At 33.3% G+C, this 288,358-nt stretch overlaps 2 protein-coding genes across 2 annotated transcripts in view; one reads left to right on the plus strand and one right to left on the minus strand.

The window, feature by feature from the left end:
* Positions 1–32,368: 32,368 nt before the first annotated feature.
* On the minus strand, positions 32,369–200,205 carry Argfx (arginine-fifty homeobox). The gene is given in 7 exon segments (XM_076862577.1): positions 32,369–32,533; positions 53,517–53,635; positions 54,064–54,194; positions 197,070–197,111; positions 197,113–197,262; positions 197,264–197,587; positions 200,198–200,205. Coding segments are annotated over 7 exon segments (939 nt in total).
* A 43,626-nt stretch (positions 200,206–243,831) lies between these two features.
* Positions 243,832–288,358, plus strand: part of Negr1 (neuronal growth regulator 1) — a 786,904-nt gene continuing 742,377 nt past the window's right edge. Inside the window, exon 1 of the mRNA XM_076862295.1 lies at positions 243,832–244,007. Within this exon, the coding sequence (XP_076718410.1) occupies positions 243,832–244,007 (176 nt within the window). The remainder of the gene's footprint in view (positions 244,008–288,358) is intronic.

Here is a 288,358-nt window from a genome sequence, read left to right on the forward strand (position 1 = left end):
TTGCCACTGCAATGGGACACTGGGCAAATTACTAACCTCATTTTGTGAAATAATCCAATAACACCAACCACACATAGTAGTAATGGGAACTTCAGTTGATCAAAAAGTATTTATTACACATCTTTGTTAGCTCCTGTAACTCGGTGCAAGGGGAAAACAGCTCTTGGAGAGAAAAAGAGGCGAACAAAGAAGCAGATGCAGTGCCTAGTCACAGGTTATTGTGTATTATGGAGGACAAAATATTAACCATTGATAACATTAAATATAATAATGTGAAAATCCTTATATTAGACAATGTCCCAACATTTCCAAAAGCATTATTTAGAGAATAATCTTAGATTTTCTTCCCTGTTTATAGTTTATATGGGACATGATCCTAGGAGGTCTATATGAAGCAGTAGGAAAGTGAGACAAGCCAAAAATTAAAAGAAAGGTGTTTATTAACAAAGGAAATACTACTACGGGTGACTGCAGCTTAATGTCACTGAGGAAACTCAGAGAAAACATGTGGATCCTGAATTAAAATCATTGTACCTGACAGCTGGACAGACAGGAAGCCAAAGAATTTACCTGCTGACTACTTCCTCACTGGGTAAGAGTTGTCCCTGAGGATATGAAAAACCCTCTACCTTCAGGTTAGATCTGCTTTGTGGCTGAGCAACTTCCTTGATATTTTCTGGCAGAACAGAGGAAAAGGTGCCTGAGATGAAAATTTTTCAGAATGCAGCAAGGCTGTCTTTTACAGCCTTGGGGAATTCGGGTGGGCAAAAGGATACAGAGAGCGAATTCAACATCACCTACTTCAAGGCACTGTTGAGGTATTTTATCCATCAGAATTGAGTGTTTCATACTTTTTCTCTGACAGCTGTAGTCATCAAACATACATTGATTTCTTTCTTTCTTTTTTTTATAGTTCGCTTTGATTGTACACCCAACTACAGAAAATTTCTAAGGGGTACCTTAGTTGCCACATTCAGTTCAGTGGAACACATATTAATATCTAGGGACAACAAGAGTCAAATTTCTCATTCAGGTAGCTTGTGTCCAGCCCTAACTATCTCTATGGAAGGCAATATTCACCCAGCTTTATTTACTTCTAGTTGCCATTGTCTTTTGACTCCCAGGAGTTCTGCTGTTACCTGCCCCCACTAGCAAATCATTACATAGAGGGACAGATTGACAATCTTCCCTTATTGTCTCCAATGCAGGAAAGGAGGTCTTTTGTGGTTTTAAGATATTATTAATCATTTGATACAACAGGAAAGGGAATAGCAAAAATACCCACCTAATAAGCAATGTTTATAGGACCCTTCAACTTGACAACTTGAAGAGAGTGGAAGAGTTCAAAACACATATACCAGATTTTAAATTTTTGCTTCATTTCTAGAAGTAATTGATTTTAGGGTATTGAGTGACCCTTTGAATGCTGGTAAAATTGTGACATTGTTTCTTATCTCTTAGTAATATAATGAGAAATAGTGAAATAACTTGTGTAAAATGCCTACTACAATGACAAATACATAGGATATATTCAATACAGAAGGCTATTATTAGTGTTAATAGCAACAATTTTTTAGTGAGTAATTATGCTTATATGTCACCACTAATAAAAATTATATTGATGAATATTATTGAAAAATATATATAAGGGAGATGATAAAAGTATTATAATGCCCATAAAAGAAAATTATAATCACTTTCAAATTTCTTTGCTGCTGCACACTACATTTCTTGGGTGTGTTAACTTCATAGGGTTTGGGGAAATAATTCAATGCACTACCTCATATGAGAGTTAAATAACAGCTGGATGTGGCCATGCATGCCTGTAATCTCAGTGTCTCAGGAGTTTGAGGCAGGAAGATGGTGGGTTCATAGCCAGCCTCAGCAATTTTGTGAAGCCCTTCCAATTTAGGGAGACTCTGCCTCAAAATAAAACTATATATATATATATATATATATATATATATATATATATATATATATATATATATATATATATAACTGGTAATGTGGTTCAGTGGTTGAGTGCCCTGGGTTTAATCCCCAGTAACAAAATAAATAAATAAATTACAATCATGGTGATTATGCTAAAGGGTATATCAGCAAATGTAAATCCTTAATCTATCCACAAAAATACAGTTTATCATACAAATACTACTATTAATTATTAAGGCTTTATATTAATATACTACTACCTATATTTTACATAATTACCTTGAGTTTTTGAATATATATTTTATATTACCACTTTGCACTTTGATTCTTTAAAGAATATATCTGAAAGTGTTCATGAGTCCAGAAAAGAAAAGAAAAAATTAATATCTATTTTTATTCTTTTTCAAATGTATATACATTCCTCCCTTTGAAATAAAGCAGCAGTTTTTTGTTTTCTTTTTGTTATCTATCATAAATCATAGTGATGCTGGTCATTAATGTTTCCTACTTAGGTAAAGAGTAGTTCAAAAAATACTAGATCAAATCTAATTGAGAAACATTGAAAATGGCACATTGTTTCATAAAAATCAATTCTGTTTCTTTATATTGACTCATGGACAAAAAAGTATTGGAAACCATAGCCTTCTTATTTATTTTTCAAGATGCTCAGTTGACTCATAACAACTTGGTTGGGATGTTTTTGGGGTTTTCTAATCGTCCACCATTTTATAAAGGTCACCATTCACCTGCTCAATAGTTAGAGAAAATTGTTTCTTTACTTATGATGGGCAGTTTCCTTGTACAGAATCTGCCAGCTTACAGTCCGGAACTGTATAACCAGAAAGAAAGAAAATGATTGATGATTAATGAAAACATTACCAACAGAACAACACCACCAGAAAGTAAGGTGTTGTTACTCTAAATTGCAGTGAAAAATGCCTTACCACCAAGAAAGGATAGCAAGTAGCTGACCTCAAGTAGCAAAAAGAAAAAGAGCTCTAAGTTATGTGGAAATGAAAGTGTATATGCCTGATATTTTTATTTATATATAAGCAATTTTTACCTAAAAGATATTCTATTATATGTTGTGGGGAATATAATGATGAATAAGAAAAGAACCAAGCTTCAATGAATTTGTTTTATATAAGAATATCCAAATATATACATATTGTACCATAGGTATTTTCTGTGAAAAGCAGAAAGTTCCCCATCATTTTTTAATCATATATCAACCAGAGCTGTTGTTCATTCATTCATGGAATCTGAAAATATTGTGAACATTGATAATTCCTCATAAAATTGTATTATTCCTTACCAGATAATCAGCGAATACACACACACACACACACACACACACACACACAGACAAATAAAATCTCTTTTGCCATGTTATTTGGTTCATTCAAAGTCTCATAGTTCCAATAGTCAAAGATTTCTACATAATTTATTATATGTTCACCTTCCATATATTTTATGATACCTACTAGAACAAGAAATATGTCAAGATGAAGGAGATTTGAGTAACTGAATGGAGACTGTGGTATTTTTTATATGGAGTTAATAGTCAGGGAGGCATTTCTAATGAGACAACATTTGAATAGAAAACAGAATGAAATAAAATAATGGGTCATAGAGATCTTCAGGGAGAAAATGTTTCAAGCCAAATATCTAACTGGTTCAGAGGACGTGAGTTAAACCTAAACTTATCTTGCTGAAGGAACAGTCAGGAGAGAGTTAAAGCAATGTATACCAGAAAGTTCACAGGGAATCAGGTAATATGGAGCCTTCTATTGTATGGAAAATATTTAGAATTTTTTTCACAAAAGTAATGGGAAGCTTTTAGAGATCTGGGGGCAGAATAATGATCTGATCCCTTTTATGATTGAAAAGTTCATTGTCCACGTTAGCAGGGGAGACAGTGAATATAGGGAAACAGCTAAGGAGGCTAATTATAATACTACACCCAAGGTGATGGTAGCTTAGCCCTTGATGGGTTTTATTTTATTTCTAAAGGAAGTTCTCAGAGTACAAGACTGAGGATATTTATTTATGTTTCAAGTGTTTAGATGAGGACCTGTCATACAGTAAACACTAAAAAATGCTTCATTAATGAATAAATTTGTGATGACTTGGCTAGAATTTTATTTTTAAAAAAATTATAATTTTCATGAAATATATTTTATTATAACTTTCACAGCCTTTTAATATCTCAGTACAATAAGTAAACTCTAATGTAGTATGAATATGAGGTTACTTTTCTTAATAAATTCACAGCATACAGATCTTGAAATTTTAACTAGAGATGTTCCCTCTGATATCACTTAGTAAAAAAAGTAAAAGTCAAAGTTGAAAATATCATTCATTGTTCAGAATAGTAAAAATCTGTTACATTGTAAATCACTTCCCTTTCATTAGGACCTTATACCAAGATATGTTATAAGGAGACTTAGAGACAGAAGATGAGTCTAAGGCCATCTCATTCTGGGTGACTTTTTACAAAAATCTTAGATATTTTTAGCTATAGATTGGGAGCAGTGTTTTGTTTCTGCTATTTCAGGGACTTACTGTGAGAAACCAATATACAGATATATCTGAAAGTGATTTGATAACTTCGCTAGACAAAAGATTTATAAACTATTATTAAGTCAATAGATAAAATTTGTCTGCATGGCATATATGATGGTAACTTTATTTGCTTGATTCATCTTGTTGTTGCTTTATTTCTTTACATATTGAACCATAGATTTTGTTTTTATTTTATTTACTAGTATAGATATGGACTCCCAAACTTGATCACACATCATTTGAAGAGCTCATTAAAACTAATTTCTGGATTCCACTTCCACAGATTCTAAATCAGTAATTTGGGCAAAGATAGGATAATTTTCATTTCTAAGAAATTATTGGATAATGCTAGTGCTACTATTTGGAGGTCACAACTTTTATAACCACTGCTCATAGGATAACAAATATCAAATAGGGCTAAGAAAAAAATGTTTAAATTTGGAGTTGAGATAAATTTTCTCAATCATTCTACCAGAATCTCTTTGGAAAACTATATGACAACTTATCACTTACCAAGAAAATAAACATTCCAAATAAAAAAAAGCAAAGTAATCACATACAAGTTTGAACATTTTGATAACTGGCACACTGCTTTATTGGAAGTCCCTCATAAGAGCTAATAGACATGAAGCTAAATTCTAAGTGGCAGAGACAAACCTATCTCTTACTAGAGTTGAAAGTTGAAATTACATATCTATTATTCATTATATTAAAATCACTGGAGTGTAAAATTATAGGTGCAATGTCAAGCACTATATATTATTTCTTTATTCTGAAAAGTCAAAATCTTTTGAGTATAACTGCATTTTTGATAATAACTTTCTTTCCTGTGTTAGTTATGACCAAAGGAAAAAAATCAATCAATGTTTTTTTAAGGCTGCTGAAGTATCTGTCGCTAATATAGGAAATATTCTACTACGATGTTCTTAGGGAAGGTTTGCAGATACTGTAAAGGCAAAAGAATCTAGGTTCAAACATGTGAATCATGAGTATGGACCATCCTCTCTTCTTTAGAAAAATCAAAGTAGAATACAAATTAAAGTTCAAGAACCATGTCTTTTTTAAAAAAGTTAAAATAAATTGTTTATGCCTCTGTCTCTCTTTCATGATATAGTAAATTGCTATAAATTAGTTATTGATGGTTTCCTTCTCCCTAATATAGAAACATGTTATGATCATTCCCTTGCTTCCAGTGGATTTTGACATAATTTACATATAGAGGAAACAAAACTATCCCCACACTTCTCCCTGAGTCAGACACATCTTTGAAGGAAAATGAAAGCTACATATCCAAGAGTGACAGAAAGAAAGACTGAGGAAGGGAAAAATTACATTTTATTTGGCACACAGATGTGTGCATAGCTATTGTCTCTACGAAATATGAGTTTGGCAAAGAAACCTTGAATCTTCTTCATTCCAAAAATATACATTAGTCTCTCCATTTTTTATTTAATTTTCAATCATACTACAATTGATTGGACAATCTACTATATCCAGGGCTTTAACAAATAAACTGGGAAAATACAAAGGAGGAGGGCAAGACACAATAAACCCCATTTTATTCCTAGAAAATTGTAATTTCCAAGAGAAGAATTTAGCTAAGTACTGGTGGTGATTATGTGGGTTTGGAAATTTACCTTGAATCTTTGTCAAAAGACACTAATAAATCTGAAAATTTTAGATGGATTAGTGTCACAGATTTTTAATAAATGCAAATATTTCTCTTTTGTGTGCATTAACATACCTGGATGCTAGTGTTTCACAGAGCACATAAAATCATGGAATTTTAGAATTCTCAAGAATAGTCTTGAGCTAAGTTGTTAGAAGGAATTCTGATAAAAAATATCAGGTTATGAAGAAACTCTAAATGCTGTTCTCTTATTCTAGACATTCTGCATAATAATAAAAAACAGCTTGCATATGTTAGAGCTTCTGTTTCAGTGGTGATCCGCTTCGGTGGAGTTGTCATATTAACTCGGTCCTCCTCAGGGAGTCCTGCCCCTCAACTGCCAGCATGAGTGTTTCCAATCCGGGTATGTCAATCCTGTTGGTTCAGATTCAGTCTGTGGCCACAGGTGAGATGTTCAATACTCAGGTGCCAAAAGATGGGGAAGGTTCCAGTGAGGCTTGAACATCCGCAATTCAAAGGGGGCCAGAATAACTAATCTCAGTGCTACTTAATCAGAATTATTTTTCACAGGTGACAAACTAAGTCCCAGTAGACTTTGGAGTATTGGGCGGGTGCTTCCAAATGCTTTACAGAATTTTCCTTTTTAATTCATCTATAAAGATGTGCTTACCTGGATAAAAGCAAAAACGAGTTTTACCATCTAAAACTAAAATATAATTCCCTTAATAAATCTCTGATCTTTTACCCCCTATTGTTTTAAGAACAACCATTCAAGTACAGAACATTGATTAAAGCAAACTCTTTCTAAAGTACTTTGAAAATGTGTATGAAAAGAAAGGCTTAAGAATATGCCATAAGAAAGGCTTCTTCTACAGGATAAATAGATCCAATTGCTAATTACTATAGAAAATATCAATAGGAGGTATAATTCTAAATGTTTGTTCCTGCAGCCAAAAATCTATACATATTTCCATTAGAAAATAGAGAATTTAATTGAGCTAGATCCCTTGCTAAATTCTTAGCTTGTGGATTAAGACTCTTGGCCAATAGATATGGGTCTGTCCTTCTTTCATTAGAGAAAGATCAGGCTTATAATTTGTCAGAGTATACTTCCTTCACTGTAATCACAAGATATTGACTGTATTATTACAGATAGCTTTCGCATGATAGGAAACTGTAGAATGTGAAATAACACTGTATGGGGAAACTCTCCCATTTCTCTCTGTCCTGAACTCTGCACTGTCTAGTTTATAATGATTTGATTAGAGACTAAATATGAGTTTCTCAGAACCAAAAAGAGCCAAAACTGTCATGATTTAATGCCATTTCTGACTCAATCGTCTTGATTTTAAGCAAAGATAAAATACCTAATCTTTATAAAGAATTTACCAGGCTCTGCCCATGGATCTTAATAATAGAAACTTTTTCTTTATTTTCTTCACAACAAGCAGAAGTAGGGTGGTGTGTGTGTGTGTGTCTGTGTGTGTGTCTGTGTGTGTGTGTGTTTTGGGTGATAGCGGTTCCCTCTTCTGAACTAAACAAAAAAAAAAAAAATCTGAGTGTAGCAGAGAAAACAGAGAGTGATGCTTAATTATTGCTTGACAGAATTTTAAGATATTTTATAAAGTCTTGTAAATTTTGAAAACTAGAAAATTTTTTGATAAATGTCTCTTTGAGCTTTCATTCTTGCACTCATTACTTTACATAAAATTAATTAATTAATGTAGAATCTAGAAAGGGACAGATATCCATTGCCACTGTCTCATGCTGTATTAACAAACCATTGCAAGAGCAGCTTAAATATGAATACTCATTTATCTTGTTCAAGGCTGGGGATGACTGACTCAACAGTTTTAATCAGGTTCTCTCATGGGGTCATGTTAAAGCTTCTTAACTTGCATGACTGCCAAATGGCCCACTGAGATTCCAAAAACAAAGCACTGGAAAAACTGGATCCCTTTTATCATCTTTCTGTGTGCTCTTTACACCAGTGGACTCGTGGAAACTGAACTTCTTTCACAGAGACTGAAGGCTCCCAGAGACAGTGTTTTAGACAGCTATTTTGCTGCTATGACCAAAAGGTTCAACATGAACAATTTTAAAGAAGAAAAAATTTATTTGAGGCTCATGGTTTTAGAGGTTGAAATCCATAGATGGCTGACTCCATTGCTCTTTGCCCAAGTGTGGCAGAACACAATGACAGAAAAGTGTGGTTCAGGAAAGCAGCTCAAGACATGGCCAACAGAAAGCAGAGAGAGAGAGACACTGCAGACCAGCAACAAAATATAAACCCCAAAGGCATGCCTTCAACCACGAACCTCTTCCACCCAGAACCTACTGGCTTATAATTACCACCCAGTTGATCCCCTGTCAGGGATTTAATGGACTGAATAGGTTAAGACTCTCATAATTCACTCATTTTACCTCTAAACTTTCTTGTATTATGTCATGCATGAGCTTTTGGGGAACATCTCCAAACCATAACAAATAATGTTCAAACAACTCTCAGGAAGCCTGAAGTGTCCTTTCTGAATACTGTAGCATATCACTTCTAGCACACTAGCTCAGCAGTCTAAAAGCCTGGACCATTTTCAAGTAGAGGGGACATTGACTTCCACTTTTGATGGAGGAAGTTTGTAAGAATTTACAGATATGTTTTAAAATCACCACATAGTTCTAATTAATGCCTAGAATTACCTAAAACATTTATCTAAATATATTTGTAACTTGATAACCTAAATATTCTGATAAAAACATGCATGTTCCTTAGCTTATAATCTTTTTTTTTACTTATAATACTAAAAGTAAGGAAACAATTCACGTGTTTACGTGTTTACATTTTAATTGCTAGTAGTTATATCATGCCATACATTAATTTTCAGTAGAGTGTTATCTATATAAACCATATGGAATAATTAGTCAATATGTTTTAAAAACCTAAAAGTGCTTAATGTACAGAACTGGTGATTCCATCTTTTTTATTATTATGGTTATAGCTAATACTTAAATTTGCTAGACTCTTTTCCAAGCACTTTAAAATAAGTCATTTTATTTTTTTTCCAAACCCTGTGGCATAGTTATTTCTATTATGCTCATGTTACAAATCAGAAACTCAAGGCTCAGGAAGGGTAAATGTTGACCCAAGGTTAGACATTCAGTAAGGGAGGAGCTAAGGTTCAAATGCAAGTGGCTGATTCTTACAGTCCACACTTGTTGTCTCATAGTATGGTTAGTCCTTTATAGACTGAATGAAAATTAACCATCTTCCATAGAACAACATGAGAAGATTAAATACAGTCTTATGAGAAGGAGTAAGGGGTTTCAGGTGAACTCTAAGGATCATAGAGATTTGTTCACTTTGCTCAGTATTATTTATTTACTCGTAAGCCTATCTGCTGATCACTGTACATTTGTATCTATGTATTAGCTATCCACCTATCTTTCTATCTACCTATGTAAAGGTCAGACTCATTGAGAAGCAGACTCTGACATTAAGAAGAGTGTACAAGAAGTTCATTAGGAAGTGATATCAAGATTTATCTTTACATTATAAGCGAAAAAATAGAATTGAGGAGCAGAAGAAAGTAGACTAAGCCACAATCCTACCAAAAGTGCCAACTAACTCCAAGGCAATCTGTGTCATGGCTTGGATACGAGGTGTCCCCCAAAAGCTCACATTAGGCAATGCTATAATTTTCAGAGGCTGTAACCTCCTTAGTTGATTAATGCATATGATAGTTTATTAATTTGAATGGATCACCTGGGTGAGACTAGCAGGGAATGACTGGAAGAAGTGGGTCACTGGGGCATGTCCTTGGCGATTACATCTTGTCCCTGGCTTCAAGCTTGCACTTTCTATGCTTCCTGCTGGCCAGGGCCTGAGCAACTTTCCCCTACCACACCCTTCTGCCATGATGTTCTGCCTCACTTCGGGTGCAGAACAATTGATTCAACACACCATGGACCTAACCTCTAAAACCCACCAGCTGAAATATGTATTTCCTATCTAAGTTGTTCTTGTCATGTATTTTGGTCATAGTGACAAAAAACTGACAAATGCAAGATCTGAAGCTGGGATGGCACATCAGAGATGATGTGAAGTGAAGCAATGGAGATGGACCCTTATAAACTCTGTGTCCATGTGCTTTCAGAAGCAAGCTACCCTAAAAAATGAGGCATGGTCTTGGGCAATGAAACTTTCTTCAGCTACATGCCACATCAGGAGAAATTTCAAAGCCTTCAGCTGTCTGTTGGTCACACTCTAAGAAGCTGGTAAAATATGTCCTTCATTGCTTAAGGAGACACTCATACACATGCATATACACAAATTATGTGTACATTGATTTTACAATAGCATACATTCTTCTTTGATTTGTATAATAAATATTTCGAAAGTTAATTTTTGCTTACTTTTAAAATAAGAAATAAAGATATTGAAAGATATGCTTTTTGTGTTTTAAATTATTTTCTTGTGCACTCCCCACTGGAATTTGTTGTCCAGATAATGATAATTATTTTCACACAATTTATTTTCTGCTTGCTTGTGCTTCTTTTTGTTATAAAGAGGTTTGAGGTTTTTTACAGAGGAGCTTCAAGAGCATCAGAATTTACTAAAATATAAATGAAGGAAATCAAAACAAAAGGAGAATTAAAATTAAAAGGGAAAATGAACACAGTAGTAAAGATAATAGATTCCTATGAAAAGAAGGTATAAAATGCCTTCAAGATACTATGATCTTCTGAGCAACAGTAATATCAGAAAATAGAATCTATTGTAAGGACCAAAGTTTATAAAATTAAAAAGATACTTGTTATTCATGTAAATTCTCCTAGTATTGATAACTCAGAAATATTTCATGTTTGTCTCTTTATATAGTTTATTTGTAACAACAATTAATAATAATATGGAAAGCCCTAAGTTAGAGAAACTTGAATACTTCCAATTTGCTTAATTCAACTGAAAAGACTACCTACTCTAATGAGGAGAGTAGCAATCAGAGCTATCTGAAATAAAAGAGAGAGAGGAAAAAAATAATTCATATAAGAAATTGTGTTTCAACTAAGCTCTGAAATAGGATTAACAGAGGTGACAGGCTGTTATACTTCAGAAAATAGTCCAACCAGAGAAGCTGACATGTATAAATGTATGGAAATGGAAAAGAAAAGGCAAAGCATATTTGTAAAATTAATCAGATGAGCTTTGTTGTAATCTCAGACATAGCTACTTAAGGTTAGCAAGAACTTAAAATAGGTGTCAAAATATTGACAAAAAGGATAAGCTGAAAGTATCTTTTAGGCATCCTGGACTTGGTATGACTAAAAAATATTAAATTTATTTCCAAGCTAAAATGGAATTTTTTTATTTGTTCTAATCAGTTATACATGACAGCAGAATGCTCTTCAATTAGTTTTACACAAATGGAGCAGAAGCTTTTACTTCTCTTATTGTACCCAAAGTAGGGTCACACCATTTGTGCAGTCATACATGTACCTAGGGTAATGATGACCATCACATTCTACCATCTTACCTACCCGCATGATCCCTCCTTTGTTCTCTTTGCCCCAGCCAAATTTCTTCCACTCATCCCATGCCCCAACAATTATGGATTAGCATCCACTTCTCAGAGAAAACATTTGGTTAAAGTGAAAATTTTTTTAATGTAGCTTTAGAAAAACATTTATTTTCAGTATTACGAGGAGTGTTCTATGTTAAAATACTTACCACAATTTGAGTGGAAGATTAACAGTTACATAGTCACATCATCCTGGCCATTTGTTTCTACAGTTACAGAAGAATGAACCCCGCTTCTCTGAAATTAAGAAATTTTGATGTGTAAAACTGATCTTTGTAATTATGATTTAGATTAAAAAAATTATTTTGTAGATCCTTTGTTAATTTTCAGTATAGTTTGTCTTAATTTTCTACCATAACCTCCTATTGATTATTTCAATTTTATTTAAATTCATTTTTAAATCTACCAAAAATAGGTATGCTTATTTAAAATATATTTACTATATAACCAAAATACGTGTTAGGATTGAAATGAAACTACTAGTATTTAAGTTCAAGCTTTTAATCGTAATGCAAAGTAATTTTACAGAAATATTTCTAACTATATGAAACACAAAAGCACCTACAGAAAGTTATAAAAATCTTCAAAACTTGAGTTACTGACACTTTACTAGACAACTAGATAATTTTAAAAAATCATAGAATATATTTTTTAAAATGTATTTTTAATCAATAAATTAAAATAATAATTTAAGTTTATTGATTTAATTTATTAATTTATTGATTTAGTTAAAATCAATAAATTTGAAATGAGATATAATGAATCAAAATTAGTATATATAAGGATTAAATGTAGAATCCAATATTTGATGTCCTTGAGTACAATGTACAGTTAATGGAACTACTTTTGACAGTGTTGTCTATAGAAAAGATCTATATTTTAATATGATTATATACTATATTATAAAATATACAGGTATTTTTCTCATTGATCTTCATAATGATGTGGGTCACTTTGAGGTCAACATGAACTCTGCTGATTTGAAAACAAATAACCATTTTCCTTAAGTCTAAATGGAAAACCCTTCAGAACTAAAGTACATCTTTAAAGTAAATATTCTGCAGATATGATGGGTATTTCTCTCTGCAAGTATCCAGTAAACTTTCCTAAAAATTCTCTTCAGACATCACTCAGTAAAAGAGAAGCTGCTAAAAATCTTCATTTTCCTTTTTCTGTGCAGTCTCCCATTATACTTTTCTCTCTTTTGTTCACTGTGCCTCTCAGCATTGCTTGTTCAAGCACCTTTTTCCTGGGCACTTATACGAAAACCCAGGTTCAGAACAAGGACCCTCTGTGCTAACACAACCCATTGAAATCACACTGCTTGTCTCCTGTCATGCTCCTCTGACAGGAGAGGCACACACCTGGAATTCTGCAAAGTACAATTCCTCTTGTTACAATTTAAGGTAACTCTGGATCAATGTTCTGATTTCTAATTCTAGAGAATAGTGAAGTGTTAATTATATTGGATGAATGAAATAATGTGTTCAATGAATTATCATCAAGTGAATTTCCAGCATTCACGTATCTGTGAAGTTAAATAGTTCCCTATAGGAAACATTTCATTTGTACACAATGTACTTTAATTTACCCATATTAACTAACTGAATGAATTCTACTCTATAAATGTATACTCTTCAAAATATTAGAATATAGCAATATATACTAGATCCATGATGCTCATATTGTAAAAATATATACCCTCTTTGAAAACACAAATTCCACATTGTAGGCTACTTTTGTTATAACATAAATTATATTGTATCATTTGCATACACTTCCTAAGGTTTCTCTTGTAGTCTAAGGAATCTCTCCAGACAAGCATTAACTCCAAAAGGGAATCTAAATTGTGTGCATCTTTCTCCTGTATTCCTTCTTATTATATTCGAACATATTTTACATACATCATTTTATTTGTTCTCAAACAATAAACCATGATAATAAAGAATAAAGTGCATTTACCTAAGGTGAAAAAAATAAATTGTGGAGTCAAAATTTCAATTCCTAAAACTATGCATTTTCCATCATAACTTTTTTTTAATATTTGAAAAAATATTCTGACTCTTTCAGTGCATTAATGAACCATGAGTTGTAGGTAGTAAAGAGATAACTCTGGTTGGTTGTATTTTTTTAGTTTAATTTTGAACAATGCAGTATTTTTAATAAATTTAAGGAACATTGTCTACATTCATGCATCATTCTGGTACTTTGTTAATATATAAAGAATATAACAGACACTAGTATGGCAGTATGTATAAACGTGATGGTATAACCAATGTGATCCTGCAATCTGTACACATGGGAAAAATAAAAATTCATATCCCTTTTGAATCAAATGTAGGATATATGATATGTCAAGATCATTGTAATGTTTTGAGCAACTAATAATAATAATAATAAATGAATAACAGAGTTGACTTTTTTAGGCTTTCTCATCTAGTAAAATAACATAATTTAAATGGGTAAAAATGGGAGTTCATAACCCACTTGAATCAAATGTATGAAATATGATATGTCAAAAAAAGTAAAATAAAATAAAATGTAATTTCAGCAAAAAAAGAATAACATAATTTATAGACCACTTTCTGTTTCTATTGTTAATATTTTTAAATCATCATATTCTCAAATTTATATCATGCATCTTATTAGCAACTGTCATTTAATTTAATATAAACATTTACCTTTTCAAATATTAAACTATACACAATTGCATCAACATCCAATTTGAATATCACCTCTGTTTGCCTTTAAAACATGACATCATTTAACTCATATGCCACTGAAAAGTTCATAGAATCCAATCACCAGGTAGCTTTCCTTTTGACAACTGCTCTTTCTTTACTATTCTACTTTGCTATTGGACATTTAATCCAGGTACCTACCCAGATTATGTCAACAATTAAAATATTCTAAAATAGATACTTTCAATGTAATATAATGGAGAGACAAGCTGAAATATTACTGCAAATATAATCTTCAATATGTATGGCTACAGATGTTTCTATTGACATTATTTCTCTTTGTACTTTTCTCCAGCAGAAAATAAGTATATAGAAAGAAACGACTTTTGAGAACAATACTTCATTTTCACAACCCTCATAACATTAACAGGTAAGGTATTGATACTTGCTGCAGGCTATTTTCACTATTGTCAAATTCTGCCATTAATGTATCTTTTTTTATGCTATTTGGTATACAAGAAAAATGGCTTCAAATGAACTTCTTTTTTCTTAGTGAAGACATACACAATTCTCTTCTATTAAAAAAACAGTAGAAATAATATTAATTCATTTCTACCAGTATACCTATTTCACTGAATTTTTTTATAACTCACTACTTTCATATCCTCATCTAATTTCTTACAGGAAATAATTTTGTAGTTATCCAATTAGCAACATGCTTTAATATGTATTAGGTTTAAAAAGTAAGAGCAAGGTCACTTGAGCTTCTGATATGTAATTCTCATAAACAAAATTATGCATTGGTTAAAGATACTAAGAAATACAACATTTAATAGATTTTCTACCCTTGAATGACTTGTAAACTAAGGAGTATATTTGGAAAAGTAGGTTGCTCAAATGTGTGCTGATAAAACCCACAGAGAAGTTTGTATTTCTAGAGCTTATACATGCATGGTCTCTACTTGCCCTGGTGGTCTACACCAGTAAATTTGCCATGCTCTTATTTCCAGGCTTCCCACCAATCCCCACTCCTCAGTAAAGGAAGAAATAACACAAGTTGAATTTTCCCCAGAGACACACAGAAGCCAATAATCCTGCTAACATTTGTTCCTGTATAAAAGGCCAAGCCTGGTCTCAGGTTGGGTGGTTCCCCACCTCTCCAATGTTGCTTTTTCACAATGAGGAGAAAGGATGCTGCTACCACTCAGAGGTTTCCAGGCAGCTCTTGTGAGAAATGTGATATCCAAATGGAGAACAGACCATGAATGCTTCAACATGATGAAGTATTCCAGGAAAATAAAATTACTCTCTACAAAACTGCAAGAAAAATGTTATTACTAACAGGTGGGATGAAAGTTTTCCTTTTACTCAAGTAACATAAATTGAGTTCAAAGAGATGTAAGTTCCCAGTCTCTAAAAAAAAAGCTTCAAACTTTGTGTGGCAGGGGAATATAACCCTTTTAAGGTTTATCAAGATGGGGCAGAACCAGCCATATCATCACTAGACTGAATGTTTGTTCCCCCACAAAAAATTCTAGCTCCAATGTGCCTCTATTATTAAGGTAATTAAAATATTATTAACAAACTAAAGGTTAAAAGGGGACTATTCAGGAGATAGTGACCAAAGAAACCAGGCATCACCAATAGGGCCATAGGAACAAAAGAAGAGACTAAGTTTACTAAAACTTAGAAACTTAGAAAGGGACCTCAAGAGTAAAAAGTTAGACTACTGACAAGGAGTCATATTGCTATCACTGAGTTTGGAGGAGCAGTCCTAGGTCTGGGACCCAGACATCTGGAGAGGTGCACTGGCAGACAGTGATATTTCTGAGAGATGGCTTATGAGTCTGGGATTGCAAATAGTGGGAAAATTTCCAACTGAACTTGGTTGCTGATATGGGAAAGGTCTGCTACTGCTGGGAAGTGCTGTTGTGGTGATGCTCACAGAAAAAGAGCAGTCTAGAAGCTCACAGGGAACCAACAGATCAAGCAAGTCTTCCTCTTCCTCTCTCCAGCTCTGCTGTCTCCCTCTAGTGTCCCCATAGGCAGAGCTGAACAGGAAGCCCACTGACAAAACAAAATTGCAGTAATTCAATCCCAGAATCTCAGAGCAGAGTAGGATGGGAATTGAAGGATAGAGTGTGAAATTGCCAAAAGACATATATATATATATATATATATATATATATATATATATATATATATATATATATATATATACACATGCTAGTTATATATATATAACTAGCATGGAGCTGTGGCTCTTCCTTTTGCATTGTAAGGCAAGGTGAATCTGAAGATGTCAAGAAGCACCTGTCTCAGCAAGTCTCCATTAGCCATCTCAGGAAAGAAGGAGAGAGGTAGGCTGTTTCCGTCACTCAGATCCAAAGGCTCCTCTTGACCTGGAAGGTCCCATTTACAATAAACTTAACCAGATTTTTCCTGATCTCTTTTTTTATAAATAATTATTAGAAAGTTGTATCTTCCTTGCTGGAGTTTACCTTATTTAGAACAGTACATTTCTTTGTGGGATAATGAGAGCTCAGTGTATTGTGTATTTTCCATTTATATATTTTTCCAATAAACCGTATTTTTTAATTGATACCATAAGACATTAACAAAGTGTACATCAGTGTCACCTCTCTAAGGTAGTTAAAAGTTATAAGGGCATCGTGGCTCGAGACATTGGCAGTCATTCTGTGTCATAGTAAAGAAGCTTACCCACAGTAGGATTTTCAGAGAAGAGGGCGAGGGGAGACATTATGAACTGAATGTCTTGTCCCTCCACAGCCACACAACAAATTTATATGCTGAAACTGTATTTCCCAATGTAATTACATGGAGGTGGGGCCTTTAGGAAGTAATTAGGTTTAGCTAGGGCCATGAGGGTAGAGGCCCATGATAGGACTAGTGTTTTTAGAAGAGGAATGGATGCCATATAAGGATACAGCCAGAAAGTAGCCATTTGCAAACTAGGGAGACGGCCCAACCAGACATGAAACATGTCAGCACCCTAACCTTGGACTTCTTAGCATCCTGAACCATGAGAAATAAATATCTGTGGTTTAAGCAACCCAGTCTGTGATATGTTGTTATAACAGCCCAAATCACGCCCAAATTGACTAAGAGACAAGTATAAGGAAGAAATAAGGTGGAGAATACCCCAAAACATCACTTTGACCATGTCTTAGCCATGAATAAAACCCAATTTGTTACTGAACTGTCCAGATGATATTAGTCTACATAGAAATACTTTTCTTAGGTAAATTAGTTAGAATGAATTTGTGCAAATAGTCTTTACTAATACATAGGCTATAAAGCTGAGTTGATTTAATTTTTGTTTTAGGAAGAGGTAGTTCCAAATAAAATAATGATGTCATTTGTGAAATGATTCCCTGAACAAACTATTTTGAACCACAAATACTTTTTCTCCTAACCATATGGCTTTTGGGGCAATAAATGAAGATTAAGGACACCACAAATCTGTATTTTAAATAACTGTGTTCCATGTTACTAAAAGAGTCCTAAGTGTCAGTAAACTTAATTATTGAATTGGAAGACAGACCATGAGTGACAAACTGCTTCAACTACTTTCAACACTGTGAACAGCCATCTTCTTAGATATATTGACATAGAATTGGATAAGTTTTAACTTAATGAACCAAAGTTTATGTTCAATGTTCAAACAGTCAAAATATAAAGTCCATCTAATTCCTGAATTTCCTATGTCAATCCTATTTAGGGAATTGGAACATGATTTTTTTTTTTTTAAAGAGCCCCAAATTTTGTTTAAACAGAGCCAGGTAGCAAGCTTCAGAACTCTACATTTGCTTTCCAGGTTTTCAGGAAACAGCCTAGCAGGCAATGTCATACCTAGTTGAAAGTGAAAACTCCTCTTGAAGAAATAAAAGTCCTGCAATGTTTTTAATAGCATACAGTTCATACAAGTGAGCTGGGAGGCTCATACTATTCCTCAACTGTAAATGGAGTTCTAAAGGACTAAGATATGAACTAGGGCTCCTCTTTTCTCTCAGAAAACAGTCACTTTGAGTTTAGTGACATTTACATAAAAATAAACCAACCTAATAATCCACTTTGTAATGAAGATTTGCTTTAATCTTTAAGTATCTAAGATTTACTGCAGAAACATCATTACAGTTTAAGTTGTTTATGTTGTTAACCAATATCCTCAACCTCAAATAAACTCTAAAAACTACATAGAAATTTAGAAAGCATGCAAACACATATTGGGGGGCCAAAACAATGTCTCTTATATTGGAAACTAGTTTGTTGGACCATTCTTTTTAGAGAACATAATCAGTTAAAGACTACTTGAATGGAATTAGAAGGATACAAATCAATGAATCAAAAACCTTAGTCCATGTGCCATTTTTTTTCTTCCCATGCAGTGGTTTGACAAAACCTAAAAGTTACTTTGAAAAACTAGGGGCTGGGGTTGTAGCTCAGTGGTAGAGTGCTTACCTACATGTGCAGGGCCCTGGGTTCGATCCTCAGCACCATATAAAAATAAATAAAATAAAGGTATTATGTCCAGCTGCAACTGAAAAATAAATATATAAAAAAAGAAAAACTAGGTTAAATTAAAGCTTCAGTTTATTAAAAGGTACTTTTTAAGAGATTCAAAAGGCAAGGCTCCACAAATGAGGTATTTGCCTCATATACATCCATAATAGCACTCCTATTCATAACATCCTACAAATTATTAAGTAAGCAACAAGCTTCCTTACATGAACATGTGAAAAACTTGAGAAGGCTTTTCACAAATGAAGAAAGTCAAATACCCAATAAGAACATGAAACAGTACTCAATGTAATAAAACATCAGAAAAAAATGTGAATTACAAATATAAGGAACTACTGCTTCATAGCCACCAGAATATAAGCAACATTAACAATTGTGGAGATTAAAGGATCAATAACATTCCCATAAACTTTTATTGGTCATTTAAACTGAGCCATCTAAACAGTTGCCAGTACTTTTCACAATTAAACATAAACCTAAATTCCTATGAACAAGCAATTTGATATTTACTGCATTCCTAACAGAAATTAATAAATGAGTACAGCACAGACATGTACAAGGAAGTTCATTAAGTTCAGTTCAAAATGTCAAAAGAAAAACTGCAAATAATCCCCCAATAAATAGAATAGGGAATAAATGTATCACATAATATTTACATAATGAACAGGTAAGGAAACAGAAAACCCTACTTTTTTCAGCATTAATACAAATCAGTGTTGTAGACTTAAGTTGAGCAAACGAATCATAAACACAAAATACAGCATACTTCATGGTTTCAGGGTAAAAATCAGAATCAATTGAGATCAACCTAAGTGATACAACAAGAATAGTCATCATATTTAGGATTGTAAAATGCCCTTGAAGCAGACAGGTGAGAGATATCTGGGGTATCGTTTATTGCTACATTATCATCTGGGTGCTTGTTACCTGGTATAATCATTCACAACAAAAGTTACAAAATCATTCACTATAAGATTTATAGTAGCATTACGTATATTTCATAACTCAATTACCAAAAAGTAAATAAAATAATACAAAAATATCTTGCGCAAGTATCTCTAGTAACTTCTCTAAAACAAATAAAACCATTTAATAAATGGTTTCTGCATATTTAACTTACCAACTAGTGTGTAAATATCTAATAGTAACTAAAATTGTTATGATGTTTATAATTCATATATCAGCTATTAGTAAAATTTTACCATCATAAGTTAGACTTTTTGTCTACAATATTTCAAAAAATATACTGCAACTTAGTCAATTCCCTTTCAATTTTTCACAAAGAAAGCAGATTTTTAATGGAAGTTAAACGAGTATAATTTTGGCTCATTTATTTTATGAGTTGATTTGGATTTTTAATAGAGAGTAAAATTCTATTAACTACTAATTCATTCATTTTCACTTACTTATATGAGTATATATTTTAAATTGGCATGCCTCTCTCTACCTAGTAATAATAATAATAATGAATGTAATGAAAGTACTTTTTTAACAGTCATTTTTACTATACGTTGTGCACCATGGGGTAAAAATTTTATTTGATTAGCTCATTTGAAAATCACAACATTCTATGAGGCAATGTTATTAATCTTGCATGGTTTATTAAAAGGAAACTGAGTCATAAATAAGTTAGGATTCTTGCCTAAGATAAAATGTCTGCCAGATGCTAGCAAGCCAAGCTGTTCCTGTAGATACTCACATGCCTTACCATTTAGCTCTATACCCAGGAACTAGTCCTTAGAGGTGTCAGTCCTGCTTAATTCCAGAGATGGTAGCAGTTAAAGATCAATTGTAGCATCTTGATGCTGTCTTTACATAGCTTTCTCCTTATTTACTTAAGTGGTCTCAATTTGTTTCTCATGCATTTAAGTGTTCAATTATGTTAATGGTGTTTCTCAGGGATTTGATCTTCTCTTTCTCTCTGTTTCTCTTTCTCTCTCTCTCTCTCTCTCTCTCTCTCTCTCTCTCCTTATCTGTTTTTTGTTTGTTTGTTTGTTTTTTGCTTGTGAGTCTGGAGTCTTTCCTTATTGTAGGTTAGGATAAACATTTTATTCCTGATCCATTTATCACAGAGAATTTCTTTGGGCTATATTCTCTGATATTGTTTTCCTTGTAGTAGTGTAAAGGAATACCTGTGCCGGAAGACTTGTAGAAGAAGCATACAAAGGACAGACACAAACACACAGAGAAGGTGCAGACAGACAGAAGGATGGGAGACAAAAGGGGTGCTTACCCCTCTCTGCTGTCATCTTTAATAACCCAAAAAGCTACATATTATCCACCACCAAATGAGTATACTTTAGCCAATATTCCTTTTAATCCTGAGTGCTAGCTAACTGAGATAAGGTCCAGTTAATGCAAACACAGAGCCTCTCTCCTTCAAAGGATATTACTATGTAAACCGGGTAGTGCATCCACATAGTTATCTTCATAGCCTCAGCGGGGAATTGCTAGGCATTCCAACCGTGGGAATCAGGGTGCCAGTTACCCCTGGGAGTTTGCTCACTGTGGAAACGCTTCCCTGTCTATTTCCATAGTCAGAATACCTATATAGGAGAGACTCAGATATGAGCTGTTTTCTACAGAATGCTTATTCATTGATGCACCTTTCTGTACAGAGGTATTCCCAGTGTTGTTGACACATACTGATAGTTTCACTGTACTTCCGCAGGCTTAACCCAGTTATAATTTTAACCAACATATATTATCAGTATTTAGGAAAATGCATTACCATTCCAGAAGAATTTACCTCCTAAAATCTCAGAATGGAAGAGTCATTCTTTGTTTCCTGTAGTTTAGGCTGATAATGTCTGACTGGTTTGCAAAACAGATTTCAAACACTGAAGGTATTACACATGGAAACACAGTGTTAGCCTGGGGTGTTTTAACTGATTGCCACATACTCAGGAATGGTACCATTCTCCCTTTATTTTTCATGAGTGTCATGCTGAGACTGACAATAGAGTGCCCAAACAAAATAAAGAAGCATCTTTCTCTTCCTTCTGCAACTAAAGCAGTGGATGTGAAATACCATCAGTAACAAAAAGTAACTTGATTATATTGCAAACTTTTTATCCCACCACTACTGCCATCCTACTTCAATTACCAAATATGTTGTCTTTGTTAAAGTGGAGGCAATTAGATTCTTACTGTTAAAACTATTCTTTAAGCCTTCTTTAAAACGAAAATTCCTTCTTGCCACTATACCTATCATATAACATCTTCAAATATTGGAACAATGTAGCTTTGTATCCCAACATAATTTCTGATTTAGTCTAACTTCAAATTCAATCATACAATGGATAACATTATTAATACTATTCCTTAATAAGCATAGCAGGTGCATAATACTGAATAAGAATAGTCAATGGTCAGGCAGTCAGGGTAATGGACCCCATTTAAGGTCTTCTTCCTATATAAAGACTACACCAGAAGAATAACCAGTAGAAATATTAATTGGCCCCTTCCATGCCTTTTTTATGCGTGAAGACCATTCCTGAAGCTAACCTGTGGAAGGCATTCTGGGCAACTCCTTTGTCCCAGAGCAGTGGGAAAAGGGAAGGTGGGGGTGAACCCAGATGGGAGTTACAGGAAGGATTAAAACGCAAAGGCTAGGGCTGGGGTTGTGACTAGAGGTAGAGCACTTGCCTACTGTGTGTGAGGCCCTGGGTTCAATCCTCAGCACTATATAAAGATAAAGATATTGTGTTAAAAAATAATAATAAAAAAAACAACCTCAAAGGCTAAAGAACACAGCCAAGAGACTTGATATTTTTTCAACACCTTTTAACTTAGATTCTGACCAAAACCATATAGGCCCCTGCACTAGCACACCAAAAGAGTCCCTTCCCACTTTGTGAGACTTCTATCTTTTCTCACCTACATAAAATCCTATTCTGTTCCTTCTTTCCTTCTGTTATTGTCTGTGTATCTTATTCTCAAAATTTGTAAGACCAGAAACCAGAAAGAAACTGGTAAAGCAGAAAATCTAGTTTCTTCTCAATATAGCCTTGAATGTTGCCTCCTATAATGAACACAGGAAGAGCTTTATGTATGTGTAAGCACTTGGATTTCTCATTTGCCTGATTATCCGTGAATATAACAAACTTTAAGAATTGACCTATCAGAGAACTCTAGTCTGCAGTGAGAGGGTCCCAACAGCTAAATGAATCACAATTATGGAGACTGTAATTAAATTCACAATAGATGACAGGGCAGTAAAGCAAGTAGTTTGCACTATAGTTTTATCTTGACAGGTAAATGGATCTTAGCCTTTGGCTAAAGTTAAGAATAGGAAAGGTGGGTGAGAGTTGGGGAAAAAGCAAGTAAGAAGAGCAAAACAGTATTATTTCAATCATTAAAAAGCAACCACAACACCACCAAAAACTGTGAAAGCAGATAGATCACACAATGCATAAGCAAAGGATTCCAGGCTACAACAGGGTAGACCTAAAAGGCAGAGAATTTGGAGGCTGGGGAAACATCAGTGCTCCAGTTATCAGAATGAGGTACAAATTGAGACTCAAACCACAATGAAGCTAACCTGATACTTTCTCCTCAATATTAGTTATATCTCCTTAAACATCTCCCAAATAGAAGCAAGACTGATGGCAAAATGATGCAGGGCTGAGCCTAAATAGTAAGGCCAGGTGATTTCAGCCTTGGAGAAATCAAATGAGAACCTGGAAATAATGGACAGTACTGAATAATGGAGGAAAAAAATCTTTAATTTAATTTGTAGAAGAAAATTTGTAGGTTTAGAGGGAAAAAGACATCTTTAATTTTAAGATTAGAGTGAATACATTTATGACCCATATGAAAAAAAAATCTAATTTTTTCCCAATGGCATTTTATTTTCCAAAATTTTATAAATTCCAGGAAAAAAAAATTGTAGGCTTAGAGGAAAATAAAATTTAGAAAATGTCCATGGATTTATTTTCTCTTTTGATAACAACCTCAATGCAGGCTGGGGAAACTGGGGAAAATTATTTCTATTTATTTATTTATTATTTCTATTTATTTTCACTTTATTGTTTCTTGCCTACTACAGTTTGATTTTTACATGTTACCCAGAGGCTTTAAGTCTTGGTTCACAGACTGTGGAGCAATTGGGATACCATAGACTCTGTAACAGATGGAGTCAGATGGGAGCAGTTAGTGGTCAGGGGTGTGCCATTAAAGGGGACTTCGGAACCACATGTGCTCTTTCCTTTTTGTTTACTGTCCATGAGGTGAACTGGCTTGCTCCAGCATATGTTCCTGCCATGATGTCCTGTCTAGACACAGTCCCAAAAGTAAAGAGGCCCATTGAGCATGGATTGAAACCTCTAAATTGTGAGTCACACAAAACCTTTTCTCTTTTAAAGAATATTGTCTCATCTCAGAAATTTTATTACAGGAACAGAAATTTGATAAATTTGTTGTCCATTGACTTTTATCTGGGACTGATTTTAAGATTAGAATGAATTCATTTGTGACCCATATCTTTAATATCTGCTCATTATTTTTACCTTTCATCCTGAAGTCCTAGTGGTGCATCTTATTCATGCATTTATCATCACACAGTAATTTAATTAAAGAGCAATAACAATCCCAAAGTTAAAAAATATATATATATGGCATTTGAATTTTGTCATTTTGGCCCCTGGAATCTAAGGATTTTTCATGAAGCTATATTATGGAATAGTCCCTGTGATTTGACTTTTTCTACTTTCAGTTTTTAACAAAAATCTAAGCATACTTACTTAATCTAACACTAGGATATTTGAGATGTTAATTTCATAAAATTTTTCAAAGTTCCTATGTGGAAGACTAGTGCCATTGATTAATTACTTTGATTAATTTATAGCATTTAATTATATCAATACATATAACCTCATTCTCACTTTTTATTATTTCTATTCCTTATGTAATGGCTGACAATAATTTAATAGGTATAATGTTTCTTATTTATGTTACAAGTTTAATTAAGTGACAGATCTGTACCTCCCAACTTGACTAAATTAAGCAAACAAGAATGTAGCCTTCTGCAAGAGTGTTAAAATTGTAGGTGTTGAAGAGCAACATTATTAAGCTAATTGCCACATTCAATTAATTTCTCAATTACATTAAATTGTTTGAAAAATAATAGAAATTTAATCATGATTATCCTTATTTACTAAAATATATTCTCAAGTATACTTAGTGCATACTTATTCTTTTGTGATGGTCTACGTCGGCAATTTATATTTGAGTTCATCAGCAGCCATAAATAAGAATCTTACAAAAATTGTGAATATTAAACAATATTTAAAATAAATTTTGTAGTTCTAAATCAGGATATGCATGAAACTTAAATAATTCTGCGATTTAGATCAAATATTAAATGTGTAGCCAACAAAAAGAGCACCATTTACTAAAGGGCTTCAAGTACTTGGAACTTCTCCAGGAGTGCTTTAATAACCTCTAGTATCTAGTATTGCCAAGTTGAAACCATGTATTTGAAGTAAGCAGGAATAAACTTTAAATATCCATGGTCTTGTTGCCCAGAACTGTGTAGTCAAATAAGTGTAAACAAAATGTGCATATCTTCCTGCAATAAAACTTCTTTAAATATTTTTCTCATATAAGAGGCTTTAACAAGAATACTTAAGAAGAGGTGAGTTGCATTTCTTATGCAACTTATTTTTGCCTTTTTTATACCTTATTCAAATGATCTCGTCTTATAGACATGAACAAAGATATTTTGGCCATTGGTACATTCTTACTGCATTCTATTGATCAAATGAACAATTCACTTTTGCAATTGATTTGAGTTGTTGATTAAGAGCCGTGTTGACTGCTAACCCCAGTTTTCTAAGCTACTTTCCATTGGTATTTACAGATAAACTACTCCATCTCTTGACCATAGATAATTAAGACATTGAAAAAGTCTGATTAATTGAATTCACTTATTTGATTGGTCTGAATGTGATGCAGGGTTGTACATAATTCCCATAAAGCAATGGCACAATGGGTTGATATTTTATGTAGACCAAACAGGTAATTTTTGAGTTGCTACTTGATAACAAATTATGCATATAAAATGCCATTAGAACATATAGTTCTATTTTTAAAAAGCTACCAATTTTCATAGTATAATTTGGTTTCCACAAGCCACATTTTTGAGCATGAAGTGAAACAAGAAAGTTATTCAGGATTGTTAGAAGCTGCATTGAATGAATTACGTCATAATCATAAATAGGATGCCTTAGGCAGTCATCCTGGCTCACTGTAATCCTAAGAGTCACTTCAACCTCTAGGGAACCATCAAGATAGAAGTTTCCAGAAGCATTCTGAAAGAAAATCTTAAAAATGGAAGCAATCATTGCTTGATCCTGTGATTCTCAGACTTCAGTGAGCAAGAGAATCAGGTGGTAGGTTTTAAATAGACATTTTTTGATCCTATTCCCAAGAGTTTCTTTTTCAGTAGGTCCGAAATGGAATCCAAAAATTTGTATTTCTAACAAATTTCAAGGCATTTCTAATAAGTTATTTCACTATGTGGGAACCACTCTTTGAGAATCACTGGCTAAAGAAATAAAGCTTTTTTGTATTTATAAAGGGGGAATAAAATCAGTGATGTATAATCTCTTAACAAATAAAAGATATATGAGCTGACTTTGGGACTGGACATACCTAGAAAAATATGATAATGGACTTATTAATTTTCATTAATATCAACTACTTTACTGGGTTGACTTACTTATTTTCAAATGGTAATGAACAGTAATGTACATCACTGCAAATTGAGTAGGAATTGTCCTTATACAATTTACTCCCTATGTTGAAATGATGTTTTAAAAGGCAAATTTCAATCACATTGCTTATATAGATTTAATTTTTTAAAAAAAGATCAATTTTGACTTTCTTAAGTGAGATAATTTTAAGCCAAAAAAGTTAAAATATTTGAAACACGACCATATGCGCCTGATCTTTCTCAAAATACCTATTTAGAATCAGCAGGTTTTTAACCTGACTTTAATTATTTCATTGATTTGACAGAGTTTCCTACAGCTACACTCCCTGGTTCCCGTGCTGACTTCTCAACAATCACAGTGAGCTACTCAACACCTGTCAAGGAATAAAAAGTGTAACAAATTGTTGGAAATAAAATGAATTTGTTGGAAATGAAAATGCCTTACGATCTAAAACCCATTGTTAAATTCCATTTGAACATTTCTTCTCTTTCATGTTTCTCCCTCTCTGTTCATGTCTCTCTTAATATACTAACACTTCATTCCCCGAAATCGGAACAATTATCAGATGCCACAATCCCAAAATTCCATGAGATAGTTGCATTAGGTATTTCCTCAGTTCCCTGCCTTTCCCATCTCCCTGATTTGTATCCTGTTCTCATCTTTTCCTTTCCTGGTGATCATCAGCTGGCATTGGTAGGTATAGTGGTTTGTGATACTTTCATGATTAAGGGAATAAATCAACACAAACAATTAGTGCCGCCCCGACCAGCTCTGGCAGCTAAACTAAAGGTCGCTTGAATGAATTTCCTAAGGTATCAAATAAAACACAGACACACAATTTACCTTTGATTTAAGCCCCTGGACAGCTCCTCTGCCCTTGGCCTCAAGCTCCCCAAATGGGAGAGCGAGGAATGTCACAGAGGCTGGGCAGAGAAAGCCCGAGAGTGAGAGAGTCAGGAGTGATCTTTTAACCAACCGGGGAGACTCTACTTTAGAAATTTCCATCCAATAAAGATCAAGAGGGGCAGGGTTGCAAGGACAGGTAAGGTAACTCAACCCCTGGGGCTGTAGGAAGGCACGCCCATGCCTGAAGACACATTTGGTGACATGTTTAGGACTTTCAAGATCAGGGCCACCATCTATGGCCACTTTGATGTGGCCAGATCTCAGGAAGTGACCCACAGAGCCTCACTAATGAGGAAAGGAAAATGCTGGTCACATGATGTGGGGGCCTCCCACAATTTAGAATTCTACTTTGAAATGGATGTACATAAGCCTAACATTAATGTATTTCCCAAGGGACAATGCAATCACAAGGTGATTGGAGGGGCTGAAAAAATATATATGTATACATATCATTTGGGGACATATGTGTATGAGTATGTATATGTCAGTGTGTGCATTCAGTTAACATCTTCGTTTGTGCATTGTCAGTTATCCCTAATTTTATGCTGTTCTTCCAAAGAATTAAGATATTTTAATTAAAATGTATTATAGATAAGTGAATGATTTATCAATTATTTACATTTATTCTTTATACTAGAAGAATGATTCTTGGATTTGAAAAACAATAATACATTCTTTTTCCCCAGATCTTTCTAATCCTTTCAACCCTTCCAATATTCCCTTTTACTACACTGGTTATTATTTTTATTTTATCTTTATTTATTCTTTCTTTTCTTCCTTTCTTTTTATATTTTTCATTACTAATGTGTTTTTTAATTGGATTTTGCATTTCATTTTGTTTTTTATTTGTTCTAATTAGTTATACATGACAGTTGAATGCACTTTGATACATCATATATAGATAAAATATAATTTCTCATTTTTCTGGTTGTACATGATGTAGAATCCCACTATATCATATAGTAGTATATATACATAGGGTAATAATGTCTGATTCATTCTACTCTCCTTCCCACCCCTATAACAACTCCCCTCCCTTTGCTCCCCTCTTCCTAAAGTAACTATTTTTCTCTAGCTATTCTCTATTGTGAATTATCAGAGGAAACTTTTGGTCTTTGTTTTTTCGGTATTGGTTTATTTCACATAGCATGATATTCTCCACCTCCATCCATTTACCTGCAAATACCATAATTTTTTGTTTTGTTTTGCATCGTTTTTTAAATTTAATTGATTTTATTTTTTTAAATACATGACAGCAGAATGCATTACAATTTTTATTACACATATAGAGCATAATTTTTCATATCTTTGTATATAAAGTATGTTCATGCCAATTCATGTCTTTATACATGTATTTTGTTGTTTTTTGCATTACAATTCTTATTACACATATATACCACAATTTTTCATATCTCTATTTGTATATAAAGTAGTTGACACCCAATTCGTATCTTCATACATGTACTTTGAATAATGATGTCCATCACATTCCACCATCCTTTCTAATCCCCTGCCTCATCCCTTTCCCTCCCACCCCTCTTCCCTATCTAGAATTCATCTATTCCTCCCATGCTCACCCTCCCTGCCCCACTATGAGTCAGCCTCTTATAGCAGAGAAAACATTTGGCATTTGTTTTTTTGGGGGATTGGCTAACTTCATTATGTTCTCCAACACCATCCATTTACCTGTAAATGCCATGATTTTATTCTCTTTTATTGCTGAGTAATATTCCATTGTGTATATATACCACATTTTTTTTATCCATTCATCTATTGAAGGGCATCTAGGTTGGTTCTACAGTTTAACTATTGTGAACTGTGCTGCTATAAACATTGATGTGGCTGTGTCCCTATAGTATGCTATTTTTAAGTCCTTTGGGTATAGACTGAAGAGAGGGATTGCTGGGTCAAATGGTGGTTCCATTCCCAATTTTCCAAGAAACCTCCATACTGCTTTCCATATTGGCTGCATCAATTTGCAATCCCACCAGCATTTTTTTCTGATATAAGGAGGCTGATTCATAGTACAATAGGGAGAGGGAGCATGGGAGGAATAGACAAACTCTAGATAATGCAGAGGAGTTGGAGGAAAAAGAAGGAGGCATGGGGTTATAAATGATGGTAGAATGTGATGATCATTATTATCCAAAGTACAGGTATTAAGACATGAATTGGTGTGAATATACTTTGTATACAACCAGAGATAATCAATAATTGTGCTCTATATGTGTAATAAGAATTGTAATGCATTCCACTGTCATATATAAATTTTTTTAAAAAGTTTCTTCTTGGCATAAGATATATTCTATTTTAGAGAAGGATCCACATGCTGCTGAGAAGAAATTGTATTTGCTCATTGATGAAATAGTCTATATATGTCTGTTAAGTCTAAATTTTTCATGGTATTATTTAGTTCTATATTTTCTTTATTTAGTTTTTGTTTGGAAGATCTGTCCAGTAGTGAGAGAGGTGTGTTAAAATCACTCCTTATTATTATGTTGTGGTTTATTTGATTCTTGAAATTGAGAAGGGTTTTTTGTTGTTGTTGTTGTTGTTGTTGTTGTACATAAATGTTCCATTGTTTGGGGCATAAATATTTACAATTCTTGTGTCTTGCTGATGTATAATTCCCAAGCAGTAGGCCATTAACACTCAAGGTTATTGTTGAGATATGATTTGTGTTCCTGGTCATTTGTTGTTGTTGTTGTTTTATTTTTATGTGGTGCTGAGGATCGAACCCAGGGCCTCGTACATGCTAGGTGAGCACTCTACCATTGAGCCACAACCCTAGCCCTGTTTTTGGGTTTTTATTTGACTTACTTTCTCCATTCATTGACTATTCCTTTTGTGTCATTATTCCCTTTTGGGGTTTTCACTTTTTCTTTCCTCTTCGTCCTCATAAAATATTTTGTTGAGAGTGTTCTTTAGTACAGGCTTTCTAGGTGTCACTTCTTTTAAACTCTTTTGATAATGGAAGGTTTTTACTTCATCTTCAAATCTGAAACTTAATTTTGTTTGTGTAAAATTCTTGGTTGGCATTCATTTTCTTTCAGAATTTGAAATATATTATTCCAAGACCATCTACCTTTGAGGGTCTGGGTTGAGAAATCAGTGAGAGCAGAATGGTTTTCCCCTATATGTAATTTGATATTTTTTTTTCTCATAGCTTTTACGATTCTATACTTATTCTATATGTTAAGCATTTTCATTATAAAGTGTCTTGGTGCTTGTCTGTTTTAATTTTGTGTATTTGGGTCCTGCAAGTCTCTTGTATTTAATTTTCCATTTTGTTCTTTAGGTTCAGGAAATTATGCAATTGAAAAGATTGTGCATTCCTATGGTTTGTAGTCTCTACTCCTTCATCTATCCTGATAATTCATAAATTTGATCTTTTCATGTTATCCCATAATTCTTGGAATTTCTGTTCATGCTTTCTTACCATTGTCTCTGCATGGTCAACTGTATTTGCAAGATTATATTTTATCTTTATTGCCAGAGGTTCTTTCTTCCAAGTGGTCTAGTCTGTTGGTGATGCTTTACATTGAATTTATAATTTGGTTTATTGATTCCTTCATTTCAAAGATTTCTGTTTGTTTGTTTTCTCAGAATCTCTCTTTATGGACATGATCTTTCACTTCCTGTATTTTCTCTTTGATTTCACCCTTTATAATATCCTTTACTTCATAGATCAGTTTAAATATGTACATTCTAAACTCCTTCTATGATGTTTCTTCTACTGTATTGTCAGTGGATTCTGTTATTAGAGCATCTTGGTTTGTTTGGGACACTTTGTTCCCTCATTTTTTCTTGTTGTTTGTGTGTTTTCCCAAATAGCAATATGGGTCTGAGGCAGCACAGATTCTACCCTGCAGACTTATAGGGTCCCTGAAGGTTGCCAGTACCTCACCTTTAAGGGGAGACCAATATCAACAGCACCCAATGTAAACAATATACAGCCCCAAGCCTAGGAGCTCTTATTAAGATGTTCACAGTTTTCTCACAATAAAGAGAAATGATGAGTTCAATTATTGTCTACAATATATAAAGTAAATTTGCTAAAAGTTTTATAATTTCAATGGGTGGATAAAGAGAGAATAGAAATTGTGTATGACATGATGTCCAAGAGGAAGGAAGACAGAAGTCAGAAGTAAAAATCTGTAGAAAGAGTGAAAAAGGAATTGAAATAGATTGATTTTTCAGCAGGAGAAAAGATAGAGAATCCAGGAAAACAGAGGAAATATATATACAAAGAAAAAAATTAAATATAAGAATATACAACAACACTACAGAATACCATTCATATATCACAGTCTTCAATAAACTGATGCATGAAAAATACCTGGTTTCAAATATGGTAGAAATGCTAGAGAAGAAAAAAAGAAAGAGAAAGAAAGAAAAATCTTGAGGGAAAATTGAACAACTGTCTCCATCGATGTTTAAAAATTTATCATTCCTATCTCTGATTTTTCACAAGATTTCCAGGTCCAGACAGGCCCATGCAGACCCAATGACTATCCTTTGGATCTGGGTTTCAGATACCCCAGGCTCAGCCATGTTGCAATCCCAAGATTTCAATGCAGTTCCAATTTGCAGAGAGACCACCACGGATACACTCACACAGAGGAGCAGCCCTGAAAAGAACATCAAGAAGGCAGTCACCAGCCCTCTCAACAGGAAGGCAGTAGGTGCAGCCAAACCCTCAGGCATCCTAACATGGACCTCCAGGTCCTGGCCAGTGACCCCAGACAGAAGCTTGGGCTGCACCACCAGATGGTGGTGGTGGCAAACCTGCATGTACCCTGCTCCCCTATCCCCTGACTAGCCTCCCAAGATGGAGCAGCCGCAGCCATGAGTAATCAAACCTTCAGGCACCCTGGCAGCAGACCTCTGGGTCCTGGTGGCAGCAGTAGCAGTAGTGGGTAAACAGCAGTGGCAGTGGTTACAGTTTGGCGTCAGCAGCAGCAGCAGCACCCGGAGAAACGGCTGGTGTAAAGTTAAAATTTAACAAAAGAAATTAACTGCATACTGTTTAAGTCCAATATTTTCTGGACTTTTCCACCTCACTCCAGAAACAGTGATTTACAGAACAGCAATGTCAGTTCATGTATGGAATGTAGGTCCGAGGAGCTGTCTTTCCAAAAGTCATAATGCCTGTCTACAGTTTTCCTGTGCATGGGTCAGGACTTCAGCCACCCCTGTAGTATTTTTGAGTGTGAGTATATAACACATGTGTGAGACTCAAAGTTTGTCTGATGTGCTTCAACTTTAACCTATGTGAAACTCCTAGAAAGCTTATCCCTGCAATGTGGTCAGTGGGAAAATAATAACCTAACTCTGTATCTTAATTTTAGGAAGTGTATATATGTGTATACATAATCATGGATTCTGATTGGGTGACTGAATGTGTCTAATTCAGCTAACGAGGAAAGTTTATTCTTATATCCCTTGGTAACCTTTATTTTATTATGGGGATTTTACCAAGTAAAACACACCTTTGCATGTAAAAGTATTCTCAAACTACAAAAGAGGATTCTAGTTTATTATAAACATTCAAACAGTTTGTCTTTAGGCGCTGCAGTTATATAGGATAATTCAGCATTATCTCTGGACTGGCTTGAATTTACTCTCATTATTTTAATCGATGGGTTTCTTGAAAGCTTTCAGTTCTGAATACGTTATTTAAATTTTTCTTCATTTTTTTCTTAATTGCAAAATCTGTATACTTTTTCTTATTTCTTTATTTTAACAATAATGGGTATACATTGAGGCAATTTACTTTAATATGCATTTTATATTGTGAGGCTCAAAAAGCCCTTAATTGTAAAAAGGTATTATAAGTCCAACTTCACAACTGAGTAAACAAACAGTAAGTGAATTTTCCTGGGACTCAAACTCTATCTATTTATTACTATAACCCCACACCATGATATGTTGTCTTACTAATAACTGTTCAATGAACAGGTGCTAATTGAATAAATACTACAGCAGTTTCTTAAACTAATGATTTGCTAATTCCAAGGGGTGCACCTTATCCTATTCATTCATTAGTTTTATTTTATATTTATTAATTAGGTCTCTGAAGAGGAGTCAAGACATAAGTCATGTCTGTCAATCCCAGAATCAACTGCACAGGGGTGGCAGTTAAATCCACATAATCATTTAAGATGGTTCTGTTAAAAAAGAAGGTAGATAAAGTTAGGTCACTAAAGATAAATAAGTAGAGAAAATAGAGAAAAACAACAGTGAGTCATAAAAATGGAGACAATTATGGAAAAAAGAGCAATAAAATAGTCTTGCATAGCAGAATGCTTGAGTAGGATGCAAATGGATAAAAGATCCATGATTATTTTACCTACTTGATGGCAGGTGGTCAGTCACAGGAACAGGTACTGGACTGAAGGAAGTGGAGACTGAATTTCAGATAAGTTTGAGAATTAATAGATTAATAAAGAAATCAACAATCTAATGGATAGAATTCAGCAGAATGTATTGTTATTTTTTGAGAGAACATATTTGTAAGTCAAGAAATTATGGAGGGATGGGGTTGTGACTCAGTGGTGGAGTGTTTGCCTAGCAAGGTGCTGGGTTCCATGCTCAGCACCACATAAAAATAAATAAATAAAGGTAGTGTGTCCAACTACAACTAATTAAATATTAAAAAAAGAAAATGTGGATTACTTATAGTACACATTTTAAAAGAATATTATTTCTTCACGAAAATTGGCAGCGTGTGAGGACACTTGAAATCTTCAGTAGTTTGTTAGGACTTATTCATGGTAAATATGTAAAACAAACCTTAATATATGATCACAGAAGAGGTAGATGTATTATGAAATCACTGGAGATATATCTATTACAGATACAGAATGATGATTTAACATTAAAGTCACAGTTGAGTAGGAAAAAAGTAAAAGAAATTAGGACAAAATGTCTTCAATATAAATATTATCAATATAAAGAGCAATAAATATGAAAAGGCATTTTAAATATAAGTAAGAAACAAAAAAAATTTTTAAATGACATTGTTCAAAATATAAAGCTATTTAACCTCACAACCAAACATATATAAAACAGAATAATAAATTAAGTCAAAATATTAATAATGATTTTGAAGTAATAATTAGTTGCAGTTACTTTGTAGAAACTATTTAGTTGCCCTTTCTTTTCGTATGATACAAAATTAGGAATATTTTCAGCATAATCAAACTTATATGATTCATAATCACCATTAATAGTGGGAATAAAAATTCACTCAGTTTTTGTAGAAAAATATAGTGATAATGATCCAGAAATACAAAATATCTTTTTCTTTTCTTGAAATAATTTCCCCCATCCACCCTCTTCCAAGAAAAGCATACAAATTACTGTACAAAGATGTTTACCACAATATTATTACTAATAAAAATTTTAAAGAATATAGCATGTTCACATTTTAGTATACGTCCATAATATTTGACATTTATTTCCATTTTTGGAATGTCTAATACAGGAAAAGTCATTAGTATTGAAAGTACATTTATGTACATGTTTATGGATATAAAAATGTGGCTATGCTATATTTGATTGTGAAAAGTAATTAAAGCAATATATACATTATTATTTCATTTCACCAAAAAGCTATATTTGTTAGAAAAGACATTTGGAAAAACCCAGAATTATCAACAATGATTTTTTAAATTGTGATATTATTCTATGCTACGTTTATATTTATATTCATCTAATTAGTGTGAATCTTGACTAACAAGAAGCTTTTTTAAAAATTTTTCTTTGTTTCAAATAGCTAGAAATAAGGAACCCATTGCGGGAAGAGTAGGGAGGAATTAACTTTTCCAGTCATTTCTGTAATATAGTCACTGGCTTTTTATTTTTATTTTTTTCCTATAATTAAAACAAAGAACTCATGATCATACATTCAATTCACCCCAATCAACATTGATTTAAAAGAGTTGGTTGGGAGTTTGAGTTTAGAACAGTGGTCATGTTGCAATGTCCTCCATCATCTTTATTAAGAGCCATGTCTATCTACTGGTTGAGATCTCTTATTGTCTGGCAGATGGAAATTACTACTATTGTAATTAATCACTTTCAATAGAGATTTTAAAATAGATAAGAAGAAAATGACCAACCACTTAGTTCCTTATTGCATATGATCTTTACATCTGCCTCAGATTATTTTCATCAAGTTTATAGAACAGTGAATTTTAAAATAATTCTTAATATGGTTACAATAACCTATCATTTTGTTCCAAATTATATAAAATATTATTTTATCTTAACATTTCACAATCAATGACCTCTCAACCATGTTATAAACTACTTTGAAGGAAAGCTGTCATGATAAAGTATTATTGGCAGATTATCTAAAAATAGCAATATTTAGAAGATTTATTCTAAGCATTTCCTATACATTATATGACTTTCAAAGTGATGAGCTGCATTGTTACCAGCTAATAATAAGTGTTAGGAAATACTTATTAGAAGCACTTTCATTGAGGAGATTTCCACACACCTCTCTCCAAAAGGGCCTGAAGTATATGTATATAATTGCTCCATCTGATTCCCCTTGACTCCTTCTCAATAAAGGAGAAGTTGCCAACCTGAATTTGCTATCCACTGCGTCACAGATCTAATGGGTTAAATCAGGGTCTATCTTGCTTTCCTGATGTTGTTACATCCTATACCAATATATTCCCATGAGTCATTAAGATTAAACCAAATACCTGGCTTCTAAACCTTATTATTCAGTTGCTTAGTTCTAGTTGCTTAGACTCCAATCTCCAGTTGCAGAGCTGGAGATTTAGAATTAAGAGGAGCAAAGAGAAGGAAACCTGAAGCTTTTGCCTAAAAATTCTGTTTTAGGGTATTAATAAGGGGTCCCTCATCTGTTTTTTCTGATGCTATTATCTATGTGTCTCCCCATCTCTCTCCTTCCTTGCTGTGCTATGAATATGCTAAAACTATTTTTCCTCTATCTGGAAAGTCATTACAAAGGCATTCATATTCTTACATTCTCAGTTCAAAAGACAACAAAGAGGCCTTTATGGACCACGGTATAGAAAAGTCATTTCCTTGATTCCACATGCTCTATTCTCCTTAAACTGATTTATTAATTTTTTATACAGTTTACCGCAATCCAACTCTAAAAAAATGTTTTACTAATCATACCTAAATTATTTGCTAAATTAATGTGAGTTGATGACTACTTTTGCTAAGCTTTAGTTTGGGTCCATATTTGTTCTCTGCTTATTTATATGCCCTCTATTCGAAGGCTCCTGGAACCTCAAGCCATAATCCACTAGTACTAGATGATTTCAAATTGTTTCTACTTTCAGAAAAACAGAAGTCTTTATGATGTTTGTGGGTTTCAGGTACCATAATTATGAGGGAGTTTTAGAGTTTTGAATAGGTAGAAATAAAAGTCTTTAAAGGGATAGATCATCTTTTGCAATTATGTAGAAAGAAACTTGATAGAATTTTTCCAAAAACGAATGCAAAAGTAAGACCTTAAAATGCATAATCCACAGATTATTGTGTCTAAAAATAGATTTTGTTCAAAACTCAGTGAGGAGAGAACAAGTTCAAATAATAAATTTTTTTAGAAAACGAAATGAAATGAGATTTGTTTTTTGAACTAGGATAAGGGAAGATCATACTTTAAAAAAGTTTTAATAAGTGAAAGAAAAATTAATTATATCTATACATAAAGGAAAAATAGTTACATCTATGCATAATTTATTTTAATGGTTGAGCTAGGAAAAAAATGGGTTGACTCTCTCACCAAAAAGATCCGAAAAAGATAATGTGAGGCACAATCTCAAGATTCATCCTGAATCAATCTTCCAAAGGGATCCAGTTATAGGAAAATAGTGAGAGGTGCCTCTTAATAATGGCATACAGCCACTATCAATCATCATTTTCACGACTGGAATGAGTATTCCTAGGAACCACAGAAAATTTGTTTGAATTTGAGAATGCACATCATACAATCTTGCAATTATTTCTAGGTGAGTTCCAAGGCTGGAGAGGTGTTATTTATATAAAACATACATTTTAAATGCTCTGAGTGGGAATGGCAAAAGGTAAAGGAACACAAGAGGCCCATCTCTGTATGTCTAAGGAGTCAGGAGTATGTCAAATGTCACATACTGGACAGGAAAACATATGCATTGGAATGTGATTCTTAGAAATTGGGTGGGAAACATTATAAAAATGAAAATTCTGATTGTGTACTTTCCCCAAGTGCACATTTCAAAGAAATGCTTCAGAAACCTTATAGAAGCTGAGGAGTATCTGGTGAAGCTAAAATTTTTCATTCCTATATTCTTTATTTCTTCTTCATATAACTCTACCTACCTTTTTCTGAAATACAAAAGCAATATTGGTCTACCTTGAAAATTTAACTTGCATGAGGATATAATTGGGTTTGGGTTAATAGATACTGAGGTTGAAAAAATTTTGTGTCTTATCCATGTTATGTAGATGAATAATTTGCTGTAACATTCTTAGTTGTACGTGAGCCTTTTCTAAAACTTAGAAAAAACAGAGAAATTTAAGCCAAAGTAATTCAAGTAATGTAATCACCATCTCTAGCAGAGAAATGCAAATCAAAACCACTCTAAGATACCATCTCACTCCAGTAAGATTGGCAGCCATTCTGAAGTCAAACAACAACAAGCGCTGGCGAGGATGTGGGGAAAAGGGTACTCTTGTACATTGCTGGTGGGACTGCAAACTGGTGCGGCCAATTTGGAAAGCAGTATGGAGATTCCTGGGAAAGCTGGGAATGGAACCACCATTTGACCCAGCTATTGCCCTTCTTGGACTATTCCCTGAAGACCTTAAAAGAGCATACTATAGGGATACTGCCACATCGATGTTCATAGCTGCACAATTCACAATTGCTAGATTGTGGAACCAACCCAGATGCCCTTCAATAGATGAATGGATAAAAAAAAAATGTGGCATTTATACACCATGGAGTATTACGCAGCACTAAAAAATGACAAAATCATGGAATTTGCAGGGAAATGGATGGCACTAGAGCAGATTATGCTTAGTGAAGCTAGCCAATCCCTAAAAAATAAATACCAAATGTCTTCTTTGATATAATGAGAGCAACTAAGAACTGAGCAGGGAGGAAGAGCAGGAAGAAAAGATTAACATTAAACAGAGACATGAGTTGGGAGGGAAAGGGAGAGAAAAGGGAAATTGCATGGAAATGGAGGGAGACCCTCAATGTTATACAAAGTTACATATAAGAGGTTGTGAGGGGAAGGGGAAAATAAACAAGGAGGGAAATGAATTACAGTAGATGGGGTAGAGAGAGAAGATGGGAGGGGAGGGGAGGGGAGAAAGGATAGTAGAGGATAGGAAAGGTAGCAGAATACAACAGTTACTAATAGGGCATTATGTAAAAATGTGGATGGGTAACTGATGTGATTCTGCAATCTGTATTTGGGGTAAAAATGGGAGTTCATAATCCACTTGAATCTAATGTATGAAATATGATATGTCAAGAGCTTTGTAATGTTTTGAACAACCAATAAAAAAATAAAATAAAATAAAATAAAATAAATGGGCGACCCGTTATCTACCTCAGCCCTGCTACCTCTCCTTAGATCTATATAAACACACAGCCTTTTGTAATAAAGCGGAACCTCTCCGGTGGGGAAAAAAATAATAATAATGTAATTCCCAAGAAAACTCCATTCATTCCATTGGGAGAAGAATAACACTTGTCTTACGGGAAGAAAAACTGATACTGTATTATTGGAAGGATAAACATGGGGCTACAATATTCAAACATTCAAACAAGAATATGTTCAAGGCTAATTAGGAAGAATAAGTTTGCAAAGCACACAATTAAGATTTATATCTATGCTCTGTAGTTCTCAGACAAAGCTAGATCTTCATTGTGAGAAAATATCCCTTTACTAGTCCGCCAAAGAAGTAATGATAAATCGATGAGAATACCACAAAAACATAATAAAGGAAATGCAAATTTGACACATCAATACGCAATGATATCTATAAAAAAATTCTTACAGGTCTAGATGATGCATCAGCTAAGAGAGAGGTATTATTTTTCAATGGCTGCTTAAACAAATTAACACAAATTTAGTAGATTATAACAACACAAATTTATTACCTGGCAGATTGGTTGTTCAGAAATCTAAAATGAATTTCACTGGGATTAAAACAAAGTTTTCAAAGAACTGCTTTATTTTCTGGATGTTCTAGAGGAGAATTCATTCTCTTCCCTTTACAACTCTAGAGGCTGCCCACTTCCTTTGCCTCATGTTCCCTTTCACCAACTTTAGAACTGAAAATGGTCTGTCCAGTCTTGCTCACGTCTCTCTAACACTTCATGGTCATATTTTTCTCTCACTCTCTTCTACCCTTGTGATTAAATTGGACCTATCTGGATAATATAGGATTTTCTCTCTATAGGCATCTGACCAACCACCTTAATTCCATCCACAGCCTTAATTCTGCTTTGTCATGCCAGGGCAACGTGGGATAATCACAAGTTCTGGGGATAAAGAAGCACACAAAGTGCACATCATTCTTTGGGATGAGGGGAATTACTTGGTTATTTTGCCTTCCACAAAGGGAATTTGGATGCCTGAAGGCAAGGTTGAGTTGGAGTGTTTACATCCTGCTCAGAGAGATCCATGTTATATTATTAAAATGTACATAATATGGGCCAGATTGGAGAAAAAATAGGCCTTTAAGATTTATATAATCAGCATTGAGTTTTGCTGTTATAAACTTTTAATATGGCAAGTTGGATGGGCATCAAGACTTACACTGGTCTCTACATTTTTGGCTTATACTTTATGTCAGTATTCCACGTTATAATTTAGTAAAATAGTCCAGACTGGTAAAAAGATAATACTGTAAAGTAAACCATGTCTAAAAAAGGCAAAGATGATAAAAAGTCCTGGAGCATTTAGATGGGCAGATTGTATTTGATTGGTGGAATCAGTATTGCTAAAAAGAGTTTTAAAGGGGTGCTTCTAATTAATTTGTGTTTAAGTATCATTTCTGATTAGTTCAATCAATTAAGAATTAAGAATCAGTCAATTTTTAGTGGAAAAAGCAAAGACTTTAGAGTTTTGAGGAAACTTAATTGAAAATTCAGCTGCTTTAGTTTTCTCTGATTTCTAGCAAGGCTTAAACTCTTCTGCCTAAATTTACCCTACATAAAATGGAAATAATATATCTAAATTCCAGAAGTGGTTGTGAGATTAGATTAGGTATAGAGCATTTCAAGCATCTAATAAACTTCTTGATAACAAAATGAATCTTGCTGAGCAGTAACTATTATTTTAAGCTACAATTTGAACCCCATTGTATAAGTTTTCATTTATTAATCACATACTTTGAAAATACTTATATCTTCCAAAGACACTATTATTTTCTCCTTTAATTTTCTTTTCTTTTTTTATGACCTATACCTGCCATTTTTATTGAAAATAAATTTTCAATCAGAGTAAGGTTATTGGCATAGAATCTCACAAATACCTAATTCATTTTAGGACAATATTAAATAAAGTTTATGGTGCATTTATAAGCAAAATATATAAATATTTATAGTAAAAGTAGAACTACTATAGCATATCTGACTTTCATGTATTTAATCAGCATAATATTTTAAAGGTATTAGGTAATTTTATGTTTAAGAAATTATTTTAGAGGATAAGCATACAGCAGGTATGGTGGTACATGCCTGTAATTCCAACTACTAAAGAAGCTAAGGAGGATCAAAAATTTGAGGCTAGTCTCGGCAATTTAGCAAGACCATGTCTTAAGACGAAAAATAAAAAAGGACTGGGGACATAGCTTAGAGATACAGGATAAAACTCACAGTGAAACACACACAGACACACACATTATTTAACATAGAAGACAGTGGAAATGAATTGTAACATGTTGGGAATGGCAACTGAATTTTGGGTTTTGAAACTGCCCTGTGAGAGGTGATAGCCCCCTGGGAAGCTCTTGGTACAAAGATGCCAATTGAGATAGCCCAGTTGCTATGATGACACCCTAATTGACAGGAGTTCTGTGCTAGCCATAGAGCCATTCAGTTCTTAATCTTGAGTCCAGACACCAGTTCTCAGGGACAGAGGATTCTAAACATAGTGAGATAACTACAATGTTTCACCAGTGCTATAATCTTTAAGTTCTCCTGCTTAATAGAAACTTTGTCCAGTGGGCTTCCTGAGTGCCACAGGAAACTCCTAACACTGAAACAATGAAATAGCTATAAGAATTTTTCTATCCCTGTAACTTTCTAGTGCACAAAGAAAAATGCCTCCATTGTCTTTAACTTGCTAATTATAAGACTGAATATCATAAACTTGCTGGGCCAGCTCTGTATCACTACTTCTCCACCCAAGATGAGTGTCCCACCTGATCCCGCTTTTCCCTCTAGATGTTTGTGTGTCATTCTTAATCCCCGATAGTCTCTTCCAGTTTTCTGAAATAATGCCCATCCAGGTCCCAGTAATGACATAGAACTAGAATTGACCTGGTAGGGTTATGCCAATTTTATAGTAGAGTAGTTTCCCTTGAATTGTCACTTCTTTTAAAGCCTAGAACATTCTAATGTCTAAAACTAAGTTTGTGCAATTGAAATCTGTTTTTCCATCATGTTAAGTATCTCCTCTTATTTTGTAATTGACATTGATTGCTGATGTATAAATGTATGTTAGAATTGTGACTAACCTGAGTCAAATTTGAGGCTTATCTTTAACTTCTAATAGTCTGTATGTTTTTACTCTTGTTAACAGATTACCCAATTCTGTTTCATTATTAGTATTTGATCACTGGTTTTAGTATATGCTTTTTATTTTTATACCTAAAATCCCATGTTCAATGAGACTAATCACACACACACACACAAAAAAAAAAATCTGAGGTCAGTATTCATTAATATAAACTTTGGTTGCTGTATGATCCTTATTAAATGAAAACATTGCAAAATAATAATATTTTATATTTTTTGTACATTTCAAGTGTTCATATAAAGGGACATAATTTCCCTAGGCACTTGTATTCTGTTTGTCAATGAGGCAAAGAACCAGGAAATATATTTAGAAGCTTAGTCAGCACCACTAACAGTAGCCTATATTATTACCTCTGTGATTCTCGTTGTCTTTTTTGACACATCTATGGGAAAAGTTTATCTAGATTTCTCTCGCTTCTAATGAGCAAATAATCCCTTTATGCAACAAAGATTATGGACATTTTCTATTTTTTAGAGATATTTTCTCTTACTAGATGCTGAATATAAAGTTTTGCAATAACTTTGTCTTTCTCATATACTTTGTTATCATCCATATGTCTCCCTATTCATCCTTAAAGCAGGTAACAAGTGGCCTATTTGAGTCATGGCCATTTAATCAAACCAGTTAAGAAAGGGACAGACCAAGCACCTCTGAGCAAGGAGACTTGGAATAGGGAAAACCTATCCAGACAAGAATTTATCTATAAAACAATCATTAAACAGTTGTCTAAAATGTACTTGACACAAAGATTTTTTTTTATTATTTGAAATACATAAGATAAAATGAATATAAACATGTATTACAAAGATAAAGCATGTTGCAAATTAATTAAGTCTTTGTGTTATTATTCATTCATTTAATCAATCATTGAACAGATATCAGTTAGTGCCTCCTATATGCCAATCACTCTTCTTAACACCTGAGGATATTGTAGGAAATTATTGAAAACGGAAGTACTGTACTTGCATCAACAAAGTGGTTAGACCATTAGAAGAAGCAAACAACAAATGTATCACCAATGTTTAACATTATGAAGAAACATAAGACAAATAGAAGAACAGAATTTGTGTGTACCACTATAGATAGAATAGTCAGGGAAGTTCACGATCATGTGTAACAAGGTAGTTCTAAATCTAGACATTTGTACTTTCCAATGCATAATAATACAACATTTGTTAAGGGATCTAAAGATTTCTTGAAAGTTGGTTGTGCCACTGCTCTTATTCTGTATTACCTTATTGGAGACAACTGGCTCTCCTCATCAGGTTATATTGAACAACTGGTAGAGAGAATTCTATTTTCTTAGTGGCAATATAGTTTGCAGTTCAGTAGATCCTTTATACTGAACATGTCAGGCACAGTGTTCTAGAATAGACAGGAGGTGGACGGGGGAGACAAAGCAAAAGCTCAGGACCAGTTTGCAAGGATTTTTAAATCAATGAGAGACTTGGTCCTTTGGAGCCCCATTTTCCTTTCTGTCTTTGTGTGGGCTCCCTGCCACTGCCATGCAGAAATCCTGTCATAAGGCATCAGAAACCCTATCAGCAAAACAGATTGTAGTCCTCTTGGCCCCCAGTGTTTTCAAGCTGAGGAACTGAGAAGAAAGAGCAATTGGGGCAGAAACGTCAGGCCAGGATATGATCATATAATATCAAATTATAATTTAACCTACATTTTAATAGACATTTTCTTATACAAGTCATTAGGGATTGGAGCAATATAATTTTCCTTTCCTTTTACTTATTTTCATAATTTTATACAGCCATATATAAATAAATCTATAATTCATGCTTGTTATTTTCTTTGAGTCCCCTAAGAGCTAAAAGCTTGTGAAGGTTAACTTGGGAAGCAACCTAAAACCAAAAGATGATTTCTTTAAATGGAGAAAAGAGTTTCAGATAATAAGCAAATGCACTCAGATGATCCAACTTGTTTGTTAAGTAGGAAACTTCTTTCTATGGAGCTACTGAATAGAGCTTTATTAAGATGTATATAAAGAATATTGGGAAGCGTAACTCCCAACAAAGATCACACAAATTCGGCATCATCCTGTAGAGAAGGAAGAAATGAGAAAATTACTAATTTCCTCTAAACAAGTGAAAATGATAGACTAACTCATAGTTGTTCTCTTACATTTTTCCCTTTCAAAATTTGTTGAAAACTGTAGTAACTGTAGTATCAGGGATAAAATATCTTATAAAAATTTAATATCATGAGTTATTTTGTAGAAAAGAAATTAATTCACATATATTACCAAATGGAAGTCCCGAATGGTAAAGCTCTTTCTGGAAAAGGTTATTTGTAATGACCAAATTCGTCACTGTTTGGAATCTCATAAAGGTCACAATAGAAGGTTTTCACTTGTTTTAAATAAAATTCTATATTTTAAAAATAAATATGCCTTTCTTCCATTTCATAGAAATATCAACACTGTTTGCACTATAATTTACATTTTGAGCCTCTGACATTTACCCAGCTGACTGTCTTTGGAGAACAATCTCTTGACTGAGAAGCACTCTAGGTAAGAAAACTGTCAATTACAAATTACAGTTTGATGCATTGGAAAGTGCAGAAGTCTTCAGATTTAAAAATGACCTTGTTAAATACTTTTGTGTCTACTACCACTAACTTAAATTTAAAATGTTGCCTTTGTGTAAATGTAGAATAATTTGATTAATAAAGATATAATTGAGGAATAGGAATGCCTTAATTAAAACAACAATAATTATACTATAAACCTAAAGTTGAGATTTGAAATATTTTCCGAGTCAGTATTATAGACTTATCTTGTTATCTTGAAGAGACTATTTATTCACAAAATGACTACTCAAAATGTTGAATTGGTATAGCATGATTGTACACTATTTATAGTTACAGTACATAATTTGAATTTGGTGTGAAATTTACATTCTTTTAATGTAACAAGAATTAATATTAACATATTATGAACCATATTTTATATTTATTTTGAACATATTTTAACACATATACGATAGCAACAAGATGTCTTCTCCAAAAGTAAAGTAAATATTTTCTATAAGTAATTCAAGCAACATTTAAAAGGGAAAAAAGCCAACAGGACATAAGCTGAATGACAAAGATGAATGTTTTTTTCAATAATTGGCAGCGTCATGAATTATATCTAGTGTTTTAAATGTATGTCAAAACATATAAATCTAATCTGTGTATTTAGTATCATGAACATTTATTAAACCTTTACCACAGAATAAATTTTTACTATGAATATACTTTTTTGAAAATGTACATTTCAAAATTGAATTTATAAGCTTTGGTTCAAAAAGACTTTTCATCATTCAGGGATATTCAATATTATCTCTAACATGAATGATACGTAAATACCTTTATATTCTCTCAGTCTCCACAAAGAAAATAAATAAGAATTAATTATGTTTAAAGGTGAGTTTAAAGGGTTGCTTGGACTTAATCAAATGAAATTTATGTCTGAAACATAAAACTTTGAAGACTTCTATTATATTATTTTATATATGTATTTTATTTAAAATAAAATATTGTTTAATTATATAATTACATTTTTATTTTATAGAGTTGATACACACACACATATACACATAAACGTTCATGTACCCGCAGCAAGTACTCAAATAATTATTCCTTTATTTTTCACTTTTCTTCATCAGTGACTGCTTTAAGATCAGTTTTGTTAATGATGAAAGTAGTGTTCAACCTCAACTATTTTGTTTCACACTGAAAATATGAATATTTCACATTATATTATAATCATGATTTTAAAAATAAAGGCTAGATTTCATGATGAATATATTCATTCATTTATACCTACATTAACACATTCACTCAAAAATATTAATTCCAGTGAAAAACTGAGTTACAATTCTGAATAAGCCATCAGTTCTATCTTCCAGGAAGATATAATCTCATTGAGATAAACCAAAATCAAGAGGCTATACAAATACAATGTGAGAAATTATATAATGTAGATAAAATTATGAGGCATTATCAGGGAGGCCTATGAGGAGAGCAAGGTTCAGTGGCAATCCCAGTGGCTCTGGAGGCTGAGAAAGGAGGATTGTGCATTCAAAGCCAGCCTCAGCAGTGAGGCCCTACGCAACTCAATGAGACCCTGTCTCTAAATAAAATACAAAACAGGACTGGGGATGTGGCTCAGTGGTCGAGTGCCCCCTTAGTTCAATCCCTGGTGCCCACCCCACCCCGAAAAAGAATAGATGACTTCAAAGCTGCGGAAGTTCAGCAATAGAGTGCTTGCCTAGAATGCATGAGATCCTGATCTCAAGTTCCAACACTGAAAAAGAAAGGAAGGAAGGAAGGAAAAAAGGAAGAAAGGGAAAAGGGGAGGGTGTATGACTCAAACTATAATGTAAAGGACTAGCAAGAACCAGCTAAGCAAAAAATATATGGTATTGAAATAGGCAAAGTAGCTTCTACAAGCAATATTAGTAGTCTTGCAACAAAAAGGTAAATGAAAATCAAACAAATGTGTCATTTGCACATTTTAATTTCCTTTATTTTGTAAATATTCCAATACTGAACTAATTACCAAGTCTAAAATTTTTATCTAAACATTTGATTGACTTAAGACAACAATTTCCTTGTTTAGACTGAAATGACTTCTACAAACTTATATACTGGTCTGTTGATTTTTCTTTGAGAACATGAATATTTCAATAGCTCATTTTTTTTGGTTTTGTTTCCTAATTCCAGTTACAAGTTTATCAACTACCAAAAATATAATAATAAACCATTCAGATCATATCAATTAGTTGACTTGAATTCTCAGAATCAAGGTTGTCGTTTTAAGAATAATTACGTTGTGGTGCCATTGCCAATTGCAATTTGAAAAATCAGACTTGTTCTTTTCTATGGGCCTAATTCTATGTGTTGCATATGGTTTTGGAATATGCAATTATTTAAGTCGCATACCTGCCATGTGCTTCTATGTTATGATCAAAAGTATGTTTTCTTTCATCAGTTTGTTCTTCCTTGTTATTTCCCTGCACTTTGCTAGCATAGAGGGATCCTTATTAGAAGGTTCATCAAAAGGAGGTTTCAGCACTGCTCGTGTTAATAAAATCATCAAGTATTCCTTCATAGGCACGGCAGGAAGACTGCTCATATCTATCATGAGTGCTTCATTAGGTGGCACAGAGCCAAGAAACCTAGGAACAATGCCAGACTTCTTAAAAAATAGAGTTTCAGTATAATGGAATTTCCATCATAACAAGGTCTGTCCAACTTATGGAGTTACTCACCTGTATATCCACATAGCATCTCTTGTCACAGAATTCAGACACCTCGATTAGCATTCTTTTGTATCTTTAAATGGAAGACAAAACTCATAAAAATATTCTATTCAGTCCCTGCCCTTGTCACCAAAAAATGGACAAAGAGAAAAATAGTCTTCCAACTTCCAACTAAAACTCCCTCTATAAGGGACTTTACACAAGAAATCATTGATCTTCTAATGTCATTGGTACGCTAACGTTCATACATATTTTTGTAAAAACTTATCAACAAAAGGGTGTTATTGCTGACCTGTTTCACCAAAAGCTATATTTTGGGCTATATTAAGAAACCCATTCAAACATTCAGAAGCACACCTCGATGAACCACCTAATGTTACAGCTGCCCAAATTGAGTTACACAATAAGAATATTATTTTGAAATAGATATAGCAAATTAGCATGTATCTATGCTCTCCAGAGCAATGTAATCACATCAATAACCTTTTAGAGAATGCTTTTGGGCTGAAATGAATCAAATGATTCTCTCTCCAGTCAATGATGGGAAATTGATCATGGTGAAACCAGAGCTGATGCCCTCAGTAATTTCCCCATCAGGTTTACACTGAGTAGCAAGACCCTCCTCCCAGTCCCTGCACTTTGTGCACTGTTTTGGATCTTTCCTGGCAGAAGCTCCCCTATTGTCCTAGAAATACATCTTCAATATGTGAGTATCCTGAAAGCTGGTGAATGAACCGGTAATCCTTCCATAGAACAGCAGCTGCCAGCACATTCTGGGATAAAAGCTTTGTCCTTGAAACTATTAGAAAATGTCACAAATATCCTACCACTGGTAGCCTTGGAAAGTTGCCAGGATCAAGTGTTTTACTGGCCTCTGGAATCAAGTCATTATTCTGGGAAACAAAACAGTATTTTGTCTTGACCTAACACCAACTTCAGTTTTCATTCTGAATCCTAAAATATTTTATTATTTTATTTTATTTTATTGTTTTTAGGATAGAAATCAGACTAATGCTTTAGTCTCAGTATTTAGCCTTTACACTGTCAGGTAAGGAAAAAGTTGCAGACATATGCCATATACCAATGGTTCAGTTAATGAAGGGCCACATATAAAACAGTGATTCTGTTAGAGTCTAAGTGTGTGGTGGGTTACACCATACAGGTTTGTACAAGTACACTCTATAATGTTCACAAAAAAAATGAAATCACCAAGTAATGCCTTTCTCAGATCATGTCCCTGTTAAGTGATATATGACTATATTAACATGGTGACTTTGAAATCAAAGCTCCTAATTAACAAAATTTTTAAAATGTCATGCTTCATTGGAATCAATATTAGGCAAAAGTCAGGAATTGAGTTTCAATTTTGGACAATAAAATTATCTTAATAATAAAACACACTTAAAATATAGATTACATACATTTAATAATATATAATACAAGAGTTCCCCCTTATCAACAGGAGATATGTTCCAAGACCAACAGTGGGTGCCTGAAACCACATATAGTACTGAAGCTGGTATAAATACATATATATTTCCCCATGTACACCTTAAGAGAAAATTTAATTTATAAATTAGGCACAATAAGAAATTAACAACTAATTCAACTATTAAAATAGAATAATTATAAAAATATACTCTAATGTGTGAATTCTCTCTTCAACAAATATCTTGTAAAATTCTTACCTTTTTTTGATGATAAAAGATGATACAATGCCTATATGATGAGATGAAGTTAGGTGGATGAAATTGTCATTATGACATAGCATTATGATATTACATAGGGTTATTTGAACATAAGAATTGCAATACTTCTACAGTATATCTGATAACTAAGACATCTACTAACTAATGAGAGAGTAGCATATAGTGTGTAAATACATCAGAAGAATAGATGATTCACATCCCAGTGGGATGGAACTGGATAGCCTGAAATTTCATCAAGCTACTCATATTGGTTCAGTTTAAATCCTGTGGATTGTTGGTTTCTGAGATTTTTCCATATAATATTTTTGATGGCAGTTGACTGCAGGTAGCTGAAACCATAGAAATTGAAACCGTGGATAAAAGGGGACTACTATAGTTGATCATTCTTATTGTTATGTGACTAATCATTATGTGATCATGGTTGTTAGCTTTCTTTTTTATCAAACTGAGATTTCTTTGTTTACTGTTACAGTTAGGAACTGTTTTTTAATGTATACTCTTTGTCTGTATATGACCGATTCACTGTTCAAGGATGGGGGCTAGATGTCTTGAACCTTTGTGTCTACAACTGCAAGCTATGGGATTGACACCTAATACTAGATAGGTGACAAATGAGTGCCAAAAACAGTGATAATTAAAGAAAATGTAGTCCTCAAAGTGTATACAATTTGCTGTGATATACACATGAACAAATGCTTACAGATACAACTTGTGAATTGGGTTTTGTTTTCAGGTGCTCTGAGATTCTGAAAGAAACTAGAGCATAAGAAATCAGCATCCTGGCAGAGGCAAAATTTGAACTGAATAAAATTCAATTCAATCTGGCAAATGTTTTGAAAAATCAACAGAAATTAGTTCAAGAAAGGGAGAAAATTCTCTGTGGCTCACAGCTATGTGAAAAAGAAAACATCATCTGAAAATGGTATGTTTTGTGTATAGGCGGACACAGAGGTTGGGTGTGTTTATGTCAGTGTGTTTATCTCTGATCATGAAGGGCCAACATTTTTAAGTGAAGAAATTGTATATTGAATGCTAGAGAGAAATCAAATAACTTTAACAAAATGAAAGACAGAATGTGATTGGCACTTAGAAAGACCACACTGGCTATAGGAAGTTGAGCATTCTTATTGTCATGGCAAGAGGCTGCAATATCAGTCAAGAGGCTAAGTGTCACTTTAAAATTATATAAGGAGTAATGTGCTTTTTGCTCATGATTCACTTTTAATTGTTTAATATAATTTCATCGATGTTTGTATTAAAATATTTATTTCAAAATCAATGTGGTAATTTTTAAGGGCTTTCTGTAACCCCATCCTGTGATAATAAGTTTCTTTTAATTAATGGGGATTGACACTCACTTTTGTTTAATAAAAAGGCAATGTTATATTTTCAAATTTTAATTAGAAATGGTGATTAATATGGAGTGCACAATTTGGGTGTTAGCTGGCTTGGACTGCATAAAATTTGCAACCTTAACCAGAGCCCTGCCATACTTTTGAATTTTCTTCCAAAGCAAAGTAAACAGTGTTTCTTTCAAATTTCTCCCATCAGTGACTTTAATTAGTGATTAGTGGTTATTGCTTGTGGTTTCTGCATCTCCTCTATTAATGAAAGGTCACAAACTAATGATTACTTTAAACTGTGCTAAAATGAATCATCCTTAAAAAACAACTTTTTTGTTACTGCTCTATGCATGCTGCTCTCAAAAACAAAATGTGGGGTAAGCTGGGGAAAATGAATAATGTTTAATTGAGTTATTATAACCACTTTTCTTTCTGGGGAGTAGGAAAAATTCATTCATCAAAACCACACTCCCAGTGTGACAGCACTGGTTTTTCCATTCCAAGAACTCAGGGTTTAACACAATGTAAAATGTAAATGATTAGTCAATTCAGGTCAGTCTAAAAGGGACAACAAAGTGACATTTCAATTTAACCAGCAACTAGTATAGCCAACCTTAATCAGATGCTCTAATAAATGAGTTGAAGGACAATACCACATATTTCTTAATCCAAAAGAAAACAAATTGCCATGACTCTTGTTCAAATGCCACACAAAACCATATGAAAATAATCATGAGCAGAGTTGAACTGAATATAAATGTGTTATTCTAAATTGAAGATACTACTCTATTTTTGTTTTCTTTCAAATATCATTCAATCATTGAAAATGTATATTACTTAATACAATTTAACAAGTATTTATACAACTTTTGCAATGGGAACATTGTGGTGTTTTGATGAACAACATAGACTGAAAGAGAAATTTATAATGTATTAATTTTTTTCTTCCCCAAACATTTATTGAACTACTATTCTGCATTAGGTTCTATACTAGTTATTGGGGGTTTACTTTCAGAAAAAGAAAGAGTTGGTAACTGATCTTTTAGAAAGGAACTAAAATATTAATCAAATAATATCACTAAGAAAAGACATATTGGCAACCACGAAATGGCATAAAGAAGAAACACACCGTTATGTCAGGTAATATTCTAGTCAGAAATATCAGGGTGCTCTTCCTTAAGGAAGTTATTCTTCAGCTGGGATCTGAAGGATGGGTTGGACTTAAGCTAAAGCAGAATGGGAAAATAACAGAAAAGAACAACATGTATAAATTCATTGGTTAGGATTCATTCATAGGGAGAATCAGGATGAGGACCATGAATCAAAAAGAGGTAAAGATGACAAGAACACAGAGAATTAGGGTAAGAAGATATGAAAGGGAAGTGATAAAGATTTTAAATAGGAGTAGGAGAATTTGGAAGAGAGGGCCTTGAATGACGATCTGAAACCTTAATTTTGGAAATTTCCTCTCTGGTCACCTTTTGGAAAACGAATTGAGTAGGACTCAGAGTAGGAGGTCTAGCTCAGAGGAGAAATTTGAGATAGAAATGAACAGAGGTATTCACTGATCCCTGGGTGTGACTGAGATTACCTAGGAAGAGAATATTAAGTGAGAAAAGAGAGGGTTTTGGATTGAGCCTTTAGGAACCCTAAATTTCCCCAAGGAAGTGAGGTCTACAGTAAGGATGAGCTACGAAATATTCCAGGGGAGGAATAGGCAAAGGTTTAGAAGAAAGGCATATCACAAACATGGAAGGCAAAAAAATGTGTTTAGGAAGTCAGGGAGTAACTTTATGAACTGCTACAAAATTTGAAATAAAGTAAGTATTTCTAAAATATCCTACACTTTATCAACATGAAGCCACTGGTAGCACTGGTAACATTATTTCATGAAACTATGATGATGCAAGGTATGTTCAATGGATTAAATGGTAAGCAGAAACTAAGGAAACCAAGGCTGTGAGTGTAGACACTGTATAACCCTCTGCATTTAAAGGGGAAAAGAGAGATGAACTTGTTGCTGGAGAAAAATGAAAATGGGAAAAAAGTTTGGGTAGGAGTTTTTATTTTTGATTTTTTGTTTAATTAATTTTTGACTATATTTAGAATCCCTGGGAAAATGAGATGTGGAATATATGAGAGAAAGAAAAATGGATAGACTTTTCCCAGAATGAAAAAAGAGCCTGTGACTATAGGAATAGATGGGAATCACAGACAGGTAGGGAGATCCTTGGGACAGCAGCAGGCTGGCTAATATCCAAATGCTCCTGGGAAGTGGGATAATTGGGAAATATGGTTATGCGGAAACAATCAGGGCTACCCTAGCTTATTGCTTCGGCTTTTTTTTTTCTTTTCATAAAGTAGAAGGTGAAGCAAAGGGAAGATGGATTGCTGATTCATTTAAGATTGGGTTTACAATAAGACAAGGACTATAAGAGACAGAATAACATGAAGTGTGCCAAGAACTTCAAACTAGTGAGAAAAATACAGTCGAAACTATTTAGAGAACAGAGAGGGAACAGTAAAAGGAAAGGAGTCAGTGACTGGATTGCCAAGGGGGGGTAGTGGGAGTACTTGAAAAAGTACTCTGAGAGGAAAAAAGAAATATAGACCCAACAGTGTATAAACCAATGGAAAATTGTGTCCTAAGTGATAAGGCAAAAAAAAAAAAAAAAAAAAAATCCCAAGTTCAAAGAATGAAATCTGCAAAACAAGTCAGTGAAGCATTTATGGAGTTAACAGATCGGACATCAGGTACTTCATCAGTTGCAAAGGGCTTATGGTAGGGTCGAGAATGAGCTGTTGGATGTGAGAAGAAATGAAGTCAAGGGAAGCCCAGGAAGGAAGAAACAGCAACAGACGTATGTACGGAATGATGAGCAGTTCCATTTATCTGGAGCAGATGGCAACAGGAAGCAAGTAGTAAAATCAAGTTTGGTAAGGTATTTCAGAAGCAGATTGGGTAGCGCCTTCAAGAAACCTAGAAAGTAAAGATAAATAATGGATTTTAAAAGCTTTCATAGTGAAAAGGAAAATCATCAGAGGTTTTCAAAGAATATGTGAGCAGCAAGTAGACCAAAAAATAGAATGTGTTTGGCCAGATATTTTCTGGATCAAAAAGGCCAACGATGGGTCTGCCAACAAAAGAATGACAAAGTGCCACAATAAAAATATCAACACAGCCACATTTGTTTCATTAAACACTGATTACCATTGACAAGTGAACCAAAATATTGGCCTCTCTCAAGTGGAGTGCTGCATAAATCTGTAGCAAAAATAAGAAATTTCATCTTTAATGCAAAATCAGACATAGAAAGGTTTCTACTAATTTTAATAAATCTTGTTACAGGGCTTTAGATAAGGGGCTGGTTTTCAAATAGAAAACTGAGATTTTCAAAGTAAATTTACTATAGACATTATCAAAGCCTTTGACGAGATCAGTGATTCCATTTCTCTTTTTCACATCAGGAAGACATTGGACATATGAAATGGTGAACAGGTTGACAGTAATTCCAAGGTCTTCCAGTTTTGTCTTTAATCTGGAAGTAAAGAGAGAAAGAAAGAGATTCAAATTGCAAGTCAGATCAGGAAACTTTGCTACTTTTACTTTCTCTGACAAAATGCTTCTGGGAAAAGAAATTGAAATCAAGATTAAAATGAGTCCTTGGTAATCCTGAATTGACCATTTCTGACAGGTTACAGAAGATGAATTGGCAGAGTAAATGCAAGCCATTCCTCCCCTCCCTTACATATCCAGAGAATACCTTTTTATCTCAGGCAGATTTGGGAAGACATTGAAGGTCATTCTTCTGCTCATATTATGTGGTAATGGAAGATGAATCGATCTCCATTCCATTCTCTTTCATCTGAAGTAGTTTCCTCTTAAATAGGCATTTAAATTTGACTATGATGTATTATCTTTACAATGAAATCTATTTCCTTTTCATGATCAATGTATTATTTATAAAAAATATCACAATATAAAGTATACAAATTCAACTTTTATAAAATTTTTTAAAACACGACAAAATTTATCTTTGAATTGTTTTTATATAAAATATCTGCCTGCTAATTTAAAATGCATAAGAAACTATTTAGGCTGTCAAATCTACTTAAGAAGTTTCTTGCTCCCCATTTGGAATTATTATTTACTCATGTACAAGAAAATGAATTCTGTTCAAAGGATCCTTATGCTACGTGGAGAGGTGGCATCAAAATACCTTAAATTAGCAATTCTTTACTAACGATTGGCTTGTGTTGAAGTAGATACTTGAGAAGAAATGAACTGTTGAAAATCTATTTTTAAAATTTAATTTAAATTTCTTTAAAAATGTTCTAGAGTTTACATATTTCCTTTTGGCTTTCCTTTCAAATTAAATTATTTGATTCAGTTTCGCTAGATCCTACCGTATGAAGACAACTTTTATGTACTAAAAGTGATTTTGAAATTCTGCTATTCTTTTGAAACTGCATGTAAAATTACAGTTTTGAAATTATCATTCCAGATGAAGTAACAGTGACAATCTTAATTTAATAATTATACAAACAAAGTCAATTAAAGAAATGCTTGAAATCATTTTATTGCTTTGAACAACACAAAAACTTAATATACTGAAAATCAGAGTTGGAGTTTAATGAAGGAAGTCATTTAGATGTAAACACTAGCTTGATTCTGATGCCTCCGGATCTGAACAGTTCATCATGCAAAGCCAGGGAAGCTCTGAAACCACAAGGCTGACAGTGGCCTGGAGTAACTGAAATGGCACAGAAACTTGACAAAGAACCCTGCTGCCATGAGTTACCAACAGAAAATGAAAAAAAATGGAAAGTTGCCTTATCTTACAGCTTACCAGATTTCTTGGATGTATCCTCATGTTAAACAGGTATCTCTCTGACAGTATGAGAAGAAAAACCATAAAATCTCATTAACAATTCAACAAATATATAAATATTCAGAAAATGATTAACAACCTGCACTTCTCTACCCACTGGGCATGTTTACATTTGAGTAGTCCAATCAAAGAATTATGTTCACAGTCTAAACATATGGAAGTTCCTGTCAGAATAAAGCAATTACTACACTGCACTGTTCAAAAGCCTGCTTTGGGCTACAAAAATAGCATTAGTTGATGGAGAAAGAGGCATTAAAAAACAAACATACTGAGATTTCTTTGAAAATTTATTTAATTTAAAGCAGAATGTTGAAAGAAATTATCTACTTTGCATTTTCAATATTCTGAAAAAAATCAGTCATTGAAAATGTCATGAACATAAGAAGTTTCTTACTTTAAAATATTTGTCAATTATTTTCAACTTTTTATTCCTTTCTTGGCTTCTGGATTTGAATTGCTTAGAAAATCCTGTACTAATTTGAATGCTGCAGAAGCCTTTTTTTTTTTTTTTTTTCTGATCAGCAAGAGAGAGCTGAAGTAGGGAAAAAGCTTAATTCAGAAAACTCTGGAAGAAACATTTCCATAAATAATACTGAAAAGCTAAAAGGTCATAAGAATACAGACACAAATTATATCAGCCATTGTGCACATCATTGGCTTTAAATTATTATATGTAAAGTATACATTGCATGTATATTATTGAAACATCTTAGAAGAAAGGTGTATATGTATAGGCTTACACAGAGATTTATTGTGTAATGTGGGATGTGAGTAATATTTTTGATGAATATACACCTTTAACCTTCACTATGATTAGGATGTTTTATTTTCAACATAGAGTTTGTCTTAATTATTCAGAGAACTAATGCTAGAGATAATGTCTGATGTAGAGTGAGTTATGATATTAGAGAGCTACTCAACCCCTGTCTCCATAGGTTCTACATCTGTGGATCCAACTAACCATAAATCAATATTTTTAAAACTGCCTCTGTACTTAGCACACACATAGTTTTTCTTGTTATTGTTCCCTAAACAACACACTATAATAACTATTTACATAGCACTTACACTGTATCAGGTAACATAAGTAAACTAGCTATGACTTAAAATATACAGCAAGATGTGCATAGGTGGTATGAAAACACTGTTATTTTATATAACAGAAGTGAACATCTACCTAATTTGATACCTGAGAGGGTCCTGATACCAATGCCCCACAGATACTGACAGACTACTGTATGGAAAAAACATGTATTTGTGAGGATTAGAGGAGAGAATAAGTGCACTGTTTATTTTAGTATGTAGTGTCAATCTTCTTGGAATGCTGCTGAGATGTTAAAATGGAGATGACTAAAATCCTTGAAAATTGAAACATGGAGACTATTAATGATTATGAAGCAAATATACTGGGTGGTGGGATGGCATGGGAATGCAAGTGGAGAGACAGAAGGGGCTAAGGAAGAATTTTTATTTTGAATCAGGAAACATTTGCATATGCTTTGATGTTAAATTTTGAATGATCTAATGGAGATGAAGCTATTGAGGACATTAGACATGCAGGTTATAACTAAAGAAGGAAAAACTGAAGAAAAGTATCGAATAGTAGGTTAGATGAAAAATATGATAGGCTTGGGGCTGGGGATGTGGCTCAAGAGATAATGTGCTTGCCTGGCATGCATGGGGTGCTGGGTTTGATCCTCAGCACCACATAAAAATAAAATAAAGATGTTGTGTCCACCGAAAACTGAAATACAAATATTTAAAAATTCTCTCTCTCTATCTCTCTCTCTCTCTCAAAAAGAAAAAGAAAAAGAAAAATGATAGGCTCTACGTGCAAAGTTGAGACAGATACTTTACACTTGATGGTTTTTATTTTTTAAATGTTGCATGAAGTATATGAAGTAATGACATTAGTTTACTATCAAAGAAGAAGGTTACAGGTTTCTTCTATCTGTACTCCAACATTCAAGTCTCACAAACTATGTTTCCCTGTCAAGGAGGCCTTATAGGGCTTCTATAAGTTCCCCCCTAGGACGTTCTACACCATTATTCTATTCTATTAATTTTTAATATTTTTCCAGACAGATAGTAAGAGCTCCCAGTGAATAAACAACACTTGTACTATTGGGTATTGTCTAGTGCAAACAGGTTTACCAATATATAGTTGTTGGGTAAATGATTGAGTTGTGAAAGAATACCAGCACATTTCACAATGGTTCTGTTCAAAGTGATACCAGTCATCTCAAAATGATTATGTGGTTTTCTCCAAGAACAGGTGGTTATCAAATGCATGAATTATACAGGGTGGGGAAATTGATGAATTAGTGAGACAAAAGGAAATTGGCAAGCTCATGGTGTTTACAATAGAGTGATTAAAACAAACTGGAAAACAGAAGATTGAGAGGGGGGCATGTAGATAGTAGAAGAGAAATATGAGTCATATGGCCAGCTCAATCTAGTTATAGCAGTGTTTTTGTTTTGTTTCTGTTATTGAGGATTGTACCCAAGAGGGCTCTACCACTGAACTACATTGCCAGCCCTTTTTATTTATTTATTTTTTATTTCAAATCAGGGACTCATTAAATTCTGGAGCTGGCTTTGAACTTGCAATCCTCCTGCCTCAGCCTCCTGAGTAGTTAGGATTACAGGCACACACTACCACACCTGGCTAGAATATTTTTGTTCAAAGTCATGAAACAAATGATATCTAAAAGATCAGTCTGGAGAAGGCAATTTGGGGAATAAAGTATTAAAAAGTAGAGCAGTTTCTTGTGAAGACTACATCTGAAGATAGCTTGTCTCTGTGGAAATTGAAAAGCTGAGAAAAAGTAAAAGAAATGTTCACAAAAGATAAAGAAACAAAGGAACCAAGAGGACAGGAACTTTTGTTTCACTTGCACAAATATTAAAATCATGATTATGGGACTAGGAGTCAGGAGGCAGAGAGGCTATATTTCATAAGTCAAATTATTTAATGACAAAAATGTGTAAGAGACCCAAATATGTGTACAAAGAGGAATAGTGGTGAGTGAGTGATTTGAGTGGCTTTGGCTTTGATAGAATCTGCCATTGTTATTTTGACTTTTACATCTGTATACTTTTTAAGGAGCAGTTGAAATAATTTGTACGTTCCAACTATGAGCAAGGAGGAAAACATGCCTGTCTCTTTGACTTTCAGTACCAAAACATGGGAAATGAGAACAACAACAACAACACACACACACACACACATTTTACACACACACACACACACACACATTTTACACACACACACACACACACACACATACACACACACAAAGAAGCCTCCATGAAAGGACAGTAGTAACACAAAGGCAAGGAGGAGCCAGGGAAGGGAAACCTAAAAAGAGATGGTGGAAGGAAGGTTGCCAGGGAACATTATAGCACTAGCCTGTGGCTTGAATGTGGACTGTCACCTAAGCAGAGGTAAACTAATTTGTTTTACTGATGAAAGCACCGAACTCAAAACAGAGGCTCAGTGGCCTTCAGTGTTCATAATGCAAATATTGGAATTATCAATCGCCAATGAGGGAATAATTGCCATTGTTGAGTCAAAAGCTACTTGCCTCCTGCCCCCCCTTTTTTAACCTATTTCATATTCAATGTAGAGAATATTAATGTCAGGTGCAGAGTCAGGCCTAAGTAAACCTATGTTCAGTGAATAAATGTGCCTGATTATTATCTTCGTTCTTGATTACTTATTCCATTGCTTGTTAATGCAACTAGGGGTGGGGGAATATACATTTCCAAACTAATCTCAAAATATCATTTTACAGCTACTTTCATATGCCAATAACTCCTTATCATGTAACAGATGCTGTTTTTGCTTGCATTATCTGTGCCTAATGTTACTAAAGTTGCTATCCATCATCAATTCTAAGAGCCCCATGGCATCTTGTGACATTTGGAGATCAATTGCTACTAGAATCAATTATGTAAAGCTTTGTTTTAATGGACCTATAATTGATACTGGTATTTTATATTTTTTTATGATTTACTCAGAATATCCAGATCATTGTTTTAAATCACAATATATAGAAAAGTCTAGATCCAAAACACTGTTGCAATATCTCATTTTTCAAAGAACATATTTGGTTAAGGATTTGAAAATTTGAAAATGGAGAACTATTTATTTTTCTGGGTACAAACAGGAAATATTCTACTAAGTTTCTTTTTAAAATGTTCTCTCTCTTATAAAAAAAGTCTTCTTTCTCAATTCAAATAAGCTCTAAAAATGACAGTCTATACTATTGTTCAGCACTTTTTTTGTATTTCTGAGAAAACTGGTCTAGTAGAGCTTTGGGTTCACAGAATGATTCTCTTAATTATGTTTATTGTAGACTAGTAAATTATATTCAAAGTAAAATTATTCATAGGTCTTGTTATAGTATGAAATCCTTGTGTCTGTTAAGGATTAAATGGTATTTTTTATATTTAACGAATATTCACATTTACTAGATGCAATTTTCTATTGCTATGATTTACAAGTAATAAGAGTGGTGGAAAAATGGAAATAGTGAGGTTTGAATATTGAGTACATTATTTCATTCTTTTATCATATATTTTTTGGCTTCCAAAAAATAACACTATTTGTGTCACTAACTAAGTGTTAGTGACACAATGTAGAAAAATGGAGATGGGTTCCCTGAGTGTGAGGAATATAGGAATTCACAGCTTATGAAGCTATAGAAACAAATAGCAAAACAAACAAATAAATAAATAAATAAACAAAAATTAAAAATTTAACTGTTCTGATAAATGGGTAAGTGTAAGGGTTTCCTGACATGACCCTGGATTCACAGGTAAATTCCAATTTCAAATAAACAAAAATTAGTTTTAATAGAAGCTCATAGCAAATATTTTATGGGAAATATAATAAATGAGCTAAATCAGGCAATCCTACTATGTGCAGAAATGGATTCAAGCTGAGCTTCCTAACTAAGGGCATAACATGTAGTTGAATAAGCTTCTCAAGTGATAAATGGCAAGTTTAGGTAAAGGGTATATAGCACATGCAAAACCATACTAACATCTGAATGTTTGTGTAAAAGTTCATATATTGAGGCTGGAAGCAGTGGCACATTACAGAATCATAACGACTCGGGAATCTGAGGCAGGAGTATTGCAGGTTCAAAGCCAGTGTCAGCAACTTAGCTAGGCTTTAAGCAATTTAGCAGGTCCCGGTCTCAAAATAAAAATGGTCTGAGGATGTGGCTCAGTGGTTAAACTCCCCTGTGTTCAATCCCTGGTACCTACTCCCCCCAAAAAACATTCCAACTTAATATTCTAATCTTGAAAATTATCATAACTGGAGGTGAGGTATTTGGGAGGTGAAAGTCTTGAGGTACAGTCCTCATAAATAAGATTAGTGCTGTTAGAGGTGAGAGGAAAAACCTCTAACACCTTCTACCATGTGAAGACATGGTGAAAAGATGACATCTATGAACAGAAAGCCAGGCCTTCACTAGATACCCTGTCATCATCTTGAACTTCACAATCTTCAGAATTATAAGAAACTTCTATGGATTATGACCACTCAGTTTATACTATTTTGTTATAGCAGCCTTATAAACTTGGATAGACAAGAAGGTTAAAAAAATAAAAGTGTAAATTTGATTGACTGCATTTTGTTTCACTGGAGTACAGGGAGAGGAGCAAGACAGAGATTGAAGAGTGACAGTGGGGAGCTCAGTCATGCATGGATTTATGACTACAGAAAGGATTTTTTAATGTATCCACCTATTTTTCTGTGATTGGTTTTCTAGTAATGTCACTTAGTTTACAGTGTGAAGTATAGATTTAATTTGAGGGAATCAGAAAAAGTTTTAGAATCAATATAGAAAATTACTGTATGATTAGGAATTGGTAATGATATTAGAGTCTAAAGAGAATCGAGAGCAATTTTAGGATCTTTTTAAGGGCTGATATCAATAGTATTTTCTAACTAATCAGATTAAAAAGATAAAATAAAAGAAAGAGTCAAGGATAACACCCAGATTTCTAATCTATTATATTAGGGAGGTAAGGTAACATTCTCAAAACCAGAGCATATATGAATAATAACTGGGACCACTGCATTATGATAGGGGGTGGTTTTCAATTGCGACAACCAAGAGGAAATGTCTAACAGGTAGTTAGCTGTATGTCAGGGAAGCCCAGAAAAAAAGATCTGGGCTTCAGCAATAGATAGGGGATATTGACAGTTCATAGACAAATGTTCTTCAAAGTATGATTCCAGGTGACCCACATCAAATCACCAGGAGTTCCTGTTAAAATTTCTGGACTCTAACCACATCTACTAAATCTACCTTTATCACAAGTGCCTAGCTGATTATTATGCACATTAAAGTTTGATAATTCTTCTTATAGTTTGGGTCTGAGGTGTTCACCAATAACTCCTGTATTAATACAGGGGGTGAGATGATTAGGTTACGAGAGCTATGTCCTAATCAGTGGATTGATCTATTGAATGGATTAATAATTTAAATCCATTCCTATGTGGTAATTGTAGGGAGGTGGGGCAAGGCTGGAGGAAGTGAGTGCCCTGGGGATTACATGTTTGTCCCTGGATCTTCTAGCTCTCTGTGCTTCCTGGCTATCATGAGTAAGCAGCTTTCTATTCCATGCTCTTCCACCATGATGTTCTGCCTTATATTGGGTCCAGAGCAATGGAATTGGCCATCCATGGACTGATTCTCTGAAGCCATAAACCCACAATAAAATTTTCCTCCTCCATTTTTTTTTCAGGTAGTTTGGTCACAGTGACAAGAAGCTTACCAGCACAATCCCTGAGAGAAATGATGAATGAAGGGTGTACCTGGATAGCATCAGTCAGGGACAGTGCAGTATGACAAGCATACATAGTTTACATGACATGTAATACTACCAAAAGAAACAAAGCCCTAGGGAAACCTGGAAGGAGATATCAGAGAAATAACAACAAACAGATGAGGGTGGTATCGGGGAAACATAGGTTAGAATGCTTCAGATTTATATGTTTCAAATTAAAGATTATAAAATACCCTATAGTGAATATTTGCTCCTTTACATAGTTTGTAGCCTACGTGATTCAGAGACTTGTAGTTTAGCCTCTAGATTTCCAGTAACTGAACATAGAAGACAACCTACTCTCAAGTTTTTTATTAATGAATGAATGCAAATGTTTAAATCTTAGTAATAATAAACTGTGCAACTTTCTATAAATAATATTCTTCCAGATGAAATTCTTCTGAGAGAGAAAAATACATTTAAGGAATAACTTCATAAAATTTTCTATTAAATAACTGAGGTGAAAGCTTTTGTCTTACTTTACATTTTGCTCACATGTATTAGCCAAGCAAAGATGGTTATTTTATACATATATAATTGGACTTCGATTCTCATAGCTTTGGAATTGGCCAAAATCATCTCACTAAAATGGGACTATCTTTTTTTGCTATTATTCAATACAATAAGAAATCATTTAATAAGATGCTAATACTACTCTTATACAATGATTTATCTTCACCTTTTGATTTCCTCTGTGTTATAAATCTCCACATTGGGGATAAGTATAGCAGCTTTTCAGGTATACATTAGATGAGTTGGCATACATCACCCAAGGCTCTATATTTTAAAACACTCTTTGCAGGATTCAATTTTTAAAGCATAAAAAAATAGAGATGAAAGGAAAAGGCATAAAATGATTCTACATATTATATCTCTGTCAGTATATTAATGTACCTAGCTTTTAAGCATCCTCCATTTCAATTTTGATTTGGTCACTCGGTGCTATTTAATTCACCACTTCTATTTTAAAATTCCCTCACACTTTTCCATTGCCCACTGAAAGTTTAATTTGTATTTATCTCCATTACTCAGCACATAAAATTATAGCACACAAAGATGAAGTAAGTAGAGATGGCTACAAAATTATTGGAATGAATATTCTAGATATCACAAGAAAAGGCCTCCTGTCCTGGGAAAGAATATTCATGTAAATGAAACTTCCCTATATATTAGTATTTCAGTCAAAAGAAATGATGTTTCCACCTCAGGTGGAGAGCCTGCATCTGCATTTAAATAGAAAGATGAAACCTAATTCAGATTTCAGCTATTGGAATCAACAAAAAAAGAAATCAGGTGTTGACTACAAAGTTGTCTTTAAAGTTATATTAAACCACACATACCTGAAGATTGAGATTTAATCAAATTAATCTGGATAAATTCCCTCAGTGAAATTCTTAGTACATCTTTAATTTAGTCTTAGGTCCCCTGAAGTAAAGTAGTTTAAAATATTCATTTTAATTTCATTTTATATATTTGTGTTTTACTGAAGGATATGAAAAAATATTGTTTTCCAAAATAACTGTTTATTAATCTTGTATTATTTTTCATAAAACTGATTATTGAAATACCTTCTAAAAACCTGTAAAATAATAATCTTATGTGAAGAGTCTCATACAATACGGTATCACTTCTGTCTGTACTATCATTATGGGTTACCTCAAACTTAAACCAGCTGTCCATCAATTTAGAAATTATTTCCAGGCTGGGGATATAGCTCAGTTGGTAGAGTGCTTGTCTCGCATGCATAAAGCCCTGGGTTCAATCCCCAACACCGCAATAACAACAAAAAAGAAATTATTCTCAACTCATAAAGTTACAGGTATATCAGCTCTTTGAGATTTGGGCTACTTCTAGCTTTTCACCACCTCATCTCTTGCTATAATAACAGTATTCAGTATTGTTCAAACACTGTCTGATAGGATAAAAGATCAATTTGCTCAGAATTTTCCCAATCTAGTTCAGTATCATCCTAGAATTCAAAATGTAAAAATTAATTATTCACTGTAATAACTTGATTGATTATGTGTCTGCCTCCCACAGAATTGGAAGTTTCTTTATAGCAGAGGCTACATGCTTTTTGCTAAACTGAATTCTCTCCACTTAAATGATAAAATGCTGAGCATTTGGTCCTCAATATTTTCTGACTGAATCACATTTGACATTAGTGACTGCCTCTTCTGTGCTCTTACTTTTATAACAATATACATGATCATCCTTTCACAATCTGGAGAGCCCACCACTATGTTCCTAATTGGTTCATGCCACTTCCACCTCAACATTGCACCCTTTGGCAAAGACAATCTTTTAATGCAACAATAGTCTCCTTTTTCATAGTGTAGACCTGCCAATTGGAAGAACCATAGACCTAGCTTCTGCCATCCCTGCTCCCAATTACATCCACGTGAGGCACTGTTGTTTGCCTATAACAAAGGAATAGGAACAGAATAATATGTTACTTTCTAACAAAATGATTTAAAGTGGGTGTCTTCCTATTCTTCTACATCTGTAGGCTGGATTCAGAGGATCTGAGCTCTTAGAAAGTTGTTGAATCCTAAGAAGAAAGGAGGTTAGATTTCATTTGGATGTGATCTACCCACCAATTATGAAATAAATATTTATTATGAGAAGTCAATAAATATTTTGTTGTTGTTGTTATAGCAATTAGTGTTACCTTAACTGATACACACACCAGCTTAGGGACATCTTAGTCCCTCCTATCAAAGAAGAATTAACTACCTGAAATAAGTAGATCACTGACCAGAGTGATAATCTACAAGGACATTGTGCATTCAAATGAGGTCCCTTAACAATTTATTTTCACCAAATTTATCACCAAATCTTAATTGCACCTCACACTAATATCTAATATATTGTGCATTACTGATAACTTTATCAACTAGAAGAAAATTTCCTTTCAGGAAGAGTAGTATATGTGAACAGGAAATAAAAATTTTTGGAAGCTTTGTAAGAGTGGCAGAGGGAAGCAGTGTGCATAATTAGTAAAAGTTTCTAAAAGTATAATATAAGAATGGTTAGTATGATTAATTGAAATTCTTTCTGCTTTGTTGGGAAATGCAAATTTTAGGTAAGAACAAAATTGTTCACTACAATACAGAGAACAAATCCTTTCCCAAGCAGTATTTTCCAAGTTGACTCTGTGTTGCACTCAGTTTCAATACTGATTACAAATTGAATAAATATATTACTATTATTTTTGAAGGTATGGAAAATTTTTAAACTTCCAAAGATGTGTCTTGAATTGGACTCTATTTCTGATATAACTTATGCTATATCTATCATACTATTGTATACATACATAAGTACCCTTTTTGTGTAAAAACAAGTTTATAACCAGCATATAGCATATTTTCTTCAATATAGTGTTTTGAAACAATTAATTTTGATTAAGCAAAAGATGAAGGTGATCAGTACCGCCATAGCCAATATTTTGTTAGCTATCTCAATGGGCATCATTTAATGTATCTCAAAAGGCTTTATAAAAGCATAAAAATTATTTTCTTACTCATTTGAATATACTTCTTCTACAAACTGGAGAGTGATTATAATTCCTTTTAATGTATCATGAGAAGAATGGTGGTAGACCTTCTTCTATGAGCTGGAAATTTACTGATTACACTATGCATGCATCTTCATAAAAAAGAGCACATAAAATATCTTACCACTATTTATAACATATACAAGCTTAAGGAAGTGTGTCCAGGCATGCTAGTTCAACTGTATACTCTAATGTTGACATAATGGTACATGTAGTCACATCTTTAAGAAGCCTACTAATTGCTAAGCACTGTGCCAGGGGCAGTAACACATTACCTGAAACCAAATTTCAGAGAAGCAGCACAGCTAAGGTCACAAAGGGGTCAAGTCAAATTTAGAACATCTGTCCCTTTGACTTCTAAAATTATTGCTTTCTCCCAACCCAGTACTCCCTCTCCTGGAACCCAATGTGTGACTTCAGGCCAAGTCCACTCTAATCTATAAAGATATGACTTTCTTCTGCTGACATCCAAAACTATTGAAGCCCTTTATTTATAATTAAGAGATAAATCTAATTTAATCTATGTAGGCAAAAAAAAAAGTAAAATAATAACCCTTATGGGGACAGTGGCAGACTACACCAATACTGGCAATGCTTGAAAAATTGTCCATTTAAGATTAAACACAGGACAATTTAACCCAGAGTTTTATTTATCCCCAAATCTTAATTGCACCTCACACTAATATCTTATTTGAACTTTTCATGTCCACAGTCTAGTTTTTATAATTCTATATTACAATTTAAAGCCAATGGCCTCTGTAGGGTTAACTGGCATTCAGTCAATCTTACACATGAGCATGAACACCCACCCTGGGAAATGAGGGTGAGAAAGATTATTCTAATATAGTTAGTAGCCAAGGCTTGGCCTAAAGTCACTGGATTATACTCTTTTTATGAACATTTTCATCTCATGGTCATTTTTATTTGATGTCAGGTAATAGAAGACTTACTGGGACAGATAACAACATTAACAATAATGAACTCTGAGGGATTCTTCCAATATTTTTATTTTTTTCTTTGATAATATGTATTAATTAATTAAGAAAAATGCAATCAACTTGCTTACAACTGTACAAAGAACGAAAATGGAGTTAGGGTAAGTAGAGCCTGCTATTTATCTAAAGGAGTAGATTATGGAGTGAAGCAATATCATGTAAGGCTTAGGAACATGGACTTCAGAGCAATAAACACATCTTTTGTGATGTTCTGTCTCTAACTCCTGTCTTCTGTGACCTTTGGGAAATTGTATATTTTCTAAGTTTCTTCATTTTTAAATAAGAACAATAGTACTTGCTTCATAGTGCTTAATGAGATTCAAATGAGGTCCCTTACATGCTTGGTATCCTGCATGCTTTGTTATAAACTATCAGTGCACATTAACCATAATTAGTCTGTTTCCTGAGGACAACTTATGGACTTCAAATCAAACTCTATGTTAAAAAGATTTATCTATATGAAATATGTATTTAAAACACTTAGGTTTTTTCCCCTATAGATGGTAGATGTTCCTAGATAGATACATAAGCATTAAAATCATATCAGTTTACAAAATGGATTTTTCTTGACTATCACAGTATGTAAATTCAACTACATAAACTTGAACGATGTCTTCAAATTTCTCTTCTGGGGAAATGAGAAATTAAAGAAGCACATCTATTATAGTGACCTATGGTAAAATTGATGGGCTACAGACTAGACTGTTAGCTCCACTTTTACCACCAAGTTGCTAACCATATTTGAGCAAGTTTAACCTTCCTGAACCAGTTTGCTCCTCTAAAAATGGCAATCAAAAGAAATAAATTTCTTCAACATTTGGCTTAAAGCAAACACTAGTATGAATGATTTTTAAAGTGATTTCTGAATAGAAAATGTCGCAAAGTGCTCGGCCATCAAGAGCAGCCCAGCTTTCAAGGGTATGTGTTTCCATTTTTAATTGCTATCTGCTACAGTGATTATCAGAAAAGCAAGTTGATAGATTAATTGATTGATTGATCACTTTGTTACATTAATTTAGAAGTGGGAAAATATGATCTTGTGTCTCACCTAAAAGACATCTGCATCAAATCCTCCTCCACTTTACAGTGTAAAAGTGTGCTTATGTTAAAGTGCCTCATTTACAGGAAAAAATAGCTCCCTGCCAAAAAAGAGCAATGTAACATAATTACTCTTGGCTTGGAAGCCTACTATTAGTTTATTCAATGACATTCCCAAATGGTTCTGGGAGAATTTGACATGAAGCATTTTTGTTAGAAAAAGCATCTTTCAGCTTATTTATAATATAGACACAAAATAAAAGTATGAATGGTGGAAATAAGCCTACATTTAACAGTGACAAACTCCTTGCCACAGAAATTCCTTAGACTTGAAAGCTTAGGTTGTATATTTGAGTTGTAAGTGAGGGATACATCAAATCAGAAACTGGCAGACAGGGTTCTTCCCTGCTAAATCATATAACCACCGTCCATTTGGGTAGCCCCATTTAAAAGGGAAATGTTACAAATTCTATTATGAACAAGTCATTTATTTCCTATAATACTTAAAATTGTATCACACATTGTTTAGAGAAGAAAATGTGAAGATAGTTATCAAAGCATTGTCATGATGACCAAGAATTTACCCTATACTTTCTTACTTCAGGGAGGAAATCTTAGTACTAACAGGTAAATTATAAAGCTCAAAATTAACCTATATCAGATTTTTTTTCCTTTTTCCTTTTTCTTTTCTTTTTTTCTTTTTTCTTTTCTTTTTTTTTTATACCAGGAATTGAATCCAGCATCACTTAACCACTGAGCTACATCCCCATCTCTTTTTTATATTTTTATTTTGAGACTTGCTATCCTCCTGCCTTAGCATCCTAAGCAGCTGGAATTACAGGCATAGGCCACCGCACCTGGCACAGATTCTTTTAAATAAAGACTTTCACAAAATAACAAATAATTTAAAACTTATTAATTGTAAGTATACTTTATTTTCTATTATTTAAATTGAAAATATAAAATAACTTGGCAAACTATAGATAGACTTTAAGTGATATGGGAAGGCTGATACAGAGAAGATTCAAGGGGATCTGACTTTACAACTTTTTCTTATTTTTAACCATCATTTCTTAATTCAACTAATCAAACTTATTTATCCATATAAAACTCATATGAATTAATTAATTTATTGTTTCTATTAGCAAATTTAAGTGAAAATGAGTCACATATAGCATGTATTATTTTGCTTACACAGAAAGCAATACTTTGAATATTTCTATTTAAAGTTCCTTACAGCAGCTCAGAGAGGAACACTGGACTTTTGATCATGCCCTCAGTCACAACCACTGTCTCAATTTGCTTTCAGGAAATCACAATTTCTAGATTATTTTTCACCTCACTATATGCTCCGTTGTTTGCCCTTTGTTGAAAACTTTTCCTTGTCTGGACTGCTAACTTTCAGAGTGCCCCATAACTTAGTTCTCTTTTTGTATCTATTTACACTTGTGCCCTATATGAGCTCCTCTGTTAATGGCTTTAATTCCCATCCACCCTCTATGCCTCCCACATATCTCTGGTCCTCCTCCTACCTCAAGCCTGCTTGACTCTCTACATGTAGCTACATATAGATGTCCAAGAAGCATTTTGGACTTAGCACTTCCAAAATAAATCTCTTGATTTTCCCTATTCTTTCCTAGTTTAACCCCATCATGAAATGGCTCCATGATTCACTCAGCTTCTTTGGTCTAAAACACAAGGATTATCCCAGACTCTTCTGTACAACTGCTACATCCACTACACCAAATCCACCTGCAACAGCCAGGGACGCTAGGCTCAAGTCTTACCTAGATGGCAAGTATGTCTGATGAGTCACTGTCATCTCTCACATTCATCACCGCAGCTGCTTCTTTTCCTTGCTTTCACTTAGAAAATCTTGCCAATTTTACACACAGTGAACAGAATCATCTATTGAAAAATAAATCAGATTATGTCAAGCTCCTTCTCAAAAACTCTCATGACCTTCCATAATCCCTCATGACAATGAAGAAAAGCCAAACTCTGTATCATGCTTTACAAGTCCCTGTGTGATCTAGTGCCTGCTTATCTCCCTGACTCCATCTCCTAATACTCCTATTTTATTCTGTCTGTCTCTAGCCTGACCTTTATCCTGGTCTTTTCTGCTGGCAACACTATCTATTCCATTAGATCTTCAAAGACGAACTCTCCTCCTTTGCTCAGATTATTGCTCAAAATCACCAACTCAGAGAAACCATCCCTGCTGATCCTTTGAAATAGCAAGCCACTACCAAAACCCAGGCTGAAGACTTTATCACGTTACCCTTCTTTTTTGCCTCATAAGGCTTGCTATTATCCATAATATGCTTTGTTATTGGTCGCTTGCTTCCTTTTTCACTGGAATGCCTGCATAGAAACTTCATTAGAAGAGTTATTATGTTGTTGTTTATTATGTTTTCTAAGGTTGCACAGTATTTGGCACATGGTAAGAGTAAATAAAGGAATTAATAAGTAATGAGAAATTCAGTGTTAGACAATTTTTTAAAAATATTTATTTATTTAGTTGTAGTTGGACACAATACCCTTATTTTGTTTATTTGTTTTTAGGTGATGCTGAGGATTGAACGCAGGGGCCCGCACATGCTAGGCAAGCATTCTACCACTGAGCCACAACCCCAGCCCCAGTGTTAGACAATTTCATACTGCATTTTACATAAAGGGTTTAGGTTAACAGAAAATCAGTATAAATGAAAATTTTATCTATACCCATAATACATGCAGAAGGAAGATATAATGTGATTATTAAGAAATATATACCTTTCTGATAAACAATGAAAATGAAGGCTACTCTTTCTGACACAAGCCAAGGAAACTTTGTAACATATTTTACACAAAAATATGTAAATTGTTCCTCCTTTCATTAAAATAAATCATTTCTTATTATTTCCATGAAAAGTCTACTTTCTTTTCAATCTTCCCAATCGTCTGAATATAAATTTTGAACTTTTAAAAAAAGTCTTAATTTTATATTTATTTTAATTTTAAAAATTTCATTAGTAGTATTATTTTTCTTGGCAGTAGTGACAATTGAATCCAGGGATGTTGTACCACTGTGTTATGTTTCCAGTTTTTTAAAAAAATATTTTATTTTGAGATAGGGTCCTATAGTCCTCCTGTCTGGGCCTTCTGAGTATCTGGGATTACAGGTGTGTGCCACTGAACCCAGTTATATTTTATTTTTTAGAAGAGCTTCTTCGTGCACAACTACAAGAAGGTGATTTTATACTCCATGTACATATAATATGTCAAAATACATCCTATTGTTATGTATAACTAAAAAGGACAAAAATAAATTTAAAAGAAAGTGAAGAGGTTCTTCCTTTTTTATGGTTCACAGCAAAATTGAGCAGAAGGAACAGATTTCCTATGTAGCCTTCTCCCTATTTATTTATTTATCTATTTATTTATGTTGAGCTCAGGGGTGCTTAAGTACTAAGCCAAATCTTTTTTGTCAGAAACCCCACCAGAGTAGGACAGTTAATACACTTGATGAAGTATATAAGACACATCATAATCACATAGTTTACACTAGAGTTTACTTTTGTTGTGTTATATTCTTAGGTGGGACAAAGCTATAATGACATGCATGCATTCACAGTGTAGTATCCTTCAGAGTATTTTCACTACCCTAAAATTCTCTGTATTCTGCCTATTTCCCTCTCACCCTTAAACACTAAATCTACTAATATTTTTATTGTTTCCATAGATTTGTCTTTTCCAGAATGTCATATAGTTAGAATTCTACAACATATAGCCTCTTTAGATTGGTATTCATTTAGTAAGATGCAGTCAGGTTTGCTTCCTGTCTTTACATGGCTTGATAACTCATTTCTTTTCAGCACTGAGTAACATTATATTGTTCAGATTTGCTACAGTTTATTTTTTTTTATCTTCTGAGGGCAATATTGGTTGCTTTGTATATATATTTTAAAATACCCAAACATTGTATTATCCTCACTTGACACCACTCACTTGAAAATCTGGCTTTTGCTTCTCCAAACTATTGAATCTTCCAGCACAAGCTCGAATCTAAAAAGGACTTTCCTTCACCACACTAAGTGATTCCTAACATTCCTCATGGCTACCTCCTCTCTTGATGCAGCAGATTTTGACTCCAGGTGTGTTCCTGGTCATGTGTGGCTGGTAGGCTTCAACACAAGAAGAAGAAATTCACCGAAATTCATCTGATTCACTTTTTACTGCAGACCAATACATTCAACCGAGACCAATACATTCAACCGAGTAATAATATGACCAACTAACACTATCTCAGAATCCATCTATTCAAAGCCAAATTTTCTGAGACACAAGAAAAGTCTATTGTGAATCTGAACTCTTAAGTATTTCATTCAGTCCTGTACTGTTATTTTAAAAGTCTAAATTAGATTTATTTTAACCAATACATAAAAACAACAAATTGCATGTATTTGTGTGGCAACATAATATTTTGATACATGTGCACATTGCATAATATTTTAAACAAGTTAAAAATATCTATTGCCTCGATAATGTATGTTTTTAGCACAATTGCTAAAAATCACTTGGCTGTCAATATGTTTTCTTCTGGTCTTTCTAGCCTGTTTTATTTGTCTTACACCTTTTTTATCTCAATACAGGGCTGTTCTGATTACCACAGATATATAGCAAATTTCAAAGTAGGGTAGTAAAATCAATATGGCTTTGGGTATTTACAGTTCTTTGTGCTTTCTTACACATTTTGGGATGTTTTTACCTAATTCTGTGAAAAAGGTTCATTGATGTTTTTAAGATGATTGCACTCAAATTTTAGATTTATTTAGGAAGCGTTGACATTGAAAGTATTAATCCTTCCAATCTATTAACTTATATTTCCATTATTTTGGTTTTTTTTTTATTTATCTCATCAACATTTGTAATTTACATTTAGAAAATTTCACCCTTTGGTTAAATTGATTCCAAAGTATTTGATTTTTTATAGCTATTGTAAATGGGACTGTACTCTTGATTTTTATTTCAGATTATTTAAAATTGGACACAATAATACTATTGATTTTCACATGTTTTTTTAATCCTATAGTATTTCTTAATTCTGTTTTGTTTTGTTATTGGTTGTTTTTATTTATACATGACAGTAGAATTCATTTTGATGTAAGTATACAAGCATGGAATACATCTTATTCTAGTTAGAGCCCCAATCTTATGAATGTATATGGTGGTAGGATTTACTGTGATGTTTTCATATATTTACAAGGGAAAAAACTATGTCAGATTCATTCCACTGTCTTTCTTTGATGTATCCCCCTCCATTCCCTTAATTCCCCATTGTATAATAAATATATTGCACTTCTATTCTTCCCCTTGCCACCTGCCCCTTATTGTGGGTTAGCTTCCACCTATAAGATAAAGCACTCCTCCTTTGGGTTTTTGAGGACTGGCTTACTTCACTTAGCATGACAGTCTCCAGATCCATCCATTTGCTGGAAAATGTCAGACATCTTTCTGGAAGAGTAATACTCCATTGTGTATACATACCACAACTTCTTTATTCATTCATCTGTTGAAGGGCAGCCAGGTTGATTTCATAGCTTAGCTATTGTGGAGTGAGCTGCTATAAACATAGGTGTAGCTGTGTCAAGTTAGTATGCTGATTTTAACTTCTTTGGAAATATCCTGAGGAGTGGGATAACTGGGTCAAATGGTGGTTCCATTACAAGTTTTCTGAGGCATCTCTATACTGTTTTCCAGAGAGACTGCACCCATTTTCAGTCCTATCAAGAATATATGAGTGGGTTGGGGATGTGGCTCAAGCGGTAGCGTGCTTGCCTGGCATGCATGGGGCCCCGGTCCAACCCTCAGCACCACATACAATACAAAGAAAGATGTCGTGTCCGCTGAAAACTAAAAAATAAATATCAAAAAATTCTTTAAAAGAAAAAGAATATATGAATGAAACTTTTTTCTCACATCTTCAACAACAGTTATTTTTACTTGTATTCTTGATAATTACCATCTGACTGGAGTGAGTTGGAATCTCAGTGTAGTTTTAATTTGCATTTCTTTAATTACTAAAGCTGTGGAACTTTTTCTTTCATGTATTTGTTGGCCTTTTGTATTTTTTCTTCTGTAAAATATCTGCTCATTTCATTTGCTCATTTATCAATTGAGATATTTGGGAGGATATTTTGGTGTTCCATTTTTTGAATTATTTTTATGTTCTGAATATTAACACTCTAGCTGTGGTGCAGATGACAAAGATTTTCTCCCATTCTGGAGGCTCACTCTTCGTGCTCTTGATTGTTTCCTTAGGTTTGAAGAAGCTTTTTAGTTTGATGCCATCCCATTTATTGATTATTGATTTTACTTCTTGCGCTCATGAAATTCATCTGGAAAAACAAGAGTCCAGAATAGCCAAAGCAATACTTAATGAGAAAAGCAAAGCAACAGGTATCACAATACCAGACTTCAAATTATACTATAGAGCTATAGTACCAAAAACAGCATGGTATATGCACCAAAGTAGGCAATAAGACCAATGGAACAGAATAGAAGATACAAGACAAACCCACAGAAACAAAGTTTCCTCATAATAGACAAAGGCACCAATAACATACAGTGTAGAAAAGCTAGCCTTTTCAACAAGTAGTCCTGGGGAAACTGAAAATCCATATATAGTAGAATGAACTTAAACCCTTATCTCTCACCCTGCACAAAATTCAAGTTAAAGTTTATCAAGCCCCTGGTATTAGACCAGAAACCCTACACATACCAGAAAAAAGGGTAGGCCCAACATTACAAAATATCAGCACAGGAACTGATTTCCTTAATATTGATTAATTTAAAAATATATGAAAAAAGAAAAGAAAATTATAGGCAATATCCTTGATGAACGTAGATGGAAATATCTTCAACACAATAATAGCAAACCCAATTCATCAGCACACTAAAACAGTTACTCACCATGGTCAAGTTGGATTCATCTCAGGGATACAAGGATGGTTCAGCACAGACAAATTAATAAATGTGTTACATCACATGAACAGAATGAAAGACAAAAACCTTATTATCATCTTACTAGCTACAGAAAAGACATTTGATGAAATTCAGAATTTCTTCATGATAAAAACCCTAAACAAACTAAGTACAGAAGGAACACAACTCAACATAATATAGGTCATTTGCAATGAGCCAATATCTATCATTACAGAGAAAGGAGAAGAATTGAGATCTTTTTTCTAAGATCTGAAACAAGACAAGAATGCTCTATTTCACCAATTTTATTTAACGTAGTGCTGAAAGTCCTAACTAGAGCAAGCAATCAAGAAAAAGAGGGGGCAGTCAAATTGAAAAATGAGAAGTCAAAATGTCACTGTTTGCAGATGATATGATTTTATATATAGAATACTCCAAAGGATCCACTAAAAGGAAGAACTATAAGAACTAATGTAACTTAACATGTTTTTACTTTTATGCTTTCAACTCTTCATTAGATTATAATTTTTTACCTAGTAAAATTTAATTTTAACATCTATCTCATAGTGTATCTGACCAAAGAGTCTTTTAAGCCATTTTTTTTCTATAAAAGGAAGTCATAGTGAGATGATATATATTTAACCCAGTTCATTATGGAGCCAGTTCCTTGTTCAGAAGATATCATTGTACTACTGTACTTGAAACAAACTTAGCCCCTGTATCAACTTATCAAAACCCTTTAAGAACTATTCTCATTCTTGCCTTTGTGTTCATTAGGACAACTGTGACTTCTATTTTTATAATTCTAGCATAGCTCTCACTAGTCAGGATAATATCACTTTGGTGAAAGGCAATTTCACATTACAGTGGACACTTTGGAACTTTTAAACAAGAATGAAAATACTCATTTGGAAGAAGTCTTATAACATATAGGAATGAAATTCTGACTATTCAGTTGTATGCATCCCCTAATTGGTATGAGAAGGCTTTCAAATACTCTCTGTACTGCAATATGGATTTCCTAATGACTGCCTAGAGAGTGAAGAGAAAGGGGGAAAATTCACTTCTACTTTTCTTATTTGTATCCCACCTTTCCCTTACAAGCTCTTCCTCTAAGCATTTATTTTATACTCATTCTTTCTGCTGAAACATGCATTAAAAATTTAAGCAGCTGGAACTGGGGATGTGCTCAAGTGGTAGCACGCTCACATGGCATGCGTGCGGCCCCGGTTTGACCCTCAGCACCACATAAAAACAAATATGTTGTGTCTGCCAAAAAATAAAAAATAAATATTGAAATTCTCTCTCTCTCTCTCTCTCTCTCTCTCTCTCTCTCTCTCTCTCTCTCCCTCTCTCTCTCTCTCTCTTTAAAAAAAAAAAATTAAGCAGCTAGTGCAAACAATGCCTGGCTCATGGACTTCAAACCCCAATCATATGTATGTCTCTATGAAACTGTTAAGGATTTTCCAGATCCCAGGATAGAAAGGAAAAAAAAAAGTTTTATTGACATATTTAGACACTAAGCCTCCCTAACTCCTATCAATTAGTGCATCTTGGGTAACACCAGGAAATGAAACAGTTTACTTGGAAAAGGCTAGTAGAAGAACTATAAGAAGGACTTAAAGAATCATGCAATAAACTAAAATGAAATGGAATATGAAAGGGTATGTAAGTTGCAAAAATCTACTTTGAAAAATATATTTCAGATATTGACAAGTAAACTGGACCTTGGTTCACATTTGTAAAGAGTAAATAGTGAAACCATGAGAGAATTCAGAGATAGACTAGTGTCATTTGACAACATTCACCATTAGGCCTGACTGTTGACATTTCCACTACCCTCTCCAATGTTTTTGTAGATGACCTAAGACCAGAAATTACAGATTTTGTGTATTAAGGAAAGAATGGATGACAGATCACTTGATTACACAACTTTGACCTTTAGCTGAATACTTTTAATACTATTTAAACAGGAAAAAAGGAACACAGAGGGAGAAGAAGGAAGAAGAGGAGGAAGAGAAAAAGGAACAGTTTGACAACTGCAAACTAAACTTTTGGATTTAAAAATAAAACAGATAAATAAGATCTATCACAGGTATAAGAAACAATAAAAATGTCCATTTTACAAGATATTGCTGGGGGTTTTTTAGGCAAAAGAGCAACAGGAAAATTAATTTCCCCATCTTAACAACAATAAAAACAAAAATTAAAAAAAAAATCTTAAAAACAAACAAAGTCTCTCAATGGTATTAAAGGGGTTCCAAGCAAGATTTTATCAATTTCCTAGGATTCTGTTGAACCATAGAAGAGAATAATCTTTCATAACAAAGAGCAGAAGCAAAGCTTTCTAAATAGCTAGTCTGTCAACTCTGAGTACTACCTCTATTTTTCTCTCTCTCTTACAAATCTTCTGATCACTGGAACGTTTGAACTTTCAAGTAACTCTCAAACTCTCCCCTTCACTAATGTGCAACTCCTTTCATCCTCTCACAAGCCAACTTTTACTCTACCATTGTGATACCATCCAAACAAGCTTATTATTGACAGATTCCTTTTAAATTTTACTATCAAACAAGTTTTCTTCAGATGGACTGTACTAAACTACCAGGAATCTCTCTTATGTGACACCTGCCTCAAGCACTGATAGTTCAAGTGGATCTTTTGGTTTTCATTTTATGTACTCAATCCAAAGTCAGTGTGACTTGCTCATGAATACATGGATCCGAATTTTTTTATTATTCACGTGATTTTAATGGTTTAATTTAAATTGGGTAAACAGCTGTTGAGGATTGTTTTAATATATGAACAAATAGGAGGTTAACAGATCTGTTTGTTTACTTTCACCTTTCCTTTTCATTATATTTAATAATTCTGTTCAGGATAATGTAAATTGTTCAGAAAAATTATTTTCTTAGTACCTGTTGAAATGTTACATTTTTTTTTTAGCATCATTGTCAGAATTCCTATTTTCATCCCAGTGCCAGTGAAGACAAAGATGAAACCAAAATACAACTTCTGCGATAGTTATCACAACAAACTGTATAAACTGATACATCAAGGAATAATAACTCAACAAGTAATGCTCAATCAATGAGTCGATTTATTTTGGGAGGAAATAGACATATTGATAGATTCCTCCGTTTTGAACTGCTTACAGAACTTGCCTGGACTATGTATCACTTGTATGCATTGTGATCTATCTGTTGATGCAGCGAATTATGGTAGTGCTGGCGTATCTTTACTGATGTGTCACCAGTGATGCAATTTTTCCTAGGAGCCGTCATTTGGCTTGGTGTCGTGGCATTTCTGTATCCTCCTCCCTTCTACTAGTGATGGTCTAATTTTGGGGGCCAACAGAGGTGAGGCAAAGAACCTCACCCCCCCCCAGCACCAAGGCCAAATTTGGGGGCCAACAGAGGTGAGGCAAAGAACCTCACCCCCCCACTGCTGAATAGGCCTATCCACAAGTATGGCTAAATGCTGGACTGGTAGTCAGTGACGGGTATGATCCAATTGCAGTGGTATCAACCTAAGACAGGAGGCTGACGCCTAAAAGTCAGTTCATCCAATGACGGGTAAGGACCATATGTTGAATTGGACAAACCTAACAGGCACGGTCCCTAGACACATTGCTTGTTGCTTAATTAAACAGAAGGGGGGAGATGCTAAGAGCCACAGCCAAGTAATATGATGTATGGTATTTTTGGTTGAAAGGTGAGGCCAGCAAGCCATTGAGATGATATGATTATGTTAAGATCTGCATTCATATGGACATTGGACTCCTGCTGTTCACCTGGGCCTGCTAGGGGACTCCTGGAGAGTTCCCATTGGTTGGGGAAGTGCGGTAGGAGGGAATTCTGGAGGAGGAACTGGAGAACGCTGCATGCATGGGTCGGCAATCTTCCCGGGAGAGTTCAGGTCATTGGCGGCAGTTTCAAAAATAAAGTTTGTTCCTGCTTGAGTGGCTCATGATTTTGTGCCCAGCCAGACTGCAGCAGAAGTCCCTTGTGTTCTGTGGGCCAACTAACCTACTGATATCATCAAAATATTAGGGGCTAATCCCATGTAAGTAGTAAAAGATTCATTAAAATCTTTGCCCAATCATCTAAAATTCCTTGAAGGTCAAAGCAAGGTAATGCCTGATTCTATTGGAAAATGTCTATCAAAAAGTAATCCTTTTTGAGCTGGGGATAGAGTTCAGTAGTATAGTGTGTGCTTATCATGTGCAAGGCCCTGGGTTCAATCCCCAAGGCACACCGACACAAAAGTAACTATTTTATTCCTTGTACTAGCCCAATAATACCCATGTGATTCTTGTAGAAAAAACAAATGAATATCCATAGATATAGATTTGTATAACATTTTAGTGTTGTAAGCAAATTTGTGATTCACTATTTCCCAGGGATTTCCAACTCAAATATCAGTTTGTCCTCAGGGCTACCAAAAGCCATCTACTTCACTGTTGTGTACTTACCCTATTCCTTCTACTGTCCCTATAGATAGAAATAGTCAATATTTAGTTGCCTTGTCTGGGTAAATCAACAGCATGCAAGGTCTATCTTACATCACTGATTTACAGAGGCTTTTCTACTTCTCTCAATCAAGAACTAGAGTATACAATTTCTTCATGACTTCCTTCTTCTACAGTGTACAAATGATCTATTTGGATCCTCAAGAGATCAAGCTGCAAGATTGTTGCCATCTGTTTATTAGAAGCATTAATCCAGAAGAGATTTAAACCTTCAAAGAGAAATTGCAATTTAACCAACAAAATTCATCATGAATCACATGGTGATTCCAAGAACCTAAATCTCTAATCTCTGACAGTTTATACTAGAATTTTTCTTGGTCCATTCCAAAAGATAATTCTGGAAATTTTTATGACTAGCTTAGTATTGAAAGTATGACATGTCAATTTTTTTTTGAGATTGCATCTCATTCATTTTATAAATCTCCAGGTTTTGAATATTCTCTCAGAGAATAAAATAAGAAAATGTCTTTGATAAGTTAAATTATGTCAATGGTCAACAACTTAAGCCTTGCCTAATTATCACATATTCTTTTCTTTTTTGACCACTTGTGTGGTCACACTAAATGTGCTTTGATAGAATATTCAATGAGGTATATTCTACTAAACAGCTTTAGTAGCGGCTAAAAATCTTACGGGATCTACAGAAGATTTAGTTCTAGGATTCTCATATAATGTGTTGGCTCTTCCTGCTGTGCGGATTACCATTAACAGAAAACTTTAAAAATGTTAAGTTAATTGGCTTATGTCCTATGAAATGTTGTTGTCTTCCTGTTTTATATATCCCTGTCCATTATTTTAACATTAAACTCAGCAATTCTCATTTTTAAAATCTACTTTTAGGTAACTAAGTCATTTCCAAAGCTTTTGAAAATTCTTGAGGACAACCTTTTTTTTTATTTTATTTGTTAATAATATTTACTGGAAAAGAGATTTTGAATATTGCTGTGGTAGCTTGTCTCCACTAATTCGGCTCAGATGGCGAAGCTGATCACTCTCTCATAGGATTGCACACCATTTGTTAAAATATTTATAAGTGCCTTACCATTATCCTAACTTGGAAAAAATATAATATTTAAAGACAATTTTTAAATAAGAAACCTGAAGTCTGGCTCATCATCTCCACACTTTACCCATTCACTGACAGACATTCTTATTCGGTCAACAAATATTTCTTGACCATCTACAACATACCATTGTTGAAAGCTTCAGAAGAATTTCTGTGAAGGAGGATGTAGGTCTGGAGGACTATCATGGAGATACAGCTGCTTGGTAAGGATGCCAGCTTTACCTAGGATTCTGTTTATTTGGAGTGACTCAAAGTATCTAATAGCAATCACAGAGGAGGGGATTATTGAGATATCAAATATAACCTTCTTTCCATTTACCTTTGCTAACTCTATGTACAATTTGGAACTAGGTTTAAAAAGGTAAACCCAAGAGAAATGTCCCAGGCCCTATGAAATTTACTGTAGTGTTATCAGGTCTTCAGGTTGGTTAACAATTATAGAGACTGTAAGATTTCCTTAAACTGACACTACTATTGTCATCAAAGGGCCAATAAATGCAAAATCTACAGCCAGTCTCTGGGCCTTACTGCATATACTATAACCTACCATGAGAGTCTGAATACAGCTGCATTTTTTTTTCTTCAAAGTGCTCAGGATAAATTCTAGGATAAATGCCAGAATTTGCCTGTCTCATGTTGCTATTTCTAGAAATAGGCCTTCAATAATCCTGTTGCTTTATACTGCACCTCTCCTATGCAGAGAACCCTCCGATTCTTAAGAAAATTTCTCAAGGATATTTTTACAAATGAAAATATTCCACTACTGAAAGCAATTGATGCTGATTTCTAAACTGAATTTTTAGCTAAAAAAAAAAAAAAAAGTATTCACTGTATCATAGAAGTCAACAACTTGGGGAAAACAATTAGGAATTCATTTTGACTTTAAAAGTTGGTATATTATTTCACAAATTCATGTCATAGTAATTCTAAATAAAATGTCTTAGAAAACTTTTAATAATTGAGTATTAGTTCATAAATCTCTGTGTTTCCTAAACTAATAGTTTACAAGTCTTTAATGTTAAAGGAATTTCAAAAGCAAAACAAAGCCTTCATTTGAAACTGAGAGATGCAATCCTAGGTCTAAAACATTTATTTATAAAATACAGCTTTAAAGTCCTCTTGAGGAAAGAAGCTGAAGCACATAGTTACATACATCTAAGCTATAGGTAGATATATGGCATCCCAGGAACATAGTGGAAATTTATGACATATATCTTAGTCATTTAGTCAGTATAGTTTTAAAAGATCCCTATTAATTCTGCCATAGTCAGTAATACAAAAATTTGTATATATAAGCTATAGGAAATAATTGTGGCTAACATTTTTGTAAGTCAGGCAAAACATCTCTATAAGGATTCTGCTCATTAGGGATATTCTATCTTGCACTTACTGAGTGAAAAATTGCCACGTGATTCATGTATAATCTCTACTCACTACCCAAGGTGATACTAAAATTGTTATTGTAAACATAATTGTAGGTACTTTATACTATTAAGGGAAATAGAGGGATTTCAATTATCCTAGGATATAAGATAGTGGAGACTGTGAGCTGTTTGTTTCATCACCTGCAATAGTGAGGAAAAATGGGAAGGGGATGACAATATAGAGAAATTTTTGTTTCCTTGTGTAGGTAATTGATGTGCAAATCTATTTGCCAACATGAATAAATACATTTAAATATACATAGTGTTTGACAGAAGTAAAATGCCTTATTTTCCTACATTTGCTAAGAAATTATTGAGTTGGATTTTGACAACTGTTCAATATAGAATATAATTACTGTAATCCAATTATCCCATTTTTAAAAAGAACAAAAATAAGATAAATTAGAAAACACCTGTTTTCTGCCCCAGAGTATAATTCTCAATACTTACACTTGATTATATTTATCTCCTTTCATTTCATAGCTAGATGATTGATACATCAGAATTTAGACATGCATTTCTATTGGATAAATGTTTTAACAAGAATAAATAGTTTAAAATACTTCTCATTTATAAGGACATTTTAACCTACAGATATATTTACAACATCTACTTATATCAATAAATACTTGCAAATGCCTAAATTTCACAGATGCTTTTGGTTTCTGCTTTCTCAGTTATGTACATATGTATATGTAGTAATAGAGCCATAAGAACCAATTTATAATTTTTCCAGTTGATGCTGCATAAAACTTAAAAATGTAAGCTGGGCTCTTCTTCCTTTCATTTGACAGAAATAATTCCTTTTACTTTAAGTGAATGAGCTTCTTTATTAGTTTTCTGTTTATGTAGATTTAACTAGAAGGGACTATGCATAAGTACTACTTAACTGTTTTTTCCTAAAGATAACTGTCATATTGTAATTACAAAGATAATTTTTCCTCCCTGATGGATTAGTCCAGATGTGTCCCAAACCTGTCACGAATTACAAAAAGGTTAAAGATCATGTAATTTCTGTGTTGGACCCTCTGTCAAGTCATGTTTACTGTCAGCAAAAGGTTAGGCTAGAGAAGAACAGAATAATGTTGATGAACGGTACAGGATGTGTGTCAGCAAAATGAAAGTAATGGTATACCCCTGTTTTCAGCACTGACTCGCTGTCTAGACTTTGCCTTGTCACTTTTAGTTTTCCAGAAGCACATTGATTTTAGGTTTGGAGTTTTTACAGGCCTTAAGGCATTGGAACCTTAGAAACAATTAATTCGATAATACGTTTCCTGCCAGTTCTTTGAAGATATAGTCTTTTTTCTTTGTTGACATCTGTCTCACTTCCCTGGATATTACCATCTCCAAACTTTTTTGAGTGAGCAGCTAGAATTATACTGGGTTCTTTTGCAAGATATTGATAATAGTGGGAACAAATGAAAACCCAAAACAGGGAAATTTATTTATTTATATTTTATGTAAATTTTCTTTAATATAGTGGCTTCAAACACAAAGCAAATTCTATCTTTTCATATGTTAGTTAAGGAGTTTTTCAAAAAATACTTAAAATTAAAATACCTGCTATATACAATCATACAGTTTTTTTTTTTTTTTTTTTTTTGCAGTGTCATAAGTACACAGTGAAATGGTGACTTTAAAACTATGAGATCTCTAAGCTGAAACTGTTTCGTTTGGATGGAAGAGAAAGAGAATTATGATGTCTATAATCTAAATAATCTTAAGTAATTCTTAAACTGTCTCAGAAGACTTGCAGGTAATTTCGGCTATAAAACAAGTTATTTTTTCAAAAGTTTTATAGGTGATTTTAAATCTCTGTGAGTGATTAACAATTGCAGTAATTAGTAGTACAGGGCAAGGAGGTATGCAGTATCTTTCCTCCTGCTTTCTAACATGATGTAATTTCCTTCTAAGTATCTGTGCTTAATGGCATTATCCTATTTTTATTGAAAGTTTTCTTGGTTTTTCAAAAATTCTTTGTACATCAAATATCATCGTATAGATAACAATCACATTCATTTACTTAAACCTTTCTCTTGAATTTACCAGACTCTATATTTTTCAAGACATGTGACATTCAACAAAGCACAATACCTTGCCTAGTTCCATGTGGAATGTAGCTCCTGAGCAGGGTGCAGATTTTGAGCTAGGATCATATTGAGAATTAAATCTAAGTAAAAAGAGAAGCATGAATGAGGTAAAGATCCTGGACTGGAAGATTGTTAGAAGAGAGCAGGGATTTGTGCTGATTAGCTAGTATAAGTAGAACTTCTACTTAAATATCAACAATGAGTTAAAAAGTCATATGAGGAACAAGGTCCTCTCCAGCCGTGCTGTTACTCTCATGTATCCCACACAACCGAATCTTAGGACCAGAGAAAGCATAGCTAATTCACTGGGATTCAGATAAAAGTGAATCTAATGCTGAATAATCATCTTCTTTACCTGAAGGAGAAAAGTGGTACTTGAAGGGAATTTCATCACTTGCAAAATTTAAAAATACTATCAAGTTCTACAGTGAGTGTTTTTTTTTGTACTCATGATGTTTATTCTAGATATTTTTATATTTATGGAATAACACAATATATGACAGGTTGTATCTAGATTCCTTAAGTTAGCATAATGTTTCAATGATTTGTCCATATTGCAATACACATCATTACTTCATTTATTTTATTGCTGAATAATATTCAATATATGTACATACCACAATGTATTTATTCATTTACCTGTTGGTGGACATTGGGCTATTTATATCTTTTGGTAATTGTGATTCATACTACTGTAATATGAACAAGTATGTACTACTATATATAATTCGTACTACTATACTATGAACAAATATATATTTTTAAAATATTTATTTTTTAAATAAATATAAATAAATATTTATTATTATTATAGATATTATTACAATATCTTCATTGTTTCTTTTTCATGTGGTACTGAGGATTGAACCCAGCACTCCACGCATGCGAGGTGAGCGCCCTCCTTCTGAGCCACAATCCCAGACTGTGTTATATACATTTTTGAGTATTTGTTTTCAGTTATTTTGGATATATATCTAGGAGTAGAATTGCTGGAATGTATGCTTAATTATTTGATTAATTGTCATAATGCTTTTTAAAATGTATTTATTTATTCTAATTAGGTATATATGACAACAGAATGCATTTTATTCATTGCACACAATTGCAGCACAACTTTTCATTTCTCTGTAGACCATGTAGTGTCACACCATATGTGCAGTCATACATGTACCTAGGCTAATAATGTCCATCTCATTCCACCATCTTTCCTTTCCCCATTCTTCCACCCCTTCACTTCCTCCCCTTTGTCCAATCACAGTTCCTCCATTTTTCCCATCCCTCTCACCCCATTATGGATCAACATCCACTTATCAGAGAGAACATTTGGATTTAGTTTTTTTGGGATTGGCTTACTTAACTTAGCATGATATTCTCCAACTCCTTCCATTTACCTGAAAATGCCATAATTTTATTGTCTTTGAATGCTGAGTAATATTCTATTGTGTATATATACCACAGTTTCTTTATCCATTCATCTATTGAAGGGCATGTAGGTTGGTTCCACACTTTAGCTTTTTTGAATTGAGTTGCTATAACCATTGATGTGGCTGTGTCATTGTAGTATGCTGATTTTAAGTACTTTGGTATAGACTGAGTAGTGGAATAGCTGGGTCAAATGGTGGTTCCATTCTAAGTTTTCTAAGGAATCTGCATACTGCTTTTCATATTGGTAGCAGCAATTTGCAGTACCATCAGCAATGTATGAGTATCCCTTTCTCCCACATCCTCATCAACACTTATTGTTTTTTGTATTCTTGATAGCTGCCATTCTGACTGGTGTGAGATGAAATCCTAAGAGTAGTTTTGATTTTCATTTCTCTAATTACTGGAGATGTTGAACATTTTTTCATTTATTTGTTGATCAATTGTATATCTTCTTCCACAAAATGTCTGTTCAACTCCTTAGCCAATTTATTGAATGGATTATTTGGTTTTGGGCTTTCTTTTCTTTTTTTTGGTGTTAAGTTTTTTGAGTTCTATATATATATCCTGAAGATTAGTGCTGTATCTGATGTGTGTGTGTGGTAAAAATTTGCTCCAATTCTATAGAGAGGTTTTAATACTAGAATCTTTGACTCCAATGTCAATTTAATTTCTTGATATATGTAAGTGGTCTTCAATCTGCAGTCTCCAGACCAGTAGTATCAGCATCACTTAAAAAAAAAATTGTAAGAAAACAAAATTGCTTAGCTTCACCACACCTGATCAGAAAATTGAGGGGGCAGCACAGGAATGCCTTTCAAACAAGCCATCTTGCTGATTCTGATGCCACCTGTTGTGCTATGTAAAACTGCATTGAGTACTCATTGACAGCCTCAAGATATTTTGTACAATGATAAGCAAAAGAGGGGCCCTGCCGCCATGCCACAGAGTGTAATAGGGTTTCAAAGAAAAAAATACAAAATACTTTTAATAAACTCTTCTATTAATTGTTTATTATGAACCAATCTTGCCACTTCCTGTGCAACATTTATTCAGTTTCCCAAACAGGGAAAGGAGAAGATTGGAAAAAAACGACAAATAGATACAAATATAGAGAAAGCTGGACTCAGTGGACCAACCAAACTCCTGATGGGAAACAGACTGGCCAGGAGCAGGCTCTGTACATTTATTATATAGGTTTCAACATCAAAGGGATTCACTGTAAGAAAGTTACTTTAAAACAGAACTGAGGTCAAAAGTTTAAACAGCCCAATTACAGTAAACAGCTTGTACCCACAATTCTCCAACCCTGGACAGCTGGCTTTTGAACCTTATGCCACGAACTGATAAATTCCATGGCAACTATGGAATTTCCCTTTGAACAGGGCAACACTATACAAGTGGGTGATTTTCTTGGTGCTTTTGAAATGAGAAATTCCCAAGAGAGGTTTCACCTCTGTCTCTGGGAAGTTCATGGACTGTAATTCATTCACCTCTTCTGACATAATCTCATTTGGGAAGTAATATCATTGTTCCATTTGGTAGATCAGGAAAATGCAGTGCAGTGATGAAATATGATATATCCAATTTTTATAACTGGATAATGATAGAAATATTGTTTAATCTTTGTTCTTTGTTTCATATTGAAATGGGCCAAGATGGAATCTTTAATCGGATTGGGGCAAAACTTCAAGCATGTTTACTATATGTGATAGTTTAAGATTATGCAACAAAGAAGAAATCATGTATTTCACTGTGTTTTCCACTCTTTGCTATTCCCCACCCTTTTGTGTGTGCTTGTCTGAGGCAATCCTTACATGAGGACCCACATATGTTTAGCACATGCTGTTTCCTTTTATACATCATTAAATATACTCAAACTACTACAATAGCTCATAGTATAAGTATTTAATTAACTTATGGTCAAAATGCCATGTGAACTACTAAAAAAATAATACCTTATTTAGCTCAGGCATCATATAGCCATTTTCTAATATTGTAGGATCATAGTTATAGAGAGATTTTAGAGATGTCAGTCAAATTTCCACATTTGCCAGCATGTGCTTATATATTTCTACTTTTGTAAGTCTTCTTTCAAATGCTTCTTCATTTATTTTTCATGTATAAATATATAGTTGTTAAAATAAAGAATGCAATGTTTTTGGAATAAATGTGTTCAAGGGAAAACTATACTATAACATTTAGATGAATTTGTTAGTTCCAGAAAAAGGCTGGGTCTTGAGGATGAGGTCAGCAGAGAATCACTATGATTCCATAGCAGCTCCTGAAGTTTCAGATCTCATAAGTCCAAAGAGAATTGTCATTCTCAAAATCAATGTATTTCAGCTCTTCAGAGTTTATAGTATTGTCATTAAAACTATCCAAATGGGAATGATAGCAAGTGACTTCTCCTTTCCATTAAAACTACTTGTACAATCAGCACCATAAAATATAATGAGTTTAACAACAACAATGACAAAACTATGTGCATTAAAGAAATGCATACTGGGACCAAATTTTGATTCTACATTTTACTAGCTGGTTAAAGTTTAACTAGTTACATAACTTTATTCAGTTTCATTTTCCCCACTTGTCAAATTGAAAATTTGCAAGGTGTGAGGATTCATTGAGATAACTAATATATAATTCTTTTCTATAGACCTCCAATTCTTCATACTTCCCCCTACATCCATGGTTTCACAAGATGATATAAGACCTCTGGAGAACCATATAGTAAGGACGGATCTAAAATCCAAAGATCTCCATCCCAATCCTGGGTTTAAGACCAGCTGACCATAATAGCTTTGTGATTCTCTGTCCACGCTTGAAGACTCTATGAAAGTTAGATATCATGAAGAATTAACGAGCTTACTACAACACTAACATCTTTCTTTCATTCCTTCATTCCATCCATCGTTCTCTCCATCTTTCTTCTATTCTTTCAAATATCCTTTTACTAAATTGTTGTGTGTGGATCCTGAAGTAGAATGCCCAGGATTTTAATCCTGACACCAACAAAATTAATTTTGTGACCTGAAAAAGTTACTTAACCTCTCTAAGCCTGAACTCTTCCTATGCTAACCTTAAATAGTAGTGGCATTTACTGCCAAGGCATGTTTTAACCACTAAGTAAGAGAATGCAAATACCATTACATAGTTCCTAGGATAAAGAATTCAGAAAATGTTAGCTATTAGAGTTGTTATATTTATCATTAAACAATGTTATTATTCTTCTCCTAAAATTGTATTTATTTATTTATTATTTGTTCTTTTTAGTTATACATGATAGCAGAATCTATTTTGATATATTATACAAACATGTAATATATCTTATTCTAATTAGGATCCCAGTCTTGTGAATGTACACAATATTGAGATTCACTGGGATTTCTATCCCTTCGTTCCCCTTTGTCTAATCCACTGAACTTTTATTCTTCCCCTCTATAGTTTTATAATCTGTCTTTCTTATGTCACTACTACCTCAACTGCTGTCAGACTTCTACCAAATGTTGGATCTGCATTGGCACAAAAAACCAAGCTGACCAAAATCGCTCTCCCTGTGCTTAAGGAATATACATTCTGTGGGTACATATATAACATACAAATAGATGAAAATTGAAAACATTGTAATTATTTGAAAGAAAACCACTTTGGGGGGAAAATTGAGAAAATAAGAAGTAACCAATTTTAGGATGATTGAGAGTATCCTCTGTTCTTTTTGTGGAAGGGACTTTGAAGTGAAGACCTGACAAAAAGTCATCACATATGAAAAATAGGCAAGACTACATAAGTGAGGAAGAGAAAGGAAGTTTGGGGAGGAAATTTGAGAAAATGTCATATTAGGTCTCAGGCCATGCAGGCTTCCTAGATAGGGATGCAAGATTGCTTTCATTTGAAGCATATTTGTGAAGCATTTTGCCATATTCTTATGAGGATTGTGTGTCTGTTGTTGACGTTATAGATTTTACTCTTCTTTGTAGCATTTAAACCTATTGAAGTATTTATAGGGCATTCTGCTGTACTGCACATGTACAAGAGACAATACCTGCCATACGAAAAGAAAATAAATACAACAAACATCAAATAAACAATGCTAAAATCTTTAAACTGTGCATCAGTTAAGGTTTTAATTTACTAAAGCTGTTTTCTTAATTCTGTAGGCTTTGTTCACAGATGGCAATATTTAAATCATGGAGTTAACATAAAGTGATAAAAGGAAAAAATCTTGGTGGTGTGATGTATCCAGTAAACCAGAACTCTGCTAACTTGCCAATTAAATTTGACAACTCCTTAAAACATTTAATCCCACAGATGCGATATGACAATCCCAAAGTGGGAACAGTACATGAAATATTGCATTCTGCTCATTCACTTAGCTGTTCTTTCTTAAAGCAGCACAATCAGAATTGCATTTAAGAGATAGTGGAAGATTCAGTTAGTATACAGACACCAGATGCAAACCCTTGTCTCTGTCACTTAGAAGAATCAAACGAAGATCTTTGAATGTTAAACATTTTCAATTGTACTCTTTTTTTTTTTTTCCTTGCCATTTTCTTGCCCGCATTAAAAATGTGAGAGCATAACATGCAATCTTCTTCAAAATCATTGAACAAAATTTTAGTTTTATTTCTGGAATTATTTTTTAAAAACTAACAAAAATATGATTTTGTTTTGCTATTATGGGATGGTAATATCTGTGTTTTAAAAGGTCAATAATTCAGCCCTAAGGTTTGAATTAAACTTTCTACTGGCAGTGGTTTTACATTCTCTTCAGGTGGACATGTTGTTCAGTGCTGTGATTAATTGGGTAAGCCTGATTCTTTATATTTAGAACCCACTTGTAAGTGGAAGTGAGAAATGAATTGTGCCAAGAGCCTTCAGTTCTATTTTTATTAATAGAGTAGATTACATAGATCATAAAAACAATCTTCTAATTTATAAGAGTCAATCTAATATCTTGTTAAACAAGAGTTATTATTATTGAGCTTAAACTATTGAAGTGTGTTATACCAAAGAGCCACTTCCCACACTGAAGAATACTGCTGTGAACACTAGCATGTTAAGCACATGCTAATGGGCTCTCCGCAGCCTGATAAGTTATTGATTATCTCAGCTGGCATAATTCCTATCAGGAAGAGACAGTGCAGTTAACTGGAATGTAAGTCCTTCCTTTTTGCCACTTAAAACAGCCTCACATGCTCATCTGTCACTTCAGTCAGGGCCATGGTAACAGACAGAGGCTTTGTCCACAGGTGGATGGGTCCTTTCAGAAAGGAGCAGTGCTGAGCACCATTAAACTCTGGCCCAGAAAATTTCAACTCCTATTGTACCTATTAATCTAAACAGTCACTGAAATGCCAGATGGAAGAGCAGTTCAAAGCCACTTGCCATTGTTCTCTCACTAATGCAAATGGTAAAAATTATACTGAATTTTCTATTTTGTTCATTTTTACCAAGATAGAACTGAAATGAAAAAAAGGATAAAGAGTATATGTGATTATAAAAGGCTATGCTAAAAAAAAAATTCACATGGTAACAGCCAGCATATTATTTTAAAGCATTTCTATAGAAATGATTTCTCCATTGTGAATAATATTTAAACACGTGCAAAAAAAATAATTTTACAGAGCATTTTCCCCACACAAAGTTGTGATCAGTATGGTTTGTTATGTGCACTGGAAATTGGAACCCTTACAATCTGTGCTTCAGCTGACACCTCTCTCCTCACATTGCTGCTTTTTATAATGGGAAGAGAAATGCATGTTGAAAATTGTAAAGAAGCAATAAAATAGCTTTTAAATAAAGAAATATATTATTGTGGAGTTATGTAGGCATTGTAAACTGGCAAGATTTCATGACACACTGCTATGTCTATTCATTTGTGAAAATGTTTAAAATTGCTCAAAAGGGTTTAGTTTCATGTTTTGGAGGAATGGTAAGTTTAGTGTGACGGTTTGCTTTAAAAGAGGAATAGGAGAAAGAAAAAAAATGTCCCTTAGTAACTAAATTTTTAATAGGATTTTTCCAGACCTATTTAATATAATATTTTGTCTAACAGAGAAGCAGCCATTTATGATAGCTATTTATGATAGTCAGATATAGACATTTATGATAGCTAGAGAATAAACTCTCACCTGGCATTATTCATTGATATCAGCCTAGAGGAATTGCTCAATTGTTTTGATGATAATGCTTTCTCCTTTTATCTATAATATAACAGCCACAAAATTCTCATGGAATATGTAAAGGGATAAACCTATAATAACAGCCACAAAATTCTCATGGAATATGTAAAGTGTTAAAGTGGCAACATGCATGAAACAATGAACCACATAAAGCAATAGGTATGGTGCTAAAATTTGGGGCTTGCCAGAACAGTGGTGCACGTCTGTAATTCCTGCTGTTCCTGAGGCTAAGGCGGAGGATCAGGAGTTCAAAGCCAGTCTCAGGAATTTAGCAAGGCCCTAAGAAACTCAGCAAGACTCTGTCTCTAAATAAAAATGTAAAAAAGGTCTGGGGATATTGCTCAGTGATTAAGTGCCCTGGGTTCAATCGCCCATACCAAAAAAAAAAAAAAAAAGATTTAAGACTTGCTAGTCAGAAATACCTAAATACCTGGGCTTTAATGCTAGCAGTGTGACCTGAAGTAAGACAATTCCACTTCATATCTCTCAGTATTTTCAGTGATATAATGGGAGTAATTAAGGTACCTACTCCTTCACAAATTAAAGTAGATAACGCCTATAAAGTACTTATAAGGCATTTGATATAGATAAAAACATGATTACATTAACATATAGCTCAATTTTCTTGAGTTAATAGTACTCAAGACAATGTGTTCACACTGAATCACAATCAGTTATATAAATAAACCCATACAATTAATAGAAATGTTAGTACTACAAACAAGTCTCTTTAAAGCACTACCCACCAAATGTGAGATCAGGGTCTTCTCATGTTCAGAAGTATCCTGTAGAATTTTATTACACCAATTTCTTTTTGTCTATATTGTGCATATATCTGTGCCTGGCTAAGACAGCACACTCTGTCATTAGCTTTTCAATAACATTGCAATCGGTATTCCCCAACCTCACTTTCTCCTGAACACAGGTTTTACTTTTAACTTAGCCTTTCATTACTCACAAAAGAATATGCAGTGTCTCAGTCCCCAGCTCTATCTCTGTGTTCCTGGGGTTGTTCATCTCTTCACCATTAAGTGGTAATGTCATGTTCACAGGATAGCTTCTCATTTTTTACTGATCAAGCTATTATTTCCTTTTATAAAGCTTTGTTCCAAAGACTCAGCTTACACCTGTTAGAAGTTTATGTCATTAGTGACTTAGCCAAATAAAACTGATAGAAAAATAAACTATCAAGATTTTTTTAAAATCTAGTTAGTTAGAAAATGATTAAATCAGTGTGTTACACTGAGATTGTCATTGTAATAGCATTTGGACATCATAACTGATAGTCATTCTTCCTTGCCAGATTATGAAAGATTTAGACTAAAATAATTGTTCTAAGTACCAAATATTATAATAGGCCAGAGATTCAGGCCCAAAATAGTTTGGTGACTCAAATCCAGAACTGCCAGGATCCTGTTGTCTATAGTGGGATGCTGAGTTGGGGACTCCAACACAATCCCTTCACTTTCACCAAGAGGGTTCTATGCTGTGCCCACAGAACCCAAGCTAGATAGAGTACTATTGATAGTGATATGCTTAGCAGAAAATTTATTTTGATACTGTTCTGCATAATTTTTGATGTCTACTTCTATATTCATTTTATCAATTAACATAGATATATTAATCCAATGTCAAAAGTTTTAAATACACCCTTTTCTGAAATCTGATCTCACAAATATTTCTGTGCTTATCCATAAAATTCATAAAATATTTTCTATTGTCACGCTTCTTCATCTTCCTAAATACCAGATAATAGAGCTTTATTTTGTACAAATGTAAAGGGTAAGAAATACTTACTGGTGGACTGCTTTCCTTTCTTAGTTAAATTGTTAATTTTGCTGGTATTTTGTATTGAGATCCAAAAAAAGAACCATAGGAGAAAAACTAAATTTGGGGATCATCACAAAATTTTTTTCAGATCAACAGTTCTCTGAAGTAGAGAAAATTTAAGTAAATTAGACTAATTCAATAAAATCTTCATATGCCAATTGTTAAGATCTTGAAATCTTTTAGTCAATAATTAAGCCTAAATATTAGGTGGAAGAATACAAACAGATTGTTTTAACCTGCAAACTTTCTAGTTTAGAGCAAGGGATAACAAAAGGACATATTCCGTTGTATTCTGACTCTCTCTTCCTCTTCTTTCTTCTCTGTGGCATTGCTGCTGAGACCTGGGACTTTTAGTTTTGCAGCTTTGGAAAAAGTTATGTACTTTTTTTGGTGGGAGTGGTCACAGTGGTTACAAAAAGTTGTGGCTATAATTAATTCAAAGAGTCTAAATAATGTAGTGCCAGAGAACTATGGTTCTCATGCCAAATCCTGCTACATATTTTGTAAATTGGATTATATTGTAACATGGAAGGCAGCCAATTTGAGTGCTACAATGGTAGAGTTGAGTAGTTCGGACAGAAAAGCCTAAAATACTTACTATCTGACCTTCACAGAAAGTTTGTCAAACACTGTCCTAATGCCTGTTTTCCCCTTCCTTCCTTTTTTCTTTCTTTTTTCCTCCTTTCTACTTATCTTCCTTTCTGCATCCTTTTTACTCCCTTCATGTTTCCTCCCTACCCACTCTCTCCTCTCCTCTCCTCTCTTCTCTTCTTTTCCTCCCCTCCCCTCTCTCCCTTGTTCTCTTCCTTCTTTCCTTTCTTCCTTCCTTCTTTCTTTCCTTTCTCCCACCCTCCCTCTCTCCCTTTCTTCCTTCCTTTTTTTCTTTCTTTCTTCCTCTGGATAAAGGTCTCTCTATGCCTAGTTCTCCAATGCTTGTAACCAAAATACCTGACAAGAACAACTTAGAGAAGGAAAAGATTAGAAGTTCATGGTCAGGCAATTCCATTGTTTGAGGCAAGAGGTGAGACAGAACATCTTAGTAGAAGAACATAACAGTGGAAAGACGCTCAACTCATAGCAGCCAGGAAGCAGAGACAGTGCAACAGGAGCTAGGGACAAAACATAATCCCCAAGGGCATGATCCCAGTGACCCACATCTTGGAGCCATACCCCACCAGGCTACAGTTAACACCATTCAAAATTTTAATTCATGGGCTGGGGATGTGGCTCAAGCGGTAGCGCACTTGCCTGGCATGCGTGCGGCCCGGGTTCGATCCTCAGCACCATATACAAACAAAGATGTTGTGCCTGCCGAAAAACTAAAAAATAAATATTAAAAAATTCTCTCTCACTCTCTCTCTCTCTCTCTCTCTCCACTCTCTCTTTAAAAAAAATTTTTTTTTAATTCATCAAACGGATTAATGTATGAGAGGTTACAGCTATAAAAATATAATCATTTCACCTCTGAACATTCCTTCATTGCCTAAAACATGATCTGAGGGGACACTTCATATGCAAATCATAGCAGTCTACTATGTGAGTCAAGGACTCAGCTAAACTCTGAGAATACATCAATAAAACCCAATTTCTACAGTGATTAGTAGGTACAGAGAGGTAAAACTTGCAGTAGCAAGTGCTATGATAAGATCATAGGTAATCTTTTAAACAGGTCTTAGGGAGTCACAGAAGGTTTTCTGAAGTAAAAGATCTTTATGGTGACATCTGTAAAAGGAGTGAAAGTTTGGTAGAAAAGTATGAAAGAGGAACAATATTTGCAAAATAACTGTAATCCCAGAATTTTGCACTTTTAAGAACTTAAAACAGTTTAGCATTGTGGGAATGTTATGGGTATGAGTACTAATAGGTAAGTTGAGACAGCTGAGCAGGGGCTGGCCAATGCATGGCCTTAAAAACCATAGTTCAGGACTGAATTTATTATTGCAAAGTAATGGAAATGTCCACAGAGGGAGGAAGCTTATTGCAATGGATTAAAAGCCAAATTAGACTTTTTAAAAAGTATCTAGTTATCATTCTAGAAAGTGAATTTGGGAAAATATTTTTGGCATAATTATAAGTCATCTGATTTGAAATACTCTGAAAAAGTAAACAAATAAAAAGAAATTGATTAACACTAGTAATAAATCTAGGTGTGATTTCTTTGAAGAATTTAATGGTATTGCACAAAGGGCACAGAGATTATCAAATCCTACATTACTAAAGCATGTTGATCAAAGATACAATGTCAAAATAGGAAAAAAAATACTGTATGATAATAATAAAAATTGTTGACAAAGCAATCATAAACTTGGGTTATAATATTATTTAGATTCATGTATATTTACTTAGTATGTATTTATGGAATGTTTTCTAGTTTTCAGGAAACATTCTAAGTATTGGGAATATAGTAGTGAATAATACATTGTGCCTTCTCCATTCATGAAGAGCAAGTTGTAATGAAAGATATAGCAAAAAATAAGAAAATAAATATAGAGTTGTGAGTTGTGAAATATGCTATGAGGGAAGAAATAAGAGGTTTGAGGTAAAACAGACAATATAATGGTAGTTCATCTGTCTTAGAAAGGGAAATTGTTGTGATAAAGTGACGTTTTAATTGATGCCTAAAGATGAGTAGATGACGATCATGGAAAGGGACATCATTTTCAGCAGATGTGAGAGAAGATTCAAAGGATTCAAGTCTATTTTAAATTGCTTATAATTTGATTAGTGTGTGTTTATTTAAATCCAGTATTATACTCTTTGACTTTTAATTACATAATTTTGTGCATTTATACTTAATATAACTAAGTTATATTTATACTTAATTTATTATAGTTCATGATTTATATTTGTCTCATATTTTCATGTTTTCCTTTCTTCTTTTATTGACTTTAAAATTATAGCACTCATCATGAGTGAATTTGTACTCTATAAAAGATCATAAATTATAAAGTTCTATTTTTCTCATTTAGAGTTTTCATTTTATCTTATTGCTTTAGTGATTTCCATCTTTTCCAAACAATTTTTATTTTTCACTTTTCTTAATCCCTGCATCCTTAAGTCACAAAATTACTGTATGATTGTCAGACATGCTTATAATGATGCATCATATGACTGAATTTTCTCCCACTGACTCAGTTGAAATCATGGTAGCTTTTTCTATGTCAAATCTATTAAGTAGAAGGTACAACTCTGTCTTTTTCTCCTTATGCAACTGCAGAAGATAACTTCACAGAGGATGGAAAATTTTAAAGGTAGAAAAAAAATTCAGAGTCCCTGAAGTAGTAGAAGAAATCCCCACCAATTAGAAACAACTTCCTTGAAGTTTGTATTATTGAAAGCCTATTAACACAAATTAGAAAAGATGATCATTTGAAATCAGTATAAAAAGAGCATATATTAAGGAACAATATTCTATAGCATGTGATGAATTGGACTTGGGGGAGTAGAAACGGAGCTGAGATACACATGAGCAACTCCGTGATTGGTAGTGTCATTTCCTAAAAAGGAAAGACAGGGAGATAAACAAAACAGAGCAGGGAAAATTGAGTTTAGTTTCGGTTACATGTGTCCAAAATTCCTTTTAATCTAAACCAAAATCTAGTCGTTGTGTTTCTCCTTCTAGCTGTCTGAACGGTAAAGGAACACAAAGGAGGGAATATCATATTGTCACAAATGAAGATAAATAAATCATTCCTGACCATGTACAGGGACCATGTGCTTATTAATGAACAGAAGTCCATCACTAGCCTGGACTCTGCCCCATCGGCATGTGAATACCTCTCATTTTGGAAGGTATTGGAAATAATAGAATGATCATACTTGAGTGAGCAAAGAAACAGGCAAAAATGTCTACTGCTATATAACTTGGAGAATTTGGGGTGAACTGAATTGCATAGACAAGGAAGAAATAAAAGAAGGTGAAGAGCCAAGTTTGACTCTGGGTTAGAACTGAAGAACAGAGGAGACAGAGAGTCTAGTGGTACAATAAAGATGAAGGATTTATTTTTAAAAGGTCCCAGGGGATAACATGGGACACTGTCAAAAGATTTAAATGACAGGAACTCTGGTCTAGTATCTAGATTGAAATACATTTATTTAGGATATAAGTAACTATGAGGATGCAATGGTGGGCCAATGAGAAAGTACATACAAAAAAAAAGCGGGGGGGGGGGGGAATTGAAGGCAAGTAGTTAGAGAGGAAGGGTAATAGGAGAATGTAATATGAAGAGAAGATTCTAGAGTATCCTAGGAGAGATAAATATTTAAACATAAACAACATAAAAATAGAAATTAAATCTTATATCCATTTACTTTCTGAATATGGTAAGCACTATGCAGTGTTCCATGCTTTTCGTAACTAGTAGAACCGTAGCAATATTAATAAAAGAAGATTTACTGGGGAAAGGGAGTTGAAGACAATTTAATGGCCTAGCAACTTTTTTGTGGTTTGAAGAGTAATACACAGGTGAATAGATATTTTGATAATTCTAGTTCTTTACTTTTATTTTTTTCTTCCCTTAAGCAATACTATTCTCTCAAGTTGGAGAAGGACCAACTTCATTCTTTTTTGCCCTAGAGCCTCCCAGTAACCCTCACACTTGCTGGGAAGACCAAAAGACTGAAAGGGAAGTCACACCTGGCTAAGTTTTTCTTTAAACTTGAGGGAGTCTTAAGAAAATGATAATTTAAGAATCTCATAACAGATTGAAAGTTATTTAAAGTATTATACTTTAATCACAAAACCTGATTCCTTCCCTTGAAATCATTTTTTAAAAATATTTTATTCCTGACTTTGCAAATGGCATGAGTGAGTTTTACATATCTGTTTATTGCTTTCCCACACAAACACAAAAATAACCCAGCTATGATTACATATTACTGACTGTTTATAAATTGCAAATCTGCTACCAAGAATTCATGGCATTTTCGTGTGAACTTAAAACTATTCTAAAAAATAAAATCTATTAAAAATTTTGCAGGCACAACTCCAGGAAGTCATGTTATACAGTCTGAATTTTTTTTTATAGAATATATTTTGTATCCTACATATTCAGCCTATAGGAGAGTTAGTGGAGGACATAAAAGTCAAAGTCCACACATAGCCATCTGTCTGAGGGCTTCACAGAGGAGAAGAGCTCAAATCACCTTATGACAATCCATTAACAATTTTCTTTGGGATAAATTTTTTACATCATCATGCTTTCTTATAGGCACTTACTAATATCAATCTGACAAATGATATCTCTCCCATTTTGCTTCATCTAACTACATATAATTTAATTTTAAGATGCGGCTTTTATCATAGAAGTTTTTCAGGAAATAATTTATAAGGTTGAACTAGCTGAAATCAGCACTTCTTATCAATTTACTGGCATTTTTAATGTTTTTATGATTTTATGTTTTCCTGAAGTACCTAAGTAGATTTAACCCAACATTAATGTGTCCTTTTCTTTTTAAGTCTGAATAACAATGATCCTGTCTCAATGAGCTCCTTTCCTGAGAGGTGGATCATTCATTTTTCTCATCCTTTAACCTTAACCATACACAGCCCACATCACAACTATCCTTATTGGCGGAGCATTCCAGCTATGGAAAAGAAAAATGGAGAAACTCCTTCAGGGTAAATGAACCTGTAGTACAGAGGATAGAAGACATAAAATAAATCAGGTAGTTTTTGCATCCAAAACTACCTGATTTATTTCATTCCCATCTATCTAATACAGAACAAATTTGAATGTGATACTTATACGGTAACCCCAAACATTTTATGTTTTTGCTTCCATTTACTTATTTTTCTTTTACTATGCACATTTTGTTATAATTCACTGAGATCTTAGAACCATTAGCCACATTAATTTATGACTCTTGGCATTCATTACTTCTTTATGTGCCCACAAAAACTCCTGGACTAGTATTTTCACCAAGTGTTTTTGATAATTTTTAAGATTTTTCCTATGAGATACTGGTTTATCTTAACACATTAGTAACCAAGTATCCTCTTGAACATTCTTACCATTCTAGCCATCTCCCACACTAGACATATCACATATCTCATTGGAAATTTCTTCTTGACATATTACTTACTGTCTTCACCTGTTCTGTGTTCTAGTTCTGATCACTCTTTGGCTTTCTTCTGTTTTGTTTTCTCAAACCATTCCTAAATAGAGGCATGGCAAAAGATACTTTATCTACTCCCCTTCTAATACACTTCTACATTCTGTCTATGCATTATTACATCCATATCAAGGATGTGACTGGCAATGATTCCCTATCATCCCTCTAGTCTCTACTCACTATTTTTAATCTACACTCTCACTAAAGTATGGGGCATATTTGTCTTAATACCATATCTTCATACACCTGTCAATTCTTCTGTTTTCCCAACCTAGACATTTTATAATATTTTAGCAATATACTGGAGAGATATAGGACCATGGTGAACCTCAGTTTTACTTGAAAAACTATAATTCTAATATGATTTTCTAGTCAGAGCTCAGTAGTTGGTCTCCTTTCTTATTTTCATAAAAAATACAACCATTTTACAAATATCATCTTCCCCTAACCAATTTTCCAAAGCCTATCTATATCTGCCATGTTTACAAGTTTGCTGTGCAATTTTTTCTATTTAACATTGATCCTCTACTTCTGCTTTGGATCCCATTAGCTATGGCCAAGTCAGAAAGCTGTTTGTGCTGTTTATTTCATCGTCTGTCTTCTCCCACAGAGACACTTACAGTTTAAATGGAAAGAAACAAATCCTTTGGTACCATGTTACTCTATAGCTCCCTTCCATCTCCTCGCTTCCTTTTGGAACAGAATTCCATAGTTACCTCCACATTCTGTCCTGAATATCTCTCCTCCCATTCTCACCTTACACCACCTTACTGCAGCTTTCACTCCCCATATGCCACTTAACTCATATTTACAAGATGACAGTGAATGTACCCTACTGAACCATTCCCTTGGACAAGTCTCTGTCTTCATTTTACTCACACTCTCAGCAAACTTTCAATGATAAGTCCTACCTTCTAGAAACATTTTATTCATGTTGTCAGACAACTCACATTCCTGATTTTTCTCCTACTTCACTAAAGGCTCATTATTCATCTTTATCACCTATTTTATCTTTTCACAGCCTCTCGGTATCAGAGATTTCCAGGATTTGGGGTGTTCTCATTTAATCTCAGAGTTTTACTCACGGCTCATTTATAATAATAGCAACCAAACTAATAAAGGTTAAAACAACTACACAACAGATACTGCTAATTAACTCTAATGATTAATTGTCAGGAAAAAAAAGTTTTCTTTTGTAAATGATCAAACTGAGTGCCAGAAAAATCCGGTGTCTTGATCAAATTTACAATGTTAACACAGCATGCCAGGGATTCACATTCTGACTATTTGGCTCTTGAGCTCATAACTTCAGCCTGTATGGTATACACCAACTGCATATACCCAGCTCTGACCTCTCAATGGGCACTGGAATCTTATAACTTCTTATCCAACATTTATCCACATTTTAGAGACCTAGCCACATCTAAAAGTAAATACATACAAAACTGAGTTCTTGGTTTCTTCTCAATACCACTTGTTTTTGTCTTCCCTCTGTGACAGACACTTACCTATGAAAAAGTTCCTATTTCTCTGTGTTCATCTCTCTGTTTTCAGGTATATTGGGTTTCTGATGGCATTTCAACCTATTTTCTAGTAATAGTCTTTGCATCTTTCTTTTTATGCACCAGGAATGCCCTCTACCAAGAGCTCCTATGACTCGCGCACTCACTTTATTGGAATCTGTGCCCAAATATCACTTTCTCCTAAAAAACATTTCCATGAGTTAAATATCATCACACTGCTTGTTTTCACAAGTTTTTCTCTGTCTGGCTTATTTTACTTTTCTTCATCAAGTTTAAGTTTGTCTGAAATTAAATATTTTTTACTTGCTTCTCATTTGTCTATTAAAATAAAGACTTCATTAGGAGAGACATTATTAACCATGAAGTCATTCCCCTGTTTATGACTTCTTCATTTTCTTTTGGCCTCCTTTTCCCATTATTATCAGTTTCTATCAGTATCACATTTGTCTACGGATGCCCAATAGAAATGATGTAATATTTTTTTCTATGAAGTTGTCCATGATTCCTCCAGATAAAATATTAAACTCATATTTTTTACACAAATCCTAACTTTGAATTCCTACTATAGATTTATCACATCCTACCTAGCAGTAAAATGTAACTGCTGCTGTTTGTCTCCCTTGTGCAATTATGTTTAATTATGTTTTCTATTTCAGTCACCAAACATTTGCTGACACTCTCATGTTGCCTTTATGTGGCAAACTTGTGTCATCAATTCTGTATGTCCCAAAGGCCAGACACAGTTACTTGCATATAGCAGCCACTCAATAAATATTTGTGAAACTGGTGAATCTTCCTGTTTGTGAAAAAATGTATTAATTCTTCAACTTGAATAATATGATTTAATTATTATGATATTTGATTACTTGGGAAAAAACATCTGTGAATACTCTGGTAAAGATACATAGGGTGCTCTCATCTATTTATTTTATATATTCTACCTTTTGTGTATTGGGTTTTCCTAGAGGGAAAGCATTTCCTAGAAATGCTTATGGTTCTTAATGATGTACCACAATCTACTTCTTACTATTTTTCCTATAGTAAATTGGAAACCAGATGACCTGCACCTCCTCTCTGAGATTATGTTTGTTTGTTGAGTGACCCACATTGACTGCTCCAAATTCACAATCACTATTAAAACCCAACAAAGCCCAGGAAGCAGCCCTTTCTATGCCTTTTGCAGATGCTTTCCAAATCTCCTTTCCTTAACAATGACAGGCAGGCTGCTGGGAGGCCTCCTAAGTCCCTTGGACTTGAACTTCTTATACTGACACTGGCTGCACAGATTAGTTTGGCATAAATAACAGCTGCTTTAGCCTCTTGTGATATAATTTTTGACAAACTATCTGATGTCTTATCTAAGAAGTAGAACTAGAAATAACATCAGAGGGAGATTTCATTTTATTTGTTGAACTAGTGGAATCCAGGATTTGTGTATAATCCAAAAATATTTGTCAGAAATGTCAAATGTTTGTTTGCCCACAGAAACCAATAATTTCTCTTTCTAGATGCATTACATTTTCCAAATTCTCAAAAAAAGAAACACTGCAATTACTATAGTTTATTAAATTTATATGTATACCTTCTGTTGTGTATTTAGCACAATAAAAACCATCTATAAATTCAAAATAACACAAATGTGGCTTATGTATTTTTCATCCAACAATCCCTATCATTGTTGAGTTTGTTCAGAATGAGGATGGAAGATATTAGAAAATGTCCCTGTCTCTTGCCTATTGAAAAATAAAACTCTTTCAGTTTGTTGATTCCCTGAAATTCTTTGCTTCCTTAGGAAAGTTCCTTATACTCTGTAAAGGCAGCCTTGGAATGAACTATTATTTTGACAGTTGTGTCACAATGTTGGCTCCTACTAATGTTGTGAGCCAATAAATTCCATTTGTGTGTGTGCACATATGTATGGGTTGTTTTCTTTCTTTCTTTAAAGCATCAACTGATGTGTAGCAAATTTTCCATAAATTATGCTTATGCAACTGATTTATTTTAACCTAAATTCAAGACTCTAGGTTCCTCATTTAGGCAACCAAAATTACACTGTAATTTAATTTTATTACCTAATAAAAAGGCCACCCTCCTTTAATATGTGTCATCTGAAAGCCTAATAAAGATAGCCTCAACTTATGACTTTTACAAAATTGCTGAAGGGGCAGGACAGGACACAGAGCCGTGAGAAAACTACTCTGAACTGTTACCAATATATTTGCTGAATTCCTGCCATGAGAGGCTCCAGACTGGCTTCTATCCTTGTCCTTGTTCCCTGGCAGCTATTTGTGGCCCCATATCATAGTGACAGAGCTAAAGAAGAAGTTGAGCCTGTCTTTCCTGTTCAAGATCTTCTTCTCTTTCCTGATAAGCTGTCAAAACCTTATCCTCCTCGGCTTTTATATTTAAAGAAGTCATGATTTGTTTGTCACTACCTGCAACTGATCCATACTAACCCCAGTGAGCTATTTTTATTTGTTTGTTTAATTTTCTAAGATTGTAATAAATATCCTATATGTGTGTTTATAAAATTAAAAAGCAATTGAAAACATATGAAATAAAAAACTTTTAATCTAGTAAAATCAAAGCTTATAATTTCTTCCAGATTTTATGTAAAATACATGTATCAGATTATATATAAAGCTGTTACAATAATACCACTTGTAGTTGGTTGAATTACATCTCCCCCAAATCAAGTCCACCTGCAAAATAAAATGTGATCTTATTTTGAAATAGAATCTTTGCAGATCTAATCAGTTAAAGACCTGGAAATAAAATTATTCTGGATTTATGATGGGCCCTATATGAAACGATTGGTGTCCTTACAAGGAATAGATATAGAACAAGAAACAAAGAAACCTATGACAAAAGAGTGAGGGAAATAGGAGTTATGCTTCCAAAGGCCAAGGAGGGGTAGTGCCACCAAAAGCTAAAAGAGGCCAGGAGTGATTCTTCCCTCAAACTACCAGAGGAACTCAGCCTCCAGGACACCTTGATTTTTAACTTCTGGCATCCTTAACAGTGACAGAACACAATTATGCTGCATTAGGTTTATTGTATTTTTATGCTACAACCCTAGAACCCTAAAATACAAATGTAAATACTCTCGGGATATTTTTTCACCTGTGACACATAATTCCCATTTCCAATGTCCTTGTCCAGATACACCATAGACCCTTTCCCAGATGAAAGCCATGCTAAGAGCATGGGGAAAAGTCAGGTTGATATAGATGGTATGGGTTTTCAAAATTTAGTTGTATAGGAGCATGAAATAAAACATGAATTACATGAACCACTTAATACCAAAATTGATGTCTTTTGGCTGTTCCTGTAGCCTACCTTTCAAATTAATCATTTTTTTTAAGTTTAAAAAAGAAAAGATTAAGTCTGGAAAATTGAATGCAAAAGAAGCATCATCATTTTAGGGTTAGCTTGATCAAATTGAACTATGAAGCATCATCATTTTAGGGTTAGCTTGATCAAATTGAACTATCTATATGAGTCACCTCCAGGGAAAAAGAAATTCTACTATATAAATATCTAAGTTATGTGAGTTATTGTGAGACACAAGCTTTGTGAAAATATAGTTTATGTTTAAATAACTGAAGGAAGCCCATTGTATCTTGAAGGCCCCTATATCCTGGAGTAAATAAGTCTGTATGAATTTGTGTAAGGCATCAACCACCCAACTATCAAAACTCCTTTTCTTCACACAGGAAACCTACTCATGTCTTTCATAGAAAGTGTTCTGAGAAACTGACTTTTACGAAATGCAGGATTGTCTATACCAAACCATCTGACTGAATTTAAAATTCAAGACAACCCATTTTACATTAAAATCAATGCAAAAAAAATTTATTCATTTGGATTCTAGCTGGGGTTACCTATAATTCACAGGGAGAGTGTTCAATATCCCTCAAGTGTGCAAAAACTCCCACACATGTATTTTCAGAGCCTTTCTTTGTATAGTCAGCGGTGATTTCTACAAAGGGAATAACAAAGAGCATAACCCCTCAGATTGGTAAGTTTCAATCAGTGGCTGATGCAAAATTGACAAAAGTAAGATTTTAGCATCAGAACCTTTTTTAGAAGGCAAATTTTGTATACAAACTATAAAAGGAAAGAATACCTGGGACTCTGGAAAACTGTATGTCACTTTCCTGAACTTATATACAGGAAAATAACATAAAGCAGTAGCAACAGCAGAGGTCTAAAGTTTGAGAAGCTGGGTTCACAGTACACCACTGCTGTACATTGGCTAAACAAACCTGAACTTCTCTTCTCATGATGTATTATATTTAGAATCAAGCTAAAGATGGCATTTGAGAACAATCCCTTAACTGTGAAGTATCATACAAAATGAGCTGTTTATTGTACATTTCTTCAGTTAACTGAAAAAAACTATTATGGTAAATTAAAAGAGATGGCAATTTTTACACCTGGAAAAGATATCTTCTGGTTTTCAATATCTGAATGTATCATTTACTTGTATTTGTTGGTAAAAATCATATTATCTCAATCACAACTAAAGTATGTTTCAATCTTATGCTTCTTAACAAATGCATAATCATCATAAAAAACTGTTCATGTCTCAAGTTTATATATTTTATATATTGAAAACAACAAGCAAGAGAGAGAGAAGAGAGATTCCGAGAGAGAGAGAGAGAGAGAGAGAGAGACTGAAAGACCATTCAAAACCATTCATGTATAAAAGATGCTTGTCCTAAGCTGCCAACATCTGAATGTAGCCTCATCAAAATGACAAATACAGGTAAAGTAATAGTGCAGAAAGCCTTAAATGATGTGAGGATAATTGTCCTACGACATAAATATTATTTTCAATCAACAAGGGGGTTATCACTCATAGTTCAGCTGTAAATACATTATGGCTATGAAATGGGTTTTTCTAGAGGGGAAGGAATTTATTTCTAGAAAGCAAAGCGGGAATGTACAAACACGTGAAGACTGGAAATAGGAACGGCACTCAATCTAATTAGAACATAACCATTGATCTGGCCATTCTACTTTGTATTCAAACCCATAACATCAATTTGTGTCCCATAAATGTGTACAGTAGTTATTCTGTTTTCCATTCCATGCTTTCAGTTAGTAGCAGCCTAAAGAAAGAAAGAAAGAAAAAAACATGGCAAATTCCAGAAATAAACAATTTGTAAGTTTTAAATGGCATGCCATTTGTAAAGTGGTGATGAAAGTTGGAGATAGCCCAATCCATCCTGCTCAGAACATGAACAATTCCCTTCTTCAGCATGGCTGCACTTAGTTGCTTAATAGCTACCTCCGCCATCACACTGACTGTTGTGTTATCAAGAGCTTGTGTTCAAGTGACTTCTTTGTGTGTGTGTGTGAGTGATGGCTGGGGACCGGAGCCAGGGCCTCCTGCATTTCAGAAAACTGCTCTACCACTAAGCTACATTTTCAGCCTTTTCAAGTAACCTTTATTTACTTTGTAATGGTCCCAAAGCACAAGAGTAGTGATGCTAGCTAGCAATTAGGATATGCCAAGGAGAAACTGTCTGGTGCTTCCTTTAAGTGAAAAGTTGAATGATTTCAACTTAATAAGGAAAGGAAAAACAATCTTATGCTGAGGTTGCTAAGATCCATGGTAAGAATAAATCTTTATCCATGAAATTGGGAAAATAAAAAAAATAATAATCTGTGCTAGTTGTGCTCACAAACCTCAAAGAGCAAAAGTTATAATCACAGTGTGTGGTATATGCTTAGTTAAGATGGAAAAGTAATTAAATTATGTGTTTCAGTACTATCCATGGCTTCAGGCATTCATTGGTGTGTTGGAAGTTATACCATGCAGAAAAAGGAACTAATTTACAGCTATCATTTGTCAATATATAATGAAGAATAGCTAAAACTGCACATTTTGGGAGGTCTTCATTTTGTTTGGGACTTTCTGTTAGCCAAAGTCACATTAAATACTTTCATGTTACGTCTCTGAGTTTTTGCTTTACAAAGAATGAACTTTAGATTCTTTCCTGCCTTCAATGAATTTTTAATCTAGGTACAAGTAAAAAAAAAAGTTCAAAAAAGAAATAGTGCCATACCTATTGAATTGGGATGGCAAAGCATTGAAAAAAATAATAATAGAATTGGAAAGAGAAAAAGAATTCTAGACCAACTTAGTTATAGAAATCTTTTACCTTGGATTTTTTTAGGATCATGTATGATTCCAAATATTCTACCTTACTGTTTATAAAATGCACTTAGTCCAGACGTGAGGTTCTGGAAATGTGTTCATCAAAGACAAAAATTAAAGGGCCTAACTGTATTGTTAACTTGCTATTTGAACTTCCATTGTATTTATTTTTACCATCTTTACAATGACAAATTTTGTTCTGGATTTCTACTCTAATTCCTCATTGGAGAATACTGAGATCACTGTGTCAAGGAATCCAAGACTTTCCACAGTGTAAATGCAAAACTGTGCTGTTTATATAAGCTCCCTCTAGGAAGGTAGTGAGCAGGGCTAAAGCACAAATATGACACATTTGCTAAATTAATTCCATGACTCTGTAATGAACACTGTAGCTTGCTAAAGGTAATCTGAAACCACTATTATGGAGATGCTCAAGGACATTTTCTTATAGATAACAGAAATAAAGTTGAAATGTAAAATGAATGCAGTTCAGAAAGAGCTAAGAAAATAATATCAAGTAGATGTCAATGCCACAGTGGTTGTAAGAAATTCTGGGGAGTACTCAATAATAAGTTGTAACAATTAGGATGTACAGCAGATAGTACTAGAGCCTATAGACTTTGGAAAAAAGAGTGTCTAGTTTGAAATACTAGCTCTACTGGTTCTATAGACATGAATTTTTCCATGTGTAAGTTTATTAATTAGAAAAAAAAAGTATGAGTGTATCTTTCCCCCCACATCCTCGCCAACATTTATTGTTGCTTGTATGCATAATAGCTGCCATTCTGACTGGAGTGAGATGAAATTTTAGAGTGGTTTTGATTTGCATTTCTCTAATTGCTAGTGATGATGCACATTTTTTTCATACATTTGTTGATTGATTGTACATCATCTTCTGAGAAGTGTGTCTTCAGGTCCTTGGCCAATTTATTGGTGGGTTGCTTGTATTTTTGGTGTTTAGCTTTTTGAGTTCTTTATATACCTATACCGTAGAGATCAGTGCCCTATCTGATATGTGAGGGATAAAGATTTGCTCTCAAGATGTAGGCTCTCTATTCACCTCACAGATGGTTTCTTTGACTGAGAAGAAACTTTTTAGTTTGAGTGCATCCCATTTATTGATTCTTGATTCTAATTCTTGTGCCACAGGAGTCGGACACTGCTGGGGGGACTGAAAGTTGGTGCAGCCAATATGGAAAGCAGTATGGAGATTTCTTGGAAAATTGGGAATGGAACCACCATTTGATCTAGCTATCCCTCTCCTCAGTCTATACCCAAAAGACTTAAAAACAGCATACTACAGGGGCACAGCCACATCAATGTTTATAGCAGGACAGTTCACAATAGCTAAATTGTGGAAAAAATCTAGATGCCCTTCAATAGATGAATGGATAAAAAAATATGGCATATAAACACAATGGAATATTACTCAGCAATAAAAAAGAATAAACTCATGGTATTTGCAAGTAAATGGATGGAGTTAGAGAAGATAATGCTAAGTGAAGTTAGCCAATCCCGAAAAAACAAATGCTGAATGTTTTCTTTAATATGAGGAGGATGATTCATAGTGGGATAGGAAGTGGTAGCATGGGAGGAAAAGAGGAACTCTAGATAAGGCAGAGGGGTTGGAGGGGAAGGGAGGGGGCATGGGGTTATTAATGATGGTGGAATGTGATGATCACTATTATCCAAAGTACATGTTCTAAAGTCACGGATTGGTGTTAATATATTATGTATACAACCAGAGATATGAAAAATTGTGCTCTATATGTGTTATGAGAATTATAATACACTCCCTGTCATATATAAATAAAAATAAATAAATAAAATTTTAAAAAAGAACAAACATTATTAGTTATCATAGTGTATTAAATAGGAGAAGAAAAATGAGAGAAACCCTTTGATTAATGCTAGCAATCATTTCTTCAGGGTGAAATTAAGTTTCTATAGGGAATCACTAGGAGTTGAGTAGATACAGCCAGGTTGTATTCAGGCTGAGAATTGTTTTTAATGTCTGGCCAAAGAATTTATATTTTATTTTATCATCATTTGTCACATTATGTTTTCCTGAACAGTGAATATTAATAGCTTTTTCTATGAAAATATGCATACTACAACAATTCTTGTAGTGGCAAAGTTGCAGATCATTAAATCTTTTTTTCATTTACATAGATATAGCTTATTTCAAGGGAAAATATTATGGAGGATATTTAATAGCAATGGACAAAAGTAGTTAAAAAAACTATGTTCAAAACTTAATCCCCCATGCCCTACAACATTTAGCAATTAGACCTCTATTTGTAAGAGTACAGGGTGTCATTAACAGTATTGGTACCAGAATAAGATATAAGGCAGGATCTAATCCCAGTCATATTATCCTTGTCAGCAGCTCTAAGCTACTCAATTACTTAAATTTCAACTTCTAACTTTTTTATCTATGACCACAACCTGATATGTATATATTACATATATATGTAATATATATATATATCCTATGTTATCATATAATATTATGTTATCATATATTATTATATTACACATACACTATTATATTTTATCAAATATGCACAGATATCTATTATCTTATGATTCATTAATTTTCTTAATTTTGCTTATTTGCTAGCTTTCTTCTTTGACCCTTTACAAATGTGAACTTTTTGTTTTTTGATCCTTCTATTATATCCATCTGGTCAAATTTTACAATAGGCTAATACAACTAACCATATTTTTTTCTCTTAAACCCAAACTACAGGAAAACACACACACACAAAAAAAAAAAAAAAAGAAAGAAAGAAAGAAAACCCTACGTTTCTTAGTATTTGAATAATGTCCTGATGGTGACTTCAATTGGATCTTTAACATGGACACTCTCCATTATTGGTCCTTAATCTTCAAACTTCCTGCATTCTTCTTAACTGCCTAAATAATAACTTCACTTTTTCCCTTTTAGTATTTGATTAAATACTTCACTTTACAAATAAAAATAGAAGGCATGAGATAGAATTTCCATCCATGGAATATTCCTATCCTTGTCTTGCTCTTATTAATACCATGTATTTTTCCAATGAACCACCTTTATCTAGAATGCATGATTAACATGAAATGCTGTTTTTCCTTCAATACTAAAGTCAGATAACAAGACCTTCTTGGAATTTACTAAGTTTGAAATAATAGTCCCAAATTTAAGTTCTGTAATATCCTGTTCTGATGTATAATCCTACAAAGAATTGCCATTCTGTTTCAATTTTCTCTACCCCTCTCTACTAATCTGTATTGCATATGAGGCCAGGAATCATGGTTTTATTTGTCTTTTCCTCCTGGTTCTTACTACAGTACTTGCAACATGCTAGACATTCAAGCAATGTTTATTGGATGAAGTAATGAATAAAGTTTGCTTTGTAAAGGATTTCAAGGCTACTGTATGCTGCACAAGCTAAATCTATGACTCTACCTCTTGAACAATGGTCTGTGTCTTCTCTTCCTTCAAGCTATTTCCTAAATCTTTGCTATTTGAAGTGTGGTTCTCTTAGCAGCATTCTTTCCTTGGAGTTCACTATGACTGGGGAATACCAGCCTCCAGCCCAGAATTATTAAATATGAATCTACATTTTAATAGAAGTAATTCACATTCAAATTAAATACTGAAAACCACTACTCCAAAATATATTTGAACATTGAATACCCATCAGAAAGGAAGCTTATGAGAAAAGTGAGAGATAAAAAACAAAACATTGGCAAGAGATCATTACTCAATAGGAAGCATTATTAAAAAATATCAGGTTTCATTCATTAATTCATCAGTGAGAACTCTGGGCATCAACAACTTTTATAAAAATATGGTTACTTTTAAAATCCAAATAATATTGAACAATTTCCCTAAATTATTCTTGGTATGTCTTTTCAGGAAAAGTGCAAGTCCTCCAAGTGTTTTTGGTATGAAATGTGAACAATGAAAGCAAATATTTTAAATTGAACTGTTTTTTGTGGCACCTCAGTTATTCCTTAACAATTTCCAACATATTTGACATTGCTTTTTTTAATAATTTTTCATTAAATACCCTTTACAAATTTTTCCAACTGATATTTTAAAACAAGTTTTGATATTTTATTAGAAACACTAGATGATGCTGAGCCATAGAATGCTTTCTAATTTAAGTCTTGTTTTTTTATTTGTAGGCACAATAAAAATTAATCACAGGAAATTTAAAAAGCATGCAGTCAAATTAAGTAGGAGGCCATTTCTTCTTTCCTTGTGAATAAGAATAGTTAGATATCAACAATCTTGACTTCCTTATATTTATGATGTGAAATGAACTATACTTGGTAAAATTTCTTTGCAGTTTCCATACTCAAATGGTATTTTTCCATTGCAACTTATGAAAATTCTTCTTTGTCAGTTTCAGAATGCAAGATTTACACTTATCTATTATGCAAAGCATAGTTGTAATTCTTGAATCCATTCATTATAGATTTATAACTACTGGCCTCTGTTTGTCTAGACACTTAAATACCAAGCCTTTTTGCTGCATTTTTTCAGGAACTCATTACATTTCTTTTATTTGTTTGGCAAATTTTCTCAGTTCTGTTCCTCACTTCCAGGTTCTTCTCTTTTATTACCCAATCTAGCTAGAACAGAAGGAAGACTGACAACTTTCATTTAACTGTCAGGTCTTTCTGGAGTCCAGTAGCTGCAGTAAAATGACTCTACATTGCATTTAACGAACCATGAAGATGGTGAGACCAATAAAAAAGTTTTCATGCCCTTAGAGCAAGAGGCTGGTCTCATCTTCTATTAATGCTGTTTAACAGCCCACAACAACTGCCAGACACGGGAAAAAGGTGAAATGGTGATGTAACTGAGCTACTCACTTCCCATAATGAGGCATCTGTTCAAAACATAGAGTGTTCTCTTCGTCTAAGAAACTCACAAGGCAAAGGTGCATCAATCAGTAAGGACAATTAGACAATATGTGTTCTATCTGCAGGAAAAATAGGTTAAACCAAAAAATAGGTTTTTAAAAAAACAAGAAAATGATGGCAGCTATTCCAGCAATTTAAATACTATTCATTTGTTAGAGTAAAAAGAAGTACACAGCCTACCTACTGTTACGGCAATTAGGTTCCACCCAATTTGGCAAGAATAATATTAAGCAGTAGATGAATGTTTGTTTGGTTTGTAAACATAATAAAATACCAGTATTGTTTCTATAAAATTCTGGAAGTTTACCTCCCACCACAGAATTATTTCTCCTCTTTGTATTTGGATATCTTGGCTATTAAAGGAAATACAAGAATAAGTGTGGAAGCAGCTCGCATGGTTGTACCTTATGATCACACATACATCCTTTTCCCCAGGACGACTTGAACATTTCAGATTTTCTTTCACTTTCTTCATTTTGTTCACTTCATTTTAACACTAAAATAAAAAAAAATTCAGTTACTTTCTTACACAATGAATGGAAAGAGGAATTAATATATGTTCAATATACACCCATAGTTTATTAGATGAACAAGTGATGATAACTTGTAACCCTGTAGTATCCCACAGCTCTACAAAAACTGCAACTCCAGTTTTCCCCAGTAGTTACATTTTAATACTCATAGATTTGGATTATGAAAGTGAAATTTGGATTATGAAAGTGAATTTTCAGAAGTCACCTGGTAGAATATTACTGCTTTTAAGAGATAAGATGCATTAAGTGAAACTATTATAAACAAAGAAACGTTATAGAAATTAAATTTCAGAAAAGTATGGGAGATGATGCTTAGAAAAAAAAAAAAGGTAGGGTACTGATGGAGGATACAAGCAGGGCCACCACTGGCTTGCCAATGAAGCTAAATGCAGTTATGCCTTTAGGCAGGTGCCTTGTTCAGGGCACAGACTACACAACTGAGAACCATTGGTAGACCCCATAGGTTTAGACCCCAGATTTAGAGCCTAAAATGCTTCAGGACAGGTTAAACATGGGTGGAAGTGCTGAACAGGGTGTTACTGGAATGTCAGGCCTTATTAACAACAGTGAATTGATCATTAAAAGTGCCTACCATCTGTGAGAGTTAGGACAATAAATTAGAGAACAATATGGTAATAGGAAGACATTAAAGGTTAATTTTTATTTATTTATTTATCATTTCTTTTTAGTGGATCCTGTTTTTCAGAGGGGGCTTACTCTGTAGATGTTCTCTTCTGTTAAGGTCTGTAAACAAGTCAGGATGGCGCCTGGCATTTTGCCAGAGAAATGTTAGAGTCTATAAACAAGTCTGGATGGTGCCTGGCAAAATGCCAGAGGGAGTGGTTTGTGAAGTAACGCCAGTGAGCCATTAAGTGTGGAGATTCCTGATTGGTTGACTGCTGTATCTAGTTTATGCTAATTAAGATAAGCTGTGTGGAATGTATAAATACCGCTCCTGTCCTACAATAAACAGCTTCCACTCCTGCTGTATCAATGTGCACAAGTTGTCACCCCCGGTTAGTTTGCTGCAGCCGGACTGCGGCACTTTTCCTGGGGAGTTTTTCACTAGAGAGATTTATTTAAGAGAGTATTAAATAAAGTACTTTAGTATTCTTCTAAATGATTGGAATCCTATCATGAAAAGAATGTGCAGTCTATATATGCTAACAATAATTTATTGTTAGTTTTACTTAATGCATTTTAATCAAACCTATCAGTTTTTATTTTACTATTTATACAGAAATTATTTGTCAAGTGTCTGCCATTAGCTTTCAGAAACAAATGAATAACATATCTGTTATTTTGCTTATATGGATATATAAATGCTTGGTTTGCATATATGTATCTGAATTATGTTTACATTAAGGAACCTTTCCTTGGAAGAGGAGAATTATCTAACACTTTAAAAATTGAACATAGCTATCCTGGAGCTTTGTATAGTAAAAACCTGACCTTTTAAGTATGTACCCAGAGATTTTGTGGTTTATGTCATTTATGACAGAAGTCTATCATGCCTCAAAAATTTGATGCCTTAGTCAATGATCACTTGACCCAAAATTCACATGTTTATCTAGAAATTCAGTGCACTTAAAATATCACCTTAGCTCTGGGTTTGAATAATATAAAATGTGTGTTTGGCCTCTAGCTATATAAATATAGTCACTGTTATTTGCCCTTTAAAATTCTTAACAAGAAAACCATTCATCTAATTTATAGTGAAGTGTTCTACAATGGGCTTAGTATATAATCATCTGTAGCACCACAATAAATAGCTACTATGTATTCATCAGAAGTTATTATTAATCATCAGCTTCTTATAATGGCTATGCTTATGCTTCTCTAACAGCTTCACTCTGTCAATGAAGTTATTGTGGATTGAGCTAAGAATTTCATTAAGTGCCTATTTTTTAGAAGCAACACTTTTGAGAAGAACATGTGGACATATGCACATAGCAATCTATAATTTCCTTATTATTTCATTGCCATAATTCTATTTTAGAGCTCACTTTAGATATCCATCTTTAAAATGAACCACATTAGAGAAAGCTTGAGATTTACTTCATTCTAAAGTGCATCAAAATATCATATAAAATAGAAGAAGCTTTTGTAGGACCAACAGTTCTGCCTTAATTTGAATCTCAGATTTTATCCATTTTAGGTATCCAAACAGTCAATTTAAGTTGTAAAATCCATCCAGTGTATATTTATCCAGTGAATTAATAGGGATAATATTTAAAATTTAAAAACAAAAGCCCTGTGTATATTGATGGGATAAAATTGGACAAGAACAGTTTCAGTCTATTGATTTAACTCCTAACCTTTGGTAAATCTATAAACTCTACTCCCAAAACTGAGCATGTATATACATATACTGAGGAGATCAAATCTATATCCAAAATCCTAATAGGTTATGTATGAAAGAAGAGGGAGATACGATTTAGCTTGTTTTTCAAAAAAGCATGAATACTTTCCATGACCACAAATTGATTTTGTGATATTTGGGTTAAAACACACACACACACACACACACACACACACACACACACATCTCTATGAAACTTTTAAATTTAGAAAATAAATCCAATGTCACAAGAGTTTGAAGAGAGAAAAGATCAACATGGCTGAAATAAGTAGGAATATTACAAGAGGTAAGATGACAATTTTTTTCTGAGGCATGGTAGTGCATGCCTATAATCCTAGCAACTCAGGAGGTTGAGGCAGGAAGATCATGAATTCAAAGGCAACCTCAGCAAAAGTGAGGTACTAAGCAAATCAGTGAGGCTCTGTTTCTAAAAATAATGCAAAATAGGGCTGGGGATATGGCTCAGTGTTTGAATGCCCCCGGGTTCTATCTGGTAACCCACCACCACCACCACCCCAAAAAAACATGATGGCAATTTTTAAAAAATCATTTGGATGCATGGAATGAAAAGGCTTGTCCAGTGTCAGAGATTCAGAAGCAGAAGTCCTGATGTGAGAAAGTGTCATGAGGAACAATAAGGAGATTGGAAAAGTCTATATGCTATTGCAGGATTACTCTGGGAAGATATCATAGGATTAAAGTTTAAACTTTTAATTTATTCACTGCCAAATTTTGAAAAAACATTAAAATTTTAAAAATAGAATGAGAGACATTATTAAGTTATTTTTTTTTCTAATATATACTTTTGGCTTTGGTTTCTATCTCTCCAATGGTTTCCTTTCACGTTTTTGTTTTTCTTCTAATCTGTAGGGCTTTTCGTTTTTTTTTAGTTTTATTTCATTTTGTTTTGTATTTTCAGATCTTGAGTTTTGATGCTCTTTCTTTTTAAATTTACATTTTCTTCCTAAGACCTTCTCATCACTCTAATTCTTTAAGTGTTCGTCTGTGCTCTCCTTGTCTCATTTCTTGAATGACTATCTAATTTTGCATCTTTCCTCAAGCTCTAGTCTAAATGACTATTCATCAACTGTTTCCATTTAGCTAGATTATTTCTACATTGGTAGAGTATATTATTGCCTCCAATTTATCAAGTACAAAAAAAATATTTTGTCTCTGAGTTCAATAGCCTACCTTCTACATAGTAAAGGTATATTTTAAATTGTACTTTTGTTTTGTATACAAATTATTTAATCATACTTCCCTTCAAAATTATCAGTGAATCACATCCTCCTCTAGGCCTGCCCAACAGTAATCCTATACACACAACTATGCAGAATCGTAACATTATATAAAATAGTGAAAATGTTCTTTATTAAAATGTCCTCAATTTCTTATCAATAATGACCAAAAATAAAATAACTACATATTTTAAAGCAGTAATATCAATGAATAGTTTGATTATAAGTACAATAAAGTGAACACTTATACAAAATTAGGAGCCCATGATTCTTTCAAATAGATTTGCAGTTAAAAATACACTAAATTTTCAATAAAGGTCTGTAAATTAATTTATTTACACTCTACAAAAATATCTTGATAATTAAGGTATCAGCAAATTTGACATAATTGTGTTACCTAAATGATCAAACTTAGCCAATATTTCAAAATATTGAAACATAAAAATGTTACAAAATGATCATAACCTCAATAGTTATTGTGCTCAAAAAAATGTTTTCTAATTTTTAGTGCACTTTGATAACAATATGCTATCAAAGAATCTGAGGTATAACAGTTTCTCAAATTTTGTCTTTGTCATGTTCTTTCCTTCTTGTTTACTATAGCATCAGCAAAAGGCAATTTTTAACACTAATATTATGTCAAACTTAATGTTTTCAATACAATGAAGGCTGTACCTTAGAGAAAATTATTATGTATTAATAAATTGTGTAGAAGCAGAAGTTTAAAAGAAGACCAAAATTTGATAATTTTTCTTCTCCCTTATGTATTTTTATGTTGATAATATTATCTAAATGGCAACTTTATTGAAAACATTTTACTGTGGGATTTAAAATCTACAGAATCACTTTGGAGATTACTGAGAATTACCAATCTACTATGAAAGTAGAAGAAAATGTATCTTGAATTTGCTGTAATCAAGTACTACAAGAACCAAATGTGGTGAAAGTCATTTAAAATTTTCAAATCAAAGACAAAATTGTAGCATAATGTCCATTTTTCTCAGAGTCAAATGTATTGTAAAAAAATAAATTTTTTGTTTTTCCAGAGAAAAAAAGTTGAAATGTGTGAAAAGAAACTATGTCTAAAAGTTGTTAGTAGTACAAAAGTCTGGTTCCAAGATCAAAGAAAAAGATTTGGCAATTAATGATTAAACTAAAACCATCACCAGTTTTTCAAAATGATATGAATCATCTTTATATTTTGTACATATGAAAAAAATTATGTAAACAACCTGAATATCCACTTTCCATTAAGTAATATATATATATACACATACACATACACTCTCAGGAAAACATAATTGTGCTTGTATCACAAATTCATGTACATTATTTAACCCCTAAAACTTTATGTACTTCAGCAAGTAAATACAACTCTATAGTGTAAGACAGTCCATGAGCTAATGAGTTCCTATTGTTACACACATCAAAAAAGCAGAGATGAGTGAGATTCAGCCCCAAAGAAAGCCACAAACCGCTTAGCCAGATGTGCACAGTGAATAAATCATATTATGGTTTCATAAAAGGACTAGAAAATCCTAAGCAGAGAACAGAGCCTTGGCACTTTATACTGATCATTAGGAAACAATGGCCAATGCCCCAGCTGAAAGAGTATCCAGGTGATCAATAGGACCCCACACAATGTGGGAACAGTGTCTTCCAAACAAAGCCACCCATGCATGTACCTTCAGTTAGAGGCACAGCTCCCAAACCTAATGAAACAAGGCGCAAAGCATTAAACTCAGACTTAGGAAATATTTTTATCACAAAATAATAAAAAATTGAAATTGAACAGATTATAAGAATCCAAGAATACAAGAAAATTATTAGAGAATGCAACTTTTTGTTAATTCATTTTTATTCCAAAATTTTGCAAATTTAAGAATATTCAGGGCTTTTTGAAATTATTCAGGTCATGAAACAGGAGGCCATCAGAGTGTTCATTGTTTATTTTTAGATAAAAAAGACTAGATTAGCAGTCTACATGGGAATGAAGTTAGATTAATTTTGAGACAGTTTTTTGTTAAATCCTATAACCTTTCTCTTCCAACATTGCCCTGGTGAACATGCTTTTCTCGTACATGATTAACTTCCTTCAAAGAAAAAGATAAGGATTCAAAAACAGAACAAACAATTGTCCTAACAAGTGTTATGATGCAAGCCAGCAATTTGGGAGGCTGAGATAGGGACTGAAAGTTCTGGGTCAATCTCAGAAATTTAGCAAGATCCTCAACAACTTAGTAATAATTTGTCTCAAAATAAAAAATAAAGAACTGGGGAGATAGATCAGTGGTAAAGTGCCCCGAAGTTCAATCACCAGTTCCTCACAAACCTGGTCTTAACACATTAAAATAATAATTTCTATGCTCTCTCCCATGTTTATCCTTGTACAAACATTACTATCATCAATATCATACACTATTTTATATTTTACTTTTCCAATGATAGACTTCATCTTGTACTAAGTTCTCCATGAATTTACCATTTTACACATAATATACATAAAAATATACCAATAATTGGAAATAGACCAGGAAATAATCCTTATATCATTTTTTCCTCATTCCATGACACATGAATATATCACTAATTTTTTTTCTGTTTTATTTCCTTCATACGACTCCCACATGTGTCTTGCCCCATTCTCCCCAACCCCATTCCTGCTCATGTAGGCTTACCATCATCTCTAATCTAGACTATTATAAGAATTATCTTTTTTTAAAAAAATATATTTTTTGTCATCAGATATAGTCAGCCTCTCAATTACAAGGGGTGCCTATCTGATAACATAAAATGCCATAGGTTATAAATCACACCATTAATTATGAAGCATCAAGTACATGAAAGACATGCTGTCAATCAAAATACAATTTAAAATATTCTAAGACTCTAATTTTTTTTAATACTTACTGAGATATTTTTAGTTAAAAAATATCTATTTTTAACACAGACTATTTTCTTGTCAGTTCACTCCAGGGAATAAAGATATATGCAAAACAAAATGGCTACAAAATTCCTAAATCACATTTACTCCTAACTCCTCTGAGTCATTGTTCAGGTTACAGTTTTTTAACTGTTTTTTTTTTTTTTTCCATTTAATAACGTCTCATGTGCCACCAAAAGCATTGGCAGTGTGATATTTAAATGTTGGAATCTTAAGTGGTTATGCATCAATTTTAAAATGTAGGCAGGTATACAGGTTTTTAAAAATAACAGGGCAAATATCAGAAACAAAAAGAAAAAAAAGAAAGAAAAGAAAAAAGAAGGTAGAAAAGAAAAGAAACCTTGCTCTAAATAGAGAAAGTGAACCTGGGAATTGGGTTATTTGAGTGAGATATTTCTCATTCGCATTTCCTGGACTAGATTTCATTACAATTTCCAAGGTAAATGTTGGGATTCAGATAACATATGATTATAAATCTTTGGTTTCTGTAGGTTAGTTTGGAAATATGGAAATATATTTTTTATGTAAAGAATTATGTTTTAAGAACCCGTATACAATTATTTTTTTATAAGTTTGTTCATACATAAAATATGAGACTAATTATTTTGCACAAAGCATGCCTACAAAATCTCCATCAAAAGAAACACCATTTTGTAAATAAAATTTTCCAACTTTGAGAATGAAAACACTATGTGCCTAATCAATTATTAACGGAAATTTTATTATGACAACATGTAAGCTATTTTGATTATAGGAAAACATTTCCCATATTCTAAAAGTTAAAAATAGTATCACATTCACTCAAATATTAAATATAATCTTATTACAAATGATAATCATTTTTTCTTCTTATTCTTTGGTAATTCCATTGGTAAATTAAAATAGTTTAGAGTAACTATTTAGTCTCTATCTTTTGATGTTATACATATGCTATATAAATAATATAAAAATTGAGAGTTGTCTGAAGTCTTAATGAATTATTAGTTTGCTATAACTTCCATAGTTAAATAAAACAGAGTTCACACCAATAATGATGAAACCAGCCCAAAGAACTTATGTTGTTTTGTTTTTACCAAGAATATTTGTTTTCTAAAGTCTTGAATTCAATACTTAATACCATATGTTTAATTACCTTTTAAAACAAAGTTCTTCTTAACTGATATGACTTAAAATAATTTTAAAATATATTGTGATTATTAAAACTCTTTATTGACAAAATGTTAAAATTGTTTTTCATTACAAATGCCTTGCAAGCCCTTTTTCTGGTCTAACCCAGGTAAGAAATGAAATTATTTAAGTATTTTTAATAGATGCTTGGCATTTTCAAGTCTGTTGAACATTAATCTGTTATAAATATACAAAAGTTATAGAGAAGAAAATCTGTAACTCACAAAGAAAAAATTAGGTATATTCATGATATGATTAGTGTTAGTAATAATAAGCTAAAAACTAGAGTCAAGGAAATTACATATTAAATATGTAAATTACATATAATTATATATAATATTATAAAATATATATAAACATTTGGAAGTGAAAATATTAATATAAATTCAAATGACTATATTTGAGTATAAGTAAAATTAAAAGATTAATGTTTGCCTTTAGCTGATGTAAGTTTTAGAGAGTTCTGTTTAGGAAAAATATTACAGAAGTTCCCTATGTATTTAGTATTTTATTTCTTAATGATTTAATATACATGATTTCAATTTACAGTATTTTAAAGACTTTTTTAGTTGTAGATGTACACAATATCTTTATTTTTACATAGTGCTGAGGATCAAACCCAGTGCCTTCCACATGCGAGGCAAGCATTCTACCACTGAACTATAACCCCAGCCCCTAATTTATATTTTTATGTACTGTTAGCAACTCAAAATTAATCAAATATCCATGTAGAAATTTTTAATAGGTAAGACAATAGTTCTATAAATATAGACTTGAAGGCATGTGTTGTCAAAATAGAAAGAAAGTTAGAATTAATGAAAAATTTTAAACAAGCCAAGAGGAAAGCTTCAAATTCTGAAATGTAGAAGATAAACAGTAAGAATTGAAATAGAATAAAGATTATTGCTCTTTGGCAAATTTTTTCACAAAAATAGTATAACCACACTGGGCCCAAAGAAATAAATGAAATAGCAATAATACAGAAGTGGTTTTGAGACTGATACTAGGTATTACACTGAAATGTTTAAAATCATGTTTAGAATATGAATTTTTAGGAATCATTAGGTTACTTTTACAGAAGTTAATTCCAGAAAATTGGTTAGAAAAAAAAATTATGTCAGACTTCATTCAAATGGTAAAGAAAATTCAAATCAGACTCCATACATTTTGATTTTTAAAAAGTAATTAAATTTCTCAAGTATTTTTTTTTCTTTTTATTAGTGACACTGTCAAAGATTCAGATGTTTCATTAAAAATTTACACAGATTTAAAAGGCTTCTATAGAGTGTCATAAGACCATGGAATAGACTGGTTTAATATAGAGGATAAAAACACACAGAACTTATAATATTAAATCAGATAACTACTATGGTTTTACACTATCAGTTTAAAAATGGAGAGAAAGAGAAATCAAAATCAGCAATGCAAAATTCATCTTGCAGTATTTCTATTAAGATGGAATTATGGGTAAGATATTGTCTCTGAGGACAAATTAACTGGCTTTAAATTTTTGGACTGGTTACTTAATATCTTTGCTTGCTTTTTGTTGTTGTTGTTCTATGAAATCCAGATTGTTGAGAGCCACAGCCAAGTCGGAATGGCCCCTGGCATTTTGCCAGAAGTAATGGTTGAGAGGTGAGCCATTAAGATGATAATGGATTGAAACAGGTTGTGTATTCAATTGTATATAGACCCCTGCTGTCCACCTGGGGCACCCGCTACTTTGGAGATTCCTGGGGAGTTTGTATTGGTTGGTGAAGTTCCGGTGGAGGGAGTTCTGGTTGGTGTATGGTGTTCCTGAGAGAGCCGCATGGGTAGCGTTTGGGGGAGTTCGGAAATAAAGTTTGTTCTTGCTTGAGTGGCTCGTGATTTGTGCCCAGCCAGACTGCTGCACCAGATAATGACAATTGTAAAGTTATGAGTAACATATCAATTAATTCATATAAAGCACATAGAAAAGTATATGGTGTATCATATAGTAAAGGCTCCCTCTGCAAAATGAAAGCATTACACTACTACCTGTTATGGACTGTACTATTTTGTAACATATATTTTAAATTTGCACTTTTTATTTTCATTTTGTGAGTAATAATCATCAAACTAACTATAAGTAATAAATGTTCACACATAGTCCTTCCAATTTAGAGCTTATATAAAACATTAGTTTATGATTCCTCCTCCACAATTCCACCCACAACACTTTAATAGCCTAAATATGCTCATTATTTGTTCCACCATTAAGATATAGTTCCTCCCTAGATTATGAAAATCCTGTCTTGTCTCCCACGTCTTTTCTATTAAATTCTATTTTCAGAATACTTAAAAAAATCTATCTGAGGCATCCTAATAACTTAGACTGTTCTATTAAATTACTACTTGAGAATTGTTTCTTCATTTCTGAAAAAAACTCAATTATTCCCCTTACTGTTTCCACTTAAAAAAAAAAAAAAGAAGAAGAAGAAGAAGAAAAGGAAACAGATCATATATTTAAACCGGATTAAATTCTAAGTTATTTGACAGATGTCAACAGGTTAAATTTTAAGGAGGGTACATTAGCCCTCTTCACTGTCGTGTTTTGCCATTTATAACTGATAGGCATGGCATTTCCAATAAGTGTGCCCTTTCTTAACACAAAAGATAGGCTTTATCTAATATAGTCAAAAATTGTTCTTACAGCCTGGTAAAATATCATATTTTCACATTGTTTTTCTAGCTCATTTACTATAATCTATCATACATATAGTATTATAGTTTTGCTGCCTTTTTATCTCTTAATACCAAATAATAAAATAACTGTTAATTCTTCTCCTATTGGTTTACCTCTGGAACATAATACAAAGTCTTCAGCATGTCAGTGTCAGGTAACTATGTATTGAGAGAAGGAAGGATATGCTCACCCTGGGCAGACTGATATTTTACATGTGACACTGTGTGTTCCTTAAAAATAGGAACTGCATATTTTACTTCTGTTTCCCTGGCTATCCTAAACTGTATTAAAAATAGCAGTTGTACAATTAATATTTTAGTAAAATAAAAAATTTGAAGAAAATAAAACAGGGTTTTCTGAAAGTACCCAAGAAAAATAAAGTTCAATAGATTAGTTAAGACTTAAAGATGGTTTTAAATTATGCATCATAACAAAGGATTACAAACATAATTTTAGATACTAATTAATATTCCATTATGGCATTCAATAGGGATAACAGGATAAAAATCTCTAGGAAACTTAACTTTTCTTCATTAAAATGAGAACCTCCTTTTTGTCTACTTGCTTAATGTATGTAATGCAAAATGTGTCTTCTAGTCAGATGCAATGGGTGTGAGGAAAAATAGTAACACACAAGGGATTCTATAAAATTTTGAATGTTGCTGTTAATTGATCTGCTTTTGGCTCTTATAAGTAAAGCGTGCTATTCCAACTGTGATGAAAAAGGTCAAAATAATCAACCTTGTCCAGCTGGCTGTCTAGACTCCTAGAAATAATACAGTATTGAGGACTCATTAGCTTCTGCTTTGGGAAGATTAGGCACCCAGGTTAGATTTGTTAGGCAGTTTCTACTATCAAGAGTGTGCATGGTCTCCACCATGGTTACGTTATTCATGGGTTCATCAGAGAAACAATATGTTTTTGGGGAATGCATATGATTATCTGTAGGATGGCCCATTTTATATACCAGATTATTGATTCCCTATATTTCTTACTTGCAATTTAGATAGGTCAAAGATATCATCAAAATGTGTCTATTCTAAAAGGCTTATATGTATTCCTGTACTCCAGAAATCTTTGGAAAATTCTCCTATTTTTGTTTTTATTTTTCCCCAAGTCTAACAAGAATTTAAATAGAACCAAGTTCATTTGTTATTCTTCATTAATCATCACAGATACATAATTCACACCATCACTCCTATGGAAAATGAACAATTTCGAAGAATTTCTCTTTATCACTGTTTTCAAGTCTGACACATTACAGACTTAAGTAGGGGTGTCTGCTTTCAGTCCATATCACTTATCTTAGAGATCTAACAGTAAACCAGAATCAGACTTTTCTTACTCCATTAACGGGTCATGGGAAACTCCTCTTAAGGTCACATCTGTAGTTGAGGAGAAGGCAGTGATGCAGCAAGAGCAGGTACCATAGGAGTCTAAGCCATCTGGTCTTATGGTTTATTTGTGCCTTCCTGGACCTATGTGGCCAAGTCTAATATATACCCTTTTCATTTTACAATGGAATGCTGCAATGCATATCCAATTTTATGGTTCAGTGGATCAGATCACACACAATTCATGATGTACAATACTAGTTGCATAGTTGTGGTATCCCATGAACAGGTGTTCACTCTACAAACTTCCAGTAACAAAGCAAGGCTAAATTTCCAATGGAGAATACTTATCAGTTGAAGAAGATGTGACTTTATTCAAAAATTTTAGAGTTTTGTGTTGTTTTCCATTTGTGGTGGTTTTGCAGAATTTTTATATAACTCTCATGTCTATCATAATACTTCTAATACAGTTGGATATATTATGTCATAATGCTCAAGTGATTGGCAAGATGAACCATGGCCCCAAACTGAAGCTGAGTCTTTCCTCACTTCAGTGTTGAGCTTTGCAAGTACCCCAGTAAATGAATGAAATCAATTCTCCTCTGCCTGGCTCCAGAGATATAGTGTTGCATCATAAAAGGTAGTGAGGGTGATAGGAGATATTTTAGAGACTCTTACTTGGCCTTTCATAACATAAATGTCTCACGCTGAAACTTGAGATTTTTTTCCAGTTATTACTATTCCATATGCTGGTACTGGAAATAGAACCACAGGATTGGTCTGTGATCCATTGATCCCACATCAAGAATGATTTGAATCACATTTTTTTCACTGATGACTTCACTCTACTGCCTTCAAGCTGGGCAGTGGAACACATTGTGACTTTCAGCTCAGACATTAACATAAATTTAGGAGTTATTATTTTATGACATTTGGGAAATCTGAGTACAACTCTTTCCCAGTGTGGAGTCAATCTGGTAAATGACCACAGGTCTCCCTACGAAAGGCTACAGAGAAGATTCATGGGATTTAATGTGAAACTGAAACTTTTCTTTCCAGGAAGATTTTGAATTAGAATTTCAGTGTCTTTATATATATCCAGATGTTCATGATACATTCATTGAGTAGCCAGTGGTGATTTGTTGTGAAATTTATTCATAATTTTCTGTTAACTATTTTTTTGGTATAAAGTTTTCTATAATATCTCCTCAATATCCAGTTAATATCTATAAAATATGTAGCCATATAAACATTCTCATTTCTTTTTTCTTTTTTTGCCAGTAAGATATTTCTTATTTATTTTTAATTTTTAAATTAAATTTGTTTTTCAACTGGTACATAAAACAAAAATTGTTAATGAGATTGCACATTTTTTGATTCATGTTACATTGTGTAATGTTTAAACTGCTTAAATACATTATTTTCTCACACATCATTTCTTTATGAATAAAACTTTCAAAATCTTATCTACTCAGCTTTTCAAATGTACAATGCATTATTGTTATCTATAGCCACTCTACCATGCAAGCGCACAATGGTATTTCTTGCTTCTTAGTGTAACTTAGTAGACATTGATCAATCATTTCCCATTTTTATATTGGTAATTTATTTCACCTCCCCTTTTATTTTTTCTTCTCATTCTGATCTGGAAACTTATGAACATAATTGATTTTACAATATACTGTGTTTTTATCTTACAGAATTTTTTTCCATTTATACTTAATGTATTTAAATCTTACATTCATTGCTTCTTCCTTCTAGTTATTTTAGATTTGCTTTACATTTTCTAATGATTTTGGTTTGGGTTTTGGTTTAGATGACTCCCATGCCATTGATTTGAGATTTTATTTTCTTGATTCTATTTAATGATAAAAAAATTTCCCTTCTTACTATGTCATTGTACACATAAATTTTGATATGTTACCATTAAAGCAGTCAAATCATTTCTAGTTTTATTTTTATTTATTTATTTGACCCTTGATCATTTAGAAATGTAGCAAGTTCCCAAATATTTGGAGAAATTTCATAAATATTTCCATTATTGATTTCTAATTCCCAACTTTGAAAGATTAACTTGGTTCTTCAAAGTTCTCTTTCTATACATCTGTCCCTTTTCTTGTGTTTTCTCTTCATATTCCAGCTGACTTCATCTCTGAGGACTCTCAGCTCCATCTCCTCAATTCAAGGAATTTCCCAAACAGTCTGCCTGTTTTTTTCTCCATTTCATATGTTGGAAACTGTTTTACAGCACTAAGGTGTTCTAAATCATTGTATTCATCTTATTTGTTTCTCATCTCTCAGTAATCTCTATCATTCATTTCCTAATGTCCAGTTTCTTAAAAATCATGGTTTTATATGTTTTGTCTATTTCAGGTATGAAGATAAATATTATCTAATCTTGCCTGGAAGCTAAAAATTATCAATATTTTAATTGAAAATTTACCAAATAATGAATTTTATCAAAAGGATTTTAGTAGTGAATTCCTTGGCTCAACTTATTTGTTTTATAAAATTTCCTATGCAGCATCAAATAATTTCCTCTTCTTTTTTATTTTGCAAAAGTATATTTTATCATGATCCATTATTCTCTATGAAAATCATAATTAAGATTTGATTTTATCCATCACTTTATCACTATTCAAAAATGAGCTACAATAATTTCTGCCATTGTGAGTTTTATTTTGTGGCTATTATTTACATCTAATCACAATTTTGCATGGCTAAATGATTTTAGGAAGATTTAATTCCCTAGTCTCTTTTTGCACATTAATGTATTTGGTTAGTTTAATTGTAACCATTGAGAGATTTGCATTTGCCTTTTCAGTAACATATATCCTGATCTAGATAAATAAGTAATCTCATGTACCTATCTTTAAGTGTATTCATTAAAATATTATCAATAAGTCTGCGAGAAATAAAAGTGGTAAAGAAAGATCAAAAGATGTAACAAGGAAATAAGGAATGGAGGAAGAAAGGGAAAAAGAGAGAAGAAAAGAAATAGTGAAAGAAAAATTTGTTAGTGAATACTGACGACTAAGCACCAAATTGTTGAAGGGGTCATATTCCCTTGGCCTTAGAGTACCTGAAGAAACACATGTAGTCTGGGATTGAAATTATATAGCACTCTCCATTGACATAAGATGATGTCTAAACCTTCTACATGCCTTGAAACAAAACAAAACAAAAAAAACCTCCATTACATGGTCTGTTTTTGTCTTCAGACTATTTTTTGATTCTGCCCTCTTGACTAGAAAAAGCATTTGGGTTTCCCTAATGAAATATAATTTCTATTATATGTACATATATGTACATGTACATGTATATATATACATGTACATATATTTTTTCTTTATATGTGCATATGTACCTATTTCTTTAATGTACATATATATTATTTTTTTCTTATTAGTTATACATTATACTAGAATATATTTTGACATATTTTACATATATGGAATATAACTTCTTCTGGTTGTATGATGTAGAATTACACTGTTCATTTAATTATATATGCACATAGAATTATAATGTCTTATTCATTCTACTATCTTTCCTATTCCCATTATTCCTCCTTTCTTTCATTCCCCTTTGTCTAATCCAAAATACTCATTTATTATGAGTTAGCCTCAGCATATCAGAGAAAACATTGGGCCTTTGGTTTTTGGGAATTGATTCATTTCACTTAACATGATATTCTCCAGTTCTATCCATTTCCTGGCAAATATCATAATTTCACTCTTCTTTATGGCTGATTAATATTCCATTGTGTATATAAAACCACATTTTCTTTATCCATTTATCTGTTGAAGTATCACCTAGATTGGTTCCATAGTTACACTATTGTAAATTGACCTTGATGTGGCTGCATCACTATAGTATGCTGATATTAAGTCCTTTGGGTATAAGCCAAAGAGTGGGATAACTGGGTCAAATAGTGGTTCCATTTCAAGTTTTATGAGGAATCTCCATACTGCTTTCCAAAGTGGTTGCACCAATTTGTTGTCCCACCAGCAATGTATGAGTGTAACTATTTCCCCACATCCTCATTATCATTTATTGTTACTGGCAATAAATGATAATTGTCATTTTGACTGGAGTGAGATGAAATATCAGTGTAGTTCTAATTTGCATTTCTTTAACTGCTAGAGATGTCAAACATATTTGTTGACCAATCCTATTTCTTCTGTGAAGTGCCTGTTCAAATCCTTTGCCTATTTAGTAATTGTATCATTTTGTGTTTTGGTATTAATTTTATTGGTTTCTTTATATATCCTGGAGACTCATGCTCTATCTGAAGTGCAGGTGAACATTCTACCCTTTCTCTTTACTAATACTACTTATTTATCCCAATCTCCTATTTCAAAGTGATTTCCTTTGTAAAAATGTCTCATCACTCTCTAAGCACAAGACTAATTTAAGTGTTCCCATTATATATCACCACAGTTCCTTGAGTTTTCCTTATAATATTAAGCACCACATTTTATTGTGCTTTCTTATTTATTCTTTGTTTTCTACATTGTGTGATCAAAAAGTCTACACTATTTTTATCTTAATTATTGAAAAGTTAGCACTTAATGAAACAATGGACCCAGAATAGGTCTTTAAAAATATGTGTATTTACTAAAAAGTACTTATCATTCTCATATTTTATGACATCATTTTTCGAAGAATCATCTAGTATCTCAATAGTTGTATTCCTTTGATCATATTGCACTCACTAAATTTGTATCCTAATTAAATTAAGTAAAATAAACTGAAGTTTTACCCACAAAAAAATCTACTTTTAAAAATAGACTTAACTTGTTAAAGGAAAGAAACAATTCTTGTTATTTTAATTAGTATGTCTTCTTCAGATAGCAAGGTGATCTATTAGGATACAAAGTATGGATTTTAATGAAACAACCATTTCCCAAAAAAATCCTGTCCTTTGGCACTTATTTATTGGGTTAATCAATGTTCCACAAAATTTCATGTATCTAAGGCCACCACTACTCCCCCCAACCTGGCCACAGAGATTTGTAACACTAATGAGTACCCATGACATGGATGTATGATTCTCAAAAAAGCTGGTAATTTAAGCTCTAAATCTAAAGAGAAGAAACCAATGTGATTAGAAGAAAATTAACTTCTCAATGTCTCTGTAGTCTTAACTCTGTTCCTGCTTGTTTCTGAATAAGCCGCATTCTTACACATCCTTAATTCTCAATGTTATTCAGGAAGTAATGAAGATGTAAAGGCAATCTTATGGGTGGAGAGTTAGAGATCCAGAAAGTGCTGTTTGTCTTCAAGTAACCATACTACATTCATTCAGAATGAATCATGTGGCCAATATGTATTTAACCAAAGTTTCCAGTACTTCAAATACATCATGGTTTCTCATGTAATTTTATTATAAATTCCCCATAAGACAGGATCTGTAATTCATATTTTTAAGGCTGACCGACTGATAATATGTATATTTTAAGAAATATGTGGCTATGGTTTTACTCACCTTAAAATTTCAAAGAAAGCCTTAATAAACTAAAAGCAAATTTCTAATGAAGAAGTCCAGATACCAGCCAACATATAAGCATTTATTTTTCAGGGCATGAAAGGTTAGTGGGTTTTGAGCTTCTTGGACCCCTGAAATCACTCCTTAGAGTCAGCTGTGTTTCTCCAACACACATAAAACTGTTTTTCTGAAATGAGCACCATGAATGGTGACTTCTAAATATTGAACTTTAGGTTTATTATCTGTTTCAATCAAAATGGCTGAGTTCTGACATCTGGAAAATAAAAGTGGATTTTTTAAAATATTTTTATTTTTGCTGGATCCTGGATACTTACAAACTATTTTTATTATGATATTTCTGGCAACTCACCCTGCATGCATATTCATGGATTTGAAAATGCTTCCTATTTCTATAGATTCTTTCCTCATTTGCAGGTGTGATTATGGATTCATGAATGCAGCTAATCACTTCTAATATGTACAGCAATCCAGCCACTGCATTGAAATTTTCCTTGATTTGCAATGAAGCTATGGCCCTGAAGCAAGCTCACAAAATTATGTAATCCAGAATAGCCTTCAGCAATAGTGAGAGCTGTATATAAAGATTTTGTCCTTTGGAGTTTACTCTCAGTTATATTTGAGGAGTCAGCAGAATCTCCCTTCCTCTCTCACTTGCCCACTCCTCTCTACATACAACATGCTACATGTAAGCAGTGAGTGCTCACACCAGCACTCTTACATCTTTTCTACATATATTTAATAAAGACTATGTGTACATATGTTCACAGTCAAAAAAAATCATTTATTTTAAAAACAACAGGATATTTTATCTTCCCCATGTTAAATAAGATTCTGACCCTATTTCTATAAATTATAATCAAAACCTTTGCAGGAAATATGCAAAATAATGACCACAATTTATGTTTCAGCAGTTTGTTTCTTAATTTTATCAAGAAAAAAACTAGAAATTTTTCTTTCTTCTGATCATTGAGGGTATTAAATTTCTTTTGGTGATAATTTATGTCACAACAAAGAAGCAGCACACAGATAATTTTTTTTTCTTCTTTATCCATGATGCAGGACAAATTCTTTAAAACATTTGAAGCTCTTTAAATGAAATGTAACCCAACAGCATAGAAAGTATTCCTCTGATGTTAAAAAAAAAAAAAAAAAAGTGAGAGACCTTTCTGTGATTTTGTGACTTTCTGACACTAGAACAGATGCAGAATTTAGAGACCTTGCTCCTGTTAGGTGCTGGGCAGCACCTGAACCACGATGCTGCCAAAGGAGTAAGACACCACAGACTCCAGGCTCATTAAAAGTGGCTTGAGGCAAGAGATGTCAACCTGCATCATCAAATGGCAGTGGTGATTGCTACCCCAGCTGCAGTTTCCAGGCATCTCACCTGCTTTCTGATGTAACTCTACTTGGCTTCTATCTTGGCTTCATTTTTTTTTTTTTTTTTTGACATGTGCCTTTATCAAACCACATTTCCCGATGGCTTTCCCCCATAACTATGTTGCTTGGATTCCAGCATTCATTTAGTTCTTTGTAGCCCTGTGTGATTTTGGTCTTACCAGATCCCATGTTATGTCACACAGGGCACCTCTAATACAATATTCTGAACAAAGACAACATAAAATATTATGCATGAATTTGTAGGATTTTTTTTCATATAATCTTATGGATTTCAACACAATTCTTGATTTTTCTCGCTTTTTTTCCCTTAAGTTTCTGGCACATAGAAAAGCCCTACTTTTTGTTGTTATTATTTATGCTGCTGCTCTTATTTAGAGTAAACTAAAACCAAAAAGATAATTTTTTCAGTGTCACAGAGATAGCAAATAATGCAGCTAAGACTTGAGTCCAGAGAATGAATATTATGTCCCTTTATGCTCAATGAGTATTGTTGGACTTAATTCAACTGAGCTAGTCAGAGGATTTCAATGACAAATAGTGTGGTTGCTACTCCCTCAGTAAGCAAGAAGTCAGCACAGCCCAACTCTGCCAGCAAGTTTAGTCTATTCAGGTCCCAATCACCTGGCAGGCCTTGCATATCAGAACTACTCTTCCTTGTTTTGGGTACTGGGAATATTGAAACTGAGTCCTGGACCCTGGGAATTCATATGCTAAGTAAAACTCAAGTACAAAAGAATAAAGCAGATGTTAAATTTCCTAAATAGGGATGAGATAAGTTCCTCTAGTTGGAAGGAATGTTTTGTGGTGAATTCCACAAATTCAGGATAGTTTTGAGCCCCTTTCCCTCAGATCAGCATTTTCCCTTTGGAACTGATAGGAATGAGACTCTGATTGAAAGGAATGGAGGGCTGAAAGTACTACTAACAAAATCATTTCATGATCTATACAGAGATTTTTCCACAAGTCAGACCAGCACTACTAGTATGTGGACTCCTCTGAGGATCTTTCCTTAGAAATGACTCTTCCACATGTATTGGTTACTAATATGACTTTGAGAAAGTTGTTTCAATTTTGTGTCTCCTGGTTTCTACAATTGTAAACTGGTGGTACTAAAATGATGCATCTTATATGGTTCCTTTGAAGATTAAATGAGTAGATATTGTGAAGATCTGCACATAGAAAGTTCTGTAAGTGCTATCTATTAGTATAATACTCACAAAATAAGTGTCAGTGTGCTTCCTCCAATCTTTGTATGCAAAGATAAGATATACAAAAACTCTATAAAAACAGAAAATAAAATAGGAAGAATTGTATATTTTCCATAAAGTACCTTGTACATCTCATAAACAGTCATAAATTTTATTGCTTATACTATGGACTGAACACATTGAATTGCAAAAATTCAATGCCTTGAGGATATTAATGACACTCACCTTTCTCAACTATATAAAAAATAAAGCAACCACTCTATTAAATAGCTTTCTTTAGTTTATTACTGTCAACATTTGCAAAAAACTTCTGCTAAGATGACATTAAGGACAAAAGTATCTTTCACAAAATTTTCAGTGTAAGAAAAAATGACTAATAGTTATCCATATTTTTCAAAAGAAAAAAAGATCATCATCTCAGGGTAATACCAGAAGAAAATATTTGTAAAAACTACATATATTTCCCATTTCTCAACCAAGTTTTTCAAAACTGTGAAAAAGAAAGAAACATACTACTAATTTCCAAAATGTTTATAGATAACCCTTCAAATTCATAACAAGTTTTGACTAAGTTTGTTGCTCCTTCCCCCAAAAGAAACAAATATCAAGCTCTAGAGAAACTCTATAAGTATAGACTTATAGGCCTGGAGTTATGGTTCAGCGGTTAAGTGCTTGTCTGGCACATGCAAAGCACTGGGTTCAATTCTCAGCACCATATAAAAATAAATAAAGTATACAATTAAAAAAACTTATAAATGAGTGCATACCAATTTTATTTTTTAAAGCAAAAAAAAAAAATGAGACAAGAAGACATCAAATTTTCAAAAATTGCCGGATTCTCTGGTGCACGCCTGTAATCTCAGTAGCTCAGGAGGGTGAGATGGAAGTATGGTGAGTTCAAAGCCAGTCTCAGCAAATTAATGAGACCCTAAGCAACTCAGCAAGACCTGTCTCTAAATAAAATATAAAATTCAGTTCCTGGTACCAAAAAGAAAAAAATTCAAAAATCATATTACAAGCCACTTTATAAAATAGAAATATGAATATATGAATGAAATTTAAAACTGTTGATTCATTTTTTAAGAATTCAGTATCTTTTCTATGTGCATACCTCTTTTGATCAGGCAGAATAACAGATCCCAAAGATGTAAGCATTATTACCCTTAGAACATGTGAATAATTTATACTAGGTGGAGTTTACATTACACATGAATTTATATAACAGGGAATTTGCACATCTGATTGATTTAAAACTCTTGAGATCACCCAGATAATCTGTGTGGGCCCAATATAATCACAGGAGCCCTTCTAAAGAGAAGTCAGAGAGTCAGAGTAGAGGAGATGTGACAGTAGTGGAGGCTAAGGCCTGAGTGATGTAACTCCTGGAACAGGCCCAGGACAAAGTGCAGACATCCTCAGGAAGTTTTCCCCTTATAGCCTCCAGAAGGAAATACATAGACTATACCTGGATTTTACCCGCTGAGACTTTGGTCTCCAGAATTATACATAAATGTGTGCTTCTTAAGTCACCAAGTTTGTTGTAATCTGTCACATGTAGTCATGCTCATTGGGGCAACATACTGTGAAGGGAAAAGAAATTTGTGGAATTGTGAAATAAACTGAATATTTCATTTTTTATTTCAAATTTCAGGGTGCAAGCAAAACATGCTGTTATGGTTGTTACTGTTATAACATCAACTGAAAGGCAGCTTGATCCTGGATAGAATGAACAAGAAAATTTGAGATAAATAAAAATGAAATATGAATATGTAAACTCTGCTAAACTGGAGATTTCTACAGAATCTATTGTTATCAATACAAAATTAGTTCCAAAGTTTAGTTAAAAACATGAATTTTTGATGTTAAAGATTAGTTATCAATTTTAATTTTGAAATTTTTACACACAAAATGTTCCTAACATATGAGGATTTCCCTTTTATGCTGAAAAGAGTGTAAATATATCATTGCCTGTTTGTATTATTTTTGCCACACGCTAAAATAAATTATTTTGAAAATACTTTTGATTATAATATTATTTCTCCAAATCTTCAGTCCAAATGATAACTGAATACTTAGTCTTTATTTTAAATAACATCATCATACAAATGTTTAAAGCCTATATTTATTACCATTATCTAAGGAAGAATACCTTCAAGTCCACTAGGATGGTTTATTTAACACCAGATATCTTTGAAAATATCAATTTTTAAATTGTAGTGTGACTGAAATGCACACAAATATATTTGGCAGCATGCTGATTCATAGTCAGGTGAGATCAATGAGGATGCTTTGAAATTAAACTGGATCATCAATTTGAGTCATTGCTTAATTTCTTACTTGATAGATCTGCTGAGTTCATGGATTGTTGACTTGCAGATAGTATGCCATTTGATGCCACTGATAAAAATGATGATTTGGGCAATGAAGACACATATGATGAATGAAAAAACAAGGAAAGAATAATTTTGCCTATAGAAAAGAGGGAAGTACAGAGAAATCAGAGTGATATGTTTAAGACTGATGAGATGTTGGCTATAATTTGAGGTTTAAGTTCTGCTCTAAAAGCCATTTGGACTGATACCTATCATGTGTTCTACTATTAGTAGTCACTATTGAATCAGGTGACAGAGAATGTGATTCTACTGCCATTATTCTCTTTCCAGAGCACTCAAACTAAGATGTAAAATGCTTTGACTAGTCCTTTTGCTATCTTGTTTCTTTATAGTAGAATTGTAATTTGGGATATATTTTCTATCTTCAGGCCACTGTAAAAGTGTCAGAAGCTTAGAGAAGGTTCAAAGTATCCTATTCATTTCCTCTGTCTTGGGATGAGGATAAAAATCCTTAGTATCATACTCCCTGAAAACACCTTTGACAGTATTTAACTATGACACAGATGTGCATCATGGAAACACATGATCACAGGCTCTAGAAGCATAGAATTGTTGTTGTTGTTGTTTTTAATTTACTCTGTAATGGAAAAACCCTTTAAACTCATTACTCAGACTTAAAATTTTTCAGTGTTAGCCACTGCCCATCTGCTGTCTATATCATAAAAGACAGATATTTCTGAAATCCTAACCAATCAATACATTGCTACAGAAATGATGCCCTATAAACCTCAATGGCACTTGTTGACATTAAAACTCATGTCTCCGGGCTGGGGTTGTGGCTCAGTGACAAAGTGCTTGCCTTGCATAAGTGAGGCACTGGGTTTGATCCTCAGAACCACATAAAAATAAATAAACAAAATAAAGATATTGTGTCTATGTATAACTAAAAAAATCCAAAAAACTCATGCATACAGTATACACAAAACACCAAAGATGTCATATGAGTTTTCTAATTCTAAAACATCTTTTCATACAGTATACTGTTTTCACTAATAAACTGTGTTGAGTCATCCCTAAATATTTTGACAAAAGAGGGCTGTGGCTGGGCATGTGTGAGGCACTAGATTCGATTCTCAGCACCACATATAAATAAATAAAGGTTTATAAACAACTAAAAAAATATTTGAAATTTTTGACAAAAGTATTGAATCTGTAAATATAGCTGCTTTGTAGTTTAGGCAGCATTATTGGGGATCAGAAATTCAGGCACTGCAACGTAAAATATCTGGAAATTTTATATGAACTGATCTGCACCTTCAAATTTGTATATCCCAAATCTTTATATGGTTTACCTAGTTAATCAGTAATATAATTAATTTTTTTAAAAAAATGACTCCTATATACATTTGAGGATTTTAAATTTCAAAAACTACATAAATCTCTAACATGCACTGGGAACGTTCTTTACACAAAACTGCAGTGTGTTTTAGTCAGTTTTTTCACTTCCGTGACCAAAAGACCTGAAGAAAACAATTTAAGGAGAAAAATTTTATTTGAAGGCTCACAATTTTGGAGTTCTCAGTCCATTAACGGCAGCCTCCATTTGGGGGGCTCAATGTGAAGCAGGACATCACAGTGAACAAATGTGACAGAGGAAAACAGTTGGAAACATGGCAACAGTAAACAGAGAGGTCTGCTCAACAAGAATAAAATATAAATCCCAAAGACGTGACTCTCATGGACCCACCTCCTTCAACTATACCTTTCCTGCCTACAGTCGCCATCCAGTTAGTCCCTATCAGGGAATTAACACTTGATTAGGTTAAGACACTCATAACCCAATCATTTTACCTCTAAACCTTCTTGCAATGTCTCACACATGAGCTTTTGGGGGACACCTAATACGCAAACTATAACAGCATGGATATTTTAATATTCTGTAGTCTAAGTAGAAACTAAATACAGATACAATAAAATTAGTAACTTATTTGCATGATATTTATCATGTTTTTATTTATTCCAATATACTCATGCAAAAATGTGGTAGGAAAATATGTGCTTTTTCTGTAGATATATAAAGGATATAATTTTACACATAAGCACCAGAGACCAAAATAAGGATTCAAGTTCAAGATTCTCTGAATTCATTAGATTGTTGAGGTAAACACGTTGATGTAGCTCATTAAAAGGAAAGTAGAGTGGATCATTAAAATCCTTCCAAAATTTATCCATTTATAGACAAATCCATCTGTACTGACAGTCATTCAGCTACATGTTTTTCCATCAACATGTGTAAATGTAGCAAGATTTAAATTGTTTCTCTACAATGAAAACACAATTTTGTTCTAGTTTCCTGATTGTATATTATACTCTGAAAATTTCTGTTTGGTCTTTTGAGTGGTAATTGGCATTCATCTCTCATATGCTGTTTTATCATGTGCCTTTCTCCCTGCACATTGAATTTGGCTATGAAAAAAATACAATATTCTTACAATTCAATATTCATACTTGTAGACAATAAACTTGGAGGCATATCAATCTGCTTTTAGTATGTATGTCTTGTATCTTGACCTAATCAATTAGTTTTTATTACCTGAAGATTTAGTCCTGAAGTTTTCCTGAAATTTTGTTGAAGAAAGTGAAAAAAAAACATGGTTAATATAGACATGTAAAGAAAAATACAGTGACATAAAGAGGGCGGGTGTCATACAAAGCTAGGAAAAGAAATAGAATAGAATCTTCATCTTTAGTAGCTGTTAGGATTTGCCAACAAGGCCATTTTCTCCTTGCCAGATGGCATAGCTCAGCATTGTAAATCTTCCAGGTTTTGCAAGTAGATGAAGATCAGCAAACTGAAAAAAAATGTATTTGGCTGCATTGAAAATAGGAAATATAGAACCCAATAACAACCTAGTGTTAATAAAAGTCTAATTGTCAAATAAGACATAAATAAGGGGCTGGGGTTATGGCTCAGTGGTAGAGTGCTTGGCTAGCAGGTGCAAGGCCCTGGGTTTGAACCTCAGCACCACATAAAAAATAAGTAAATAAATAAAACAAAGGTAGAAAGAAAAAGACATAAATTATTATACATATATTTTGAGAGGGAAATGATTTTTTTTCAAGATTTTAATGCTCTTATGTTTGTAAAAGTTGAAGAGACAGTAGACAACATTAAGTGGTTAGATAATACAGGCACACTGATAGCAAAAATACATATAATGATGGGAAATTGAGAAGCAGATAATCATAGACTACCAATTAACCTATAAAATCATTATTGAGTAACACTTGAGTAGAACTTAAACTGTAGAAAATGTACTGGGTAATCAAAATTAAATAGTCTCTTTTTCATGAGTTAAAAACATTATATTTCTGCAGTTGAATTATGTTAAACAGTAGTTCTCCTAATTAACCATGGTTCATGGAAGCAAATTCTAAGTTCAATTACATTTTATGTTATTTTTGGTACCCAAACTATTGCCATCAAGAACAAGTGACATAAGATCATGATTCTTAATTGAATGAATAAATGAATGAATGAAGTCATGTAGCAAGCAGTATTTTCATCCACTTATAATTCTATAAATCATGAGATTATCATAAAATTTGTATGACACTCTACTTTCTAGTCAACATTACCTTGTAAATATATTTTGAAAATATACATGATGGTACCTGAATGACCAAAACAAAAAACAAAAAACAAAAAAACTTGTTTTCACCAGTTAGCAGTATAACAATGGTAAGAGTGTGAGCATGCCTACCAGAATTCACTATTATAAGGTTGTGAAAATTTGATATTTATTTTCTTATTTTGCATTTTTGTGTTAGTAAAATAGAAATAAATATAATAAAAAAACTTCATAGGCTGATATAAAAATTAAATGAGAGTCATTAAGTCAACTACTTAGCCCAGTGCCTAGCACATACTAGCAACATAATAAAGAGTGGTGGATTACTTGATTTCTTATCTTGTTTTTAAGGAGGTTTAAAAATTATTCTAGAAAAGCAAATCATAACCTGGAAATTTGCTGGACATTTTCAAAAATAATATCATGAGATAACAATAAGCTAGTCAAGTTAGTCAACATAATAAATATTCACAGACTATCATGTAATAAAGACAATGGGAATTGTTAATAAGAACATAAGCAAATCTTTAGATATAATTGTTCCAAAATATTTATAGTTTTATATTTCTACTTTTTGCATTTCTTTATAAATGCAAACAGAAAAGAGCTAGAAGTAAATAATAGTTTGTTTTCTTGAAATTAGATAATGGCTCATAAAGCCTAGAGAAGATCTGGAAACATAATGCAAGTAGGATCAAGTAAACCAAGGAAAATTCCTATGGTGGCTAAGAACATTCAATGAAATACCACCTACATGATTTGGGAGAATATTATAATCACAGATGGAAACTTCTCATTTTTATTTGTAGAATGATAAATATTGCATTAATGTACATAATGTATAATTAACAGATATGCAACATATTTACAAACCATGCTAAATTTAATGTGCTCCCCAAGAATCTGAGAAGATCATTAGAGAAAATAAAATAAATGACATTATAAGAGAGTTGGACACAATTCATTATCCATTGAGTATTGTCTAGGATTTGTTAAATGCTGGCAAATCTGAATAATTTACAAAAGTATTGTAGACTTAGAGTTAATTCTTATTACAATGGGCAATATGGGTAATTAAGAACAAAAATACAGAACAATCAGATCATCAGAATTTACAAGTGTTGGTGAGGATGTGTGAAAAAGGGAACAGTTGCACACTGTTTGTGGGAATGTAAATTAGTACAACCATTAGTGAAAAGAGTATGGAGGTTCCTGAAAAACTTAAACTGGAAATACCATGTAATCCAGCACTCCAAATACTGGCTTTATATCCAAATGAAATGAAATTAGTTTGTTAAGTGGACATCTGCACTCCCATGTTTATTGCAGTACTATTCAAAATAGCTAAGAAATACAAATAATCTGTGTTCACCAAGTGATGAATGGATTAAGAAAATGTAGTAAATATGCACAATAAAATACTATTCAGCCATAAAAAGAGTGAAATCTTGTCATCTGTGATTACATGGATGGGACTAGAAATCATTATGTTAACTGAAACAAGCCAAGCACAGAAATACAGGAATCACATGATATCATTGCTATGTGGAATTTAAAAAGTTGATATCAGAAGTTGGAGAATGATGGTTGCCATATGCTAGGAGAGAAGTTTGGGGAAAGATTTGACAAAGCATGATGTTATGGTTTATATATGAGGTGTCCCTTAAAAGTTAATTGCTGAGAGCCACAGCTGAGTCGGAATGGCCCCTGGCATTTTGCCAATAGTACTGGTTGACAGACAAGGCATTACTATCCGCCTCAGCCGCTACTTTGGAGTTCTCGTGGGGATTCCCTGGGATTCCTGGAGAGTTCCCATTGGTTGGGAAAGTGCAGGAGGGGGGATTTCCAGAGGGGATATTTCTGGTTGCTGGTTGCTGGAAGAGCCGTGAGGCACTCAGGAGGATTCCCGGGGAGCGTGTGTGGAGTGTGCTGGTGGAGTTCAGAAATAAAGTTTGTTCCTGCTTCAGTGGCTCGTGATTTGTGCCCAGCCAGACTGCAGCAGTTAATGTGTGAAAAAATGCAATAATTTTCAGAGGTGGAATGATTAAATTATGATAGGTGCAACCAAATCCATGGATTAGTCCACTGATCTGGATTAACTGGGCAGTAACTATAGATAAGCAGGGTGTGGCTGGGGATAGTAGGTCACTGGGGGTCTGTCTTGGGGGTTTATGTTTTGTTCTCTGTGAGTGGAGATGTCTCTGTGTTTCCTCCCAATCATGTCCTGAGATGCTTCCCTCCACCATGTCTTTTCCCCATGATGTTCAGTTTTACCTTGGGTCAAAAGCTATAGTATCAGCCAGCTGTGGACTGAACCTCTGAAACTAAGTCAAGGTAAATTTTTCCTCCTCCACATTATTCTAGTAGTGCTTTTTGATCACAGCAGCAAAAAGGTAACTAAAACAGGGACAAAGTTACTGTTAGAAAAGAGCAAGAAATTATGGTGTGCTATTGCACAGTCAGATGACTATAGATAATAATGTGCTGTCAATTGCAAAATGTTAAAAAATAGTATTGTAAAACTTTTCATCATAAATCAACAATAAGAAGATAGCTATGTTTATCCAAATCTGTGTTAAACTTTATACAAGATATATATGTAATGAAACATCATATGACCCCATTGTTATTTACAAGTTTTTTATTTGTATGTATCAGCTAAAAATACATTTAATTTAAATTTTAAAAATCACCAAAAAATTATTGAAATAATTCTTTGGCCTAAGATATATAACAATGAAATTATGGATTATTTTTAAAAGCATAAAATGAGGCTGTTTAACATTAACTTTACAAAATAAAAATAAAATTCTATAAACATTAAAACAGTATATGACACTTTTATAAATAATAAAAATGTATAAATATTTAGGAAAATAATCCAGAAGAATGACAGCAACTCATAACTATATAAGACTGAATTAAGGGAACAAATCAAGGATGAATATATGAAACTGCAGAAAGGAGTGATGAACATTGCAAAGGTAAATGTAAAAAGACTATTAACCCCTTAAAGTTCATATAATAGATGTTCATTTTAAAGTTTGTAGCATATTTCCATGCATAAATAAAATGGACTCTAAAAAGACCAAGCACAGAAGAGGTAACTAGAATTTAACTTTTGCTTCTTAAGTAGCAGTAAGAATACTGATTTTATGAAAGAAGATAATAATCCCAACAAGCATATTATACTTTGTAGGTTATGATAAAAGGTATTGTATTGATATGATATGACCAAAAATAGAGTGAAAAAAATAAAATGCCCGAATACTTGATTAATACAAAAAATGAAGAAATAAAATATTGGTAGTTATATTAAAAGTAATATACTCTAAGTAAAATACATTACATAATCTAAATAAAATACTGAGATTTTCAGACTAACAGCACCCAAAACAAGAAAAACATAGTGTTTACAGAGACATAGGTTAAATACAGACATAGAAGGTTAAGTTCAAATGAATAAGGTAAAATACATCATCACTCATATAAAAAAGCTGGTGTGGCAAAGTAGGAAGTAAGACAAAATATTTTGAAAGAGCAGTGTTTAATATTGAAAGAAGGGTAAATTCATCTGATTACATAATGCCCTTTAATACAATTGCCTTAAATATAATACAGAAATTGTTAAGATTATCCAGGTGCTGTTACACATGATTTGGGAAGCTGAGGCAGGAGGATCAAGAGTTCAAAGCCAGCCTCAGCAACTTAAGGAAGCTCTAAGCAACATAGTGAAAACTTGTCTCAAAATAAATAGTAAAAAGGGCTGGGGATGTGGCTCAGAATCCCTGGATTCAATCCCTGGTACCAAAAACAAAAGAAATTGATAAAGACAAATCTGTAATCATCACTACAGATGTCAACACATATTTCTTTCTAAAGGATAAAAAAACTAGGCAAAACTAATTATAATTGAATAATATAATATTAATTTATATAATATGATATAATATTATTAGAAAATATTAATGTTGTTGGATATTTGAATGACAAATTAATTGATATATATAGAATAGTGAAAAAAGTACAAAATGATTAATTTACATATTTAAAGAATGTTTTCCAAGATCTTTCCTATGATTAATAATGAAATCATATCTCAAAAACTTTTTTATTGGTTCATTATAGTTATACATAATAATTAAAATTCATTGTGTCATATTCATGCATGCACATAACTTGATAAAATTCCTTGTATCTCTCCTTTTCCTCACTTCTTCACTCTGAGCCCATTTATTTCTTGGTCTCTTTTCTATTTTCATTACCTCCTTTTTTTGTTTTTTCTTTTTTCTGTCTAGCATCCAGATTTGAAAGAAAACATGTGACCCTTGACTCTCTTGAGTCTAGCTTATTTTACTTAACATGATGTTATGTTCCATCCATTTTTGTGCAAAACCCATAATTTTATTCTTCTTTATCACTGAATAAAACTCCATAGTGGATGTGTACCACATTTTTAAACCCATTTTTCACCTGTAACAGACATCTATGCTGTTGCAATAACTTAGCTATTGCAAACTGCACTTCTATATTATAGGTATGCATGTATTGCTGTAGGGTCCTAACTTCAGATCTTTTGTATATATACCAACAAGGGGTATATGTAACCTGGGTTCCACCCTTATTCTTTTGAGGAACCTCCACATGTATTTCCGTAGTAGTTGTATCAGTTTCCAGTCCCACCAAAAGTGCATAAACATTCCTTTCTCTCCCATCCTCACCAACATTTATTAATATTTATATTCTTGATGATAGCTATTCTAAATGGAGCAAGATGAAGTCTCAGTTTTGATTAGCATTTCTTTGACTCCTAAAAATGTTGAACTTATTTTTCATATATTTATGTTCATTTGAATTTCTTTTGACAAATGTTTAATTCATTTGCTTATTTATTGATTTAAATATTATTTTAGATATTAATATTTTTAATTATTTATGTATATTACATGTAAATCCTCTTGTCAGAATAGTAGCAGCAAGGTTTTCCTCTCAATTTTGTAGGCTTTTTCTTTATGCTTTTAATTGTTTCTTTTGCTGTGCAGAAGTTTAATTTGATGCCATCCCATGGAATTAAATCATTATTTCCTGAACCTGAAAATCCCATGATTGTAGTTGTTGCCTTTGCCTCCATGTTGTACTGTTGTCCCTATGTTGACTCCTCATAGTTGCAAACTTTTATGGTCTACTTCCTAGCTCTTTCACCCATTTTATTTGACTTTCATGCAGTGTGAGAGTTAATTTCATTCTCTACATATGGATATCACCTTTTCTCAGTATCATTTGCTAAAAAGACTAAATGTGACCTGACATTTTACTCTTGAGATTTTTAGAATTCTATTCTTGTTTTACATATCTGGGATTTTAATTATAATATGTTCTGGAGAAGTGCTTTTTTTTTTTTTTTTGGTGTTATCTATTTTGGTTTTTAAATGCCTCCTGCCATTGGATGACCATCTCATTCCCAAGGTTGGAAATATTTCTGTTTCTATTTTACCCAATAGGTGATGCCATTAGTCTATTTCTCTGCTCCTTCTTTGATGCCAATGAATTTGAAGGTTTTTTTTTTCCTTATGTTGTTACAGAGTTCTTGTATATTCTGATAATTTTGTTGTGGTGGTTTGCTTGCTTGTTTTCATGTTATTTTGCTGTTTTAGTGTTCAAGTTCTTGTACCTTGTCTTCAAGGCTTGAAATTATGTGTTCTTTATCTATTCTGTTATTGAGACTTTGAACTGAGGTTTTTATTTGATTAATGAATTTTTCACACCCAGGACTTCTGTTGGTTATTTTTTTTTTCATAATCTGTGCCAGTTAAATGATATGCTTTGTCAAATACTGCGTTTTCTCTCTTGCAGAGATCTTGTAGGCTGGGGATAGGTGTCATTGGTTAGAATCCTTGGCTAGCATGCATGAGACTCTGAATTTGATATCCAGCACCACAAACAAACGAACAAAATCTTTTGGTTCACTGATGATTTCAACAGTAAAGTTTTGAATTTTTTATCTGGCATTCCTTCTACATCAGTAGTAACAGCTATTGGAGTATTCACTTTGGGTGAAGTCTTATTGTCTCATTTTCTTAAGTTATCTATATTGCTATGTTGATTTTAGTGCATCAGCTAGGGTGATTACATTTTATGTTACACAAGGGACATTGTAGTGAAGTGATTTTTCATTACTATGTGCCCTCTGCTGGGTGCATATATGTCAACATTTCCAATCAACATGATCATGCTACCATGTTCAGTTGTTATCATTTTGAGAGAAGAAAATAATCACAAGTACCTGGGGCCACTTCAGAACAAAGCCATATACTAGTAAATTTTAAAACTCTTATTGAAAATATTTTCTACAAAAATATTCTCGACTCCAAAGGGAAAATAGGAATAATGCTCTAGAAGAGATTGAAAAATTAGTTATTAAGGAAAGTAGACTTGTTCTTGAAGTATATATGATATAAAAGGGGAAATATAAAAAATAGAAAAACTTAAAGAAAAATAGTGAAGGAATAGAGACTGGAGCAGATAATGCAAGAAGAAAAAGAGAGACAAAGAGGAGAAAGTATAAACATGAAGGGAAAAGAAAACATAATTCCAATTTATGATTTGAACCATAATGGAAATACATAAAATTGGATTAAAGAATGCAATATCAAATAACAAGAGGAAACCTATCAAATCAATACAGCTGTTGATATCCGTGAAATCAAAAACTGACATTTGAGAGATTTAAGCTATTCCTTGCAAGCACTTTTATGTGGGCCTTCCAGATTTTTATTTCATCTGATTTTGGGAAACTTAGTAAATGTCCATACCTCTTTGACTTTACCCCTAATTTTCTGAGGGAGTGGAGGTAGCAACATCACCAACCCACCTCCGACAGAAATGTAGGAGGCTCCTTCCAATCTTTTGTGTGTCCAATACATGTATATGGCCTAGCATCTAGTTCTTTCCCTGTTTGGAAATGACATATGTGTGCCCACTTATAGAAATCCTTCCTGTGCTTCGAGTTATCAAAATATGTGTGAGCTTGCCTGTGTAGATTTTGGGGTGCATGGGCAGTGGGGACCTATGGCGGAGACACAGCAGGCCAGTGATTTTTGCATTTTCCTATGGAAGATGTGGGTTTCTCCCCTCAGCTAGGCATGTGTTAGTGGGTCTGCAGTCCTGTAAACTTAGTGGCAACCGATGTCTGTGGAGCACGCATCTGGTAATGAACATGAATAGACTCAGACACTCATTAAGCTATCTCCTTAAAAAAAGTGAAAAAGCACCTGGAAATAAAATATGAGTTGCTAATTATGAAAAATATATTAATATATAATAAATGTATAAGCAATAAGGAATTTCTAAAGCTTTTAAAGTGTTCCTTAAAAGTAATAAAATGTCTAAATCCTGGCGAGAGTATAACCTAGGTAGAACTCTTTTTCTTTTTGGCAACCTTTTCTCTTTCCTTTTTGAGTAAGACCTACCTGAAAAGGAACACTGGTAAAATTCTGAGAGGCAACTAAAGAGATTCATTGTAACCTCAGGGAGATAAAGGTAAGGACACATATGCTTTCTTTATTTAATCCCACTTGTATCTGAGGGGTCCTGAAGCAAAGAAGAGGTTTATGTAGCCTTGAGCATGGACCAAACTTTGTTACCTATTTATAAATTAGGAAACAGCTAACTGCACTTCTTCCTTTGGGGGCACACAATTTAGCCACATGAGCATAAGACATCTGTTTGTCAGTCCCTACTCATTCCCTAGATTGTCATTCTTTTGCAACTTAACATACATAGATCTTCCTGACCTTGGATGAAAGATTTCAGGAGACACCAGAAAGTTGACAGTCATCTTGGGGGAGGGCCTCCCTGGCATGCTCACTTAGGATGCTAGAAAGATCTGTCTGCTGACCTCTAAACACCTTGAGAGGGACTACTGGTGGTGCTTCTCTGATTACCCCTGGTTTACCACCAGTCCACAAGTATAGAAACTATGTGCTTAAAACCAATCACTAAGGGGCTTGCTGAGACTACACAAAACCCTTAGCGAGCAAAGAGAAATTACAACTGAAGAAAGACACTAAGGAACCAAAGAAAAGAACAAGATGAACACCAACAAAATTATATAAAACTGATGAACTCAGGTGAGGTTTTCAACTAAAATGCAGAAAAAGGGATCAAAATTTTAAAGTAAAAAATATATTAATAATTATCTTATAATATTACTTTTAAATTGCTTAATACTTTAAAGTCTAATCAACAAGAAGGAAGGAACATGACTAATATAAAGAATTGAAGACTCTGAATGTCAAGTGCAATGCCAGAGCATGTGGCAAATTTTTTTTTAAAAAAAAGGAATTAATAAAGGGAAAAATGAAAAACAGAGAGAATAGTTTCAGAAAATGTAGCATCCAAATGTTGATATTCCAGAATAAACAAAGAAAACAGAATAAGAACAATTATGCAAGTAATTAAAACTAACTTCTCTTTATAATAAAAAGACTAGATTCTTCAGCTGGAAAGGGCTCATTGAGATTCATGCAAGATTCATTTTTAAATATAGACATAAATATTATTGTTTTGAAATTTCTGAACAATAAATATGAGTAGAGAGCTTCCCAAACAGCCCACCCCCCAAAAGAACCAGTTTCTTATCAGGGAATAATGATGAGTTTTTTTATATCTATACAGAGATAGAATGATCAAATATTGTCCAGTACTTGATCAGAGGAATTGACCTATTAATAGGTCACAGTCTGCTGAGAAAAAGGATTTGACTCTCAATAATCCTGCATCCAGACACAGCAGCATTCCCCCCGCCCCCCAGGAGCTCTATGCAATTTTTAGACTGTCTGAGCATACTTGATATATTCTTTCCCTGAGTAAAACTTAAATTAAAACAATGGTATGGTTTAGATATTAGGTATCCCCATAAAGCTCATGTCTGATACAATGAAAGAATTGTTTAAAGATAAAATGAATGAATGTTTAAAGGTAAAATGATTTGACATTTGTAATTATGACAGCCTTAAGCTAATTAATGCATTAATCCCCTTACATGAAAAACTGAGTGGTATCTGAAGTTGAATAGGGTGTGGCTGGAGGAGGTGGGTCACTGGGGTGTGTCTTTGCTGCCTGAGCTACTTCACTCTACCACACTCCACCCTTATGTTCAGCTTCACCTCAAGCCTCCAGGAATGGAGTCAGCTTTCTATGAATTGGTTCATGAAACCATGAACCCCCAAATGAACGTTTTCTCCTCTAAAATTGCTCCTTTCAGGTCTTTTAGTCACAGAAGAGAAAAAGCTGACTAAACCAAACACTGAACTCAAAAATGGGGAAGATAACAATGAGCACAAACATCTGTTCTTGTGTACATACCTACATGAGACTGTGTGGGGGTATGTGAAAGACCAGGACAACTATTTAAAAACAGTTTTTGGACTGTCTTCTAAATGTCCATTTACCTTTGTATGGGATTGTTTATCACCAATAAAGGGCAATAAAGGGCAAAGAAAGAATTCAAAGTAGGACACAGGCAGGTACAACAAAAATCCCAAACCCTACCACTCTCAGTCCTGAATTTTCTTTTGTATTATGGTCTGCCAGAAGTTATTCATGACCACTGACATCAGTCTTCCTATGTGCGATACACAACAGTCCTGCAATAAAGAAGAAATAATCAAGCTCCCAGCCTCCTTAAAAACAGACCTTATTCATAACCTCAAAGCACTGCCTGAACTTCATCATTTTTTCTTTTTTTTTTCAAACCCCAAAGAATTTTTAATTGAATTAGTGGAGATGATCACCCAGAGCTCTTTCTGCAAACCCCATACATACTGAATACTAAGTCAAGATGGCTCCTGATGGATTCTAACTTTACAGGCTGAACCAATTTGTCCTATTCACCTTCAGCAGGTCAGCGCACTGAGTAGGCCAACCTTCTGAGGGTCAACATTTCAACAAAGGTTTCTCATACCCTAGAGGAATTTTCTTAATACAGAGGTAGTTAGACCACCAATTCACACACCTACAGTCCACTTGGGCTTCTCCTATGTAACTTTCCTTAAAAAGCCATCAAACTGCAACCAAGGATTCTGTACATAGAAACTGAGCTTGGATTTCCTGTTTTATCTGGTTGAACTCTACATTCTCAACCCACCACTTTATATGTGAAAACTAAATCAATTTTGGCATCCTTCCCAATAAAAGTTTACCTGAATTCCCCTATTTCAAATTTAAAACTTCAATTTCCTCCTCTTAAGAAAAATAGCATTTCCCTCTGTTCTGATTCTTACTTCCTTAAAAAATGTAATTATTTATAAACAAAAAAGATGTATGGATACCAATACTGGTCTGAAAAAAAAAAGTGGTGAAGTATTCTTAAAAAAACAGAATTTATAAGAGTAGAATGGTAAGTCAAGATACCATATGTTTGCATTATTTCCTGTATGCAAAAATGATATATTTCAGACTTTCTTGAAATCAAGTAAAGTCACTAATGCAGAAAACTAAAATATGAGTGGAAGTAAAACATAAAAACACAATTTGGGGAACTTCAGCTCTCTTCTTCTGCTTTAGTGACCATGGGGTCCATGGACTGAGGTGGTAGGACACCCTAGATGACGGAGGAGGCCAATCACCACTGCAAAAGTTCCCATGATGTCTCATAAGTGAAAAACAAACTTTAAAAGGCTAAAGAATTGAGAGTCCAGCATTTTTCCCTCACAATATAGTCTAGTTTATCCTGAATAATATAGGAGGGAAAAGAAAGGAGAAGTGGAGAAGTTAATGTTTTCTAAAGCTTTTATCTTGGATTGTGGTCAGAGATAATGTCATTTGCTTTCATTACTATAACAAAGAAAAAACAATGTATTAAATTATGATTATTCAGAATGAAAAGATGAATGCTACCATATTGAAAAGCATTGAATGTAATTAGCAAGGCAAAAAAGGGAAATAACACACTTACATTAAAGCCAGCAAAATAATAAAAAGGAAAAGAAAACAACAGCAAAGTAAAATAAATAGACAACATAAAATAAAATGCTAGTAATAAAAACAATTATATCATTTATTACACAAAATGTGAGCTGGCTGAATTTCCTGAATGGAGATGGATAATTGTTAGAATGGGTAAAAGCAAAATCCACACATATGTTGTTTACAAAAAATAAAATAAAAATAAAGTTATAAAAACAACTTTGAAATAAGAGATGGGCAAAAGATTCTTAAGCAACTATAAACAGCAGAAAATGGTCCGGGAAATATATTCATAACAGTGGAATCAACGAAAAAAGCATTCAACAAGGAAAAATGGCACAATAAAAAACAATTCAAAAATCTTACATTTTCAGGGACATGTAATAGACTTAAACCTTCACATATTGAACAAGATATCAAATATCTGTATAAAGCATCTTTCTAAATTGAATTTCTGAAAAACAGTTATAATTGGGAGAGTTAAAACATCTCTGTCTGAATTTTGACAAATCATATTTAACAAAATATAATAGCTATAGTGGATTTAAAATGTTCCAAACATTATTAACAGACTTAAATATCTCTCAAAAGGAATAACTACTTATATCTATAAAATAATTTATTTTATCCATGGAAAAAATATTTTAAAAATCACAACAAAATTAACAATTTTGTTTTAGATAGAGAATTCATATGCTATATACTGTGATGCTAATATGTAAAATTAAGTTGAATTGATAAAATGTAGCATAACTAGTACAACTTCCAACAGATATTCTCCCACATATTCCTCATGGACATGCGAAAAGCAAAATTAGAAATTAAGTTAAAAGTTATAAGAAAAGGTACCCCTTAAAGCAAAAACTATGACATTTAGGCATATCTCATATCTCTTAAAATTTTTTACTCAAATAAAAATCATATTAATAATAATAGTTAATATTGTACATATTTATTTTGTCAGGAATTGCTCTAAGAACTCAGAAGCATTATTAAACCTTATTTCAAACCTAAGAGATAAACTCTATTATTTTCCCCATTTTTACTACTGAGAAAATTGAGCCACAAAAGTGTTTAAAAAAATCCATGCACAAACCAGCATTCCAGTATATAGGTGGTCAAGATTCATAGATCACATTCTCTAATATTAAACTATATTGAATATTAATCTTGAGAACTGGGATAGAGGAGTTACAGGGAACTAAAAGGAGAACAAGAGAAAATAGGAGATTGCAATTAATTTAAAATTGAAATTCATAAATCAGAAAAAAATATAATTGACAAGACCAGTAAAAGAAAGCTGAAACTTTTGGCAAGAGTAAAAAAGTGATAAACAATTATAAATCCAATACACAAACAATATTTATAACAGCATACCTTTTGATCAACTAATTCTGTTTCTGGTCATGGATTCTAACTGAAAACTGGACAATCATGGCAAAAATTTACATCTCTAAAGACCTTTCATAATTAAAATTTTTGAAAAATATGTAAATAAATGACCATTGTTTGGCCACTCAGTAATTCCATATCCATGGAACACTTAAGATCGAACAATGATAATATAGATCCACAATTATTGCCATAGAAAAGCATTAACAATTTTTGATGTTTTTATGGTATCAAACCATGTAAAATATTATTATTTAATAATGTGTATGTACTTAAGGAAAAGTATCTTAAAAGATTAGAATACAAACATTTAGTTTTTGTACTTGTGACCTCACCCAGATCTTTGGATAAAAATTTTAGTGATTTATTTTTAGCTCTCTTCTTAATTAAATTATTTCAGGATTTGAATTGCCTTAGAATTAAAATTATTTTTATAGTAAGAATAAAAACATTTTCACATTAAAAAGAGAAAAACAATGAATTCTGGATATTTTAAAAAACGGGTCACAAATTTTAAAGTTATATACTATCACTCAGTCTTAGAAAATGTAATGAAAAAAGAGGCTAACTTTGAATTCACAATCATTAGAGAGACATTAGGCATAACTTTTTCTTCACAGTAAATGTAGTTCATTATCTGCTTATAACAAATGCAAAGGAAGGCAAAAACTGGGCCCTAATAGAATAACAATTAGGAGCTTCCTAATAATTGGCTTGGTCTAGAGGCAAAGTTTTGGAAGTAATCTGACTTTTGATGCACTCAGGACTTTCTCCAATTTTTCCATATTTATCTCTTTATTTCTGTGAGATAAGTTTTAGCATATTTTTTCTATTTCATATTAACATATAGAAGGCATACTTTGTAAAAATAGAATTCATGTTAAACCATATTTTAAACCAATTTTTGCTTTTAAAAAGACACATTAAAATACAATGAGATTGTCAAGATAATCTGATGAGTTTAAATTTATAGAAACTGTTGGCTGGTAGACAAGGCTGACTAGAATTTACTTATCTTCTTCATATAAGAAGTGGATTTTTTAAGTCATTGTGAGGGTTAGGAGGCATAGATTCTGATTTCTTAATACAAAGATAGCCCTGATTCTATTTTTAAAAGTATTCTTAAAACATTTAATATCTCCCAATTAATCTTTAATTTAAACTATTTTGACCTATTCATCATAAATGTGACAATAAAAAAGACCTCCCTAGAAAAATATAGTAAAACCTAAGAAGTAAAAATCTGGTGATTATTGGGATGCTAATCTATCTAATCTCACTATATTGAAGACCTACAACATACCTACCCTTTTTCTAAGTGTTGAGACTACAAAAAGAAATAAAACACAATACCTTTCACTCAAATATTCTAATGGAAACCCAAGGAGAACAATAATGGGAAGTTCACTATTATAAGCAGAAGCCATAATAATTTTGTACAAATGTATTTCTGATATAAAACTCCAGTAAAAAGAATGCATTAAGTAAATACATTTAAAGACCTGCTATGACTTATGTCAAACTGTTTAAGGACTTAATATGATTTAAGTAAAGATAGACAGGAGTATATAGGAGTATACAATAAATCTGGTATCAAAAGAAAACCACTAGCTCTTTGGCTTCCAACAGATTTGGTATCACGTTTTTATTAGTTGTTATTTACCCCTTCTGAGTGTGTGTGCCATATCAGTGATCATGAAATAATTAGGTGAAATAACTAACTAATTTTATAAATCAAGAAAATAGTATATGTTTTAATACATTTTTAATAGTAAATAAATGGTTTAAAAAAAAGAATGAAAATTTCATCTTTTTAGTTTTATGTCTTACTATAGTTTTCACTGTGATTGGGAGAATACCTGTTTCTGGAGTTGTTGACAATCTGTGACTACATCAGGATAGAGGGCAAAGAGGGATTAAGCTGACCTTAAAATACAGGAATTATTCTTGATTACTCAAGTGGCCAATCTTATCAAAGAGCCACTTAAAAGTGCAAGTGGGGAGGCAGAAGGGTATAAGAAAAGAAATGTGAGGACTGAAAGAAAAGAAGGAAGAAATAGAGGCCCAGTAGAAGTGAGAGAGGGAGGGATGGTTGTCTATGAATTTGAAATCTTTTACTCTCAGATCCTGATGTTTCACCACTTTTTTATTAATTTCTAATTTAAGAACAACACCTATGGTATGGCCACCGTGATTATATATTTAGGAAGGTGTCCCGTCCATAGATCCCCTTGGATGAATAATGGACACAGTAACCTAAAGTCAAAAGGGATATGGAGGAATATAGGAGATTTTAAATGTAGAAGGAAATAAAAAGAAAATGTTAATTTTAAAGTCATTTTACAAAATAGGAGGGTCTCTTTTTCACTTGAATTAGGCTATTGGCTCCGGTTTGAATTTTCTTTTTAATCGGTTTTGTCCTTTTGCTATTTATAACAACGTACTCTAAGCCACGTAAGGAAAAATATTTGTGTGGGAGATTTCTTTCTATTTTTCCATAATTACTATTATTTAAAATTATATTTGGTATTTTCACTTTTATCATTTTCTTCTTTTCTTAGCTCTGTTTTGGACCTCTGCTCACACTCACTCTTTGTACCATTTATATAATATACTTAGGTATTGATATTTATAGCTTTTACCAATCCATCTCATGAATTCCAGAGACAAGAAAGTTAGATGAAAAAAATCGAACTGCCGAATTTGTTGGCATACATCTTAGAAAATTTGAATGTTCTCCAAGAGCAAAGTTTACTAAACTTTAAGCCAATTGATATTTACATATGTCTAACATTATCTCAATGGCTTTGTGATTTTATTTGCAAAGCATTTTAAGGTCACTTTTTTTAAAGCTATCTCAATCATAAAAGTACTTTTTGAGTTTACATAAAAAATAAGGAGTGTTAAGAAGGACAACTTTGCAAAATATCCCTTCTGCTAGCACCTTAAAAGAACAAAAACAAACAAAAATTACAAAAGAATACACAGTTTAATATACTAAAATAATTTACATGATGCCATGAGTATTTATGTATGTAAATGATAGTAAATTTCAACAAATTAAACAAGAAGTAGGGAATGATGATTTTTAAAATGACAATCATGTGAACATTTCTAAGGATCTGTTATATATATGACAACCTTATTTGATTGTTTCATATGTTGACCCAAAACAACTGAATTTACAATGATTTGTTCTATGAAACAGTTCAGAATCTTTTTATAATAATTGAATGGCATTGAATTAAAACTCTTAAGTGAGTTTTTGCTGCTTCACTTTTAACTGAGTCATCTGTATAACCACACATTGCTTCCATCCATGATATTATTGCATTGTAGGAGTAGACTTGGGTTAAGTTTTAATAAGATCTTTATAACTGTTCACTAAACACCAAGTAGCTGATGAACAAGCATTAGCTAAAGAGGCTTATGAATCAAATTAGGGTACAGTTTTGAACTTCTATTTCCTTAAATTGTATCAACTTCTACTGTTAGTCATTTATTTCAATAGTAGTTCAGCCTAAACATATTTTAAATTAAAAGTCCTTTTGAAGACTTGAAAATCTTTCATTTCATGATCTTTTCTTCATTAAATTTTCTGTCATAAAGCCAAAGCCCTCTAAATATTCATTGCTTTGCTCTTCCGATTAGATAAATGTTTTAAGTCTTCCTCTGTTCACAATACCATCTATGCCTAGAAATAAGTAGTTCATAGACCCACTTTAGACAGGTCGCTAGTGACTCTTCTATCATTTTGTGTGTTCAATAGACATATAGTTAAATAGCAACTAAAAATCTGCTCTACTATTTAGATGAGAGATAAAGTATACTCAGATCTTGCTTCTAAACATTACTTTCTGTGAACAATATTTATCTTTGTCTGGATTTTGTCCAGATAGAGTATAGAACTCCTGAAAGTTAGATTGGATTTTTTGTTTGTTATATAGAACCAAAACAATGAGTATATACACTAATTCCACATCTTATCACAGATGGCAGAGAGGCACAATCCAGAGAAAACCCACAAGTGACAGTGGAGAGAAATGAGAGGCATAAAACAAACAACAGCTTTCACAAGGCCTAGAGCACAACAGTACTCATCTGCCCACCAAAAGCTTTCTCTGGCATGGAGTTAAAGGGAAAATGAGGAAGAAATAGAATAATGGTCTGGTCTTCATCAAGAGCAAAGTAAAGCACAATAGACAGGGAAGGACAATAAGGGATTATGCTCAAGATCAACACCATGTCTTGTAAGCAATCTGGGATCAGAGAACACTATAGACACAAACCAGGAATAGCAGCCCACTCATGCTGAGCTACTTAAAATCACAGAATATGATTAATACAAAGCAACATGTCCTCTTCTCTATATAAACAGCACACATGGGGAACCTGGTACACAATATTACTTTATTTTAGAGCCCATTATGTTACATATTTGATTTTCCCTTTCCATATTAAATATAGCCTGCCGGGCACAGTGGCTCATGCCTATAATCTCATCAGCTAGGAAGGTGGAGACAGGAGGATCCCAAGTTCAAAGCCATCCTCAGCAATATAGGGAGGCACTAAGCAACTCCTGAGACCCTGTCTCTAATAAAATACAAAATAGGGGTAGGGATGTGGCTCAGTGATTGAGTGCCCCTGGTACCCAAAAACAAAAATTAAAAAACTAAACAAAAACAAAAACAAATAAATATAGCCTTATTCACTTTTAAAACCCAGGTTGAAATAAAGAAACTCCTACGCTTACTTATAAATTGGCTTTATGTGAAAACAATGATAAATAGGGACACATATTAATTTTTATTAATAAAACCCTCCAATACTTAAACATGAAATTATGATTTTTAATAATTTGCTTTTACTCCATAGTGTGAATGTGTGTGTGTTTAGAATTAAATATAAGTCTATGTCAGTATGTTCTCATTTACAAAATTTGGCCTAGAAGCAAAAATAATAGTGTATTTCATTTCACTCAAATCAAGTAAGCATATCAGAAAAATTCTATGCCACAGTACGGCTGCAGCTGGGTGGGCAGAATAACCAGGGGTGATGAGCAACTTGTGTACATTGATACAGCAGGAGTGGGAGCCATTTATTGTAGGATAGGAGGGGTATATATACATTCCACACAGCTTATCTTAACATAAACTAGATATAGCAGTCAACCAATAAGGAATCTCCACACTTAATGGCTCCCTGGCCGTTACTTCACAAACCACTCCCTCTGGCAAAATGCCAGGCACCATCCTGACTTGTTTACAGACCCTAACATTTCCCCCTTTTGTTTAATTTAAATAACGACCATAGTGGTTTTTACACAAACACCATAAATAATCTGCTACAAGCAGAAGGGGAGGATATAAAATGCCACAATACCAAGCCAATTGAAGACTCCATGCAAGAAGCCCTTGGAAAAATTATACAAGCAATGACACCATTAGCAAAGATACCAAGTTACAATTTGTTGTAGATTACAGTTTGTTGTCTCAGTCCAGGTAAAGCAGTGTCTCAATAGATTAACTCACAGTCCAGGTAAATCACAGTCCAGGTAAGTTCTGCAGGCAGCTAGCTTAAATCACAAGTCCAGATAAGTTCTGCAGTCAGCTAGCTTGATCTGGAGTCTCCTCGGGTTCTCAGCAACACTGGAAATTCTTCCACCTTTGTCTTCACCAGCACTGGGATGAAGGCAGGAACTCTGGCAATACTGGCTAAAGAAAATCCTGTAGCATTCCACTAAGAAAACAGCCTTTTGAACAATTTAGTACATTATCTCAAGGTTTTTTACATTTGAAATAAGCCTTAATAGTGCTCAGTACTCATTAGCTTCCAAGTGTTGGAGAACCATTGTAGTTACTGGCTTAGGAAATGATCAAACTTCAGGGACACAGGCCGTCTTCTGCCTGCAGCATCCCAGGGAGTCCCAGATGGCCCTGGGGAGAGTCCGGGGAGTGTTCCGGACTCAAACTGCCACTGGGCACAAGGAGCAAGAGCCTGTGAGACTGTGCCTCTGGGTCAGGTTTGGATTTGGGCTCTCACAGTGGCTTCCTGCTCCCTGGGCAGGGGGCAGGGATAAGCCGGCTTCCACCGCTTGGAAAGTCCTTGCTGCACCATGACTGTCTCACACACGTGGCAGCCGCCATGCAGATTCACGTACCTTCCGGTAACGAAAAGTATTCAGTAATATAGCCTTTTGGTGCAACTTTTTTCTTGATAATCCTTTTTCTTCTGAACTTTCTTCTTTCTGACTAGAGTTCCTGGGCTTCCATCAACACATGCCTTAACTATTCTTGGTTCCACTGGGGTGCCTTCTTCCCTTAGTAATTTACTTAACACCCCTTCCATATTTTTGTCACAAAGACAATACAATATTTCAAGACAAAACAAGACACAAACATATTGTATCAATCTTCTCCATTTTCTCAAAATGGCCATTTTTCCTCTCGCCCTATCGAGGGACAAGCAGATTTGCTCGCGTCCTATCTATGGACGGGCAGTTTTTTTTTTTGTCACTTACCCCCGAGTGTCCCGGGGCTCCCTGTAGGGGTCACCATCTGCTGCAGTCTGGCTGCAGCTGGGCGGGCAGAATAACAGGGGTAGGGGGGTGGGGGTGAGGGGGGTGACTAGCAACTTGTGTACATTGATACAGCAGGAGTGGGAGTGGGAGCCGTTTATTGTAGGACAGGAGGGGTATATATACATTCCACACAGCTTATCTTAATTAACATAAACTAGATACAGCAGTCAACCAATAAGGAATCTCCACACTTAATGGTTTGCTGGCGTTACTTCACAAACCACTCCCTCTGGCAAAATGCCAGGCACCATCTTGACTTGTTTACAGACCCTAACAATTCTAGACAATAAAGTTTGAAAGACATTTTACCAACAGATATCAGTATACAAATATTATACAAAATATACATATACTAAATAACTCAGATATACTATAATGAAAAGTTTTATATAGTATATCCTTATTCTATTGCTTTGTCAATAATCAAATCTACAATTTACCAAAACACACTTGCCAAATATCATATGTATAAATAACAAATGCAGTAACAAAACTCTAAATTCATATATACTTTTAACATTAATTTATTGATTCTTTCAATTATAAGAACTTTTGGGAAGAATTTTAAGATTTATAAAAACACAGTTCTCTGAAAATCCTCTTACCATTTTTTTAAATTCATTTTAATGATGCATATAAGTACTTTCTCCATGCCTTTATCCTAATCCATTCATTGGCAGAGTCATTCACCCATTTCCTTAAAATCTACCTATTCTGGGAATAAGTAGAAGTCAATTGAAATCAGGTTGGGGAGGGCAACAACATAGGAAGCCCACACTCTATTGACAAAAACTACTATCAAATGATAAGTGCTACGAAGGGCAACACACGCGAACACACAGGAATGAGGCTGGTCTGAGGATGAATATGGATTAACATATTATGAGACGAAAGAATGTTTCAAGCTAAGGAAAGCACTTGTTCAGAAGTCTCAAATATCACAGAATATCAGTTGAATCAATTTTAAAAAGAGGTAATGTTGGAATAGAGATCATACAGAAAGGAATTAAAGAAATATATCATTCTTCAGATAAATATGTTTTTAAATTTTTTGTTGATGAACCTTTATTTTATTCATTTATTTATATGGGTGCTGAGAATCAAACCCAGTGCCTCATATATGCTAGACAAGTGCTCCACCACTGAGCTACATCTCCAGCCCCTTCAGACAATATTTATTGAGGGCCTATTAGACTGTTCCAGATGATATGGATACAGTAGTGAGCAAAACAGTCCAAGAACCTGCAGAACTTACATGCTTTTCATGGGAAAGAGTTAACATGCAATAAAAATTAAGTGAGTGAAATATTAGGCAGTAAGAGCTGTGGAGAAGAGTTAAATGTGGTGAAGTGGAAAAGGAATGTCAGGGGAGGGAAGAGGGTTGCTGTTAAATTGGGAAATATTTGCGGAGTGGTTAAGAGTGATGACTTGAGTCTAAATACCTCGAGGTTATAAAGGAAATGTTGCTTAACTTTAGACATTACAAAACATGAAGCATTGCAAAAGATTCTGAAGTAGAGCGTGAACATAGATATGTGATAATATTTTTAAGTTCCCATCTTCCTCCTCCTCCTCATCTCATAATCATGTTCATTATTGCCATCGTAGGAAAGTAATGGAAGAAGTCATTGGAAAGAAACTATGGAAGAAGCCAAATGAAGAGCAAAATCAGTGAGAAGAATGTGACAGGCAGAGGGAGTAGAGGTACAAAGACCTCAATGCAGGATCCAGTTAGGTGAGGTCACAAAACCATCAAGAGTAGCACCTGACCAGGGGATGGATAAAAAGGTATCTGAAGGAGGTCATGGCAATTTCAATAGATCCTTAAGAGTCCTTGCAAAATATTTGTATGCATTAGGTGGGAAGGGATATATTAGAGTGATTTAAGCAGAAGAGTGAGATGATGTGATTTTGTGAGGATATATTTGATTTTTATAGAGAACTGTGGAGGCAGAGTCAGGAACAGAAGGATGGAAAACAATTAGAATGTCTATAAATGAGGAAAAACAAAAGTGTAGTCAAGAAAGACCTCGGCCTGTCAACTGGAAGAACAAAATTGCTACTCATTGAAATTGCTAATCATGTACTTGGAAGAAGTTTGGTTGTGGTGGTACCAGGTGGGAAGGGGTAAGGAATTCAGTTCATACATGATATTTCAAATGCACATTCAAATGGAGTTGTGAAGAATGGTTGAACAGGAATCTAAAATTAGAAAACATTAAAAGATGTAAGTTGGTTGTATTCTTCTAGACTCTCTTTGCCATTTATAGATAGATAGATAGACAGTGTGTGTACACCCAGTCATACTCCACTTACCAATAATAATGCTGATACACTCTGAGAAATGCATCATTCCTCAATTTCTTTATTTTGTGAACATTGTAGAGAGCACTCACACATACCTAGATGGTTAAGTCAATCACTCAACCTGGCTTCTTGATATAGTCAAGAGGGGAGGAAAACAGGACATGTATGAGGAAAGAAGAGAAGAGATGTGAGAAAAGAGCCTTGATGCATTCTGAGATTATAAAAGTAAAGGAGAAGAGAAAGGAGTCGTGGAGATTACCAGGGGTTGCTCTTTACTTGGAAGGAAAAGATTTCCCTGTGGGTGGATTATACTTAATCCTTTCTTCTCAACTCTCTCATTTATACTCTGAAGGTCATTTTTTTTCCATAACTCACACTGATATCTTTAAAAAAAATGTAAATGGTGTTAAAATTGAAGACAAAGATTCTCTTTATAGATGAATAACAAGGTTTAATTTTCACTACTAAGACCAGGTAAGGCACTTTCTGGTAAGTATGAGGGAGGAAGATAGCCTTCACTCACAGGGAAAAAAAAAATTAAAAATCCAAAGACATAATCAGAAGTTATTGAAGACTTCCCTATTTCAATACTCACTATTCTTCAATAGTACTAAAAAGCTCTAAGACCTACAGAAAACTTGACAATAAATAGATATCTTGTGTGAGGATAAGAAAAGAGAGAGGGATGAAGAGACATTTTGTACAGGTGTGGTGCACTTACCAGTTGGATCTAAACAGAACTAGTGCTCTCTGAGGGAGAAGCACTGGTAGTTCTCTTATGAGAGGATTCTAAAACAAATTGCATTAAGTCACAAAAGGCTTATTAAGTTATTTAAGGTAAGAAGATCTCTATTCTGGTGGTTGTAAATAACCAATCACTGAGTCTTAGGGCTTAAATAAAAATCATGTTAATAGCTCTCATGGTTCTGTGGGTTGACTGGTCTCAGCTGGGAAATTCTTGCTTAGAGTCATCTGTGAAAGCTTTAGCCAGATGTCAGCTGGAGATGGTTATTTGGAGGCTCAACTGGGATTGAGAGTTAAGATGGTTCATTACAGGATTATGGGCTCAAGATTAAAGTGATGCTATCAAGCAGAATGCCTACACTTGGCCTTTCTATATGGTCTGGACTTCTTGCAGCTTGGCAACTGGCTTCCAAAATGGAACATCTCAAGAAGGAAAGCCCAAAGAACAAGGGTTCCAAGAGGTTCAGGTAGAAGCTCCAAGAATATTGCAACTTTTATATGAAAATGATAATGTATGATTTTATATCAAATCATACATTATCATTTTCAAAACCTTTTAATGGTCAAAGCAAATCACAGGATACTCTCCATTCAAATATATACAATACTAAACATGAATACAGACAAGGATATAAACACTAGGAAGTGTGGCACATTGAAAGGATATTTTTGGAGACTGATTATCACACTATCTACTAGAGTAGATTTTTTAAAATGTGATATAGCTAAAAATACAAACTGAATTTATTTTAAGTGTATTCTTTTGGTTCATAACCATTGCTTCTCTAACATAAAAGTATCTAGGCATTCTAGTTGATCCCCATCCAAATGTACCTACATCTGCCTTTATAACTCTCTATATAACATGCAAGAAATATCCTTACAGAAGCATTCTTACAGAATTCAAACTCTTTATAAATTATTTTTATCAGAAAAACAATAGACAATTTAAAGTGTTAACTTTAAAATGAATTGTGAATCTTCCTCCAAAAACTGTTATAATACTTTCTACTAGCATTAACAGTGCTTGGAGTTTTCCATTTCCTCATAGAAACCATCAAAAAACCCTTCTGATGTGGAAAATAGATTTTTTGGGGTGCATTTTTAAATTGCCTTTTTGTACTTGTCATTGGATCACTAGTAAAATTAAAAATATTTTAATCCACTTATTTTTATCCTCATATTTTATCACAACAATATATTGTGATTTTTCTGTTCAAGGTCTTTACTATATTTTCCATTAAAATTTGTATTTGTATAAAGGTATTCTTGGAACCACATTAAATATTTTAATAAGTCATCAGAACATTGGTGAAATAAAACAAATACACCAAATACCATGGTCTGGATGACATCTGTGATTGACATCATGAATCAGTATGTGATAATATTCAGAAACAGAAGCAGAAGATTACTATTATCTGTTCATTTGTGGATAATCCTTTAATTCATCATCTATCATATATTTATTTTATGTTGTAATAATTACCATCAAAATTTTGTTCCACAAAACAAATATATATGTATATGTGTGTATACATATGTATATGTTTATATATATAGGGTAGGGAGATATATCAGGTCCTTTATTCCACATATTTCTGCTGAACTTTGGATAGAAAAGATTACCCACCCCCTCTATATTTGAGGAACTAAAAGAATGTTCAGAAGTATGCACTGATAAAATGGGTAAATAAAAGAAGTTTTTTCCTAACTAATATTGATAAATAATAAATGCCTAACCACAATTTGTATCTTTACCAAACTGTAAAACTGTCTCTTTTCTAACAGGTGCCAAGCACCATTTAATCACTAAATTAAGGGAGAGTGATTATATAAAGTTTCTTTAAAATTATTTTATTTCTTGCTTGTAACCAGTGTTTATTACTAATAAGATATATTAAAATTATCATTATCAAAAACTTATATAATAATCTAATGAAATACCATTTTATCCAGTTAAATACATTTCTGCATTTCATTAATTCAAAATACAATCAAAAGCACAAGAATAGAATACAGTTACTATCTCCCCAAAAAAGTCATTGTGTGATACTATTTGTTTAAAATCATGAAAACAAATGGATCTTGTTTTTACTGCATAGTTTTATTTAACGTCTAATGAAATACTTTGTTTTTTCTAATATTTTACATGTTGAAATCCACTTTCATGCTACTGCATAAAACACAAGAATTAACTTTTGCTATCAAAACTGCAAAATTCATTTGTAAGCAATTCACTGGACGTTGTCTAAAAAGAAAATCCAATTATAAAATTATGTATGATGTCATAATTTATACTTTTGAGTAACGAGAGTGGTAAAGAGCTCAAAGTGAGCAACATATTATTGAAAAAGCTATATTTGTCAGAATTAGTGATATAGTCTCACTAATTCCTGCCTGCTCAAGATCTTGGGTTTGCAATCCTTCTGGAATTTGGCAGATAAAGACAGAGAAACAATTCCTTGTTTTCCCCAGATAGCATGCTCAAAGATATAATACATAGCCTCTCTGAATGGCCCACAAATTTGTTATGTCAATTACTCAAACCTGTGGACACCTTGAAAACACACTCTCATTTATGTATTTTCCATCTTTGCCTATCATGTTCTTTTTCTTTTCTTTTCTTTTCTTTTTTAGTTTTTTATATATGCAACTACGCTTGAAAAAATGTTCTTTACACATTGGCTGTCATCAAACTAATAAGTTTTCTAGGGACTTCAGACTAGGACAGGTTCTCAGGTACTAGATCTTATGAATAAACAAACTCATGGGAGGGATCCACACAGCTAAAGAGATTGAATAGGCACCTAAAGCCAAAGTTAGACAAGATAAGGACTAACACCTATGAAAGTGAGAAACAATTCACAAAAAGAGAATTACAGTCTTTGGAATAACAACAAAATGACTTTTGTTGTTGTTGTTGTTGTTGTTGTTGTTGTTGTTGTTAGTGGGATTGAACTCAGGTTCACTTTACCACTGAGTTACTTCCCCAGACCTTCCTATTTTCACTTTGATACAGGATCTGGCTAAGTTGGCCAGGCTGGTCTTAAACTCCTTGTGCTCTTGCCTCAGACTCCCAGGTTGCTATAATTACAGTTGTGCAACCATGGCTAACAACAAAATCTTTAAAACCTTTGGAATCACATCAAAATGACTACATGTAAAACTATATTTTTGCATTCTTTAATACTGCTCCATTTTAGCTTTGTTCCTACTCATTCTATCATTAGAACAGTTTTTATAGCTCTAACAGGTTTCTACCTGAGTTTATAATAGTTTAATCTTTGCTGTTGAAAATGTGGTCTGTGAACAGCACCACAGATACACCTGGGATCTTATTAAAAATGTAGACTCTTAGGCCTCTCTTTAGACCTGCTGAATTCACTCTGCATTTTATCAAGATTCCTGAGCTACTCCATACACAAGAAAGTTTGAAAAACACCAACTTATCCAATGGAAGTTAGCTTTGAAAACTTCAGAAAGACAAACTTAATTTGTAATACAGTACCATGATAAGTGAGGTCTGGCTCTTGTCTCTAAGGATGAAATTGCTTGGTTGAATAATAAAACTTTTGGCAGTTTTCTTTTAGTTTTCACTGACTCACAGAGAGCCCAACTATTTTTTGGACAAAGGGACAGATAGCGAGAAAAAAAAAAAAAAACTAACAAATACTCAGTATCTATACTAGGTCAGGTACTTTACTTAAGGGATTCACCAAAGTTATTGTATTTCATATTATCAAGAAACCACTTGAGTAGTGGTAAGATGGACTTCATTTCACTGATGAATAAGCTGAGATTAAATAACTTGTCAGGATCACAAGCCCAATAACTCTTGGGCAAATATTTCTTTCTGCAAGAAAACACACTTTCTACTATTAAGTTCAGTGCACATGAGTTAGAAGTAGTTTGTGAGAAATTTTAGTATAATTAAATGCATGTAGCACATTTTAAATTACAAAAATGATCAGAAGACAGTATCATCACTGTGGACTGGTAAACTTACTAAAAAAGACTCATGGAGGGTTGGAGTAGAAAGAAGGAGAAGATGTAGATGATGGGAAAGATGATTAATTATTTTTATTTATTTATATCAGCTTTGTATATAGCACTGTGCTAAGAATTTTCCATTCAGTTTCTATTTCTTATGCTAGCCCCATTAATTACAAAATATTTTCAACTTAAAGATAAAAACTAGAGTCTGAAAAGTGTAATAAATAAGATGAAGTTTACAAGGTAAATAGCATACAGAATTGTGGAGTCAGAGTTTTAAAGCCATGATATTCCCACCAAAACACTGGATTTAAAAACAAATATTGGTATAAGGTTCAAGGCAGGGGAAGGGGCTCAATTTGTAGCTTTATTTTTGACTGTAATAATTTCCACAAATAATGAGAACCCATATGTATTAATCTTATTGATATTATGCCAAAGTGTTTGCTTTAAAAAGTCTATTTTTTTAATAAATATTAGTGGCCTAACTATTCATGCCTCCATTGAATTATAACTGATATATCTAAGTATTTTCTTCAAATAATCTTCTGGTTCCTTCTGGGATAGAATAAAGAAATAGAAATACTTGCAGATCAAAAATACAACCTTCCAAAATCATATGTAACTTATCCCCTAAGTATAAAACTATAACATCACAAGCTTAATAATAAAGAAAATACCTAAGTACCTAAAGCCTCCTCAGGGGTAGATCAACATTACTGGAATGTTGCAATTTTTTTTGCCATTATATCAAAGGGTATCACAATGGTCTCAGTGGAGAATCATTTTCTAGCTGTTTAATAATACCAAGCAACTAGTAATCCAATGAAAAACAAATCAGCAGGGCTATTTGATGTCACATATAACTCCAAGAGAGACTAATTCAATGAGTCTACAACCTACATTTCTAAGTAATAAGAATGTTTCATTGTATTATTCAGTACCTTGCAGAGACACATTAAATGTTTACTGAAAAGAATTTAATTGGAAGTAAAGCCAAAAGCCTGTTGATGGATGTGAATTTGTAGATACTGCATGAATTTCTACATAATTGATATTTGCATTTTCCTCTCTCCTTCATTTCTCCAGCAACACAAATGAAATTACTGATATTTGCTAACTGTAAGAAGTAATGCAAAAGATGCCTAAAAGAGATGTTAAAGGGGTGTTGATAGCAATAAATATACTCTTTTCATTAAACTTTAATATGTAGTTTTTATATTGATAGACATATAAAGTTCTTATATTCACTGGCACAGAATATACGTCATATATTCCCTAGCCCAACTTTCCATTAACACATTTTTTCATTAATTAATTTATATATTTTTATTCAGGCATTTCATTAAAATACCTCATGCTTATGTTCTTTGATAAAAATAAATAAAAATGGCACTTGCCTCACAGTGTTGTTGCAAATATTCAATCAGAAAATCAAAGTTAAGCATCTAATATACTTTCCGATAACTAGTACATATCACTGTTACTATTACTAAATTAAATATGTCTGATAAATAGCACATTCCACTCTTATTATTACTCCTACTATATTAAATATATATACTGAGAATCTAGTTTGAACAAGACTCTATGATGAAAAAAAAAAACAATGAGTAAAACAAGTACCTGGCTCTCATATTATGTACATCCTGGTAAGGAATTTAAGAAACATATTCATATAATATACACCGGTAAGGTGATGATAGTTTCCAAAAAAAGCTCTACAGGAAGGCAGAGACAATAGTATTCCCTTCTACAGTATACACTGACAGGTACTTTAAATTTTCTTTTTGCAGGTTTTTTTTTTTCACTGACTCACAAAGCAGCCCATTCTATTTTTGGATATGCTTAATTATTAGAAATTGTATTTTATTATTCCATGTGAAAACTGACTTCAGTGCTTTTCAAAATATTTTCCGTTATATTTCTAATCTCTATCAGGTATATTTCAAGCAAATGCAAATCAAATGGGAAAAAAAGTGAAAGAATTTTCTTCAGTGTTTTTTTTTAATACAGAAACTAGTAACTTATAAGTGAATTATTCCTTGTACCATGTTGTTGTTTTATTTCTGCTGACTTCTAAGTAAAATATAATTTTAAAAAAGGACAAGTAAAGGGCTGCTCTGGCCACTTGTTCCCAGTATATTTTCAAACAAAGAGCAAAACATTTCCTTGGGGAAAAAATTACCCTGCTATGTCCTTAACATTTTTTTGTATCAATGGATGTCTGAATTTCAGTTTAGCCACAGAAGAGAGCTGAAGGAACAAAAGTTGACAAAGTCGAGTGTAACTAATGAGAGGTAAGGGAGCTTAGAGTTTTGCCATGAACTCTGGTTTTCATTATAGCATTTTAGGAAGCAAGACATATCAAGGAGAGGGATTAAATGGCATGGGGAAAGGGTGAACATGATTAGATTTCACTTTTGAAAAGATGTATTAGAAAATATGCTGTCAAAATGTGACAGTTACCTTCAGTTTTTTTTTCAGTTATAGGCAATATCGTTTCTCCAAATATGACTTTTTTGAAAGTATTTTTTTCACTTTGTATTTTTCAATTTGAAAAAAATAATTGAGCTTGTTGTTGACATTATTTGTTAATAGAAATGATAGATATAAATGCAATATTTCCTAAGAATGCTCATTCTTTCTCATATTCTGCTATTGTGATGTCACATTTTACCTGTCTACATTTGGTGTTGCTTATTACTGCAGGCAGCAAGAAATGTGCACATGTCAAACTGCCTCTAGCTAGCAAATACATTTCTGGGAGACATAATGTTTTAAACAGGAAACACAGGCACGTATCTACAAGGCAATCTGTCGACAACTAATAAAGTATTCATATTTTACCTCTAGCACTGTAAGTTCAAAGGGAAGCCCTTACTAGTAGAATTCTTGTGCATGTATTAAAAGTTATTATTATTAATACAACAGTTTTACTATTACAACAGCAAGTTTAACAAAGTCTTGTACTAAATGCAAATGATTTGTCAAAATTATTAAATGTGAATTTTTATCTCCTTTTCTGTCAAACTAGTTTTTAATACCTACATGACATAGTTAATATGTAATTTTCATGATCCTAGGAATTTTTATTTCCTAATACCCCTTAATCATGGGGTATTCCTTTGAAATTCCAACCTAAAAAAGAAAATAAGAAAACAGAAAAAGGACAACTATCAAAGAAATTTCTCATAATGGTATACCATTTAATATCATAATACCTATATTTAGATTGCTGGGGATACAGAACTATTAAAACTTTTAATAAATGAATTTTAAACTGACATTTGCTGCAGTGATCTTTTATAAAAAATATTTTAAAGTGTGAATGAAACTTATTTACTAAAATGTTTGCAAATATACATATGTGTATGTATTTATAAATTTGATTCTTCTACGTATATCTACATAAAAGTTTAAAAAACTCTTAATGTCCATATTTTGAATCTCATATTTTCTGAATAAATGATAATTTTAAGTCTTACGTTATAGACTTCCATCTCTAACCAAGATGGAATAATGACAGATTGACTCTAAAACAAACCAGAATGACGTAAAACAAACCCATACTAGATAAAATATATGCAACAATCATTTTTCAAGCTAATGGAAATCTGGAAATGCAAAATAAGGATATCAGAGAGAGGGTAAAGAGATGTGGTGAGCTCTAGGCTAGTCCATAACCCCAGTAGGGAAGACTTTACAATGCATGAGGCACTGTATGGAGACCAGAAGTTCAACTCAATCATGGCCAATACGTGACCTTAAACTGAGCATGGCATTGGACTTTTAAAACAAATCTTAAAAATAAAGATTGAAAAAACTATTGTCAAGGTACACAACTGAGTACCCAAATCAAGCTCAAAACAATTCTAAGAATATAAAAATATACAGAGCTGGGGATATAGCTCAGTTGGTAGAGTGATTGCCTTGCATGCACAAAGCCCTGGGTTCAAACCCCAGCACCACACACACACACACACACACACACACACACACACACTAAAAAGAATATAAAAATATTCAGTACCCCAAAGGGAAAATGCACAATTACAAAGAATGCAAGGATTCAGGGGGAAAAAATACCCCAAATTAACGCAGAGCCTAGAGTTAGTAAACATAAAAAGACTAGAGTTAGTAAACATAAAATCTCACTATAGATTCCTCAGATATTAAAATTAAAATAAGAAATTATGAAAAAATACATGATAATATACATTTAAAAACAAATAAAATGAAAAATTCATCTTCAAAAATGCAAGTTCATTTGAAAAGAAATAGCCTGAATAATTCTACAGCTATTCTAAAAATTAAATTAAATTAAAAATCTTCCAGCTGAGAAAATGTCAAGCCAAGATGGTTTTTCCAGTGAATTGTACCAAAAATTTAAGGAAGAAATAATATGAATTCAACACAAATGCTTAAGAAAATTTGAGGAAGAGAGAATAATTTTCAACTATTCTTATTAAGTTGACATGTCCCTGATACTATAGTGATACAGATATACGAAAACCACATCAAATAAGAACAAAATGATATAAAATGTCTTCAACTTGCTAAGAGTATCTAAGAAAAAAATATACCTAACATTTTACATTTAAAAAATTTTAGTGTAGTGAGAACAATTAAATGAGATCTATCCTCCTCTTAACAAATCTTTTAAATGTATGGACATTATTACTCCTTGTAGGTTTCACGCTATACAACTGGTCTTCAGAGCTTCATCCTGTTAACCTGAAACTTCATCACTACTCATTAGGAACTCCTACTTACCCTATCCTTTTCAACTTCCCTGGTAACTACCAGCCCATACTTTGATTCTGTGAATTTACTATTTTATATGCCTCAAATAAATAAAATCATTAAGTATTTTTCTGAGATTGGCTTATTTCAATTGGTCTATGACCTTGTCTTATCTTCAGCCCAGTTGTGTCAGGGTAGTGGGGTAGATTGCAGACAGGCTAAAGACAGTGTCCACTGACATCACCAGAGACAGATGGTTTATTGGAAAAAGTTTACAAAAGATGAGACTGTTACAAGAAGAGTTCTGAGGCAACAGGCTAATGGACACACCTCTGTCCCTCACAGTGATTTGTCAACCAATGCCTCCTCTCCCACAGGTGTTGTGTCCAGTGGTGGCTGGCTGAATAAGTGGCATATATTCTTTCCTCACTTCTGCACCTGTATCCATTCAAAGAGAAATTTTATGTTAGGCTGCAGAAGCCAGGGAATCATCAGCATTTAGCTGGCTTAGTTTGCTGCATGACCAGCATCCCAAAGAGTAACTGTCTTGGTGTACGTGAAAGAAAATTGCTTTCTAGAGATAATAGTAACTTGCATTAATTTCCAGTGCATATGAGAGAGTCAAGGTCCTTTAAACTAATATGTATCTGGGGGCTAAGGTTGCTACTCAGTGGTATAGCACTTGCCTAATACATGTGAGGCACTGGGTTCGATCCTCAGCATCACATAAAAATTAAATGAGTAAAATAAAGTTATTGTGTCCATATACAACTAAAACATTAAACAAAAACAACAACAACAACAATAATAATAATAATAAGTATCTGAACTTTCCATTCTAGGCTTGCTTTCATTGTTTCCTTAACTTGGCTAGGTTTTGGGAACAGAAAGGGAATATTTAGGGACAAAGTATCTTTCCATTTCCTTATGCTTTAGAGTTAAAAACAAAGTCAAGTTGCATCTAAGTTATCATATTTTGCAGAATTACATTCTTTTTAGAGGTCAAACAGTATTTCCTGGTATGTGTTTATCATGTTTTATTTATCCATTCATTTGTGGTATATTTGGGTTTCTTCTATGTTATGCTACAATGAACATCAGAATGCCAATGTATATTTGAGCTCCTAATTTCAACTCTTTGGATCAATATCTAGAGGTGGTATTGCTGGATCATATAGTAGTTCTGTTTTCAATTTTCTGAGGAACCTCCATAATATTTACCTAGTAACAGGACAATCTTGCATAGTTACTAAAAGTGTGGAAATTTCTCCACCTTTTCACCATCACCACTTCATTCATATATTCATATATTCATATATTATATATATGTATACACACACACACACTCTTATTTATTTATTTATTTATTTATTTATTTATTTATTTTGTACTAGGGCTTGAACTCAGGGGCACTCGACCACTGAATCACATCCCCAGCCCTATGTTGGTTTTTTTGTTTGTTTTTTGTTTTTTGTTTTTTTGTATTTTATTTAGAGACAGGGTCTCACTGAGTTGCTTAGTGCCTCACTTTTGCTGAGGCTCGCTTTGAACTCGTGATCCTCCTGCCTCAGCCTCCTGAGCTGCTGGGATTAGAGGCCTGTACCACTATACCCTGGCTATCTTTTGAGTTTTCTTAGTAGCCATCCTAAAGGATGTGATATGCTAATACATTGTGGTTTTTATTGCATTTTCCTGATTAATAACATTGAGAATTTTTCCATATATCTGTTGGCCATTTAATTCTTCTTTAGAAAAATAGTCATTTAAGTTCTTAACCCATTTTTAAAATCAAGTTATAACCTATTTGCATTTGAGATTTAGGAATTAAATTTTCATATATTTTAAATTTTAACTATTTGTCAGATACATGTTTGCAAATATTTTTTTGCCATTCCATAGGTTGTCTTCCTGTCTTACCGATTGTTTCCTCTGCTATGCAGAAGTTTTTAGGTTGATATAGCGCCACTTGTTCAGTTTCATCAGTTGCCTGTGATTTTTGTGTCTTATCATTGAAATTATAACCAAGATTAGTGTTGTAATGCTTTTCCCTTAGATTTTCTTCTAGAGACTTTATAGTTTCAGTTATTATAGTTCTTACATTTAAATCTTTAACCTATTTTTAATTGATTTTCACATAAAAAATCATCCAAATTAACTTGGTAAAATAAACATTTAGTTTCATTTTTTGTTATGCAGATATATGGTTTTTCCAGAACTATTTGTTGAATAGATTATCCTTCATATCTTGGATATTCTGGGCATCCTCTTTGAAGGCAGCTGACTATATATGCATGGATTGATTTCTGGATCCTTTTTTTTTTTTGTAGAATTGTAAATGAAATTGTTCTAATATTTGTTTCAGATACTTCTTTGTCAGTTTATGAAAACATTAATGGTTTCATGTCCTGCAACTTTATACTAAATTTATTTATTACTCTTAATAGCTTTTACAGGATTTTCAGGATTTTTTAAATATATAAGCTCATACCATTTGTAAATAAGGAAAATTCTATGTTTTCCATTCTGATTTAGAATTCTGACTTAGAATTACTTTATTTCTTTTTCATGCAAAATTTTCTGGCTAAGACTTCTAGTACAACATTTAACAGAAGCAGCAAGAGTTGAAATCTTTGCTTTGTTCCTGATTTTAGAGGAAAAACTTTCAGCTTTCCACTGTTGAGGATAGAGTTATTTTTGAGCTTGTAATACATGGACTTAATTATGTTGAAATATATTTCATCTTTTGTTAGCTTGCTAAATTTTACAAAATTCTCTTTCTATATCTACTGACATATAATTACTTGATTTTAACTCCTTATTTTATCAATGTGGTTTATCACATTAATTGATTTCATATGTTTACTCATCCTAGGTATATGATCCATTCTTTAAATGTGCTGTTGGATTCAATATTTTGTTGAAAATATTCGCATCTATAATCAGCAATATTTGCCTATGATCTTCTTTTGTTCTGGTGTATTTGTCTAGTTTGAGTATCAAGGTAATTTTGGACTCATAATTTGAACTTGGAAACATTCTAATTTTAATATTATAAAATATCCTTCCTTACCTCTTGCTATAGTTTTGATGTGAGGTATACCCAAAAGCTCACATATGAGACAATGCAAGAAGGTTCAGAGGAGAAATGATTGGGTTGTGACAGTCTTCACACAATCAGTGAATTAATGTCCTTATAGGAATTAACTGAGTGGTAACTGAAGGCTCCTAGTATGTGGAGGGAAAAGGTGGGCATTGGGGGGTGTGGCTTTGAGATACCTATTTAATATCTGGCAGTGGAGTTCATCTCTGCTGCATGATCATCATTGTGAGCTGCTTCCCTTTGTCATTGATGTCCTGCCTCACTTAGAGCCCTGAGGAACAGGGCCTGTTGTCTATGCTGAAACCATGAGCCCTCAAATAAACTTTTCCTCCTCTGCAAAATTGTACTGGTTGGGTCTTTTAGTCACAGCAGCAAAAAAGCTGACTAAAACACCTCTTGTAAGAGTTTTGGATTAAAAGTCTATTTGTCTGATATAAATATAGCCATTCCTGCTTTCTTTCGGTTACTATTTACATGGAAAACTTTTTCAGTCTCTTCAGTTTCAGTCAAGGTGTGGCCTTAAGTCTAAAGTGAGATTCTTGTAAACAGCGTATTATTTTATAGAAGAGTGAAATCCATCTATATTTAAATTACTAACAGGAAAAGATTTACTATTGTCATTTTGGAGTTGTTTTCTGTGAGTTGTATATTTCTTTTGCTTTCTCCCCTTCTCTTTATGTCTTTCTTTGCATTTTTTAAATTTTTGTACTGATGTACCCTAATTACTTTTCCTTTTTCTCTTGTATAATTTTGGTAAGCATTTTTTTGTGTGTGATTTCCTTGAGGTTTACATAAAATACCTGCTAGCTTTCCATTGTTTTCACAAAATATCTGAGAAAATCAATTTGAAGAAGGAAAGATTCATTTTGGCTGATCAATTCAGAAGTTTTAGTCCATGATCATTTGGCTGTCTTGTTTCTGGACCCATGATAAAGCAGAACTTCATGGAATGATGCATGTGGTAGAGCAAAGCTACTTACTTCAGAGGTGCCAGAGACAGAATCAGGGGAGGCATTGGGATTCCATTACACCCTTCAAAGGAATGTTCTCAGTGATCTTATTCCAAATAGAACACACCTCCTAAACTTTCCACCAACTTCTGATATCCCATCAAGCTATTAATTCATCAATGGGTTAATCCATTAATAGGGTCAGAACCCTCTGGGACTGAGGTAGTGGCTCAGAGGTAGAGCATTCACCTAGCATTTCAGAGGCCCTGCGTTTGATCCTCAGCACCACATAAAACAATAAATAAATGAAATAAACTCCAACTAAATAAATAAATTAATTAAACTACAACTAAAAAATAAATATCAAATAAATAAATAAATAATGTCAGAACCTTCATAATTCAATCACCTCCCCAAACCTTCATCTTTGAACATTGCTACACTGGGAACCAAGCCTTCAACACATGAGCTTTTGGGGGACTTCAGATCTAAACAATGTCTTAGAGCTATAATATTTTACTTAAGCTGACAGCAACTTAAATTCAATTGCAGGCAAACACAATAATTTATCTCATACATAATTATATATACTTGTAACAATTTACATAGATGCATATTGTATATTTTAAAATGAATTTTTAGTTTTAGTTATTTTGATACTTTTACTCTTTAACTTTTATGCCAGAATTAAAAATTAATTAACCACTTCCATGACAATAATACAGTGTTATGGTTTGGATATCAGGTGTCCCCAGAAAAGTTCATGTCTCAATGCAGCAGATGTAATGAATAGAGGATTGGAGTTGTTTAGCCATTGGAAGAATTAGTCATTTCAGTGGATTATACCTAGGCATGCAGGGCATGGTGGAGTAAGTGGGTCACTGTGAACATACCTTGGGGATTACATATTTTGTCCCTGGATCTTTGTTCTCTCTCTCTACTTCCTGGCTTCAACTAAGCTAAGATGTTTTCCTTGACCAATACCACTAGAGACCAAGATGGATGTAAGCAGCAAAGAAGTGTTTATTGCGAGCTAGCTCGGTCCTCCACACACAGCAACTGGTGACGCTGAGAGGCCCCAAGCCCAGGGTTTGCTGCAGTTTTATACACTCTTTGGGGAAGGCAGGGACTTTACATACATCATAGCACTTCTTAGCAAATCATTACACCTCAGGAAAATCAAACTACAACTCTTAACATTGATTAGCACATTCACTGGCGGGAGCAAGTTGGGTAAGGGTGATTGGTTGTACAAGAGGGGGATTCGTTTGATCTGATTGGTTTAAGCCAGGAGGGGTGTACATGCTGAACTACATGGTTTCCCAGCATGTATCAACCGCCATAAACCACTGGAAGGATCCTCTGGTATCCCAGGTATTTTCCCTGTCTCATGCTGATTTGTGGTTGTTAGAGGGTTGCTATGGGTCCTCACCTAAACTAACTGAGTCAGGGACACCTGGGTGTAGCAGATCTCTCCTGTTATTTGCAGACAAACAACTCAGCAGGGTGTGTATGTGCCTAGAAAGGCTCTGTGGGTTTTTCCAATGACAAGGGTCACGCCCCCTTCCTTGGACAGGCTTTGCTCTGAAGTAGAGGCTGGTTTCTCAAAAATGGAGTCACACCAGTTTCTCATTTTTACCATGATGTTTTACCTCACCTCAGGTCCAGAGCACTGGAATTAGCCAATGATAGACTGAAACCATGAGCCAAAATAAACTTTTCCTTCTCTAAGTTTTTCTGGTCAGGTATTTTGGTCACAGTGATGAAAAGCTGACTAATATACATAGTCTTCTGTACTGATCTATGATTTACCTATATCAACATGCTATATATTTTCTTGTGCCACTGTGTGGCTCTTTAGGGCTCTTTCATTTCAACTTTGAGTACAATCTTTGAGGCTTTTGTAATGTAGGTCTAGTAAACATGTCACTGCTTTGGAGGGAAAGTAGTTCTCCTTAATTTTTGAAGGAGAGATTTCCAGGTATTGTATTCTTGATGGGTAGGTTTGCATTTTTTCCCCAGAATGCTATTTATTATTATTATTATTATTATTATTATTATTATTTTAGAAAAAGGAAACAGAAGGTTTATTGCTTTGTTAGCAAATGAGAAATAAAGGGGAATCCTGTCTCAGAGGCTGTGATTCTGCCCAATAGCAAGAACAGTGAGCTTTTAAAGTTTTAAAGAAGTGATTCAAAGTTTGCATTACATTTGTTCTCTGTTGGAGTTGTAATTCACCTGTTAATTTGGGAGATAATCATTTGTGAGATCTCTTGATACCTTCCAAAGAGTCTAGATTACTTCTTTGAAGGTGGGTTTGTACTCAAGGACAGATAAATCTGCCCAAAATCAGGATAAAAGGTGATCCTATTTCCCGGAGATTCAGGAGGGGGAAAATTTAGGGAGGAGCAGAGAGAGAGGAAGAGAAAGAAAATTATTTCCATTTTGAAAATAAGTTGCAGTGGCAGAGCAGCAAGGGCTATATTTAAAGCATAAAGTAGACCACTGTTATGTGTCCCCACTGTTAATGTCTACATTCCATTTCTATGGAAAAATGGGGGATGGTATCTCCAAGCTGCTTCCTACTAAAAGAGGGCAAAGTTAGGGCAAGTCCTTTTCTCTATCAGGCAGGGCATGGACAGTTAAGGGTATTCAGTATCAGAGCAGTTCAGAGGTCCACAGTGGTTGACTGAACAATGCATACATAGGGCAGGGATCCTGCTAAGAGGACAATAAACAAGACAACAAGATATTAATTATGTTCGTAAAAAATTAGCCCAAAAGCAATTTCTATTTCAGCCAGTCTCTGAAAACCATGAGGACACTAACTCATAACAGTGTAAAACAGATCCAGTTTATCAATGTAGGAAGTTAGAAAGATTTGTAAGTCTGTCAAATCAGGCTTAAATTAACTCAGGACAAACTTGCAACTCTAGAGACCTTTATGATCATCATTACTAGGCACTCCTACACAAAACCCTTCCTTTTCAGCCTCCAGATTTACTTACTTTACTTTTGGTAGGGCTGACAAATTTGTACACCTTAAGTTACATTAAAAAGAAGAAAAAAAAATTTTTTTAATGTCATGTAGGATTGTGCTTTGACTATTCTTTCCTTCCAGGTATTTAGGAACAAGTTGGTCAAAACTGACTTGGTTTCTATCTATTCTTAAGAATCAGCTAAGATTCCTCAAAGGTCACTCTTGGGGATGTGTGTGAAGCCTCTTGGCTCCTTTAGATTTCTTCTACCAGTGGTACCATCTGCCAGAATGGGTCAGGATTTGAGTGACCATTTGTGGCTTCTCAGGAAACATCAGGAACATTTCCCTCTCCAAGGACCTTCCCCTCTGAAGGATGTATACTGGTTGGGTTCCTGTTCTTTAGAGTTCTCTCAATCTCCCTGTTCAGCAGGTGGGGTAACTCACTGGAGTTTCAGGACCCAAGAGGGGTCCAGTCATTCCCTGGATCCTGTCTGACCATAGATGGCAAGGGCCAAAATGTTAGCTGCTTTTTCCTTGATGCTTTTAGTTCCTCGACTTATGGTCTCCAAGTTTGTGGTTTTAAACACCCAGCAGGAGGGTTTCATTCTTAATGGGGGTGTAACAGGTTATAACTTCAATATCTATAATTTTACAGTTATCTCTCATTTAATTAGGGTCAGTATTAGTACTGGAAATCAGCATTTTTATCTGTTTTATAGGTGATGGCTTATTATCTCAAGTTATGGTTGCTGAAACTGGGTCCTTATTTGGATGCCAATCTGATGACAAGGACACCATTTTGAGAAAAAGGAAAAACAAGTTTTATTGTCTTGCTAGCAAAGGAGAAACACAAGAGACATCTGTCCCAGAGGCTCTTTTTTAGCACTTTGGAAGTGTCATTTGACTGGCTTCTGGTCTGCAAAGTTATGCTGAAAATTGTGCTGATAGTGTTAATGGAGATTTGTTTGTATGAAACAAGTTGTTTTTGACTTGCTATTCTTGATTTTTTTTTGTCTGACTTTTGACAATTGGATTATAAGGTGTCTCAATGTAGGTTACTTTTAGTTCATCATATATAGTTTTCTTTGTGCTTCTTGAATATGTTTGTCCACTCCCTTCAAAAAATTTTGGAGGTTTATTATTTTTTTAATAAACTTTTTGGTCTCTTCTTTTTCTATTTTCCTGATAGCCTCATAATTCATATACTGGTTTTATAGTATTCTGTATTTTCTTTAGTTTTGTTTACCCTTAAATTTTTTCTTATAATTCTTCTGAATAAATTATCTTCCTGGGGCTGGGGATGTGGCTCAAGTGGTAGCGCGCTCGCCTGGCATGCGTGCGGCCCAGGTTCGATTCTCAGCACCACGTACAAACAAAGATGTTGTGTCCGCCGATAACTAAAAAATAAATATTAAAAAAATTCTCTCTCTCTCTCTTCTCTCTTTAAAAATAAATAAATAAATAAATTATCTTCCATAACCAAAAATTTGAAAAGCCCAAAACTAAACTTTTATGGTTTTCATACACTAGAAACTATAAATGTTGCTTATGAAATTTAAATATGATGCTGTACTTTGAAACTGTCTTCTTCAAAATTCATGTTGAAATATTGTGATGGTATTAACAGATAAGACTTCTGGGAAGTGATTCAGTCTATATAAGTTCTGCCCTCAAGAATAGATTTGTGCATATAAAAGGACTTATGAGAACTAGCTTAGACCTTTAGCTCTTCACCTGCTGCCACGTGACGACATAACATCTACCCTGTCTGGAAAATACACAAGAAAGTACCATCTTGGAAGCAGAGAATGGAGTCCCTCAGCAAATTGTGCTTCTGTCAGTACCTTGATCTTGGACTTCCCATTTTGCAGAACTATAAGAAATAAATTTCCATTCTTTAAAAATTACCCAGTTTGTGGAATTTTATTTTAACAGTACAAATTAATTAAAAAAGATGATGTTATAAATAGAAAAATAAACATGGATCACAGGTCATAAGATTTAATAGTGTTAAGATATTGAATGTCTTCATTTTTTCTACAAATTTAATGCAACATCAATTTAAAATCTTGCAGATTTTCTTTGGCAGAAAGTGAAAACATAACTTGAAAATCATAAGAAAATTCCAAGTATAATTTTAGAAAAAGTAAAATACAAACAATTTATTTCACAGCTTTTCATAAAAATAGAATAATCCAAACCATGTGATATGGAATTAAGATATATAATTACACCAACAGAAGAGACTGACACATTAAGAAATGGACCTAAACACATAGATGGTTGATTTTTTCATAAAGGTGCACAGCAATTCCAAGGAGTTATAATAGTCTTTTCAACAATTGAAAATTGATATGAAAAATAACAAAAACTTGTTATACATACTATATAATACAAAAATACATAAAATTGATTATAAATGTTAATATATTTCAAAATATTTTATAAGAATTGAGTGAATATAGGAAAAAAGTTGTTAGGTTGAATGAGACTCAAATGTTTTTTAAATATTACACTAAATCAAAATTGTAAAGAAAAAAAATTGGCTTGATCAAATTAAAAACTTCTACTCTTCAAAAGGTAATTTTGTGAGAAAGAAAAGTCATAGAGTGGAAGAAATTATTTATAAAAAAATACAGAAAAGTGATCTTAGTATATTTAAAAAACATTCAAACTCAATAATCAGGAAATAATCCTATTATTAAAAATAAATTAAAAACATGAATATACACATCAACAATAAAAATGGGTACATGAACACAGGAAAAGTTGTGCAACATCTTACTATTTATTTAGTCAGTGAAAAATGTAACAACAGTGAATTAGCACTACAAATATTAAAATTGCTAAAATAAAAAAAAAAATGACTGAACATACCACATGTTAAAGAGGAAATAGAAACTCCTACATTGATGTTAAAAACATATGATATTAAAATTAACTTGAAGTAAAGCTTAGCATTTTCATAAACAAATATATGTGAAAATTGTGTAACTACCATGTGATCTAACCATTACTTTTTAGTTTTTATCCAAGATAAATAAGAACTTGTGTTCTTATGAAAGACATTTACATGACTATTTATAGCAGCTTACTTTTAATAGAGAAAAGAAAGAAAGAAAGAAAGAAAGAAAGAAGAAAGAAAGAAGTGAAAATTACTTAAATGCCAACAAGTAAATGACAAGCAAGCCCTACAATGTAACAGTGCTCAGCAGAATAAGAAATAATAAAGGTAATGAACCATTGACACAAGCTACCTCATGGATGTATCTCAGTATAAGTAGGTCAGGTACAGGAAGCCAGACAGAAAAGATAATTTTATTTATATGAAATCCTAGAAAAATCTAAGTATAGTATCAGAAAGCAGGTCAGTGTTTTCCTGGGGCTGGGCGAGAGAGACAGAGATGGCACAGGGGCAAAAAGAAATTTGGGAGTGACATATTCACTTTTTTTTGTGATTTCATGCTTATATGCCTATATAAAAAATATTATCAGAATGTATACTTATCTCTAAATGTATGTCACTTATCTCTAAGTAAAGTTCCCAAAATATATTGTTACAAATTATTTTCACTAAATTAATTACAATTTATTTAAGTATTATTTCTAAATGATTACTATGAACAATTATAACCTATTCTATATTCAAATGTTCTCTCTACATACATATTAATATAACACAAGAAGCTTGTCATTTTTAAGTGTATATATTCTTAAAAGCTCTAGGGCTTTGGAACTACATATTTTAAGGAAACTTGGAAATAGTTGAAGTGGGCAGAGTGAACTCAGTTATTCTGCTGGGATGTCCCTTCTGTAGATGATAGCCTAAATTACAAATCACTTCTAGTTTAAGACACAATAGAGAAGTGACTGCTAGGTGTGTGTGTTTGCATGTATTTTCACTTAATTAAATTAACGACAAAAGGCACTTGCTTATGTGTGATACTATGGTCTGACAACCATCTGTTTTCATTACAGATAAACTGAAGGAGTTCTATTTACACTCTTAAGAATATGATGTGAATTTTGTACTAGGAAACTTTGTCTAAGCTCCAATGATAAAATGGCATTGAAACAGTTGAGTTCCTGATAATAGTTACAGAGATGAACATTTGAGGCAATTAAGAAAATATCAGTAGAGAGGAAAGCAAAAGAAAGGTATTAACTAGCAAAATATCATTTTCAACAACTATAACTTAGTTCCACCAGAAGAATCTATATAACATATTCAAAGTGAAGTGGGGATAGGGGGCAAAGAAGTCAGTACATCTACTTAACAACTCTCATTCATCATTGGCTGAGAGTGTTCCTGGTGTGTTATGTCTCTCATCCTACATGTGAGGAACTTAGCACACTCCTACTGTGAGAGAAAGCTTTCAGACAAATCAGAATCCATTTAAGGACTGTGGCAAGGGGATATGGGTGAAGTACCAACAGTGCTTCCAAAAACTAAATTAACATTACATATTCAAGAGTTTTCTCTTTAAAAAAAAAAAAAAGGAGAGGGGAGATTTTGAAATAAGAATAGAAGCAAGGGCTGGGGATGTGGCTCAAGTGGTAGCACGCTCGCCTGGCATGCATGCGGCCCGGGTTCGATTCTCGGCACCACGTACAAACAAAGATGATGTGTCCGCCGATAACTAAAAAATAAATATTAAAAAATTCTCTCTCTCTCTCCTCTCTCACTCTCTCTTTAAAAAAAAAAAAAAAGAATAGAAGCAATATTTACCAAAAGCAATGTTTACATACTTGTACATTAGGGTTACTAATACTGAGGTAAACCAAGCAGTCTCTATACAAAGCACAAGGACTTTGAGATTTACAGAAACTATTAAAATAAAATAAAATGAAAACTCACTTGAGATGTAGATGAAACGGGTAAAGGCAACTAGAGTTATCCAAATAGATGCTCATGAATTCTCAGGTGAAGTCCCTTGCATTGGCGGGAATAATGCTATAAAACTGTGTGCAATGGTAAATGTAGCAGATGTAGGAATTTTATTAATTTAGATTTTACAGAATATAATGGAATACAGATGAAATGCTTACCTCATGTAAAAGATATTTAATATAAAGCTCCATGGAAAAATGGGAACCCAAGAAAGTGTTCCAGCAGGGAAACTTGAGCAGTCCACTTTGCCATGCAGGAAGAAGCAACAATTCTGGAGTGCCATATCAGCCTGAGAAACCTAGTCAGCTAGTCTTCCCCTGCTCTGATGCACTCCTCTAGGGACTCCAATGCAGCAAGTCACTTCTCCTCCCTTGCTGGTTTGAATGTTTCCCCCAAAGGTTATGTGTTGGAAACTTAATCCTCAAATTCATATGTTGATAGTATGTAGAGGTGGGGACCTTGTTGATAGTATGTAGAGGTGGGGACCTTAAAGAAATAATTAGGGTTAGATGAGGTCATGAGGGTAAAATCCCAATGATAGGATTATTGGCTATATAAGAAGAGGGAGAGACCCAATAGATCCCACTATTTTCTCTATCCTGCATCTTGCCATGTTATAATGCAGCTAGAAGGCCCTCCCCAGATGTGGACTCTCAATCTTAGATTTCGATCTTAGAAATAAATCTCTGTCCCTTATAAACTATATAACCTAAAGTACTATGTTATAGCAACAGCCAATATTCTAAGACACTCCTTTCTACTTTTTGTCCTCTATGACCATTGTTTTTCATCTAATGCCTCCTGCTGATTCCCCCTCTCTCTGTTTCATAGTCAAGCTACCCAAGGGATATGACCTAATTGTATCACTAGGTTATTCTCCAATTGAAACAACTTCATTAGACAATGGTCTTGTTCTAAAACTTCTTAAGAGTGGCTGTCTTTGCAAGAGAGCAGATTCCCAGCACAACATGTTGGATCATGGTAGCTGTCTTGTTGGTTGACATAAAGCCAGCCCACTCATGGAAAGGACCCTATTCTGGTCACTTTATTCATAAGAGGCATTGAATGTGCTAAGAATATGATGGTCCCTAAAGTGTATTTTATTGTCCTCAGGAAAATGAAATCAGAGAGTTAAGTTTTCCTATAAACTTTCCTGAAAGAGTAAACATGGTTCCTGGAATGTGGTAATAAATTTGTGTGTGAAAATATTAGATGATCCTAATGTTTATTATACTAAGCTAAAATGGAAGGACTCTGAGAAATTATAACAAAACTGACTGGGTAACTTTGATAATGATATGATGAAATAAATGAGAGTAAGACCTACAAACCCAAAATAGTACTAAGCAAGAGAATTATCATTGAGTGTTCCTGAGAGCACACGCATATGTTTTCATAATGGAAAACAGTGCCTTTTGGCTTTCTTGACATGTTTACTTTTTTTATGAGCAAATGCTAATGGATAAAATTTAAATTGTATTTATTTATTTAACATCCAGGATATGACTTTCTTTTATTAAAAATTAAAATAATGAAGCAATATTACTGAAAATACCTCCTCATGCAAATTAATGATGGTTTTTAAGTAAGCATTTTGTAAAGTACTTAAAGATCTTCTTGTGGTTTATACATAACAAACAAAAGTTTTGTTAAGGTTATCAGTTGTTTACCTGAATTTATTTAATTGAAAATGACCATGAATTAAGCCACCACAATCAATACATTTCAAACACTTTGAGTTGATATAGCACCTATGACTAAGACCCATAATAAAGTTTCAAGTAGACACTATATTAAAACTTTTTTTTAAGATGTGACTTCAGTTGCAAGGTAACTATAATTTAAGGGAATCTTTAATTATTAATATTTCTGGGAAATGTATAAACTCCTTTCCCTTTTGCCCTCAATAACAACAACTCCTACAGGCAATGCATTTTCAAATATTTTTATTATTTTATCTCTTAGCAGTTTGTTAAAAAAAATCCAACAATGCCAAAGCCAATAATGAAGTCAGCTGGTGAATCATAATGCTGTATTGACACAGAGCATAGACATCTTAATAATTGACTTCAGATGAGTGCAAAAGAGTGAAGTGATTTCACTGAAAATAGTTCTTTCACATCATGTCTGAAAGATGAAGGGAAATACAAATATTTCAAATGAAAAAAAAATATTCCTGATCCCTCCCTTTTCCTGGCTTTGTGCCAGGGCTGTGGGTAACACAAGGAAATTAAACCACAGTTCCTGATTACTAAGAACTTTTGATAGTAGTTCAAAATAATAAAAAATTTGGCATATTGCCCCATAATTAGTATAAACCATATAGACGTAGCTGCATGAAGGGCCCTATGCAAAAATGATTTCATGTTAAGGAATGTTAAATTTAGAATCACATTGAATACATTTTAAGTTTAGGAGAAGTTGAGGTGTAGAGTATATGTGAAGTTTTGGGGATTTATTATACATTTAATTGGGGATAATTTTATTCTTCTCTCAGACAAATGAAGATATTTGCATTTCAAAGTATTACTGTACTTTAATTAATAATAATTAAGCAAATCAGTGAATAAGAATTAAGATCCCAAGAATTAAGATCCTCACAGTAGAGCATTAACTGTGACCACCAGATCTAGTTGCAATGATCAAAAACATAAATAAAATTTTTTAAAAATCAATAAATGCAATGGTATCAAACTAAAGAGCAAATGAAACAATCAAGAGCATGATGAGAGAGCCTACAGAATGGGAGAAAATCTTTGCTGCCTGCAACTCAGGTAGAGAATTAATCTCCTAGATACACAAAGAAATTAAACAAACAAACAAAAAACTTAACACCCCAAAACAAATAGCCTAATCAACAAATGGGCATAGGAACTAAATAGAAACTTCTCAAAAGAATAAAAATTAATGGTCAACAAATATATTTAAAAAATGTTCAACATCTCATGTATGTATATAGGTGACTCTATGACCAGTGTGATTCTGCAATCTGTACAATTAGAAAAATGAGAAATTATACCCCAATGATTCAAATGTATTGCCAAGATCATTGTAATGTCATGTGTAGCTAATAAAAAAAAATAAAATTTAAAAAAATGTAAATCCAAAGTACACTGAGATTTCATCTCACTAGAGCCAGACTGGCAATTATTATGAATACAAGTAAAAATAAATGTTGGCAAGGACATGGGGGAAAGGGCACAAGTGTACATTGCTGGTGGGAGTGCAAATTGGGGCAACCACTCTGGAAAAGGAATATGGAGATTCCTCAAAAAACTAGGAATGAAACCACTATTTGATCCAGTTATCCCACTCCTTAGTATATATCCAAAGGAGTTAAAATCAGCATTCTACAGTGATGCAGCCATATGGACATTTATAGCAACTCAATTCACAATGGCTAAGCCATGGAGCCAATCTAGGTGCCCTCCAAGAGGTGAATGGATAAAGAAAATGTAGTACATATACACATTGGAGTATTACTCAGCCATGAGGAAGAATGACTTTATGACATTTGTCCATAAATGGATGGATCTGGAGACTATCTGCTGAGTGACTTAAGCCAATCCTAAAAAACAAAACAAAACAAAACAAAAACAAAGGTCTAATGTTTTCTCCGATATTCAGAAGCTAACTCAAAATAAGCAGGGGAGGAGAAGAATAGAAGTTCAATGGATTAGACACAGGGGAATGATGGAAGGGAGGAAGCATAGGAAAAGGAAAGATAGTGGAATGAATCTAACATAACTTTCCATTGTAAATATATGAATAGGTCATGGTGAATCTCACCATTGTGTATGTCCACAAGATTGGGGTTCTAATTATAATAAGATATATTCCATGCTTGTAGGTATAATTATATCAAAAATATTCTACTGTCATGTATAACTGAAAAGAACAAAAGAAAGGAAGGAAGGAAGGAAGGAAGGAAGGAAGGAAGGAAGGAAGGAAGACGTGTGATACAAAGGGACATCAAGAAGATTCTGCTGTAACTGCATTCTTGGCAGAAAGTGCAAATGTAGTTGTGTTTAATGTATGCATTTTGATAATGTTCCTCTAGTTCATATAACTGTGATATTCAGTTATATGAACTATTGGAAAATTGGAGTCTACAGCCATCAAGTCATGGTCTGAATGTGGCCATCCCATTCCAGCCATACCCGTCATGAGGTTGCTTTTCAGGTGGAATTTCTTGCTTTTTTTCATTGTTTACTAGGGCATCTAATAAGCTTTTCCTTCCTTTTAAAGAGCTTTCTATAAGGGACCAAGTTGATCTGTTTTGAAAGAGGAAGCAAAGGATAAATGAAATATTGGGAGGAATGTTTATTTATTATTATCTATTGACAGGGATTGATAGGGAAACATATTCATATAAACTTATCTAATGTGACATGTAAGTCACTCTGAACATTTCAATAAAAAATAAATTTTTGCGACATTGGTGAAATTATTTTATAACTACTTTGTGGATAACAGTGAGAGTGAGAGGGAAGGGGCATCTGTGTTTTCCTGTGTTATCCAGTTGAGGCATCTCTAGCACAGGGCTAAGAATACAGTTCAGGAATCCTAATACCTGGATTTAAACTCCATCTCTGTTTCTTACTTGTAGAATGAACTTAAGCAATTTATTCAATAATTTGCAACTTTATTTCTCATACTTAAATTACAATATGAGTATGATCCTATAAATGTTAAATATCACAATATTTAACACTATCAGTAAAAATTATTTTACAAGCAGTTATTTTCCAATAAAAAATAATAACTTACTGTGGCCATTTTACTTGAGCTAAAAATTTTCCCATCCATGTTGTTCTTCGTGCAACTCAAATCAATGAAGAAACCCCCATAGAGGAAAACTCATTAAATGCACAGTATTATTAATAAAATAGTGCACAAAGAAAGGAGTATTTAATAGCATTCTGTAGCCTTCTTATAGTCCACCTTAGAGAATTACTTTTTAATTTTCCCTTGGTCACCATGGAAATCACAAAATCCTTAAGATGCTCCGCCTGGGGATTTAGTCCCAGGGACATTGCCCTGGTAATGGTGATGTATTGAGTTCTGTAGGTTAGATCAGTGTCTTCTTTGATGACCAGGAAGCCAGAAAACACATAGCAATTAAAAAGATGTACAGTCTAATATATTCCAATTAGAGATGATTACCCACATCCACCAATGGGTATTCACAAATTACCCATTAACCCTTTCAAAAACAGGACTGACTTTGTAATGTTGCCATTGATTTTGAAAGATGTACAAAAGAAAATGAAGATTATATTAGGCACAGAGTGATTTTTTAAAAATTTGCTTTGTTTTTCTTTTCCTTTTCTGGATAAGTAGTTGGTTCATTTTCCTCTTTAATATATAATATCCTTTAAAATAAGAACCTGAAACACTAACATCTTATTCAGAAAAAAAAAAATATTTCACAGAAGGTAGGATCAATGGAGGAAATAGTTACCAGTAATTTAATTCTGACTATTAGAATAGAATTATCAATAAGGAAAAAAAATAAAATGAAGTACACAATTTCAGGGAAAATGACTTTGCAATATTTGTCTTTAAAAAAAATAGAAAATGATTTATGAAGGAATTTTACTGACTAGTCATACTTTTTCAACTAAGGAGTTACAATGGAGCAGAAAGAGAAAACAGCAATAAGAAGCAGGCATGAATCTGTCCTATAGCTACAAACATGTTGTGTTGATATTTTTAACTTGATGTGACCAACTCAAAACCTTTGTTCTCTTTACTATCAACCATTCTTATCTCTCAAACTTCATAAATCACCCCCGTCTACTCAAGCTAGAAATCTTAGAAGTATTATGGATGTTTTTTTTCTTTTCCCTCACTTCTGACATTCACTCCAGAAAATACTATCATTTCTATCTCAAAAAGTGTATCTTATGCCTGCTCCCTTCTCCCTATTTCCATATCTATCATCCTAACAGAAAAGGAGAGCAAGCCCTGGCTTTTTGCCTCCTTGCTGCATAGATTAAAGTGGGGAATGCTCTACTCCTCGGTAACATGAAGAGGACTCCAGAGATTCACTCACACAAATCAGGAGTGCTTCTGAGAAAAAGGAGCCTTCACCTTGTTACCATTAGTGCATTCAGAGTACAGACATTGAGAACATTTCTGGGAAAGCTGGCATGTGTCCTCTGGAGTTTTTCAGAACCTGTGATCAAAGAAGATAGTACCTTGCTTCCCATCGGGAGAAGTCAGCATGCAAAATATTCTATCTTGCAAGCTATAAAAACACCATTTGGCAGGAGAAGAATAGTTTGTTTTTCATGATAACGGGAATGCATCGGTACCTGGGTAATTTGAAAACACCTCATCTTTCCTCTCAATCCTTCTACTCTCCTCTATCCCTAGACTAGTACCTAGAGAAGTCAGAAGCAATTAGAGAAGGAGAAAGGCCAAGGTCATCGTAGAGTGCATGGAATACACCATGTTCCCCATTTTCTAGTGCTGCACAACAAATTCCCACAAATTCAACAGTGTCATCTATTTGTTAGCTTATAGTACCATGAGTCAAAAAATCTGACACGGAATGGCTTAGTTCTCTAGTAAGGATATTGTAAGCCTGAAATCAGGGATTTGAACAGAATGAATTATCAGCATAAGGCTTTGGAAATTAAACAAAACAAAACAAAAAACCCAAAACATTCTATGCTCAACTAATGCTTGCTATTGGCAGAATTCATTCTGTTGTGGATATAGGACAAAGGCCTCTGTTTTCTAGCTGGTTGCTCAAGTGCATTTCTACACCTTTCTCTGTCTTTACACCACCACATTAAGTCTCCCTCATGTCACAATACTCTGACTTTCTCTTCAATGATCAGCCAAAAAAAAAAAAAAAAAAGAGCCATTTTTAAGAGCTCAAGTGATTGGGTCAGGCTAATCATAAATTATACTGAGGGGAGACTTTAATCAAATCTGCAAATGCCCTTCACAGCAGCACCTATATTGATATTTTAATGAATAACCAACTGGGGGGCTGAGAATCTGGAGGGGTCATCTTAGAATTCTGCCACCACACTTCTCTTTTTAACCACAATATCTCAAATAGCCTCAAACAGCTTAAATGATGCTGGGAATGAGGACAAAAGAGGTATCAACTAGATGTAAAAATAAAGTTGTTGTTGGTTTTAATCTTATGTTTTAAATGTCTGAAAATAAAGCTACAATTTAATTCAAGAGAACCGAGTTATTATCAGCCTGCAAAAAAGAGTTCCACAGAGCAGGCTGTGGTGTTTACACACCAAGGGCCTCCTCTGACCACTCCAACAAGGTGGCCCAGTACAGCCTTCTACTCAGTTCTCAAAAAGGCCAACTTCTTTCACTTGTCACAGACTTCCTGCAAGTGGTTGTTTCTAAATAGAACATTATTTCCCTTTCAATTCCCCAGTAGTCACATAGCCCAAAAAATTTCACATATTTCTCTAAGAAATTTTCCAGCCACACCACCTAATTAGAAACTGTTGTATGGTAACCTGTTGCTTCATCATCTTCATTCCTTTCATAATATTTATGGAAGTTTGTAATCATTTATTTATTTGCTTGTTTACTTATTTTTGTCTCTCACAGCTAGGTCTCAATTTTATAAGTACAGGAAACATGTAGAGTTGTAACCTTTCTCACGCTCAATCTCCTGAATAGACCTAATACTTAGCAGGTACCAAAAACTGTTTTGAATAATTAATAATATATAGTACTAGAAAATCAAATCAATTAAATCATTGAGAAGGGAATGAGGTATGTACAGGTTATACAGGTGATAAAGTCACAAGCAGTTGATCACTGAGCCTAATGTGATCAACAGAGTTATTTTGTTTGGAGAAAGCATGTTTTTTGTTTGTTTGTTTGTTTGTTTTAAATAAACCAGAATGTGATCTCTTAGGGACTAAATTTCAATGACCATTCTACTTTCTAATACACCCATCACTCTGGAATTTTTATGCTGTCTGATCTCACATTTATATGTCCTACCTCACAAATTCAAACTTTAAAATATGTATTACTACTTATACAGTGACAAGAACAGGAAGCCAGTTGAAAATTCAGAAGAGTGACTATATTTTAAGGCTAGGAAAAATAAGGCAAGGCTTGTTGTTTTGGTTTCTGTTCTAAAAATACTCATGCCGGGACCTCAACCCTAACCTGAATTCTAATATAATTCCAATTCCTGCTCTCTAGAAACTGTAGATCTAAACTTGGAATTCTATCGTTTTATGTCTTTTAAAAGGTAATGTCTTATTCTGTAATAATTGAACAGGACTCTTCTTTTTTCTTCAGTACTACTATTTTTTTATACAGGGATTAAAACTTTTACAAATTTTTTATGGTTCCTTATAAATGGTTGATATTCAACAAGTGTCTTCCATGTAAAATGTATAAATGAGTGTTTATACTCATGAAGCCCTAACTATAAAAAATGTAAGGCTCAGACAGCTTTTTTGTAAAGATTATCCACTCAGATTTAGAAATATAAGACCTTTACAGCTCAAATATAGTTTGCTGAGATCTATAAAGACACATCTTTATGCCATGCAAAGATTTCTCCCATTATTATTTTTGTATGCCTACCAGATGAATTTTGTCATAAAAGTGTTGTCCTGGAAAGTTTCCCATTGAAACTATGGGACACTTTCTTCCTTAACACATCTATAAATTGATGCTGCATGCAAAATAAAAATAATCATGCTTTTTATTTTATACTCTCCCCTCCCCCTTCCTATTTCCAGTTAGGTGAAATGAAACTTGTTAAGACTGGAAAGGTCCTTGCCTAGTTGATCAGGGATTACCAGTTTATAAGAAAAATAAATAAATCTCACAAGGTAGAGCAAATTGCAAAGTACTGGACTCACAGCTCTTCCTTCATGATTCCCTGAAGTTTTAATGTAGTTAACTGGCACCTAAAGGACACACTCAGAATTTATTATGCCTGCTTAGTGATAGTGATCCTGAAGAAAACTGTGCTAGAATTCTCAGCCTCAGTTTCTCCAATATTGAAGGTCACATATAGACTTCATTTTGTCCTAACCTCCATCCCACCCTTATCACTGAATCTCTAGGACACTTCCTCCTTTTTTTAAAACTCTTTCTTAAAAATATTTTTTAGTTGTTGATAAACTTTTATTTTATTTATCTGTACATGGTGCTGAGAATCGAACCGAGTGCCTCACACGTGCTAGGAAAGTGAGCCACAACCCCAGCCCCACACTTCCTCCTTTTTAAAGAGAAAAGGCAGTTGTGGGAAGGGATGGGACATGACACTCTTCGTGCCTCTCACTAAGCTCTGCTATGTACTTTGTTTCCTGTTTAAACTTTCCCTCTCTATCATGATCATTCACAGCTATGGCTATTTTGCTTTTACCAAATGGCCACCCTTCAGCATATAAAAATTGACTTCCATCTGTCTTGAATCCTTTTGTTTTTTCCAACAGCAAATGCAATACAGAAATTCAATAATTTTCAACATCATTATTAAAGTGTCCAGGAAAACATATTCATTTTTGGAGAAATATTTACAGTATGTCTCATCTTGTCTCTTTCTAGATAATTATTAATTTTAAACCTATTATGTAATATTGCATTAATTCCTTTCAAGTAGAAAGATGAACATGTACCTTGTCTGTATTCCTTCATGAATAAGTAACTCCAAAAATTAAACAATAAATGAATATATTCATTCACTTATATGAATGAATGAATTCATATAAATTCATCTTTAGCAAAACTTCTTACTGTTGTCATTTTGGGTACAGGTAACATAAATAGTATAAGCTAATTACTTAACCTAATGTGCAGTAATGTTTTATCTCAGAGCTCCAAAGTGAATATAGTTAAGCCTGTAAAAATTATCCCATAAAACTGAACAGTCAAAAAGCATCACGTCAAATTTTATCCATGTACATGTGCATTTCATATGCTGAGTTCACTCCTGTGTGATAGAAGACAGCTCAAGGACATGACTAAGATTAACTATAAATTTCCCTTCAAGGATCATCTTTATCTTTACACCAAGGAGGAAAGTCATAATCCTTTTCAGGTAAGTACATAATGCAAATACAGATCTATGGTAAAATGGTTTGTTCAAAATATTTTGGCTCTGGTAGCTAATAAAATATATACTTGTTATACAAAGAAAATAATAAAAACACAAACCCCAATTTCAGAATAATACCAGAAAAAGGACATTATATTGTGTTTTGTTTTCCAAAACTTCATCTATTTTGATATTTACATTTTCTGGTTTAGGGTGGAACAGTTCTTGCTAAATAAGGAACTGACAGCTTAATTATGTGTGATTGATATGCTTTCTTTCAAGAAGTCATTGCTGGCATATAAACACCTACCTTTATTGTTATTTGTTTTTATCATACGCAAAATAAAATAAATATAGAATGGAGAAATTTAAGTTTTGCTGAATTTAGTAATGCTCTTTGAAAAAAAAACCCTAACATAGGCAATATTCTATTTAGCAAGTATTAAATTATCCTGTTCTGCATTGTAAGGTTATTCCCCATATGGTATATTGTTCATCTAAAATTGCTATGCAGATGTAAATATGACAAGTACTGTTTTAATGAGAAATCCTTTACAACATATTCATTGCCATGTCTCTATTTAATACTCAGTGTAAACAGCAGGAAGAAACTGTCCATTTCTCCATCTTAGCTAAATTGCACAAAATTGTCTGTAAAGACAGGCAGTGTTTTAAAGAACTGCACTTTTAAATATCTGTACAGTGTTAAATGTTCTTCATAAAATGCCACCATTTCCAGATTATTATGCCTTTCCCATCAGTAGCAGAGTCTAATGGGAATAACATTGCCTTTGGAATCAAACTGACCTGGTTTGCATCTTTGCTTTGTTACTTACTAGCTGAGCAAACTGGCCAATACTGTTTAACTATGAGTTTCAAATTCTTCCTCTGTAAAATGTTATTACAAAAATTATCACAAAACTTGCAGATCCAACCATGATGCTTAAAGTAATGACGAGTATAAATTGTGTAAAAGAATGTATGCACATTGTATACACTATCAATAAAATTGTTGTTGTAGTTGTTAGGACCGATGAAGGTTTACACTGAAAACTCCTTGATTATAAAGGTAACAACCCTTTTCCATATATGACTTTTAATGTGTTTCTCTTAGTCTGTGGCTTTTATTTTCAAGAATTCTTTACATCTCTGGGCAGAATCACCTTGGTGTGACCAACTCCAGCTGCCTATGTCATGCTTGTTGCAGCCAACACAGCCATGCTATGTCACATCCTAAGTTCACAGTCCATCAAGACAAGCAAGCTCTGCTGCTGTAGGACTGAAGAGGCTGAACCCCCGATGAATTTTCAGGAAGCAAGTTTATTGACTCCAGGGTCCAGAGAGGCTATTGTCTAAAAATTTGTCTAGAAATTCTTTGAACTTTATTCCCAATGAGAGGAGGAGTTAGGGGTTTAAAGATTTACATGACAAGTGCTTTTTGTCCTTTTTTTTTTTTTTTAGACTAGACAGAGGTTTTGTAAGAATTTTTTTTTTCCTGCAAACCAGGCATTTAAAAAAAGAGGAACCCTCACACCACAATGCCCTCTGCAGAAGTTTTTGCTGATACCCTATGTAAAAAGCTTTCCAACAAGAAGAGGAAGTTACATGTTTAAAATATGGTGGGAGTTTCTGCTTGATTATGGTAAGGGTCTTCTGGGGAGGGGTCTCTGTTCTGCTTCACTGGGATAGGACCACTGCCTATATTCCTATGGGCTACCTACTAAGGAGGTAGAATCCTGGCCTAAGACTTCTAGCCAGAGGTGATGCTTGGCAGAAAAGAAGTTTGAAGGACTAGTGCCACCTGTTTCTACCTGGTACTGAGGCTATACCACAGGCTCTGACCATGGGTACAGAACCAGGGAAAGGGGCCACTAGGATATATGACCAGCGATAGATTTTACCAGCCTAGCACTGAGTATCAAGGTAAAGTCCTATACTTACTACCCTGTCCTAATCCCCTGTAAATGGAGTCTTGCTCCATGTTAAGCTACCCAAAGTTGGAATAATATTGGTGAAGGCAGTGTCTTGGCCACAAATACTGTTGCTAAGCTGGGTCCCACCTGAATTACAGGGACCTGAACAGGGACCTGCACAGCCAGGTGCAGTGGTGCATGCCTGTAATCCCAGTGGCTCAGGAGGCTGAGGCAGGAAGATTGAGAGTTCAAAGACAGCCTCAGCAACAGTGAGGTACTAAGCTACACAGGGAGACCCTGTCTCTAAATAAAATACAAAATAGGGCTGGGGATGTGGCTCAGCGGTTGAGTGCCCCTGAGTTCAATCCCCAGTATGAAATGTGTGTGTGTGTGTGTGTGTGTGTGTGTGTGTGTGTGTGTGTGTCTGCACAGTCTCAGGGGGGAACCTCAGTCCACGATGCAGCTGGTGGGGATATTCAGGTTGAAACATGGACAGTTTCCCAGCAGTGCACACTTCTCTGTGTAATGCCTAGGAAAGTTCAGAGATGAGGGCTTTTGTTTTCTGTCTGATGCTGAGTCTCATCACAGCAGGCTTAGCACCAAGCTCCAAATCAAACTGCTATGTTTATTTCACTGCCCATCAGTGGGCAGTGTCTTATTTCTTCTGCTCTGCTGCCTCAGATTGGAGGGGAAGGGTGGTCAAGGCAGTGACCTAGTTATCTGGCTTATGCAGTTCTGGTATCTCAGGCCACAGGTCTTGGAGTGGGATCAGGGATTGTGAGGTTCTGTCTGGCACAGGGTTTCATCATGGAGGCCTGGTTCTGGGTTTTGAGTTCTGGGTTTCTTCCTCCTTCCCTCAGATGGATGGTGTCTCTCTCCGTACTGGTTGGAGATGGGGAAGAAGTAATGAAGAGAACTCTTCCCTGATTTCTTTAATAATTTGTAGACTAAAATTAGTCTCTATGGTCTCTCACATGGATTCTGTAGCTCTTTTGAAGATAGTTTGGTGCCTGAATAGCTGTTCAATTTGGTGCATGGATCCGGAGATGATTGCTGGAGAATCTTAGCTGCCATTGTGCTCTGGCTTTCATCTTTGACTGCTGAACCACCTTTACATACCTGAGACAAATCCTATCTGACTTTGGTCTATAATTCTTTATATACATTGTTTTTCCTGATTTTCTTATGTTTTGTTGAGGGGTTTTGTTTCTATGTTCATGAAAAATATAGGTCTGCAATTTTCTTGCAACTTCTTGCAAATGGCCTTGGTACTAGGATTGGTGTTGAGGTTTAATATTGCTCTCATATAATGAATAAGAAAGTATTATCTCTACTGTCTCCCAAAAGGAAGTATATAAAATTGAAACATTTTCTTCGTTAAATGTTTGGTAGGACTCACCAGTGAACTTATCTGGGCCTGATACTTTATTTTTTGGAATGTATTAATTATTCAGCCAATTTTCTGAATCAGACACTGTCAATTTTTTCTTGTGAGAGTTTTGGCACATTTTGCTTTAGAAAATTGGTCTATTTCATCTATATTGGTCTGTTTCATCAAGTTTGTGGGCAAAAGTTGTTAGTAATATACCTTTACTATCCTTTTACTATGTACAGTACCTGTGGTGATGTCTCCTTTTTCATTTCTGCTTTTAATAATTTGTGTCCTATTTCCTGTAGTTGGCATGGCTTAACAATCTGTGATCTTTTCAAAGAACCAGCATTTGTCTTTGTTCATTTTTCTATAAATTTCCTGTTTTTAATTTTACATAAATTTGGTCTATTGAATTTATTTTGCTCTTCATTTATTAGTTTCATATGGTGGAAATTCAGATGTAATTCATATTGCTCTTCTTTTGTTATATAAGCATTCGATGCTATCAACTTTGCCTAAGTACTACTTTCCACACAAATTCCCACAAATTTTGCTGTTTTCTTCATTTTCATTTAGTTCCAAATGAAATAGTAATATTATTATCTTGTTTTCTTCTTTCACCCATGTGTTATTTAAAAGTTGCTGTTTATTCCCCATTTATTTTGATATTTTCCAGATATCTTCCTGGTATTGATTTCTAGTTTACATTCTTTCATTATTACGCTCCAGTCTCTACTTGCATGCCAACTTCAAGAGAAGTCAGATACGATGATGTTTTTGTTGCTCTATCCTGGATCTGTGGTTTGTTCTCTGACATTAATTTGGGGAAATTCTTTGTAAATGTTTCAGTTATTTCTTCTGTCCCTTTCTTTTCCTTCTAGTACTTTTGTACTTATTGCATAGTAACTTAAATGTCCTCTTTGTGGTGTTGTTTTTAGTCTTTGCCTTTGTTCTTCTTACTTTCCTATTTGTAGTTTTCTAACTAGTATCTCTAAGAGAGATTCTTTTGGACATTCTTACCTAAGTGACATCCAGTCTAATCAGAAGTCTATTTGAAGGCATGTTTCCCTTTTGCTGAAATATTTTTATATACAGCATTCTTACTTGTTCTTTCTTAGAATTTAAACCACTACTTACGTAGCTGACTTGTTCTTATATGTGACGTGGTCTATTTTATCCAAGAGAGGCCTCAGTTTATTAATCAGAATGGTTTAAAATTCCCATTTTGACAAATCCAGAATCTCTGATATTGGCTCTTTCTCTTCAAATTGTGGTGTTTATCTTTCAATATGTCAGTGTTGTAGTTCGGATATGAGGTGTCCCCCAAAAGCTCACATGTGAGACAATGCAAGAAGGTTCTTAGAGGAAATGAGTGGGTTGTAAAAGTATTAACCCAATCAGTGATTTAATCCTCTGGTAGGGATTAACTGAGTGGTAACTAAGGTGGTAGGGTATGGCTGGAGGATATGGGAATTGGGGTATGGCTTTGGGTATCTATTAAATGGAGTTTCTCTGTCTGCTTCCTTATCACTGTGATGTCATCTGATTCTGTCTGCCACTCTCTTCTGCAATGATCTTCAGCCTCACCTCCAGCCCTGAGGAAGGGAACTGGCCTTCTATGGACTAAGACCTTTGAAAACTGTGAGACCTCAAATAAACTCGCCTCCTCTATAGTTGTGCTGGTCAGGTCCTTTAATCACATCAGCTAAAAAGCCAGGCGCAGTGGCACATGTCTGCAATCTCAGCAACCTGGGAGACTGAGGCAGGAGGCCAGCCTAAGAAACTTTGAGAGGTCCTAAGAAACTTAGTAGGACCCTGTCTCAAAATAAAATCTAAAAAGTGCTGGAGATGTGGCTCACCGGCTCTATCCCCAAGGACCAAAATAAAACAAAACTAATGGTGATGTTGATCTCCCATCAAATTTTGACTTAAAAGCCCATCTAGAAAGCCCACAAACTAAATATCGGAAATGAAATATAAGCTTATAACCCTTTTCTTGTTAAAAGTAAATGACCCCTAAAGCTGCTATCCTTTCCCTTAAAATTTTAAGATAGTTTTTGGTAGAGGAAATCTTGGAGTATCATTGACCTAGGAGAGTAGGAGACCTGTCACCAGGGAATGCTTTGGGGTTGATTGTATAATGCTGAGCTATATTTGGGAGAAGAAAAAAATAAAAAAGAAAAGAAAGAGAAAGAAAAAGAAAAAAGAAAAACTCTAATTTTTTTTTATAATACTGTCATTGTAATCAAAGTAACACTGGCCCAGATATTTGGGTTTGAAAGCACACTAAAGAAAGAAGATAACCACATATAAAAGGAAAACAGATATCTTTTCTTAATCATGTTTTTGTTTGTTTGGTTGGTTAGTATTGTGGTTAGAGAAATGCAAAGTTTACCCTACTAGAAGGGTTCTGAACCCTGTGCTATCTCAGACTGCAGGCTTAGAAGCTTCGACTTGTCTTACTGGAACAAATTTGCCTGGGTGATAGACCAATAGCTGGGCCAGCCTCAGTGCTGAGAGGAATGCTATCCTTCTAGCTGGAACCTTGTAAGTGAAAAATATCAATCCAGACAGTGGAGGGAAGAGCTGGATATCTCACCCTTGTCATGTAAACTGTACAGTTTTGTGATCGGGACTATGTCATAGGCATAAGGGTACAAAGCACCAGCCAAGACCCTCCAACTGAGGGTCTTGCATTTGGGAATTACTTGTGAAACTCTCCGTGAAGATAGGGTGCCCTGACCAAATCAAAAGGGTCTGCAGGCTGAGGTTGAAGGGGGCTGTAGAATCCACAGGAGAAAAAGAATAAGGATTGATGGAAGTTCTGGGTGCGATGGGAACATTCTTGTTGCCTGGGAGGATCTGGTTTGGTGGCTTCCGTGTTTGCCATTGCTATTGCTGCTTCCTCAGTTTGAACCTCCTGTTCCTGAACCAAACCTTTCCTGTTTTCTCTCAGAGGTTGAGTTTTAAAGCTAGTTCCTCTGGAAGTTGTTTTCTGGGAATCTGGTCCAGCTAAATAGACCTCCCAACCCTTCATTCTTGATGCTTCTTTAATACTATGGAATTGGCTTGATCCTATGGTAGCAAGTGCATGCTGAAATCACCTGTGTTGATTAAAATGTGTGACTGAGAAGACTGAAGAGGAATTTTGTTCATCAGAGGTACTATTATAAATCCCTCTGGATTGCCCATTTTCAGTCCTGCTTGATGTGTCTCTCTAAGGAAATGCATTTTCTTTAGTGTGTCATTTTCTCTTGATAACTATGCGATGATGGACTTGGCACTAGCTCACATGGAGATTTCTGTTCAGGAGTTGCAGCTTTAGTAAGTTGTGATTCTCTGTGTACTTCTGTCTCTCCAATATTGGGGATAATGTTTTGCTCTCAAACTTTTCTTCTCTTATGAATTTAAGAAGAATGTTATTTTTTTTTTTACTTTAGCAAACTTTTTTACATGTTGTTAGATGTGGAAACATACAATCTCATTACTGATGGAACTGGAAGTCCCTATCTTTTAAATCCACATTTTCTTCTTCTTATATTTCTCATCTCACCTCCACTTTCTCTCTATGTTCCCTTATGCTTCATTGATATAATTTGTTTCCATTCTTTTTTTTTTCTTGTCCCACTGTTCCTTCTTCATTAGTTTGGAAATTACAGCTTTTATTATACAGTAGTTATGCTTGAAATTTAATAATGTATATTACCTTAATAATATCTGAAATGAAATAATATCTTCCTCCACATTCTGAATAATTGAGAGCCATTGGAATAATTTACCTATTATTACACTTTCCAGACATGCAATTATTTCTTATATATTAACCCTATGAATTAGATATATATTTTTATATACATAGCTCTTCAAATTTACATATATGCTTCCATTTATTTGGCTCACTGACTGTTAATACTGTATATGTAATTTTCTTATATGGGGCATAACCTGAACTGGTTTTTTTGTCTAATTTTTTCAATTGTTTTTAAAACTTTGATTTTATTCTGTATTTCTGGGAATAAATATAGACAAATCTATCATTCCTGTTGCTTTAATATAGTCTGCTTCTCTTTCTCTGCTGCATTACAGAAAATTTCTTCATAAAAATCGTTTATTTCTATATTCATCCTTATTTTATCTTTTTGTTCTATTAATATTTTAAGAGTTTTATTTTAAATAAATGATATTTATCTTTCTAGAAGTTTATTTTGGCTTTTTTTCTCTATTAGTTATTTCTGATAATCAAATACTATTATTTTTATAAGTCCACTTTTTACATCCTTTGTTTTCCTTTTTTTTCCACTTTAATGAGCTCTAACTGTCATACAAAAAGCTGTACATATTTAATATATAAAAACTTGATGAGTTTGGAGATACATATATATTATGACAAGGGTATCCTGTGCTACATGCCTCATGCTTATAATTCTAATTACTCAGGAAGCTGAATCAGGAGAATCATAAGTTCAAGGCCTTTCTTGGAAACTTAGTGTGATTCTGTCTCAGACATATATATACACACACTCATACACTTGCACACAAATACCATTAAACCATTACCATAATCTATGCCATAAATGTATCATGGATCTTTCATCTCTAAAAGTTTTCTTCTGCTCTCTCTCTCTCTCTCTTTTTGGTTGTTAGCACATTTAACATAAGATCTACCCTTTTATAAGACCTGTCAGAATACAATATAATACTATTAACTTTAGCCATTGTCTATTTTTTATTCTTAGATATTACATTGCCAATTATAAAAACTGAGGAATTAGACATTCTATGGACTTTCTGTGGACTTCAGCACATGTTGACTTTCTCTTTCAGTACTTAGTGATACTTGATTGTAATGTTTTAAAATTCCTATTATATTGTCATAATTCTCAACATACTCCAGGACTAAGCAGGAGAAGATTTCCTCTAGAAACATTTCCCCCTTCTTATGCTTAACTCTAATCCCCTCAAAATTTTTACCTTAAATAGGATTCCTGATTTTAAGGACTTCTACTTATTGGTCATCCAAGATTTATTATTCTTATACCCAAAATAATAATACTGCTTTGAACTTCCATTCTTGGTAATCCTATTCCTCTTATTTCCATACATTTTTGTCCCTAGATAGGAATTCGGCATTTGTACTGTTCTCTACTTGTTTTGTATGTTGGGAATAGTGTTTAAAATTTTCCTTTTTTTTTTTTTTTTTTTCTCAAGCTGTAGATCACACTAATGTACCCTTGTTATGGAGGATTTCCCAGAGTAGCTTGTTCACCATGAGGCTGAAAGCAAAATCAAGAATTTGGGGATCATGGTTTGTAAGATTTCATCAAATACATAAATATCAGTAAGAAATCTCCAAAGAATCAGAACCAATAGGATGGACAGATGTAGATGGTTGTATAGATCAGAGATTAATCATGGAATTGGCTCACTTGATTATGGAAGCTGAGAAGTTCCATGATATGTTGTTGTCTACAAGAGAGTGAGTCCAGAAAGCCAGTGGTGTAATTCAGGTGGCTGAAGGCCTGAGTGCCAGGGAAGCCAATGTTGTAACTCCTATTCTGAGGCTAAAGTCTTCAGAACCTGTCAGGCCAGTGAGCACTGGAATTACCTGTACATGTTTCTACATCAGAAAGTCCAATACCAGGAGCTTTGCTGCTCAGAGCAAAAGATTGGTGTCCACAAGAAAAGAGACAACAAATCCTCCCTTCCTCTGCATTTTTGTTGTGTGAAATACCTCCATGGATTTGCTGATGCCCACCCACATTGGTAAACCTCCATCATATTTACAAAGTCTACTGATTCAAATGCTAATCTCTTCTGGAAAAACCCTCAAAAATGAACCTAAAATTAAGGTTTTACCAGTCATCTGGGTGTTCCTTAGCCCAAACACATTGACAAACAAAAGTGGACACCACAACATTTTATTTGTGTGATTATAAAAGCTGTTAATCCTGAATTTTTGTATCAATTTATTATTGCTTTAGTGGAATAGTTACTTGCTTAAATGCTCAGAGGCAATGCTGCAATTATTCCTACTTCATGTTGTTACCTTTGTCCTTATCAACAACAAAAAAAAATCAGTTAATTTTTATCCTTTCTCTGAAATATGCCCTTCTCTCTTTACTTTCTTCTTCAACTCCATATAAAACAAATCATTGTAGGTAATTATTAATTATCTTCTAGATGTAAAAGTCAATTTTAAAATGATTTTACTTTGTATAAGTAAAAATGTCAAGTGTGTTGTTTTATTTTTTCAAAAATCTCTAGCCATATACATAAAAGCAAATTTATTTCCTATTATCCACATTCTAAGTTAATTTTATTAAGCATCTTCAGAATAAATGAACTGTTTTAAGATAACTTTTTGTTTATTCAAACTATATGCATTCCTATGAACAAATGATAGATGTTCTTATTTCAGATTCTAGTCATATTCATTCATTAGTAAAATAATTAATTTTGAGGTGGCAGATGGTGATGAGTTGTACTTAGAAATGAATATATTTAGGAAGAAGGAGGCAGAAAGAAAAAGCAGAAATACTGGGGAATGATACTGACCAATTTATGTTGTTATATTATGTGCATGTATGGATATGTAACAAACCCACCATTAAGTATGACTATATTGCACCAATAAAAATGTGGGAAAAAATAAAGGAATATATATCACTCTTTCTAAAATATATAACCCCTTTCTTGTTGAGTTTATTAATATTCACCAATTATTAGATATGACGTGTCCATCACAAATTCATGTGTGAGACAATGCAAGAATTTTCAGAGGTAAAATGATTAGATTATGAGAGTTGTAAACTAGTCAATGGATTAACCCACTGTTATGGATTAACTGGGTAGTAACCATAGGCAGGTAGGTTATGGCTAGAGGAGATAGGTCACTGGACATGTCTTTGGGGTTTATATTTTGTCCTGGTTGGTAGAGCTCTCTATTCTGGTTGCTGTTTCTGAGTTGCTTTCCTGTGCTATACCTTTCACCATGATGTTCTACCTCATCTTGATCCCAGAGCAACTGAATTGGCCATACTTTGGTTGCACTATGCATAACTTCACATTATCATTATAATTATTTAATTATTATCACATATGCATTCCTTATTTTTGTCAGTGATATGCTAAACACTTCAGATTCTCATAAAACTCTATATGCAATCTTAGAATTGGAAAAAATGATGCAAAGAATATCGATGTGATTTGTTGTATTTTTCACAAAGCATGTTTTGTTACATTTTAATATAAAAATTTACTTTTTAATAATAGTATTATACTTAAGACTCATCATCAAATCATTATGCAGGAAAAATACAAGATTATTGACTCAAAAACTCTAGTATTTCCAGGAATTTATTTTTCCCAAAAAATACATTTTAAAAGTATTTTCTCTCTGACAATAATATTTGCATCCATATACAAGCACTTTAAAGGAAATGACTGAATCAGAAATCAACAGATTGCATCAAACCAAGGTCAGCAAATCTCGCAAATGATTATCATAAATGCCTGTCAGCAAGCCTATATAAAAATGGATAGATGTCATTGTTTGGTTCTTAATAGACAGGCACTAACTCCAGTCTCCCTTTCAATACAGTTGGCACCTCTGACTTCACATTGATAAAGCAAACATGTGCTGACCACAGCAAAGGCAAAGGCAGGATGAAACCAGTATGGAATATCAGAGGGTGCAAATATTATTAAAGCATTATCATTTGCTGAGCCCCCATCTGCCAGGAAAGCTCAAGTGATTACACACAGTACATCCTTGTAGACATATACTTTTCCTTTTCTCTCTCTAGTCCAAATTTTTCTTACTTCACTAAATTGGCCCTATATTTACATACAAAAAAATGATCCAGCTGCTTTTAAAACAATACATCCCACTTTTGCAAAATGATGCAAAACAATTTCCATACCTGTAGCATGATGCACATGTGTGCTTATACACAGAAACACATAGCACTAAAACAAATTGACTAGATCTGAGAGCAGATATTTATATCTAGAATAGGTTTTTCAATGGTTTCTAAATCTAAATCTAAGTTCATGACAGGTTAGGGAGTTATTTATAATTCTATGCAAAATATGTGATATGTGCTTGTGTTGTAAACAAATATCTTCTTTTCATACAAGAAGTCTTCTCTCCTTCTGGGGGAACATTCCTCTACCCCAAAGCTCCGCATGTATGTTATACATTGTCATGGCCTTGTGTACACAATTAATTGCACTGTGACTGATTTTTTACCTAAACTGAACTATTCTGACTCTCTTTCCTAATAATTTGGAATTGTATTCAGACTTTGAGTGAGTAGCTAGAGGCTTATGTGCTCCAAAATGTAATATGCCCATTTATGTACTTACAGACAGTCATATTTCACTAGGGAAATAAAGTTATCTTACAAAATCAAAATCAGAACAGAAATAGGAGAGTTATTCCTGACAATACTCCATATTCTAAATGAGTGTATTCGGTTGAGGCCTGGCTTTATTCCTAGCTTAAATTCTGTGAGCTACCCCAATATATAATTAACAAAGTCATTGTCCTTAAGTTGCTTCAGATTGTTTCAGTTACACAAAGGTCCATAAAAGATTGTATTATTTTTAAGAGAGTTGGTATGAGGGGTCACTGTTTTGAGTCTATAAACCATTTTACAATCATGCAGATATTGCTCTGGTTTTGGGGATTGCTTTACTCCTAGTTCACCATTAGTCAAAGCCTTGAAGAACCTCTTTAGCCTTGCAGAATATAATAAATTTCTTGTATTTTCTACAGAGGAAATAAGACTTGGTCATTAAAGTAAACATGTATTCTCAAAATAAGATATTAAACAAATACTGGCATTAAAAAGGAAAAGTGCTTTTGGAATCAGACTACATTTAAATTTCACCATATGTATTTTCCTCTTTTTTATTTTTATAGCAATCAGTTCCACTTGATTTTTTATCCTTGAAATGGATGTTTCGGAATTAGAACAAACCCTCTTAATCCAAAGTATGGAAGAAATCAGTATGTCACAGTGAAAAGAGAATGCACTTTTGAAATAGTGCATTCTATTTCAAATGATTTCAAATCCCAGATCATCCATTACTATGTGCATGATCTTGGGCAAGTTACTTTATCACTCTGAGTTACATTTTCTTCATCTAAATAATGGTAAATGGATCAGTATGAGAAATAAATTAAATGAGATAGCACTTGTCATGTAGCTTGAGTGGTGCCTGATATATAGTAAGTGCAGAGAGCATATTAATTCCTTTCTCTTGCACTCATACTGGAAAACCTTTAGGCTTAACTCAGGAGTTTATGCTAATTCAAAATCAAGTTAATAAGGCTGGGTAGTGGTGACAGAGGTCCCCAAATGTTAATGTCCCCTAATCTACTGTTCCTACAGGCCCCAGAGGTCTTTCAGTGTTAATAACACCAATGATGAAGAACCTTTTTATTCATTCTAGAATCAATTTTCATTATGTATCTGTCTAGAACATTCCCTATAACAATAATAAATGCTGGTTATTGATCACTAACTAGGTAGTAATCAGCTAAGCATTGTATGATTTATTACATTTAATATTCAGAGCAACACCCTGAGTTAACTACTGCTATCTTTATTTTAATACTGTGAAATCTGAGGCTTAGAAAGTTTAAATAAGCCTATCATCCAAGGTTACCAGCCAGAAAGTCAGAGTCATGATTCAAAACCAACTTTGTCTTATCTTCAAAGTCAATATTATATTCAACTTCTTTTATATCTAGCCCATTAAAGTAATGGTAGCCTGACTTCAGCATTTCACAGGAACCCAGGAAGAAACACATCAAAAAAAAAAAAAAAAAAAAAAGAGTGATTCTACACACCAGTGCTTTAAAAATAAGCAGTTTATATACTTAATCTTTTTTTTCAACTTATACTTCAGAATGACATTTTATGATATATTTTTCAATTTAAAAATCATAACAAATTCAATTTAATTTTAATTATACCAAATTGAACTGAATTTTGATCATTCAATTTCTCTCTTTAAAAAATAAAAAACAAAAAACTGTGTGGCTTTGTTGCCGAGTGATTCTTGTTTTCTTCTGCACTATATTTCCTTGTTTTCCTTGTTTTTGAAAATATATGCTTTAACTGGTTATCTGTTCATCATCTTCCTTCTCCACTAACATTCAAGCCCAATAATTGCACAAACTTTATTTTATTCACCATTGTACATGCCAGCACCTAGGACCCTGCCTGGAACCATTAGCAACTAAATGAATTTTATTACTAAAATATATAAAAAATGTATAAATCTTTTTAATATATAGTTAGAAATCTTGTAGTCATTCAGTCATTCTATGAATAAATGAGGTACAGATGATTAAACATTTAATTTATGAATAAATGTAGACCAAATTACAACAAATATACTGCCAAACTACTGTATATTTCTATTAATAACTCCTATAGTTTTATTAGTGGGAATTAACAAACAGTTAATACATAATTGTTCTCCATCTGTTTTCTTTTTTTTTCATTGTTATACTTTATTCATTGAAGTTTCTCTTTTTATTTGCCAATCCAAATGCTCATTATTTTCACATTATTTCCTATATTCCATTTTATAATCGGCTAATAAGTTTGACACACTGACTTATAAGAGATTATTTTCTTTCTTGTTGAACAAACCATGTTACTCAAGCATGTGAAAGAAGTGACTCTTCCATAATGTAAGTAAATTTCTCTATCCATCTATCTTATGTATCTATTTATTATTTTGAGAATTAATTTATCCAAAGCTTTTTCCAACACTATTTCCAATGCAAGATAATAAAAGGATTAAAAGTTATGTCTATGGAGCAATATTTCCAAATGCTACCTGATAATTATTTATTCTTCCTGTGCCTCATTTTTATCTTAAGTAAAATGAGCATGAGAGTTCCCACTTTACACAGTTGTCCTAAGTATAAAATCAGTTAATGGAAATAAAATATTTATTATCAACATAACCATGTTGTGAAATGTTAGTGTCTTCAAGACAATTCTCCAAAGACTTTTCATGTGTCTATACATCATACAAGCTGAAGCACTGAAAATTTTCTTCCAAGCTGTCTTGTATGAATATTTTTGGAGTGAAAGTCTTGGAAGTCACACATAATAGTATCTCTTGCCTGAGAAAAAGGCAGATTTATTTACAATTCATAAAATAATGATAATATATCCTATTATAATCCTTATAAAGGATTAGCAGATTTGCTGGAAGACCATTATAAAGTTTGTATTCTTTTTAGTTTAGGGTTCCTCAGTTGTAATGTAAACATACTGTTTGTGTAGACAGAACCTGGCCCTCTTCTTTTTATTCTAAGAATTGTGGCTTAGAAAATAAGTATAAGAAAACATTGGTATTCTGGCTGCTACTAATTCTGTGAGTACTAAACTTTCTTTTTTCTCTGAACCACAGGCCTCATGTTCTCTCCTAGCATTCATGAAAATATACTGTGTAGGCTACCAAGTAAGACAGAATGTCAAACTCTTCACAGATCTTGATAGGCAGCAATATTAATATAATGCTATGTTGCTTATTTTTGGTTTGTATGTAACTTTCTAACTGTGGGCAACATAAATGTTTCTGAAGTAATCACAAGCTGGATAGTCCCCCTGCACATTAACTGTAAACATTTCTCTTTTATGTTTTACATCCCCTCAACTACTACATACCATCAAATAAAGCCCTGATTGGAGAACCTGTAATTAAAAAAACTATTCCTGGGAACAAACCACTACATGCTAGTTTCTCTTATTTCATCATTTCCTATAAGTTGCATATAAATTAACACACTTGCAATCAATTTTCTAATTGTGTAGGTCAAAGCACTTTCAATTTATCAAGAATGTTCTATCTGGGAGATAGACTTTTTTCTTTCCTGATTTTTGCCTTACTCCACTATAATCTCTGTTGCTTTACTCCTCGCTGTTCAATCTCTCCTGTTTATCCCACATAGTTCTTAATCCCAACTACTTTACCTTCAGGTGTTTTAAATATTCAGAGAAGTAAAATACAGCCAAGGGCTGCAGGTTTCTGTTCACTGCCTGAGTGATGGTGCATGAGTAAAGTCAGCATATTTACTTTCCAAGAGATCTTATAATGAAACATTATCTTCATTTTTTTAGACTCAGTTCCTGATTCCTAGTGAAATAAAAATACTCAAAATATCATGCAAGCTGGTTTAAATTTATATCATTAAGTAATTTTCTTATCAATATTTTATGTTTCACATCAACATTTAAAAGGCTATCTCCTATGGTGTGTCTGGTGCAATAAATCATGATAAAGATTACTGTATCCTATGGCTTCAGCAGCAGTTATTAAGCTGTTTAGTAAACATAACTCAGCATGTTTAAGGTTTGAAAAATACAACAAAAACCAGTGTTGTAAAATCACTACTTATTTTTGAGTTATTGAGATTATGTTAACAACACTAGCAATTAATATAAAATTATAATGATCATTATTAGATTTTTAATTTATTCTGTTTGAGTTTAAAAAACAAATTAAGGAACTGAATCACATCATTCGTAAAAACAAAGTTGCCCCCAAATACCTACAGACAATCTAAAATAAGACTTTACAAATCAGTGTATTTGCCCATCAACACCAATTCTCCCCATATTTTACACTAACAGAAGCAAAATACACAGGCACACACAACAAACACACCATAATGCCACCATAATTACATGGTAGTAACAAAAGAAGAGAGATGAAAGATGACTCAGGAACAAAACATTTTTTATTTAAAGTACACCACTTTAATATTCATAAAAACCTTGTGAATTTGTCATACAAGAAATTTGAGTCTCTCTGGTCTGCTATAACTTGACCAGGGATTCTGAGGCAGAATCCTAGAATTCAATACTATGTCAGTCTGACTCTGGAAGGCATACTACCTGAATGGTTAAAATTTGGAAATACCATTGATATATTTTATGAAGTGTTTTCTAAGGAGAATTCCAATCTTTATTCTTTCTTTCTAAGCTAACAAAAGAAAAAGTGAAGTCATGCTCCTCTATTTTGAGAACGGAAAAGGTAGAGAAGTTTCATTTCAAAGCCTGTGGATATCTTGCACTGAAAATATTTTTTTTTATATATCTGTCAGTGTTTCTGGTTGTCTTAGCATTTCATAGTTGGATAGATTTATTCATATAGCCTGAACAGTTGTCATTATTCCTCATATACTAGCTGTGTGGCCTGAGACTAGTAACTTTAAAACCCTCTAATTTCTGTTGCTCCATATTTGAAAAATGGGAGTAAGAAACACTCTGTCTTCACAGAGTTGTGCTGAGAATTAACAAATGATGAATGTGAACTGTTGGCACCATGTTTCTTACGTAGTAGTAAGTTCTGAATAAGTGTTAGCTATTGGTAATTTTCTGTACATTAAAACTATTATTATTTTATTACTTCATCAAGATTATTACCAGTGCAAGAGAAATAGTATTTTAGACTCTTTTGAGCTTTCCATGGCAGGCATATAATTGTGCTTTAATTAGAGTCCCTGGTAAAATCCTCCATCTAATCTAGTCCTTTCTGAAGGGCTAGTTTATGATTCATATGTCTTTTCTGAATTCTCTCTTGTATTTTTTGAATTTTGCTTTATGCTTCTGTTGTGAAGATTTGGGTGTAATTCTTTGAATCTTGATCTATAAATTTTTGCCAATTTCATATTATTAGCAAATTTGTATGAGTGTTTTATAGTGTATGGGATAGAAAAATCTCAACATATTCTTTTTATTTTGTTTACTTTCTTAACTTATTGAATCTTTCCGATTTTACTTATAATATATGCTAATTATTGAAAGATTACAAAATTACATGTAGAAATGAAAGCTAAAAGAAGCAACAAGTGTTCTAAGCTATTCAGAGATGAATATTATAAACATTGGATTTAATTTCTTTTAGGGTTAGTGCTTTATATTGTATACAATTCTGTATTCTGATAAGTGGAAACATTTATATGGCTTTCTATTTAAAATTTATTTAGCACTTATTTTATGTTGGTTCAACATGCTTACATATAAATTAGCCACAATGAGTATTTGATCTATTATTTAACAATTTTTATTAAGGGAATGTTAGAAAAGTGCACAAAACACATATGCTTGGTTCAAACAAAAATTAAAAATTAAATATTTATTTAACCTGTATTGGCATGATGAGGAAGTAGAATGTACTAAACATCCCCAAAACTCCACTGAATAGATCTCTCATCAATTCCTTCTTATTTGTGTCTTTCCAGGGATAAAACTATCTTGACTTTTTTTTTGCCAGCCACTTCCTCACTTTTTTCTTTCTTTCTTTTTTAAAAATTTCTTGGCCCATAAACAATAAGGTCTGTGAAAAGAACTGTGAATGATCTGAGATGTTATCTTACATGTAATCTGATATGTTAGTACCCCATAATTACGTGGGTAATACACAAGGCTTCTATATAGTAGACAAAAGACAGTTTATTAATCACAGGAATGAAAGAGCCAGATAATTAGCACTTCTACAAGTTTCCTAAGTATCTTTTCCCCACATGGTACTTGGAAAAGGTCAGAGAACCCACACACAGTGAGATGGATTACACTAGAAGGATCCTGAGCTTACAGGACCCCATTTTTTTTTTATAATGGGCTGCAAGTATGCTTGAGTTTTGTCCTAGAAGTCATTATTATTAATACAGCGTATGGGGCAGTAAATAACTAGACTGTTGTTGGGGGTAAAGTGTGCAGTGCAGACAGTATCTTTGTCTTCATGTCTGTTTACTATAACTTAAAAAAATAGTGTAAAGCAAAGAAAGTTAGTGCCTTTGCTCAAAAGGCATAAAAAATCACATAGAAGACCTATAGAAAATAATTAAATTATTAGCACCAATTGTGGCAAAGTCAGTCCTTTCCTTAATTATCTAAAATTATTTATTTCTGGAACAGGATGTGCATCTTAGTATGTCTGCATATCTTTCTCCGTTACTTTTGTTCTGTTGTTTTGTCTACTCCAGAGAATTACCACCTTAACTTTTTATGACTTCTAAATTTTACATCAAAGATTACATGATATTAACCATTATAGTTTAATTATCTACATATGTTCTGACAGATACACACTTCTTGGTATTATTTTAGAATTTGTTGGCTACTATGAATGTGGAATTTGCAAAAATTCCCCAAGCAATATCTTGAATAATAATTAAATGATTATTAACAAATAAATCATAGTGTGATGCTACAGTAAATTGTATCTTTTATTTTTTTTCTTCATGTCCATTTGACAAGAATAAAATTTACTTTATATACATACATATATATATATATATATATATACATATGCAATGTGTATTTTTTGTTTTTAGTAATCATATTAATCAGATTAATTTTAATTTTATCTTTAGTATTTTTATATTGTATTAATCACTTTAAAATAGTGTTATCCAGTTATAATAATTTTAATTTTGTTCTTTTTCTTGTCTCACTTCTCTAGCTAGAAGCCTGAGTAATAGTAAATGAAATTTATAATAAACAATAGTCTTACTTTATTCTTGACTTCAGCGGAAATGATGTCAACCTTTGATAATTAAATGTGAAGTTCTCTATAGGTTTTCTGTAACAGTTAACAAGTTTTTAAACTATATTCTATTTTCTAGCATATAAATCTTTTTTTTAATTGTGAATTGATTTTAGTTTGTATACAATCCCTCTGCTACCTCTATAGAAATGATTTTAAATGAGTATTTGATTTTACAAAATTAGTATGGTGAGTTACTTGAATGATTGTCTACTGTTTAAAGAATCTCTAATTCCTGACATAGAAAACATGTGGTCATGTAGTAAGATGTTTATATATTCAGGGTTACAATTTCTGATGTTTTCATTAGTATTTTTTGCTCTACTTAAGAGCTTGATTGGTCTGTATTCTTTTCAAAAAAATTCTTCAAAATGATAGTTGGCTAATAATATAAAGTTAATAGTGTTCTTTCTTTCCAATTGTCTGGGAAATACTTTCTCAAGATTTGAAATATCTTTTCTAGCTTTAATTATTGTTGGAATTATGAAAAAAATCTCACTCTAAATTTTGTTTTTCTAGAAAGATTATTTCATTGTAATTTCTTTTTATTAGGTTAAGTGAAGTTTTCTGTTTCCTTTTGTGTACATTAGTAATTTTTTACTTATTTGCTTAGCTGCTTGTGGGTCAAGTTGGTGGTTTAAAAGACAATTTCTGAGTCCAAATTTTTTCATTTAAATCCCAGTTTTGACATTCATTAGCTGTATGATGTTGGTCAACTTATTTAACTGGTTTATGATTAATACCTAAAATGTGCTCTCTCCTACATTGCCAGTAGAAATGTACATTTTATAAACACTTCAGAAAACTCAAATATGAATAGATAGATGTAATAATGAAAAAAAATGCTGATGAACATTCAAAGCAGCTTTATTTATAAAAGACAAATATTGTATACATTCCTAATGACCTTGTTATGCAAGTGAAAAAGCAAACAAACAAACAAAAAACCCCTGCATAATGTTCCTAAAAAAACACTACAAAGCAATGAAGAATGATGCTAATGCACATAGAATGTCTGCATCTCAATCACAGTGAGGAAGTGAATGAAGTTAGGTACAAAAAGTAGAAAACATTATTTTCTATTACTTCAAAACAAGTCAAATTATAATAGATGTAAGAACATAGATTATCCTTTAATGTAAATACTGACAAGAAAATGGCATATGGAAACATTCTGGAATGATAAAAATTTTGATGGGTTATGGTTATGTGGGTACTGACATAAGTAAAAATTTACTTAGCTGAACACATTAGTATTATGGGATTGCTATTTGTAAAATGCACTCCTAAAATTAGAGAATTAATGGAGGCAGGTGATTAAATAAGTCTATATAGATGATATTTCAAAAATAAAATAATGAGATTACAAAACCCCTAATTAATTTTCCATTAATCCCTGTCCAATATACAGACTCTTGTCTATTTAAATTTAAGTTAGTTAAAATTACAGAAAAATAAAAAACTTAGATCCTCATTTGTTCTAGCCATATTTTATGTGCTCAATACCACTTGTTAGGAAAATGGCATTTTGAGAAGACAAATTTTAGAATATGTCTGTCAATGCAGAAAGTCTATATGGACAACATTTACACTCATTCCTTGAAATCCTTTGGTATTCTGGAGATAACAAAATAAACATCTGAATATCTGCTGAAATATGTACTGATGAAAAATAATGATTTTTGTATGTCTTTCATTTTATTTATGTCTTTATTTTCATTTGTTCCAATATATCTTATTTCTTAGTTAAACACGACAATATAACATAGACATGGAGTATAATTTATTCTTCTGGTTGTACACGATGTAGAATTATACCAGTCATGTAATTATATATGCACATAGGGTCATGATGTCAGATTGATTCTATTATCCTTCCTACCTATCATAGCCCCACCTCTCCATTCACTCCCCTCTGTCTAATTTGAAGTATCTCTATACTTTCCTAGCCTGGCCCTTTATTGTGAATAAGCATCCACATATCAGAAAAAAAACATTCCACCTTTGGTTCTTTGGGGTTGGCTTATTTTGTTTAGCATGATATTCTCCAGCTCTATCCATTTACCAGCAAATGCTATCATTTCATTCTTCTTTAGGGCTTGTAGGGCATGATGCAACATGTGGGGCATGTTGCATCAGAAAGGAGGAAACCTAACTTGCTACCTGCTTTTGGTCCTGGGGCCACACATGACTAGGTAGCACCTGGCGGTCAGCCAGGAGGCAGTGCTGTGGGTGGTGATGAAAAAAACAGACCACCTCCAGGATAGGTCCAGGACTCTTCCGCCCTCATGGATAGCTCATGCCTTCCCTTACAGACCATGGGATGGGTACACAAGTGAACTCGCTCCACCCTTCTGACCTTTATCCTGATTGGCTCCTGTGCATTATATTAGCTGTGTGTACTTCCTCAATAAATAAGAAACTGCTTTGACTGGTCTCCCTGGCACTTCTGATTGTCCTCCAGCAAGGGAGGGCTGGGTGTGGGTGGCCAATCGACCTTTGCCTTTCTTGGCTCTTCCTGGTCCGGGCGTGCTTTCCCCATCCCTCCACAGGTCAGGAGGTAACAGGGGGCTAAAAACCCTGACAAGGGCTGAGTAATATTTCATTGTGTATATATACCACATTTTCTTTTTTGGTATTGAGGATTGAACCCAGGAGTGCTTAACCATTGAACAACATCACTAGCCCTTTTTTTATATTTTATTTAGAGACAGGGTCTCACTGAGTTGCTAAGTGCCTTGCTAAGTTGCTGAGGCTGGCTTTGAACTCACGATTCTCTTGCTTCAGCCTCCTGAGCCACTAGGATTACATGCATGCACCAGGGTGCCCAGCTATATACCACATTTTCTTTGTCCATTCATCTGTTGAAGGGTACCTAGGTTGGTTCCATAGTTAAGCTACTATGAATTGAGCTGCTATAAACATTGATGTGTCTCCATCACTGAAGTATGCTGATTTTAAGTCTTATGGTTAACATAGGTATTCTATTCTCACAAAAAATATTTAGATATTATATTTATAACTATTTCATTTTATTCTATGTTTTGAACTAGTATTTTTAATTTTTCTTCAAGTTACTTATGTTTTGTCAGTTTCAACCTATAATACCTTCAGTGTACATTTAAATTTTACTATTGGCTTTTGATCTTTTTGCAACCTTCAGGATAATTTCTTTCTATCTCCCTTTTCATATTATCCTATTTGTTTTGTTCTTCTCTGCAAAGTTCTTCCTTAGGACTTCTGATTATGTTTCATATAAGCATTTATTTCTTTCATTTTTGAAACACTAGAATATTCACAATCTTCATCTATAGTTCATCTATAGTTGTTGTTTTTGTTTAAATGCATGTTCTTTGCTCGTTCCAATTTTGGGATAGTTTTAGCACCACTATCAAGACCCTTTAGACTTACAGATAAAAGATTGACTTGTAAGAATGACTGCCAATCTAGTTCCATTTTTCTATCTGATGCTCACCTGATGCCATATGAATGCATTTCTGTGTTTAGTTTTCTGAGACCACAGAATTCTTAAAAATTACAATTCCCAAAAAATACTTGAATAATGGTCTCTCTGTAAACACCACTCAAAGTATCAAAGCTCTAATTTGTAATATTATAATCAGAATGTATCTCTACAAATTCATATCATTCTAATCTGTTTCTTCCCATCCTTCTTTCCCAGAAAATACTCTTAGATAGTATATAGAAATTGGGATGGGGAGAGTAAGGCATGAGTTCTTCAGATAGGGACAATATTTTTCACACTTTCATTAAAGGAGACACATATTTTAACATTCTAATTAGATTTCACAAAATTAGCTAAGAATGTTTTGGATATAAAAGTTAACTTTGTAGTCTGGCTAAACATCAAGAAGTATAACAAAGTCCAATCTACTAAAATCATTTAACACTAGCACAATGTTAAAAATGGAAAAACATAATTTCTCATATAAAAATCAGTGCCAGAAATATAACAACGTACAGATAAGAAAATGAAAAAAAACAAAGAGTCTGTTCCTGTATTATATACCAAACAAATTCTTCATGGATTCTAATATTCACAAAGACAAAATAAAATTATAAAAGGATATGTTGTAATATAAATTATTATGAAAACATTATTCCATGAACTAAAGAAGGCATTATTCTTATGTTCAGTATTCATGCTTTGGAAGAAGAATGATAGTCAAAATGAAAGTTCTCTCAAAATTATTCTATGGATTCAACAAAATCCCAAACTATTTTAAAAATTCCACCTATTTTATAGACATTGGCAGATAAATTCTTAAATTTACATGAAAAATAAATATATACTTAAGTTAATACAATATTGAAATAAAGAAAGAAAATTAGAGGCCTCACAATATCTGACTTCATTATTTACTCTGAAGTTCCTGTTAATAAAACCCTGTCTTATTGGTGAGACAAAGACACAAGATTAGTAAAATAGCACAGAGATCCCGGAAATTGACCTACACAGATATAGTCAACTGATCTTTATCAAAGTGGTAAAAGAAATACAATAATGAAATAATATTTTCTACTATTGGTGTTGGACCAAGTAGACATCAAAAAAAAAAAAAAAAAAAAAAAGGAAAGAAACAGGAAGAATGTGAGACAGCAATGAAGGAAGGAAGGAAGGAAGAAAACCTTTTATGTGTCTCAAAAATACATCCAAAAGCAAATGGATCATAGACCTAAGTATAAAGTAGAAAACTGCTGAGGGGTGAGGGGCAAAGGAGAGTCAGTGCAGGTAATAAATGATTGGGTCAGGAAGATAGGGATTGATTCTAGAGGAAACAAAATCCTAATACCTCCAGAGCACTTGTCCTCCTCCAAACTATCGCAAAGGTTACCTGCCTCCAGGAAATTTTTCCTCTCTGCAAGGAGTTGTTAGTAGCACCTGGGTGTAAGTTGTTGATAAGTAGCACCTGCCTGTACCCCTGGGCTGCTTGGTTCCTGCCCTTGGATCACTGGGACTTTTGGGTCACATAGGCAGGATGAGAAGAGGAGGGGACACAGAACAAAGGAACTCTAAATTCTATAAATGGGACAGGACATGAGAACAAAGGAACCAACTTGGATTCCCCTCCTCTTCGGAGGAGCCTCTGCCCCTCTCTCTCTGTTTACCCTTTAAATAAAACATTCACTCTTGCCTCAGCATTTCTCAGGTGTTCAGTCTTCAACACTAGGAGAATGAGGTTCCAACCTGATTCTCAACATCAGTATCAAAATTATGAAAGCTCTATAAAACAACAGGAGAAAATCTAGGTGACATTGGGATTGGTGATGATTTCTTAGGTACAACAAAAAAGGCATCCATGAGGGGAAAAAAAAAAGTTATACTTCTTTAAATAAAAAACTTCTGTTTGCAAAGAAAAAAGGAGTCATAGACTGAGAGAAAATATTTGCAAACACACATACATTGTAAAGAGTTTGCATTTAAGTGACAAAAAAGTCACTTAACACTCGAAAATAAGAGACCAACTCAATTTAAAATGCAGAAAATGTTCTGGACTGGACACCCCACCAAAGAAGATAAACAAATGACAAATGAGCATATGAAAATGTGCTGACTACTGTTTTCCTTAAGGAATTAGAAATTAACATAACAATAAAGTTTCAATTTACACCTATTAGAATGGCTAAAATCCAAAGAATTATTTATGAAGTGCTGGCTAGAACACAGACACCCAGGAATTCTCCTTCACTGTTAATGGGAATGCAAAAACCTACACCAACTTTGGAAGAAAGTTTGGCAGTTTCTAACAAAGCTAAACACAGTCTTAAAATACAAAATCGCAATTAAACTCTTAGATATTTACCCCAAATGAAGTGAAACCTTATGTCCACAACAAACCCAAACACAAATAAAGCTGTTTATAACAGCTTTATTCAAAATAACTTGGAAGTAAACAAGATGTTCTTCAATAAGTGAGCATATAAACAAACTGCAGTGCATTAATATAGTGTAATATTACTCAACTATAACAATAAATCTTATTAAGTCACAATAAGACGTTTGTAAACCTTAAAAACCCACTGCTACATGAAAGAAGCAGTCTGAAAAGGCTAACACAGTATGATACCAATTATAAAACATTCTCAAAAAAGCAAAACTATAGAAACATTAAACAAATTACTGGTTGCAAGGGGCTTGTAAGAGACTGAATAGGTTAAAAAAAAAACAAGGAAAATTTTAGGTTAGTAAAAATTGCTTATGTTATGCTCGAATTCGGGACCCCCAAAGACCACCAGAGACCCAAGATCGATGTAAGCAGCAAAGAGGTGTTTATTGCGTGCTAGCTTGGTCCTCTGCAGGCACACACAGCAACTGGTGACACTGAGAGGCCTGAGCCCAGGGTTTGCAGCAGTTTATACATTCTTTGGAGAGGGCAGGGACTTCACATACATCATAGCAAATCATCACACACCGCGGGAAAATCAAATAACAACTCTAAAATATGATTAGCACATTCACTGGCGGGAACAAGTTGGGTAGGGGTGATTGGTCAGTACAAAAGGGGTATTCATTTGAACTGATTGGTTTAAGCCAAGAGGGGTGTAGTGCTGAACTACATGGTTTCCCAAGTTGTTATCAACCACCATAAACCACTGGCATCTCAGGTATTTCCCTGTCTCATGCTGATTGGTGGCTGCTAGGGGGCTGCTATGGATCCCCACCTAGCCTGACTGAGTCAGGGACACCTGGCGCAGCAGATCTCTCCTGTTATTTGTAGCTAAACAACTTAGCAGGGTGGGAATGTGCTTAGGAGTGCTCTGTGGGTTTTTCCAAGGACTAAGGTCATGACTTTCCTTGGACAGGCTTTGTTCTGAGATAGAGGCTGGTTTTTCACTTACATGTGACACTTTAATGATAGATGCATGACATTGTACATTGCTCAATACATAGAACATTGCAGTACAAAAACTGAACATTAACATGTACAATTTTGAGTTAATTTAAGGGAACTAGGAATCTTAGCAATGAGAGCAAATGTTGATGGAAGAATTCTCAAGTATTTCAAGTGTAAAGAACAAACAAACAAAAAACACCTCATCAAAGTGGTAGAAGAAAAAAATGCTGACATTTAAAAAGAGAATTTACTATTAAGCAAGGTGAAAAGCTAGGGTGATTCATGCGTTAATAAATTAGAGTTGGGGATATTAGTATGAATTCATGTTTAGCTTACCATACATACAGATGGTTACATATAGAAATATTTTTGTATACCAATACATACTTGCAAAAGTAAGGGAGCTCTCAAAAATCACAATAGAAAAAAACCTTGACTGAAGAAGTTGATGTACAACAGAAGAGGCTAGACACTTGTGGAATTTTCAGGAAGCAGGTTTATTGGCTATAGGATCTAGAGGGATTATCACATAAAATTATCTGGATCTAGAGTCTGGAAATTCTTGGAACTTTATACCCAAGGGGTGGGTGCTTGAAGGGGTGTGTGTGTGTGTGTGTGTGTGTGTGTGTGTATTTAATTAGTAGTAGATGGACATAGTATTTGTTTATGTATTTTTATATGGTGCTGAGGATCAAACCCAGGGCCTCACACCTGCAAGGCAAACACTCTACCACTGAGCTATATCCCCAGCCCTAGGTTTGCATTTTTGTAGGAGTCTATATAAAAGTATTTTTTTTCTTAAGTTCACAGAAAATGTTTTTTGTCCCATTTATTTTTAGATAAGTCAGAGGTTTTACAACAAAAGCTGTACTGACATCATCAAGTCTGCATCCAAACTTGCTTTTTGCATGACAGAGTAACTTAGCCCTCACAAGAAATAGGAAGTCCTATCCAACATTGGGTTTTTGTAGAAATTTTTTGTTCATATTTTGTGAACTGGTGCATACCCTCTGCATTGTATGATAGAAATGGCACTCTATTCTGAGATCTTTTTCCCCAAAGACCCATAATCCTATTCTAACCATTATAAAGATATCAGATAATACTCCAAAATACTGGATGAACAATACTTCTCAAAACTGGTCAGCTCAGGGAAAATATGAAAAACTGTCATAGCTAAGAGGAGACTAAAGAGAAGGTGTAACTAATGATAATAGGATCTTGTAACAAGAAGAGAACATTAGATAAAATCTAAGAAAATATTAATAATGTGTGAGCTTTAGTGAACAACAACATGTCAATAATGGTTCATTAATTGTAACAAATGTACCATGCTATGTAAAGTGTTAATATGAAAGAGACTGTATGATATTCTCCAATGTCTCTGAATCTAGTGTTTTCCATAAAAGTAAAGTCCATTACAATGACAAAGATTAATTGTTTTCACAAGCAATGTGCTCTGAGAATTTAAGAAAACAGTGAGATAGAAAAAGAAACAAAATACATATGTATACATAGAACACTGACACATAAATCCTGTGGTTTGGATAAAGTTTGTGTCTTCAAAGAACTGAAGGTCAAAACGTGGTTTCTAGTGTGGTGATATTGAGAGGTGGTGGATTCTTGGAGGCAGGGCCTAGGAGAAAGACTAATAATGAATTCAGGTTGTATGGAGGATCACCTTGGGAAGGGATTAATGTAGTTCTTAGAAGATGCCACTTAGTTCCAGACAGTTGGTTGTCATACAAAGGGCAAGCTTATCTCTTAATCTCTCTGGCTTCCTACTGCATGATGTGATGTCTTCTGCACATAGCCATTTGACCAAGGAGACCTTGATAATTTTAAGCACTCTGCTCTTAGACTCTCCAAAACTATGAGCTAAATAAACCCCATTTCTTTATAAAAGTATACTGCTTAAGGTATTATTTTGTTTTAATATTATGAAAGAGACTAATAGAATCTATACACACAGTCCAAAAGATGAATTACTAATAAATTATATATATATATATATATATATATATATATATATATACACAGAATGACTATCAAAGAATCATAAGAGATTATTATGACACACAGACCAAAAGATGAATTACTAATAAATTATATAATATATATGTATAATAATATATATATATGAAGAATGACTATCAAATAATCATAAGAAATTATTATGAACATTTATAGGCCAACAAAATAGTTAACCAAGAAAGAATGAATAAATTACTGGAAACATATAAGCCTGAATCATGAAGAAACAATCTGAAAAATGTATAAATGATTAAGGAAACTGAAGCAGTGTAATCAAATACCTCCTAACAAAGAAAAGTGCAGATCCATAAGGCTTCATGGTAACATCCTACCAATCATTTGAAGAACACCCATTTTTCTCACATTCTTCCAAAAATCTGAAGAGGTAAGAATTCTTTCAAAGTTATTTTACCAGGCCAACATGACCATCATACCAAAACCAGAAAACAACACTATAAGAAAAGAGAATCACAGGAGAATATCCCTGATGAAAAGCATTGCAAAAATCCTTAACAGAATACTGTCAAAATTCAACACAATATTAAAAAGATCATACATCATATCCACATGGAATGTATCCCTGGGATGAGAGGATAATTCAGCATAGATAAATCAGTAAGTGTGATATACCACATTGACAGAACAAAAGATAAAAATCATATTTTCATCTCAACAGATACAGAGAAACATTTGAATAAATTCAAAATTCTTTCATAATAAAAACTCTCAACAAACTAGGTATAGAATGAATAATGTACCATACACGATAAAAGCCATAAATGACAATCCCACAGCTAATATCAAACTCAATGGTTAAAAAGTTGAAAGCTTTTCCTCTAAGATCAGAACCAAGACAAAGATGCTACTTTTTTTTTTTTTTTTTTAACCACTTCTGCTCAACCCAGTCCTGGAAGTCCTAGCTAGAGAAATTAGGTAACAAAAAGAAAAATGGGGCATCCATTTTAGAAAGGAACATGTTACATTTTCTGTTGGGAGATGACATAATCTTATATATTCAAAATATATATTTAAAATATATATCTTACAAGACTTAATCTTATATATTTAAAATATATGATATATTTAAAAATCCTAAAAATTGTTACAAATAACAATGCATTAAGTAAAGATACAAGATATAAAATCAACACACACAATTTGCATTTCTATATGCCATTAAAGGCTATCTGGAAAAGAAACAATAAACAAGTAGGACTACATCAAACTAAATGCTTCTGCCCACAAGCTATCTCATTTATAATTGCATCCAAAAAAAATAGGAATAAATTTAACTATGGAGGTAAAAGATTTGTACACTGCAAACTATAAAATGTTGATGATAGCAATGGATAAAGAAAAAATAAAGGAAAGCTATTCCATGTTCATGGATTAGAAGAATTGATAGTGTTAAAATGTGTGTGCTATCTAAAACTATCTGTTGATTCAGTACAATTCCTATAAAATATCACTAACATTTTATAGTAATATATAAAGATGATGCTAAAATTCATGCAGAACCATATAGAGAATCTATATCATTTTTGATAAAGACAAAGTTATAAACATATTTTCTGACCAAAAATAGAACACAAAAATACAATAATACAAACATGATGATACTATTATAATAACAGACACACAGACCAAAGGAATAGAATCTAAAGTCCATAAATGTGTCCATTTATATATATTTTCAACTAATCTTTGTCACAGTTTCCAAGAATATTCAATGGAGAAAAAAATAGTCTCTTCAATAAATGGTATTGGCAAAATTGAATAGCATGTGCAAAGGAATGAAGTTATACCTTTAAGTTACAAGATACAAAAAAAAAATTAACTAGAAATAGAATAAACATTAATAGACTAAATTTAAATCCTGAATCCATAAAATTCCTAGAAGAAAACATAGGGGAAAATTCCCTTGACATGTTGTTGATGAGATTCTTGGAACTAAAACACAAAGTGCAGGAAGCAAAGCTACAAAAACCAAGTGGAATTCTATCAAACTAAAAGCTTCTGCACAGAAAAGGTAACCATTATCAAATTAAAACTATGCAATGGAAGAAACATGTGTAAACCAACACTTGATAAGGGTTTAATATAAAAAAAATATATGGAATTAATACAAATCAACAGTAAATTTAGATGGACAAAGGCCTCAAACACATGTTTTTCCAAAGACGTACAAAAGGTCAAAATATATTCAAAATGTGCTCAATATTTCCAATCATCAGGAAAATGCAAATAAAAAATCACAATGAGGTATCGCCTCACTTTTATTAGGATGATTATTAGCAAAAGGATGAGAGATAACAAGTGACAACAATGGTTTGCAGAAAGCAAAAACGTTGGTCACTGTTGGGAAAATAAATTGATATATCCATTAGGATATGACAGTTTCTCAAAAAAATCAAAATAGAACCAACATATGATCCAGCAATCCCAATCCTGTAAGTATATCTGTAGGAAACATAGTCAGTATCCTGAAAGAGTTTTCTGCCTCCATGTTCATTGCAGGATTATGCAATTGCTAACACAGGGGAAGAGTCTAAGTAATCAAATTGATTTTTAAAAAAAATGTGCTTCATTACACAATGGAATCCTACTCAGTCTTTATGAAGAATAAAATCTTGTCATTTGTGACAACATGATTGAATCTGGATGACATTATGCTAAGTGGAAAAATTTAAATTCAAAAGTAAAAGACAAATATTCTACAACTTCATGCACACCTAGAATTTTAAAAAGTTAAATTCATAGAAAACCAAAGTGAAATGGTGACTGTCAGGGGCTGGAGTGTGGAGCAATTGGGGAAACACTGTTAAAAGAATATAAATGTTCACTTACAAGATAAATAAGTTCTTGAGATCTCATGTATAGCATGGTGACTATAGTTTATAATGTATTATACAATTAAAACTTGTTAAGACAATAGATCTTACATGTTCTTACCCTTAAAAAATTTAAACAAGGCAAATATGTGGGTTAATGAACAAATAATTGACATGACTGTGAATCCTCATATACATTTTAAATATATATCATTTTGTTAGTTATACTCAAATAACATGTTGTACATTTTAAATATATATAATTTTATTTGTTAGTTACACTTCAATAAAGCTGATAAAAATTAGTAATCAAACAAACATTAACTGAAACATAAATAGGATACTGTACATGGATTGTCAAATTGGAAAAGAATAATAACCCAAGTTCTCTAATGGGAAAGTAAATTGGGGCTGGGGAAATAGCTCAGTTGGTAGAGTGTTTACCTCACATGCACAAAGCCCTGGGTTCAATCTCCAGCAACACAAAACAAAACAACAACAAAATAAATAAATAAGTAAATAAATTGAATTGAAATAACTTTTGGAAAATAATTTCCAATATTTCAAAAATTTACCTTTAAGCTTATAATATTGGACCCATATATTCCAATTGTAATAATTCATTCTGCTAATATGTATGTATATAATATACACACCACACACATTCATATTGATTATATATTATGTAAAGTTTTAGCACTATAATTGTATATTATTTTAAATATCAAAAGTTAGAACTTTGAGTACTTTATTTAAATTTATTTTTAGTTGTCAATGGAGTATTTATTTATTTATTATATTCGGTGCTCAGGATCAAACCTAGGGCCTCACATATGACAAGCAAGTGCTCTACCACTGAGCCACAACCCCAATGTCTTAAATACTTTTACCATAAGGAAATGATGAATGTTTGGGGAGACAGATGTTTATAATGATTTAAATATTGCTCAATATTCACTTGTAGTAAACATCACATGGTACTCTATGAATATGCATCATTTTTTATGTTTTTATATGTTAATTTTAAAAATAAGTTGAAGTTTTAAAAACAGCAAAAAATAGAAGAACCTAATTATTCCACTAATAGAAGATGAGTGAAAGAAATTATACCTATGTGATTACACACAGCAATATAACAACGTATTACTTTGGAATTAAGATTTGGAGGTATATTAATGGCTTGAAAAGTTGACCAAATTAAAATCTTTAGCATATTACAAATTTTAGTGCAGTATAATTCTGTTTTTATAAATTCAAATAAAGCTACAGAGTATCCAGCATCCAAGATAGTCCTCAGAATGATCTTGACTCCCAGTATTCACAAAACTGTAGAATGCCCTTTTGCATTGAATCATAGATATACTGTAGAACAATCTGTCTATGACAGAATTATGGCATATGACTTCCAAGGATAGATCATAAAAATCCCACCTCTTGGAGTTTGGATTGTTTGCAGAGGGAGAAGGTACTCATAATAGCACTTCAAATACTCAACAACCCAAGTGGAGATCCTTTCTGAAAAGGAACTGAGACCTCCCAGCGAAAGCCAGTACCCTTTTTCAATCCATGTGATTGAACTACCTTGGCAATGACTGGCTCCAATCTGAGAAAACCTTGAGATAACTACAATCCCAGCCAATCTCTGACTGGTTCCTCAGTAGAGATTTTAGGCAATACAATCCATTCTCAAATCTTTGACACATAGAACCCACTAATAGGTGGCTGGTTTTGATTTACACAGCATTAGATCACATATGCACATAGATAAAGTACTAGAAATGTATATACTAAAATGTCATCTCATGAAATGTAAATTATGGGAAATTTTTTGGATTATATATATATTTCAAGATTTTCTGATAAAGATTTTATGAACTATTTTTTGAAAGAGTTTAAAATGGAAACTTATAAAGCAGTAAAATCACTCTTTTTTGTTAATATATATATATAAATTCCTAAGATTCAAGGTTCTCACAGGGTAATAAATTATCATTGTTTTTTCCGAAAGTCTTATGTCATGAGAAAAATTGTGGGATTTTTTTGCTTATTTTAAATGTAGTGTTAAACATCTGACAGTTTTAGAGATATTTCCCAGAAGTTAGAATCAGGATATTAATTATTTTAGGCTTCAGAATTTATACTTATAACTTTTTCAGAATATTCATAAATATTTCTTTGAAATGGTATCTTGGTACCATTTTAAATCGTAATTACTTTCATTTTTATTTTTTAAAAAAATTGAAGCATCTAAATATTAAAGGAATTCTTATTCATTGTCGAACATTTGGCAAACACAAAAGAGTACAACTTGAAAATGAACAAAAATAATTAATCTATCACTAAGAAATAAGAGTTGATGATATTTTGTATATGAAGGATGGATTTGTATGTGTACAGAAACAAAGATCATTGTGTAGAAGTTGAAGAAGAAAACTAAAGACATAGGCAGATGATAGATTAAAATATTTATAATTTCCCTTTATTTTTAGGAGAGGTAGCACTGTATATCCAAAGTTCTTTAGATTTCTGAACAAGGTCATACTGTACATATATGTATTTTGAGATTTTACTTTGTTCCCCACAGAGGAAAGAAAAAAATTGAGAGGCAGAAGAACAGACAGAATAAATCACAAGTGAGAGCACGGAACTAAAAATGCTGGAGGAGGAAGAGCTAAAAGACATAATCCAGAGCCAATATTCTTTGCTTTCTTATAAATCCTATATGAGTTGTTTTCTATAGCTTGAACCTGAACTTAATCAACATAGTTGCCACAGAGAGAGAGTAGTGGAGAGGAAGAAAATGCAGAATTGGAAGCCAAATTTCTTCATTTCAGATTCCAGTTTAACACTTAAGGTCTCTGGGACCTTAATCATCCACTTAGCTGCTGTGTACCCCACTTTCCTCTTCTGTGGCATGGGACTAATGATGGTGCCTAACTAATAGGGTTGTTTATGGGATGATGAAATTACTTAAATATTAGAAGTGGAAAGAGTGGCCATCATTAATTAGTGTTATTTTAATTTTTCATATAATTATTTTATTGGGTTTTCATTTGTCCTTAAAATTTGTGCAGTATTTTATAAAGCACAAGGTAAAATGTGCCTTGAATTTTTTTCATTCTTTTCTCTTTTGACATCTACATAGTCTTAAAAATCCTTTGCATCCTAGGATCAGATAAAGATTCCATACCCCATTTGACCCTCAATGATTTTTGTTTTTCTTTCAGGGAATGGCATAAGATGATGGTTTTTACTATTTTCTAAATAGTTGACTCCTTTTATCATTACTGTTTTTTGACTAATTTTTCCTCCTGTAATCTACTGGTTATGTGAACTTTATCATATACATATACTAGGTATCAAGCATTTTAAAAAATATTTTTTAGTTGTAGATGAACACGATACCTTTATTTTATTTATTTATTTTTATGTGGTGTTTAGGATCGAACCCATTGCCTCACACATGCTAGGCAAGTGCTTTACCACTGAGCCAAAAGCCTAGCCTGGTATTATTCATTTTTATTTTCTGTTGGCACTATGAGTTCTTTGGATTTTTCCTGTATATCACTGGTCAGTTTGCTGCAGTGTCAATACTGCCAGCAGGCCTCCATGATTTTAATATCGTGGATATGAACTTAAATTGCAAACTTACATTTTTTTTCTCAGATAAGTTTTTATTTTTGCTGTGTATTCTTCTTGGTTTTGAAAGATTCATTTCTTTGTTTTTACAGCATTTACATGAATGGATGCCCATGTAAGCTTTTGTTTTATTTATATCATTTTCTTTCTCAGGCACTTATCCAAAGAGAAAAAACTCTTGACTGATATTTGTTGACTGTTTCCTTGACTAGAACTATAAAAAAATTTTAACAGAATCATTGGATAGTAATGCCACATCATATACTGGTAGTTTATAAATATGGAAGTCAATATATAGTTTAAATGAGAACATTTATAGATATATACTATTACCTACACAGGTAGGTAATGTAGAACTTATTTTTAAAAAATCTTTTGGTTCAAAAACATGAATCCTGTCATTTTCTTTTCCATTACTCCTTTTATTTCTAATCTTTCTTATTGTGATTAAATTCTATTCCTAAAGCACAAAAGTGGTCATGTTGTTCTCCAACCTAAAATAAAATGGAACTTAATTCCATTCAGAAGACATATTCCACAATTCTCCCAATAGTGTTTTTACAGCATTAACATGTACTATTTCTTACTGTACCACTCATTTTATGGTCAAGCATACTCTTCGTAATGATATTCTGTATCCTAGATATGCTTTAACGCAGAGCTAAAATGTTATCTCCAAACAAAATACTAATTGCAATTCCTCTGTGTCATAACACTTCATTTCTGTCACTATTGTGGTAGACTTTTCTATAAAGAGACATGAAGTTGTGAGATTATTAGACACTGAGGTCAGCCTTGATCCAGACTGGAACAGTTACCAAAAGTAAGGTGAACTTGAAATGAAATAGGAACTTGCTTCATCCAGAGTCATGTCCATGGGCAGGGATTATGTCTAGATCTTCTTAGTATGTCTGGGGTTCTTCCTCTGTAAGTGAACCTATGTCTACCTTTTTTTGGGGGTGGGGATGGTACCAAGGATTGAACTCAGGGCACTCACCCACTGAGTCACATTCCCAGCTCTAATTTGTATTTTATTTAGAGACAGGGTCACAGTGAGTTGCTTCAAGCCTCACTTTTGCTGAGGCTGGCTTTGAACTCTGGGTCCTACAGCCTCTGCCTCCCAAGCTGCTGGAAACATATGTATATCTTAAAGGTAGAAAAACACAAGTCAAGGAATTAACAGTTACAAAAGTTTATATGTTATTTTTTTTTTTAAGAGGTGAGTGTAAGGCTGGGCATGGTGGCGTACATCTATAATTCCAGCAGTGCAGGAGGCTAAGGTAGGAGGATTGCAAGTTCAAAGCCAGTCTCAGCAAAAGTGAGGTGCTAAACAACTCATTGAGCCTCTGTCTCTTAAAAAAAAATAGGACTGGGGATGTGGCTTAGTGGTGGAGAGCCCCTGAGTTCAATCCCTAGTACCAAATATAAAAAAAAAAAAGAGGTGTGTGTGTGTGTGTGTGTGTGTATGTATGTATCATGGGCATGAGGGTGGGGGAGAGAAAAAGAAAGAGGGGGTGGGGGGAGGGAGAGAGAGAGAGAGATCCATCTATGAAAACAAGGCCTTTATCTTATGTACTTCAATTTCTAAAGCTTTATATAGTGCTTAAGCATGTATCTTCCATGTCCAATATTTAAGTGAACTTATTCTTTAATTCTTTCAACAAGTATTTGTTGAGTCTCTGCCATAAGTTGGTATTATACTAAACTCTGGCAATAAAATAGGAAGCAAGACAAATCTCAAGGAACATAGACTACTGTGGAAAGAAATTTGGGCACCCAAATTCCCATGTCGAATCACTAATCTTCAATGTGACTCCAGTTGGATGTAGAGGTGTTAAAGAGGTAAGGTTAATGAGATCATAAAGTTAAGGTCCTACTCCAGTAACACTGGGGTACTTACAGTTTGTGGAAGCAGTATAAGGAATGTCTATGAAGAAGAAAATCATGAGATTAGACAATGAGAAAGTAGCCATCTACAATCCGAGGAAAGAGGCCCAGAGAAACTAACCCCTCAAAGACCTCCATCTTAAATTTCTTGCTCCAAGTGGGAAACCTGTTTCTATCTTTAGTCACCTATCTGTAGTATTTTGTTACCATAGTAGTATTTGTAGTATTTTTGTTGCTTTGGAAAACTAATACATAGTCCATAATTAGTAAGTGAGAGAAAAGCAGGATCCTGCAGTCTGCTGAATGTGTTGAGGATTTGAGTTATTATTCTTCACAATATAATATAAAGCCATAGAAAAAATTAAGAGGTATAACAATAATTTTTGCTTTGAAAAACTACTCTGAAATATTAGTTTGTAGGAAAGCAAGAAGGAATTTTAGAGATCAACAGTTGGTTAGTTATTAAGATACAGAATTGTTAATTACTTTTTGCCACTAAATGGCAAAAAACAGACAAGTCTTTATTTCTTAAATAAAGTATTTCTTTAAAATATATTAGGGCTTAATACAGCCTCAATAAAATAATTTCAAACAATATTCACATATAAAATAATAATTTAGAGATATGGTATATATATTTATTAAGAAAAATCAAAGAATAACAAATTTAGTAATAAACAACGAGAAAAGGAATAAGACCCTAACCAATGTTCTGTTGACTAAATTGTTTTATATAATAGCATTACAATTGTGATTAATAAATATATTTAAATAAATGTAACTTATCTCTGTTTATCATATCATTTTTAAAAATTATGTATATGTATATGTATGTATATATATAATATATGTCAAACCACATTACATGAAATGAGTTAATGAAATAAACTTACAGAGTTTGGCATATAGTAAATTCTCGGTGAAAGTGGTGCCTTTTATGTCTTTTTAGATTTCTTATCAGTTTGTGTTGAATCTTCTGGAGTTTGTACATTATTTATTCCTTTTAATTGCTTCTAAGACTTTACAGTGATAATAGTATCCCAGGTTGCCGGTGATAATTTAGAGAACTCACTAATCATCTACAACAAAACTGTTTTTGAAATAAATTCACTAATAAGGTAGGATCATAATAAATATAAATAGAAATCTTTTGAGAAATCTTTATTATAAATATTAATCCATCACTTCTTCCATGCTTTAGCACCTCCATTCTTCAGTGAAGATTATATGGAACATTAGAAAATCAGTCATAATTAAAACAATAGCTTTAGGTCTTTAAAAGCCATGTGACCCCACATTGAAAATAACAGAATTATCATATATGAATAACCCAAGTAAATGAGTCATTTGGAAATGCCAAAATTGTTTTCTGAATGATGATATAGGAAGAAAAAAAGCATTTGAAAAAATTAGCTAATTACAATAGAAGAAATCATGCAATTGTCTGGCCACAACCCTTCTCTCCTTTCTCAGAAGAGACAGGACTAAATATCCTTAAGAGTTCCTGATAGCATCTGGATTTGAGTAATGGAAAATTAGATCACCCATAAATGATCACAGATAAAGCCTTCCTCATAAATCCAATTAAAATTGACAGATCAGGGTAAGTGTACCTTCTAGATTATTATTACAGAAATAGAGCAAAATTTTATTTGTTTTACAGCATGCTCATTTACATGTCTCATGCCAAGGATGTGGGGTCTGGGCAAATATACTTTGGACTGTATACTTGTCTCAATTTTAAAACAGCTCTCAAATGTTCTTTAAATCCAATGCTAGTCCTTAAAGATCTTTCATTGTAAATAACATGTGTTTGTATGAGTGCACCCATATACACACATGCAGGCATTTGCATGCACAAGCCAGGAAAAAATATGCACCCAGGATAAACATATTTTGTTTTCCACCAAAATTGTATGTCTAGGTAAGTTGCTTGAAATAGCCTGCAACTTCAGCTTTGACACTTTGTCATTGTTTATAACTTATCCATGTGTACAAATCCCCATCTCGTGGCCCTGATATTTTTTTTCTTTTAATATTCAAGAAAAAAATATAACTGAGTTTAGTTGTCACTTTACATTGACTGAACTGTTGTTTTTTTAGGAATAAAAACGAGAACATTTGCCACCATAGTTCATGTCCAATCATATCCAGAATAAATGAGAGATAGAAAGTAAGTATTGAGTGTACAAGAATAAATCTCTTTAGGCAAGGACTATGGTAACCTATGATCTTATAGAAGTAAGCTGATCATTCAGTTATTAAAATATCTAGTCCCTCCAATTATTCTACAAGTAGCCTTAGAGATTACATATTATTCTTTTCTTTTGCATTGCAAGAGCTGAAATGGAATCTAAGGAAACAGATTTACCTTTGGTCCTTCACAACTTAGTAGCTAAGGCCAGATGAATTGAGGTCTCCTGTCCTCAATTTCAGTTTTCACTCTGGTTGAAAAGATCATTTAACCTAGAGGTATCAATTTAAAATTTATGCACATCCATAGAAAATTTCCTTTTCTTCATTTCTAACCTTGGTGTCTTTTCACTAAATGCACCCATCATTGTAACTGATTTATATTTCCACAAAGTTTTTCTGATGAACACACATCAACAATAGATAACAACAACAACAAAAAAAAATAGATTGATAGAACCATAGCCATTTCCATGATATCACATGAACACAGCCTGCCTGTTTTGAAATACATACTGGGTCTGCGAAGTCCTACAATTAAATTCGTCGTAAAGTTTTTTTTTTCTTAAATTTGTTTTGCTTACAGATATCACTGACATTATGTTCTACAGTGGGAATGTGGGAATGAACAAATTGGTTAAAGTAACATTCTGTGATAAAAGAGATGAAATCCAGAAAAATTATTTTTATGATGATTTGTGATCTGATGTACTTTTTATATACTTGTTGCTCATTTTTATGTCTTCTTTGAAGTGATGTCTATTCAAGCCCCTTGTCTATTTTTAATTGTATTTTTCTACTATTACATAATAAGAGTGCTTCATAAATTTGGATTATTAGATATGAAGATTGTATACATTTTCCCATTATAGATGTTACCTTAACTTTTGTTGATTTTTTTTTCTGTGAAAAGCTTTTCTAGAGATATTTGGTTTTATTTATTTTTGTTTTTGTAGCTTGAACTTGTGGTATTAAAACTAAAAAAAAAAATCACTATCAAGGTTAATGTCGAGATCTTCCCCTGTATTCTATCATAGAAGTTTTATGGTGTCAGATCCTACATTTATGTGTTTTATCCCTTTAGAATTAATTTTTGTAAATACCATTAGAGTCAAATTTGAACTCCTTTTCAAGTGGAGAACCATTTTTCCCTGCATCATTTATTGAAGAGCCTATCCTTTTCTGATTGTATCCTTTTCCCTTGGTACTCTTGTTGAAAATTAGCTGACCACATATGTTTGGATTTATTTCTTGATCTGCTTTCTCATCCTTGGTTTTATGTTTACATTTTTCAACCTTTAACATATTGTTTTGATATATATAGCCTTGGGGTATAATTTAAAATGTGGAAGTGGGATGCACCCACCTTTGTGTTTTTATTCTTCTCAGTATTGCTTAAGCTGTTAGAGGCTTTGTGGGCCTACACAATTTTAGGATTTTTTTTCTATTTATATGAAGAATACTATTGGAATTTTGATAAATGTTGCATTACATATGTATATTATTTTCTGTAGTATGAAAAAGGGGGATTATCAAACACATAAAGAGAATAAAATAATGGCTACAAGGGGCAGGATGAGGAGGAAATGGGGAGATAGAAGTCAAAGGATAAATAAGTCCTCAAATTGGAAAAAAAATCTTTTTAAAAAATACTTGATAATTTTATTCAGCTCATAGAATTTGACAGAATTGAACAGAACTGGGTTTGATTAACTATCATTTTAAGTAGGAATGCTTCAGTATTCTAATCTGTTTTGTTTGGCGCTCATCATATTTTTAATGTAGTTTCAAATAGCAAAAAATTTTTAAAGTCTGTATTTAAAATAAACTCAAATAATATGCTAAAAAAGCAAAGTTTTCTTCTTAAGTGCTTGCTTCAATGTTATTTAAGGGAAAGAAAGCCTTGAAAAGAATCAAATATTATATATCTAAGTGACAAAAGAATTCATAATTCAATGCTGACCTAAAATTCTGTTGATTACAAAGTACTGAAGTAATAAATAAAGTAAAGAAATATCCAATGGTTGATATTATTAAAAACTCTGTTACTTTAAGCTAAGATGAGGAAGGGCTACCCTTTAGCATGAGTGAACTGGAGGTATACGAGTGTGATGGGTAATATTATGTGTCAGCTTCACTCGGCCCTGGTACTCAAATCTTAAAACACCAGACTGGATATTGCTGTGAAGGTTGTTATTTTAGATGTGATTAATTTTTAAATCTATAGATTTTACAAAAAGCAGGATATCCTCCACATTTAGAAGGGGGATCATTTAATCAGTTGAAGACCTTAACAAAAACTAGATTGAGGTCCCACGAGGAAGACTGAATTCTGCCACCAGACTCCCCTCACATTCCAGCTACAATACAATACAACTCTAGGTCTCCATCCTATGATCCTACTTTGCAGATTTTGGATTTGCCACCTTCCACAACTGCATGAGACAATTTCTTAAAAATCTGTGTGTATGTGTGTGTGTTGCTCCCATCTGTATTGTATAAAGATATTTTAGTCAGTGATAGACCACATATATGATGATGATCCAGAAAATTATAACAGAGCGGACAAATTCCTATGGCCTAGTGATATCATAGCTATTATAATATTTTACTGCAATTCATTGCTCATGTGTGTGGTGATACTGGTGTAAACACTCACTCTGCTGCTAGTTGCATACATTTAGCACATACAATTATGTATAGTATATAACACCTGATAATGATAATAAATAACCTATGTTACTGGTTTGTGTATTTTTATATTATACTTTTTATTACTTTAGAGTGTACTTTACTTATAAAAAATGTTTATGGTAAAGTAGTATGACATGTTAGGCCAGCAGCAGCCTCATATAGCTTTATGTTCAGAATGTCTCTTGATTCCATCATTTTCTCTTGTGCTTGATTTAAACTTGCATGGTGTTGTGGTTTGGATGTGAAGTGTCCCCCAAGAATTCACACGTGAGACAATGCAAGAAAGTTCAGAGAAAAAACGGTTGGGTTGTTAATTCACCCAATCAGTGAATTAATCCCCTGATAGGGATTAACTGAGATTAAAGGCTGGTAAGGTGTGGCTGGAGGAGGTGGGATATTGGGGGTGTGGCTTTGGGATATATATTTTGTATCTGGGAGTGGAATCTCTCTCTCTGTTGGCCAATCATTATATGAGTCATGCTCTTCTGCCATAATATTCTGCCTCACCTCATGCCCCAAGGAATGGAACCAGCCTTCTATGGACTAAGACCTCTGAAACCCTAAGCTCTTAAATAAAGCTTTCCTCCTCTAAAATTATTCTGGTGACGTCATTTAGTCACAGCAATGTAAAGGTTAACGAAAACATGTTGTTTTGTTCATCACGGCCGCTAGGTATACAAAATCTACTGTTAATGTTGCCAGTAAAAGGCATCATTGAGTGGTTGACCTGGACACAGAATTAAAAATGATTTAGGACAATGAAGGTAGAAAATCAGTGATTGTTATTGCTTGCCCGACATATCCCACTTGACCTTAGTTATCATCTTAAAAAAACAAGAACAATGTAATAGAAATCATTAAAGGATCTACTTCATTGAAGTCAATGAGACTAATAAAAATTTGAGAAGAGCCTATACCAAATATGGAGATGACCTAGATTAAACGACCAGGCACCCTTTCAGCAACATAAAAATCACAGACAAATCAAAAGTTTATTTTTGATGTTCAAATGCAGATTGGCATCCTTGAAACTACAGCCAGAGCAGTTAGAAGAAAGAGATTAAAGGGACATGAATAGGAAAAGAAGAAATTAACCTATTCCAATTTGCCAATAACATGATTCTATATTTAGAAGACCCAAAAAATTCCACCAGGAAACTTCTAGAATTCATAAATAAATTCAGCAAAGTAGCAGGATATAAAATTGACATCCATAAATCAAATGTAGTCCTATACATCAGTGATGAATCTACTGAAAGAGATACTAGGAAAACTACCCCATTAACAATAGCGTGCAAAAAAAATAATATTTGGGAGTCAATCTAACAAAAGAGGTGAAAGTCTTATGTGATAAAAACTATAGAACACTAAAGAAAAAAATTAAAGAAGACTTTAGAAGATGCAAAGATCTCCCACGCTCTTAAATAGCAGAACTGAGATTGTCAAAATGGCCATACTACCAAAAGCACTATACAGATTTAATTTAATTTTTATTAAAATCCCATTGACATTCTTCATAAAAACAGAAAAAAGGAGTCATGAAATTCATTTGGATAAATAAGAGACCCAGAATAGCCAAAGCAATCCTTAGTGAGAAAACGAGGCAGGAGGCATCACAATATCAGACCTGAAGTTATACACAGAGCTATACTAACAAAAACAGCATGGTATTTGCACCAAAACAGATATGAAGACCAATGCTAAAAAATGGAAGACACAGAGACAAACCCACATAAATACAGTCATTTCATACTACACAAAGGTGCCAAAACCCTACCTTGGAGAAAAGATAGACTCTTCAACAAATGGTTCTGGGAAAATTGAAAATCCATATGTAGCAAAATGAAATTAAACCCCTATTTCTCACCCTGCACAAAACTCAACTCAAAGTGGATCAAGAACTTAGGCATTAGATCAGAGATCCTGAGTCTAATAGAAGAAAAAGTAGGCTCGAACATACATCACATGGGCTTATGAACTTACTTCCTTGACAAGACTTCTAAAGCACAAGGAGTAAAATCAAGAATTAATGAATAGGATGGAATCAAACTAAAAATCTTCTTCACAACAAAGGAAATAATCAAAAACGTGAAGAAAGAGCCTACAGAATGGGAAAAAATCTTTGTCACCTTTACTTCAGACTGAATTCTAATCTCCAGGATACAAAAAGAATTAAAAAAACTCAACACCAAAAAACCAAATAACCCAATCAATAAATGGACTAAGGAACTGAACATACACTTCATAGAAGAAGAAATAGTATCAGTCAACAAATGTATGACAAAATGTTCAACATCTCTAGCAATTAGAGATCACTGAAAATCAGCATACTACAGTGATGCAGCCACATCAATGCTTATAGCCACTCATTTCACGGTAACTAAACTATGGAACCAACCGAGGTGCCCCTGAAGAGATGAATGGAAAAAGAAAATGTGGTTTACATACACAATGGAATATTACTCAGCGATAAAGAAAAATGAAATAATGACATTTGCAGATAAATGGATGGAACTAGAGAACATCATGCTAAGTGAAATAAGCCAATCCCCCCCCCCAAAAAAAAAGGCCCAGTGTTTTCTCTGATATGCACATGCTAATTCATAATGAGGGAAGGTTAAGGAAGAACAGAAAAACATTGAATTAGACAAAGAGGAATGAAGGGACGGGAGGGAGAATTGGAATAGGAAAAATAGCAGAATGAAGTGGACATTACTATGTGTACATATATGATCACACGACCAATGTAATTCTATATCATGTACAACCAGAAGAATGAGAAGTTATACTCCATATATGTCAAAATACATTCTACTATCATGTATAACTAATTAGAACAAATGAAAATATATAAAGATATGAAATACAGGATTGGGCCTGACCAACACATTGAATTCACTGCTAGCTCTGAGTAGTTTAAATGATTCAAAAAGTTTTATTCATTACATAAAATGAAAGGAGTGATGAGCGCAAGTGATGATGTGTAGGAGGGATCTGAAGAATTTTAGGAAACTGAAGATAAGCTGATCCTTGAGGATAATTACTTGCCACAGTAAATCTTCAAATGGATGAAACTTTCCATTTTGTATATGGATCCCTGAAAGTATTTTCATCCACAAAGAGATCAAATCACTGCCAGATTTCAAGGATATGAAAACCAGGATAACATTCTTGCTTGGGAACAAAGTTTCAGGCTACAGATTGAAAACACTGTGATCTGGCACAGTGGGAATGCATGGTCCACAAGGATCTTCCTTACTGCCCATGTACTACAGGAGTAACATGAACTCCTTAATGACTCAGCTTCTCTTCCAAGATGCCTTCCTGAATTGATGAGCCAGCAAAAGAGACAAGCAGTATTTGGAGAATAACACTTTTCAAAATTTTGTTTGTTATTAATAAAGCTCCCAACATCCTCTTTTAAGTGGTTATCAACCTTCCAACATTCAAAATGGTATTTCTTTCTCAAAACACCACCTCTGGGATCCAACCCAAGATCAAGGTGTTATAGAAGCTTGTAAGGTCTATTACTTGAGGAGGACCTTGGCCCAGACTATTGCTACAACTAAGGAAGACAATGAGAAGACAATGATGCAATGCGGAAGTATTGTGACATCTGTGACAGCATCAATAAAGACACAGGTGAGTTTGTCCATGACTTCAAAGTATTGCCAAAGATGAGGAAGTTGAAAAAATCAACCTGGCTGTTGTTGAGATGGCAAACACCTTTAACTCTGTTATGGATGAAGATGGGCATTTAGGCTCTCCTAAAGCTGGTTCCTGAGGAACTGCCTAATGAGGAGGGGATAGAAGTGGAGCAGGAATACAGAGATGAAGACAAGACAAAAGGAAAGGAATTGTTGTAGAAGAAAAAGAACTTGTTAAGATTCACAATGAAGGGTTTAGCAGTAGCTTTTGCAGTACTTAACAAGTCCCTTTAAAGCTGAAAATACAAACCCCCAAATCTGCATGTATTCTTTCACAAAAAGAATGTGTCTCGTCTGCTTACAAGCCAACATGATGAAAAGCAACAAGAAGAAGATGCAGCAAACCACCATGGACTTATTTGTGAAGAGACACCTCTTCCAGAAGACCCTTAGGCAGGTCCTTTGTGGGGTATTTCAGAAGAAGGCATTGTAATCACAGGAAATGACAGCTCCATATGTGTTGTTGCTCCTGAAGACCTTCCAGTAGGGCATGATGTGGGGGTGGAAGCCAGTGATATTAAAGATCCTGACCCCATGTAGGCCTAGGATAATGTCTGTGTTCATGTTTTATTTTTAACAAAATTCTAAAAGTAAAAAATAAATAATTTTACAGTGTACAAAGTGTTTGTGTTTTAAGATGATGTTATTACAGAAGAGTCCAAAAGTTAAAATATAAAGTTTATAAAGTAAAAACTTACAGTAAGTTATGATTATTTTATTATGAAAATTTTTAAAAATAAATCTGGAGAAGTACATGTAAAGCTCACAGTAGTGTACAGTATTTCACATTTATTGACCACTCACTCACTAATGCAGAGTCCTTCTAGTCTAGCAAGCTCCACTCATCACATAAGTGTCCTATAGTGCTGTATCGCTTACTATATTTTGTACTGCAAATTTTTACAGTACCTTTCCTATGTTTAGATATGTTTAGATATACAAACACCATTTTTTAATAATTTCCTAAAGCATTTAGTACAGTAATATTTCGTATAGGTTTTTAAGTCTAGGAACAATAGGCTATACCACCTTGGTTTGTAACAGGCTTAACACTTAGGTTTGTGTATGTATACTCAGTGATATTTGCACAATAAATCACTTAAGGAGCATTTCCCCAAAGTGAATCTATCATTAAGGGATGCATGAGTGTACCTCTGTGTGTGTATGTATGTGTTTGTGCGTGATGTATGTGTGTGTGTATGTGTGTGTGTGTGTGTGTGTGTGTGTGTGTCTGTAGTGCCCTGAGGGAAATTTTAAGCACTGATGTTCAAAAATATTTGTAGTATAATTTGTCTATAATAGACAATATAAAACATAACTATCTGCTAACAATATAATGGATATATATGCAATAGTATAGTCATACCATGAAATGGTATATAGATTTTTAAAAAATGAAGAAACAACAGCTGTACAATGGCACAGAGGAACCCTAACATAGGATTGTTCAGCACAAGATATCAAATACAATTTGTGTGTGTGTGTGTGTGTGTGTGTGTGTATTTAACAGTATATTTCTACTATTAAATTAAACAATATATCATATAAAGTGGTTTTGTATGAATACTTGTAAAAACAAGTTATTATTTCAGATATATGCAGAACAAAGGGGCAAAAGTGCAAAGACATTGAGGAAATGCTGACCATGAAATAATTGTTGTAAATACATTCAAAGAAATAAACAGAGGTTGTAATTAAGAAAAGGCTTACAGGAAACTTTTGGGATACTGATGATTCTTGTTTGTTAAAGTGGATGAAATTAAATTGATGTTAAGTTCAAAATAATATTTTTAATAAATTGTACGTTTATATTTAAGTTCAAAATAATACTTTTAATAAATTGTACATTTATGTTCTATGTACTTTTTTGAAACAAAAATTCTAAAATGTCATGAACATGGGTGGGTAAATTCGGAAAGCAATTTGAAATAGTTCTTTAAACTTATTACACTTCGAACCTAGATAGTTTTCTCAAGTCTTAAGACAATTCAATTTTTACTTTCCTATGAATATAGCTTACAGTAAGAGCATTGAAGACCCCAAAAGTTTCTAAAAGTGGTCATGGAACAGAAAAGGTATAGTAACTTTGTTTATGCTTAGAACCATATCTCAATGCCAAGTTTTATGAAAAGATGAAAGCCTGTTTTATGAAAACCATTTCAGTAGTGAACATTCTTCCAAATTAAAAATTACCAATTCCTGTCAAGGTGCCATCATAAATTTACACAATGAGGTACTTCCTCTTCTAAAAACATACATAAGCATATAAATTTCAGAAAAAAAATTGAAAAAAGAAAAAAGGTTGACAAGTCATAACAGAATTTTAAAATATTCAAAATAAACCTATCCACAATAAGAATCAGAACTTTCCAAGAAATAAAATGAAATACCATAATAAAGGGCTTGTTTGAAAAAAATAAGGTTTTATAATATTTACAGTACAAAACGAAATATTAAATTTGGTGTTTATTTTTAATAGATGGTCCTGAGTTCCCTAAAGTCTTTTTTTGGAAGTGAAGAGAATCTTTAAAAATGATTATTGTTTCTAACTGGAGCCATGCAAATGTATGATTAAATGTCTTATAGCCAGACTCATTATTTTATAAGCAAAAAGAATAAAACTTTCAGTGCTTTAGAAATGATTTCTACCCACACCTACTGTAAGATTTCTTTTTCCTGTTTAAGTACTTTAGTGAAATTTTCAGGGTCATTTTATGGCAGTGGTTGAAGAGCTTCATAAATGGAGTAGGTATCCCCACTCTCCCTAAACAATGCACAAACACATACTTCTTATTTCTTTGTTTACCCTTAGAGCTGATAGTTAATAGAAAAGATGGTAAATAACTGGAAAGTGAATGAAATAAATTATGATTATTAAACAGCATGATTCAATAGTGAAATGACTTTGTTTTTCCTCTGCTTTATTCAACAGCCATCTCCGAGAGTCCATACCCTGCAACTGTCACAATATAAAGAATACCAAGACTTAAATGAGTTCTGGCTGGAAACAAGCTCACCATTTACTTTTACTTGAAAACCACAAAATGACAAGTTATTTTAAAAATGAGAACTATCAATTCAATTCTGGCTTAAATCTAACCCTCCTTTACAACAGCATTTAAAACCAAACCATGCATAACTAAAGAATGTATTCTAAAAATACAGAAGATATTGTAATTGTATATTGTAATTGTGGTCTTGAGAAGGTCTCCTACAGTACATGAAAAAAATCATAGAAACATATTTTTATGTTCTGTCATTAAATTTATTGCATCTGTGCTAATCTGGGCTACTTGATTATACAGAAGGGTAAATGCAGAGAGTGAACTGATGAGGAGAAATGATTTTGTAGCTACAGAATTCAAAACAGTTGTTTTTTTTTTTTTTGGACCAAAAATCTGCTTCATTATTTTATCAACAAGGAGAAGATAGCATATATTTCTAGAAAGTAGCCTACACTGGAATGGTTTGTAACTTGGGGTGATCCTGTTGTCCATGCCCCCAAACCACAAAACATGTATCAAGTCAGGAGAAATTCCGGTTATCATAACTACTGCCATCTACTGGTATCACTGGCATCTAGTAAGTAGAGGCAGGGAATGATGTTAAACATTTTCCAGTGCTAGAGGCAATCCCCCAAACAAGTACCTGGCCCAAAATGTCAAAAGAGTCTAGGTTGAGAAATCTCTCAACAAATTTGTCAAGTTTTATACATCTCATACTGATTTGAAAACCATCACTAATGATCAGTTTTAGTTGTCAAGGTGCTCCAGTCTTAAGCCAGCTTAATTCAAATAGAGAATCAATTATAGGCCAATTTAGCAAGTTTTATTATTCATATGTCCTGTTTTTAAGTGTACCCTGACTGACTTCCTTCAGAAATTACAAAATGCTCTCATTAGTTCTTTTCATTAGATCTTGGGTCCTGTCTTGCCTAAAATTTCTCATGCCTAGACAGTAATAATATGAAATATGAATATGGCTTTACTCATTATCAAGAAAAAAATGTGAATTTATATTTTATCTTTTGTTAATAACAATCTCGTTTATACCACTGAATAAAAACAGGCTTATTAACTAACACAGCTTTACAATATTACTCTTCCCAACACTCCTGAATGTTCAAAATACCAGTCAGAGGGCATGAAAGAAAAGAGTGTAAATCAATCTACATAACCGAATAATAAGCTATCACAATCAATCTCCACCTTTCTCCTTCCAAACTAATTCCATACAGATTATTATATTTCTTCAAATATTAGAAGTTGAAGTTTAAAAACAAAGGAAAGCACATAATTATAAAAGAAGAATTAAAAGCAATGTCATTTCTAAAAATTCTGGCTGAGGATGGATTCCATTACATCCAAGCCAAATTTAACCATCTAAAAGATTTTTTAACAATCCTATTATCTATTCTTGATACTAGGTAGTTTTCTTTCATTTTCTTGTGGTTATTTGTTTTTGTTCTGGTTTTTCCTCAAAAGGAGCCAAGACTTCCAGGATTTATGTTTCTGCTTGGAAGAACTCTGGGACCTCAAAAGCAAATACTGGAAACCCTGTAAAATCCTCTCAGATACATACCCTTAGAAAGGTCAAGGGGAAAGAATGTCATAAAAGGCTTTTAAAATCATTTTCCTCTCTAGTCAGAGAACAGCAGAAGTATACAGGGCAAGAGGGGCTGCCCCATCCAACATTCTTGCACTCACTTCAAATAGCACTGACCTACCTGTAAATAATCTCTCCAATGCTCTATGCAACTATAAACTAGGTTTAGTTATTGCTTCTTTGGGTTGTGTTCTGTGAGAATTAAGTGCTTTTTGATCAATGAATAGAAGCTGAGACAGAAACTAGAAATAAGGAAAAGAAACTCTTTGCCTTTAAGTAGAAGTGGCTCCAGTTTCCGTTTACAAGCTTGAAGGGTTGTTGTACATATTAAAACTGCTGCAAAGCTTCATCCGTGGTCACAGAAATCCCTCCTCCTTCTTTCCCAGACCCCACCCCCGTTGACACTGAAGATGTCAGATCCCAGGGAAACAACATTTAGGAAAGGATGCGTTTCATAGCTTGTATTAGAAAAGGCTGGCAACCCCATCTCTGCATAAAATAGCACTAAAGTGAGTCACAATGCCGGAAGCTGTGCCTTCTGCTTCTCTTTATCCAGATCTAATTCATCTCTAGCGAAAATACTAAATAATATTCCATAGTTTTTCCCATTTATATGACATGTCAATTTTTCTAATCCCTCGTTTGCTCTAGATAATTTTAAGCTTTAACTATCAGTGTACCACGCTAGAAGGAAAAAATTCAGTTAACAAGATGACAGTGTTATCTAGGTATTTGGCATCAATATTAGCAAGAGTCTGTCATTTGACAATTATTTCCCTAGCACACCAGACGGTAAAGAAAATGTTTTCATTCATCCGCAAATGACTAACATTTTATTGACGTTTCAAAATGCGGCTGCATACTATTGCACTTTCAATCCGAGCCGGTTTTAAGAATTAAGCCTGAATACTAATAACATCAGCAACTCCTGCTGCAAACCTCTTGGTTAATTGCTGAGCTTGGAGTGTTAGTTTAGCAGGGAAGTGTTGTTGGTTAGGGGCTCTTAGATATCAGTCAGTCTGGGTGGTCACAGGTGATGGGAAGCCTTCCCTTTTCCCACACGTCCTTATGCATGGCGATAAAAATCACTCTGAGTACCACTACTACCAAGCAAAACGACTCCCTGCCTGCCTCATAAAGAGCTCGGGCTGGGGAGGAAGCCGGATGCTGACCCCTGCAGAGATTATTGCTACGGTGCGCTTTGCCAAAGGATCCTGCTAGCGTTATGAAAAACGAGTTAGGATGTGCTAGGCAGCTATATTGTTTAAGAGGAGAAGGACTGGGGTGAGGCGAAGAATATCTTTTTGAAACACTACTAAAGGCAGAGGGGTGGGGGAGGAAAAGAATTAAGGAGGGGCTAATTTATTTTTAACTACTTGTTTCTCTCCACTTGGGTCCTCTGCTTCCCGAACTCCTCACTGAACAAGATTGATCAGCAGAACTGCTGTGGACTCCAGCGTCAGGTCTTTCATTGATTTGTAAATGGCCCGGAATAGCTAAAGGATCTTGAATCTGAGTTCAAGAAGGAAAGGAAAGAAAGCGGGAGGAGTAGGGGTCGGTTCCCTGTCTGGTACCCCATTCTGCCCTGGGCCAGGACGGCGGCTTGCAACAGCCTAGTGAAGCAGCATAGGGGCTGCGGCTTGAAGAGCGGAGACTGCAGCTCTGCGCCCCCTGAGATGAAAGCTTGTTCCAACCCGGTTTTGAGGTTGTTAAAAAATAAAACTCTGTGACTCGTTAAACCCGATAACTCTGCCCTGCCTAGATTCGGATGAGCTGATCATTCCGCCTGATAGACGCAAACGGGTTAAACTGTTAAACTGCCTCTTACATAACAGGACTGACTGGCTCTACACAATTAAAACACTTGATTGCAGTCTCTTTCCAACACTGCATCCCAGCACGGCCCGCCCTGTCCCTCCCAGCGCGCCTGCGTGCCGCGCGCACACAAGCTCTGCGCTCGCGCCCCGCGCGTACTACTCGCTGACACACACACACACACACACACACACACACACACACACGTACACACGTTTGCTCTCTCCCACTCTCTACCACACATACACACACGCACACACACAACACACGTGTGTGTGTCAAGACGCCCAGAGAAGGGCAGGCGTCCTCCAATCCATATGGGCTGACCGGACAGACTCGCCAGCTGCTCTACCGCAAGGCCTTGCACCCCTTCGTGCCCCCGAAAAAAAAAAAAAAAAATCGGCGCCCTGCCACACCGTCCCTTCATATTCCAGAAAAGGAGTAAAAAGAAAACTAGTTAGCAGCTTCTCAACTGTAGCGCGAGACCACCCAGGCAAGATTAAAAACAAAACAGTAACAAAAACCAACTCACAGTCTTCGGCGTCATGATGGCGCCGACCCCAACTTAGAAGACTTAAAACTTACGGTGCCTCAGGAGATAAAACGCACCGAAGAGGGGAAGGAAAGCGCCCCTCAGCTCTCTCCACCCCAGCCCCGGTACACTTTTCTAGCAAAGCATCCCTCTAGCGCTTACGACAGTGAGGGAAACCTTCCGTCTATGTGCATCTCTTTCCTCCTCAGTTTGCACAATTGTGATATACCTCCTCGGATTTTTTTTTTTTTTTTCGTTTTCTTTCTTTTCTTTTTCTTTTCAATCTTTTTTTTCCCCTTTCATTTCCCCCCCTCCCTGCTCCATCCTCAATCCCCGGGCGGGGTTGCTAAGGAAACGGCCGCTTGGCAACGCGCGCGAGCCCGGGGGCCGGCGGCCGCCGCTGCGCCCCGCGCTGCTTCTGCCTCTGCTGCCGCTGCTACTGCTGCTGCGATTGCAGCCACCGCCGCTCGCCCTGCCGCCGCCGCCGCCGCCGCGCCTCCTCCCTCACTCGCCGGCGCGCTCGCCTCCTCGCTAGATGGTGTGCGAGCCGCCCGAGAATTAGACACACTCCGGACTCGGCCAAAAGCAACCGAGAGGAGGTGTAGTGTGGCGCCAGGGGGTGGGAGGGGAGGGAGGGAGGGAAAGTGAAGAGGAGGAGGAGGAGGAGAGACAGAAAAAAGAAACAACACCCGACAACTAGGAGGGGGGGAAAAGAAAGAAAGAAAAGAAACCCACCCACCCACTCAAAAAAGAAAAAAAAATCTGTGGCGCGCCGCCTGGTTCCCGGGAAGACTCGCCAGCACCAGGGGGTGGGGGAGTGCGAGCTGAAAGCTGCTGGAGAGTGAGCAGCCCTAGCAGGGATGGACATGATGCTGTTGGTGCAGGGTGCTTGTTGCTCGAACCAGTGGCTGGCGGCGGTGCTCCTCAGCCTGTGCTGCCTGCTACCCTCCTGCCTCCCCGCTGGACAGAGTGTGGACTTCCCCTGGGCGACCGTGGACAACATGATGGTCAGAAAAGGGGACACGGCGGTGCTTAGGTAGGAAGAACGGCTTTCTTTTCGTACTTGTCTCAGTCTCTCTCTCTCTCTCTCTTTCCACCTTCTTTACCTTCTTTTAAACTGAACAGTAATACTAGGGGTGCTCACTAATCAAAAGACCACATCTCAAGAAATCCCGGTGCTGATTCTTCCCAGAATCCAAGCCTGTTTTTTTTTGCCGGGGCAGGTAGTAAGCTAGACTTAGGATGCTAAAGCACTTTGCTGGGAATCCAAGTAGCCCGGGGTTGAGTGAAGTGTCAGGTTTGGAAGGAGGAGCAGGTGCCACTTTGAAACTCAATTCACTAGGTCTCTGTTTTATAGTCATGGGGTACTCTCGGAGAGTCTGACAAGTTTATCAGGTTTGTTTCTATTTTACTCTAGCCTAAGCGACTTTGTCAAAGTGCTGGCTCTCTGCTCCATTTATTTTTCCCTCTCACTTGGACACTCAGGCTCAATTTTTCTCCCTCTTTAGCTTTCTTTCTTTCTTTCTTCCGGTTTCTCCCCTCTCTTTTTTCCTTCCTCTCTTTTAACCATTTTATCCACCTCCGTCTTACTCTTTGCTCTCGATTGCCTTCTTTCATCCGTTTTTTATTTTTCTGTTTCCTCCCCTTTTAATCTCCTCCACTTTTATTTCTTATCCACTTGTTTAACCCTATCCCCTCCTTTCTTCACCCTTCCCTTTCCCTTAATTTTTCATTCTTATTAGTGTCCTCACTCTGTGCCTTGTCTTCCCTCTTTGATTCCCATTTCCCACATCCTTCTCCCCGTGCTCTTCCCCACCCATGTCACACCCACATGCATGTTCCCGCTTTCCCCCTAAGTACCATTTCTCACCCTCATAAATCTTAGTTTTATAAATGCACTCCTTCACATGCTCTTCATACCCTAGCACACATGGGCACTTCTGTACTCTACCGACCCCTCTCACGTTCAGATTCTTGCTGTTTAAAACACATACACTCCTCTGCTCCACACACTGTCACTCATACGTGTGTACACACTATCTCCCCCGATCTAACCCTCCCCAACCTGCTGCCATCTCTTCTTCCAACCTTTCTCCCTCCTTCTGGTCTTCAATTTTACTTCTCCCCCAATCCCTTCTTCTCGTTTCTCTGAGCTTAAATGTTGAAATGGTTTGTCATTAATGAACATCCTAGCCTGGTTTTATCCCTAAGCAACATTACAGAATGAGCTTCTGGAAACATTTCCTTTCCTGTGAAAATACAAATTTATGATCAGTAGTGCCTGAATCTAAACAAGGCTAAATGCTCTATTCCTTCATTTCCCATTGCCCTCCCTTCTCCCCTGACACCCCCACCTGACATATACCTCAAATCTTCCTGAAAGATATTCTTTCTCTCCACTGGGTGGTAGTTGGCTTATAAGTGTAGGTTACACAAATTCAGGATACATGGCTTGTGAGAAGTGAAAGAAATTGGTATATATTTCTGTTTGAATCATGCAACATATTTTAAATTTAATGATGTGGGTGTGGTATATGGCTTATACATCTTGAAACATGAATCCCAATTTGCAGAGTGCTATTATAATTTCTAATATACACTAATTTATGTTTTAACAATATGTTATCTTTGTTATGAATACTGTTGTATATACAAAAGTAACAAGTTTTCAAATTACACATAGTAAAATAACTTCATTGTTGGTCATAACATTGTCACGTAGAGAATATAATGTAAACACATAATTACTTTTTATATTGTTTCTTTTAGAAGTTTGAATAACAGTGATAAAGACAAAATACTACCTTCAGGGGCTGAAAACACATATCATGGGAGCTGCAATATGTATGTCTGTAGTGGCATATTGCTTATGTGTGGAAAGCAGTACCATTTTCAACCTAAGGGATTTGGTAGATGGCTTATCTTTTCACCATATTACTTGGCTTTTTTTTTTTTTTTTTTCCTAATGAACAATCCATCAGATACTATGGTTAATTACAATAGCTGGAGCCACATTCTGCTTCCAGGAGAACTCATTACTTCCAACAGTGAAGCTTTCCTGACATGTGGGGACAATATCTTTCCAATGTTGTTGGTTTGGTGCAGTCCTTGTTTACTTTCTGAGCAGTGTACCTCATCCATTTATATGCTCTATCCTGAGTTTTGTAATATCTTTAGGAAAATTTTGACTTTTAAAACTTTTTAAAGCAAATAGAATCTCTGTCTCAATGATGTTTTGAACCAATTATATTTTACTTTTTTGATGAACAATCATTTTTTGTAATGTGAAACAGAAATCTTATCTGCATTACCTTTTACTCAAAGCAATTTGTTCATATTAATTTATCTAGGATGTATCCAATTGTTCAATTTTTTACATTGCCCAAAGGTTTAAAAATAATTAAACCTATTTATTTACAACAAATTTTATCTCTATTAAAACAACTTTAAGTAATATCAGATATTTTTCTTGACTTCTGCATTTGGTATTGTCTTTGTTCAAGACCAAAACATGTATGGCCTAAGGACTCATATAGTGTGGGCAACTTAAGTGCCATATTTTTCATCAGGAATAAACTTACAGAGTTATAGTCTGATTTTTTTTTTTTTTTTTTTTTTTTTTACTGGTATGCTCAGCATCATATTGGCATTAACCTGTAACTCATTAGAAAGCAAACCAAAAATCTACCCTCCAAATATACACCCCCTTCCCATCAAAGTAGATGAATCCAGTGTAAGAGAATATTTAACTGAATTACAAGATGTTATTTATCAAGGTTTACGCAATATATTGTTTTTATTGTAGCATGTTCCCCAAAGTGTCTAATAAAAAACAAATGGTGGCATAAAAGTTATCAAATAACTTTAAGTGGTAAAGGCCTTAAAGTGCAAGCCTGCCAGTCAGTGACTCTGTTGCTTGTGGTTACATTAATGAAACAGAAGTTTAAAGGTCAAATGATACATTTTCATCTTCTAAGTGCCAGAATGTCTGTTTTTAAGAAGAGAATCAGGAAAAACAAAACTTTCCTTAAGTGGAGCTACAACTCAAAGGAAATTCATTCTGTGATCTACTAACTTTATCATGCAAATAATATAATCTGTTAAATTTGAATAGAGAATTTATAGTGAAATTCCATTTAAAAATTTCAACATCTTTATTATTTTAACTTTGTCCTTTAAGGTTAGTCAATAATATTTTTTCATTGCTAAATCTCTGAAGAATTCTCTTGAACTATTTGGACCTTCTTGATAAAATATTTCATGGTGAATATACTCAATGTAATAATATATACTTTCCTTGCCTAAACTTTTGATTTAAGTAAATTCATGAGAGTCTAAATTAGGACATTAATTTTATATAAACAGAGCATTTCCATTAACCAATTAAATATTGACTTTGATCACTACCTCATGTAATACATGTAGTATTTTATTTATAACAAAACTTGTTAAGCTTTGTGTGGACACATCAACTTTTTTATAGTTTTCATGTTGCATTTATACTGCATAGAAGATATGAGTTACTTTGTCAGTGGATGACAGCAGAGAACAGAAGATGGTAGAACCACATTGGTTTATTTTAGGAACCAGAGTGTGTAGAACTGAGGAGTGGGGCAAACATTACTTTGGAAAAGTACGTAAATTTTAGATGACTTTTTTGTTACATAGAATGTTGACATTACTGTACTGTCAATCAGTTGCTTTATTCTTACCCTATTAACATATACTGTTGTATAAACAAGTTGAAAATGGTTAACATTCTTTGGAAACAACACTGTGAACATCCTCATTTATATCCTCCTTGTGCGTGCAGATTTTTTTAATTACATGTCATTTTTAAGCTAAATTTTTCAATCTGTTTCTCATTCAAACCCTTCTGTATGAATTTTGTGCATTTTTAGCCATCTTCCTGATAGGAATTCAAAATATCCTATTATCTGCTTGTCATGCTTTAATCAAAGGAAGGAAGAGAGATTCTTTACTTAAATGTGATATCTTCTTTTACTTTAGCAAAACTGAACACAACTCTGTCATTTTAATGCACTGAATTTGAATGGAAATTGTATGATATCCTACTATGATATTGTAATAAGCGGAAGCATTTTGCTTACAGCCTAGAACACAGTTCTAGGAAACATTTTCATTGGAATATACAAAACTTTTTCAAGTATATTTCTAAATGGATATGACAATTATTTATTATTTCTCTGCATGTTTGATCAATACATTTTGCCAAAAGTCTAAACTGTATTAATTATTATTGGTTTGAATGCATACTATTGGCTATAGTAACTTAAATGATTTATGTATAAAAATGCAGAATTACTTATTGCAGTAAAAATGCATTATGCTGTACTTGGGGAATATCATTAGAAAGTATTTTATTGTTGAGTTGTTCCTACACGTGGATACTTTGCATATTCCAAGTAAACTTTTTAATGTGGCATAGTGGTTTTTCAGAACTATTCTGTAGTATGATGTATTGCCAAGTATATTAATATACAGCCTTTATTAATTAAGTAATAACATAATATTTTAACCTTTCTAGATAAATTTATATTTGCCATTGGATATTTAGACCCTTTTAAATTTATTTATTCATTTTTGATACCAGAAATTGAGCCCAAGGGTGCTTAACAACTAAGCCATATCCTCAGCCCTCTTTTATTTTTTATTTAGAGACAGGGTTCACTAAGTTGCTTAGGACCTCACTAAGTTGTTGAGGCTGGCTTTGAACTTATGGTCTTCCTGCTTCAGCCTCCCAAGCCTCTGGGATTACAGACATGCATCATGCACATAGTTCAATTTTTTTTTTCTTAATTCACAATCATTGAAAAGTTCATTTTGTTATATAAATCTTTGCACCAAAACATGTTAATATACTACTTATTTTGAATAGATTGGTTTTGTAATTGAACTGCTTCATGAAATAAGTTAATTCTGTAACACTTGACTTCTAAAGAATTTAGGAAATTGGTCATATCATGGTATGTGTCAGCCAGTTGTGGGCCTTTTGTACTGGTGTATCCTTTATCATTCGGCTGTTCTAAGTGTCCGGGAATAGGAGATGGAGCTAGCACCTCAGGATGTGTTTCCCAGGCTTCCATGTCAGCTGTGTTCTGTTTTTGACTGGTAATGGAAATTATTTTGGGAAGGAGGGAGAGCATTACAAAGTGAAAAATCTAGGGTATTTCCCCTTTCCTCTCTTTCATTGTTTTAGGCAGTGTCCAGAACCATATCCAGCTCGCACTAGAAGCCTTTTGTGCTAGCTTCCAACTGATAGCTAGCTCTTGGACTTGTGTTTACTGCCTTATCCTTTTATTCCTTCAACTTAGGAGTACTTGTGGCTTCCTGCTGTTACTACACACTGTGTTATCTCACCAATCTGTTTGGTTCTCAAAAATTCTATCCCCTTTGTAATAAATTCCCTGTATTAAATTGCCTTTGTTTTAAATATACTGAATGGTTTAAATGTTTCTTGCAGAGCAATGATTGATACATAGTGAAAAATAATAGTTTCAGTGATTTTAATTATGTTTGATTGAATGACTACTTCCCCCTGGTACTACAAATGTTGCTTATTGGGGATGGATGTAATACTTATTTAAGAAGAGATGCATAGAAGTTGAACAATAACATCAGGGTTTATTACAAAGAAGAAAGATGGATACATTGTGGGTTTGTTTTCCCCCATACCCAGATTATGGTGAGAATAATAAGCCAAATATATAAATATTTAACATAAAATTGAGCAAATTCAGTAGAAAAAGATAATTTTTTGGATGGAAAATTAAGTTAGTGAATCTATATTGATAAAATTTAATAGGGCTCTATTATTGCTTTTGACAAAATCAAAAAGATAACTGGGACTACGCCCTGCTTGTGGATATGAGATCAGAATGCTAAGACAATTCCTGTAGTATTGCCATGAGGATCAAAAGGAATTCAAAGTTTTTCTTTTATTTAGTTTAATACCTGAGAAGCTAATCAAAGTTTCTTGTTTCTTATAAGGTATACGATCTTAGCAATGCTCTTGATTCAATTATTTGACTGTTGTAGGCTCTAGTCTCTCAAACTATAGAATTCTCTAGTTAGAAATAAGATCTTTCATCATATCTTCCTTCAGAATGACAGAAATTAAGACATTGTAGACATTACATGATATGACTTACATGAAGAGCTATGAGAAGTTTCAAAAGTGATTATTGGTGCAGGAATTACTTAAGAGTGTTTTTTTAATTCTCCCCCTTAATGAAGGACTAGAGGGTGTAGTGACCAGTGACCTTCCATCCACTTCTGTAGAACACTTTGTGAAAGACAACTGTTTTTCAAGTTGCTGTCTGGTTTCAATATAAGCAATTACTATCAAATCCTACTTTTGGTACATTTCTCCATAATTTTTTAGGAAAATGTTAATTTAAAATCATCATTGATTAAATGACTTTCAGAGATACTTTAGAAAAGATTTCTGAATTAGGAGGAAAATTAAATTCTTGATGTCTGCCATTCCATCTCTCAAAGCTTTGGTGATCCATTAAAGTTCATCATTGACATTTTTCCTTTGGTATATATACTTAGATATATAGAAATTAAAAATTATTGCTCTTTTTTTTCCTACAACATCATCTTACCTATCCATATAGACATCATCTTACATGTCCATGTAGACATCATCAAAAATGTTTCAAATTAACTCGTGAAAACAAGGACTTTCTATACTACCACAAAGTAAGAATTAGGAATTTTCGGCATAGGCATAATAATTGTCAAATTATAGTTTCATACTATAGTTATTTCGGGATAAAAAGTGCTATAATTAATAAGATTCTGAAGAAATTCGTAGTTTGGGATTTTTGCTAAAATATACTTCCTGTCCTTTGCTATATTTTGATTAGAAAAAAATATTTTAAATTTTTAAGTATCATGACTCTTTTGTATCTAGGGCCTTAGCATAATATCTTGAACACAGGAAGACAATGCCTACTATTTTTTTTTTAAATTAGAGAATCAATAGAAGTATAAGGAGAGGAATAAAACAATTTGTTCCTTGTTGTTTCACATTTTAATAATTATAATACCATTAATACTTAATTGGAGCTTCATGTTTATAGAGAAATTTTTAAATTAAATCTGTATACCAAAAGTTTCTTGAGTAATTCCTGCAAAAGTCTTAGAAGATCAAGACATAGACATTAAAAAAATACAGTGCCTTTAGATTGCAAGAAACAGTATGTTAGAGGGTCCTGAAGAAAAAATGCTGAATATCAACAGTATTAGAAAAATAAAATGTACTAGAATGTAAAATAAAAAACATTGCATATAATAAAGGAAAATATTGTTTGATTAACCTTTTACTTTGTTTGTATTTATGTGTGCCTGCGTGTATGTGCTGCTAAGACTTGAGATGTTTCTTACAGGGACTTCAACAGAACTTTAAAACATAGTGGTCCATGAACTCCCATTTTACCCCAATTACAGATTGCAGAATCACATTGGTTGCACTTGAATCTAATGTATGAAATATGATATGTCAAGAGCTTTGTAATGTTTTGAACAACCAATAAAAAAAAAAAGAACTAAAAAAAAAAACATAGTGGTCCAGTTGCAGATTTTGAGATGTTGATATAATTTCAAAATCCAAGATTTTAAATTATATAGGAGGGCTTTTGCTCTTTGCAATTATAATCTTCAGGTAATAGAAACAGTTCAAAATAGTGAAATGTCTGTTGTGACCTCCTAATAATTTCTGTTTCTACCTCAATGCATGAAACCTCCTCTTCTTTTCTCTTAAAGCTTCAATTAAAATGAAACCAGTGAAGATAATGAAGGTAGAAAGAATTGGCTGTTGCTACAGATGAATAACTCTGAATTATGAAAAGTAGCTACACACTCAAACCAGAGCAGAATTTTGTGTTATTCCAACCTCAACCATTCTCCAGAGATTGGCTAACAGTACTTTATAAACCACAGGGTATTGATACTAGCTTAAAGAATTTTAATGTGGCCATGAGGTTTTGATTTATAATGTTGAGGAGGTTATCTATTAGCATAGTGGTTTCTGAGCCATATCAAGTTCTGAGTCCTGACAGAGGACCTTTGATGCTCTTAAGCATCTAGCTGGCATGGAAACTGGTCACTTAATCACATTCTCTAAGAAAAGTGGAATAGAGGAAAGAGGAATTTGGCAATGTTGCCCACATTAAGTGTTTGTCTTCTGACTAGAAGCCAATATATTGTAGTTTCCAAATAGCTAGTAATGTGCTCGATGTATGGAAGATGTGTACAACCAATTTTAGTTCAGAGCTAAACTGTTCTTTACTGAAGTTCACTAAGTCATTTGGACATAGGTCCAGTGCCTATGCTCGTGCTGCATTATTGGATTTTTGTTCTGTTTTGTATTTTTTTTGATTTTTTTTTAAAGCTGAAGCTACTCCCATAAAACTTTTAATGGTTCTGGATTACTTAAAGGGTCATGGAAAATGTATGTTCTCTTGTCTTCAGAAAACCCTTTCCCCTCATGCAACTTAATTAAATTTATGTATAATAAATGGATTTAAGAGATAGAGTAAATGTAAAAGCTATAATAAGACATTGTATATTCCCTCCAATAATATCACATCCTATGGTACAGGGATATTAAAAGAATAAATCAAAGGAATCATAAAGTTTTCCTAATCTTCTAGACAGAATATTTCTTCCAGGAGAACATATTTAGATATATTTGATTCACATGTAATCTTTTTTTTAAATTAATATCTTGGGTAATTGATCAGTTGAATAGAAAATGACAATTCTGCTGCCTCCCATAGTGTTTGGCCCATTATGACTACTGAAACTCAGAAAGCAGAACGAAGAAATGGAAGAAGAGAGGAAATGTTATACTGTATGAGTGACTTATAAAAATATTTAAAAGTTTAAATATTAGGAATAGCATAGAATTAAGCCCATAAATTGTGCTATATGCAAGTATAATAAGAAAACATTTGTTTATTTAATATAATTAATTAAATAATGGACATTATCCTAAGCCTGTGTCCTTCCTATGATGAAATGAGGTACACTGTATAAATTGCAACTCTGAAATTGTGTCTTTCACTCAGGTATATATCTTCATTTCAATTTAGCGTTCATTTATGATAATTTTATATATTGGCCTGCATTGAGGTCAGGGGATATGTTTTGCAATATGTTCACAAAAGGAAATTTTTATATAAATCTTCAAATAATGGGATGCTTCTTTATCATTGATCAATATTTTTGCTCATACATGAGTAATATGAGATAATAGATATAAAGAGTTAAGAGATATGAAGATTTGCTTTTTCTTATGCACAGTTTTTCACTTGTTATTGCTTAGTTTTACTGAAATTGGTCATCCTTTGAGGTGTGCAGAATAGCAGTGACCAGATTTTGCACACCTGCTTCCTTATTTAACTGGATTTCTGACCTTGAACGAATGCCTTATCTCAGTAGAACTATGAGCATTATATGAAATATTGCCTATGAAAGACTATCAGTATATAATGCATAGTAAATACTAAATTTATATCAGCCAACAATTTTGGGCTGCTTCTCTTCTAATCTCAATCTGAAGTTTATTGATACATCTTACCTACTAATGTGAGTATATTTTGGTCCCATTTAACTCAGTGTACCAATTATTTGTGTTCCTCTGTAAAATATTCACCAAATATATATTTTACATTTTAAAGATTACATTTGATACATATACTTGCTTTTGTTGTTTTTAACCCAATAAAAATGAAATGACTCAAAATAGAAATTGAAATACACCTATGAAATGTTAGCTATTAGAGTGCAGAATCAAGGCATGAAAATGCAATGGAACCATAAACTTTATGCTCAGCAGACTGATGGTGATTTGATTTCTTGCCAGTATTAACAGAGGACAGTAACTTGGTGGTCACATGAAATGTAAAAGGCATAAAGGTGAAACAAAAAGACTCAGAAAAGAACAAATAAGAGATTAGAAAGTATGATGCAATTCAGTGAAGGAGTCAGAGGGTAAAGATTAACATTTGTGAAAGTTTCAAAGAAGATTTGATAACTGGTGATAATATTGGAATAGTAGATAAGAAAATTAGAAATTTAAAAAAATAGCTAACTCTGGACTCTGTGTAGGGTAGCAAATAATTATCCTGGATTAGGAACATCCTATGATTCCTTAGATCATCTGTAGGTTAAACTGAAAGTAGTACATATCAGAGGGAGGATTTACGGGCAAGATCTTTCTTTCTTGCCATTTTAGCCAAAACAATATGCTTAGTACAAGCTCAGAAATTATGTATGAATGCTTGCTCTAATTCTGCATATTTTAAAAATGCATAGCAGAATGTTTTATATACATAATGGTGGAGGCATCAACATCTTGACTTAGATCCATCTGGTACTCTTTGAATATCTATATGACACAATTTTGCAATAGTATGTTATGAAGTATTGATTTCCAAGTTTTATAACCACTTAGGCTTGGAAAGGTGATATAACCTGCTCCAGGTAGAATAGGAAATGAGTATATCAGAATTCCAATCAGATTTCCAATCCAGGTCTTCCTATACCAAGTTCAGTGCCTTATCCATTATCTTTTACTTTTATTAAGAAAAATTGGCATAATTGGTAAATTTGTTATTTAGTTAGTTATTAAACATTTATTGAACACTAACTTCACTTTAGCTACTTTTGTGTCTACAGCGATAAAAATCAAGAATATATGTTATATATTGAGGAAAAATATGAAATTGGTTTAAATGAGACTAAGTAGTTTACACATTGAATTAGATGGTCATCAGCATATACTAGGTAAGAAAGAGTGAATTCTTAAAACTATGTATTTCCCCAAAGAAAAACCTCTCATCCAAAAAAAAATCATCTCTACTGATTACAAGCTACTGATAACACAGAGAAAAAAAACAGCTAGTGAACACAATATATAGTTAGTATTATATATTCGCTACTTCAACATTTCCTTGCAACAACATCTAATTTTTCTACTCTAACAGTAGAGGGAAAAATCATAGAAGTACCTTTCTGAACTTCATTAGGGGGAGTAAATGCATGTCAGGACTTGGTCCTTGGCCTGTGTGTCTCCAAAGCCTGTGTTCATTTTTAAAAGTGACTACATTTTTAGATCTTTTGTATATTGTAATCCTTAACAGAAGGGACAAGCATTGGTTGCTCACTATAGTATTCCAAATCCCCAATTTAATCATTTGAATGTTAATTCTGATATAACTCTGAACAGTTGAACCACCTTGATTTACTCCTTTGAAGAGGGCTAGGCAGCCGAGAGTGTCGAGTACCATTATTTCCCATAATAGAAAGAAAGATCAAAAAATGCAGGAACCTATGAAAGATGCTTTTACTCCTGTTTCATTAAGCCTGTCAGTCTTTTTTAATTGCTAGAAATGAATAAAATCAAGCATATTAGGCATGTTGTCTTTTTCTGCTAGTTGGTAGGAGTGTATATAGTTTATAATTAGGCAAATATATGGTCTAATTAGAATATGTATTAATGTATGTATATGTGTATATATGTATGTATATATATACACATGCAAGTATATATACGAGTTGAGTAAAAACTTGTTTCCATCTGATAGTATGTAATTTATTAATATTTTTATTTCATCTTCATATATTCACCTGCTCCAGACTTTGCATGCATACCAAAGAAAAGTGTAAATTTCATGATGGTGTTTTGCTTTAGGTATCCAAAGTGCTCCCCAATAAATGTACAGTTTTTGTTTCATATCATCCTAGAACATTTTTAACCTTTCTAGGCTAATTCTAGCTCTGTCTTTGAATTCCTACAACCATCATTTTGTGTTTTTTTTCTATGAATTTTACAGTCTATTGTTATTGGACTTCAAAGTAATATAACATGATTTTAATTGATGTATATTATTGCAACCCTTAATTCAACCTTGTGTATTACTATTTCTTTAGAAAATTTTTATTAAATTTAGGATCCTTAAACTGATTTTGTTCATTTTTTTTGAAAAGTTGTATTTCCAACTCGTGATAGTTTTTGCATAGAAAACATGGTCTTTCAGATTTGAACTCATTTTAGCATATATATTTATGGAGTTCCTGTAATACAAAGTTAAAGGAATCATTATAGGTCATTTTATACTAGGTATAATCTGTTTTCCCCCTAATAACTTCTCAGGTTTACCTATTTTTAAAGGAACTTTTGATACTGTGAAGAATAGTGGTCATTTAAACACCTCTCTTCTGCAATGACCATCCCTTCATATTGTTTCTAGTTTGAGGGTTTGTTTTTATAATCATCTGAAATCCTTTGTCTTCATACCATCTTCTCATTAATATCTTTATGCATAGATTTTCCTTCACCTTTATTGTCAATTTTGATATATTCTGAATCCATAATGAGTTTTCTTTCATACAATTTCTTCTAATTGACACCTTGTTGCCATTGTAATTTGTTTCTTCTAAAATACTACACTTTTCTCAATGTACTTGCTTTATATTTTTTTCTTGCTTGGAGTGATAATATGCAAAGGAAGACTTCATAATTACCACATGATGGTCTATTCGACTGACAAAGCAAACACTATTTGTAATTCTTCTGTAAATGATTCTTCATTGAAATAGCACTTCTGTGCTTTCGTCCCTTCATTTCTCAGCTATTTCAATCTTTCTGCTCACAATGGAATGGATGACACTTCTTCCAAATGTGTAAATTGATGAATTTAGTTTCTGACTTATCCTGGGACATTTTAAAAATTCTCCTCATATTTGACACAAATAATCAGTTGATTTCTTCCAGATAATATCTTCACTTTTCTGTGTCATCTAGCTTTGGTTGTAAACAATGTGAATAATATTTATATGGGGAAATTATGAAGATATAAATTTTTGTTACTATTCTGAGGCAGGAGGATCATGAGTTTGAAGGCAGCCTCAACAAGTTAACGAGACCCTAAGCAACTCAGTGAGACCCTGTCTCTAAATAAAAAAGAAAAAAGGACTGGGGATGTGGCTCCTGAGTTCAATCCTCAGTACAAAAAAAAAAGTAATGGTAGCTGAAAATAAGACTTTTTTGCATTTGATTAAATAAAATTACTTAAATCTTATTGTGTGTATTGTAATATTTTTCCCATATATATTGTAAAATAGGCTGTCACACATGGGAAGAAGAATTAAGTTTCTATTTGAAAGTGACAATCAAATAAGTTTCAGAATTAGAAAATTCTGTTGATTATGATGTCTTAACATTGATGATAATTTTTATAGTCCACGAAAATTTATTTAAAATTATAAAGACAGCTCATTAGAGGTTGTCCAAATATTTTGTAAGTTTCTAAGGTATATTTGATACTACATGTTTTAGTTTGAAGAGATAGAGTTCTTAGTTTGGTTTTAAAGAGAAGACATTTTGATTTCTAGGGTCTTCAGTATATATTAGTAGTTAGTGGAAAATTTAATAGATAGTTTATTGAATGATTATATCATGTATCCTTGAAAGCTTGAACTACACTTAACCACTGACTCATTATTCCATAATAAATTGTCATATACTGTAGGATCAAATTAATTCTTAGTTGTTCAACTAAATTGTGCATTTGCATTTCAAGTATTTTCCTTAGAGAAAAATGCAAAGAGGAAGTTTGATGTATTTTAAGATTAAATGGAAATACCGAAACTGATTGGCTTTTAGTACCATAAAACTAATTAAGATTAAAGGATAACAAAACTATCTTCTTAATGAAAGAGTCGATTTATTATCTACTTTAAATGATTTTCATTTGGCATCAGCAACTAGGTTGATGGTCAAATAGGCAAACAGCTATCATCAGTCATGCATAATTAGAACATAAAAGATTGTCTGAGTGTGCAGAGTAAGTATAACTTAGGCAAAAATTGACATAAAAAGTGTACACAAATTAGTAGTAATGGTGTAAACAACATTTCATCAAGAGAAAATGGAAAACATATTTGTACTAGTTTTTGAAGAGTTGGCAATTGAAAATATAGTTAAAATTGATTCACTTCATTAGTTCATAAGAAATCATTAATGTATTATGTTTTCATATTCTTAGGAAGGACAAAAATACCTAAATTTATTTCTTGAAGTTTTTTCTATCTATAGAAAAATTGAAGTGTTTTCTATTTATAGAAAAATTGACTTTTGGTACATTTAATTTTTTTTTCTTTATATTCAAGAGGAGAATTTTTAATGAAGAAATAAAATATTGGCATTTAAATATGATAACTATTGAAAAAAATTTCTTTATTATCAAATATGTTATACATGTCAGTAGGCTCTTTATTGTCTGTCATTGAAAATAACCAGTCAATCTGTTTAAATAATTATTACCATAAAACTATGTTTTTTATATACATTATTTTACTTTGGATGATAAGGAATAATAAACATTATAGAACAATGAGTACCAAAGAATAATACTCATTAAAATATATTTGATTACATTTATTCCTTAATTTTCTATATTTGAAAACCTTCAATTTGAAGTCTTTGTATTTATTAATACAGTGTAAACATTCCCATGAAAGTTGAAATTAGGATATGATGATAACTATGTCTTATAAACTTCAAGTTAAAATCTAAGCATATTTCTTTCATACCTTTGAAATATTGCTTATTTGTTATCTCACTTAAATATCACAACAAGCTTATGAGGAAATCAGAGCAAGTGTTAAAATTCCAGTTTTACAAATGAATAAACACAGGCTTGGATGTTTGAAGACCTTTTCTTGGTTACTAGCAATAAATATGTATTATAAACATCAAAGCTTGGACTGGAACCCAAGATGAGTTCTTACGTTTTATCCCTTGCTTCATATTATAGATTACACAGACGTAACTACAGAGTTACAGATTCATTTGATTTTCCAGGTTCACTACAAAGGCTTTTGGTTCCACCTTAGCCTCCCTGTTGCTTGTGCCTGTCATAGCTAATAATACCTCTAACTTGCAGAGACTGCTATTTCCATTTTGTGCTCCATTCCTCATCATACTCTGCCCATTTCTACAGAATAGATGTACATTGAGTAAATAGCACAAACATCTAAGAAATGGAATCACATGAGGAGAAAATATGTGAGTAATAATGATATAGAAAAAATGATTTCATCCTAATCTACCAACATACCATGTCCTTTCTCTTCTGTCATTGTCATTTCTCCACTTCCACTTCAATAGCTTTTTTCCCTTCACCCTGAAATCCACCAGGAGAGGATAAATATGTTCATGTTTGAATGATATTTTTATAACATTTTTTTTGGTTATCCTTCTCACTATATCCTCTAAGTAAAAGCCACATCCTATAGTTGTGTCTAGAATCTTTCAAATTTGGGTTGACACAATCAAACACTTTGTGTTTAAGCTTCGACTTAAACTCTTCTAGAATTCTATTGAATTCCAACTGGAATTCATTTGAAATATTAAATATTAAAATAGTTTAATTCAAACAATTATTTTATACCAATCTTGATACCTGCAGTATATTTTCTTGGGAACAGTTTAAGAAACGCTCTCTGCCAAGTAACAGAGGAAGGAACAGTGAAGTATAGTGTGTCTCTAAAGACAGCCTCTTTGTTTTCAATCACAAATTGCTACCACATAGGTGTGACTTTGGGCAAATTGCTTATCAAATCCTGTGCTAATAGTGCATATTTTATAAATTTGTGTTGAGCATTTGTTCATATAAATTTATATATTACTTAAAACAATGTCTGGCTCATCATAAATACTTAGTAAATATTAGTATATTACCACATGTTGTTTGTGCATACAGATCATATAGCTTAATCAGTGAGAAAAAGGTTGTAATTCAAAAACATTTTCATACAAATTGGCTCACCAATAGAGAATCAGATCTGGGTTTTGGATGGAACTAAAAATGGAGGATGTCTTTAACTATATAATATAAATAACTATATAAATATAAAATATATAAATAAAATTTAAATGTAGCAAAAGTCAATTTTTCTATAGTTAGAAAAAACTTTACCAAGAAATAAATTTAGGTATTTTTGTCCTTCCTAAGAATATGAAGACATAATACATTAATGATTTCTTATGAACTAGTGAAGTGAATAAATTTTAAGTCTTTTCCCATTGGGGAAAACATCATTTTAAGCCCTCGGATTTCAGTCAAAGTACTGTGGATTCTTTGACCTCCTAGATGATGTGACTTTTGGCAGTTCACTTAACCTCTCAAAATCAGCTAGTGATAAAAAGAAGGATGTGTCCCTACTTCTTAGGGTTGCTCTGTGGATCAAAAGAGGAAAGTTATAGAAAGCCTTTAGCAGCATATACAATACTTAGTGAATGATTGATAGGTTTTGTTATGGTTTTTGTATTAGTTTTATGTTGTATCTAGTTATTTTTAAAATTTATTTTAAATCAGAAAGGGAACAAATGTATAAATAAATAATGCATGATGAAAATTAGAAGACTTACTACTGAGAAGTGAAGAATAAGAACAATAAAAGAGACAAGCAGTAGCAAAAGGTAAACTTTGCTTGCATAGCAGTTTTTCCTAAGAACTATATGCAAGAGTAGTTTTATGTTTATCTCATTATTGTCAAATACCACGTATCAGCCTTCTTCATCTTCCTGGTTTTGAGATTGCCCATCAAATAGACATGATACTTAGCCTTTAGAAGTATATAATGAGATGTATTTTCTCCATGTATAAACTCCATTTCCACAATAGGCTTGATACAGCAGGAAGCTTCACTGCGTCACGGTGATACAATAAAATAGTAAAATAATAAAATTCCTCCTTTCATCATAGATGAGACAGAAGTTTTTGTTTTGAGATTTAAATACTAAAAACCACTGATGTAAATCAGGGGGTGATTTTATGAGCCAAAACTTGTCTTCAAATACAGAAGGAATCATTACTGATGGTGCAGGAAAAAGGGTAGTTGAGGAACAAAATAGTAAAGATATTTCAATGTATTAAAGGAGAAGAGCAGAAAAAATCAATACTGAAGAGGGTCTTTGGCCCTGATCACTTGTTGTCTAGATTCAGCCTCATTTCGTCTTCCTTTGATGACCATCTCTTCAGCAGGCGAGCATTTCTTTCCTATCATCAATGACCAGCGTATTCTGAATTAAGGTCTACTGAACTGTACTAGCTTGAATTCTAATCAATGGCTCTTTGTTTTTTAAAAAATATTTTTTAGTTATTAATGAACCTTTATTTTATTTTTTTATATGTGGTTCTGAGAATCGAACCCAATGCCTTATGCATGCTAGGCAAGCACGCTGCTACTGAGCTACAACCCCAGCCCCTAGCTCTTCGTTTTTAATGTACTTTCCTAAAGATAATCTTGTAGACTTGGTAAAAGCTGTCAAACTAATGCTGTAAACTTGGGGTTTATAAGACCTCATCATAAAAGGCACTTATTTGATCTTCTCATGGTTCAGATCATGTATAACTACAGGAAAACGAAAACAACTTAAAATGTATAAATAAAACAAGCTGGGATATCAACAGGAAAACATTTTATATAGAGGTACACTTTTTGAAGAGCCTTGATAATTTATTCTTCATTGGGATCTTTGGATGAGCTCAATGAAATATGTGGGGAAGATTATAAAATAAAAGAGAGAAAATAACTCAGGCCATGTATCTATTTAGTAAGGAAATCTAAAAAACAATTTTCTGCTTCTCATGCTTTACTTGTTTCATGAAACCAAAAAAGTGATAGGTGAATTTTAGTGCCTACTTATACATGTTAGTACATTTAGAGCTTAATGTAGTTGATTATTTTTCAGTTTTAGGATATTTTCTCATGATTTATTATCCTTTTTTGTGGGGCGGGGGGTTCCAAGGATTGAACTCAGGGGCACTTGACTACTGAGCCACATCCCCAGCCCTATTTTGTATTTTATTTGGAGACAGGGTTTCACTGAGTTGCTTAGAGCCTCAATTTTGCTGAACTTTGAACTTGTGATTCTCCTGCCTCACCCTCCTGAGCTGCTGGGATTACTGGTATGGGCCACCAAACCTGGCCTATTATCCTTTTTAAATTTTTTAAAGTAAAATTAAAAATTAACTTACTTTTTTCCATATTTGCTTTATATTACTTACTTGATCATTTGTTGTCTAGACTCAGCCTCACTTCATCTTCCTTTGATGACCATCTCTTCAGAATGGGAGCATTTCTCTCCTATCCTCAGCGACCAGTGTATTTACTGAATTAAGGGCTACTGAACTTGAACTTATATTAGGTATAATAACTTAGTCATATAATTGACCTGTGGAATGCAGGGCCATAACTAATTTTATTTCATAAATGTCCATAGCATTTTTATGATTGTTTCTTCTTTCTCTCTGCTCTATTTTCTTCTGACCCTTTTCACTTTAAACTAGTGATAATCAAATATTCTGGAGGTGTGTTTATTCTTGATAAGCTTAATGAAACCAAGGGAGTCTGACTAATGCTCAGATCCTTGAAGGGCTATCATGTATCTCTGAACTTTCATTCCAGATTTTCTGAAATTTGAGCCCGAAGATTTTGTTTTGGGGGTTGTCTGGGTTTTCAATGTTTAGTATTGTCTGTGGCCATTATCTGTGTGATAAAGGTAAATTATTGTCAGATGCCCTCAGAAAGTTAGAATCATCCTCAGTTGAGAATCATCAATCCATACACCAATGACACTTGATTCATGAATTACAGATTTTAAAATCCTGCATGAGTGGCAATTTGGAAGAGATTAAGAATACTGGGAAATATATATTTGTGAAATATTAGCTTCCCCAATTCAAGACTTTAACCTTTTACGTCATCATTTACAAAAACAATGACAAAAATGACCTTTTAGTAATTAGTGATGTTCATTATGTGTTTTTTTTTTCCTGCAAAGACTTCAAGGAATTGTATAGGACAATTATAATAATGTGTTTAACATTTTTATCTTTATACTTTATGAATTTCAAATATTTGTTCTTTGCATTTCATTTCAATGGATGCATGGTCAGATAACTATTGTAGCCTCATATTACAGTTAACATCTTTCAGACCTGGGGGGATAAAATAGGCCACAAAACAGAGGTATACTCCAAAACAGTGAGCAAGAAAGAGCTACTTCAGCAGAGATGGTCATTAAGTTGCTTTCTATTGTTCTATTTATTCCTGATAGAAATATTGCTGCTTTAAAAAAGGTGATAGAAATAGAAATATATGGAAGAAGGACATATAGACAGGAGACATACATCAAATTTAGTTACGCATATCAATATGTAGTTACATATATATTTATCAGCAATTTTAATAAAAATATATTAAATTATCATTTATTAAGCACTTACTGTTTGTCAAAGGGTAAATCAAATTACACATATATTTTTTTCAATCCTCACCCAAACTTTTAAGAAATACTATTATATAATATTATTAGCTGATTGATTAAAGAAAATTCTTAATTGTTAATTTGAGTTTGAATCAATGTTTGACTTATTCTAGAACATATTCTGTTAACTACTCCATTATATTGATTATCAAGTTTTGTTATTGTAGATTTAAATTTTTAGGATTAAGCTGTGTCATTTCTCTAATCAAGTAAAAAAAATATGATAACAGTAAAGAACAGTAAGTTTTTATTTATGCACAGAATATATATTGTAGTTTTTACATAAATTTTAGCTCATTAATTTTATTCTATGAACTGCAATAATAAAATAGATGTGAGGAAATAAATTATGTTTATATGTAAAATAATGTACTTACATGGTTAGAGTAATTATAATTCGTAATTTCATTTTAATTTCAAATGTGTATTTTCTACCTCCTCATCAACTTAAACTAGATAAACAAACAAACAAAAAGCATATTCTTGTTTTTTTTTTTTTTTTTTTTCTGTTGAGAGTGGGGTAGAGGAAAAGGATCTGGCCAGCTGGTGCAGAGTTACAATTTACTGTAAATGGCAGTGAAAACAGACTTGTTTGGAATCTCCAGCTGGATGAGCATTGTGTCAACACTTTTGTGATATTTCTTGATGATATCATGTTAGTCTGAAGAGCACTCAGCAGATACTAATTATCATCTGGTGAATACTCTTCATTCAAAAAGGTGAAAATCTATTCAGTATGTGCAATGCATGCTTAATTGTTAACTTAAACTTCAGGCTACTAAGACAATAGTGTAGGTATATACAAAACATAGTCTGCATTATTGCATAAAATATTTCTTTCTCAGCATTTGGATTTTGTTTTCTATTATTTTTATTGTGTTGGTTAAATAATTTATCTGTTCATACAAAATATATGTTATTGTACAATTATTATATAAAACACAACACATAAACATCTAGATTTGTCTTCAATATAATTTGAAGTTTTTGTTTAATTTATAAAAAAAGATAATAAATGTTTGCTATATGTCCATGGTACGTATAATGGTTTAAAATTAAGATCATATTTTTAATAAATTATAGTAGAAATTCTTACATGATAGTAGAGTTCTCATCATGTCTTAAATACCAAAAATGGGACAGAGTACATTCATACTCTATATAGGTTAAAATTATATCCTGAATTTTTATTGTATTATGAATATCTACTTATTTCCTCATTCATTTATTCAATATCTATTCAAAACCTAATATATGCTAGCTATGTTAACTATCATTTCACGTTGCTGGAAATAAAATAATTGCTGTTCGTGTTTTTTATCCAAATAACCACTCATACTATTTATTATTTTATTTAAATTATCTGTATGTGAAATATACTCCACAGCAAATGCAATCTTTAAAATAATAAATGTCAGATTAGCATACAAGAGGAACATTTAACTTTCTAGTCAAAAACAGCCCAGCTCCCAGGTTTATTTTCTATAATATATTTCCTTTAAAGACCAATTGACTGTGCGAAACCATAAGTAGAATCAACCGATAAATATAATAATATATTGTTGGATCATTGAGATAATAGAAAACCTAATGTGGATAATGGGGGAAAAAACAAAACAAAGCTAATACTAAAAGTAGATAAATACTGATACATTTTACTACATCTTTAGAGTTGGATATATAAATTGCCCCAGTGAGTGTCCTAATAAATGGGAATGTCTGTACATTTTTTTTTGGGGGGGGGTGGAAATTTAGGCAGAAATAATATGAAAGAAAAACATTTTAGAGAGGATGAGGGTATCAGGGACTGACTTCATGGGTACGAAACCACTGAACAACATCCCCAGCCATTTTTATTTTTTATTTTGAGACAGGGTCTTGCCAAGTTGCTTAGGCCATAGTTAAATTGCGGAGGTTGGCTTTGAACTTGCAATCCTGCCTCAGCCTCCTGATTTCTTGGATTATGGGTGTGAGTCATCACACCCAGCTTAAAAAAAAAAAAAAATACAGTTTTAAAGAAACAAAGGATCTAATTCTTGCAACTGAATCCTGAAACAAACAAACAAAAACTATGTAAAATTTGTCAATATTTTGCAGGCTGTTGAAAAATATTGAACCATGTGTGAATTTTATGTTTTTCATAATGTGTACAGAAAGTGGGAGCTAAGGTATCACTTTGGAAAACTCATAAGTGTTCAGAACTTTAATGTGATGACTAGAGTGGCAGCAGCATTCCTTTTTCATTCATTTTATTTAGGCTTCAAGTATTCTCTGAGTGTCTCCTAAAACATATTTCTACTGTGCATTAAACAAAAAATATAAAGCATGTTGTCCATTACAGGAGAGTTAATTGTAACAACAATAAATACACCCATGAAAGAGGTACTATATTATCAATTACATTATGAAAATATTACACAATACTTAAATCCAGAGAACAAGGAGAATGCATGATATAGAAAAATGGAAATGTTGTATGGTCTGAATAGGAATTTGGCTTATGTATGAGATTTGGCTTAGGAAAGTATACATGTCAATTTAGTTGCTATTAGAAAATGTCATCCAGCTCTGCTTTGGAAACTTTTGGCCTTGGGAAAATCATTTGAAACTACTTCAGTTTTCATTTTTTTAATTCATAAAATGGTGGAATATAAAAAGGTTTCTGTCATTCAAGATCTTGTTGAATTAATCTTTCATATTTACTTCATTCAGTGTTTTTACTAGTGAATTTCCTCCAACACACATCCAAGATCTAATTCAAATTTCCTGAAATCCCCATTTTAATATCATAGAAAGAGCATTGATATTCTCTGCCAATATCCTGAAATCCAAATAATACTTCTATTGATTCCATTTAAAGGCATTCACCATTGGATTAATTGTTCCTGTACTTTATTTCTTATACCCTTTCAATTAGCATCACATTTGACATCTCTCACAGATTTCCATTTCCATTTTTATTGGTAACACAATGCTCCAGTATGTATCTCTTCCACAAAAAAACATATTTATTCCTAGGGTATTTTCCATGTCTTTCTTTGTGTTCTCTTCTCTGATAGCTGAATGGAAAATACCCATCATTGGCTATGCCCCAAGATACGGCAGAAAGACTAATATATTGAAGCAAAGATGAGTGTTGATTTATTATTTTAATCCCTCTTCAGGCTCATTGTCACTCCATAAAAGTATTCTGATTCTGTTACTTGATCTGAAATTCATTGTCTGATTTCTCTGCCTGAACTTCTGGGCATCTAGCCTAATGAGATGGAAATATTTCCTAGAGAGTCCCCAAAGCATCTTAACATGAACTTTTCAATTCTTCAAGTATTTCCAAAAGAGATAAAATGAAAATAGAACTATTAGAGATTCTTTGTTGACAATGAGGAAGGGATGATGGATGCGGCAATGGAACATTATTGCTCAAAAATTTAAACAAAAACCACTGCCCACCAAATTCAGTATAAATTCTGAAGCTACATTATCAGATAATTTGAACAATTTTTTCACATCTTTTGGTCCATAAAATTCAATGCACCCAACTCAATGTAACTTTCCAATTATTTATGCTTGTCAAACTATTGCTTGAGGCAGAAGGTCCTTTAAGTTAAAAAAAAAAATCAGAAAACATATATTCCACTTAGATAGGGAACACCAGTTCATTGTTCCTTAGCAATGTCATTGCTTTCTAAACAGAAAATTTCACTTTGCCCTCAATATGACCATTTATAATCATCAGCCTGAACTGAAGTTATATTCTGTACTATTAAATCTATAAATCAATGTCCTACACATATAAATCACATACTACTTTCAGGAATTAATATATTTAGGTCCCCAAATGGTCAAGCATCCTGACAAATTTCGAACACCCAAAGAAACATTAAATAAAACCTATCCTCTGTCTGTTTCTCTATCTTTTTCCTTCTCCCTCTCTCTCCCACCTCCCCATCCTCTTCCTCTTGGTTTTATATATGCACATACAGACTCTCTTCACCCTCTCTAAAGGTAAGTCAATATATAAACTATATAGAGTAATTGTAATGTCACAGAATATAGTAATTGAGCAAAATAAATCAACCAAGATGTCACACACATATATTAGAATTGTTGAGATTTGAGTATATCAAACAAACTTTGGGGTTATAGGACATGGTATAGTAATCTTTGAAATGTTTTTTTTTAAGCTCTGAAAGCAACCTGACATAAGACTACATGGTGTAAAATATTATTTTTCAAGTAAACTCATTGACTTCCCTAACCAAACCCTTAAGTTATTAGGCTGCACATTTTTAGGAAAAAATTCACACAAATTGATGCTCTTGGAAGTTTTAAGTAAGATATAGAAAGAAAATATACTTCTAAATGAAATTATTTATAAATAGAACACAATGATATCTACACAATGAAAAGTTATATGCTGAAAGTTCTAATGTGCTAAATAAAAGTCTTTCTATAATCAATCATCTTTTAGAAAAAGCAATTTATTAAATTTGGCTAGAATGCTTCCCATAGAAAAAATTCTTTGAATATATATCATAAGAAAATATTTATTCATAAATATATAATGATATAAAATTAAATAGTATATATTAATTTGTCCTTTACTTTGTCTTGCTTTAATATATTTTTGTGAAATAAATATTTTATTATTATCTACTAATTGATATATTGACCTAATACTTATAAATAATAAGATTGATTTATTGGAAGAATAATATCTACATAATGCATAAAATATATATTTTTTTCAAATAATACCTTGTCTGAAAAAAAAATCAGTGATATAGTATGATCTAACAAGGTGTAGTATGGTCCTAGCCTACTTTGTTTCCTACCTATTCACAGGAGAATTTCTAGTCAATAAGAGTAGATTTTAATGTCCCATTACTCTTCCCACACATTTTCTATTTTGCCAGAGGATCTTCACATAGGCATAGGAAATCCTCTGGTGAATTTGACCGGGGTTCCTACAATAAAAAAATTCATGAGTTCATAAATCTTTCATTCTCTCCAATTTATCTGGAGAGTTATGGATAGCATGCTGGGTAGCACTACTTGGAGCAGATCATCTTGAAAAGTAATGCCATCTCCATAATGGGGAGGTTGCTATTTCCCAGTGGGGGTGAGTGTTTAGACTGTACAGATACAGCCCTATTGCAGATTGCTGCTATCAGAGAAATTCACATTCTTGGTTTCGGTATCATTTTGAATATATTTCAGTGGCTAAGATTTTAATTAATTATATCAAAGAGAGCCCATGAAATCACTACTAAGGTTCTGATAAAAATGGGTAAAAGGAGAAAATTTTACAGTTCAATGTATTCTTTTTGTATTAAAGCCCTTCAGTGTATGAAGGTACTACAGGATTCTGGAATTATAAAACTATTTTATGCTATGCATACTGTGTTTTTAGGCACAATAGTAAACAAAGAGACTATTTTTCTTTGGCTTGTTTTGCATATTTCTTTTATATTTTATTATGTATTACTTGAAGGAAAGGATGTGTATTTTATTGTCCTTAATAATCTTCCAAATAGTCATTTTTTTAAGCAAGTTATCTTGCTCTTTGGTGTGAATGTCACAATATGCATGTAAGTGTTAAGGCTTAAAATAGTTTTCTTACTAGATATGGAAAAAATAATTAATTACAAATGTAAGAGTAGGAGATTAATCAAAATTCTCAAAAAAACCCCAGAATAAATAGAAGATAGGCATACATGGCAGGGAGAGAGAAAGAGATTTATATATTTAAGGAATTGTCTTATGAGATTGTGGGGGCTAGAAAGTGTGGAGTTTGTAGAGCAAGGAAGCATTCTGGAAACTCAGGCACAGTTTCTATGCTGTAGTTTTGAGGAAGATTTCTTGTTTAGGAAACCCAATATTTACTCTTTAGTTATTCATCTGATCGAAAGTAGCCAATGAGGCTATTTCTCTGCTTTTTGGTCCCTGTGACCCAAGTATCTGACATAAACAAAAGGAGGAAAGAGTCAGTTAAACTCAGGGTGTCAGTCCATGATCAGCTGGCTCCATTCCTTTGACCTCAAGGCCAGGCAAAACATCATGGTGGAAGGGAGTGGTGGAAGAAAGTTGTTCAGCTCATGGCAGTGGGGAGTGTGGCCTGGGAGGAGAGGAAGGATGGTACCTTGGGCAAAATATAGTGCCCTAGACACACTCCAAAGGATCTAGTCACTCCAGTGAGATCCCAACTCCTATTAAAGTTTCCACCTTCCTGTGATGTCATCAGTGTTTTAATCCATCAGTGTATTAGTTCACTGATGAAGTTAGAGTCCTCCTTATATAAATACTTCCCCAAACCCCAAATTCTGAACATCACTACCTAGGGGAACAAGCCTTCAACATATGAATCTCTGAGGGACACTTTTTAATCCAGACCATGACAGTGGCCCACCCACATGAAGCAAGGTAATCTGCTTTAATCAAAATCTCCCAATTTAAGTGTTTACCATGTCTGAGAAATACCTTCAAATCAAAATCTAGACTGCTATTTGAATCAAAAATTGGATTCCATAGCCTAACCAAATTAACACATGAAATTAACCATGGCTTATTAATAAAAGGCCAGTTTTTGTCATTACTGATATCACTATTAATCTCCCAAATATTAAAGAGAGATTTAGGGTATTTATAACAGAAAGGAATTCAGTGCAAAATAATTGTTTATTTATATTTGTTAGGAAAATATCAGAATAAATCTCTTTTTTTCCAGGCAGCATGGGCATTATTCCCCACACCCACCCCTTTTTTGTTTCCCCCATTTTCTCCTTTACTTAGAACCATGTGTCTTCTTGTCTTCTAATTCAATTTACTTAAACTCTACCCAAGTTTAACTTCAATATAAATGTTAAGTTTTATTTAATATTTCATGCTCACATTCATTTATTTTTCTCTGAAATTCTGTAATACCTATAATCTCCACCAGAGTTTGATCCTTACTTCTCCATTAGTTGTACTTGTCAATCTTGTATTTTTTCTGTTAGCATATAAACTCCTTTGGAGTCAGGAGCTTGACAACATATTTTTTTTTATGTAGTTCCCCATAGTGCCTCACTTATATTAAGCTCATAATTAGCTATCAGAAAATTTGTATGAAAAAATGTGATATATATATATGTATATATATACATATGTGTATATATATATAATATTATATTATATTACTTATTTTATATATATATATAATATATTCTTTGACATATCCATTAAAGATACTGGGACTGATCATATGAAAAATATACTTCTCTCCACCCATTAGAGCTGTTGAAACAAAATATCTTAAACTGGATCAATTTTGAAGAACAGAAGTTTATTTTTTGTAATTATGGAGGCTGGAAATTCCAAGATCAAAGTGCCACTAGGGCCAGGCATGGTGGCACATGTCTGTGATCCCAGCGGCTCAGGAGGCTGAGGCATGAGGATCAGGAGTTCAAAAAATAAATAAAAACATTAAAAAAGAAAGAAAGAAAGAAAGAAAGAGAGGGAGAGAAAGAAAGAAAGGAAGGAAGGAAGGAAGGAAGGAAGGAAGGAAGGAAGGAAGGAAAGAAAGAAAGAAAGAAAGAAAGAAAGAAAGAAAGAAAGAAAGAAAGAAAGAAAGAAAGAAGAGTTAGTTCAAAGCCAGCCTTAGCAACTTAGTAAGGCCCTAAGCAACTCAGTGAGACCCTATCTCTAAATGAAATAGAAAAAAACGGGTTGGGGATGTGGCTCAGTGGTTAAATGCCCCTGAGTTCAATCCCTGGTACCAAAAAAAAAAAAAAAAAAAAAAAAAAAAAAAAAAAAATCAGTGCCAGTGGGCTAAATATCTGGTGAGGATCTGCTTTCTGAATCACAGATGATATCTGGCTCTGTTTTCATATGATACAGAGGTGAGGGGTTCTCTCTTGAGCCTGTTTTATATAGAAACAAATCTCTGAGCCCATTAGAGGACTGTATGCCTGGACCTACTCACTTAACAGAGGCTTTACTTTCTGTTACCCTTACATTAGTGATTAGATTTCAATATGTGAATTTTTTTGGTTTTGAAGATATAAAATTAAATTATGGGATAGCAATCAAGGATAACTTTCCAGAGAATATGGAAAAATATTAAATAAATTAATATATGTTTTTGCCTCTTTACTCTTGCAGGATTATTAGATAATACAAAATAAAAGTTCTTTGTGGTGTTTTCCCATATTTTCTTTGGTAAGGTGCAATTGTTTATAAATAAAACCAAAACTACTATCATTTTTACGGTACAGTTACTCCTTAACTAGCGCTTCCTTTACAAATAACAAATTGTTGAAGACATAGTAAGATGGACTTGCATGATAAAGAACAGCATTGTACATTGTTTCTGTTAGTGCTACAGAGAAATTTTTGAATGATTTATAATAGTTTTATGTTAATTATGTTACCAGGTTTAAAAATGTGGGACAGCAAGTCTGTTGAGCCTGGACAGATTAAATGCTTTTGAGGGTTGTTATGGGCTGAATTGTGACCCATGAAAAACTGATATTAAAATTCCAACCCTTCATGTCTCAAAATGTGACTGATATTAAAATTTTGAGATAAAAATTTGTCCAGAGATAACTTAAGTTCAAATGAGGCTACTAATATTCACCCTTTTCCAACATGACTGTTTCCATAAAGAAGACAGATGATGTGTTTTAACATGGCAAAGGCATTAGTCTACAATAGGCCCAGGTGAGACGCCGGGAGCACATCCTTATCCAAAACCCTCAGAAGAAACTACTGGCTGCCAACACATTGATCTCGGATTTCCAACATTCTGACCTATGGAAAAAAAAAATTCTTTTGTTCAGCTCTAGAAAACTAAAATAAGGGTCACCAATATCCAAGTAATTGTGCTGTTGGAACACATATATTAATAAAGGAAAAATAACCTATTCTTCTCTTATTAGCTTTTGTATTACTTTACTGAGGAATATGTATTTTTATAAAACATTTAAATTCATTAAGTCTTTTGTTCATCCTTAAGAACATCATAGTATAGATAAGGTGAATTTTGGATATAGATATTTCAGATCAGAAATACTAAGTAATATATTTATTAGTTAATTAAGTCCCTTATTAGATGCAAAGGTTGTATGTATTATATGCCAGGCACCAGTCTATGAAACTTTACTCTTGGCATAGTTGTCTGTTTATTTGCTTCTTTGTGTTCAGAGTAAGTCCTAAAATAAATATTAATAAAAATTTCTTAAATAACTTTTTACCTTGAAAGTTATTCTTAGGATTTAAGAATGAAGTAAAATAAGCCATTTTGTTCACAAGCAAAGGAAGGTTTTTCAAACTTTTCCATGATTATAAAAAATCACTGTATTTTCAGTTTTAAAGATTTTTATTATATATATTTTTAAATATACAAAAAACATTCAAAATAACAAAATGAATTCCTATGTGCTTAGTACCCAGTTGCAGTAATTATCAGCATTTTGACAATCTTGTGTGATATAGCACATATATATATATATATATATATATATATATATATATATATATATATCTTCTCATACTGAAATATATTAAATTATATCCTTGTTATCATAATCAGTCATTCACAACTTTAGGAAATACCACCATCATACTCAGAAATATTAATAATGACTTTGTGATATTTTCTAATAGCCATTGAATACACAGAGCAATCTTGCAATCACCAAAAGTATGACAACCAGATAGCAAATAAGGACTAATTTAGTGAAACAAACCACATGCATCCTAAATATTAAGTAATCTTGCCAAAAGCATTGAATATGCATCTTTTTTAGTTTGTATAACTAATTACAAATTTAAAGAAAGTGCAGGTAGTAGAAACAAATTTTTTAAACAAAGCCACGATGATACAGAATAAGTTCAATATATGCTGTACAATATGGCTATTTTTAATATAAGCATTACTGAAGTCAATAACAATGTATTATATTTAAAATTGCTAAGACAATAGATTTTAGGGGTTCACACAACAAAAATCTAAGTGTCTTAGGGAATGCATATGTTAATCCATGCAATTTAGCCATCCCACAACATATACATATTTAAGAACATCATGTTGTACCCAATAAATATATGTACATATAAATATATGTATGTATATGTAAGGTTTATTTGCCAATTAAAATCTATAATAAAATGTAATAATGCATTCTGCTAACTGGAGAACTCCATAGGAAATTTTTTTTCCAGTAACTAAATTACTTGAGAAAATATTTGTAAGTATGGAAGGCCATAACTGCTATAGAAAATTAGTAGACATCAACTAAATGCATTTATTGATTTGGACAAACCAAGATCATACGTGCATTTTCAGATAATTGAGTCAAATAAAATGAATAGTATGATTTAGTAAAGTCTAGAATTTATTTCACATTAAGGATTTTGCTTATTCATCTTTTCTCTCACTTGGGGTAGAGAATATGGGTAATGGAATTTGGGTGAGAACACTCAATTTGGAATTTCTTTTTAGTAATCATTTATATATTCTTCATCTTTAATTTGTTTATTTGTAGTGATGATAGTCATAATAAAACCTATCTCATTCCATCCCATGAAGATTAAATGAATTAATGCAAACAAAGTACTTAGAAGAGTGCCCAACTAATAAAAATCATTCATTGTATTTATTTTCTGTCTCATATTTTAATGCATATAATTCCTACTATGACATAATGCTTCAAGCCATTTTAAAGGAGATGATATAAAAATCTAAGATAAAAAAATGAAGCTAGGTAGTTCAACTAGTGATATTTAATGAACTTCTTACCAAATTACAAATACTTTTAATTCTTTTAGTGTTACTTTGCTAAAATTACAATAAAAGTAATTCCTCATTTCCTCTGTTACTACTGAATTATTTTAGGGTGAAGAATTGTCACCCTGCTATTGTGCTGTGTACTAAACCAAATCAACAATTTAAGTGGAATGCACAGAACATCCTTTTAGTTTCATTTGTCTCAGGGCACAAAATCACTAGTCATTAGCTATGTGATAAGGCCTGTGTTAACTATTTAGCTTTCAAAATAAATAATTAAAATAAATGATATTGGTAATTAAGAAGTCACACTAAGTCGTTTGGAATATTATTCCAATATAATAAAGGCAACAGCAAATGGATGTTAAAATTTCTGAAGTGGAAAATGATCAAGATTTTTCTCAAGATAGCCAAAGCTTCATAGAGAAGAAAATGCTTGAGGTGCTTTTAAAATAAGTAAAGAGATCTTTTAGACAGAATAAAGGAAAAGGATTCTAAAGTATAAATGCAGGGCATGAAGTCAGAAAGAGTAACAGGATTTGGGGTAAATTACATCTACTACATAATTGTTAAGGCACAAGTGTGGAAGGGCATGGCAGGAGGTATGGTTCAAGGACTAGGCAAGGACACAGTAATAATGATGTTTGAGTTTCATTTGCACAAAGCAAATTACAATAGTTTGGGTTTTATTTAGTTGGCTGTGAATTTTTTCAAGCAACAGGTTGATCTAGGCAGGATTTTATTTTAGAAAAGTAATGGTTGGAAAAGAGACAGCAAAACACTGGAAGTAGGCTTATTAGTTTCAGTAATATATTGCAAATAGGCAATAGATAAATATAATCAGTCTATTATTAAATGGAACAAAACACTTTCTACAATAAGATAATTGTAATTCATCTCACTGTAACAATGGAACTCACATATTTCAAGGAGAGAAGAATATTTTGAAAAATACTAGCAGTTATATTAGTAGAGTAGTAAATAATTATTATTTTGATATTTTGGATTAAAGCTTGCATTTAGTTTCTGTAGCCTATTAATTTACATGTATTCCAGAAGTAGTTTTTAATAACATATGGTTTTATGTCAGTTTTTTAAAATGTAGGTAAAATGTGTTGGGTTCCAAACTTATACGTTAGAAGTATGGAGTGTATGGTTGGTTTTAGATGAATGGAATTTTTGCTTAGCAATTTTGTTAAAATGAGCCATGAATATTCTATTTCATCATTGCATATGCAAGAAACTTTGTGTCAAATTGAAATATTTTATTTTAGAATATTTTTCACATATTTAAAATTAATTTTGAATCTCATAAATGATTCGCATGAAACTTTATTTTCTTATGGCCAAGAATATCATTCTTCTTTATTATTTTGACATGATTAGATTTAAAGTTTATGCCTATTTGATTATTTCAAAAATTTGTGTGTATTATTTAAATAATTATTTAAATATTAATTAATACCACATGCATTCAGGAATTATTATTAGTATTATTACTATTATTATTATTATTTTGGTACTGAGCCACATCCCCAGACCTATTTTGTAATATATAGAGACAGGGTCTCACTGAGTTGTTTAGCAACTAAGTTTTGCTGAGGCTGAATTTGAACTCACGATCCTCATGTCTCAGCTTCCTGAGCCTATGGGATTACAAGCATACCCCAGGCCTCCTGCCCAGGAATTATTAATGGTGCTGTGACCATGCATTGACTTGGGAGTTGACTGGAACTTGGAATTGGAAGAATGACTTTTTTCTGATGGTTTTGTGCTATTACAATAGATGTAGTAGCATAATCCTTTTTGCTTCTAAAATTTCTTTAATAAATTTTAGTTAATTTACTAAAAAAGATATTTAGAATTTATTATAATCTCTTCTCAACCCGTTAGAAAAATTTTGAGCTTTGTGATCCACTATGGAAACTTTGGCAACATATAGCTGATCCTCAATGTGTATTCCATATATGTGAAATTATTATTATTTATTTGTGATGCCAAAATCAACACTTATGATACCTGTATGGATATGCAAAGGGGGAAAACTTTTGAGTTGATGGTGCTCTAATTTCTATTTGAGATCAAACCTGGTGCTTCTGTTTTCTTATTTCAGCTCTTATAATTTACTCACAGTCTATTAGTGATATATTTTCCACATTTTTGTTATTTTTATTGGTGATTTCACTGTTTAAAATGGTCCCAAGTCAGAGTGTGGATCAGTTCAAGAAAAGTGTTATGTGTCTTATGGAGAAAATAAATGTATAAGGTGAGCTTTATTGGGCGTGACTTAGGGTGTTGTTGGTGATGAAATCAATGTTAATGAATCAATAGTGCATATTAAATATAAGGAGTGTTTAAGTAAAAGCTCATATAAATCCAGGCAGTGTGTTAATTGGTTGATGAAAATGTTGTGACCAGAGACTCACAGAAACCTAACAAGAAATATAAGAAGTTAACTTTGTATTTCCTCCCGAAGCAATGGTCCAGTGTTTGTTCATGCAGGGTAGGCAGTGAATTAAAAGAACATTACTACCATATGAGAATTGACTGCTTTTGTGTACTCAGTTTGTAGATTTGGCAATGTGAGGGTAGGAGATGCAATGACAATATGATTGGCTTTCATGCATATGTGTGTATAGCTAAATTGAATAATGTTTATGAATTCATATTCTTGGTTAGAAAAATCCTGAATCACACATCATGTTACATAAAATAGATAGAAAAGAATTACAAAGTCTCATAGAACTAACGCTTCTTAATATTTTGGGTAGTTAATTTAGCTAGATTATTTCAGAGGCAGAGAGTTCCAAAGGTATAAATCTAAAAATTGTTAAACAAAATGCCGAGGCATTTGTATCAGCTGACATGCAGTAATCCTGTCTTCATCCTGCACAATATATATTTTGAATATACACAAATAAAAAAATTACATGTATGTGGCAAGAAGTTCTCTACCACATATTGTTTCCAAAACAAACAAGTTAAGAATGCTGAACAAAAAAAAATAATTAATGAAACATAGAATTAACTTGGGATCAGGGACTGGTGTACTAGAAAATCAGATTAAGATGCTATCCTTAGATAAATCTGAAAGGATAAATCTAGCTTCTCTATAAATCACCTATTAACCTAAAACAAAAAGAATTTAATTTCCAATTCAAATTAAAATGAAAAACCTTGTTAAAACATATTTCAGTAGCCCATCGCTATTTATCCAAACTTCATGCCATATAGAAATTAATGTACTTACTTTAGAAATAATTGAAGGTAGCATAAAGCCAGCAATATAAATAATATTTTTAGTATCTTAATGCATATAATTAATTAATGAATTAATAATTGTAGTGGATATAATCCAGCAAATTTATGCACATCACAGACTTCTCTTTCTAGATTGTTATGATTGTAGTCAATTTGTGGTTTTTGAGTTTATGCTATCTCTTGAAAATTAACTTTATCCATTTAAGAAATATATCTAGCACTAAAACTGTCTCCACAGGAGCACAAAACTTTGAGTATGATAGGCTGTGTCTTAAAGTCTGGTGGTAAAACCATTTCCAAAACTGCAGATTATTTATTATTTAAATATTAAAATCACCCTATAAAATAGATACTATTTTTTGCTTCAAAGTTTATTCATCTTGTTAAGAAACTTACCTTCTGAAGAAATAAAATAGCACTTTTAAGTTTATCATATGCAAAGATGCCATTAGTCATTTTAATTGAGATAATAGGGGTACCTTTATGATGTAGTGATAATGATTTGAATCATTTCTTGTGACCTTGATTAATAAAACTTGATTGATAAAATTCAATTTATTAATAAAATCTTGATTATTAAAATTTGATCATTAAATATTACTCTAAATATTATCAGAGTCAGAATTAGATATTTATAACATGTTATTAAAATATTTTAAGATATATACATAATTAAAATATTATCTTATTTTTATTCATTTTATCCTGTTCTTTATTTATAGCTTAATAAATAGATTTATTATAAAAGCATGATTAATACCATTGCAATCAATATTACTTTTACTAATCATGTTACATTATAATTTTAAAACATGGTGTTAAATTTTACTTTGTAAAAATACACTGTTATACCCAGAAAATAAGTAGTGATATGTAGTATAGGAATATTTATACAAAAATTAATTTTGGTTAGCCTTCAGGAAGGGTTAATTCCCCTTTTCTGTGTTGCTATAACATGAGGCAGTAGTGTAGGGCTGGCCAAGAATGGAACTGAGCTTAATTTTCAGCTTTGTCATATACTAATATAATATTCTTAAGACAACGTGATTAATCTATCTATGCTTTGATTTACTCTTGATATAAATGGAAATAATAAGGTATCATATAGCTTTGCAGTGGGGATTGAATTAAAGAGTACATTTAAAGTGGTTAGACAGTATCTGATAAATTTTACCTGATAAATATTAGCAATTAGTGGTAATGTAAGCATAGTTTATATACACTATCATGAGAAGATCATTAAATCATGGTAACAGAGGCTAGTAAACATATCAGGAAAGAGTTGTTGAATGAAGGAAGGAAATCTCTTAGCTATCATGTGGGCCTGAACTCAGTCAAGAGATATTTACTGAGTCCCCATGTATTTCTGAGGCCAGGAGGTAGTTCAATGAACAGGATAGATCTGGCCTCTGCCATTTCAATATTAGTACTTAAAGTCTAATAGTAAAAATAAAATGAAATATCTAAGTATTTCCATATACATACATGGAGAATACACATATACTCACAAATTTGTTGTATAATGACTACTGATGAATGTTTTATAGTTTAATTTTCCATCACAGATTTTTTTTTCCTGTTATTGGAATTGAATCCGGGGGTCCTCTATCACTGAACCACATACCAAGCCCTTTTCAGTTATTTGTTTATTTATTTATTTTTTGAGACAGGGTCTAGCAAAGTTGCTGAAGCTGGTCTCAAACTTGCAATCATCCTGCCTCAGCCTCCCTAGTAGCTGGAATTATAGGCATGTGCCACCAGACTCAGCAACAGATAAAATTTTTAATACCTCAACTAATTTTACTTTAAAAAGAAGCATTTAAAAATTTCTTTGTTCTAAAAGAATGATATCCAAGAGGATGATTATTTAATTTATAATTCACTTTTATTCTATGAGTGATATGTCAGGAATAATAATTTAGATAACATCAAGTATATAACATGATATGAATTCACAATTACTTTTCATCTTCTCTATATTAATAGTTTATGCTATAAAATGTAGAATTATCTTTCCTATACTCATCATTTCATTATTCAAACTAAGTCATAACTCCAAGAGTTCATTCCAAACAAAAACATTTCCTTCTGTGCATGATAGACAATGTGTTTTGGATGCTTAGTATATGCCAAACACTGTTCTAAGGGTATTCCAAGTATAATGACTTTTAAAGCTTCACAATATGTCTTTCAAGTAGATATTATTTAATATATTACTAGATATAGAAATAGAGACAAATGAGGCTAAGTCCACATTCACAAACTGGTGGTAGAACTGGAACTCAAATCAAATCTGACTCCAAAATTTGCATAAGTACCACCCTTAAGCTGTAATATGTCTATTATAGAGCTGTTTAATTTTGGATTGCCTGGAAATAGAGGAATATTTTAATGCATTAAGGTTGGATTTATCTGCCTTTTGAAATCATTTTTACTATTTGATTTAGAGGCCTAAAAATGAAAGAGGAAAAGTAGTTGATATGTGTTTCTAAATGTAGAATATGGTAAACACCCATTCACACAGATTGTATAATAATTTTCTTTAAATAGATTTATTTCATAGATTTAGGGCTTATTATACCGATTAGTCATTCAATAGCTTTATATAAGTAGCAGTGTAAAATCTGAAGTCATTTTAGATCTGTGCTGTCCAATCATTTTATTTTGAAAGTGATCTGTAATTTGGGTAGTTTGCAGGAAAGAAAAGGTAAAAATTCTTGTGAAAATCTACATACTTAAAATATCTCAGATCTACATTTGCAACCATGCAGATGTTACCTACAGATGAGCTAACCAAGGCATGATTTTACAGTCTTTCTCAATGAAGCATAGAGGCCACCTAAAGGCATTGGTCAGAGTTAGTGTGTAAGAAAAAAAAGTACACAGCAGCGTGGGAGGCTGAGGCAGGAGGATGGAGAGTTCAAAGCCAGCATCAGCAAAAACAAGGTGCTAAGCAACTCAGTGAGACCCTGTCTCTAAATAAAATACAAAATAGGGCCAGGATGTGGCTCAGTGGTCAAGTGCCCCTAAATTCAATCCCCAGTACCCCCCCAAAAATATATGTGACCTTATTTCATACATTTTATAGAACCTGATTCATCAGTTATAGTTCTCACATTCTTAGAAGCCCAAAGGAAAACAAATCCCCTTTAAAGCACTTGCATAGACTTTATTAATCAAATAATTTGCCCCCTTAAAATTATGGTCAATGGGTAATATCAAGTATCCAGAACTTTGGATTCCAGTCCTATCTGAATATTTGCTATTTTAATTTAAATAATTCCTTAATCTCTGGAATTTCATATTTTCACCTGTCAAAATACATGAGGGAGGTTTTAATTTCTAAAATTATATTCATCTTGGTTCTTTAAGTATAATAATAAAATTATGGCCCTATTTCCAAATCAAAATACTGTGTTTAGAATTTCTCATGTTAAAAAAGCAAATTATTTTATAATTGTTACTATTTAATTTACATTTCACTTATCTTTTAAGTCCTGTAAAACACTTCTCTTATTTCATTTTTTAAAAAATTTGTTGACTATAAAGTCAATTCTAATCCAGTTATACTATCTCTTCTGTGGGTGCAAGTTTTAGGTAAATTTTATCTGAAAATTTAATTTTTCTTTCACTATATTTTTATCATTCTGTTTGAAGAACTCATCAGTTTTCATCATGTAAAAATTATATAGTTTCACTACAAATTGCCTTTTCTGATTTTAATTTCAGAATACTACTTAGCCAACCCTGAAAAATAGGTGATATTTGTGAAGAACACAAGTGGCATAAAATGAAAAATTCAAATCATTTTAAGTAGCTGAGGTACTTAAAATGTTATTTATGTCATTGTTTCTTGATTCAGGCTAAAGAAATAAAGAAAAATGTAAATAATCTTAGCACTGTAGTTAATTGTTTCAAGGAAGAATTTTAGGAAAGAATTTCAACTGAACATAATTTTATGGTGAATTATTGAAGATTATGTCTGTTTTCCTGAGAGCAGAGTCACCTGCATTCGTTTGCAGTTTTATATGCTCAGGGATAAAGCATCTTTGACTGTGGGAAAAGAAAGACTAGTACAACATTCTCTTCATAGCAAAACTATTCTTTTCATACAAAACAGTGATGGGTTGACGGTGACATATTTTTGTTTATTATTTGCCTTCTTTCTTAGTTGAAAAATAATTATTTTTAATATTTTTTTAGTTGTTGATGGACCTTTAATTTATTTATATGTGGTACTGAGAATTGAACCCAGTGCCTCACCCATCCTAGGCAAGTACTCTACTACTGAGCTACAACCACAGCCCGAGTAATTATTTTTGAACGGGCCCTTTTTCACACTTGAAAGTTCATGTGAAATAAGATTTCTTTCATCAGTTTGGAAGCATTTTTAATGTAGGATGTGAGACCCATGAACTCATGGACAGTGCTCAGGAAGGAGAATGCAAAGCACATGTTTTTGAGAAAGTACCTTACTGTAACATCTCTTTTACTATAACACTAATTATTAAGCTCTATAGTGTGAAGTACCATGAAAAGTTCTTCTGCACCACAGGTCCTGTCCTTCCCAAGTTTTGAGCTTTAAATACCTTGTTTATTCGTTCTGCATTTGGTGTACATTTGGGGTACACAAGTAACTTACTGTATTTAGCCTGAGAATCTTTAGGAAGAGTAGGAAGAGGGCACACTGAATCCTAAAAAGGATTTTTTTTTTTTTCAGATTAAATGCAACAGGATTGCATAATAAAGGAGAAGAGGGCTGTGGGATCTCAGGCAGTTGTCAGGAATTGTCTTGCTGGATCTCCAGCACCACAGGCAAGGAGACATCAGTGTCTAGGGAGGACTGTCCTGACACCCCTGAGATAATCCTGCATTCCCTTAAGGAGGTTTCAGTTGATTAGAGAAGTGGACTTTCATGATAGCCCTGGAATAATCATGTCCCTGTAGGAACTAGATTTTGTTTTATTTATTTGTTTTAATTTCATCAGCCTAACATAACACAGGTAAGAAGTAAGTATCTCTTGGTTCAATTTGATGTGGAAATTTAACGTGGTTTATAGAGTACACGGTAAAATCAAGAAGAATTTTATACTTTGCACATATTTCAGTTATCATCTGTATTCAATTATATTGTGATTATTTTTTTTGCAAGCCTAGAATTCTACTAGAATCTCAGGTTCTGAAGGGTTGACACCAGGTGTTATTCACCTCAGTATGGTTTACCTTTATCACAATGCCAAGGAAATTGCTGTTGTCTGATGAAGGAGGAAAGAGGAAAATGCTAAAAATCCCTAGCATTCTTACTGAAAGGATTGTATTAGTAAAGGTGGATATTTGATGATGTCTGTCTGAACAATTGAGGAAATTATTTACTTATAGATAATCAGACATTTAAATCATACAAAAGTAATTTGTATGCAGTAAGACAAGAAATAAAACGTGGTCCTTAAGACAGGAAAAGAGAAGGAAGTATAAAGAATAAGGAAATAGAATACCTACCAAGCTTGGCTACCTTATGGCAACTTTATTAAATGATCTCATTTAATTCTCACAACAACTGTGCATGAAGCCATTAATACCTTCATTGCACATAGGTACTAATTAAAATGTCACTTGTCTAAGGGACTGGTAAATATCAATATCAAAATGAGAGAACAGGTCTGTCCTTACCAAATTTTACTATACCACCCAGTCTCCCTAAAAAGCATTTAATAGGAGAAATTTACAGACATCTCATTATAAACTCTTAATAACTGGAACCTCTACAAATTGAATTTACATAGTCTGATTGATAGGGTCTGAATTTTTTGCCCCTTCCTCCACAAAGTTCCTATGTTAAGATCCTAATCCTGAAGATGATAGTCTTAGGAGATAGGCCTTTTGGGAGGTAATTAGTTTGTGAGGGTGGAACTCTCAAGAATGGAGTGAGTGATCTTATAAAAGAAGTCCTTGAGAGCTGCTTTGACCCCTACACCAGAGGGAGGATGTGGTGAGAAGATGTCAACCAGAAAGTGAGCCCTTACTGCACTAAATTTGCTGAAGCCTTGATGTTGGACTTCCCAGGCTCCAGCACTGTGAGAAATGCATATTTGTTTCTATAAGCCCCCGGCTTACGAACAATTGATTTTGACTTTAATGTATGGTTTTCTGGTTTTAGACTCAACATTAGGTGTCTGCTAATCTTTAAACAAATCTTCAAATTCATTTGACAGTAATACAGTATTTAGAAAAAAAACATGTATTACAGAGTAAATTTTAAAATTACATTTGCTTTATAATTCTGGAATATGACTTGAGTTTCATAAGCAGGTTCACCTACAAAAATTGGATGTACATGTGTCACTTTTCTTTAAATATAATATCATATATGTCTCTTAAATTCTGGCATACTTTCTTCACTACTGTGGAAGAGGTCTCTGATGAATCTATGTGCTGAGAGAGAATACTCTGTATTTTAACTTTCATAATTTGTGAAACCATTTAGGAGTTAGTGAAAAGATGACCCATGAAAAAATAAATAAAATATGGATAATAAAGACAGATGTTATGGTTTGGTGCTGTCCTCCAAAAGCTCATATGTTGAAGGCTTGCTTCTAATGCAGCAATGTGTGGAGCTTTGGGGAAATAATTAGATCATGTGCACTCTGACCTCATCAGTGTATTAATCTACACATAGCTGCATGAACTGCTGGGAGGTGATGGAAACCTAAGTAGTGGGGCATGGATGGAGGAAGTATTGTCAATGAGGGCATGCCCTTGGGAACTGTTTCTTCTCTTAAACCTCTTCCTCTACCCTCACCCTTCCTGGCTACCATGAGCTGTGCATCTTTCCTCCGTCATACCCTTCTTCCTTCACATTCTACCTCATCTGTCCTCCTCATAGTTGTTTTTCTTGGGTATTTGTCACAATGACAAAAAGCTTAGTAACAAATCAGGCATTTGTCACTTTTTAATTAAAATCAAGAATATATATTTTGTGAAAATCTCATAAGACAGAAAATATTTTCTAAGTAACCTGAACACAGAGAAGACGAATGTGTAATATAACATTTTAACCCTAGGTTAGAACCTAGTATACAGTGTCATTTAAATCTTAATCATTCTTTCTTCCCAAAACAAATCTCTCAATTATTTTATGTATTTCAAGTAAAATTATACTCTAAAATATTAGAAAAATGAATCTTATCTCTTCATAAAAGTTCTAAGCAACTGAAAGTGACTTATTCAGGTATCTCAGTGGAAAGAAAAATAAAATATAAATTTGTTAATGTCCTTCATTCCCCTCATTTCTCTTTTACAGTACAAATAGCACCCTTTAAAAGGAAAAGAGCCAATAACCAACAATTAAGAGAATGTTAAAAATCATTATTTATACATACGATTTAACACATAAAGGAAGATCAACTATTGATTATTTCCCAAGATGGACTAGGTATTAGTATGATTCAAAATTGCATTTAGTTCAATATTTTCATGTTTAATTTTTTAATCTCCATGATCTCACTTTAGAAGATTAACCTTCATAAATATTTTGATCATGGTTTCTTTGACTTACATTCTCTTAAATTCTTATATTTGCGGACTACAAGAATTTTCTAGTAATTCTCCCATTTCTTAACTCTTTCAAATGTTATAACTTTATAACTTTTAACCATGTTACTTCTTACACTGTGCAGAGTGGCTCCCTATGATGAACAAAGTACCAGACTCTTCAGACTAACTTACTTCTCCCAGTAAACCTCTGTTGTCAGTTCGATTAGCAGTATTCTGCTTTACTATTCTAAACACCATATTTTCTGTCTCCACATCTTACTCACTTTTTATCCTTCTTAATGAACTATTTTACACAAACTTTGTATTTCATAGTTACAAAATGCTGTTGCAAATATGACATATATGACATTTCATAATCTCTTACTACCCACAGATTCATCCTATATTCTGCTTATCAGAAACCTCTCTAAAATGCAGATCCCTTTCTGCCATCATCCACATTTAAAAATTATTCATAGATTTCCATTGTCTAATAAGATACCAATTTTCTTGGTGTAGGTGTCCTCCACCTTCATTTAGATAATGAATTAACTAAATGAAGGTGGAGGACACCTACACCTGCCTCTCCAGGTTATTCTTCACCCACCAACCTTTACATTCAGTCCATGTTTCAGCTATGGTATGCAGTGTTATACCCCAACATGTACACCATATGTCCTGTCTGAGTTTCACACCTTAGCTGACAGTCATCTACCTGCTGGAATGAACAGTGTACCTTTCTCCTCACATCCTTCCCCATGTTCTTCATATTCAGGGCACTCTTCTAGGCCAAGAAGTATGATCTCCTTTCTAAAAGTTTCCCTGATGAGGGCAACAGTAATGGACTGCCACTCTGTCCTCAAGGCCATCTCAGCTTTTAAATATTGCTTTTAACGAGAACCACATCTTGATATATATTCATGGAGGTGTTATTTTCTCTTTGTAAATTTTCAGTTCTTTGGGGGAGAGAAGCAATGCTACATTTCTCTGTATTTCAGTATGTCTGTATTTTTCCATATTTAATCAAATTACAAAATTTGCTAAATTTAGTGAAAAACATGAGTGATCATAACTATCAGAATTGTGAAATTAAAATATAGCTTTATAGCTACATGACTATTTTTAAGACTTTAATGTGTCTCTTTTTTAATTCAGCTGTCTCATGTCCTTTTGTTGTTTTCTCTAGAGGTATTAAAAGCATCTCAGGGGAGATTGGATAATTACCTTCAGTCCTATGTGGTAAGAGAGAAATTCATGAGACATGAGAGTGGAGTGAAGACCATGTTGTTTTAGTCATCTGTGTCCCTCTGCTTTTCCTTTGCCCAGGCCTACAAAATGGATTGTGTTATACTTATTTTTCATGGAACAATATTTGATAAAAATGAGAAAATAGTAACCCATGATACAATTGAAACTATTATATTACCTTGTGGGAAAATATATTACTTACACATCATTCAAAGCACACAATTTCATAGATATTGTTTGTCAAGGCCAGAATGAAACATAGTTATAGCCATGGTGATGGTCAGTAACAGAGCTCATTCAACTATCAAAAAAGACCTTTTTCTATCTCACCTTCTCTCTAAGAAAGCCAAATGGACTTACCTGAGTGGATTGACGTGTAGCATTCACATGCTTTGTGCACCTGTCTGTGCATTAAACTTTCCTTTGAGTGCCTGTCGAAAAAAGACTGCGAGATCATTCTAAGAGATCCTGATTCAGTGGCTGTATGCCCTGTTTGCTATTTCAAAAATTCCCCCAAGAAGCCAGACTCGTACAGCTCATTGACAGCGTGTAGTAGATTTTTTCTCTGCATCTATATGAATGAGATTGTTTATTGGTGAATTATCAAATATTTTATCAAATTTGTGCTAAAACAACACCCTTCTTTCTATATTCTACCTACTTTCTATATTCTATTTAATTCTTTATTTCTTCTGTTTGTTATTCTTTTAAAATAATATTGGCTAATTAATGAAGCACCATGTATATTCAGAAGACCATGGGAGGAATGTAACACGGTGCCCTGCTCCTAAATTATTCACTGTTTAGGTAGATGATCCCACAAATTAAAAAAAAAAATTAAATACTACAGTCTCATACATTTTGGGTAATATAAAGTCATTCGGGAGGAAAGTTGAAGGAATTCTACCAAAATGAACAAGATATCACATAACAGCAATTATAAAACCAATAATAATAGCAACCACTGACAGACCACTTACTATGGTTTTAAGCACTTTTTTATATATGAACTCCTTTATCTTCAGAACAATACTGAGATATGTATTACCATTTTCTCATCTTAAATGTGAGGAAGCTGATGCAAAGCAGAAAATAAAGAGGGATAAAAATTATTTGAAAAAGGAAAGAAAAGAAGGGTAGAAAGGCAAGTATTGTGAAAAGAAGCTATGAAAGAGTAAGTTGGAAGGAGTTGATGTGCAATGTATATAAAGACAGATGATCTCAGTTGTTTCTATCTGCCCACTTTGTTGGGTCACTCCTCTAGCCAACAACTTTCATGCATTCATTAGTCAGGGACTGGTTATGTTATTCTGGGCAGGACATGAATCACTATGTAGACACCCGTTGATACCTTGGGAATCCTTCCTTGACCCTTACAGACCACATAGAAGGCATTTAAAAATACTGATGTTTGCTAGGAAAGGGCAGATATTAAGATAGCTTAATTATATTATTTGTAAATAACTCAATGTTAACCTAAAAGGGCTTGTTAAATCATAGGTAGTAGGATGCAGTTCTAAAATCAGTATTATTTCATATAATTTATTATTTACAAGGCTAAAACAAGAGTGTGCTTATTAAATTTTGGATGACAGGAAGTTGGATACAGTTGAGAGAATTTTGTAAATAATAGGATAAGAATTCAAATTAACTTTAATGAATCAGATAAATATTCAGCTTTATACTAGATGAATATGACATGTTCAGAATGAATATTATAAGAGAAATAAGGTTGGAAACGACTGGCTAAGACTATTATTTTACACAGAAATCTGAACTTCAAAACTAGATAAAGAACATTGTGCTTCATTTATATTTATTAAGCAGAAATCCAAATTTATGTTTATAATGAAGTACATCATAATCTGATTTACATATTTGATGACTTAGGAAATGCATTTGAAATCTACCAGGTTTACCTTCTATCTGTAAATCCATTTCTAGCAACAAAACTGTAAAAAATAACTTTGTGGGTCCCATTTGTAACAATGAGTTCTGCTTTTTTAGTTTAAGTTAGATATTGGATAAAAATAATTATTTTGCAATTGATAATCATCTTGTTACACCAAAGAGAATTTTTGAGGGAGTTAGTTAACTTCATTCTTGAGAAGATTTTTTAACTTTGAGTGAACTTTGGGCTGCTTACTTTAGTAGAATTATATTAGCAAATGATTCATGTGATATTTCCTGCAGTAAAATCTGC

Source organism: Callospermophilus lateralis, chromosome 7 (assembly GCF_048772815.1).
Source record: "Callospermophilus lateralis isolate mCalLat2 chromosome 7, mCalLat2.hap1, whole genome shotgun sequence".
Taxonomy (NCBI): domain Eukaryota; kingdom Metazoa; phylum Chordata; class Mammalia; order Rodentia; family Sciuridae; genus Callospermophilus; species Callospermophilus lateralis.